Raw genomic sequence first — 272,721 nt, 5'->3', positions numbered from 1 at the left:
TTTAATAAAGAAAAGTAGGGGCAATGAAAGCTATTGTCTCTACGCTGAGGGAGAGTAGACAATAAGGAAACAACTGCCTAAAAGAAGGCCTCTGCCTCCCTCCCTCAAAGCCAAGATTCAGACCCTTTGAGGAGGGTGTGGCTACCACTGGAACTGTGAGGAGTAAGGAGAACAGGACAGGGCAGGCTGGAGCTGGTCTGTAGGAGCCGTGCTGGTGGGGAGAGAAGTCTGAGGTACAACTGGACACCTGCACGGAGCTGCTGGGTGCCCATACCAAACGGTCACCAAGGAGGCTGGAACGTGGAGGAGGCCTTCCTGACGATAGCCTGGCAGTGTCACTGCAGTGCCCTCGTTTGAAAAGGCCCATGTCCCAAAGGAAAGTGTTTACAGGGTCCATTCAGTGTCACAACGTTGGGCAGAGAAGGTGGATTTGGAACGGAGTACGTTGGCACATGTAACCAGCGCCCTGCTCTGTAACCCATCCTAGTCAATCTAACACCCCTGCCCCACCTCCACCAAAGGGAAACATAATCTTAACCTCTTTTCAGTGAATAACTTAGAAAGTACTTGGCAGTCATTTAACCCTGATATATTTGATTCACAGAAAGGGCCATAGTGATTTAGTATCATACAAACACGATGATAAATAGGCCGTTTTCATATATTCTGATTGGGCTGTACATTGATATGGAGGACAATTAGAAAGTATCTGTCAAAATTACTAATGCATGAACCCTCAGATCTAATTCCAGGAATTTATCTTAACATGTACTTGAGTACAGCAACATATCTATAAAGTTAATCTGTCGCAGCAGTATATGTAAAAAGAAATTTGAACCAACCTAAATGTCTGTCAGCAGGGAATTAGTTAAATAATGGTACATCCATAAAGGAATACTATGCAGCTATGAAAAATGAAAGAGCTGTTTACATATGTATTTTAAAATATTAAAAATATTTCTGATGTACATTGTTAAAAGGGAAAAATCAAGATGTAGTATGTTGCCACTAGTAGAGAGAATGGGGGTGGGGGAATTATCTAAATATTTGTTTATGCCTTTTAAAAATCTCTGGAAAGATACATAAGAAAACTATCTATAGGAGGTTTGGAAATGGAGGGTAGAGGTTAGGGAGGAGGGAGATTTTTTTTTTTTTAATATATTTTATTGATTTCTTACAGAGAGGAAGGGAGAGAGATAGTTAGAAACATCGATCAGCTGCCTCCTGCACACCCCCTGGGGATGTGCCCGCAACCCAGGTACATGCCCTTGACCGGAATCGAACCTGTGACCTTTCAGTCCGCAGGCCGACACTCTATCCACTAAGCCAAACCGGTTTCGGCGGGAGGAGGGAGATTTTTATTGGTACCTTTTATATGTTTTCCTTAACTATGTAGATACATTATTTTTAAAGTAATTAAAAATTAAATCTTCCCAGAGAACAACTGAAAATCAATAGAAATTAGAGGTTTCTATTTTATAAAGATGATAACATAGGAAATGTGTGTGACCATACTTTCTCCTTACAAAAGACTAATGTGATTTTTTTGAAAAATAATTTTGCATCTCCCTCAAGCAGATCTTCCAGTAGGTATTCAATAAATGCTTATTGAACTGTATTAGCTTCCCATGAGATTCATTTTTTAAAAATATTTTTATTGATTTCAGAGAAAGGATGGGAGAGAGAGATTGAAACATCAATGGTGAGAGAGAATCACTGATTGGCTGCCTCCTGCACGCCCCTCACTTGGGTTCAAGCCCGCAGCCCAGGCATGTGCCCTTGACCGGAATCAAACCCTGGACCCTTCAGTTCGCAGGCAGACACTCTATCCACTGAGCCAAACTACCCCGTGGGGAGGGGGAAGAGTCCCGCTGAGTCCTTTCCTTTGGTTTATAAAGGCTGCAGATCTTTGTGCCTTGATATCCCCTCTGATTGGTCACTATCCCCTTTGGTTACTATAGCAACTCCAGAGCTCAAACCAGACGTGAAGTACGTGAGGTTCCCTCCTTCCTCTCGCTTATTGTTTCCCTATTCCCTCTGGGCTTTCTTCTTCCCTCTTTGAAGGAGGGGCTTCCTTTCCTTTATTCTGTAAATGTTTACCTTTTGCAGCTCTTATTCTATGGAAATGTACCCTTTGTAGCTCTGCAGCCCTGTGCTTTTTCCATAGACCCCTTAGTTCCTAAAATGTCCTAAACCTGCTAAAACTCTTTTCAAAAAGGCCGTGTGATTCTAACTGCACGGCACTCTGGAAAAGACAAAACTATAGGAACTTTTTTTTTATTAATCTTCACTGAGGATATTTTTTCCTTCTTTAGAGAGTGTGGAAGGAGAGAAGGGAGGGGACCCCTGGTTGGGATCAAACCTGTAACCCAGTTACATGCCCTTGACTGGGAATCGAACTGTGACCCTTCGGTGCTCAGGCCAAGGCTCTAACCAGTTAGCAACACTGGCCAAGGCTAGAAACTCTTTTAAAAATCAGTTCTGCCCTGACTGGTTTGGCTCAGTGGATAGAGCGTCGGCCTGCGGACTGAAGGGTTCCAGGTTCGATTCCAGTCAAGGGCGTGTACCTGAGTTGCGGGCACATCCCCAGTGGGAGATGTGCAGGAGGCAGCTGATCGATGCTTCTCTCTCATCAATGTTTCTAACTCTCTATCCTTCTCCCTTCCTCTCTGTAAAAAAATCAATAAAATATATTTTTTTAAAAAAATCAGTTCTTTCTAAGGGTTAGGGGGAGAGGATAATGAATAGGTGAAGCACAGGATTTTTAGGGGGTGAAACTTCTACATGATACTGTTTGTAACCATGTAATAGACACTTGGATAAGTTGAGGAAGTAGTAATTTGTTAAGAAAAATTATGTCATTACCATTCAAGACATTTAAGCAAATGAGCCAGCTAATGAAAGTGTATTTTAGTATGAGAAGAATTTTACATTAAGCTAGTTATATGAGGAAATCCAAACAATTTGAATTTAAATTTTTTGTTGTTAATCCTCACCTGAGGAAATTTTTTCCATTCATTTTTAGAGTAGAAGGGAGGGAGGGAGGGAGGGAGGGAGGGAGTAAGGAAGAGAGAAATATCAATGTGAGGGAAACACATTGATTTGTTTCCTCCCGAAAGCACCCAGCAGGACCAGGACTGAGGATCAAATTTGCAACCCAGGTATGTGCCCTTAATCAGGAATCAAACCCACAACCCTTCAGGGGTGAGCTGATGTTCTAACCACTTAGGAACACCAGCCAGGGCCAAACAATTTGTATTTTAAATAAGCATGATCAGGTCTTTGAAACTCAGAAGGAAAGCCATTAACTGGTAATTTAGAAAAGTTAATTTCTTAGCTAAAAGTTTTAATAGCTTCCTTTGCTCTTTTTAAAAATATATTATTGATTTCAGAGGGAAAGAGGGAGGGAGAGAGAGAGATAGGAATATCAATGATGAGAGAGAATCTTTGATCAACTGCCTCCTGCACACCCCACCCTGGGGATCTAGCCCACAACCGGGGCATGTGCCCTGACCAGGAATCAAACTGTGACCTCCTGATTCATTGGTTGACCCTCAACCACTGAGCCATGCTGGCCAGGCTTCCCTTGCTCTTTTATCCTAAGGTGCTACCTGGCCCAAAGCAGAGGCTGAAAGGAAGGCAGAGCTGTGCAGCTCCTGGTGGGACCTCCACTTAGGACCTCATACCAGCAGCACCTCAGGGAGGACCTGAGTGTCTTCCGCCTACAGATTACTGTCTCCCCTTTGCAGCTTGGCAAACAGGCTCAGAGACTACGTCACTTAGAGTTTGGTTTGCATCCTCAGAAACCAAGAGCGGCTGACTGAAGTGAAGGGGGTTTTCGGCACGGAAGCTTGGAACTCTCAGGGTGGGAGGGCAGCTGGAGAGCCTGGACCAGAGACAGGCAGGCCCCACAGGTGCACACTGAGTTAGTCAGACATGCATCTCAGGTCCCAGCCTGGACGCAGTGATGACTAGGGACCTGCCTCTCAGCTCAGCCTTGGATATGTGCCTGCTGCCATTTGGGAAGCACTGAGCAGAGCCCATGCTCAGAGCACGTGGACAGACAGTTCCTGTTAACGGGACAGGGTTGTTCACTCTGGGCTGGATTTCTCGGGGGCTGCTGTCATCTGGGAGATCTGAGAAAGGCCTCTCCGGTAACATCCTTGATCTTGTCAAGTGGATGAATGTTAAAAACCCTTTCCCCCTCTACACAGCTTTTGAGACAAAGGTGGAATGTTAAGTCAGCAGCTGGGCTCCTTTCTCTCATTGGTGCCTTTGTCACAAGGACCTGCTTTAGGGTTATTGCTCTATGAAGGGAATGATGAAGATGAAAGTTTTGTAAGGCCTTGAATCCAGATGCCAAAGAACAAAGCAAGCAGCTAGCTTTGACAGCACAAGGGCTCTGGAGCAGAAAATGCAAGATGTGAGCGTGGGAGAAAGAAGAGCAGCTTCCCATGCCTTCAGGCGGCACTGCCTAGACAAGGGACTTCTATGGGGGAGGCCCTTTTTGCAGACTTTCTCCCGGACCCGGGGCCCTGCTGCCCTTGCTAGCTAGGCCTGCATGAGATAGCAGGTCCTGCATGAGATAGCAGGTCCAGGGTGGACTGCTATCCTTGGTCCTGAACAGTCCTTGTGCATAGCAGCAGTAATTCACAGCCTGGCTGCAAATCTGAGTCCATGGACATTGCAAATAAATGTGCTAGTTGCAAAGCCTTGCCCCAGATCTGCTGAGTCAGTAGGTCTCTGCATTTTTATACAAACCAAGAGCCCAGAGGAATCTGATAGCCCACGGGCTGCAATTTGGAAATGACTCTACGAGGGCTTACTTATCTCTCCTAAGCCTATGCAGTGGACACCTCTAGCTTTTTCTCCTGTTGGCATCTACCCCCCAATCTCCTGAAAATGCACCTTGATTCTTATTATGAGAGTCCCTCCTTTCCACCCTCAGGTTTGGGCAAGGCTGGCTCAGCTCCAGGCCATTCACCATTCAACTTGTCTCAACTTCCTGACCACAGTTACTGGCCCTGAGACCACCCAATGTGAGCCAAGGATGGAGTTGGGAGGTGTGAAATGAGGCCTTTCATTATAGGTGAACTAACTCAGAAGCAGGTAAAGCTGATGATGGAGAGATACCAAGTCCAGAGGACCTTGTTTGAGCCTCTGAAGAAAGTGGTCTAGAAGTCAGAAATTCCCCTGGACTTTTCAAAGGAGCTAATACATTCCTTTTATTGCTTAACTTTGTTTGGTTTGGTTTCTGTCAGCTGCAACCAAATAGAACTTCTATTTCCTAGGACACTGATGACTCATACATTCTGTCCTAAGAATTCTCTATGAATTCTGAACCAAGTGAGAGAAGCAGAGGAGCTGGGGCCGGAGAGACAACACACAAAAGAAGCTGAGGTTACCAGGGAGAAATCAGAATGACCATAATTTGGACACTTTTTAAATAATCAGTTACCAAGGATGAAACCTCAACCAACCATGGGCTAAAGATTACCGAAACTGAAGAAGAGTCCAAAGTATGGGGGCAGGGGGGCAATGGTATCCTACACTGTCACCAAGGCATTCTCAGATTTTGCATTTCTCCTCTTTCTCAATGAAGTGTTACTTCTGCTACCCGGTTTCCATGGCTGGTCTCCCTGCAGCTTTGTCTGACCTTTCCAATGTTTGTCCTCTCTGAGGAGCTGGGGCAGCACGAACCCCTTCATCAGCATAATGGGCTCACTGTTCACACCTCCCCTGGCTCTGTGGGTGGACATGTATGATATGTACACTCCCAGGAGTACTAAACCCACCACAAAAAATACCGAAAGGTCAAAAGGTCTCAGGACCTCACGGAATAACCCACAGGGGCATCATTTCAGAACATCGTTTCTTCCAGTAAGAGGTACAGGTGGGAGTTGGGAAGCATGACAAAAGTGCCTGCACTCTCTCCCTGTGGTTTTGAGAGTACCCCTGTCTGGCTAGGGTAGGACAAAGTTCTAATTAGTGGGCACTGAAGTGGGTTAATGTTTGCATGACAGGAGAAGGGAGGCTTGCCTGGCAGAGATTCCAGGACAGAGGTAATTAGACAGGAGGCCAAGGCCCAGATGAGGGACCTCTGGGGCAATCTGAAAAGCCAGGGTAAGACATAAAAGGAAGCTATTTTTAGAGAGGCCAGATCGGATTGCAGGACAAGCAGATCCAGGCCTCTGGGAATGGTCATTAGAAACGGCTTGCAAGCCAGTGAGCCCAGGGAAAAAAAGTTTTAGGGCAAAGTTACACGGTTTAAATGACTGTCAAGAGATGTGTGATTTTTAACAAATTCTGGGGGGTCATATGCCTCTGAGCTATATGCAAAGCCCAGGAAAAAGAACTGTCCCTTTTTTTGGACAAAGGTTGCTCCTCTAATATGGTGCAAAACCATTAGATTATGAAATCATAATACACTGACCTTTTTAAATGTTATAGCTGAAAGTTTGGAGGAGGGAGGAAACACATGGTGGGTTCTAGGAGCTGGTTTTTGTCTGATCCTTGGCCTGGGAAGTGGTTGTAAGAGAGCTCACCTATAATTATTTGTTAAATTTATACATGGGTGTTATTTGGACTTGTGTATATATTTCACATGCGCATGCACACACACACACACACACACACACACACACATACACACACGCAACAGTAAAAAACTTACCCAAGTGCTAGTCACTGAGAGTGGATGGGAATCCGGGAGGAGGGGGCATCAGAAGTAATGTCTATGGCCCTGACTGGTTTGGCTCAGTGGATAGAGCATCGGCCTGCGGACTGAAGGGTCCCAGGTTCGATTCTGTCAAGGGCATATACCTTGGTTGTGGGCACATCCCCAGTAGGGGGGGTGCAGGAGGCAGCTGATTGAGGTTTCTCTCTCTTTGATGTTTCTAATTATCCCTCTTCCACTCTGTAAAAAAGTCAATAAAATATATTTTAAAAAAAAAAAGTAATGTCTATGAAAAGTTTTTATATGATAACATGCTAATGACATGGTACTAAGGGAATAAGTAGGCTACCTCTATGTATGTACGATATCTACAAAAATTATAAAAATATGTATATGTACAGGGAAAGGATTAGAAAGAAAAATGCTATCACCACTCTGCTGGCCCCTCTCCCTAAAATACAGGGAGGTTGCTCTGTAGGTCACTGGCTGGCTCTGGCACAGTCATACTATATAATAGAAAATAAACATGTAAATTGACTGTCCTTCTGCTACACTCACCAATCAGAAATGAGTATGCAAATTAACCTCATCACCTCTGTGGAGACTGACAGCAGGTAGGAGGCAGGTGCCAACATGGCCTGCTTGGCCGTTGCCATGCTACCCAGGAGCAGGGAAGCGCGGCTTGCAGACAGCTCCCAGCACGGCCTGCTTGGCCGTTGCTGTGGTGTGGAGCAGGCAGGCCCTGCAGAGAGCAGAGAACAGTGGGGAGCGGGGCTAAGCCATCAGTAGGACATCCCCTGAGGGCTCCCAGATTGGAGAGGGTGCAGGTCAGGCTGAGGGCCCCCCCGCCCCCCGCACGAATTCCGTGTACCAGGCCTCTAGTTAAAACACTAAAGAGCACGTTTAAGGCTTGGAAGGTCCAGTCTTATCTCTGCTACTTGGTGGTTGGGTTCCTTGGACACATTGCTTAACCAGCAGTTCTCAACCTGTGGGTCACGACCCCTTTGGGAGTTGAATGACCCTTTCACAGGGGTCGCCTGAGACCATCGGAAAACATATATATAATTACATATTGTTTTTGTGATTAATCACTATGCTTTAATTATGTTCAATTTGTAACAATGAAATTTGGGGTCACCACAACATGAGGAACTGTATTAAAGGGTCACAGCATCAGGAAGGTTGAGAACCACTGGCTTAACCTCTCTGGGGATCTTACAATAATGTTTGGGAAACAGGTCTTAGGCAAAATTGTACAGTCATTCTATTTAAAATCTCCCTAGCCTGCTGGCATGGTTTCGGAAGATCTGATTTATTAGATCCACTGCAGCCCAAGATTGAGAGGATTTTCACAGTCTGAACTTGTTTCTTAGTATGAATAAGGCAGGAGATGATTGTGAAGGGTTTGGAACCCCCTTGGGACCATGGCTTGCTGCTGTCATCTCTCTTGTTTGTTTTGTAATGGTGTTGCTTAATCCTATGGGGGAAGTTGGGAGGGGTGAGTTGGGCTCATGCCACACCCTGGGACAGTACGGTGTGGCTCACTGCAGCCTGCTCAGCCAGCTCCCTCTCCTTGTGCTTTTTAATCTAGCCGACAGAAGTAAAGCCTTTTTTGAGAAAGTTTGACCATAGGTATTAAAAACTTTAAAATATGCAGAAATAAGACTTCCAGCTATGACACTATTCAGAGGCAGGCAAATATTCTCTTCCAAAACACAAGAATAAAACTGGACACAATTATCAAAATCAAACCATTTCAAGGTTGTAGAGATGAACCAAATGCAAACAACAACTTGAGAGATGTTTATTCTTTTTTAAAAATCCTCATCTGAGGATATGTTTTTATTGATTTTAGACAGGAAGGGGAAGAGAGAGAGAAATGTCAATTGGTTGCCTTGTGTGTGTGCCCCACCAGGGATTGAACCCACAACCTAGAAATGTGCCCTGACTGGGAATCAAGCCTGCAACCTTTTGGTATATGAGACAATGCTCTAACCAACCAAGCCCCCCGGCCAGGGCACGGGATGTTTATTCCTAAAGAACTGCTGGAGTTTGTGTAGGAACAACAGCCTCCTTGTCCAGGACTGCTTCTACTCCTCCCCCCACCCCCAACCCAGCTGGGTAGGTGCAGTCATTTTATTGGGGCAGGGCAGGAATTGCAGACCAGCTTGGCTGCAAGTAGGGGCAAACTTGACTCGGAATGGAGAGTGAAAAGTCCATGTTAGACAGCATTGTAAGCCCAAGTAGCAAGCTCAACAGAAAACAAATAGCAAACCTGAAGCTCTGCTGGCCCGAGGCTGCTGTCCCAACTGGGGTGAACAGTGGATCAGCCAGAGATTTAATAGGACGACTCTGGGAACGACAGAGCAATAGGAGGCCTAAATGAACTCTCCACATGTCTCTGGCTGGCTGGGAAACTAGCCTCACCTTTGGGGAAACACGAGAGGGCCCAGGGAAATGCCAAAGCTAAGGCAGACCTGAGAGCTGCCTGAACTTTGAGTGCCATCCCCAACCCACACACCGACCCATCAGTGAAGGTCAGGGAAGTGTCATGGGCTTGAGGTGTTTAAACACAACCTCTGTCCAAACCCAAGGCTGACTACCAAGCTATGTATACGCAGGGGTTCCCTTAGGAAGTCAGGCTAAAAACAAGAAGAAGAAGAAATAATAAAAAAAATAAAAAGACTGAGCCGAGACATCAGCTCCTGTACACCGTGAGGAAGACAGATTCTGCCAGGTGAGTCCAGGCAAGTTACAAAAACCAAACCAAACCAAACCAAAACAGACAAAGGAACAAATTAAGAGAGGCCTTCAAGAAAAAAAAAATCAGAATCTCTAGGTGCTCTATTAAATGTTCTTCAACTTCTAACAAAAAATCATGAGACATACAAAGAAACAGGGGTATGTGGCCCACACACAGAATAACAGCTCCCAATAGAAACTGACTCTGCATGAGCCCAGATGTTGATTTTAGCAAATGAAGATTTCAAAGCAACAATTTTTAATATGCTCAAAGAATTAAAGGAAACCACTTAAAGAGAAAAAAAATACGACAATAACAAATAGAGAAAGGACATCAGCAAGGATATACAGCACCTTCCAATTGGACCTTCCAATCACAGAAGACTCCACCCAATCACAGCAGAATATACATTCTTTTCAAGCACACGTAGAACATTCTCCAAAATAATATCAACAGGATGGAAAAAGCAAGTCTCAATAAATAGGGAAGGGCTGAAATAGTCTGAAGTATGTTTTCTGACCACAATGGAATTAAATTAGAAATCAAGAACAGTAGGAAATCTAGGAGTTCCACAACTATTTGGAAATTAAACAACATACTTTTCAATAACCTCCTGGGGTCAGGGGAGAAATCGCATGGGGACATTTTTCTGAAGGGTCACTGGGTCTGTCAAGGGCCTGACTAGTAAGCCGTGGACCCAGGACTCACATGGGGAGTCTTGCCACCGACTTCCCCACTCAGGGTCAGGCCTTAACATGTGAGTGAAAATCCTGCAACAAGATTCTGTTTCTCCTCCTGTTCTCCATGAGACTGGCTTCTTAACCACACACACACACACACACACACACACACACACACACACGTGAGGGCCCAGGAACTTCCCCGCTTTCCATAGGAATTCAGGGCTGGTGGTTTCCTCCCTCCAAGGAGAAAGCTAAAGGTGACAGAAAAGAATGGAATGTCGTTCTTAATGGAAGGTTCCAGTGCACAAGTGCTAATATTATTCTATTAGAGACCATCGCTCAAAATGTCTCATAGCGGAGAATGAATTATTATTTAATTAGGTGTTCAAACCGTACTTCAGAAGGACCCATTCATAATACATCACAATAGTCTCCAGCGAGAATGTGGGTCATCTTAGCGGGGGTTTTTGTCCTGCTCTTCATGGCGGCTACTTCTCAAAGCCGCAGTAAGTGTCGGCACTAAATGTCCTCCGCCCAAGAGGGGGGCAAGGCCCGCATGAGGCACATCTACAGTCAGGACCAAGCCCTTGACTGGGCCCAGCAAGTCAGAGTGGACGCAGGATTCGGAGGCAGCCTCTGGAGCAGGGCCCACGAGCAGACTCACTGGGTGTGAGTCCTGGCTTGTCTGCTCTTTCTCCTCTGCCCCCCCCCCCCCCCCCCCGCCCATGTAAATGCTGCGATGTGTGTGCGGCAGACCTGGTGGCTGGGTTCTGAGCTCTTTGCCTCCCTCCCTCATCCCAACCTACTCTCCCTGTCCCCCCCACCTCTGCTAATCATCTCCGCCATTCCAGTGGCCCCCCCAAATCTTGAAGCCTTTTCTTTTACTCCTCTCCCTCCCTCAGTTAACCCATCAGGAAATCCTGCTGGCTTTATCCTCAACATACATCCAGCATCCAAACACCTGTCGCCCACAGCTGGCTCCCCGCTGGCCCAACCACAGGGGGAGCCCCATCATCTTTCACCTCTCCACTGGTCTTGCTGCTTCTTCTGCCTTTGCTCCCTTGCAGACCAGCAACCAGGAGCAGAAGCTGTTAAGTCATTTCTGCTTCTGCCCGACGCCCTCTGAAGAAGACCGTCTCGGGTGGTGGTTCGACCCAGAAAGCACAGGAGAGAGAGTACAAGGAGGAAATTGGACGGGGGACCTGAGCAGCCAGAGGCCTCAGCCACCAGCTACTCCCAGGGCCCTCAGAGCAGCGCTCACCTGCAGCAGGTGCCCAGACACAGCACAGCCCCAAGAGAGGACTTGCCTTTCTTCCCATGCTGCCGCTCCCCAAACTCCAGCGTTCTCTCCACAGCCGCCTGTGTCCCCCCAGCGCTGAAGGACAGAGAGAGGGAACTGGCTCCACCAGTTTGCTATGAACCCAGTTAATCAAAGCCCACAGCACACAGTTGTGTTGAAATGATGGGCTCCACCTGTACCAGGCCTGCTGCTGCTGCTTTTAAAAAACAGGTTTATTGACAGAGAAAGACAAGAATCACATGACCTCACACATATGTGGAATCTAATGAACAAAATAAACTGATGAACAAAATAGATCCAGAAACAGAAGCTTGGAACAGCCTGATGAATTTCAGAGGGAAGGCAGAGGAGGATGGGTGGGTGGGAAGAGATTAACCAAAGAATTCGTATGCGTATATGCATAACCCACAGATACAGACAGCAGGGTGGTGAAGGCCTGGGGCGGGGGCGGGGTGGCTAGAAGGGGTCACTGGGGGTAAAAAGAGGACATCGTAATACTTTCGACAATAAAGGTTTAAAAATAATAATAAAATCAGGTTTATTGAGGTGAGAGGGTTAGCTTGACAGGCCGGCAGGGCAGGGGTCCAGTGGAAAACAAAGGCACGTGGAACACAGGCAGGGGCAGACACGGCAGTTTGAGCAGCCTAATCGCAGAACCCAACCAAGCAGGAATAACAAAATGTTTCTGGATTCCAAGCGGGAGGCATGGGAAACAAGGGAGGGCCTGCAGCAACAAGGTGTACAAAGGCATAGACACAGAAAGTGCAGCATAGGACAGAGAAAGAGCACGTAGAAACAGGGGAAGTTCAGGTCCGTGCTGGGCAAGAACAATGAGGGAGTCAGGCAGGTGATGACACGGGTAAAGAGCAGGCTTGTGGCAAACATATACCCCTGCACTACACGGCTTCACAGGCAGCCCATTACCGGCCCCTCCCCCTTCGGGGAGTCTGAATCTGCCTGTAATGAGTTTCCCACACTTTTGCTTAAATCTTCTGGTCCTCAGAGCTCATTCTTCAGCATCAAGAGACACGACCCCAGGAAAACACCTTGGCTCACCGTGCCAGTTATCAGAGGTATATTTGATGCACGCAGAAAAGCTCACATATTTAATGAATACAATTTGATGAGTCCAGACATACGCATACTCCTGCAAAGCCATCACCAGAATCAAGGTAACAGACACATCCATCACCTCTAAAAGTTTCCCTGTGTTCCCCTTTGGGTTTTGTGTGTGTGTGTGTGTGTGGGCGCGCGCGCGCACGCGCGTTTGTGTGTTTGGGGTAAAAGCACTTACCATGAGATCTACCCTCTTAAAATTTTTAAGTGCATAATACAGAATTGTTGACTATAGGCAGTATGCTGTACAGCAGACCTCTATAACTAATTCATCTTGCATAACTGAAACTTTATACCAATTGAACAACAACAACTTCCCATTTCCCACCCCGGCCCCCACCCCCGGTAACCACCGCTCTATTCTCTTTTTGAATTTGACTATGTTAGGTGCTTCGTATAAGTGGAACTGTGAAGGAAAACCCCTATTCTATAAAACTACTGTTTGGAATTCTCTGCTATTCTTTGGACGGCCTCTTATTCTGAAAAAGTAACTGCTTTCTAGCCTGCTTGAATAGTGGGGAAGATAAACTTAGCTCTCTGACCTTGTAGGCCAGAGACTAGATACATCCAATGCCATGCCAGGTGCATTTTTTTAATTGGATAGAACTGTATAGTTTTCAAGGCCGCCGCCAGCAAGCACACAAAGGGCTGGCTCTTCTATAAAAAGGGAAGTTCTGCTTGTAGCTTTGCTTAGATTTGGATGCATTTCCCTGAGCCCACCTCGGTGAATAAAGTGTAACTCCAAACTCTCAGAGCGCTGTTTGGTTCTGGTCCGGTTTTTCTGTAACAGAACCACGCACTATTTGTCCGTCCGTGACTGGCGTTATTTCACGCAGCATAATGTCCACAGGTCCATCTGTGGAATCTCAAAGCGTTATCTGCACTCCCGTGTTCGTTGAAGCACGATTCATAATAGCCACGTTATAGAAACGACCTAAATGTCCATCAATAGATAAAGAAAATCTGGTGTAAACACACAGTGGAATATTATTCACCCTCAAAGAGAAGGAAACGCCATGGGCTTCTGGGAGGAGGACAAGCTGCCTGGGCAGCAGTGAGAAGGTGCAGACTGAGAAATAGGGCAGAGAAAGACCAGAGCATTCATATCAGTGGCCAGTGGAGGCTGCAGGGTGTGAGGGAGAGATGGTGTCAAGGAATAGGGGGAAGGAGAGTTAAGGGCCCAGAGAAGAAATCAGAGAAACTAAGGACATTCGAAGTTCTAATTGCTCTAAGGAATTGATGAAACTTGTGACTAGGTTTTCCTTATGTTTCAGTTCCTTATTGCAGCATACCAAATCACCCCCGAACTCAGTAGCTTTAAACAATAAGAACGCAGTATTGCCCAGGAGGTCAGGGTTTAATTCCCGGTCAGGGTAATTCCCGGGCAGCAGGCTCAATCCCTAATGTGGGGTGTGCGGAAGGCAGCTGATCAGTGCTTCTCTCATCATTGATGTTTCTATTTCTCCCTTCCTCTCTGAAATCAATATAAATATATTTTATAAATCAATCAATAAATATGCAGGGAGTATGGCCAACCAAGGAAGCTTCAGGGTCCAAGAGTTTTTATTGGGAGTGATTATTGTCCATGGGATTGAACTCAGTCTCAAGCCCTACCCACTCCCTGGAGGTCAGGCTGATATCACCTGGCCTGCACAGCCAGCCGAGAGGCACCTCCTTCGCCTGAATATCAGGTGTGAGCTAAGGAGCCCACTATGAACAGCACAGACACTCCTGCCACCTGGGAAATTCCAAGGGTTTAAAGGTTATCCTCCAGGAACCAAGGACAAAGGCCAGACCTCGCTGGGCAAGGCCAAATTCTTTACTACATATCTTTCTTCTGCTTCTGCCTTCTCAAGGCGGGTACAGTGAAAAACAAACATAACTATACTGAGATTACACTAGGTACCACACACTGCACACCTACTTTGTATAATTCTCACAAAACCCCTGCAAAGTTGGCGTTACATACAGGGAAGAAGACTGAAGCTCAGAGAGTTGCTCGAAGCGTTATAGCTAGAAGGTAACAGATTTGACCCATGTTGGTACAGCATAACACCTTGAGCCACGAGATCCTTGTTGACAACTTTATTCATTCGCTCATTCTACATTTACCTATTTAAGCCTATGATGTGCCAGTAATCATTCCAGGTGCTGAAGGTGCAGCAAAAAACAAAACAGACAAAAACCCACCCGTACAGAGTTGATACTCAAATGGGAGAGAAAATAAGCAAGTAAATATATAAAATATATAGTATTTGAATGATGGTGATATTGCTGTGGAAACAAAACTGTGGTAGGCAGTTAGACAGACATGAGCAGAGCAAGGACGATGGGCCAGGTCCAGAAGGTCACGGGGGGGGGGGGGGGGGGGAGCCCCAGGTGCCTAGCAACAGGCAAAACTGGGAAAAAAGACTTTGCCCCCAGGGTAACCTTTCCTGCCCTATCATATTGCTGGCCATAGAGTTGAGACACCCTGACCTTTCCTATCACTGGTCATGAGGTTGGGCCCTCCCCTGACCTTTCCTCCCTTGGCCTGTTGCTGGTCATGTGGGTTAGACCTCCTCAGAGGGGGCCCCGAACAAGGGGACTGGAAAATAGCCCTTCAGCATGAAGCCCCCAGGACAATGAGGTTCCGGCATCAAATACATCTAGGCCTCCGTTGTGTTTCAGCTCCAGGCCCAGAAAAGCAGCAAAACCAGACAAGCAATACCATGGCTGACGTCAGGACCAACTGCATTGACTAATAACCCCCTGCCCTGGCGCTGACCAATCAAAAGAGACCACAACCCTGGTCGAGCACACCTGCAAAGCTGATGCATATTCGATGATCCTGCCCTGAGTCCTCCAGATAAAAACCCTCAAGCCGGAGGACCTGGCACCTTTCCCCACACCCTTCCTCCAGGTGTGTTTTCCTCGCCTCTCTCTCCTAAGCTTCAAGGCCCCTTCTTTTGCCTCTATAACTTGTTTCCTGAGCCCACTTCTACAGCTCATTTCTTCTACCTCTGTGACATTCTACATAAGCTTTCTCTTATAGTTTGAGTCTTGGCACTGAATTCTCTCCTAGCCAGAACTCCAGTGGGGCCTTGACTTACGAGTGTCCCGACTAATGAGTTTTTTGAGATACCAGCTGTCTCTAGGCCGATTTTTTGCATTGAGTTGACAGAGTAATTTGAGTTAACGAGCTCCATAACGAGCTCGGAACGAATTAAACTCGCAAGTCAAGGCCCCACTGTACCCAGGTTGCTGAACCCAGCTCCAGTCTGACTCCATCGGGGTAAGAACCTGGTGCCGTTTCGCTGCCAACAAAACCATGTGTGTATCTTATTTGGACCTTTAGTCAAACATATCAATTATAACAAGACATCTTTGAGACAACTGGGAAATTTGAATCTCAACTAGTATATGAAACTATTAATTTTGTTGGATCTGATGATGGCATAGTGGCTGTGTTTCAAAAAAAAAAAAAGTCCTTACCTTTAAAGATTCAGACAAAAAAAAAAAGATTCAGACAAGTATTTATGAGCAAAATAAAATTGTAAAACTTTGCTTATTATTGATGCTGGATGACAGAAACACAAGGAAAGCCCTCTATACTATTTCTTCTAATTTTGTATGTTTGAAAATTTCATTAGTACAAAGTTTTATTTCATTTTTAAGTGATGGATAGGGTGGCAAACAGGATGTGTAAGGGATGATGTAAAAAACCAAATAGGTAGATCAGGGAAGCCTTCACTAAGAAGGTGACAATGGAGCAAAGACTTGAGGCGGTGGGAAGAGATCTAAGTGAATCTCTGAGTAAGAACATCTCAAGCAGAAATGGGAGCTACTATAGAGCTCTGAGGTGGGGTGTGCCTGGTAGGGCTGTCCCAGGAAGGAGGAGCTAATGGCTGGAAAGGGATGTCAATGGTACAATAGCAGGAGGTGGCATCAGAGAATTAACAGGGATGAATGGGGAGGAGAGGATACGCATGCAGGGCCAAATCCAACAGAGAATCCATACCCCAAATATACAAAAAACACCTGCAAACCAATCAGAAAAATATAGGCAACCCAATAGAAAAGTAGGGATTCAGAGAAAAACCAAGAGGGCGGCATAGGTTAACGCCGGAGATTGCTGCCTCGAACAACCACTTCAAAAAACAACTAAAGACGGAACGGACATCATCCAGAACCACAGGAAGGCTGGCTGAGTGGAAATTCTACAACTAGGAGGAAAGAGAATATCATACCCAGACTCAGAGGAGGCGCAGTGCTGAAGTGAAATACTGAGGTGCGGAGTGCGCGCGGAGCGGGCTGGCGGCGGAGGGCGCGGTTGTTGTTTTCAATCGGGAGGGAGTTTCAGACTCTGAGCTCCAGATCCGGGCAAGTCTCTAGGGTCCCAAACTCAAACGGGAGAAGCGGGACTGTCTGGCTTCGGTCGGAAATCGAAGGCAGCTTTCTCTCCGAGGTTTGCAGCGGTTGCTGGGACTCTGTGAGGCAGAGCCCCTAGGGACGGAACTGAGAGCAGCCATAACTCCTTGCTCCGCCCGCCTTGTAGATCCCCAGGGACCCGCCCCGCCCAAGCCCTGCACAGAGCCATTTGCCGAATAGCCTCAGGCAAATGCTAGATTAGCACCTCCCTAGAGATCTAGCACAGAAGCTCTCCCACTGCAGACACAGCAGACTCTCATAGCCAGTTAGCCTGGAGGTCAAATCACCCCCACTATTGCCGACAACAATCAAGGCTTAACTACAACAAGACTGCGCACAAAGACCACTAGGTGGTGCACCAAGAAAGCATAAAAAATGCGGAGACAAAGAAACAGGACAAAACTGTCAATGGAGGATATTGAGTTCAGAACCACACTTTTAAGGTCCCTTAAGAACTGTCTAGAAGCCGCCGATAAATGTAGTGAGATCCTCAAGAAATCTAATGAGACCCTCGATGTTATGATAAAGAACCAACTAGAAATTAAGCATACACGGACTGAAATAACGAATATTATACAGACACCCAACAGCAGACCAGAGGAGCGCAAGAATCAAGTCAAAGATTCGAAATGTGAAGAAGCAAAAAACACCCAACTGGAAAAGCAAAATGAAAAAAGAATCCGAAAATACGAAGATAGTGTAAGGAGCCTCTGGGACAGCTTCAAGCATACCAACATCAGAATTATAGGGGTGCCAGAAGACGAGAGAAAGCAAGATATTGAAAACCTATTTGAAGAAATAATGACAGAAAACTTCCCCCACCTGGTGAGAGAAATAGACTTACAGGTCCAGGAAGCACAGAGAACCCCAAACAAAAGGAATCCAAAGAGGACCACACTAAGACACATCATAATTAAAATGCCAAGAGCAAAAGACAAAGAGAGAATCTTAAAAGCAGCAAGAGAAAGAAAGTCAGTTACCTACAAGGGAATACCCATATGACTGTCAGCTGATTTCTCAACAGAAACTTTGCAGGCCAGAAGGGAATGGCAAGAAATATTCAAAGTGATGAATACCAAGAACCTACAACCAAGATTACTTTATCCAGCAAAGCTATCATTCAGAAGTGAAGGTCAGATAAAGAGCTTCACAGATAAGGAAAAGCTAAAGGAGTTCATCACCACCAAACCAGTATTATATGAAATGCTGAAAGGTATCCTTTAAGAAGAGGAGGAAGAAGAAAAAGGTAAAGATACAAATTATGAACAACAAACATGCATCTATCAACAAGTGAATCTAAGAATCAAGTGAATAAATAATCTGGTGATCAAAATAGAATCAGGGACATAGAAAGGGAATGGACTGACTATTCTTGGGGGGGAAAGGGGTGTGGGAGATGCGGGAAGAGACTGGACAAAAATTGTGCACCTATGGATGAGGACAGTGGGTGGGGAGTGAGGGTGGAGGGTGGGGCGGGAACTGGGAGGAGGGGAGTTATGGGGGGGAAAAAGAGGAACAAATGTAATAATCTGAACAATAAAGATTTAATTAAAAAAAAAAAAGAAAGAAAAGTGGGGGGGAACGTGAAAAGGCACTTTACAGAAAAGGAAATGGCCAATGAGCACATGAACATGTGTTCTACTTCATTAGGCCTCAGGAAATGTCCATTAGAGCCACAATGCTACACCACCACACATCCACAGGAAGATCACAGGGAAAAGCAGGCAATACTGGTCATTAGAGAGGAAACAGAACTCTCACACACTGCTGGTAGGTATATAAACTGGCACAGTGTCTACTACAAGCAATCAATTCCATTTCTACCTATATATCCAACAGAAAACCATGGGAATGGTTTTCTGGAACAAGAATATCCAGAGCAGCACGATTCTTAACATCCAAAAACTGAGCACTACTCAAATGCCCAGTAATAGCAACATGGATCAACAATGGGCTACTACACAGCAGTTAGAAAACCAAAATAATCAATACCGTGAATCTCACAAAAACAGTGAGCAGAGGAAGCAGACACCAAGGACTCAAATCTGTGTGAGTCCGTACATGTGAAGTTCAAAAACAAGCAAAACCAGCTCTGGCTCAGTTGGCTGGAGCATCATCCCATATACCGAAAGGTGCGGGTGTGATTCCTGGTCAGGGCACGTTCCCAGGTTGCAGGTTTGATCCCGGGCTCAGAGGTAACAGATTCATGTTTCTCTTTTGCCCTTCTCTAAAAAACCCAAATAAGCAAACTAACCTATGCTGCTAGAAGCTAGAACCGTGGTTATCCTTGTGGAGAAGTGGCTAGAAAGGGGGGCTGTGGGGACTTGGGGAGTTGGCTATGTCTTAGTTCCTGATCTGGATGCTAGTTAAGTAAATGAGTTTAATTTGTGAGCAGCCACTGATGATTTGGGCACTTTTCTGTATCTCTATTATACTTCAAACCAGCACCCTAGCTGGTTTGGCTCAGTGGAGAGCGTCGGCCTGTGGATGGGAGGGTCCTGGGTTCGATTCTGGTCAAGGGCTCGATCCCCAGTAGGGGGTGTGCGGGAGGCAGCAGATTGATGATTCTCTCTCATCATTGATGTTTCTATCTTTCTCTCCCTCTCCCTTCCTCTCTAAAATCAATAGTAATACATTTAAAAACAAAAATGTAGAACAGTAGTTCCCAACCTTCTTTTGGTCATGCCCCACCTAAGCATCTCTAAAATCCTGATGCCCCACCCTGTGTGTGACACATAATTCTTATTATTCAAAAAGTAAACTCCTATTCCCACGGAGGAAGCCTAGCAGGCCATTAACTTGGTCTAAATAAGCTTCCAAAGAACATGGCATCCATGAAAGAGAAAAATAAAAAAAGGAAAGGACAGTTGAAGGACTGAGGAAGAAATCACTAAGAAATTGTTGAAAAAATAATAATAATATAAAGTGATATAAACAAATAGCAAATAAAGTTTCAAAACATAATAGAGAACTGAAATGCAGAAATATGTCACAATATCTATTTATATACTGTATTGAGGCCCCTAGAACCATAAAAAATGCAAAAAATTCACTGTTAATTACTCATTCTTGAATTGCCCCCCTTAAAAATCAAATTGCCCCCCTGAGGAGTGTGTGCCCCATGTTGGGAACCACTGGTGTAAAGGAATCTTGCTTCCCTCCTCTGAGGTACCAGTGACAGGTCCAACCCCAGACACCCCACCCCCATCCCGTGCTGAGTGAGAGGGTACACAGAGCACGGATTGTTGGCTGAGAAAACTCACAGCTGCACCCTCGACATTTCAAGATACTGAAACTGACACGGAGTTCCCTGGCCGGTGGAAGGAAGGAATCTATGAAGAACTGGGTGAAACTGCTATGGGTGTTCCTAATGCATTTAGGATGCATTTTCACACGGTTTCATAATGCCACTTAGGTTGTGGTGGCATTTGGAGACCAATCACTTAAGAAGTTTTTTTTTTTTTAAGGAATTGAATATTTTAAGTATAAACATTATAAGCTCTTTAAAAGCCAAAAGTGACAGCTTTATGAACTAGAAGTAAAAAGTAACTAAAGCAGCCCACAGGCTTTAATTTCTAACAAGATAAATGATGGCCATAACCCCTATAAACAAGTTCTTGGAGATTATATATATATAATAAAGAATATATATATATGTATATGTATATATATAGAGAGAGAGAATATATTATATATATATATATAAAGAATAAAGGGTCTTGAGACCAAAAACTGAGAAAAAGACTGTGGGTTATCCCCAACCTTGTGGATGGGTTCTTTCTATGACCTCCTAAGGAGCTGCTGTTTTGAAATTCCAAGTATCCAATAACTGAACTTTGAACTGATTTCTGTGGAGATGATCCGGACCAAGCTTCTCATCAGCTTTGCCCACTGTGACTCGGGGCACAGCAGTGCCCCCAGCGTGCTGCAGGGCCCTCAGCCACCTCTGCTGGGGAGAGGCTCATATCGCAATGGTCTCAAGAGCATTGGCAAGGGCGACTCGGCTGTGGTGACATATCTGAAGCGATGGAGGAGATTCCCGTGGAGGAGAGGCCTAGTTTGCCTGCCTAATGACTCATGGTCGTGGGAACGGAAAGAGGCTGAAGACAAATCCCCCAGTGAGTGTCTGCTGTGCACACTGTCCCTGTAAGTACATTGTCCATAGAGACTTGCAGGCAGGACACCTGCTCCTGATGCTGATGTGAGCAGCAGACTTCGGCTCCAACAACAAATTCACCCTTTACAACAAGCTGATAACTTCTGGGGCGGCCCCTGCTGCTGCCCCAGGGGAGTTCGACAATGAAGGGGACATCCTCCCTCCCACCTCTGCCTCTAGAAGCCCACCCTCGCCGTCCTCTGGGCTGCTCATAGCTGGTGCACAGCACACGTCCGCGACGCCTGTCTGGGCTGTGCTCAAGGGAGGGCCCACTAGGCCTTCGTGACCTTTCCCAGGAGACACCCTACACCGATCATATCTTTCCCCACATTTTGCCAGCTCAGTTCTCCTGAGTTCTTTGAGCAGCCCCTGAATTCTGTGAAATCCTCTCCCATGAAGTCCTCCCTCGCTGGACGATAGACCAGCAATGATCCTCAGTACCCGGGCCTTTGCATCCCAAATCGCCTCTGTGCTAATCAGAATGTAGGAATCTTGCTCTTTCCCATCTTTGTGCAATCAGATACCTTTGCGTGCCATCTGCCCTCGAGATCAAACGCGGCCTGTGTTGCTATAATACTGTTGTCCATGCTATTTGGTGTGTTGTTCCTATTCTGTTATCTGGGTGCCTGGCCCTGGCAGGGTCTGTGTGCTCTGACCTGGTGTGTGCACTGGGGAATCACAGGCTGTGTCAGGAGGGTGACGGGAGGGCCTGGCTTTTCTAGCTCCGTCCTGTTGAAAATAGTCACCAGGTAACCAGGCAATATGTCAGACGACGCTTTTTGGTTTGGAAAATGCTCATCAAGGAAGGACCCAGGCTCCACCTGCTGCCGTCTCTGCCATCCTTACATTGGCTTCGTCCCCACATTGGTCATCTCAGGGGCAGGAATGGTCCTTCCACCACCGAGTTTTGTCCCCCCAAGAAGATGGGGGCAGGAGGAGGGGGGACAAGGGAGAAAAATATCTCTTGTACTCCCTTTGTTATTTTATTCTGGAAGGGAAGCTCTTCCCTCTGGGTTCTACCTCCATCTCACTGACGACCTCCAGCTGCAAGGGGACAGAGATCAAGCCTGTAGCTTTCACAGTGTCTGTGAGAGAGCTTGGCAAAGATGGGAGCAAGAAAGTTGAGAGCTGCCAATCAGACTTAAAAATAAATCTAAGTTATGTTATTACATCTGCATATTTCCTAAAATATCTGTGAGCATAGCTTAAGCTGATTTACTCGTGCTGATGTTGATTTCTATTTGCAAGTGATTTTATTTCAGAAATTTCCACTCCATAATATATGAATAATAATACCGTCCTTTTAAAAAAACTTTTGTTTTCAGTCTTGATATCAGTTTATATGGTCTATTTTATCAAAGTGAGCTAGGAAAAGAATTGAAAATATTTCTAGATGCTAGATCAATTAATTGGGTCAACAAGACATATCAGCCATATGCTATCTTTTAAGTTAGTTCCTAGAATTTTCCCCAGTGGTGGCAAGAATATCTTTGGTTGGCAAAGATAATTTTCCCTGTCTTCCCACATGCTTGCCCTGCTTGGTACATTACATAAACGGGAGTGGCTGCAGCTGCGAAGTCACAGAATGGGTTTTATGTGGAGCCTTTTCGGGGAGAACTGCTTTGTCTCCATCTGGTGGACAATGTTCTGAAATGAAAGCTCTTTTTTTTTTTTTTTATGGAAGCTTAGCTTCCTTGACCTATGAAACAGGTCTCAGCAAAGCCTAAAGTTGCTTAATGAGTTCCCTGTTTTGGGAAACGAAGGACTTTATTGGCTCAAAGATGCTAGTCACCCACAATAAATGAAGGGCTTTGAAGAATCTAACTAGCCAGTAAAACTTCAGTCTAATGCCCACTCTGGTCAGTTTGAGACTTTGCCGAAGCAGATACATTGGCAGACTACACTTTACAGAATAGATGGAAGCGGGGATAATGCCCATTGTGATCAAGCTGCAAACACAGGCTGCGGTGACGGCTGTAAACAGTTCCCATAGCTACAGTGCTTTCACCTCGCTCCAAGGAGGGATGGGAGAGCAAGACTGGGGAAGCCAAGCAGACCAGAGGTGAAGTACAATTTGATAGGTAGATTAGGGGAACCAGGACATTACATTCATTGGTTCCTTGTCCTGGCAGAATTTAATGTGGAGATTAAAGGAGACTCAGGTCAGTAAGAACATTCAGTATACTGGACTGTAACTTTACAAAAACTAGTACAATTGAACCAAGTGATGAACAAACCTCCTGAAGCCATAGGGACCAAACACAACAGGCTCAAGATGCCCACCAATAATAATCTCAGTTTCTTAGAAGCTGCTTCCTTGATTTTAACATTCTTAATTTCTCTTTCTCTTTTTTAATTTCCCTTGAATGCTACTAAAGATCAAGAACATTAAAATCAAAAGGGAAATCAGTAGCACATCCTCTTCCCACTTTTAGATACACTGTACTTTCTTTTCTTGCGCTTTTAAATAGTATTTATTATCACCAAGTTTTTATAAGGACTTGCTAAATGAGTTCTATCATATACAGGTGTAGCTTTCTATAATTAAAAAAATAAAAATTGAAATTTGTAAAACACAGATTAGAAGTGATTATTCAATACAGCATTATTTACAATAAACAGTCCAAGTCCCTAGATGAGTGGATTAAAAAGCTGTGGTACATTTACACAATGGAATACTGCTCGACCATAAAGAAGAAGCAAATCTTACCTTGTGCAACAGCATGGATGGACCTGGAAATCATTATGGTTAAGTGAAATAAGCCAGTCAGAGAAAGACAAATACCATCTGAGCTCACTTATACGGGGAATCTAATCAACAAAATAATTTAACACACACACAAAAAGAAACAGAAGCATAGATACATAGAACAGACTGACAGCTGTTAAAGGGGAGGGGGGCTCTGAGTTGGGTGAAAAAATGTGAAGGATTTATATATATATATATATATATATATATATATATATATATATATACCCGGTGCACGAAATTCGTGCATGGCGGGGGGGGGGGGCCCTCAGCTCAGCCTGCAACGATGCCAGCGTCCCACACCCCGGCTGCCCTCCCTCCCTCCCTCCCTTCACAGGCCGGGGCATGCGGGACACTGGGGCTCGTTGCCGGGGCGATGCCGCCCCAGCGTCCAACGCACCCCGGCTGACCTCTGGCCAGAGGCCCACCTGCCCGCCGCCCTCCCTCCCTCCGCAGGCCGGGGTGCGTGGGATGCTAGAGCTTGTCGCCTGAGGGCAGATCCAGCTGCACCGCTCGGCTGCCACTACCCCGGCAGGGCTGACAGGGCCGGACACTCCAGTGGCAGATGAGCAGCCGCTGCTCCCCCCAGCGGGGCTGACAGGACCGGATACTCCAGTGGCAGACGAGCAGCCGCTGCTCCCCCCAGCGGGGCTGACAGGACCGGATACTCCAGCGGCGGGGATGAGGGGACTGGGCACTGCCATCTTTTGTGACAGAGTGATGGTTAATTTGCATATTACCCTTTTATTATATAGGATGTATATGACACATAGACATGGATAACAGTATGGTGATAGCCAGAGAGAAAGGGGTTGGGGAATGAGGAAGTGGGCAAAGGAGGGATGAATGGGGATGACTTGACTGGGTGGTGAGCGCATGATGCAGTGTGTAGATGACGTTTTATTGAGTTTGACTAAACAGTTTTACTTTATCCTTTCCAATCTTTACTGCACTGACTAGGACCTCAAATACAAGTTTGAACAGAAGCATTGAGAGCATACATCCTCATCTTGGTGCAGATGTTAGGGGGAAAGTGTTCAATATCTTATCACTCAATATGATGTTGCCAGTATTTTGTAAATTCCCTTTATTAGGTTGAGGAAGTTCCCTTCTATTCCTTGTCTGCTGAAAGCTTTTATTAAGAACTTTGTAAAATGTCTTTACTGTACCTATTGAAATGATCGTGTGTGTGTGTGTGTGTGTGTGTGTGTGTGTGTGTTTTCTCATTAATTCTGCTGTTATGATAAAAAGCACTAATCAAGTTTCAAGTATTATACCAACCTTGCATTCCTGGGGAAAAACCACTTTGTCCTCATGTACCATGGTAAATATCAACATAGGTGTAACTCCATCTTAGAAAAAATTCCACATTATTAACCAGTACAACTGGTAACCAAGAAAAATGAAAGCACATGTCCACAGAATCACTTGTACATGAGGGTTCATTGTAGCTGGACATAACCCAAATATATATTGACAGGAAACAATAAAATCACACAGTGGAACACTATTCAGCAATAAAAAGAAGCTGCAGACATGACCAAATCTCACAGACATTAGATTTAGCAAAGAAGCCAGGTGCAGAAGAATATATATGTATGATTCTATTTAGATAATGTTCTAGAACAGACTAAATAAACTATAGAGATTTAAAAAAATCAGAACTGCTGCTGGAGAGGATAGAAGTGGTGGGAAAACTTAACTAGAAAGGGCTACAAAGTAACCTTCTAGGATGATGTACAAATATATACCTTGTTTGGGGTGGTGGGTTTACTGGTATATGTAACTCCATCTATTGAAAAAAATCTGCATAATTAACCAGTAAACCTGGTATGCATAACTCCATCAATTAAAAAAATCCATGTCATTAACTGGTACAGCTGGTAAAACCAGGTGAAACCATTAATACTGATCACTACCGACAACAAATAATCAATTTAAACCACGCTTTGATCATAAAATAACTGGAATGGGCCAGAAGACATGGCAAAGTAATTTTGCTTCATGATGATGCACCATCACACAGTTCAAAACCAGTTAAAAACACGTTAAAAGATCTTGCCTGGGAAGTGTTAACCCACCCGCCGTATTCACCAGACCTTGCTCCTTCAGATTACCACTTGTTCTGATTGATGGCACACGCACTTTCTGAGCAGCACTTCAAAACGTACGAAAAGGCAGAAAATTTGGTCTCTGAATGGTCTGCCTCAAAACAAGAAAAGTTCTACTGGGACGGTCTCCAGAAAGTACCCGAAAGGTGGGGGAAATGTGTAGCTCACGATGGACATTACTTTTAATAAAGCACTTTTGATGTTTCTCTTGAAATTATCATGTTTTCTTTGATTGCAAAATCTGCATTACTAACCAGTACACCTGGTAGAAGCTCATAATACACACCTTCCTGATCCCACCAAACGCAGAGCATTGTCTACTTTCTGAAGCAATTTGGCCTTGCAGTCGATGTTGATGGTTGACCTGAATCAACCCATAATTTTGTGCATTTGGGGTTCTCAAAATAAATCCACTTTTCATTGCCAGTTACAATTCAATGCAAAAAAGACTTTCTTTCGTGCAACTGAAGCAACATTTTATTGATGACTTTTTGGTTTTCCATTTGTCTTTTGTTCAGATGATGTGGCACCCATTTTCCTTCCTTTAAAATCATTCCCATTGCTTGTAAATGATCGAAAATGGTTTGCTGAGCAACATTTAATCTTTCTGCAAGTTGTTTTTGAGTTTGACACGCATCTTCATCCAATAATGCTTGTAATTGTTGGTCTTCAAACTTTTTCGGTTGACCTGGACGTTCTTTGTTTTCACATCAAAATCATCACTTTTAAAGCATTTAAACCAGCGTTCACAAGTATCTTGAGATAGAGCATGTTCACCATAAGCTTCCCAAAGTGTACGATAACTTTCAGCAGCACTTTTCTTCAAAATAATGAATTAAAACTTCCTGCAAATGCTTTTTTTCACACGAAATTCGACATTTTTAAGCGTAAAAATACCTATGATGTTAACATCTTCAGAAAACTTGACATATGAGTTTTGAAGCTTGTTGTCAATACAACAAAATAGCATACATATCAAATCGTATATATATCAACATATGTGTAACTCCATCTATTGAAAAACATGCACATTATTAACCGGTACACAGGGTTTTCTTCTGTCTTCTAAAATGTTATGTAAGACTGGTATAATCCATCTTTAAACATTTCATAGAACTTCCCGGTGAAGCCATCTGGGTTTGGAAGTGTTCTTTGTGGGAAGGGTAGTAAATCAATTTTTTAAATACCTATTCAAACCTTCTTTTCATGTCTGCTTTGGTAATTTGTGTCTTTCAAGAAATTTACCTATTTCATCTAAGTTGTAAATTTTATTGGTGTATGGTGCCTAAACCAAGATAAAGGGGTCAAAGACCAGCCCTTCCTTTGGGTGAGTCCAAATTCCTTACTACACATGGACCTTGTTATTAGGAGATACTTGATGATGAACTTAGAGGTAAGGAGTCATGAGGTCATTGTACTGCTTTACAAATCTGTAGATTAAAATTCAAAATAAAAAGTTAAACGACATATTCCTATTCCATAACCCAGCAATTTAAGGAAACAATCAGATCACACACATACTCTGCACCAGGAGTTTACCATGGAACAAAGTTTGAAAATACCCTAAACATCCCGCAAAACACAAGAAGATTCAATAAACAAACTACAGTGTAATATGACACCAAACACCCAAAACCAACAAAATCACATTTTTTTCCAGGAAAATTCTCATTACAGGTAGACTACCGAAGGAAAAAGTTGCCACACCAAATATATGATCCCATTCTATGTGCACAGGGAGGACTTCGAATAAACTCAATGCAAATGTGGTGTCTGAGTGGTGGGGTCAGACGTGACTCTTCACACTCCTCTGCTGAATTTCTTGAAGGGTTCCAGATACTCTCACCACTCCAGAGGCAACAGGGAGAGCTTGCATTGACTTAGGGATTAGCAGACCAGGAGGGTCTGGATTAACCCAACAGGGAGGTGGTGATGACTGGCCACGGGGTAGCCCAGCAGCGTGGAAACAGTGAACTGGAGAAGTGGCCAGACTCTGAGATCCGGCCTCACTCCCTTCTAAACAGTCAAAGGTTGGGAGAGTAAGATGGCCTATGTGAAACAGGTAAAGTTTCAGACAAATGTAAAAGCACCTGCCTTTCTATTTTGTTCCAAAAGTGCATTGAAGGACCCGGTAGCTTTTATTACAGGAAATGAGGTGCAGAGTTTAAAGATCTGAGTGGAGCTTGAATCTGTGCCTCCAGCCTGCTCCTGGACACACGGCTTAGCCATCCTGAGCCTATTTTCACCTCTGATCATTTTAATCATAGTCCTCCCACAGCAAGATTTCTGTGGAAGATGTCTGTGAAGGTGGTCTGTAATCTACCAAGTGCTTTACATTTATAACGTGAAGGTTAATGCAGGCTATGAGCTGCCCAAAATGCTGGAACATCTTTGAAGAGTTGGACTTGGATGAGAAAAGTAGCAACGCCATAGTACCAATAAGCTCGCCACAAGGAACAATGGAGTGTACCATGTTCAAGTTGAGCAGGACAGTACGTGAACTTCATTTGACAGGCAGCAGGGAGTAGGGATCCGAGTCACCGGGGCAAGAGCCCTGGCAGGGAAGGGTTCCGAGGGCAGGAACCACCCTTACAAAAGGAAGTTCGCAAAAACGTAAATATTCCAAGAAGCTGTACTGAAGAACTGGAGAAGGGGACCAGAGGATTCTCACGGACTGCAGCACCACCGGGCACAATGCCATGGGGGCTGTACCATTGTCTGCGGCTTGAAACTTAGGGACAAGCAGATTCCCTTCTGAAGTGCAGGTCTGAGCCTGCTGACAATCACATGAGCAGAAAGGTTATCTTGATAGGGAGCCAGAGGCCAGGGCCTGCACAGGTATCTGCCTAGCCTGCAGTATGGTAAGAAGACGCAAAGACCAGCTGTCGAGGAGAGGAGAGACATTTTTGTTTTCCTAACCTTTTATTTTCTTCCCTGTAATGCCAGGGACAAATCTTTCCTGATTTGGCCTCTGACAATACTCACAGCAAGGAGGTCAGCTTCTCACGTGGGATTCTTGTTCAACCATCTACTCTTAAGAGTGTGAAACTGACCCATTTTTTTGACTAAATCATGCTACCAGGTGCACTTAAAGCAAAAAACTCACTGCTTTCTGCAGTAGGAACAATGAAGGCAGGAAACATTGTGAAATCAGGATGTTGAGAGGTAGGTTGAGAACTGGCCACAGAAACAGTAAAAATAATACAAATGCAAACTGCAGAGGTTAAATTCAGGCGATTTATTGTAAACAGGATTACCCTAGCACTCCACCACATGGGCTGTGTCACATGCTCTCTCTTCCAAATCAACTAGCCCAGAAGACTCTTCTAAAATGTCACAGGTGACTGATAACTTAGTTTCACAAATCTTTACTAAGCACTGAGTAAATAGTTTCGGGATACAGAACCTGGGTTGTCTGATATTGTTCCTGGACTGCAGCTTGGACCCAGATAGATGAATCCATTAGTATGCCTGAGTGATCGATCCAATGGTAGCTCTCGATCCAATCTGGAAACCAGCTGATGCTGGAGCACACCCAATAATAACCCCATGTCCCTGGAAGACCACATGCCATTCCTTTCAGGTTTCTTCATGTGACTTGTTCATAAAAATAACTTGAATTTCACCTTTTTTTTTTTTTTTTTACAAGAGCTTAAAGTTACTCAGTTATTCACCCTTATAGCGGTGGACTCAAACACTCACGGCTAATTTTAGATTCCTCTTGTATATATTTGCAGTTCAATGAAAAGCTGCATAGTCTACAAATGCATAAAACCAGAAGGAAGTGAGGACTCACTCACCTTCCGAGGGACAAAGATGGGCTTCACACCAGGAAGCCCGTGAAGGTAGGGATAGAAGACAGTTACAGCACCACGTTTATGTGACGGAAATGGAGCCCCGCTTTCCAAAGCAGCCTCCGCAGCAGTGATTATATCACTCTTGCCCCAAATTTAGACTACTTGGGAAATGGAAAATGTGAAAACTGAAGATGTGAAAAGACATGATTCTACAGAAAGAAATCCTGCCCAATGGGCTCGTGGGGAGGTAACAGGTCACTGGAAAACGCCACTCACTGCTCTGCCTGAGTCAGTGGACAACAGGGCCACTACTGTCACAGGCGCCTGTGTGTGGAAGGTAGCCACAATTTCCCTTGAAGTTTAGTAACAGCAAATATTTCAAAACAGCTGTTAAAGCTATCGTAACAATTTCACTTAAAATAGTATCTCATGAGAAAAATATTTTTTAAAAGTCCACTGCAGTCATCATTTGTGTGTTCATATGTTTATATTTATATATATATATTTTAAAAAACCTTAATGCTTATGGGAATATTAGACTGGCAGTAAGAATGGATTTTAGGGTCTTATGGAGATCATGCTAGTAGAGAATCCAAGACATTATTTTTTCAGACCTCAAAAAAGGTGGCTTTGTTCTTGTTGCCTTTTGATTCACAAGGGGGCAAATATTTTGGTTCATATACTACCACTCATGGTAATAAAAAGTGGCAGGTGTCTACACGAGCTGATGTTGGACAAGCTGATGTTGGAAAAGCATGTAACACACTCAGTGGGATCTGAAGTTCGCCCTATTTGTACTTGTTAAACACGGTAACATGTTGATGGGGAAAAGTAAAACTGATGGAACACCACAAACCAACGACGAACAACAAGAATGTTGATATAGTTCAATCAGAAAGGAACAAATCACAGTAATCCTGAGAAATTCAGTTTGGGACAAAATTGATGTAAGGTGAGTCTGTATTTCTAGCACTATAAAGTAGGGTGTTCTAGGGTTTTCCAGCATTTGACTAGTTTGAATAAAAAACATGTTCAAATTTTATAAAAAGATTAAAACCATGCCTTATATTCAGCAATTTCACTAATAAAAGAAAATTGCATTGCTTTGTTCATTATCTGCCAACTGTAATGTTCTCCATTGATTTACACAAAACCATCAGGTAGAAAGCAAGTTTGAGGATCACTTTTTAAAAAGGTATTACCTTTCTTTCTACCTGCTTTGACGCCTTTGCTGTCAACCTAGGAGGCTTTTAGAAAAAAACATAACATTTTCTTCTAATAAGTAACTATTTTACAGAAGAAGGAAAGAAGGTTCTAAAGGAATATCATTCATCATTTTAAGTATTGTTATATAAGGGAATTTCTCTTAGTAATGAAAAATTTTTAAATATTTAAGAGGCATGTATTTTAAAAATACTCTACATCTATAAGATCTTGTAATTTAATTACTCTGGATTTTTAATGTTTCTACATAATGACATCTGACACCATCTCTTTTTCCGTGTGTGACGCTAACAGTGAACCAGAAACTCTTCAAGTGGCCAAGACCGTTTGGTAGCCTGGAAGATCCGGGAATGCGTCCGCCTGCACTCTGCCTCCGTGGGGTCTTCAGAGCTTTGCAGCCATGAAGTTGATATGTGGCTTCACAAGGGGGAACAGGGGCAGGCCACGCTTGAATTCGGTCATGTTCTGAATCACTTCAGGCTGCAAAGGAAATAAGTTGTCTCTTAGTGCCTTCAGCCTAAAAAGCAGACCGAACAGGGCATAGACATTTTCCTTTTCTTTTCATACACTAGTTTCTACCCATAAATTATGACCTTTCCTCCTGGATCAGCAGGTCAGAGGGTATACGAAAACCTGCGGGAATGCACCCGTGAGATTCTGGGCCGGAAGGAAGACCCTGGCTCTCTTGGGGCTGGCACACCAGGGGCTCAGTGCCAAGGCTTCGGCAGAGTGCCAGCGGCGCGTGTGCCCACCCAGCAAGAGCCTGGCTACATGGCCAGTTTTCCTCCTCCTGCAATTAAATGCCAGCCCTTCCAGATGATTAAAATACGCAGGCACTGTGGAAGGGACTGGGCCAAAGGGACTGGACATGGCTCGTTGCAGAGTAACACAACTGTTTAAGCTAGAGGCAAAGGCAGACAAGAGCAGAGGCTATTTCTATGCAGCTGAAAATACAAAGGTATGGCCCCTGGGAGCTGTCAGGAGGAGGAGGACCTGGCCTTTAAGAGAGACCTAAAGCAGAGGCTTGAAAGTTGGTGGGCTGAAGCCGCTAGGTCCTCCTAGGTCAGTGATGGCGAACCTATGACACACGTGTCAGAGGTGACACGCGAACTCATTTTTTTGGTTGATTTTTCTTTGTTAAATGGCATTTAAATATATAAAATAAATATCAAAAATATAAATCATTGTTTTACTATGGTTGCAAATATCAAAAAATTTCTATATGTGACACGGCACCAGAGTTAAGTTAGGGTTTTTCAAAATGCTGACACGCCGAGTTCAAAAGGTTCACCATCACTGTCCTAGGTGGTAAGTCCTCTCACAGCGCAACCTAACAAAACATTCACATTTCTTACCTGTGGCAAGGCTGGTGGTTGTGACAAATTTATATCATTTTGACACGGGAACTCTCCAACCACAGGACCTGTAAGAAAACGAAGAACTTAGTGCTTTGCACTGACTGAGACTAGCACACAAGAGCAACTTTAAAAATAAAATCAAAACCAGACTCAGCTCATTACACAGCTGTGCCAGACCTGGTTTGTGTACTTCTCAGATCCTCTCAGGCTGCCTGCTCCCCGAGCCCTGCCTGCTATCCTGCCTCCTCCCTGAAGTCCCAGTGATGGCTCATGATGTTACCATGGTTATTAAAGCAGCAATTTTAGTGCCCACTGGACCTCACTGGACCCTGAAGCTCTAGCCACCAAAAACAAAACAACCAAGAAGGCAGCAGGACTTATTGGTTGTGGGGCAAACTTGGCCAGTCAGAGGCAGGAGATGGGCAGGGTTGAGTAGATGCCCCCCACCCCACCCAACACACACATACACACACCCACACACACAGTGCTCCATACAACTTCCTCGGGATGCCCCACCAGCCACTAGCTGTGTTTTCTCACAGCACCATGGCCAGCCTGGCACTGTGCCACCTGGTCGGCTCTCTCCTCTGCTGCCTCATTCCCCTTCCCCCTATTTTGGCTTTGCTAGAGCAGACCCTGTCTCCCGCCAGCTCCCCTCTGCACTTCTTTACTTCCTGCTGCTCCATAAGGATGTGGCTATGGCAAGAGACAGCTAGCAGGTGACTAAAAACATACATGTTTTTAAAAAGTCAATATTCAATACTTACAAGAATCCATTTCTCTGGCAAGAACATGGACGGACACCTTATGTCTCCTCGGGGCATCCACTGCCAACATTTCCTAGGCAGAGAGAATAGCCGAGTCACCTTTCGCCCCACGAAGGGACAAAAAGATGCTCTCTTACAGCAAAGAAGAGTCAGCTTCCTTTCCTTCCTCCACACTTGCAGTCTTTTATTTAAACTCTACAAGCCTTAGGCAAGAATTGTTCTTAACCCATTTCACAAATGCGTCCAAGGAGATTAGGTGATGTGATCAAAACTTTACGCCTAGTAAGTACCTCAGCTGGGATTAAAAATGGAGCCTCGCACTCACTGGGGTATGATACTTGGGACAATGGCCTGCGTTTAGTCAAGGGACGACCACAAAGCCTGCTCCTCTAAGACCCTTCTCCCATTCTGCAGCTACCAAGAGAAGGAAACTAACGTCTGTTGAGAGTTCTGCTTTGTACCAAGCACTCTCCTGTGTCAGCTCATTTGAGTCTCTCTAAGCTACGACACAACCTCTAAAACACAGGTAGGACTTGCTGCTGTCCCAGCTCGTAAGGGATGATGTCGGAAGGGAGGGCTGCTTGCTCTCCATCCCACCACATTGCTTTGGAGGCTCCCCTTTGGTCATTGCCATGAGCACCTGGAGTGGGCAGCTGGCAGGCAGATCCCGTGGGGAGTGTAGTGTCTCTACACCTGTTTCTTCGTGCTGGATCTTAATCCATGTTTTCCGAAGGGTAAACACAAGTTGTGATAAAGCTTCCCCTGATGTCTCAGGCCAAAGTAACATTTTGTATCCTCAGAGGAAGAGACCATCAGCGAGGCCAAATCAACCCCACAGTTATTTATGGAGCTGTTATGATAAGCCTGGTCCTGTGCAGCTACACAGCACACCGACCACGGCTTCTCCAGTTGGTGAGCAGCCAGGTTCTCCCACACGTGTGCTCTGGCCTCTCCAGTTCTTTCAGAATTCAGGCCAGGTCTGACGCCAGGAACATGGATGACAGCATCTGACTGGAGTGAAAAGTTTGCTTCTAAAGATCTATTCTTGATCACTTTTCACCCAAACCTTCACAGTCTTCTTATTAACCTACAGTAGTTGACAGTAGAATGCTCTCTTCGGTTTCAGACTGTTCTCAACTTCCTGACCAACAGGGGATAATCCCCATTTCTCTAAAGGCAGGTCAACCAACCAACCAATGTGAGAGGGACACATCGACTAGTTGCCCCTTACATGGGTCCCGACCAGGGCTGGGAATCGAGCCTGAAACTGAGGTATGTGCCCTTGACCGGAATCGAACCCAGGACCCTTCAGTCCATGGGCCGTCACTCCATCCACTGAGCCAAACCAGTTAGGGCTAGATTTTATTTTATTTTTTTTAAAATATATTTTATTGATTTTTTACAGAGAGGAAGGGAGAAGAATAGAGAGTCAGAAACATCGATCAGCTGCCTCCTGCACACTCCCTACTGGGGATGTGCCCGCAACCAAGGTACATGCCCTTGACCGGAATTGAACCTGGGACCCTTCAGTACGCAAGCCGACGCTCTATCCACTGAGCCAAACCAGTTAGGGCTAGATTTTATTTTTAAAAGTAGTTTCAAGTTTACAGCAAAACTGAGTGGAAGGTACAGAGATTTCCTATACACCCCTTGCTCCCACACATGCATAGCCTGCTCCCTTATCCAAATATATTTATATTTTAAGACTATTCCTGCCAAAGAGCAAGAGTAGTTTAGATGAGACTCTTATCTTCCTTTACACAATGCGAAGGGAACTGTGAAGTAAAGAAAATAATTTGCCCAGCCATTTCCACAGCCAAAAAGCTCAAATCTCATTGCTAAAAAAGTGCATTCAAAATACTGGCTTTTAACCTCAAATTTTGAAACTGAAATTGTATTGTCTCCCTTTTTGTACTGCTAAGGTGTTATTGGCTTGTAGTTTTGCAGGGGATTTGGAGGCGGTAAGTGTAAGTGACGCGTAGACAGTGCAAGGTCACCGTTTCCTCTAGGAAACTCTGGGCACCTCCAGGTCAGCCACTGCCTTTTCCCCATCCCCCCATAGCACCAACACTGGTGAACTGAAGTACAGGCATTCAAAACTCCTAAGATCCCAATACACTGTTCAAAGGTAGAGTGAGTGATCATTTATCTAAAGCAGCAGCCACAGTGGCACCTAAAAGGGTGAAGACAACTTATAGTTGTCAGAGAGTGGAGAACTCTAATTCTCAAGTTCTATTTGTTTTCTTTGCTCTTGCTTCCCACCCAACAAGCTCAGCAATGTTCTTTGTGGGTTTGGGGTGGGGAACAGAGAGAAGAAACAAAAGGGTGTAAAGAGATGGATCCAGAAGCCAGGATGCGCCACACAGTCCCTGGTCCCTGGGTTCAATAGGAATTGTCTCTTTTTTCTAACAGTAATATGTCCAAATTACCCCCACCCATAAAAATGCCTTCATACATCCTGCCCAAATGGGTTAAAAGCAGCAACAAGCACAGAACACAGCACATACACTATTTCCTTATCAGTCAAAATCTAAATATAGAAACTCAATTTACCTTGTAGAATTTGATGATATCTTCCTTGGTAAGTGTCTTTAAATATGCAACTTCTGTATTGTCTGAAAAAGTAATCATACAATAATTTACTAATAATCCCATGTTAAATAGCCCCGAATACTATATGAAATGACAATATACTTCATTTCAACAGTCCTAAGTATCCATATTTTTAAGTGATCATCTGCTCCTACAAGTGGTAAGGGAATAAATTTCAAGTAAAAAGTTAAGAGGATATCCTGGCTTTCTACATTTGAGCTGTTGGGTCTTGGGCTAGTCATTTCCACTTTTCTGGGCCTGTTTCCTCATCCTGAAATTGGGACTAATAACTACTTAATGGGGCTGTAGTGAGAACAAGAAAAATGATAAATAACAGTAACACATAGCTAGGGAACATGGCAAATACTCAGTAAAAGGTCAGTACTATATGAACAGTGAATACAACAGCTTGAAATTTTACAGGTAAGGAAACAGAGGCCCAAAAAGGTAAGCTGGCCAAGACCTTCAGCTTATCGGTATCAGAATGAGAACACAACCCAACTCTCCTGACTTCCAGTGTAACTTAGCGCACCCACTGTTCCCTCCGCTCTAGAAGAGAGGTAGAAGGGAGCTGGTAAGCAGGAGGCTCTGGGGAGCATAGCTTTCCCAAATCTAAAAGCACTGAGACGGTTTTGGAGATCCCTAAAGGCAAATGTTTGAACCCCAGTGCCTCCAGGGCAACACTGCCTCAAGAGAGTTGAATCTGCAAATTTTTCTTTTCCTTTTTTTCAGTGTTATGGAATATTGCCTACATATCCATGCTCAGAGCCTCAGGGCACAGTGATTGAGCACAAAAAGTGAAATAAGATTTATTATTAGTGTGTTAGTATGAGATACAGGTAGATCCAGCTCTAACTTCCGAGAAGAAAAAAAGATAGTTTCTAATAGGAAAGTTATACTAAATAATGGTTTTTTTTAGAAGTGCTGTACTCCCATCCCCCTCCCAAATCAGTACTAGGCCATCACCTACAAAATGAATGGCCTCAATGTCCTTAAAAGTTAGGTGTACATGCCATGAATGTTGGGGCCCTCATTTTGCCTTACCTCTGTCAAAATTATATTGCTGGGAGATGATTTCCCCCCAGTATTTAGCACACTCTGCAGACAGTTTCTTTGGTTTGTCTAGTCGGCGAATTGCTAACGCCTGAATGTGTTTTTGGAAGGCCTCATCTGTCATGTCCTCTATGGACTTTTCCATGGTGACTAAGAAAGCCTCCACTCTGCTTTCTAGGTAGTGAGGAGGCTTTTCCGACTGGATGATGAATCGTAAGCCCTGTATGCCGTTGGCTCGACGTGGACCACTGAAGACGATATAGCCTGAAACATAAACACCAGCCAGTCAAGACCTTGGAATTTGAGACTCAGACTTTTAATCTTTCAAAAATTATGCTGTCAGAGCAAATAAAATCCACATTAGGGTTTTATGTTATTAACCTCTGAAGAAAAATGAATAATTAAAGTATCTTCAGGACAAAGCAGAAGAGCTCTCTAAAGAATAGTCAAAAAGTTAGCGATAACTCTTTCTTCTTAATACAAAAATAAAACAAAAAGAACCCTATTTATCATTCAGCTCAACATCCCACAACTCCTAGTTATCTGTTAGTTAAACCCCTTCAATCTAGGTTAAAGTTATTTCCATCCCTGTCCATTGTCCTGCCACTGTTTCCTTCCACATCCAAGTTTCTGATGTGAACTTGCTTCTACCACTGAATTTTGTTAGGTAACCCACTCCTAGACCAACTCCATGCAGACTGGAAATCTCTAGAGATTGCGCTCATGCACTACTACCTCCCCTCAACATCTTTTCTAAACTAAACCTGTGGCGTGCCTCCTTCAGCTGCTTGGCCCTGGACCACACTTCTGAAACGCTCTTCAGTACAGCCTTCAGCGTTTAAACCACACTGTACTATAATTCTTATTATCCCTTTACAGGTCTGCCTTCCTGATTAGATTGTGAGCTCCCTGAAGGGAAGGTCCAGCCATAACAGCTATGGCCATGGTCTAGCACAGGGGTGGGCAAACTTTTTGACTCGAGGGCCACAATGGGTTCTTAAACTGGACCGGAGGGCCGGAACAAAAGCATGGATGGAGTGTTTGTGTGAACTAATATAAATTCAAAGTAAACATCATTACATAAAAGGGTATGGTCTTTTTTTTTTTTTTTAGTTTTATTCATTTCAAACGGGCCGCAGTTTGCCCACGGCTGGTCTAGCATCTGCCATGATGGTTGTTGAAAAATAGATTGGTACTTGGAGAGAATCGTCCAAATCCTTCTTCACTGGTTCTTCCCGGTATTACTGGAGCTTCTTTTTTCCCCTCCTTAATCAAACCTGCTAAGATCTCCAAGACTTTAAATAGTGCTTAAATCTCTGCCTGAAACATTTCCTCAACAAACACTTACTGAGTAACTTCTATGTGTCCCAACATGAGTAAGAGAAAAAACCTGCACCCTCAGAGAACCCAGTTAGTGAGCCTAAGCATCCCTGGATGGCCTGCTTCCCACCTTGCTACCTGTAACAGCCTGCCCTTAGCATCCTCTCTCCTCCACACACATGTCCTCTTTATTGACATGTATGTAATGTAAACACAGTGTCATCTCCTTAAGAACTGCATTTGTGTCTATAAGCTATTAATTGTTTATCTTTTAGAAGTAGATCCCCCATAAACAGGTTTCACAAGTCTTTCTGAGTAGAGCGCGCCTGAAGCAACACAGAATTTTTTCTGAAGACAACGGTTGCTCCTCAAGGTCTAGGACACCCGCCGCCCCACGCCTCTCACCCAGCTGCTCCTTGGTGCGCAGGGTGTTGAAGCAGGGCTCAGAGATGATCTGACAGAAGAGCTCCAGGAACATGTTCTCCGAGGTGCTCTGCATGTCTGTCTGGTAGTAGATCTCGATGCCACAGTTATTGTGAACTTCATTCCTCTGCTGGTAAACAAACCACCCTTCTAGAAGAGAATAACACATTCAAACACTTTTTTAGGGCTCAGGAAGGTTAGTGTTTTGTTTGAAAAGTTGTTCAAACACCCATGGGTGTTTTTTGGCAATTCCAAATTGCAATTAATTTATTAGAATGTGAAATTCAACTTACCTCTGGGAATCCTATTACAGTGATTTGTATGTGGTGGGCCCCCATTAAACATGCACTGAATTTAAAAAGCAAAGAACTTATGAAAGACTAAATATTTTATGACTAAGTATTAATGCTAAATAAGATCCATAGTTAATAAAATGAACAATGTAGTGTATGTACGAAATTAGAACTAGCTAATACATGTAAAAACCTCAATAGAAATAACACCTATGTTTTCATAACCATACAAAAAATGTTAATTACTAGTTGTGCCTTTATTATCTTGAGTTTCTATTTAACTTTCTATTCCCAATACTGCTTACTCACACCCACACTAACGGTCATTTTCCAGATTTACACCAATGTGTACAATGCCTAGCATCTCACTTTAAAGAGGAGAAAACTGAGACCCTGAGAAGGGGGGCAACATGTCCAAGTCCTTTAGCTGGGACTAAAACTCAGGTACACTGATCAAACATTTCATCAAAATTATGAATAGACAATTATGCTTTATGATCTGATAACTTTATTTCAAGAGCAATAAATGTGAAGAAGCAAATATACAGTGCTTAGTATGTAGTACTGTATGACTCACAAACGTAAGATTTCTCAGACACAGTAGTAATGACAGGCTTGCTCGCTCCTCTAGAAGCTAAATTAGGCATCAGCAGTAGAGGGCGGCAGAGCAGCCTGGACTTGCATTGCACCTATTTCCCTTTTCTGACCAGGTCCAACTCGGACTAACAGTCAAACCTGTCCCGGCGGCACTAAGTTTCCTCTTATCAGAAGAGGAAGGAGAACACAGGCTGTAACCCACCTTCCCACACACACTGCCAGCCTTTTCATACTCATCCCCCAATGTCTCCTTCTTCACAATGCCTGAATCTTTTCTTTTTAAACTGTTAGTATTGTCCCATGGAGAGTTAGTGAAGGACTACTTAAGATACTCATTACTGATCAGCTGGCTAAATTAGAATGTTTCCTAACACCTAGCATTTTGAGAAGGGGATATGAACTGCGTAATTTGTGAGAATGGGGAACTCTGTGAGGGCATTTGAGAGACAAAAGAGACAGGTCCTAGGAGAAGCTAGAGAAGGCAGGAGGTGTAATACAAAGAGGTGTGAAAGGTAGATTTCCCATTGAATTTTGTTTCTAGGCCTGCATCACTTTGCAGTGACTGAGGAACAAGGTAGCATTAGTCTGAGATGAACCATCACCAGGTCTGTGAGGACTGGTCATACAGAACTGCAGAGCTGTGCTCAAGGTATCCTTGCACATTCAACCATGACATCCTGAGGCGATACTATGTTCAAGCTGCTTTCGTAGCTGCTCAAATGAGGCAGGCACAGACCCTATAAGCTAACAAAGGACATGGAGATGCACTTCAGTCCCAACGCAAGAGAAGGCTGAGCAGCTTCAATAAGGAAAGGTTCAGGAAGCCTGTGCTGGGAGGTCGAGGAAGTGATCACTCCAGCTGGGAGCTTTACAAAAAGTTTGGTGGGCTAGGGGGCTTATCACATGTGTTTGGAAGGATGAATAGGGTGTAGACATAGGTCTATGAGGAAAAGGAGGGTTGGGTGAGGGAGAGAGCAACATTTTAGGAGTATAAAATAGCTGGGGGAAAAGACATAGACCATACATGCCTGGGGAACAGCCAATAATCGAGTCTGGCTAAAAAAAACCAATGCTTTTCATTCCTGGTCTAATAATGCCCCACTAAACAATTTTGAACAATATTGAAAACAGTGCTTAATGAGTTTTTATATCAACAGAAACCATTATTAATGCAAAAGTAATTTGACATTGGAACTCTGATATATTAATTATTATCCGTTATGTTAAAATTGCTCATAAAATATCCATGAAATAATACATGTTGTTATCGGGACCTGTAGCTTTCCTAAAACTATTTCTGCCAAAGACCCCTATGGACTTCCCATTAGATATTATAATTCTGGTTTTTATAAATTTTATTTCATGATTCATGATCAACATTTCTTTAGCTTTGTGATACAATTACTTCCTAACTCCTCTACACTCAATTACCCATCAATTCCAGTATCATTCTCTTCAAAATAAGGGCCTACCTCCAATTTCATCTCTTTGGTCCACTTACTGAGAATTTTGTGACAGATTTACCTATCATTAATCATACCTCTATTAATAGTAGAGGATCCTGTAGTTCTTTACCATAAAACAACACATTATCATCCAAATGAATTTGGTCTACCTGTAATTACCCACAATATTATGTCAAAGTTATCTATCACCAAAGTTATAACATTTCAACTTACTGTCAGGGAGCTGAACTTCTCTGTACCGAACCAGTTGACTTGGAAGGAGAGGTTTTGTATGAGCATGTTCAATAAGAGTGTCCTCAACCATCTGCATAATTCCTAATGCAGCCTGTGGAAAAGACAGGTCACAGTAACTACAAGAACACAAATATATCTTGTCTGTGAAAATAAATATAGTATATTGAATGATAGCCCATGCAATATGAAAATATGCCTGTGAAATAAACCAGCTTACTTTACCATAAAAAATGGGTTTTTAGCCGAAACCGGTTTGGCTCAGTGGATAGAGCGTCGGCCTGCGGACTGAAAGGTCCCAGGTTCGATTCCGGTCAAGGGCATGTACCTGGGTTGCGGGCATATCCCCAGTAGGAGATGTGCAGGAGGCAGCTGATCGATGTTTCTCTCTCATCGATGTTTCTAACTCTCTATCTCTCTCCCTTCCTCTCTGTAAAAAATCAATAAAATATATTTTTTAAAAAAAATGGGTTTTTAAATCTTAAATACATTTGATCCTACTCAAATGGGTGAAAATTGAATTTGTCAATTTGCAATAGTCACTATGGTAGTAGTGAAGAGAAACAGAGATCCAGACCATCTTGATGCTGGGAAAGGCATTGCTAAAGCTGGAGAGGTACTGGTGATGGAAAGCTAGTCACCCCAAGCGAATGACAGCTGGGGTTACTGCAAAGCAAAGGAGCTGGGCATAACGTTTTTTTGTTGTGGTTTTTTTTAATATAGTTTATTGATTTTTACAGAGAGGAAGGGAGAGGGATAGAGAGTTAGAAACATCCATGAGAGAGAAACATCGACCAGCTGCCTCCTGCACACTCCCCACTGGGGCTGTGCCCACACCCAAGGCACATGCCCTTGACCAGAATCGAACCTGGGACCCTTCAGTCCGCAGGCCGATGCTCTATCCACTGAGCCAAACCGGTTAGGGCAAGGTTTTATTTTTTAATAAAACCGACCTTGCTAAGAACCCTGCCTCTGCCACTGGGCGTACTGTTTTGGAGACAGTATATAGCAGAGTGGTAGAGAGGGTGGGCTCTTGAGACAGACTGCCATAGGAATTCTGGAGTGCTAAACTTGGCCTTTACTATTTAATTTAATCCTAAAACTATAATTTTACAAATAGGAAAACTGAGCACAGACGGGTTAAGATCTTTTCAGAAGATTGCATATCTAATATGTGACACAGTTAGGATTTGATCCAGGCTGTTTGATTCCACACCATGTGCACCTAGTCACTACACCAGGGGTGGGGAACCTTTTTTTGCTAAGGGCTATTTGGATATTTCTAACATCCTTCATGGACCATAGAAAATTATCAACTTAAAAATTAGCCTGCTACATTTGGTCAAACATTTAATTAACTCATCCCTATGCCTTGGCAGGGCCAGATCAAATGATTTTGCGAGCCTTGTGCAGCCCACAGGCCAGATGTTCCCCACTCCTGCTCTACATAGTCCTGCTGTCCTACACAGAATGAGGATAATTTTCCCCACTTTCTTCTGTAATTGCACAAGGCAGGCAACAGCAGAGCACAGCCATGACAGTAGGTCCACAGTTAACAATAACCTTCCATCATTCTGCTCCCCCATGCCTCCATAGAGCAGAGAAGGTTGAGTGAACACTGAAGTGCTATTATAATCACACTGTTGGTGGTTAACAGCTTTAGACAGACGAGGGTAAAGAATCTCTTGCACTGACTCATTAAAGATTGCTAAAACTTTAACCACCCACCTGCTTTGTTATGTTTCCATGGAGAAGGGCTTCAATGTGCAGCCGTGACAGGAGCTGAGGTATAAAGGCCTTAAGGCGAGGAAGGGTGACATCTGTAAAGGTGTAAGAAATACAGACTCTACTTATGAGGTGTTTTTTTTAAAAAAATTAAATTGAGACTTATACAAGAGTTCAGAATTCAAAAATAGTAGAGAGAGTTCCTGTATGCCCTTCACCCAGTTTTTCCTAATGTTAACAGTTTTCATAACCACGGTACAATGTCAAAACTAAGAAACTAACACTAGCACAATACTATTAACTAAAATACAGACTTTATTTGGATTTTCATTTTTCCACTAATCTCTCTTTTCTGTTCTAGGATGTAACGTGCAATCCCACCTCGCATTTAGTTGTCATGTGTCCTTATTTCCTCCCACCTGTGATAGTTCCTTGGTCTTTCCTTGTCTTTAATGATCTTAATACTTATGAAGAGCATTGTTCAGTTATTTTATAGAATGACCTTTATCTGGGTTTGGCTAGTGTCTTCTCATGATTAAATTGAGCTTATGTCTTACTAGGAAGAATACCACAGAGGTACCATGCCTTTCTCAGAGCACCACACCAGGGGTTCATAGTGTTGTACGCTGTAGTATTGGTGAAGTTAACCCTGATCACTTGGTTGGGGTGATGTCTGCCAGATGTCATGGCTGTGAGTGCACTATTTTATTCTTTTAGTTATAACTGAGTAACTTATGTAGGCTCTACAAGCAATTAGGAAAAGCCATCTGCTCATCAACACTTACTTTTCTCATTGTAATTAATAAATAATTTATTTGGGGGAAATACTTTGAAACTATACAAACATCCTGTTTTTCCTAAACTTTTACCTACTAATTTTAGCATCCATTGGTGTATATTGCCTGCATTAATTATTATTTTGGCATTCTAATAGTGAGTTTTCTACTCTCCACTTTCCTTCTACATGTACTGACTTAGTTCATCAATAAGTTGTTCCTTTTCCATTAGGACTATATTAGTAATTGCTACAGTGGATGCTAAAATTAGTGACTGAAATTTAAAGAGAGACATGGAAAAGGAATTAACAAGTGCTTACTATTAGCTGGCATCTTATAGATGTTATAAACTGTAAAGTGTGTGCTATTATCCCCATTTTAAAGATGAGAAAACTGAAGTTTAGAAAATATACGTTTCCTGACCAAAATCATCAAGTTATTAAGTTGCAGAGTGGCATCTGATCCTTGGTCTAATTCCAAAGTGCACACCTATCCTTCTCCATTGCACTGCCGAAGGACCCTTCACCCCCTTAGCACTCTCCGCAGGCCTACTCCTTTGCCTCTACTGAAAATATCTGTTTACATTCATGCTTTGCCACTAGACTGGAGCTCCCCGATCAAAGAAACCCCATATAAATGATCTTTTTATTTTTAATCTCAAGCAACTGGAGTCCAGGACCTGGTGCATCACAGGTAGTTGGTAGATACTGTTGGACCACAATGAACTCAGGTTCTTGCTATCCTGTCACCTGAATAGCTGACTGACTTAAGAGTCAGAGGGAGCCAGCCTCTCACATGAGCTGTCTCCAGACTAAGCCACATTGGCATTACTGGATTATTGTGTGTGTGTGTGTGTGTGTGTGTGTGTGTGTGTGTGTGTGTGTGTATAAATAAAACAGAACAGAATGGTTACTCATTAAAGAATTTCAACTAAAAAAGTGCTTTCTCTTTATAAAATATAACTTAGGAAGGTTTCACATGCTTATGAGATACTAGTACGTAAGAGCTTATTCTGCTTAAGATTCACATAACATCTGACCCAGAAACTAAAAAACTTCTGCTTTTTGATCATTCTGAATGCAGGTTCAGTTTCTTGAAAAATGTATTTAAAATCAATTATGTGGTTATTGTTGTTTTAAAGGATCTCATTGTTTTGTTTTATTTTTTTTATTATATTTTTATTGATTTCAGAGAGGAAGGGAGAGGGAGACAGAAACATCAGTGATGAGAGAGAATCACCTATCAGCTGACTCCTGCACACTCCCGACCGGGGATTGAGCCCACAACCTAGGTATGTGCCCCCAACCGGAATCAAACCTGGAACCCTTCAGTTTGCAGGCTGGGCTCTATCTACTAAGCCAAACCGGCTAGGGCTGGTTGTTGTTTTTTAAAAGGGCAAAATTCTTGCTATTAACTGGATGTAACTATGGGGGGGGGGGGGGGGGGGGCGCGGCATATTAACTATCCAGATTAAAAATGTACCTGTTTCAACAATAAAAAATATATAAATATAAAAATAATGTATCTACCCAGCCAGTGTGGCTCAGTGCTTGAGTGTCGACTTATGAACCAGGTCAGGGCACATGCCTGGGTTGTGGGCTCGATCACAGTGTGGGGCATGCAGGAGACAGCTGATCAATGATACTCTCTCATCATTGATGTTTCTGTCTCTTTCTCCCTCTCCCTTCCTCTTGGAAATCAATAAAATATATTTTTAAAAAATAATGTATCTGTTCTAGTTAATGAATTTTATAATCTATATACACCTACCCAATGCCTGAGACAACCAATAAAATAAAGATTTTTCAATACTCTGTGCTCTTAATTTGTCACTGAAGACATTTAAAGCACAGTGTTACATAAGAAGGACTTAATATAAAAGATCATTAAAAATTCAATAGCTGCCAAAACCGGTTTGGCTCAGTGGATGGAGCGTCGGCCTGCGGACTGAAGGGTCCCGGGTTCGATTCCGGTCAAGGGCATGTACCTGGGTTGCGGGCATATCCCCAGTAGGAGATGTGCAGGAGGCAGCTGATCGATGTTTCTCTCTCATCGATGTTTCTAACTCTCTATCTCTCTCCCTTCCTCTCTGTAAAAAATCAATAAAATATATTTAAAAAAAAAAAATTCAATAGCATTCTTTTTTCTTATGGCTGAGCATGTAGGAAGAAAGATTCATTGGTAAAGTAACAACAAGAAAGGAAAAAGATAAAAATAATAAAGGTTGATGTCAGTCTTCTTTTCAATGAAGGACCCCTAAAAGTAATTTCATTTCATTCATTAAGCATTCATTAGACACACATAGAGCATATAACATTAGATGAGATACTAAATAAAGAGGATAAAAGGCGGGCATAATTACTACCCTCAAAGAATTTACAACTTTCAAGCAAACCTATGAAAACTAGAATTAAAATTTTAGAAAAAAACAAAAGATGACCCTTCAGTCTTTCTACAGTTCCTAGTTTTTAACTGAACTAAACTGATCAACAGATGCCTGAGTACTCCCTACAGGGTAAGACTTTCAAACCTAGTAGCCCTTTTCTCCTTTTCTGAAAACAGCATTAATAAGGTAAGTGCTTTGGTCAAAGTATCTTGTCATCTGCAGAAATCTATGAACAGTTCTAATTAACTGCTGTTGGTCCAGGTCGAAAATAGCAAATGTGGGTAAACTGCCTGAATACCAAAGCCACTTCAACAGTCACCACTGTTTTCATAAAAAAGTATGCAAATCTGGGTTTAAAAGCACTCTAAGTTATTAGAAAGCATAAACACTAGATGTCAGGATACAATAAAATTATTTTAGGAAAAAATGAATAAAGTATTATGCTATAAGTAGAAACAGAGTCTCACCATCCAGGGCTTCTTTTAATTCATCTTTTGTCCAGGCCACCTCGGTCATCAGGAGGCGGAGGTAGTACATGGCGTGCTGGTGAGGCTGTTCAGCTCGGAAATTGTTAAGAGATCGCATATACTAGTGAAGGAATACATGGGTTCATTAATTTTATAAGTACTTTAAAAATCATTTCATGGACAAAAAAACCCAACAAATTATAAAAATAAGTTCAGAAAACTTACTGCCTCTTTGATAATTTCAAATCTTTTTTCATCAATCTCAAAGGTAGCCATTTTCTCAATAATCTTCTTTAGCAAAATTGGCTGCTTGTCATTGTAACCTTTCACCGAGAGCTAGAGAAAGAGTTCAGGGTTTTAAAAGTCTAAAAATATGATAAAATATCTTAAGCTTGATTTGTAAACATTCAGGAAATCCCCAAACCAAGTGCTTTAAAATAAAAGTGAAACAAAAAACTCAATTAATTTAACTTCCCATAAATATAGTTTAACACTTAGGAAGATAACATTAATTATTGCTATTTACTAATAACTAAAAGCATGATTTTGCTTTTCTTAGACAAACCAACAGTAGGAAAACTCATCTGATGCCCAACTGTGGCAGCACACACTATATTATCAAAATTCAAGTTCTCATAAAGTCTAAATTAATTATAGAATGTATTTTAAGTTTAATCTTCAAAAAATTTCTAAAGAATGGTTGGCTTAAGGTTTTTACAGGTGTGGTAAGAAAAATCATAGGGGAGTATTATCTACAAACTATTGGATCTGTCCCCATCTTGTTTATATGTAAATATTTTTAAAAACCTATTTGGAGAAATCAGGCAGTTCCCAATGTTTTTTATGTGGCATTTCGGCACTTTTCTCATATGTCTCACCACTTGCTTGCTGGATGAGCTCTGCTGATCTGTCAAAAGCTAATGGCAAAACAGATGTGTAGTGAGGATACACTGGATTTTTGCCTTGGGACAATTTAAGCATAACATTTTGAAAAGTGAGGGATGCATATTATCATATTTCCTATTATTATATTTGCACAAGGTGGCACCTACTGCAATAGAGGTTGTCTACCTTATGAAAAGTAATAGGCAAGAACCTCAGCAGAAGTGAAGGTTTGTGGCCATGGAAAGCACATCACATGCTGTGGGAACTAGACTGACAATTAGCTGAAAGCCCATTTTGTCACAAACAACAAATTTTTTATATGAATGGTAATGTGCTACCAAAACTCAATAGTGAAAAGTAAACAATGGATTATTACTTTTCTATTTGGAGTTTATTTTGATCTCTGACCTTCAAATTTCCCTGGACTCTGAGAATGGTTACATTGTATACATTCTTATACATTAAACAAAAGTTACCAGAAAATTTACTTGTGTGAAGAAAAAAAGTTGCTGCAAAATAAATAAAAATTTAAAACCCTAAAATCTTTTGTATAAGAATTTATAAAGAGAAGTACACAGCACATGCTCTTATTTTAGTTGTTACTAAAACATATATTTTCAAGAAAAGTGAAGATGAATGTGTGCCATAAAGGGATGTTAATTTGGAAATGAGATATAAGTTTGGAAATATATCGCAAACAGTGTCAAGAAAGGATCTAGTTATTTCTTAGAGTACATTTAACAATGATTATTTTGAAACACACTTAAAAATAGTTAATGAAGCATGCTACAAAAAAAGTGAAATGAAAATGCCACAAGTATCTAAACACAGGGATTTTTACTATTGTCAGCAGAAATAAAGGATGCTTATATATAAATAAAATTCAAGCACCACAACAATAGCTATGGACATCTTGCACTTACAGATGTTAATAAACTCAAACGCATGAAAAGAACAACATGCTTTCAGAGTTAATATGTTAAGAATTTGAAGCAGAGGAACGTGCAAGGGAATGTAGCACATATACATGTTCACAAGATGTACTAAATCATTCATTAGTGTAGCTAATACTAATCTGAGTTCTTCAATCATTAAAAGGTGCAAGAAAAAAACCATCAATCTTCTTGTTTAAAAATGCAGAAGTTAATAGTTTTCTCACGCTCAACACAATGCTTAAATGCTGTGGTGCCTTTTCTTTGGTTTTCATTTTACTTACAAGTATTGCATTCATTCCTGATGCAATGCCATAGCTCAAACCTGAGAGGCGTGCTGCATATGTATACTCTTTTAAATCATCCTTCAATAACCTGATAAACAGGTATGTCATGTTGCAATGGAGAGGATCAGCATAAATGTAGCGACTAACAAAAAGAAAAACAAAAGAAATGCTTTGATACCTCAAGCAGTGACATGGTAATGAAGAAACATGACCGAAGAGTATGGATATGCAGCCTCATGATCTGAATGGCTAGGGAAATAGTACAGGCCAACCTTATGTTTTACAATGGCAGCAAGACGTCATTCTCTGTTGTCAAAGACCAAGACTTCAGATATAGAATGGGTAAGATCTAAACCTAAATCAGGGTCCAATTTTGTTTGAGGAGAAAAATATGACAATCTGATGAAAGATGTTAAAAGAAAAAAAAGAAATCAAGGAAAATTGGCATAATATGAATGGTAAATTGCTGAATACTTAAAATAAGAGCTAACTTAAAAATTAAATGAGAAAATATGATTAGCCATAAAGATTAAAAAAAGAAATTAAACTCATACCCTCAATCAAAAATGCTTCCATCAAATCAATGCAAAAAAAATGTTGATGAGTGGAAGGCTCTAAGACGTGGGTACTTACATACATCCCATAGATGGTATTTTGGAGGTCATAGCTCAAGCCTGCTAGCTCTGCTGCATATGCATACTCGTTGAGTGAGTCTTTGAGGAGCTCAAGGTACAAATAGGCCATGTTACAGTGCAAGGGGTCCACATAAGCAAATGGGCTGGAAGAAAATGTTGACAGTAAAATAGCTGATTTATTACTTCCCAATGTGACATGTGGCCTTTCGAGATGGATCAAGAAACTGAATACCAATTCATATACTTTCCTGAAGATAGGGTTTGAATTCTTGAGTCTGTCTCTTCTTCTCATGAGGAAAAACATAAAGTCTAAAAAAGAAGTATGAAACATGCCATGTGTGCTGGTGGAGGCGAAGAGAGAGCGGAACTGTTTACTCCAGATGGTGTGACAGAACTGACAAGTTAGAAGGAGCTGAACCAGCCAAAAACTACGCTCAGGCTAATAGCAGGTATGGTTGAAAGATCCGATTCAGCACTGGCATGTTCCTTTCTCCTTCTAAAAGCAAGCCATACCTTGGTGGACAGGACTGTAAGATTGAGAAGTTTGTGTGCTACAATTATACAAATTAAAAGAGAAAAACTATGCTCTGACTGGCGTGGCTCAGTGGATTGAGTATCATCCCATGCACCAAGAGGTCATAGTTCAATTCTCAGTCAGGCATATGCCCAGGGTTTGGGGCTCAATCCCTAGTAGGGGGCATGCAGGCGGCAACAGATCAATGTTTCTCTCTCTCCCTCTCTCCCTTTAAAATCAATAAAAACATCTTCTTTAAAAAAAAGAGAGAAAAATTGAGATCTGTGAAAATATTCACTTATCTCTGAGTTTCCCACAAACCAATATAGCTAGAGTAAAATAATTAATGATTTCTACCATATAACTGCAGCCAGAACTAGAAGAAAAAAACTAAAATAGAAAAATATATAAATAAGTAAGAGCAACAAAAAAAATAATGATAGAGCATGTGAGATCACCTATTTTAAAACTTCGTTTCCCAATTATAGAAACATAATTTTCTTCATGTCATCTGGGCTGGTAAGCAGCAGAGTTAGGACTCAAATTTAAGTCAAATGACTTATGCATTGACTATATGACACTGCTTACCTTTAAGAGAAGTAACAGATTCCTTCACTGAACACATTTATTACATGCTTACTATAATGCTAGGCTCTTCTCTAGCTACTGGGAAGAAAGAAGGAAAAAAATCAGGCAAAGTCCCTGACCTCAGAGTTCATAGTCCAGTTGAAGGAGACAAATAATAAATTTAAATATGATACACATCAGGTGGTGATGGTGCTATGGAGGAAAATTAAACAGGAGTGACAGACGGTGGAGGTGGGACAAGAAGATTGCTAAGATGGTTATAAGGTGCCATCTTGGCCCAGACCTGAAGCAAGCAAAGGAGCAAGCCCTGGGCATATCTGGGTAAAGTGGAGAACTTTCAGGCTGAGAAAACAGCTAGTGCAAAGGACCTGAGGCAGGTGCCCGCCTGGCTTATTTGGCAACAAACTGAAAGTTTCACTTTCTCTCCAGCACACTAAATATCACTAATGCACTGACAGCAAAGCCAACACTTTTATCAAAACCTGATAATGAAGCAAAAACAGGGGCACAATGCTTAGTCACTTAGAGAATTAAAATCAAAGGTAAAACTCCAGTTCTACAAACATCCTCCATCTGGAAAATCTAAGTAAATACTGTGTCACTGAATTTTTAAAAGTGTTATTCATGACCAATTTCAGGCAAACAGCAGCTCAGAAACTTAAGGCACAATTCACAAAAGCCAAGTCATCAAAATAAAAGAGAGTCCATGAAAGGGTTCAGCTCCATAGGCACCTATGCACCTTTCTTAGGTGGAAGGGAAAAGCTAGAAAAAGCCAAGTCTAGGAGCTCAAAGCCCTATGGCCAAGCTCAGAATGCCACTCCAGCAAGTGTCCTCAAGGCTGTGTCCATAGCAGCTGTGTTGGTCAACTGGAGAGGGTCCTAAACTAACTTTTAAAAGAGAACATGATAAAAATAAAATACAAAAAAAAGAGAACATGATTCAACTGAAATGCTTAAATTCTGATTCATTTCTCAATTTGAAAAACATTATTTTGTAATCAGATGATATATGCTTAAATATGGATCATAGTTTTAAAACCTATAACTAAGTATGCATAATATAATCTTATTTCTGAAAAGATTAAAAAGATATATACACACAGAAAATTCCTACCAGAATGTACAAGAAACCTAACAGTGCGTACTTCTAGGGAGACCAGAACACAGAGGACTGATAGGAAGCAGACATTTTTAATTCTAAGAATTGCTGCGTAGTTTAGAATATGCAAAAAAAATATCAAATGGTCTCTCAAAAGGTATTCTGAAGCCAAACGGTAAAGTATAGGCATACATCATTTTTATTGCGCTTCACAGATGTTGAGTTTTTTACAAAAAGGTAAGACGCTCCTCCACCAGCAAAAAGACTACAACTTGTTCTATTATGATACTTGTTTTATTGCGATGGTCTGGAACCCAACCTGCAATGCAATACCTCCAAGGTATGCTTCTAACCAAGCCAGGAATCGAGAAAGCAATATCTGAGGGTTCCAGACAATTAATGGGCTGGATGAGGCGCCAGATCATTTAGTAACTATTATCTCTTCTTCCGGGAAAGTTCCAGGAATACAAAACCAAATCCACCCCAAATTATTTAATCTTTCTTCAATGAAACTTCTGGGTGAGTCTGTAAGTCTCCCCAGATTCCGAAGTCCTAAAGGTTAGGAAGGTCCTGCTAATAACTAACACAGATCATTTCCGTTAAAGGGTGTATTCATCAATGGAAAGGAAGAGTTAACCTTGGCTCTTCCACTGTGCCATAGCAGCCTTCTCTTGTCTAGGCTAAGTAACCCCAATTCCTTTTATTTTTAGACATGGGTCATCAAGGAACCAAAAAAAACGTTTAGAAAGCAATTGTTGATTTTTTAGAAGTTTTATAGCTAGACTCATCTTACATACCTGAAAAATTCAAAGTTGAGACAAGCCTTCGGCAAGAAAAACTTATCATCTTGTTTGAACCAGAGTTTGCTCATAGCTGTATCCTGTGATGGAGAAAAAAAATTGGTTATGGAAATATGGGCACATTTGGCAAAAATGTTCAATCAAATCACCCTTCAAGAAAGGAGGACAAAGGCAGTAATAGTTGAGAGCTCTGTTCTGCAGAGGCTGCTGTCACCTGGCCTTGAAGTGTACTCAGAGGGTCAGCAGGAGGGAAGTGAAGAGAGAGGACTGGCGATTCCAGCAACAGAGAGAAATCACCCTTTTATCTCCCTCGTTTAACAAGATGAGGACACAGCGGAGGAAGAGTCAGACTGGAGAAGCCAATAGTTACTGCCCTGTCCCTGTCTTTCTGGACCCTGGGAGACAGAAGGAGTCCTGAGGAGTGTGGGGCAGCCAGCCTCCAAGGTGGGCCAACGGACCCCTGCCTACTGAGAACCAGAGTTGTCAGTCTGACCAACAGACTACAACAGAATCCTGATCACTCACTTTCCCTCTTGGATCGCTCACTTTGGGGGAAACCAGGTGCTGTATCAAGCAACTTTATGGAGACGCCCATGTGGTGAAGAACGAAGATCTGCCAAAACCCACTGAACCTCAGCTCTGGTTGAATCCTGCAGCTCCAGCTGAGTCTTCAGGTGGCTGAAGCCCCAGACAACAGCTTGACTATGACCTAGTGAGAGACCCGGAGCCAGAACTACCCAATTAAGCCACTTCCAGGTTCCTGACCCCCAGAAACTGTGAGACATAGCGTAAGTATTTGTGATTTTAAGCTGATAAACTGTGGAGTAATTTGTTATCCAGCAATGAATAACACGACCAGGGATGAACAAATAAGCCACTATTTTGACTGTCTACTTCATTCATGCTATATTAAAAATAGCCTTAGATGTTCACTTGAAACTCTGACAAGAGATATAAATGGTTTAATGTTCTCCTTGGTTTGCTCTGAAAAGGCCTATTAAAAAAAAACAAACTTGAGAGGTAAATAGGCTTTGCATTTCAATAACCTAACCTATAACTCATTAAGATGTCATTTTAAAAGAAAAATGGTTGTCTTAACAATAATGTAATTGGCTTCAGCTAAATTAAATTTCATATTCCTAAACACTGATTCTTATATCACTGAGTTAATAGAATGTTAGGTCATTTTAAGAAAATAAAAAGAGAGAAGTAAATGGAAGATTTATATCTAGGGTGGTGAGTTTAGAAAAAGTTAGTTTTACAGTTTAGAAAAGAGAATATGCTGTAATAACTTGATCCTTTTTCTATACAATTTTTACCCAAGGTGTGAATTATTAACATGAACATTCTGAAAACAAAAAGAAAACCCACGGCTCAAACACCCTTCCCACTTGGCTCCATGAACTTCATACACCACTCAGTCAGAAAGAGAGCTCCTTTCAAAGGCAGGATCCGCTCTCTTCCAGGCTTAGAGATTCTTCCTGGCCTCTAACTTTCATGATGCAGGTAAACCTACTTCCTCGTTGGATCTTCAGTGATTTTGAAAAAGAAGCCACTATCTTTCAATAGCCTGTGGTTAAGTCCAGACTTACCACTTTTTTTTTCTGTAAAGACGACAATTCTCCAGACTCGATGTTATTTAGTAGTTTTGTTTGTTTGCTTTAACATTTCTGGTCTTTTATGTTTCTTGTATAATTCTCTCTGTAACTTTTCTGTCACCTCTTTGGATGTAAGCCCTCAAAATCAATACAGTACCAAATGCAAGAAATCGTCTCTCTAGGCCAGGGGTGGGCAAACTTTTTGACTCGAGGGCCACAATGGGTTCTTAAACTGGACCGGAGGGCCGGAACAAAAGCATGGATGGAGTGTTTGTGTGAACTAATATAAATTCAAAGTAAACATCATTACATAAAAGGGTACGGTCTTTTTTTTTTTTTTTTTTTTAAGTTTTATTCATTTCAAACGGGCCGCATCCGGCCCACGGGCCATAGTTTGCCCACGGCTGCTCTAGGCCCTCCTATGGAATAGGTCTGTCTCCTGAATTTAAAATCATTAAGTCAAACATGTTACCTTAATAAGAGAAGGGTATGGTGTTGCTTCTTTTTCTAATGATAAAATCTCAAAATTCGTAGGAATAAATTCATTCTTCGTTGGAAGTTTAAATTTCCCATTCAGGTCAGCATTTTGCCATTTCTGGATGAATAATGAAAGACACAAGCATTTAAAACAGTCATTCTGCTTATTAATATCCAGGCAAATATTAAGGGAATAAATGTCAGACAGCATTCTTTTCCATCATAAAGAGGCTACTCCCAAGATCTATTGATGACTTTTTATAAAATTTGAGTTGGATTCGCTGGTACTAATCAAGGTTTTTTTTGTTTTTGTTTTTTTAAAAATATATTTTATTGATTTTTTACAGAGAGGAAGGGAGAGAGATAGAGAGCTAGAAACATCGATGAGAGAGAAACATCGATCAGCTGCCTCCTGCACACCCCCTATTGGGGATGTGCCTGCAACCAAGATACATACCCTTGATCAGAATCGAACCTGGGACCCTTGAGTCTGCAGGCCGATGCTCTATCCAGTGAGCCAAACTGGTTAGGGCTAATCAAGGTTTTATACTTATTTATCTTTCCTCTTTACACATTTCCAAAATGACCAAATAAGGGTAAGGAATAATCTGAGACTGAGGAACACTGAGAGGCTAATTCAGGGGTGGGGAACCTTTTTTCTGCCAAAGGCCATTTGGATATTTATGTCATTCTCAAGCCATACAAAATTATCAACTTAAAAATTAGCCTGCTACATTGGCCAAACATTTAATTAGCTCACTCCTAATGCCTTGGCAGGGCCAGACCGAATGATTTCACGGGCCTCATACAGCCCTCAGGCTGGACGTTCCCCACCCCTAGGCTAATTGGTCCACATAAAGACCACGTTTGTTTCAGCTCTTTAAAGAATGAAAAATAATCTATACAGCGTATTTCCAACTGCTAGGTAACAGGCTACTAATATAAGAGTTAAAGTTTGAGCTACACTAAGCTACTTGCAAGTATAGCCTGAAAGCTAAGGCTAAACGGGCCGGGCTTGTTCACTTCAGTCCCTCTTAATACCAGGCCCACACCTCTCCCAGAGGACCAAGTGAACTTTGAAGTGAAGCAGTAATTCAAGCTCAAGGTTAAGGACACAGCTGAGACTTAAGTCTGGATTGTGGGACAGGGCTGACACAACCTGTAGCTTGGATCTGTTACATGAGCTAGGGCCAAAAGCTAAGTGGGACAGATCACAGGTCACTGATCGCTGAACTCTAATTTATAAGACTTTTCATATTTAAAAAGGATAGCAAAGGCAAACCACCTGCCAATAATTTGGGTTCGACAACTTTGTCTCCAGATGATGTAGCACAGCCTTGCCACTTTTGCAATTCTATTTTGGTCCCTGCATTTGTGTCTTTTGGCACTGGGATAGTGAGGGTGCTGGCCATATTATTTATAAGTAGCAACTTAAGTCTCCAGAGGGCTGAATGATAGGAACTGGTAAACACTTAGCAAGCAATTTTACCACTGAAATTTGTATGTTTTTTAAAAATTCCCATGCAGGGCAGATTGTCATGGTCAGAATTCAGTCAAGAGGGGGTTCTCTCTTGTTTTAGGATAGTTCAGACCCAGCACTATTTCATAGGATATCTGCTTTCCTCACAATTTAGTGAGATGGGGCTCCGGTGACCTCCTTCTGTGCTGTGAATATGTCAGAAGTTACCTGTAATTATTTTCTTTCTTAAACTATTTCTCTTTTTTCTGTATCGTCATTACACTGGTACATTTAAGAAATGTCCAATACCTGAGTTTAACTGGAATCTAATCAGAGCAAGGCTATCTGATGTCTTCCCATGAATAAAGGACACAATCTCAAAGCTACACAGCCAATGAGAACTAAAAAAGAAAAAGTATTAGAGAAGGAGATGGGCCTCACAAGAGAATCTTGACTACTGATGAATGGGGTAACGTACTACCTAAACATACATGTTTCAAAACCCATTTTAATTCCCCTCTGCTGACAGGAAGAGCAATGATGCACTATAAGGCATAAAATGCAGCACCTGCCCTAACCGGTTTGGCTCAGTGGATAGAGCGTCCGCCTGTGGACTGAAGGGTCCCAGGTTCAATTCCGGTCAGGGGCATGTACCTTGGTTGCAGGCACATCCCCAGTGGGATGTGTGTAGGAGGTAGCTGATCGATGTTTCTCTCTCATCGATGTTTCTAACTTTCTATCCCTCTCCCTTCCTCTCTGTAAAAAATCAATAAAATATATATTTTTTTTAAATGCAGCACCTGTCAAGTGAAGACAGGATGACGCCAGAGACTGCTCCCACCTGTGTTCCCCGCAGGAGTGAGCTCTCTGGAGCCCTTGCATCTGTCTTCCAAGCTCCCTACTCCTATCTCTCTCTGCCTGTCTTGGTATGTTTGCTTTTCTGTGTACTTTGGACTCCAATGATCTTTGACTGCATGAGGGGGCCACAGTGCAATTTCTTCAAGCAAAACCTAAGATGCAGCCCTCCATCTCTGTGCTTACTCCCATCAGGATGGTACAGACAGCACTGGGCCATCACTCTCCACAACCTGGGCTGTGAGTTGGGTGATCTGGGGAGCTCTTGTTCCTCTGTGTCCCTCACACATCAGACTTATTCACAGATGAGTTAGCCATACCTTAATGACTTCATCTGGTATAGCTTCTTGTTTGTAGTGGGTTCCATACCATTCTTCTGTGCGATCGGTTTTTCCTTCAAAAGATTTGGAAACTATTGCAACCCTAGAGATAGATGGAAAAAAACAAAGAGGAAAAAACATATAAATTCATGTTGTATACATAAGCTTATAGAACTTGACTCATGAAAATGTAAATAATATCCAAGAATGTATTGGGCCTTTAAGTTCCAGAAAATCCAGTAAGGCTTGCTTTGCTGAAATAGGCAATGTATAGAGGACAGAAGTTTCTGATCACAGTCTCTGTATCCTTTGGTTATAGCCCATAATTTTTAATGGAAAAAGTATTTGCTGGAAAGGTTTTTGTGGGTATGCTATTGACTAAAACTTTAAAAGAGTAGTGGCTTGGGGGGAGGGGGACATATCTGTAATACTGTCAGCAACAACAATAACAACAAAAGAGCAGGGGCTAGGAAAAAAAATGAAACAAGGTCAGTTGAAAAATAGTCCTTAAAAAAGCAAAACGAATTACTTCTTCCCAGGAACAGCTCAGGCCTGGAGTTAACAAAAAGGGCTAACTAAACCTATTGGCTCATCCAGAGATCCAAAGATCCCAAAATCCAAAAATCCTTTTATTATTACTTGCTAAATTTGTGCTCTGTTTTTTTTTCTCTGCCAGAGACGACCATCCAATATGTCTACTGCATATACATTAGCCTTCCTGCTACTAAGGGAACAGGGGACAAGACCAAAAAGCAACTATCTTCTGGCTTACTAAAAGCCTTCTTTGGCCCTAGCCCAGGGGTTCTCAACCTGTGGGTCGCGACCCCTTTGGGGGTCAAACGACCCTTTCACAGGAGTCGCCTAAGACCATCGGAAAACACATATATAATTACATATTGTTTTGTGATTAATCACTATGCTTTAATTATGTTCAATTTGTAACAATGAAATTGGGGGTCACCACAACATGAGGAACTGTATTAAGAGTCGCGGCATTAGGAAAGTTGAGAACCACTGCCCTAGCCGGTTTAGCTTAATGGATAGAGCATTGGCCTGCGGACCTAAGGGTCCTGGGTTGAATTCCAGTCAACGGCACATACCTCGGTTGCAGGCTCCTCCCCAACTTGGAGGCAACTAATCGATGTGTTTCTCTCACATTGATATTTCTCTCTGTCTTTCCCTCTCTCTTCCACTCTCTCTAAAGATCAATGAAAAAATATCCTTGGGAGAGGATTTTTAAAATAATAAATAAATAAATAAATAAATAAATAAATAAATAAATGCTTTCTTTGGTGAGATAGCAAAAACAGCCTAGAAGTCAGAAAGTGGGGAGGGGGGGGAGTTCAGGAAGGGAAGTTAGAGGTAAAATGATGTCAAGAGGTAAGTGAACAAAAGATTACAAGGAGAGCAGCAAAAGAAACTCCGTACCACTGGAGCTTCTGGTCCTGTGGAGGATTATCAGGGTATTTCTGACCCTGCTACCCTTTAATTATCAAAGTTGGGATCATTATACTTCTACCTGCAAACTCAACCCTATGATGGGACCAATCCTACTCTGAATCTTATGGATACAGGAGTTCTAGGCCAGTGATGGCGAACCTATGACACGCGTGTCAGAGGTGACACACGAACTCATTTTTTTGGTTGATTTTTCTTTGTTAAATGGTATTTAAATATATAAAATAAATATCAAAAATATAAGTCTTTGTTTTACTATGGTTGCAAATATCAAAAAATTTCTATATGTGACACGGCACCAGAGTTAAGTTAGGGTTTTTCAAAATGCTGACACGCCGAGCTCAAAAGGTTCACCATCACTGTTCTAGGCCAATAGCTTGGATGGCTTGCCATGAAGTCAGTTATTGGGTCTATTTCTCCCTTATGTCCCAATTCAAATAACTAGATTGATGTCTCTTCCTGCTTGTTCTTACCTGACCTCCCAGAGTTTGGTTCTAGCCTCTGAATATTGGCCACAGAGCTGAAAGCCCAGTACTTGCAATCAAAGCTCCCCGCTAGTCTGGCTGGCATGGCTCAGTGATTGAGCATCGACCTATGAACCAGGAGGTCACAGTTCGATTCCTGGTTGTGGGCTCAACCCCCAGTGTGGGGCGTGCAGAAGGCAGCTGATGAACAAATGGTTTTCTCCCATCATTGGTGCTTCTATCTCTTTCTCCCTCTCCCTTCCTCTCTGAAATCAATTTTTTTAAAAAAGGAACCTTAACAATTGTCTGGTAAGTTCTGTTATTAAGTTTAAAGCTTTCTCCTTATGCTGATAGGTTTTGTTCTTAGAAGGTCTATAATAAAATTCAGCAGGACTTAGGTTAATTTTTTAAAGAATTTGTAGCTGCAGCGAGGAAAACATATATTTAAACTGCTTTACTTGCCTTAAATGATTTCATATGTGTTCTGAGTATTTTTCCTCACTATATTTTAATCATGTCAGTAAATGCATAAATCACCCTATGAACAGAAGTTTTTATCTCTATAAAGTCTAGTTTATCAATGTTTTTTCTTTAATAATTTCTGCGTATGTTCTAAAAAAATCACTGCCTATTTCAAGGTTTTAAATATATTTTCCTTTGTTTTCTTCTAGAAGTTTTATAGGTTACCTTTTATACCTAGGTCTATAATCTTTCAAATTAATTTTTGTGAATGGTATAAAAGTCAAGTTTCATCTTTTTTCATATGGATGATGGATAATAGAAAAGCACCATTTGTTGAAAAGCCTCTCCTTTCCCAATTTAATTATGTTGGTGCATTTGTCAAATAATCAATCGACTTTAAAAAGATATAGGTGAAATTCATTTTTTTAAAAAAAATAGATTTTATTGATTTTTTACAGAGAGGAAGGGAGGGGAACAGAGAGTTGGAAACATCAATGAGAGAGATCAGCTGCCTCCTGCACACCCCCTACTGGGGATGCGCCCGCAACCAAGGTACATGCCCTTGACCGAAATCGAACCTGGGACCCTTCAGTCTGCAGGCTGACGCTCTATCCACTGAGCCAAACTGGTTAGGGCTGAAATTCAATTTTAAGGCAGAAATATCATGTGGTAACTCATAATCGCTTTAGGGCTGACTCTCCTCTAACAGTAATACCTCTGTTACTGTAGGAGCTCTTCTAACTTTTCATCTCCTGGTTGACCACTGGTTGGTCAGAAGAATTCTGAGATTGTAATCCTCGCTTCCACTTAAAAAAAAAAAGAGGGTGTTCTCATTTGTTTATAAAACCAGATAGGTGAGCTGATACCTTGGGCATTTGAGTTAGGATAAAGCCAGGTTAAGATGATCAATTATTATATTTTATTCATGATAGAATCTTCATGTTTTAGAGATACTGTCTCAAAATATTTAGAGTGAAGGGAGGATAAGTGAAGAGGGTAAAGATAAAAAGACAGGCCATGTACTGACTGTTGAAATTAGATACTGATACATTACACAATTCTCTCTACTTTGTAATCATGCTTAACAAAATGTTTTAAAGCATTTTAGTCACAATTTCATATTTTCAGATTCTGATCATTACTGAAAATGTAGTATGTAACAGTAAAATCTGTAAAGTGACTCACCGGACATTTTCTGGTCTGAGTTTATCAAGAACCATCTCTATTAAATCAGGTCTAAATTCTTCCAGTAAATATTCAGCTGTGAGCACTTCTTCTAGGGGATAATACTTTAAAACAAACAAAGTACAAGACTAACTTAATAAGAAGCAATCAGATATCTAACACGGGAAATACATTATTTTATATTCCCCCACTTCCCCTTCATTAAATTTTACTCCACTAGAAAAATGTCTCAATCTTTTCTCTTTCCTACCACACTTTAAGCAGTTTCATATTGTGGCATGATTTTGTAGTTAATGCCCAAATACACTTACATTATAGAAACAAAATCACAATGTTTTTCCAGGGAAAAATGTAGTATTTCTGCCTAAAAACTGAGTATTAAGGAAGAAAATTTGATGGTTAAATGCTGACATCTACAGGATTCTTAGTATAAAGTAAATACATTTTTATGAACAAAATTTCCTCTCAAAATATTTTTTTAAAGAAATCAGAGAAACATTTTAGAGTTGCTGTGGGGGGAAATGGCTTATATTTCTGGCTAGTGAAGAAAAATAAGGTAGAAGATGCTAATTATATGAAGAACTTGACACAGAGGAGTGAAACAATCTATTTGGTTTTCAAAAGATCACTGAAGCTGGAAAAATAAACTACAGTGAGAATAAGAAAGAAACCAGGAACCCAGATAAGAGACTATAATGGTAGTCCAGGCAAGAAATGATGGTAGCTCAGACTAGGGTAGTAGCAATGGAGATGGAGAAAAGTGAATAAATGACCTATAGCTTTCATATAATTAGCAGTTGACATACTGTAGAATTGAAAAATATTGAAAGCCATTAAGTAAAATGCCTACATAATGAAAAATATTACAGATGACAATTTTTAGAATGATGAAAATTAAGATTTTAAGCATGTTTTGACATAAAAGTTGACGAGATTGCTACAAAGTCTAAAATTTCATACTGCAACTTCAATTTTTATAATTTGTATAGTATTGAAAGTAATATATGCAGGATCACTGAAATAGTCTACACACCAATACATATAGTAAAACAATAGCAAACTTACATGCAATATTCCTGCGATCTTAGAGGTATAGCCCCGTGGCCTCTCTTTATCTTTAAACCTAAAAGCAACAGCATTCAAGTCCTAAAATGGAAAGTTAACCTAAAGTTAGAGACAAGTCAACTATTATTTTAAAATAGCTTTTTGTATGTGTATTTGGTTTGCACTATAGATTTTCTACTCTATACTTAACGTCGTTACTCTTACTGAAAAAATGACTATGCTTGCTTTAGAAATGTATAGAACATGAATGAAAATAGCAAATAGTTAGGAAAACTGCAGGGAAGAACCTTGTGAAACCCAACAGTTAGTTGCATAGATGATAATTTTACTGACCCATTCAGAGAAATGCACCCAGATTAGAACTATTGTCATAAATTTCAGATTACACCTTGAAACTTTTACTTAGGTAAAAAAGATGTCTCTCATTCTAAATTATATTTCAGAACTTTGATAAGCCTTACGGTAAATAAAAAGTGCAAATTTTTAAAAGCCCTTTAAAAAGAATCATTTAAAATTTTGGAAAAGAAATCCCTTTTGTTTTATTTTTATTTAAAAAGGAAAAGGGGGAAAAGAGAAAGATAGCCAAGTTTTTCCATACAGTAAGATCACTTTTAACCCCATAATCATATAAGACAATTCACTACTTCTTTTAAGTTTGCTACAGAGTTTTATTACCAGATCTGAAAATAACAGAGATCATGCAGCCTCAGACACAGTAAAGTAAGGCGATACAAGCTCAAGAAACTGCTGGCATTATTCTGAGGGACAGAAAAGCAAACCGATTTCTTCCCTTTTCCTTCCTGAAAAAGGTTATATGATGCCATAACCCTTAATTGTGCCCCAGGCAGCCAATCAAACTAAGCCTTAACTAAAGCTACTATGCATTGCAAACCTTTACTTAGATTAGGAAAAAAAAAATCTTCAAAAGTTTCACTGGGCCTTAAATTTAAATTAATTCACATATATATGTTTTCTGAGAATTTTCCTTAAGAATAATTTTGGTGAAACAAAGGTACCTTGCACTCTTGGAAAACCCATTCTTGAGGTCCTTCTGCACGTAACTTCTGAATGTATTGAAACATGTGCAAAATTATATCTTCAACATGTACTGGAAAAAAGGGGCACACTTAAAAACCATTCAGTCCTCAAATCCTTTAAAGCAGTGAGCTCGCTCCTGAAGTAAGCAGAAGATGGTCCCTCTACGAAATGGAGTTCTCACCTCCCTGAGACAGGTTTTAGGGTCCCACAAACAAGGCCCTCTAGGCTTTGGGATATGTAATAGAATGGGCTCTGGGATAATAAATGAGCAAATGAAAAGCCAAGTACACATTTGACAAGTGCAACATAATGATCAGATGTTAAGGTGGGAAAATCATCCATGAAACGAAGGGCACATTGCACATGAAAAATACAATGGATGAAGTGTTTATAACTTCACAAACATAAAACAGATCACAGGTAAGGAAATTAAAAAAATAAATCATACAAAGTCATTTTTCATTCAAAGACAAAAAAAGTCAATACTTACATAATCCTTCTTCAGTTAAGTCCACATTAATGATAAAAAACATAAAACCTCGAGCTCCTTCCTTCTGCCCGCCAACAAGAGTATTTACCCAGCCTGTAACAATCAACGCAAATAACATGATTGCATGTGTGGCCTCTTTTAGAACAAAGGAATCTTTTTTAAAATTCACAAAAGGATTAGAATGGACCTCCTGCAGAAAAGACTGGGGGGTGGAGGTGATTAGAAAAAAGAGCAGAAAAGCAGTTTCATATACTGCAGAAGACTTAAGGGATTTGGGGGGGCTTGGAAGCTTTCTTCAGGACTCCCCAAGTCAGTTCCCAAATCAAGAGTAGACTACTGTGTAAGTGTGTGAAAGTGAAGCCTAAATTGAGAGGGGCTTGGAAATCCTTTACAGACTAGATCTTGGTACACCCTCTGGTTTCAAGGGTAAGAGCAGGCAAAAAAATTACGGGTACTGACACTTTATAGAGATAGTAAAATATATCCAATGTGAGTTTATACTTTTTGACCTCTTATTACGTTTAAAACATGCACCGTAACATCTTATGAAATACCTAACCTTTAGTGCTCAATGCTAAAGGATAAAACAAATTATTAGGGGGTGGAAGGTCCCCCAAAGCAAAAAACTAAGTACACTTAACAACCACTACCTCTCTCTCCCATAAACCCAAAACAGTCTCTCATCCAAAAACGTTTTTTTCACAGGAAAATATTTAGGAGGAAATGAGAGTCAGAGTAAAAAGATATAGTGGAATATTATGCTCAGAAACTGGTGCCCAAAAGACTTACCCTTTGATTTAAGTTCTGATAACAGACTTCCAGGACCTTCATGCCCAATAAGATGACCAAGATAATGACCAGGATTTGATTTATAGTATTTCTGAAGGTCAGGTATGGGAAATGTCACATAAAGATTCCTAATATCCTTAATAGGTACGATTTTATACATTTGCTGGAGGGGGGAAAAAAATCACAAAAGATTAGCTACATACAACTCTCACTGAAAAAAATACAGGGTGTGTCCTCCCCCCCCCCAAAAAAATGGGTGTCCCTCAAAAATATATGCACACTTTAACAGCTGATAGCTCAATTTTGAAAATGAAATGTATTTAATAAACACTGCCTTTATGACTATTCAAAGTGTGTATATATTTTTTGAGGAAGACACCCTATATTTATAAACTATGAAGAATACCGATTTTCATAGAAGAATTCAAAATTCAAGAGAGAATCAACTGCCAAAGAAGATCACACTAAGCATAAAGAAATAATGACCTGGCCTCTTTCTTAGTGGAATGTCATTACATTTTGTATAAAGTCCACGTTTTATCCCCTGGACTGTGCAGCTAAATACTTCTGGATGCTTGCCCTCTGGCACTGGATCATAGCTTTTATAGTCTGCTAAGGTTACAGCTACCAAAACTACCTTTAGCATGCAAAGATCGGATTATATTGGTATCTTTTTGATGAAACATGTCCCTAATAAATGTGAAATTGATTTGATTATCCAGATAAATAGTAAAAACTATATAAATAATAAAATCTTCAAAAATTTCCATCTATTATTTGGTAAACTAGGCATATATAAGTCCATAAACTTAAAAAACAAAACAAAACCAGAAATACTTGTACTTACTTTAAGATGTTCTTCTTGGAAAGGGTGTTCAGGGAATTCTGGCAATGGGACATTTTTGTTCTCCACTTCAGAAAATAACCTTACCACCAGATCAGTCAAGTCGTCTAATGATTCTACAGGAAAACATATAAGGAAAACAGAACTTAATCTAATTATAACATATGACAAGTAGTATTTAAGGCCTTAGGATCTCATATACAAACATAAAATCACGTCATACACCTTAAACTTACACAATGTTGTATGTCAGTTATATCTCAATACAGCTGGGGGGTGGGGAGGAACCTTAGGATCCCTGATAAACCTCAGGGCTATTAAAGGAAAACCTAAATGTGTGGTTTTTTTTTTAAAATTGTTTCAGGTAAATTGAAGCAGTTAAGTCCTAGAAATGCCTATATAACTTCTAAAGCTGTTAAACTATATTGATAATGATATACTTCACGTCTACCTCTTTATAGTCTAAAAAATGTTATGCTGGTCTAGATGGTGTTGCTAAATGGTTAGAACGTCAACCCAAGCATCAAAGCATTGCAGGTTCAATCCCTGGCCCAGGTCAGGATTCCTGAGGGCAGCAATCAATCTATGTCTCTCTCTCTCACATTGATCTCTATCTCTCTCTCTCCCTCTCTGCCCCTTTCCCCCCCACTCCCTCCTTTCCACTCGCAATATCAATTAAAAAAATATCCTTGGGTGTGGATTAAAAAATTAATAATGAATAAATAAAAAGCTGTTACACAAATGTTATACTGCAATAAATTTAGAAACAATAATAATCAGTTGCATTTGGAAGCTATTTTTCCATGATTCCCATACTAAACCATCAGCTGACAAACTGTGACATCCACCTTATAAATAGTCTACATTCATTGCTAAAAGTCAAATATTAGAGTCTGCAAATGATTGATATTGTGCGGAAATAGCGTAAAATGGTGAAAAGAATTCTGGGTAGGGGGGTCAGGGGACCTGGATTCTAACCCTCGCTTTACCAAGCAACTATGTCAACGGACCGCTTGGAGAGGCTGGTTAACCACTCCAGGTTCTGTAAAACTAGAAAGTTGGGTGGGATGATCACAAGTCTCTTCCAAGGTCTAACATTAAATAATACTTTATTATAATATTCCAAATTCACTCAAAGACTTGTAATCGTTGATAAAATTATGTGGCCACTTACATGAAGTTCTCCTATGTTATTACCTACCTTATTTTTTAATAGAGTTATACTTGCAAAAGTTTATAAAGTTATAAGATGTTCACTACAACAGTTTATAACAACAACAAAAAAGGGAAATGACCTAACAGCTACCAATGTGTGGATGTTATGAAATGTCTGAACAGTAGAATTTAATGCAGCCATTAATGAGGGAAAGATCTATATATGAAAATGTCTCAATGCTCTATTAAGTGAAAACTGCAGGCTAGAAAGCAACGCCATGTGATGTATCTTATTTAATTTTTTAACACACATACATATATGTAAGTATATTAACAAAATTCTACTTTTGGAAGTATATAATAAGAAATGACTTAAGGTGACAATTTTTTTTTTTTAATTAAGGTGACTATCTTTAAGGAGAAGGTATGGTGGTTATAGAATGGGATGAGGAAGAAGAATTTGATTTCTATTTTATACCTTTCAGTGTCAGATGAAATTTTTTCCATGTATAGACTTTACAATTATTCTAAAAAGGAAAAAGTAAAAAAGGCTATCTTTTCATAAATAATATAACTACTCACCTTGATTCTGTCTCCTCAAAAATAGGTTACTTATAAATGGTATAAACATTCATCACTTGTTACTGTCAGGAAGCATTTGGATCAAATAAGAAATGTCCCTTGATGTTCTATGACCCATTTTGAACTTTTCCATGAACTCTCTAGAGAGTTCTTAATCACTATTTGAGAACTGCTCTCATATAATCTGAAATTCTCTTCTAGGCCTATAAATGTGGGCATTTGCACTTTATTTACAAAACATATGTTATTTTTACTTTGATTTGACATGTTTGAAAGGCCCCAAAATACCCAGAGCCAAATAAAAGGCAGATCAGTGGATGCTTGTTATATGACAAGTGAATTCGGGAATGGAGCAGCAGGTATCTTTGGAGCAAGAGATGTCAGTGACAGCTCTGACATAAAGAGACACAGGTGGGACATGAGACATGAAGCAAGTTGGGCAGTCAACAAAAGTTTGTGGACCTGGAGTGCTGATGACAGCAAAGCTCTTCAGAGCAAGCTTCTATCAAGTGTGCCTTTCCAGTATTCTGGCCTAAAAGCAAAAATTCACAATATGGCTTTTTAAAGATAAGGAGCTGTACAATACTGCACAGTCTGTCTTCACCAATAAGCTGTGAGCAGCCAAAGAACAGGGAACTAAGTCTCATTCATCTTTACATCATTAGTACTTGGCATCCCAGTGTCTGTACTTGATAGGTACCTATTTGTCAAGTGTCCAGGTAATTAGTGCTACCACAACTAGAGGGATGGCCCTGTGGGAGAACGGAGAAAAATGTTTTTGTCCCTTCGTGACAAAAATCTTCCACATGGTAACTCTTCTACCCTCCTCCAAGAGATCCTGCTTCCTCTTAACACCTCTGTACTGTAAGGACACTTCTCCCAGGCCCCTCATCAAGTCTACTGAACTTAGCCCAGGGGGTCAGTCACACTGGGAGAGTGATGTGTACACGGTCGAGGAATTGAAACATCTCGTTTCTTTTAGACACTATTCGGATCTCCACTAAACCAAGAACACAGAGCAGCACTCATGTCTTGATTCATTGGCTGTCATTAACCTGCTCAATAAGTGCTTATTAAAATCATGTTTTATTTTAATAGGACACAGACAAAAATACAGCTGAAGCATCTATTCCCGGGACCAATGACACTGAACACGCTTGTCCTACCTACATTTAGAAAACACGTAGGTAGGATTATAAAGTATACTTTTTAAAATTAGCCCTCACTTCTTAGACCCATTTTATATCTTGGTTCCTATTGCTTATTTTCTTTCCTTTTTTTTTTTTTTTTTTAACTTGTGGACATTTTAATGAACTTCCCTCCATGTAGCTTCAAGCTACCAGGACACAGGCCCCACAAACACCCTTAATCTTCTCCTCAGCTCTTCTGCTGAAGAATTTGGTCTTCACAATGACAGGCTACTTAGGGAGCTTTCCCATCCCCAGAACTTAGTAGTAGCCTGATCGCACCACATCAATGAAGGAGCAGCACCAGTCTTGCTTTTGGCAGCATTTACTCGTGTCTGCTCACTTGACCAGGGTCCACAGTTTATCAACGTTGACAGTTGGGCAGAAGCTCTGGTTCCTCTTTTAAGTGGTAATGCCTCATACCAACTTTCCCAAAGTAACCTGGGTGATATTTGTCGAAGTTGATCCTGTGATGATGCAAGCCCCAGCATTACCTCGGCCCCCCGGGTGCTTCCTGTGCTTGCTGATGCGGCTGTGGCCGTGGCTCACTTGGCCCCGAAGTTTTCGAGTCTTCCTCAGTCTAGGTGGCATGCCGGTGGCCGAGATGCAAGAGCCCTATTGTTTATTTTCTAACTACAAAAGTAACATTTGCCAATAGCAGAAAACTTAGAAAAACAAAAGCAAAAAGAAGAGAGCAAAACTCATCCATAATGTCATGATTATGGGATGCTAAGTGTAGCCACCATTCATGAACCATTTGATATATGTCCGGCACTGTACGGACATTTTTTTCTGCATTATCTTAATTAAATCTCACAACACATGAGGTATTGCCTCCATTTTACAAATGCAAAACTGAAGTTCAGAGAATTGAAGTAATTTTGCCATACAACTGAACAGGTAGTATATTTGGAATTCAAATCCAAGCTGTCGGACTCTAGAGGATGAGTTCTTAACCACTATCCCACATTATTAAATTTCTGGTATGTGTTTTTCTACTTTCTCTTATATCTCCCATTTATGTCTCTTAGAATTTTTTTTACATACACAAATGAGATCACATAGCCCATGGTGCTTTTAGAGTGCTTTTGTTTTCTACTTTGTCCCCTAGCACCATTCCAGGCATTGGGAACAAAGCAGTGAACAAGATGCTGGTATAGTAGACAACCATAAATATTAATATTCCAGGAAGCAATAAATGTTATCAAGAAAAATAAAGCATGTCAGACAGAAAGTGGGAGAAGGAATACTATTTTCTATAAAATATTCTATTATATTGCTATTGCATCACTATTTTAACCAGTCTCCTATTTTAAACATTTAGATTGTTTCTAACTTTTCACTAACAAGTACTATATTGACCAAAAATCCTTGTACATCACCTGTTAGAACAACTCTTAATTATTTCCTTAGATTGTGCTTCTAAAAGTAAAAATGTACCTTTCCCCCTGCCAGATCCTCCCTTTAACAACACAGATGTGGCAAAGAGTCGGAGCTCAGGTGTATACGGGGTGGGTTTGCTCTGCCTCCTCTTTCTAACAGTCAGTGTAAGGACATTAGCCTGTGGTAAGCACTAGGAGGCCCACTACACTTTAAAGGTAATGTATCTTGTTAAAATGTCCTCTAGAAAGTGTAACTGTATAACTTGTATACACCTCCACCAATACAAGAGTATCCCTTTTCTATAATGAGTATTACTTAAAACCAAAATTATGGTAATTCAATAGAGGGAAAAAATATATTATAATTAGTTTATTTTCATTTTTAAAAAAATAAAATCTTGGCCGAGCCAGTGTGGCTCAGTGACCTATAAACCAGGGGGGTCATGGCTCAATTCCCGGTCAGGCACATACCCGGGTTGCAGGCTCGATCCCCAGTATGGGGCATGCAGGAGGCAGCTAATCAATGATTCTCTCTCATCATTGATGTTTCTCTCTCTCTCTTCCTCTCCCATCCTCTCTGAAATCAATTATATATATACTAGTGGCCCGGTGCACAAAATATGTGCATGTGAGGGGGTCCCTCAACCCTCTCCAATCCAGGACCCCTGCGGGATCAGGCCTAAACCAGCAATCAGACATCCCTCTTGCAATCCGGGACTGCTGGCTCCTAACCGCTCGCCTGCCTGCCTGATTGCCCCTAACCTCCTCTGACTGCCAGCCTGATGCCCCTAACTGCTCCCCTGTCAGCCTCATCGCCCCTAACCACCTCTGCCTGCTGGCCTGATCGCCCCTAACCATCTCTGCCTGCCAGCCTGATCGCCCCTAACTGCCCTCCCCTGCCAGCCTGATCGCCCCTAACTGCCCTCCCCTGCCAGCCTGATCGCCCCTAACTGCCCTCCCCTGCCAGCCTGATCGCCCCTAACCGCCTCTGCCTCAGCCCCCGCCACCGTGGCTTTGTCCAGGACGTCCAGAAGATATCTGGTCTAATTAGCATATTACCCTTTTATTAGTATAGATATATAAATCAAACCTTTCTTGTTTACATTCCAAAGTTTTCCCAGTTTATCATCATCTGTCTTTTAATATTGTTTCTAGTTTTTGAGTTGTTATCAGGTCAAATCTTTCAATCTTTTCTTTTATACATCCTTTATTTTATATGCCTAGAGCACCTATGATTAATTTATATTTTCTTCAGTTCTCCATTAAAAATCGCCTAAGCTTTTTTCTACAAGGAGATCATTTTCAAAAACCTCTGAGCAGATAAAAGGTAATATTGTATATCCTTCTCCCAAATACTTTGAAAAAGCCAAAATGGAAAACTTTTATTATCCAATTCAGTGAAAAAAGTTTAAGGATTCTTACCTCGACCTAAAACACAAATAGCCATTAAGTTGGATGAATAATACGTAGAATGGAATTTCAGTAGCTCTTGTCTTACATCAATGCCTTCTTGGTTTGGTCTAGTCTCTAAAGTATATTTGTTACCTGAAAGGGAGAAAAAAACATTTCTCAGAAAACACAAACTACTAGTATGTGGACTTAAAATTTTGTAAGTATTGCAACATCGCTGTAAGTCGAACCTAAAAAACAGAGTTCAAGCTGATACACACAGTGATTAGCCAAATATGTTTGAATGTCAGCTGGATAAACAAAACAGTATAGTGCAAAACAGTGACATTTTAAACTATAGAATTTTCCCTCAAGAACTTAAAGTGCTTTATAAAAATTATACTTCCTAAAACCCCTATGAGATAGTAGGTAATATGAGCACTTATAAGATAAAATTAGATCCACATGGCCTTCATTCACACTTACTTTAATTCCCTAAGTGCTACACCATTAATTTAGCATAGCCACTAAGAGATCTTTTTGGAACTTGCCAAGTTACTTGTGGAAATAAATGTACTATTCTTGGCTGCAGCACTAAATCTGTGATGTAAATTTTCATGAATTTGATCTAGACTGGTAAAAATAAGGTGTAGTGCTATTTTTACAAGTCTCAAGTGATAATACCACTATGAGATCTCTTATGAAATCAAATAACTAATAAAATTAGGATGAAATATGCATGTTAAAGCAAATACTCAAACTAAGTACTACCTTTCTAATAAGGATATTTAGAGACTGAGAGATGGAATTTCAACAATTGGTGACTCTAAAAATGGCACCTTGACTAGAACTATCTTAAGATCTTACTTAGAATAATAAATTTTATTATTGCTCCTGCTTAAATGGGCTCCTGTCTTTAATCTGCAGACATGAAACTATGGCAGAACATAGTCTTGATGTAATTTTTCCCTTTGGGTTAATAATGGTTGATGAACTGATATTGGGAGTCCCTTTTTTACTAAATTGGATATCCAAAGAGAGCCACCAGATGGCGATCTTAGACCCAGTCTTTAGATCCAGAGAGCTGCACAGTATTTGGAGCCAAGATTCATGCCTCAGGATGCTTGAATTAACAGATCCAGTGCAGAGTGTGTTCAAGTGCTCATTAACCTTTTTCAAGTCACAAAGCAATCCAATGTACTCATCTTCATAAGCAGTAGTCTGCTAGTCAAGTTTCCAGGTTCTTAACTAGTCTTCTCAGTTTCTCACTAAAGATCCACTTCAATTCCAGATCAGCTCTATGTGGGATCTTGGGACATCCCCTCACTTTACCTAGAGGATTCAGATATTCTTAAAAGTACCCAGAGTCTCAATTCTTCAGGAAAAAAAGGAGCTTTTTGCCGGGTAATGGCTTGAAGCTCTCTCATTTTATGGTGAAACTTGACAATTGATGGTGTTTCCCTTTTCCACTAAGTGAAGATTCTAAAAGCTTCTGTTCCAACAGACTAGGCTTAGAGCTTCCTTAGTCATTTACATTGACAAGCTCAAATTCCTACAATATTTGGACAAAGATCAACACATTGGAACACACAAATTTAGAGAAATTAAGTTTTATTTCAACATGTTATAAATTTTATATTAGAAATTAGATTTTTAAAAATCTGAGTGTGATCTGATTTGCCTATTCACAATCTAGTTAATATTCTGGTTTAAAAAAAAAATCTCAGATCAAAGTTTAAGAAGACCAAGATCATGGCCTCCATCTAGAACTTAAATTCTTTCAGGTTAGGGGGGCAAAGGGTAGGGGGGGAAATGAGAGGTATCTGTAATACTATCAACAATAAAAACATATTTTTAAACAATTCTTTCAGGTTAACCAGCTCTAGTTCATCCTTGCTTTGATTTTAACTTACCTGAATATCTTACCATTCTAATCTCTACTCTTTATATTTAGGTCCACTTTAAAATACAAAGACAAAAGCAGGAGCATACACCAAACACACTAAGACATGCATCAATGGCAAAACACTGACAATGTCATATTAAATGAGCCAAAGGACTACAGCGGAATACAATAGAGCAAAGAAAATGAATAATCCACTCTTTATATGCAATAGTATAGATGAAATTTACAACTTTAAGGCTGAATAAGAGAAGCCATACACAAAAGTGTATATACACTTTATCATTTCATTTATACAAAACAAAAACTAATCTGGGTTATGCAAAGGCAGAACAGAGGTTACCCTGGGAAATGGATAGTGACTACAAAGGAGCACAAAGAGGGCTGGTGAGGTGCTGGTAATGTTCTGTTTTTGATTGGGTGCTGATTCGTGTGCTCAGGTTTTGAAAATTAAATGAGTTATACATAAATAATAATAGTATATTCATTCAACTGATTCTTCAACTAGCAGCAAAGGTAAAACGCAACAATTTATCAAAACCACACAGACTCTTCTATAAATGTGCTGAATAAAAAGTTAAATGAAGCCCTAGCCGGTCTGGCTCGGTGGATAGAGTGTCAGCCTGCGGACTGAAGGGTCCCAGGTTCAATTCCGGTCAAGGGCATGTACCTTGGTTGCAGGCACATCCCCAGTGGGGGGGTATGCAGGAGGCAGCTGATCGATGTTTCTCTCTCATCTATGTTTCTAACTCTCTCTTTCCCTTCCTCCCTGTAAAAAAATCAATAAAATATGTTTAAAAAAAAGTTAAATGAAAAATAAGGTGCCACTGTCAACAGCAATCTTGCTCATCTAAGGTAAAAATTGAATGATACTGGATCTCTGGCTAAACAGATAAACAGAGGCAATCACATTTGTTTTGGAAAATGGCTTTAGCTACAGATACCATTTTACAAAGCTACATTCTCATTTGTTTGCTGTCTTCCTAATATGTGATGACAAAAAGGAAACGGTGGTCCACTTGGAAACACATCCCAGAATGGAAGTTCTGTATCCTTAGAAGCTCCTGAATTAGAAAAAGGAAAAGGTTCTTCACTGTGACTCTCTTGGGTCAGGATAGTCAGCTCTCAATACACTGACAGAGAACACGGATACCAGGTACAAATGCGCCAGAGCCAGGCTTGCTATTAGAACAATTCCTTTAAGAGTTTTCTAAAAACAGGAAGGCTAGCTAGTGGAAGTTCTCAGAAAACAGATATAGAAATGAAAGAAAAAGCAGGACATGATGCACAGAATTCCATATTAGCCCTTAAATTACTGAGTGGACTCTATTATTGTCAGCACCAAAAGCCCTACCCAGGGAGAGAGGTGTAGAGGAACGCTGGCTTTAGTGCTGGCAGAGCTCTCATCTAATCCAGGGTAAACTATCTTCAGTAGTACTACCTTGAACAAGTTATTTAACTTCTCTTAGCCTCAACCTCTTATCCTGACATTGTTAGGCTTACACTAAATTAGAGGGGGAAAACCTGTAAATAACAAGCTTTGGCCATTTTGGCTCAGTGGATAGAGCATCAGCCTGCAGACTGCAGGGTTCCGGGTTCAATTCCAGTCAAGGGCACATGGCTAGGTTGTGGGCTCAATCCCCTGTGGGGACATGCAGGAGGCAGCCAATCAATGATTTTCTCTCCTCACTGATGTTTCTCTCTCACTCCCTCTTCTTTCCTCTTTAAAATCAATAAAAAAATATTTTTAATAAAGTATAAAACAGTATTCAACATCCAATAAATAGAATGGAAAGTTTGATGACACCAAGGGCTATTTAGGGACATGAAGTAATGAAAACTCAGACACTGCATGAGGGAGTGCAAATTAAATCAACCTCTATCGGAAACAATTAGATAATATCTGTTAAACCTGAAATGTACATGTCCTACTACAGAGTAATTCCACTCCTAGACCCTAGGGAACTCTGTGTACAAGGAAACATGTACAAGGAATGCTCACAGCAACAGCACTGTTCCATTAACAGGAAAAAGATAAATACTGGTACATACATTCAATGAATTATTCAAATAGTAACAAAAATAAGACTGAAAAACTTATCAAAGGCACACTCACCAATATGGATAACCCTTAAAAACATAACATTGAAAGAAAAAATACAAGTGGCATAGGTGACTCACAATAAAATACCATTTTTAAAAAGATTTAAAAAACTATACAACGTATTGCTCAGAGGAAAACATGACTAGCAATGTTTTCATAAAAAAAACATGGGAATGGCCGAAACCGGTTTGGCTCAGTGGATAGAGCGTCGGCCTGCGGACTGAAAGGTCCCGGGTTCGATTCCGGTCAGGGGCATGTGCCTGGGTTGCGGGCACATCCCCGGTGGGGAGTGTGCAGGAGGCAGCTGGTCGATGTTTCTCTCTCATCGATGTTTCTAACTCTCTATCTCTCTCCTTTCCTCTCTGTAAAAACTCAATAAAATATATTAAAAAAAAAAACCAAAAAAAAAAAACATGGGAATGATAATCACCAAGCTTAAGATGGTGGTTACCTGTCAGGAGCTGGGAGGAAAATGCAATCAGAGAGGTGTACATCAGATGCTCAAACTGTATTTGTAATGTTTGTGTTTATACCTATCTCTTTTATGACAAATAATAAATCTGTAAAAGTGTCGAAGTATTTAACATAATACTTGTTGTATAGTAGAAAAATACACAATAAACAGCAGCTACTACTGCTATGATCTGAATTGTAGGGGGTACTTCTACCTTCTAAGTATATCACAGAAACCGTGGCAGTAAAGTAGGGAAGAAAGCTTAGCCAAAGGTCCGTATGACTTTCCTCTACGTAAGAATGCAGGTGTAGCCCTAACCGGTTTGGCTCAGTGGATAGAGCGTCAGGCTGCAGACTGAAGGGTCCCGGGTTCAATTCCAGTCATGGGCACATGCCCAGGTTGTGGGCTTGGTCCCCAACAGGGGGTGTGCAGGAGGCAGCTGATGGATGTTTCTCACTCTCTATCCCTCTCCCTTCCTCTCTGTAAAAAATGAATAAAATATATTAAAAAATAAAAGAGAAAAGAATGCAGGTGTGGCCCTGCTGGTGTGGCTCAGTGGTTGAGCATGAACCCACAAACCAAGAGGTCCCCAGGTTCAATTCCTGAGGTAAGGCATATGCCCAGGTTTCAGGCTTGAAGACCAGTAAGGGGCATGCAGGTGACATTGATGTTTCTATCTTATCCTTCTCCCCCCCCCCCCCCCCCCCCCCCCCCCCGTCTCAAATCAATAAAAACACTTAAAAAAAGAAAGAAAAGAAGAATGCAGGTGTAGAGAACAACGTGAATATGGCTGGGATAACAAATAACAACTTAGTCTCTAGACTAGAGGTGGGCAAACTTTTTGACTCGAGGGCCACAATGGGTTCTTAAACTGGACCAGAGGACCGGAACAAAAGCATGGATGGAGTGTTTGTGTGAACTAATATAAATTCAAAGTAAACATCATTACATAAAAGGGTACGGTCTTTTTTTTTTTTTAGTTTTATTCATTTCAAACGGGCCGCATCCGGCCCGAGGGCCGTAGTTTGCCCACGGCTGCTCTAGACACACACTGTCCTAATTTAGTGCTAATTCAGCTGGGTCGTGTACATCAAATTAAAATGCTGCTACCAAAATCTGAATCCTACCTTTCTGGCTCTGTCACCATTACAGTGAGCTCCCACAGTGGACTGAGGATGTCAGGGTTGCTGACCCAATGGGACTGCCACTCTGAGCCTCCTGGAGAGAGCACTGGCTTGGTAGTTGGGAGATTTGGGGTTTCTTGTCCTGGCTCCATCATGTACTAATTAAGCAACCTTGGAAAAGACTCCACATATCTCCAAGGGCTCATTTATTTTATCTGTAAAATAGGGGTAATATGGATACATGCCCAGAGGTTAAAAGCAAGGGCTCAGTCCCTGACTCCTTGGTTTCCTAGCTATGGGACACAGGCAAGTTTCTTAACCTCTATAAACCCATTTCCTTATTTGTAAATAAGAATAAGGAACTCATCTCACAGGATTACTGTGAGGATTAAATGAATAATCCATGCTAAGCCTCAGCACAGCGTCTAAACTTAGGTTGTAATTCTTTTTTTTTTTTTAATATATTTTATTGATTTTTTACAGAGAGTAAGGGAGAGAGATAGAGAGTTAGAAACATCAATGAGAGAGAAACATCGATCAGCTGCCTCCTGCACATCTCCCACTGGGGATGTGCCCACAACCAAGGTACATGCCCTTGACCGGAATCGAACCCGGGACCCTTCAGTCCGCAGGCCTACGCTCTATCCACTGAGCCAAACCGGTTTCGGCTAGGTTGTAATTCTGATGAAAAGTGATAATAGACATGAATGGGGCTTTGTAAATTGTAAAGCTCAGTAAATGCTATCTATATTTATATTTTCATTGTAACAATTTAAATTCTATTTTTAAAAAAGTTTATAAACTCAGGAACTAATGTATATAACTGCTGACTTTGAAGGAAACAGAACTTATTTTCCTAAAGTCAGCCATATATTTCTTACATTCTGTGGGAAAGACTGAAGTTTTAAAAATCTATTTTAGAAACTACAGCTGTCTCCAACTGTATGTCTGATAAGGTTCTCAAGAAAAGGTCAACTTGATCATTATAATCATGAAAATCTTAAATGTTCTCTAAAAACCCAGGATTCGCCAAACCGGGTTGGCTCAGTGGATAGAGCGTCGGCCTGTAGACTGAGAGGTCCAGAGTTCGATTCTGGTCAAGGGCATGTACCTGGGTTGCGGGCACATCCCCAGTGGGAGATGTGCAGGAGGTGGCTGGTTGGTGTTTCTAGCTCTCTATCCCTCTCCCTTCCTCTCTGAAAAAAATCAATAAAATATATTTTAAATAAAATAAAAATAAAAACCCAGGATTCTGAAGGTTTAGGTTAATGTATCTACAGTTAGTTACTTGAAATTCTTATATATGAAATACAGTAATTTATATATCACATTTTCTTTATCCATTCATCTATCGATGGACACCTCAGTTGCTTCCTTATCTTGGCTCCTGTAAATAATGCTGCATATATCTTCTCAAATCAGTGTTGTTTTCTTTGGATAAATACCCAGAAGTCAATTGCCAGGGTTGGATGGTATATCTATTTTCGTTTTTGAGGAATCTCTATACTGTTTTACATAGGGGCTGCCCCAGTTTGCAGTCCCATTAACAGTGCATAAGGGTTCCATTTTCTCCACATCCTCGTCAGCACTTATTTATTGATTTATTGATGACCGCCATTCTGATGAGTGTGAGGTGGTATCTCATTGTGGTTTTAATTTGCATTTCCCTGATGATCAATGAAGTTGAGCATCTTTTCCTTTGTCTGTTAGCCACCTGTATATCTTCTTTGGAAAAATGTCTTTTCATGTCCTCTGCTCATTTTTCAATTGGATTGTTTCTTTATTTTGTTGAATTGTATGAGTTTCTTATGCAGTTTGGATAGCAACCCCTCATCAGATACACCACCTGTGAATAAATTCTCCCATTCAGTAGGTTGCCTTTTTGTTTTGTTGAACGTTTCCTTCACTGTGCAGAAGCTTTTTAGTTTGATGTAGTCCCATTTGTTTGTTTTTGCTTTTGCTTTTATTTCCCTTGCTGAAGAGCTGTATCCAGAAAGATCATTCTTATGCCAAATAGTTTACATCCTTTGTTTTTTTTTCTAGGAGTTTTATGGTCTCAGTCCTTACATTCAAGTTTTTAACCCATTTTGAGTTTATTTACTTATATGCTGTAAGAGGGTGGTCCGGTTTCATTTTTTTGCATGTATCTGTCCAATTTTCCAAGACCACCTGCTGAAGAAACTATCATTCCAGTGTATATTTTTACCTCCTCTGTCATAAATACGTTGACCATATTCTGTTCCATTGATGTGTCTGTTTTGTGCCAGTACCATATTGTTTTGAATATTATAGCTTTATAGCATAGTTTGAGATCAGAAAGTATGACACTTTGTTCTTTGTTTTTCTCTCTCAAGATTGCTTTGGCTATTTTGTGATTCCATATAAATTTTAGGATTATTTGCTATAGTCCTATGAAGAATGACATTGGTATTTTGATGAAAATTGAACTGAATCTATAAATTTGTGTAGTCTCGTCATTTTAACATTATTCCTTCCAATCCATGAGCACTGTATATCCTTCCACTTATTTGTTGTCCCCTTCAATGTCTTACAGTTTTCAGAGTACAGGTCTTTTACCTCCTTGCTTAAGTTCATTCTTAGATATTCCATTCTTTTGTATGTAACTGTAAATGGGACCATTTTCTCAATTTCTCCTTCTGATTATTCATTATTAGTAGATAGAAACATGAGGAAATATGATAGGTTTCTGTATATTAATTTTGTATCCTGCCACTTTACTGAATTCTTATTAATTCTATCATTTTGGGTGGATTCTTTAGGGTTTTCTATATATAGTATGTAATCTGCAAAGACAGTTTTACTTTTTCCCTTAATGTTTGGATGCCTTTTATTTCTTTTTCTGTCAGATTGCTGTGGCTAGGACTTCCAGCACTATGTTGAATAATAGTGGCAAGAGTGGGCATCCTTGTCTTGTTCCTGATCTTAAATGAAAAGCTCCTAGCTTTTCACCAGTGAGTATGATGTTAGTTGTGCTCTTAGCATATAAAGCCTTTATCAAGTTAAGGTAAGTTCCTTCTATACTCACTTTGTTGAGTCCTTGCTGGGGTCCAACCCCAGCAGGTCCAGGGGTCCCCAAAGGTGTGGACGGAGTCGGCGAAGAAGGAATGACACGGAGACAGCGTTCAGTTGATCAGCAGCCTAGTCAGGATCTCTAGCCAGGATCTGGTCAGGATCTCTAGCGAAGTTCTGGTTAGGATCTCCAGCCAGGTTCTGTGTCCATGTTCTCTTGCTAGGTTCTCCAGCCAGGTTCTCCAGGTTCTCCAGCCAGGTTCTGTAGCCATGTTCCCTCGCTAGGTTCTCCAGCCAGGTTCTGTCCAGGTTTTCCAGCCAGGTTCAGTCACCAGGTTCTAGTCAGGTTCTCTTGCCATGTTCTATCCAGGTTCTGTAGCCAGATTCTGTCTCTAGGTTCTTCAGCCAGGTTCTCTCGCTAGGTTCTGTCTCTAGGTTCTGTCTCCAGTTTCTGTTCAGGATCTTTTGCCATGTTCTCTCCAGCGAAGTTCTTCTGTCTCTAGGTTCTGTGTAGGTTCTGTGTCTAGGTTCTGTGTCTAGGTTCTGTGTCCTGTTGTCTTGTTACATCTGTATTTATACCAGTTGATTCCAATCCTATCAATCTCTATTCCAAAGGTTAGGGCGTTTCTTATCTCCATTCCAGGGAGTAAAGATTATGTAGCTTAAGCATGATTGTTCGTAGTTAAAGTGATTAATTACCCGCCTGGCACTTAGTTAAGGGGTTTTATTCCCTCCCTAACTTCAGGGGAAAATCCCTACCTGGGGAAACAACCTTTCTCAGAGAGGTGACCTTGGTTAAAACACATAGTGCCAAGAAGGTGAGCAAACATATTAAGAACAGTATGCCATATATGCCAGGTCCCTTGAAACAGCAAGGATGGACCGGCTCCCGGCAAGTCCTTATCATAAATAGAAGTGGAATTTTGTCAAATGCTTTTTCTGTATCGATTGGGATAATCATATGATTTTCATCCTTGGTTCTGTTTATGTAATGAATCACATCGTTTTGTGGATGTTGAACCACTGTTGCATCCTTGGTATAAATCCCACCTGCTGGTGGCATATAATCCTCTTAATGTACTATTGAATTCAGTTTGCTAGTATTTTGTTGAGAATTTTGGCATCTATGAAGAACACAATTTTAGTGTTTCTCTTCTTTTGGCAACTTTGGTAAATTATCTTGTGTTTAATGGCTGATCTGAAGATTTTCTTGAATATTTTGTATGCAGGCAAGTACATCATATGAAAATAAGCAAAATTTTCTTTTGCTTCCTTCCCACCTTTTAAATATCACATTTTTCCTTGACTTATTGCAATAATTAGTACGATAGTACAGCTGAACAAAAAAAGTAATTAGAGGGTATTCTTGTTTTGTTTTTTGCTTTTAGTGGAAATCCTTTTGAAACTTCACCATTAATCATGATGTTTGAGATAGATTTTTATCAGAGCAAGAGTTTTTATTTTTATTCATGAATGAGTGCTTTTATCAAATGTTTTTTCTAAGTCTACTGAAATGACTGCTTATGACTTTGGTTTACTTAATCTGTAGATTGAAACCCATTTGATCATAGCAAAATAAGTTTAATGTATTTGCAGAACAGAATTTCTTATAAAGAAACAATATAATGAGGATACCAGACTTCATCCTAAGATGTAAGATAGATAATGTTTGGTAAAACTTTTGTTTTAGCTCTTACACAAACACACGTGTATGTGCTCTCAGTTGCTGAGTAAAACATCCTTCTTACTGTGGGTTGTTTAAAAAACAGTTTGAAAGCCACTGATCTATACTAGTCTCGAAGCATGAAAAAACACTGTAAAGGACAAATATTTTAAGGTTTTCTTAACACATTGTATGCGGGAAACGTATTTATACATTTTACTTATACGTTTTACGTTAACTGGTAGTAGAGCGCAGGACACGTATTAATACGTTTTTTATAGACTAGCGGTAGAATGCGGGTAACATATAAATACGTAAAGTAAAGTTATTGTAATTTTACTGAACGTTGCCATTTGCGCAAAAAATTAGCAAAAATGGCCCGCACCACTTGTTAGCGTGCGATAAAAACTACCCGCAAACAATGTGTTAAAAATAAATAACACAATGTTTGGATTTTGTTCATTTAAAAATACCCAGATTTTCCTGATATTACTATGTAAATATTATTTAAATACTCTTTAAAATATTTTATATTTAAATATTATTAATATTAGAATAATAAATCATAATCCCTTGACGGGCAAAATGGCCTACATTCACAGAAACATCTTAAGTCACTCAAAAGTAACAGAAATAAATTAAGCATGAATTCCTGAAAAGGACTCTTCTTTGAGGATCACTTTTACAAACTTTTCTTTATGTGTAATTTCTAGGGCTAGATCTTTCATTATATTTTCAAAAGTATGTGACTTTAGAAATGACACACCCTCTACTCCAAAAAGCTCAATGTTAATTTACATTTCTAAAATCAGAAGATAACGTGGCATCTGCACGACTGACATCACAGCTTCTGTCCTGCTGCATTGAGTCTGGCTTCTTCATGTCTTAGCTGTTTATATTACTTCATCCTATGCTGACTAACTGCTTAGCCTTGTCAGTGGTTATATGCCCTCAAACCCCACCCATATACATAGGGCCATTCAATGTTTCTCTTGCCAATCACTCCTGAAACTTTCCTTTAGGACATTTTTTTCTTTGCTTGTGAAATAATATTACTCACCCTACTCATTGGATTTATTTCTGGAAGATTTGTGGCTGCTTCCTGATTATACTGATTGTGATTTGTCACCAGTGAGGCTATTTAAAAAGAGGCAACTCCCAAAGAGGAGCCCCAACTCGTTCTGCACAATGGCAGCATTGTTGGTATAAGTATTTAATCCACCAAAGGGTAACAATTACTTGGGTGTAAGAATTTTGAAAAAAAATTTTTTTTAACTCACATTCCCTTCTTATATTCCATGTATGCTGATGTTCTCTACTAAAGCCACTTTTCAAACAAATTGGCATTACACAGACATTTCAGGGACCACAGAATTTATCTTAGCAATGATACTGATATTTAGTGCCAAGTATATAAACCACTGCTAAATAACACAGTATCACTGCTTCTAATTGCAATTTTTAAAATAACTTCGAATTCTATAAAGGTATGCTAATTCCCTGGCTGCTGCTGGATATAATAGTGTGGTACCCAAACTGAAAGAAAGCTTTCTTTATAGTCTTTTTAGAAGTCCCCCAAGTTAACTTACATAATAAACATAAATTTGAAAGTGCACAAAGCAATCTATTAGTTATATGTAATTTTATAATCCCCAAAGTAGTATATTTAAAATCATAGCAGCCTATTATACAATTACATTTGTTAAGTGGGAATGGCAAGAGTAGATGAGGAAAAGGGAGACTTTGCTTTTTACTTTAAATACTTCAGTGCTGAATAAATATTTAAACACTTTTTAGTAAAAAACTGAATAAAGAGTATAATTATAAAATCAAGACATTAGTTTTTTTCTACACCCTGTCATCCCCACCTCTAATCTCCTTCCAGACTTAGCACTGTGAGGGCGGAGGCCTGTGTGTCTTCTACAGCAGTCTATCTCCCACAGAGCCATCCCCATCGCAGATGCTCTGCATCTAGATGAGTAGAGGTGAAGGCAATGGGAGCAGGAGGATTCAACAAACCTTGAAGTGAGCATTAAAAATAGCACTTCTGCCCGCAGTCGTGGCTCAGTGGTTGAGTGCCGACCTTCGAACCAGGAGGTCACGGTCAATTCCCAGTCAGGGCACATGCCCGGGGTTGCAGGCTCGATGCCCTGTGTGGGGCATGCAGGATCAATGATTCTCTCTCATCATAGATGTTTCTATCTCTCTCCCCCTCTCCCTTTCTCTCTGAAATCAATAAAAAAAATTTTTAAATAGCACTGCTATTTAGAAGTGAAGGGACCAAAGTTTTGCCATCCTGAAGCTGCTTGTTGGAATACTGATTTTAAGCTGTTTATTAAGAAACAAGACTCAGAAAGAACCTTTGGCCTTTTCCATCTAAACACCTGCCTAAGAGGCTTGGATGAAAAGGCCTACTCCAGAAAGGGAATTTCAGGATATTCATTTTAGCCTTATTTGAATTAAGTACGGTAAATAGGAGGACTTCAGGCAGGGGCCTGTTCACTAGAAATCCTGTGTCCCATTGTTTCTGAGTTGCCTAGCAAGAATTTGCCTGCTGTGTGTTCCCTTCTCCCTCAACTATCTGTAAATCACCCACTCTCACTTCTTAAATCTAAGACTCCATTCCCCCTACCTTTCTCCTTTACCCAAAATGTCATATATACCCAATGTTGCCTCACTGTTTTTGAAATTTTTATGCTGACGTGAATTTCCCATGCGTATGTATTAAAATTTTATTTTCTCCTGTTAATGTCTTTTAATTTATTAACCCAGCTAGAAGAACTTAAAAGGTAGGAGGAAAAGTATTAATTCTGTAGCTCCCATTAGAAAGTAGACTTTAGAATAAAAAGATCCATTATCTTCTCCCTTTGAAATTCTAGTTAGTATCTATTCACAATTCTAACTGCTCTGCTCCTTCAACATTTAGACCCCTATTTGAATGGGATGGCCAGAGAAACCCTCTACAGGGCAAGTAATTGATCAGGACAATGTTACTACAAGTTTGAGAATATCATCCTGAATATTATATATGAAGTCCAATGCCAAGAACCTGACTCCTGTATGACATTCTTCTTTTGGAACTACTAAGTAAAATGCTAGTCATCTGTTAAATGGAATATAACTACTTCATTCTTATTATTTATAATCTCTAAGTTCAATTCTACACCTTGCTACCCAACAAACTCACTTCATATTTGGTCACTATTCTCAATAACCTATCACTTTCTCCATGAAGCCCATATACCTCAGCTTCGGCCTTAAGTCATTAGTCACAATATAGGTGCCTACACTGGGACCAGGCTGATACTTAAGGGCAGGAGCAAGAAACAAAAGAAAGTAACAATGATATAACAACCACTTCTCAGCTCCAGACTATGAGTTTATAAAAAACAGTGTAGGTAAAAATGAGTTTTGAAATCTTCCGTCTTGAACTGTAAAATACAATACTATGCAGAGAGGCCACGGGTTTAAATGAGGTCAAGGAGAATTAATGCTTGAAAGCTGCTGTTGACAAACCTGTCCCAAATTTGCTGAAGGGGTGTTTGGGATTCCCCGTAGCTTTCTCCAACTGAAAGAGTCTCCAAGCATCGTTCATCACATTCTTCTCATGTTCTGAATCAACTGCATTCACCTCTCTGTCTTTGCAACTCTCATCAAATAACGGGCACAGAAAAAACTGCGCAAACCTAAGGGTATGAAACATAATTTAAAAGCTGTTATTTTTTCAAAGTGGCCTTTAAAAAAATGCTTGAAATGTAACAGATAGGAAATATTAATTCTACAAAATCAGAAAAAAACTACCATTGCTACTAAGAAAAAAGGAATCTAAAATATGTTCTAAGTAACATAAAAAAAATATAATATTGGACATATGTAAATTCAGAAGTCAATCTACCCGAAAGATGTTAATTAGTGAAGATATAAAAAGATGAACACCTCCGATTCTGACACCAATTCCCATGTCTTTTTTCCACACCACCAAACAATTCTCTGACACCAGCTGGGTATCCCACAATTCAGCTCAATTACGACACTGGCTACCTAAAAATCAGATGCTGCCCCCTACAAGACTGCCCCCTTCAGACACTAATCACAAGTCTGGCTGTCACCTAAGCTTCTGACCAACCCTCTGAACAATCGGTGGGAGGATTCCACAACTTCCTCCTCTGGTTCTATTAATTTAGCAGAGCAGCTCACAAGGCTCAGAGAAACAATTTAATTTCTAGCTTACTGGTTTATTATAAAAGGATATAATTCAGGAATAGTCAGAAAAAAGAGGTACACAGGGCAAGGTATGTGGGAAGTGGTAAGGAGTTTCCATGCCCTCTGACCACACCTCTCACCAAATCTCCATGTGGTCAAAACTAGGAGTTCTCCAAATTCCGTCCTTTTGGATTTTTAGGGAGGCTTTGTTGATTAAATCATTGACCATTAGTGACTGAACTAATATCCAGCCCCATTCTCCTCCTTAAAGGTCTAGGGATGAGACTATAAATTTCAAATCTCTAATCATGTGGTTCCTACCCTCAAGTTACCTAGGGGCTTCCCCCAAATCCTCATTAACATAACAACCTTTATGGTTCTGACCACTTAGGAAATTGCAAGGGGTTTTTAGGAAGTTTATGAGTCAGGACCAGAAAAGAAGACCAAATATACATTTCTTATTATAAATCACAATGTTGCCCTAGCTGGTTTGGCTCAGTGGATAGAGCATCTGCCTGGGGACTGAAGGGTCCTGGACCTGATTCTGGTCAAGGGCACATGCCATGGTTGCGGGCTCGATCCCCAGTAGGGTGCATGTAGGAGGCAGCCAATCAATGGTTCTCTCTCATCATTGATGTTTCCATGTCTCCCTCTCCCTTCCTCTCTGCAAATCAATAAAAATATATTTTAAAATAAATAAATAAATTATAATGTCACAACACCAAAAAGTCAAGGCAGACTTATGGAGACAGCAGCAATCTATTTAAGATTTGCAGTTTAGCCGAAACCGGTTTGGCTCTGTGGATGGAGCGTCGGCCTGCGGACTGAAGGGTCCCAGGTTCGATTCTGGTCAAGGGCATGTACCTGGGTCGCGGGCGCATCCCCAGTGGGAGATGTGCAGGAGGCAGCTGATCGATGTTTCTGGCTCTCTATCTCTCTCCCTTCCTCTCTGTAAAAAAATCAATAAAATATATTTAAAAAAAAAAAAAAAAGATTTGCAGTTTAGCATATCTATGAAAATCCTTGTTATAAATGGCTAATTCTCCAAAAAAGGAAAAGGCAGGTGATAGTTCTTAGGCAAGGAAACCTTAAACTTACAGTTTTAGGTGCAATTTCACTAAGACTCAGACATTTTAGGACAAACTAAGTGACCTACTTTTAAAAGGCTCTATTTGAATTTTTCTTCTCATGGAGAAAAATAAACAAATCTACTTTAATTAGTGAAAAAAATGGAGTGAAAAACCTATGACATAGTAGTTTGACTAAGACATAACTATGGGCTTCTATGAAATTGTGAGTATTTAAAAACTTTAATAAGCAGTGATTCCACAAATACCATGGCATGTAACTCTAACAAAAGTAACTAAAATACTTTCCTTGAGACTATTCTTTAATAGTAGTACGAAAGTTTAACTAAGATACCTTTAGTTAATAAATTAACTCTCCTATATCAGGTTGCAATCATGATTTCATACAGTAATTCTTCTAAAGAAACGTTAGCCCCCATCTTATAAAAACAAGATCCAGAATTCAGATGAAACTGAGAGTAGAAGGTCTGTCTGAATGGAACTACTATTCAGTGGACCTAAGAGACTCCTGAGTCTGTAACATCTGAGCAATTGCATCTCCCACAGTCCAGCTGTCAAGGAGGCTGTTATTATTTGATATTTATTTTAAGTACATAAACATAATACTATTATAAGCACTTTACACACACCAATCCAAAGAGAAATCCATCTACCTATAATCTATAATCAAAGACATATTGAAACAGAGCTATTTCTGGACATGCAACCTCTTCTACCTATGTCAATATGTTCAGGCTGGAAAAAGTGCCTAATAGTTACACACTGTAACTGGATAGGCCTACATAAAGGGTCATGATTATGACACAGTATAAGCCACTTTTTAAAAAAATGCTCTTATACAAGTGTGTTGTTTTTTTTCACTCTGAGCCAAGTAACAGACATCCTCCATCAAACAGAGATTATATGAACATCTGCAGTAGCATTTGTAAAGCAGAAAATGAGCCCAGGGAACTTATTGTTAGTCTTCTGGGAATACATATGATTATACCTCAAAGCTGCTGCCTAAAGATTGAAACATAAGCTAAAATAAGTAAGAAACAGGCTACTTTGAGCTAGCCATGTATCCTGTTAATATTCTTTGCTCTAAGGAATAAATTCAAACTATTAGGTTGCTTAAAAAATAGAATGACTATTATTAAGATAAGCAAGCAAATAAAGTTGACAATTACTAAAACTGCAAGTCAAACTCAGTACAGATTCACTAAAAAGCTTCAGATTACACTTGATAATACAGAAAACTATAAAAATTCACCAAGAAAAAATTACACTTTGAATAGTGAATCAAATGACTAATATAACAAAAAATTGTAAATAGTTAGCTGTATAGAAAATTGACCAAGAAATTAAATTGGCCTAAGGGAATTTGCTATAGAAAATACTTTCACAGAAAGTACCCAGGGTTGAAACTACAGGTCAAAACATTCTATATCTGCTAAGTATTCTTGAGAATAGAGGAACTAAAGGAAATAGAGTATTTAAGTTCTAGCATTCCGGAACAGAAATATGTTCTGTTACAGTTTATTCTTTATCACCTGCTTCATATGTAATACCAGTTAGAATGGGAAGGACAGGTGAGAATTTTATAAGTCAATAAAGCATTTTGTAGGCCTGAAGACTGGTTTAAAGTCAGACCATTATTTTTCTTCTACCACAAAGTAAATATATGAGATCACATTATTATTTTTCCTTGTTACAAAACCCAGGGGTGAGGGTAATACTGATTAAAATACCTCTTGTTAAGCTATAAAGCTGTGAAGGCATCTCTGTAAAAATAATAATTGTTACTATTACTAGTATTAATGTCTTAAGTGCACAAAATTGGATAATGTATAGAGTATTCAGCATTACCTGTCTAGGGCACCTTCTAGGTGTTCATGGGAAACATCGAAATAATAATTGGTATGCTCTCCACTAGTAAAAGCATTTGAACTTCCTGCATGCTCACTGAGAAACTGGCTGTATTCGTTTTCTTTAGGATATTTCTTTGTTCCCAAAAATAGCATATGTTCACAAAAATGACTTAAGCCAGCAATATTTGGAGGATCTGACAATGAACCTGTAAAGAGTAGAGAAAACATATATATATAATAAATCATTTTTTATGTTGAAAGAAATCAAGTACAGATAAGTCACAGGTGATTTGAAATTTCTGTTAGCATGACAACTCCAATCATACAATCAGAAAAAGCTAAGCATAGGCTGCTCTAAAATAATATTGTTTAGTTCTAGCCCCATCTTTTGACATTAATTAGTTGGTGACCTTGGGCAGATTTTAACCTCTCTGGACATTAGTTTCCTCACACATCACACTGGAGGGAAAGAGTTGAATTCACTGTTGTTTTTATTTTGCAGGAGACAATAGAGCAGAGTGCTAAGGGCACTGGTTTGGGGGTTAGCAGCTCTGTTAGCTATGAAACTTTGAGCACAATACTTCATCCATCTTGCCTCAGTCACTTTTCTATATACACACCTAACTTAAGGGAGTTGTGTGAATAAAAATTAAATATTTGCAAAGCACACTGTATTGTGCTCAGCAATAATTATTTGTTTAACATATGATGGTTATTACTTTTTTCCCTCAATTTTAAAATGTCACTGAGTTAAACAAAAATTTTTCAGAAAGAAAACATGCTTCACTAAATGTACATATAGATAAGCAAGCTGAGTAAAGCAGCAAAAATGTGGAATAAATATGCACACAAGAATCTAGGAAATGTATTTCCTTGTGTACCTGAAGTGTACAAAAGTGAAAGAATTAGAACTGTTACAGTACAAGATGGGAATGAATTACCTTGCTGCTAGGCCACCTCATCTGGGAACCTAACAAGATGCTCTTGGTAAATGTAAAATTATTTGTCTTAGACAACTGTAGATTATCAATAGCTGTACAGGACTACTGTACAAAATAAGGTACATGAAACTGGCAACTGTTAGGTCTTTATTTGCACAAATATGGAAAGTTCTAATAAATGTCAACATCAGGTCAAAGCCTAATTCACAATTTTAAATTGTACCTATGTGTACATCAAGTGCTGCTGATGACTTATCCGTGGTGGGATCGCTGATGAGAAGTACTTTGATGCCATTGGCCAGCTCCAGCCCCCGGTATTCTCGCTTGTCTTCAGGAGATTTGATAATGTGATTTCCTAGTCTCTTGATGGCTGGATTATTCATTTTGCTGTAGGTCTTTTTGTGGAAACTTAAAAGAAAAAAATTAATTGTTAGATTGTGGCTGCCTTTTTTTTTCTCTTTCTTTTTTTAAAGAACAAAGAGTAACATCAAGCAAAACCATTTATTGCATCATCAGATTAAAACACATCTGGAGGAAACTTTTTATAGCCTACCTACAGGGTATAATCATTCCACTCCTTCCTCCCATCATTCTTTCAGAGAAATGTTAATATTGTTTTTGTAGAGCCATATTTAGGACAGCATACAGATGGGGATTTGAGAGAGGATGGGTTGGGCCATGAGTTGGCCCATGTGCTGACCTAGAATACAGTTTTCAATTACCAATAACTGCTTTCCCACATATTTCAGAGGCATCTGCTAGAGTAAGTGAGCTGAGAGTTGTAAGAATTATTATAAGGTCATCCAAAACATTGCTCAACTTGATGACATTCAAAGATAGGGCAAATCTAGAACTCATCAGTCTGGTATGCACATGCTCAGAACATAGGGAACAAGCTTCAATGAGGAAAAATCCTGTGAAGTCCTAATACAAAATAAGTGATCTGGGCTGTCCTATGAGTCATGGCAGCAAAAGCAGGGACATAAAAATAAACAAGGTTGGAAGGACCCCAAGTAATTTTTGTAGTCCAGTGCAAAGGTGAATGCCAGAGCAGGAACAAGTCCAGTCACCTTAACAAAGATGTTAAATTGTCTTACAAAGGACTTCTCTTCCTCTGATAGTCCTTTTCTTCTCTAAAAAAGCTAGAGTTATGCTGATGGAAAGGGGCTCTTGACTGCTATGCAGGGATTATTAGTGTAGCAAAGGGATTTTCCAGAGCATGGGGTATGTATGTTTTGAGACTAAGAGTGGATGTTATTCTTGTCTATGCTGCAAACTGCTTAAGAGACAAAAACTGAGCCTGTTATTATTAGTAGGTAAATATACTAATCAAGTAAAGCAAAAACATATCTTAAACTATAGAGGAAAAATGACCCTGTGCTACCACATTTGCTTCTCACCTGGAAAACAAAAGAAGTGGATTTGACTGCTCCTTCAAGACTGACATCCCAATTTAAGAGCAAATCAGAGGGGACACAAATAGACATACAATATTATGGGATAAAAACTTTATTTTTTGTGTTAAAATCTTTGGAGATTAATGGAGTGAAAAATCCAGTTTGCTTTTATCAGAAAAGCTTCCTCTCTAAAATAATCTGTAACTAGTCTTCTGAGTAAGAAATTATCAACCAAAGAGGTTTGTTTGCTCCTATTAAGATTGTCCCTGATATCTTCTTTAGAAAAGAATATTTGGAATATTAAAGATCAGTAGCATAGGTCATACTAAATGTATCATACCCATTTTTAAAAACCACATAGTACTTTACAGAGACATTGCTAATAGTTTTGCCCTATTTATAGTAAAAAATTCTTTTTTTTTAAATAAAGGACATATTATTTTTTATTTTATTTATTTATTGATTGATTGGCTGATTGATTGATTCAGAGAGGAAGGGAGAGGGAGAGAAACATCAATGGTGAGAGAGAATCATTGATCCACTAACTCCTGCACACCCCCTACTGGGGATCGAGCCCACAACCTGGGCATGTGCCCTTGACTGGAATCGAACCCAGACCCTTCAGTCCGCAGGTCAATGCTCTATCCCAGCCGTGGGCAAACTACGGCCCGCACTGGATTCGGCCCATTTGAAATGAATAAAACTAAAAAAAAAAGAAAAAAAAGACCGTACCCTTTTATGTAATGATGTTTACTTTGAATTTATATTAGTTCACACAAACACTCCATCCATGCTTTTGTTCCGGCCCTCCGGTCCAGTTTAAGAACCCATTGTGGCCCTCGAGTCAAAAAGTTTTCCCACCCCTGCTCTATCCACTGAGCCAAACCAGCCTGGCAGTAAAAATTTCTTGAAAAACAAAATATAATACTAACATTTTAGGGATATAAGGCCACTGTTGGAAAATTCAAATGCAATTTGAAAGTGAAAAGTTTTTATTAACAACTTCTTTCTACTTCATTAGCCACAAACCACTTTAAGATCAATGTCAAAGGCAGATAAAAATCCGAGTTCAAAGTCCTAAAAAATGGTATTTAGTGGTTTAAAAAAATCTCAGTGTAACAGAAAATGGTCTATCTAAGCCTCCAAAGACAGGCGCAATAATAAACCTGGTTAAGGTATTTCCCCAGGGGCAATCTGGACTACAGCAAATGCCTTCAGTTAATAGCTGGTTTTGAAAACCTTGAGTTCAATATAAATTACTATTTTGAAAAATGAGTTCCAACCTAGCAGCAACATTAAGGTTAGATAAGCCACGAGGCAGCCTCCATTAAGACTCCACAGCCACAAGGGCAACATTAAAAGAAAACATTAAAGCTCAACGTGCACCGGAGATGCCTAGGCTCCTCCCTGCAAAGCTCTACTAGAGGAAGGGAGGGGACTGGGATTTTAGTGATGAATTCCACTAAGTGGGAGCAAAAACTAAAGGCTATTTTGGTTCCACTGCCATTGTTTATACCCAAAGCTCTCTACTGTGCTTGCCCAGCCAGTTTCATTTAGGGGAACCAAAAGTTACAAACAACTAAAATGTAATAATGATGATGCTGATGATGGCAGAGCTCTGAAACTTCTACTCAATCCACAACTGTAGTGAGATCAAATACAGATCACTTAGGGAGGACAAACTGTCTTATTCTATGGGAGGTGAAAAATTCATTGTAATTAAGATAACCACCCTTAACTATAGGCTGTATTCTGTACTTTTTTCGGGGTTCAATTTCTCTTATCCAGATTTTCATTATCTTAAAGGAAAAAATATAATCAGAGGCACTAGATAACTCATTTGGGCACTGAAGCTATGATTGGTTAATATCCGTGGTATGGCTAAGAATAAAGAGATAGATTTATTCTATAAGTCAAACATAAAAATTAGTCCAACTACTTTTAGACATTTGTATACGAGATCAAGGACAACTATAAATTTCCAATCTAACAATGCTCCTGATTCAAATATGACTTCTTGAAGCAAAAGCCAAAAGGGTTAATAGCAGCATTTTCAAACAAGATTCTTCCCAGCAACCCATATTCAATAGCACAGGCTGGCTTTACCTAAAGCATGTCTATCAACACACCCTACAACAATTTGATTCTCACCTTCTGGAGAACTGGAGGAAATGATCTGGAACTCCTCTGATGATGATGAATTCATCAACAGCTTGCCTGTCTCTGTATTTATACTCATGAGATCACATGTCTATCCATCTCAGCTCATTAGCATACAGCCTTCAAAAATAATTTTACTTATTACAAATGTTCTCCAATTTGCACCCAACAAAGAGTGAACAAGCAAGTATTCTAACTTTTAGATGCCAAGCTAGTGCTAAATCAAATGTTTTCCCAGACATTTATTTGATATTTTTAACCTGTCAAAGTCAAAATCTTAGAATTACTTTCAATTTCAGGGACTTTATCACACATTGGAAACTTCATCAAAGGCACAGAATTGTCAATGTTAAGCATTCTCATGAACTTGGAGAGATATTTAGTAATTACAGCATATTTTGTAATTTTGTTTAGAATTTACAACACAGAAGGTTAGAATTTAAAAGCTGGAAGAGCCATTAGATGTTACCTAATTCTTTGCAGTTCATGGACTAGTGGGACTCTTCCCAAGAGCTTGTTAAATATATAAAATATCAGAAACCACCAGAGACCTGCTAAGCCAGAATCTGTATTTTAACAAGATCCCCAAATGGGCTAGTCCCCTATCTTACTTATAATAAAACTAAGGAACCTGAAATCACTTGTCCAAGATTATATAGCTAAAGTTACAGCTAGAACTCAGTTATTAACTGTGCCCACTCCAGCACCTCAAAATCCAAATAAACATTTAAGGAGGCCTATGAAGATCCAGACACTACACCATGCATGCTGGCTACAAAGATGAGTATGCCAGAGCCTTGGCTCTGAAGAAACCCAGTCTAGTGACAGACATGAAAACAAGTCAACTTTTAACTGTGTGGCACAGTTGTCCAGGGCACTATGGGAGTCATGGAGGGGGGACACCTAACTTTCTAGGAGAGGAGAGAGGAAAGAGAGTAGGTGAATAGAAGCATGCCAAATAAGAGGGAGTTACTAGAGAAAAGGACTGGTGCTGAGAAAAAAAAACATGAGGCATAAAGAGGAAATACAAGAGCTTGGTGTTAATAGAACTACAACTAGAACTTCCACTGAGAGATCTGGACAGATAAAGGCCTAAGTTGCACGTTTGCAAAAACAAATTCCCAAATAAGTCATTTCCAAATTCTCATATCAAAAGAAATTTTTTCTGCAAATAATCTTTTATTCAGATGACCTTTTACAATCCTTTTTCTCATACGCTTTAAGTATTGCACAGTACATTAAGTAGATTGAGAAACTTTATGTTGCCTTTGTTCGATTTGATCCATTTCTAATTTCTAAATGAATGACCTATAAACCCAAACAGGTGACTGATCATGCTAATAGTCAATTATGTATCAAAACCTCCCTTCTGTGGAATCCATCCACCCACTGCAAACCACAGGCGGAAGCTGAGCTTACCCTATGACACTCCTGAATGAGGAGGAGGCATCCTAGGAGAAAATGCCTGAAATCAGAATCATACCATAAACATTTCTTCCCCACAGAAAGCAGAGGTAAGTAAGAATATGAAGGTAGTGGTAGTACTAGATTGCCTCACTATAAGACTACATATTCCCAAATACTGTTTACGTCACTTGACCTAAAAAATAACGTCTCAGGGAATCATCTTCAGTTACAGAGATCAGTACTCCTTACCTCATACACAAGCTAGATTATAAAGGTGGGTATAAACTAAAATCCTGTCAATTAAATTATATTTTCTCATGATGAATGCTTTGTCTTTGTTTCAGACAAAATGTTAGGTGTTCTAACTCTGTGCGCCTTCTGGAAAGGTGTTTACAAAGAAAAAACAAACAAACTCTTTTTTTTTTTAATATATTTTATTGATTTTTTACAGAGAGGAAGGGAGAGAGATAGAAAGTCAGAAACATCGATGAGAGAGAAACATCGATCAGCCGCCTCCTGCATATCTCCTCCTAGGGATGTGCCCGCAACCCAGGTACATGCCCTTGGCCGGAACCGAACCTGGGACCCCTCAGTCTGCAGGCCGACGCTCTATCCACTGAGCCAAACCGGCTTCGGCGACAAACTCTTAAATGAGTAAGGAATCCTACAGCAGTATCATTTTAGAGATATGTGCTTTTCCAAATTTTGTTCTAGTTTTGGTGCATATATACAACCAGAGGCCCACTGCACAAAATTCATGCATGGGTAGGGTCCCTAGGCCTGACTGGCAATCAGGGTTGATCGGGGGCCTTCCTTCCCCTGACTGCTGGCTGGGGCCTTCCTTCGTTCCGCACCGCCCCCTGATAGTCAGCGCACATCATAGCAAGCAGTTGAACTCCCAGTCGGTCGAACTCCCGAGGGGACAATTTGCATAATAGCCTTTTATTATATAGGACTAGAGGCCCAGTGCACAAGATTCATGCATGGGGGCGAGGGGTACCTCAGCCCTGCCTGGGAGCCCTCGGGGGATGTCTGACCAGCCGTGAGCCCAGCTTTTGGCTGAGTGCAATGACTGCCAGGGGCAGCTCCTGCATTGAGCGTCTGCCCCATGGTGGTCAGTGTACATCATAGTGACCAGCTGTTCCACTGTTCGGTCCATTTGCATATTATCCTTTTATTATATAGGATGGCTGTTTATTCTAAAAATGACAAGCTTATGTGGGGGAGGAAGATACTCTACCCTTCTAGGTTCCTTTGGGTGGTCTACTAATTAAGTCAACATGAGACAGAGTAACAAGAGAAATTAACTAAATTTAATTACATATGTATGTATGTATGGGAACCCCACATATGAGAGTCAGTGATCCCACATACATAAGAGGTTCACAGACAGAAAGGTAAAAATGGTATGTATGATACTCCAAGCTAGGAATGAGGTACAATGTGCCTTGGGGCTTCAGAGGGGAAGAAGGTCATTTGCAGAATAAGAGCCGATGTTCAGTTATTACAAGTTTGTCCTATAAATCATAAAGTTTTAGGCTTCTTTTTTAGAGAGAGTGGAAGGGAGGGAGGGAGGGAGGAGGAGGGAGGGAGGGAGGGAGGGAGGGAGGGAGGAAGAAAGGAGGAGAGAGAAAAGGGGGGAGAAGTGAAATGTGAGAGAGACACATCGATTGGTTTGACTCCCACACATGCCTAAATATATTTTTATTGATTTCAGAGAGGAAGGAAGAGGGAGAGAGAGATAGAAACATCAATGATGAGAGAGAATCATTGACCGGCTGCCTCCTGCATGACCCCCACTGGGGATGGAGCCCACAACCCGGGCATGTGCCCTGACCAGAGATGGAACTGTGACCTCCTGGTCCATAGGTCTGAGGAGACAGAAGAAAGCTAGGTAGTCAGGACCATGGGGGGGGGGGGGGGGGGGACGACTAGAACCGAGAACCCAGCTAGGCAGAATTACTAAGGCACCCAACAGGGCAGGGAAGGGTTAGCAAGTGAGACATGACCTTTAAAATGTCTGAATGTTGCTAAGACAGGCAGCTTGCAGATAACCAATCACAAGATAATAAGGTGTATAACCAATCCCAAGATTGTTATTAAGGCAAAATTCTTTGAAAGGATCTCTCTCCCTCCCTCTCTCTATTCTTGGGTTGATGGCAGGAGACATGCTCCCCTGCACCCAAGTGGCTGATGGCCATGTAGGACTCTACACATGGACTAACAGACTTTAACACCCGACTGTAACATGGAAAGGAAGCTCTGGACATTGGCCTGCTCCCAGAACCCCAGCTGCACTTTTTCCAGGACTGGCTTCTCTCAATAGCCTTTTCCTCCATTGACCCGTTTTTGTCTGTGAACCCTTTCTTCAGACTAAAACCCCACATTTTGGCTTCAGGTCGGCGCTCTAACAGAGCCACAGTGGCCGGGCTATCGCAGGTTTCTTATAGCTGTATGTGGTAACCTAGGGTGTTTCACAAGTATCCTTGCTCCACAGATAGGCTTCAGGCTGTTAGGAAATGTGAGAAAGATGCCACTGTACTAATCCTAACAATCACTCCATCTTTAAAGTGTCATATGCTTTATAAACTGCTAATTTAATCTTTTCATTCTCCTTAACCCCAGATGAGGAAACGAAAGCTCAGTAATTAAGTGATTTGCCCAAGGGCGTTCACATGCTTGATTGGTGGCAAAGCTGGAGGGACCTATAGCGACAGAGGAGCATAGGAAGGGGAGGAGCAGAAGGTGGTACTTAAGGAAATCATAAATGGCTTCCTTTCTCAGTTCCCAGTACCACCCCCACAGCCCTTCCCTGACCCCATTCTCCTCCCTAACAATCCCAAATAACAAAGACAAGGAAATACATTTTAAATAGGTCAAAATAAATGATGCAAGAAATGTTTTCTGTTTTCCTCTTCTACTTCCCATGTAAAACAGAGATAAGTAGTGGAAGGAGGCTGGAAGAATGCTTCTAATCTGCCAAAGGAGTCCCTGGGCTGAGAACTATATCTTCTCACTATACTTTGCTAATAAGAAAGAAAAAGAAAAATGTATAGCAGGATTAAATGTATAGTAGGTTTAAAGAGAGAAGAGAGTATAGAATCGTCACATGCATAAAAGGGAATATAAAAGTAATTGCTACAGTAGATATAGTAGGGTTATGGGTAATTTATTTTTTAGATGCATCCATTAAGCCATAGGAACAGAAAAAAAAGAAAGAAAAACATGTAACTGTTAGGGTGGCCGAAGGAGGAACACCTGAGGCCAAAAGGGGTGAAGAATTATAAATTTATTAGATCATCTGAATACCAGATGGGCTGAGCCCCAAAATAGGGCCAGCAGCCCCAAAGACTGGGAGTCAGAGGTTTTTAAAAGGACTCTAGGCGGGCTTTTTCTGGGCGGAGAATTCTCTGTGCAGGTCCAGGTTCTGGGAAACTCCAGAGGGGAGAGATAATGGTCTTAGCAAGTGGAATGCGTCTAAGCAAGTGGAATGTCCATTATGAAGTGGCTTAAAGGTCAGTTCCCAGAGGAGGGGGTATCAATTCAATTATTTGATCAGACCTAACAGTAATCATCTTGGTAGATGCAGGAAAAGTACTTAACTAAATTCAATAATCATTCATGTCTTGAAAAAATAAGTCAGCAAACTAAAAATAAAAGGGAGAATATTCCTTCATCCCCAAACAGGATGCTACTACAATCTCTTCTAGTCAACACTGTACTGGCCAGTTCAATAATGCAAGAAAAAGAAAACACATGTAGATGTGACAGGAAGGGGAGGTGGACTAACATAATTCATGGCTGGCATGACTGTGTATGTAAAAAAATCACAACACTACTGACAACTTCCATTTCTGAGTAGGATATAATAGGTTATGCCAACCTGATTCAGGTTCAGTAACTACAAAAGCCACAATAAATTACAAAAATCACATTTTTAAAGATATTGGAGAGTTGTACAAGCAATAAGGATCAGAGGGACTGGAATTCCAGAAAGGGGTGAGCCGGGAAGTGAGCTGATGATCACCACCTGTTTTCTTCTCTGGAGGTGTTGGGCAATTCTGGGTGTGGCTTGGAGATCATGTTTGGACCAAGCAAAAGAACCCTACTCAGGGGAAGAGAAACAAGCGAAGCTTAAGTAGGCACAAGGTGTTGAGATAGGCCAGAACAAATGGAATAGAGAAACTGAGCAGAAAGCTGAAAGACTGACAGAGCAATTTACAGCAGATACAGAAAGTTACCTCCCTAGAAATTACATCTAGGCCTCAGATATTTAAGCTCCAGACCAGAAAAGCAGCAAAGCCAGGTGGACTGATGACCCTGACCAATTAGTGAAGACCAGGACCCTGTGGGAGCACACCTAGAAAACATGAATATTCTGTTGAAACCCTCCCTTAAGATTCCTGCATGTGAGAAAGAGATAAAGCCTCAAGACAGTGCTCTCCTGCTGGAAGCTAATTCCAGCAGGGCATAATAAAATGCAAGAAGTCCTCAAAAGGTTGATGGGCTTCTATATTCAGCAGGGCTGAATCATATTACCTGCTGCTGGAATAGCTGAAAGCATTTCCCCAAACCTGAAAATCTGCATATATTATTGCCTGTGGAGAGCAGTTCCCCCAACCTGACAATGCCTACTGTTTACCAAATTTACCTTTGATATGTATATCTGTTTTGCTATAGGGCAAAATGTGTGAATAAAGAGCCCTGGGTCCAGAGATTCAGAAAAAACTTGGTTACTGAAGCCAGGTCCCCTCTGGCTCCCCAAAATGCCTTCCAAATTTATATTTCATGTCTAGTTTCTTTATTAATTTACTTGCAGCCCTTCTCCAGATTCCTGAACCCTTCTAGATGCAGGGAAAGAACCCTGGCACTCTCCTACTGAGGAACAGCCCCAGCCATTTCATTTCTCCTCTTCTTCTCCCACTTGCCCCCCATAGGCATGCATCTCCTACACTCTAAGGCAAGCATGTCAAACTCAAAGGCTAACATGGGCCAAATAAACAAGGTCTAAGTTTATGTGGGCCGCAAAAAAAACAAAAGCTTCAATTTTCATAGAAACGTAGGTTTATTTCAATAGAGATATGCTGAATACAAAGGGTTGAAATAAATGAGTAATCGTTAACATAAAATAATAGAACATTTTAATAAAAATTAATATCTTTTCTTGAACATTAACTTACCAAACACTGAATAACTGCACAAATTAATAAGCGTAACACAAATAAACCTATTTTTCTTGTTCTCTGTAAGCAAAATAATTCCTATTGTGCACACCAAACAAGTCAGTACAAGAATAATGATGTGGCAACCGGCTGCTAAAATATTCGCTGCTAGTATTAGTGGAGAGAAATGGTGCGCCTGCACGTAAGAGAAATGAATGCAACACCATTATAGTAATCAGTCATTAGCGAACGTTGTAGTTCGTTATTAATAATTATGTATAATAGGATATTGTAAAAATTAAGTTACAAAATTTTTATTAAAACATTTCTTACACACCATTATATTGGCTGGGCCGCAAAAATATTCGTTGTGGGCCACATGTGGCCTGCAGGCCGCGAGTTTGACATGCTTGCTCTAAGGGACTCCAAGAGACTAGCAACCTGGGGAGCAACGGGCAGCTCTTCACAGACTAGTCCTCTGAATATGTCCCCAAGGCCCCCTTTCCTCTGACTTCCCAGAGAGCTAGGGCAGCCCAGCCTAGGCTTCCCTGTTGCTTTATACTAAGCCCTTTCTTTCTTGTTTTACTGTCCCCAGCTTTAATAAACATTCCCTCATAGTCACCTGGACTCATGAAATTTTTCCTTCATGAAGTCAGGAACCCACACGCTACCTGGCAGCCCTAGGCAGACCCCTTTCCAGTAACAGTGTGACAGACTAAAGCCCCAAGATGCCCCAAATTCACAGCTTATTTTTGCCACAGGAGTTTAACTGAGATACCACTACATTCCTACCAGAATGCTAAAATGAAAAAGCTGGAAAACAGCAGGCGACAGAGAAGTTTTGGGGCAACCCAAACTCTCATACACTGCTGGTGGGAATGCAAATTAACACAAACATTATTTAAAAACTGGCAGTACATACTTATATAAATTATATATAAAACTAACAATATGACCTAACAATTCATGTATTAGATATACACCCAAAATAAATGCATTTATATGTTCATAGTAATTCTATTCATAATAGCTAAAACTAGAAATGATCAAATGTCCATCAACTGTGAAAAGATAAACTGTGACATATTCACACAATAGTATACAACAATGAAAATGAATAATCTAGAATAAAGCACAAAAATAAGGATGAATCTCACTAAAAAGGTTGAATGAAAGAAGCTAGATGCAAAAGAATAAACACTGTATCCTCCCATATATACAAAGTGCAAGGACAAGCTGTGTCTTTATGTTAGGATAGTGGTTACCTTGGAGGGTAAGAGGTAGTGATTAGAAGGAAGAATGAGGGCGGCTTCTGGGTACTGGTCCCTTGCTGGCTATACAGACATGTTCGGTTTGTGTAAATTCATCAAGCTGAACACTTATGATATATATTTTAATTAAAAGTTTTTAAAATATCATAAAGCAGTATAATAAAAGAGGGAGGGAGGTATGAATTACTCAAGGCTATAACTATCAATCACCAAAAGTCATCCTAGAAACAATACCACTTGGATAATGAAAAGTAGCTATCCATATCAAACAGGTGCTAAACAGAGAAGGCTCACTAAGAAATAGTCCAATTAACATGATAATTATCTAAACCTTCTCAGGTGTGTCCCAGACAATTCTATTGATGTCATCTTGGCCACAATAGGAAGCCAAGTACAGCATGAATCAACTAAGTCAATAATAAAGTATGTTAAATATTTTAATCAAGTCTTTACTCATTATGTTAAGATTTGAAACTAATTTTAGTATTACTTACTTTAAACTCGTTAAGATTTAAAAGTAAAATATTTCCAGCAACCAATTAAAAGTGACAGAGAAATAAATGTAATCAAAATAAAAGCAAAATGATTAAACTTTATTATTTTTTGTAATCCTCACCTGAAGATATCTTTTCCAGTGATTTTTAAAGAGAGTGAAAGGGTTGGAAGAGGTGGGAGGAGGGAGAGGAAGAGAGAGAAGCATTGATGTAAGAGACACATCAACTGGTTGCCTCCCGAAAGAAGCCCGCCTGGAGCCAGATATTAAACCTGCAGCCGAGGCACATGCCCTTCAGTCCTTGGGCCAAGGCTCTAACCACTGAGCAACAGGCCATGGTGATTAAACTTTAAATAAATTCTCCCCTCAACAATTTTTCAACATTTATATCAAACAACAATTAATCCAGGATTTGAACTGGATACGTTCTTTATTTTAAAACGAAACAAAAAGAATAATATATATAGTAAACATTTCTTTAAACTCAGAATTAATTTTGCATATGCTCATAGATGCTCCATGATCCCAGAGTGGCAGGACAGCTCAAAGATCCCTGTCATGGTCTCTAAAGATTAATTTAAACCACGGGGTAGGAAGAGTTAACAACCTGTAACTAATTCTTTCAAGACAGCCCTCCAAGGAAGGCAGCCCACAAACACCCAAATTCTGTATTCTGTGTGGATCTCTACTTGAGGTTCAGTTCCATTTGTTTGTACACTCTGGTTCTGACAGGAGGGGAATCCTGCCCTCTTCAGCTAATGCTGGTTCAGGAAGCTTAACCTGCACTCTGCCTTATTATACCCCACGTCAGTACTGATCCACTGACCACTTCCAGCCAGTGCTCAAGTAACTAGAAACCTTCACCTTTACCCAGTCACCCCTTTGCTGCCTAGATCCTGGATACTATTTGACTCTTCTGGTCAAACTGGGCTTGTGAGCTCATTTAATTTTGCCAGTAAGAGTCACATGAAGTGTTCATATGGATCCATTAAATTGACAGAGGCACCTAAAATTGCATTAGACTTGGGCAGCACTTACGGCATTTCTCCTATAAAATAGGTATATAGGTATAAATAAACTTCATCAAGGTAGTCTCTGGTACAAAGTAGGCAACCATAAATGGTACCCTTATATTATAATCATAATTATGGTCCTAGGGAGGTGAGATGCAAATAGATAACCTCAATAACCACCATGTTATTACTAACATTCTTAACATAGGCTCATGCATATTCCAGTTGCATACTGTCATCTCCAGAGGTCAAAAACATTGACTAGACGGGCTAAGTAATAGGATAGTACTTTATAAGACTCAGAAAACCAGGTAAATAATTATCCCTTTGTAACTGCTATAGGTGAGCCACTGTTTATAGTCTGTGGTTCTCAATAGGTGTCAATTTTGCTCCCCAAAGGGACATGTGGCAATGCGTCCCAACTGAACTGTCAAAACTGAAGTACGCAACTGGCAACTAGTGAGCGGAGAACAGGTGTGCTGCTCAGCATCCTATATTGCACAGAATAGTCCCTACCACAAAGAATTATCCAGCCCAAAATGTCAATAGTGTCAAGAATGAAAGACCCTAGTTTATAGTTCTGACTTTACTATCCAAAAAATAATGGACCAGAATCACTACAACCAATTCGATCCACTTAAAATAAAACCATGAGACAGCTTCATCAAAACACACAAAGCTATCTGCTTTAAACTCCCATCTCTTTATTTATTTTTAAAAATCTAAACAAACAAAAAAAAAGGCTTACAAGAAAAGAGGGGTAAAACTGATAATGAAGAAGAGAGAGATGTGCAGCAACCCTGTCCTTGAGTGAGCAATCTAGTGCACTAGTAAAGTCTGCCTCAGAAAGGAGCACTGGGACAGACCCTTACTGAACTCGTAGTCAGTATCTTGCACACCACAAACTCCTTATAGGAAGTATACTTTCAATGCACCCCTCACATAGATCCGTTGATTCTCATTTTTCCTGCATGGGAAATTAAACCTCATAAAAGTTATTTGGTTAGAGCCAAACAGGCATTAAATAAGAGAACTAGGATTCAAATCCAGGTCTTCAGACACCAAAGCAACATGCTCTTAACCATCCCACCAAATTAAAAAGTTTATTTTATGTAAGGGACTAAATCTTTGGAAGGATACTCAGAGAAATGTTGAGTATGGTTACTATGGATAATAGATACTAGGTGATCTTTATTCTTTGAACTTTTCAGAATAGTACAGAAAGAATCTTTGAAAAGATAAAACTTAAAGGACTTTAATGACTAGGCTCTACTTACTAAGTTTATAAGCCCAAAGTGAACTTTTATTACTATTATTATTCTGCTATTATTAACTTGAATCAGCTACATCAGAAAATAGCAGGACTAATTAATAAAGAAAAATATGGACTCCATTTTCATTCATTGTTGTTTTGACAACTTGGTCCCCTTAAGAAACTAGTTTGTGCTCTAGCTGGTTTGGCTCACTGGATGGAGCGTCGGCCTGCGGACTGAAGGGTCCCAGGTTTGATTCTGGTCAAGGGCATGTACCTTGGTTGCAGGCACATCCCCGGTAGGGGGTGTGCAGGAGGCAGCTGATCAATGCTTCTCTCTCATTGATGTTTCTAACTCTCTATCTCTCTCCCTTCCTCTCTGTAAAAAATCAATAAAATTATTTAAAAAAAAAAAAAAAAAGAAAGAAACTAGTTTGTTGGCTTACAACTGGGATAATTTCCAAAAGAATTTTTTAAACAATTCGTGATATGAGGTGAAAGCTTTAAGCAGACAGAACCTACTAGCTCACTCACATGCTGACCTAATGTGATATGGTTCGATGTTGCTGTCAATTTAAGGCTTCATTTTATTTCTTTCTACACATAGCATAAAAACGTCAGGTTGTTTAGAAAGTAACAGTCTAAATTCTTACTTTTTTTTAAAGCATAGATGCCATCTGTCTCTTTAGATACAGACTTATCTAGCAGGCTGCCTACAGCTTTGAAATTGTATCTGTGCTCTTGTGTCCAGAAATAAATACATAACACTTTCTTCTCCTCTTCATAGCAACGATAGCATTGTTATTGTTTTAGTCCACATTTATTAAACACTTAACTACATGATGGAGACAGACACATTACATGCATTTCCTCATTTAAAACTTACTACAAACCTGTGAGGTAGACACTATTATTGTCCCCATTTTGCTGATTGGAAACAGGCTTGAAGAGGGAAGTAATGAGTACTGGTACACACAGAAGTAAATGGCAGAATCCAGGCATTGTGGCTCCAAAATCCCGATAGCAATGCAAGCCAAAGAACAGTAATGGAACTCCTTCTCATCCAGCCCCTGAAGGATCTGTATCAGAATGGACTGTTCCACAATACTGTAACCAATCCATCAAAGCCATGTGCAAATATTCAAGACTATTAGGTAAAACAGTGATCCCACCTCCTGCTGCCTCAGCAGCCAAAAACTAGGTTTAATGGTGGGAGGTACAAGAAGAACAACTGATGCTTATGTAGCCAATGAATAATTAGAACACTCTTTACTGGTTAGTGTCAGAAACACCACACCAAGCTGGCTGGTGTGGCTCTCAGTTGATTGGAGCATTGTCCGTGAACCTGAGGTCACAGGTTTGATTCCTGGTGGGGCACCTACCTAAGTTACAGGTTCAATCCCTGGTCAGAACAGGATGCGACCAATCGATGTCTCTCTTACATCTATGTTTCTTTCTCTTGCTCTCCCACTCTTCCCCTTCTCCTGCTCCTTCCCCTCCCCCCTAAAATCAATTACCAAAACATACACAAAAAAAACCCCACAAGAACATCATTATTCATAATAGCCAAAAATGGAAGCAATCCAAGTAAGTGTCCAGTGACAGATGAATGGATAAACAAAATGTTATTATATAAACATTTTGTGGAATATTATACAGCCTTTAAAAGGAACAAAATTCTGACACATGCTACAAGGGACGAAAAATCGAAAACGTTATGCTAAGTGAAATAAGTGAATCACAAAAGGCCAAAGACTGATTCCACTTTCAGATTCCACTTTCTGGTAGAAGAGCATTTTGAGCTGAGGAAAAACAGTGCAAATAATCTGAGCAAGAGTGAATCAGTCAATAACACTAGTGAGGTTTATGGTGATGATTTTGGAAACAAGACCAGAGAGGTGGTGAGAGGCCAGATCCCATAGAACCAACCTTCTTGGCCATTGTAAGGACTCTGTCTTGAATCTGAGCAAAATGAAGTGAAACAACAAATTGATATTTCTCTCTCTCTCCCTTTCTCAAATCAATCAATCAATAAAAATTTTTATTAAAATAAAAAATAGCCCTAGCCGGTCTTGCTCAGTGGATAGAGCGTCAGCCTGTGGACTGAAGGGGTCTGGGGTTCGATTCTGGTCAAGGGCACATGCCCAGGTTTTAGGTTCGGTCCCCAGTGGGGGGCATGCAAGAGGCAGCCGATCAAAGATTCTCATCATTGATATTTCTATCTCTCTCTCCCTCTCCCTTCCTGTTTGAAATCAATAAAAATATATTTTAAAAAATAAATTAATTATGCCGAAACCGGTTTGGCTCAGTGGATAGAGCGTCGGCCTGCGGACTGAAAGGTCCCGGGTTCGATTCCGGTCAAGGGCATGTACCTGGGTTGCGGGCACATCCCCAGTAGGAGATGTGCAGGAGGCGGCTGATCGATGTTTCTAACTCTCTATCTCTCTCCCTTCCTCTCTGTATAAAATCAATAAAATATATTTTAAAAAAAAAATAATAAATAAATTAATTAATTAAATAAAATAAAAAGAAATCTGAGCAAAATGGGATCAACTGCAAGGTTTTAAGTATTCCCTAGCAAGGATCTATAACTTCAAAGGATCATAGATTTCAAAAAGATCATGCTGCCAGTGGTGACAAGAACAGGCTACATGGCCCTGACCAGTTTGGCTCAGTGGATAGAGCGTTGACCTGCGAACTGAAGGGTCCCAGGTTCGATTCCGATCAAGGGCATGTACCATGGTTCCCGGCACATCCCCAGTAGGGGGTGTGCAGGAGTCAGCGGATCGATGTTTCTAACTCTCTATCCTTCTCCCTTCCTCTCTGTAAAAAATCAATAAAATATATTAAAAAAAGAAAAGAAGCCGAAACCGGTTTGGCTCAGTGGATGGAGCGTCGGCCTGCGGACTGAGGGGTCCCAGGTTCGATTCCGGTCAAGGGCATGTACCTGGATTGCGGGCATATCCCCAGTGGGAGATGTGCGGGAGGCAGCTGATCGATGTTTCTCTCTCATTGATGTTTCTAGCTCTCTATCTCTCTCCCTTTCTCTCTGTGAAAAATCAATAAAATATATTTAAAAAAAAAAAAAAAAAGAAAAGAAAAGAAAAAAGAACAGGCTACATGTAGAGAAGCAAGTGCAGAAGCAAAAAAACTGAGAGGCCATTACATATAGCAAAAGATTAGAATCAGGGTGGTAACAGTGAGAAGTGGTCTGGATCTGGATGTATATGCTGACTGGATGAGGGATATGAGAACAAGAAAGGAGTTAAGGATGACTCCAAGTTATTAGCCTAAACAAACAGAAGAATAGATGTTATTATCTGGGATGGGAAGAAGACTGTGGGAGGAGCAGATTTGAGGGAGAAGATCTGGATATAGGTTTTGTACTGGACATCAAAGGGAAAATGTTGAGTAGGAAGTTTATTACCTAAGACTGAAATTCAGGGAAGAGGTTCTGGTTAGAGATACACATTTGGGAATTGTCATAACATAGATCAGGCTGGTATCATAAAACTTCTATGATGGATGGATATGTTCTATATGTGCACTGCCCATATGGTAACCACCAGCCACACGAGACTGGAAATGCGGCTAGGGTGACAGAGAAACTGAATAGTTAATTGTAGTTCATTTACATTTTAAAAAGCACATGTGGCTCATGGCTACATATTTAACAAAGCATAGTATTTAATACAATGTGATTGGATGAGAACACTAAATGAGTGAGGTTTGGCAGAGAAGACGTCCAAAGATTGGGCACTGGGGCACACCAACGACATGGGTTATTTGTGATAGGAAGAAAAAAAATGAACCAACCCAAATTTCTAGCAACAACAGAATAGAAAAATAATTAGTGGCATATTCAAGTAAGACTGTCAATCAGCAGTAAATGCATACATCTATGTGAACAAATCTCAAAAAATGTTAAGTGAAAAAAGTAACTTAAAGAAGAAAATTATAAATGTCAAAAGCAGACAAAACTAAGCAATATACTGTTTAAGAATATATTCAGATTGATAAAGCTATAAAGAAAATCAAGGGACTTATTATCCAAATGTAGAATAATATCACCTCTCCAGAGAAGGTTGCAATTGGGAGGTGAGTACAGAAGGCTTCAAAGTTACTGGAAATATTCTATTTCCTAACTAGATGGTGGGAACACAGATGATCATTTTGTTATTCTCCTTTGTTCTATATACTCTGGCATGTATAATATTAAATAACATATATATGTGTGTGTGTATATATATATATATATATATATATATATATATATATATGGCAGTACATGGTTAAATTTCAAATGGAAATGTCAAAATCTCTTTAAACCATTAAGTTCAGAAAAAAGGAAAGATAACTCTGGGTTGTATAAGGTCTATAAAGGACAGATTTAGTCATATAAAGAAAAGAGGGAAGGGCATTCTAGAATTGGGAATAAACAGGTCATGTATAAGAGACAATAAATTAGTGAGTCTACTGGAAAAGAAGAAAGTTAGGTTGAAAAGTTAGGCTAGGGCTAGTTCCTGACATGCTTAAATACTGGGTCAAGGAGTTTGGACTTGATGTAGAAATAGTGCAGAACCATTGATGGTGTCTAAGTAAGACAATAGCATAGGGAAAGTGGTATATCAGTCGGATTAATCTGATGATTAGGATTAAATAGTAGGAAGACAGAAGGCTGGAAAAATCAGTTATTAAACTTGTAGATGTGAGATGTCAGAGAAAATGCTGGTGATCTGAATGTTGATGGTGATGGAAGATCCAAGTTTACCCCGAGAAACTAGGATGAAAGACTGAAGAGAGTTTGGTCTTGAAAATAGGCGGAGGAAAAAAGAGAAATTCAAAAATTACACCAATTTTCAAGCTAAAACTACAAAAACGATAACATCAACATATGCAAAATTAGGGAAATCAATAGGAAGCTGGTTTTGAAGGAGGACCATTCATTCAATAACGACATCAGGCAGAGTGTGATATCTTCCCCTCAGAGAGCAGCTTATAAGTCCCCCCTCTTTTTTAAACAATTACATATTTTTAGTAGACAAAGAAAAACTATATAGTTGATGGGGTGGGGGGAGAATGAAAGTTTTTATAGCTTTCAACTCTATAAGAATTTTGTAAGCCCTACTTTTCAACGAAGAGTTGCGTGATATAAGTGCTGTTGCTTTTCAAAATAAATTGAAAGAAATAACAGAACACAAAAGTGGAAATGGTTAGTAAAAAGTCAGAGATAAAGGAGTGCAACTACTCACTATTGAACTGAAAGCTCTTTTGAGGACAAATTTTATCACTTTTTAAAAGTATTTTAAAAGCCTGAATCTTAATAGCTAGTTAAGTCCCACCTCCCACCTGGCACACCACTGTTTCCTAAGCCTGGAGAATAAAGAGATGCAAAGGAGAGCTGCCTGCAAAATGACATGACTGATGCCCAAGTGTTTTAAGTGGTTGCCAGGGGCTGGGCTATTACCTCCAGGTTCCCCAATAATACAGATCATTTCACAAAGCCCAAATATATCCAATTTGATTGAACAGAAGACAACGAAGCTGCTTTTCAAAATGAATTTTTATACAAATGCTTTTAAGATCATCGCTTTCACCCTAGCCGGTTTGGCTCAGTGGATAGAGGGATGGCCTGTGGACTGAAGGGTCCCGGGTTTAATTCCCATCAAGGGCACATGCCTGGGTTGCGGGCTCGATCCTCTAGTAGGGGGCGTGCAGGAAGCAGCCTATCAATGATTCTCTCATTGTTGATGTTTCTCTCTCTCTCTCCCTCTCTGAAATCAATAAAAATATTTTTTAAAAGACTATTATGTTTAAAAAAAAATCATCTCTTTCTCAAACAGTAACAGGAAATGAATGCCGTAACAGAGCTCAGAATCTGAGACTAAACAGACATGAGTTAAATCCCAGCTCTCCCAATATACAGCTGTGGAACCATCTCTGTTAGTACATTCTTTCGACCATGGAGGGTTGAAGATATGAATATGTGACACAGCCACTTGGCCTGGAGGTCAAACCCTCCCTGGTATTAGCTACAACAATCAAGGCTTAACTACAAGATTGCGCACAAAGACCACTAGGGGGTGCACCAAGAAAGCATAACAAAATGCGGAGACAAAGAAACAGGACAAAATTGTCAATGGAAGATCTAGAGTTCAGAACCACACTTTTAAGGTCTCTCAAGAACTGTTCAGAAGCCGCCGATAGACTTAATGAGATCTACAAGAAAACTAATAAGACCCTCGATCTTATATTGGGGAACCAACTAGAAATTAAGCATACACGGACTGAAATAACGAATATTATACAGACTCCCGACAGCAGACCAGAGGAGCGCAAGAATCAAGTCAATGATTTGAAATGCGAGGAAGCAAAAAACACCCAACCGGAGGGGCGGAATGAAAAAAGAATCCAAAAATGCAAGGATAGTGTAAGGAGCCTCTGGGACAGCTTCAAGCGTACCAACATCAGAATTATAGGGGTGCCAGAAGATGAGAGAGAGCAAGATATTGGAAACCTATTTGAAGAAATAATGACAGAAAACTTCCCCCACTTGATGAAAGAAATGGACTTACAGGTCCAAGAAGCGCGGAGACCCCCAAACAAAAGGAATCCAAAGAGGACCACACCAAGACACATCATAATTAAAATGCCAAGAGCAAAAGACAAAGAGAGAATCTTAAAAGCAGCAAGAGAAAGAAACTCAGTTACCTACAAGGGAATACCCAGACGACTGTCAGCTGATTTATCAACAGAAACTTTGCAGGCCAGAAGGGAGTGGCAAGAAATATTCAAAGTGATGAATACCAAGAACCTACAACCAAGATTACTTTATCCAGCAAAGCTATCATTTAGAATTGAAGGTCAGATAAAGAGCTTCACAGATAAGGAAAAGCTAAAGGAGTTCATCACCACCAAACCAGTATTATATGAAATGCTGAAAGGTATCCTTTAAGAAGAGGAAGAGGAAGAAAAAGGTAAAGATACAAATTATGAACAACAAATATGCATCTATCAACAAGTGAATCTAAGAATCAAGTGAATAAATAATCTGATGAACAGAATGAACTGGTGATTATAATAGAATCAGGGACATAGAAAGGGAATGGACTGACTATTCTTGGGGGGAAAGGGGTGTGGGAGATGCGGGAAGAGACTGGACAAAAATCGTGCACCTATGGATGAGGACAGTGGGTGGGGAGTGAGGGCGGAGGGTGGGGCAGGAACTGGGAGGAGGGGAGTTATGGGGGGAAAAAAGAGGAACAAATGTAATAATCTGAACAATAAAGATTTAATTAAAAAAAAGAAATATAAAAATAATAATAATAATAATAATAAAAAGATATGAATATGTGCCCTACCTAGTTTGGCTCAGAGGATAGAGCTTCCACCTGCGGACTGAGGGGCCCCGGGTTTGATTCCAGTCATGGGCACATGCCCAGGTTGTGGGCTCCATCCCCAGTGGGGGGCATGCAGGAGGCAGCCGGTCAATGATTCTCTCTCATCATTGATGATTCTATTTCTTTCTCCCTCTCCTTTCCTCTCTGAAATCAATAAGAATATATTTTAAAAAAAGATATGAATATGTGGTAGCTTCAGATGTTAGTACTTTTCCTTCTTAAAACTACACCCAGATCCTTTTGATTGGACCTGTATTTTTCTTAATAGCCTCAGACACTAATTTTTAGCATGGAGCATTCTAGATGGTTCATCTCATTCATTATGTTTTGAATCTCCTGAATCTCCCTCTTTGAAAACAACTGTATCGTGAGCTCTTGGCTGTTCAACCCATGCTCTGGACTTCACCAATGAAAGCGAAGAGCCGTGGGAGAAAACCATAGAGAAAAATCGAATTGTAGGTACGCCGTACAAACCTTCCAGTTGTATAAAACTTAAAATCAATGCTTTCTTTGAAATCACAAATTCTGCACACTGGAGACAATATGAAGCTCAACACAGCCTATTAGCAACAAATTAAGAACAAAAATTGTTCTGACTTGAAGGAGGGCCCAGGGATGCACCTTGCCTATGCTTATTACCCCCAATTCTCTGAACTCGGGGATCTTTTAGCATGTTGTAGCAGATAATGCAGGGACAGAGGAGGACAAACAAGTTACACAGATCTTTTATTTGCATGCAGCCTTCTGAGTACCATTACTGCCCTCATAGTTCAGGCAGTCAAGACTAAGTCCCAACCGGTTTCTCTGCCCGAGATCTCTCCACGCCCTCACCTCCTGCACACAGCCACCAAACCAATTTCCTAAATCACCAGTTTCATTACATCACTCCCCGCCTCAAAAACACTTAATGGCTCCCTACCTCCTAGTCACTGGAAGAAAGCCCAACTAAAATTCAAAGCCCAGGCTAGCATTATCCTAATTTTTATAATACAGGACCTGTTTCCTCCTAATTCCCCCCACGGAAATTCTCTAAGGCTGCAACTAGACTAATCCGCTCACGGTCCCCCCCAAGAAACAGACTAGTCTGCACCCCTGGGCTGGATTACAACCACCCCTGCCTATCCTCCGCCCTCCTCGGCCTTTCCCCCAAAAGGTCAGCGCAGACCCCCTCCTCTATCTCTGCCCCGAACTGTGCTCCTAAAAAGCACACACGGCCCACACTGGACATCTTCTCACTCTCTTCAGACATCCTTTCTAGCTGGCAATCCTCCCGTGGTAATGCAATCCGCTCCAACCAAGACAAAGTTCCTTGGAGGTGGATCCCACGCTAGCACTCACACAGAGGGCCTATCACAGTGCCCCGCACTTGCTAGGTCCTGGATAGTAAAACTAGAAGAAGCGTTCAGATGATGCAGGTGCCGATGATGTGGGGCCAGACAATACTGCCCATCTTTCCCAGTCCCTCTTAATTCACAGTAAAGGGGACTCAGCGTTCGCTTCAGGGCCGACAGTATCTAGTGTACACGGAGCAACGAAGCGCGGCGAGCCCGCCACCCGAGGGCAAAAACCCTGCGTCCCGATGCCGGCTCTTGCCACAATCTCTGCAACGGTAGGGAAATCCTGCGTATCGGTTGGCTCAGAGGCAAAACAAGGGAGCTGCTGGGATGGATCCCAAGGTATCCTTTCCCCAATTCCCCGGGAAACGCAGCAGTCGTCTACCCGCTCCAGCGGAGGCACGCAAACTTTCAAGGTTCCCACCGCAGGCATTTCCATGGAGCAGCGAAAACTAAGTCCCCACAGGAGAACGCGGGGCGGAGAGGAAAGCGGTCCCCCTGGACTCCAAGGCCAGGGATAGTCCGCTCGGTTCCCGGCCCCTCACAGGCGGACTCCCCGGAGAGTGTCCGGCGCGGGTCCCAGGAGCGGGCCCGGGTGACTCCGTCCGCGCCCGCGCCCCGCGCCCCCACACTTATGACACTCGCCGCGTGTCCCGGGTCCCGGCCCCCATCCGCCCGCACCGGCCCGAGGGACGCCGTCCTCTCTCAGCAAGGCCCCTCGCTCCCGCCGGGCGAGCCGCCCTGCTGGGCCCCGGAGCAGCCTCGACGCGGCCGTCTGGGGCCCAGGCCGGCGGGACGGGCGGCGTGAGGGGCGGCGGCGGCGGCGGCTTTAAGTGCTGAATCACCACTTTGCAACCCGAGCTCCAAACCACGGTGACCCGCGGGCCCCGAGGGCCCGAACGCTGTGCCCCACTTACCCACAGAGGCGTTGGGGGGGCGACAGGCGGGCGCCGAGGGCCGAGCGGAAGGCGCGGGGCGACGCGGGGTGCAGCAGCCACGCTAGCAGGTACCGCATAGCCCGGCGCAGCCGCCGGGATCACAGCGAACGACCGCTTCCTCCCAGCGCGGAGCGCCGGCCTGTCCCACTGCGCATGCTCAGTCCGCGCGCCGCGCCGCCTCCCGGGAGCCCCCGAGTGGCCGCCGCGCCGGGTTTTGCCTGGCGCCCGACTGGGCGGGGCCGCGGACGGCGGGCGTCCCAGGTCTGAGCGGGCGGCGGGATGGGGTCCCGCCGGGGAGCTGCGGGGGCCCAGCAGCCAGGCTTTCCCAAGTGCGGAGGGTCCCGGCTGAGTCACACAGCACGTGTGAGGGCGGCGATGTGTGTCTGGCTGTGTATGTGGCGCGGGGGGGGGGGGGTATGGGGGGCTCACAGGTACCGTGTGGGCACTAGGGGGCGGGGTTGGGGAGAAACGGGGGGGGGGGGGGGGCTCTCAGGTACCGTGTTGGCACTAGGGGCCCGGTCGGTGGAGGCAATCCCATTGGCTGTCCCCGGCTGCACAGGTGTTGGAACAAGGTCAGCCAACCAGGCTGCCTCCCAAAAAACAAATCCACGCTCTGAAAGGCCCGCGGGCTCCCTCTAGAGCGCGATAGGGATGTGGACCACGGGGTGGGTGGAAATTGAGGGGGTTTGAGGGGGAGTTAGACTATTGGGGTTCACTGGTGATAGGCCAGGACCCAGAGGGAAGTATCGATCCTGGGGAAGCTAGCTGCACTTCAAGGAGCAAGATGGATATGGAACAGGCCATGGCAAAACAACTCCCATTTAAAAAACAACCCGCATATACATGCCATACTACAGCTATGGTCAGTGTACTTCAGTCATTGTTTGTAAGGCGAGACTTGTTGCCCTGATGGCTTTATGGTATTTTGCATCCAAGAGCAACCTAATTAATAATTGTTATGGCAAAAAATCCTATCTAATAAAAGAGAAACATGGTAATTAGCCGTACATCCACTACCCTTCCCATTGGCTAATCAGGGCGATATGCAAATTAACTGCCAGCCAAGATGGCAGCCGGCAGCCAGGCAGCTTCAAGCAAACATGAGGCTTACTTGCTTCAGTGATGGAGGACTCCAACGTTCCCCGCCTGCTGCTGCCGGCCTCTGAGCTTGCAGTTTGAAACATTTTTACAAATATAGAAGTAAACAAAACCCCAGAAACCTGCTTTCAGCCAGCCGGGATCTCAGAGCTGGAGTTAAAACAGTGTTTCGGCCGAAGCCGGTTTGGCTCAGTGGATGGAGCGTCGGCCTGCGGACTGAGGGGTCCCAGGTTCGATTCCGGTCAGGGGCATGTGCCTGGGTTGCGGGCACATCCCCGGTGGGAGATGTGCAGGAGGCGGCTGATCGATGTTTCTCTCTCATCGATGTTTCTGGCTCTCTATCTCTCTCCCTTCCTCTCTGTAGAAAATCAATAAAATATATTTTTTAAAAAAAACAGTGTTTCGATTATAGAACCCAAACAAACCAGATACCTGCTTTCAGCAGCCGAGGCCTAAGAGCTGGAGCCAAGCCTCAGAGCTAAAGCTGGCCCAGAATAAAAAAAAAAAAAAAAAAGGAGCAGTTGGGAGTTTCAGTCACCCGCCAGCCTGAAAACAGCCCTCAGCCCCTCACCCAGACTGGCCAGGCACCCCAGTGGGGACCCCCACCCTGATCCAGGACACCCTTCAGGGCAAACCAGCCGGCCCCCACCCATGCACCAAGCCTCTATCCTATATAGTAAAAGGGTAATATGCCTCCCAGCGCTGGGATCAGCGGCTCTGTGTGTGACAGGGGGTGGGGCCACAACCTCCCTATCCGCCCTGCTCTGTTAGTGACAGGGGAAGGTGCCCCAACCCCCTGATCAGCCCTGCTCTGTGCCTGATATGGGGGAGCTCCCCAACCCCCTGATCGCCCTGTGGCTCTGTGTGTGACAGAGTGCGGCGCCCCAACCCCCTGATCAGCCCTGCTCTGTGGGTGACAGGGTGCGGCGCCCCAACACCTCCCCCACAGGCCCTGCTCTGTGTGTGACGGGGTAGAGCCATAACCTCCCCATCGGCCCTGCCCTGAGTGTGACAGTGGCGGTGCCCCAACCCCCTGATCGGCCCTGTTCTGTGGGTGACAGGGGCGGTGCCCCAACTCCCCTATCGGCCCTACTCTGTGAGTGACAGGGGGGAGCTCCCCAACCCCCTGATCTACCCTGCTCTGTGCATGACAGGGTACGGAGCCCCAACCCCCCTGATGGGCCCTGCTCTTTGCATGACCGGGTGGCGCCGCAACCTCCCCATCAACCCTGCCTTGAGTGTGACAGGAGGCGGTGCCCCAACCCCCCAATCGGCCCTACCCTGAGAGTGACTGAGGGTGGCATCGCAACCTCCCAATCTGCCCTGCTCTGTGCATGACAGGGGGTGGCGCCCCAACTCCCCAATCAGCCCTGCTCTGAGCCTGACCAGGGGCTGCACCTAGGGATTGGGCCTGCCCTCTGCCACCCAGGAGCAGGCCTAAGCCAGCAGGTCGTTATCTCCCAAGGGGTCCCAGACTGCAAGAGGGCACAGGCTGGGCTGAGGGACCCCCCCTCTCCCCCCGAGTGCACAAATTTTTGTGCACCGGGCCTCTAGTAAAATAATAATTGTTATGGCCCAGTCGGTGTGGCTCAGTGGTTGAGCCTCGACCCATGAAACAAGAGGTCACTGGTTCGATTCCCGGTCAGGGCATATGCCTGGGTTGCGGGCTCAATCCCCCGTAGGTAGAAGGCAGCTGATCCGTGATGTTTCTCTTTCTCTCTATCCCTATCCCTTCCTCTCTCTCTAAAAATCAATAAAAACATTTTTTAAAAATAATAATTGTTATGAATCTGACTTTGTATTGCATTATTTTACAGGGTCTTTAGGGAAGAGTGTGATTAGGGATGGTGACTCCCTTGCTTATGTGGTTTAGGTTTCTGATGTGGTAGACAGAAGACTGCAGCCAAAAGCTGCTCTGAATCCTATTATTGCTACAAATGGGAATTAGGAGAACGGTTCTTTAATCAAGTGGATGCCTCATCAAAGAGGTAGAGGTGATCTTTTTTGCAATAGGGTTTCAGCTAAAGGCAAACCTTGGGTGGATGAAAACTGAGGAACTGGAGATAAGGGCTCCTAGTGAAATGCAAGGTAAAATTGCACCACATTACATTTTAGCCCCAACCCACCTGTATTCGTTTCTTGTAGCTGCCATAACAAATTACCACAAACGTGGTGGCTTAAAACAACAGAAATGTATTGTGTCACAGTCTGGAGGCCAGAATCCCCAAAGCAAGATGTCAGGGCCACAGTCCCTACAGGACTTTTCAGCTTCTGGTAGATGCCAGCTTCCTTGACTTGTGGGAACATCAATCTCTGCCTCCATCTTGACATTGCCTTCTCTTCTGCATGTCTTTTTTTCTTCTGTCTTTTACAAGGACATTTGTCATTGGATTTAAGGTACATCCAGGTAATCTAGAATGATCTTATCTCATCCTAAACTCAATTACATCTGCAAAGACCTGTTTTCCAAACAATGTCACACAAGTGACATTGGGATTAGGATGTGAACATATCTTTGGTGGGTCACCACTCAACCCACTACCCCACTTTTCCAGCCTCTACCCCCACCCTCTACTCACTCCAATTTACGCAGCTATCAGAACTAATTGATTATTATAACAATCCTAACTTGTCAGTGCTCTACCAATTTTTAAGACCTATTGAAATGGCATTGCTTTGCCCCGCCAGCGTGGCTCAGTGGTTGAGCCTCGACCTTTGAACCAGGAGGCCACAGAGGTCATGGTTTGATTCCCAGTCAGGTATATGCCCAGGTTGTGGGTTGTATGGGAGGTAGCCAATCCATGATTCTCTCTCATCATTGATGTTTCTTTCTCTCTGAAATCAATAAAAATATATTTTAAAAAAATAAAATAAAATAAATGGCCTTTACAAAACTTATCCTTATTTCCATCTCTCACATACCCCAATGTAAGTAACCACTCTCTGATCAGAGCTACCAGAGTAGTTTGCCACTCAAAAGGCACTTACTTGGATTTTAACTTTTCATACTTGTAAGAAGCAGTAGATTAGGTATGATGTCTAGTCATTTTTTTAAAATATGATTTTTGTTTGTTTTTGTTAATCTTCAACTTGGGATATTTTTCCATTGATTTTTTAGAGACACTGGAAGAGAGAGGGAAAGACAGAGAGAAACTTCAATTGGTTGCCTCCTGCACGTCCCTGACCAGGGCCCAGACCAGGGAGGAGCCTGCAACTAAGGTACGTGCCCTTAACCAGAATTGAACCTGGGACCCTTTGGTCTGCTGGCCGATCACTCCATCCACTGAGCCAAACTGGCTAGGGCTTAAATATGTTTTTTTATTGGTTTGAGAGAGAGAGGAAGGGAGAGGGAGAGAGAAACATCAATCCTGCTGTCTCTTGCACTCCTCTTGCTAGGGATCAAGCCTGAAACCCTGGCCTGTGCCGGGATCGGGAATCAGACTGGAGACCTCTCCAGTCAAACTTCTGGTGCATGGGACAACGCTCAACCAAATCACACTGGCCAGGGCGTTAGTCATTTTTGTATATCACCTAGCAGCAAGCACAGTGCTTAGTTAAATTAATGCTTGTCAAATATATGTTTGCTAAATCTGATTACGCCTGAAAATGTAACTACCATTTATAGAGAATACAGGGGACAATAATTAATTCACATTTTAAGGATATAAGCCGCAAAATTAGAATGTTTGAAAAACTATAGGACAAATGACCCTATTTCTTTAACAAATAAATTGCAAAATAAAAAAGAAAGGAGTGCCAGACTGGTGTGGCTCAGTTGGTTGAGTGCTGTTCCATGCACCAAGAGGTCACTGGTTCCATTCCCAGTCAGGGCACATGCCTGGGTTGCAGGCTCAATCCCCAGTACAGGGTGTGCAGGAGGCACTCAATGTGTCATTGATGTCTCTCTCTCTCCTTCTCCCTTCCTCTCTCTCTAAAAAATAAAAAAAGCATCTTCTTAAATATATATATACTTTAAAAAGAAGAAAGAAAAGAGAAGCCTACAGATTAAAGGGGACTTAGAATTGACAAGCTATGACAAGATGTTTATAAAATTTTATATGAAAAAGCTCAGGGAGACCCAAGCCAATGTGGAAGAAAAATCTAGAACACTTACACTACCAAATATTATTATTATTAAGCTATAGTAACTGAGATAAATATCATGGCCTGAGAGCAGACAAATAGGCCATGTTAAACTGGTAGTATCCATTAAAGCTGCATATAAGCATACACTATGACCCAGCAATTCCATTTCTACCTATATACCCAACAGAACTAGAAAGCAAAAAACAAAAGATACATATTAGCCAAATGAAATGTTTGGTTCTTGTTTGAATCCTGATTTGAACAAACCCATTATGGAAAAGAAACACGAGACAATCAGAAAAGTAAAAGCACTGACAGGTATTTATGATATTTTATGTTAATTTTGGGGGCATGTTCATGGCTATGGCTTTTTTTAAAGAGTCTTTTGAGATATATGCTAAAATAATATGATGCCTAGGATTTGGTTCAGAATAATTCAATGGACGATCAGGGAAGAAGGGGAAGTATAGATAAAACAGTATTGGCCATGAACTGATAATTATTGAAGCTGGGGGATGCCTGGGGGATTTATTATTCTAGTCTCTTTGCTTTAGTATATGTTTGAAAATTTCCATGATAAAAAGTTTTATAATGTTTGTTTTAAGTACAGCGCTATGGTAATGAAATACCTAAAAGCAACATGAATTTTTAAGAATGTTTATAGATAAGTGATTTATTAATTATCAATTATTTAAAGTTCTCCTAAATGATTTATACTGGCTAGTCCTTAAAAGTCAGTTTGAGGTACTTTATGAACAGTACTTGAAATATTGATGTAAAAATTGATAATATTTTCCACCCTTAAGACTATTCTTGATTTGTCCACTTAACAAATACGGCCCCAGGCCTTGCTTTAGTCAGGAGGAGGGAAACTTTTTTCTGCCAGGGGCCATTTGGAACATTCGAGGGCCACACAAAATTATCAACTTAAAAATTAGCCTATATTTGGTCAAATTTAATGAACTCATCCCTAATGCCTTGGCCAGACCAAATGATTTCTTGGGCCTTACACAGCCCGTGGGCTGGATATTCTCCAGTCCCTGCTTCAGATGTTGAGGCTACATCAGAGAAAAGAGCAATCAACTTTGTATTGTACTAAAATAATATTAGGTTACCCAGAGTGGGTTTTCTTGCTGCCCAGCTTCATCCAAGGGACTTTCCCTCCATCATCACTGCTGCTCTGCTGGGTAGGGGAAGGTGGCAAAGGTCTCACCATTTGTATTAAGGGGGCTTATGTATGTCCGGGGCTGTTGACAAGAGCATAGGGTTGAATATTTGAACTACATGGGCAATTTTTTAAAAAAATATATTTTATTGATTTTTTACAGAGAGGAAGGGAGAGGGATAGAGAGTTAGAAACATCGATGAGAGAGAAACATCGATCAGCTGCCTCCTGCACACTCCCCACTGGGTATGTGCCCACAACTAAGGTACATGCCCTTGACTGGAATTGAACCCAAAACCCTTCAGTCTGCATGCTGACGCTCTATCCAATGAGCCAAACCGGCCAGGGCTACATGAGAAATTTTTAAAAAAATATAATTTTTATTGATTTCAGAGAGGAAGGGAGAGGGAGAGAAAGGTAGAAACATCAATGATAAGAGAGAATTATTGATCGGCTGCCTCCTGCATGCCCCACTCTGGGGATCAAGCCCCCAACCTGGAATGTGGCCTGACCGGGAATCAGAGGTTAGACCTCCTGGTTCATAGGTTGATGCTCAACCACTGAGCCATGCTGGCCAGGCTACATAAGCAGTTATTAATGGAGAGCCAATTTCTTTGGCCCTTCTCCTAGGCTAACTCCCCACCATATCCTCTCCTGGAATTCCTCTCCCTCAATCTTTTTTTTTTTTTCTTCAAACGGCCTCTGATCTCCATCAGCTTCTTCCTCCTACATCACTTTCTCTTCACCCAATGCCCCAGCCAGGAGTTTCTAAACTAGAGTTCTAAATCTCTGGAGGGCACCCTAGCTGGTTTGGCTCAGTGGGTAGAGAGTCGGCCTGTAGACTGAAGGGTCTTGGGTTTGATTCCAGCCAAGGACACATGGCTGTGGGCTCAATCCCCAGTTGGGGGTGTGCAGGAGGCAGCCAATCAATGATTCTCTCTCATTGTTGATGTTTCTATCTCTCTCTCCCTTCCTTTCTCTCTCTCTAAAAAAACAAAACAAAAAAAACAAGCACATTTTTAAAAAAATTGTGGAGGGCCAGTCATCTGGTTCTCCTGTTGATATCCTGCTTTGGGCTCTTCCCAGAGCCTTCCCTTGCAGTGGTTCTCAACCGTCCTAATGCTGCGACCCTTTAATACAGTTCCTCATGTTGTGGTGACCCCCAACCATAAAATTATTATTATTATTTTTTAAAATATAGTTTATTGATTTTTTACAGAGAGGAAGGGAGAGAGATAGAGTTAGAAACATCGATGAGAGAGAAACATCGATCAGCTGCCTCCTGCACATCTCCCACTGGGGATATGCCCGCAACCCAGGTACATGCCCTTGACCGGAATCGAACCTGGGACCCTTCAGTCCGCAGGCCGACGCTCTATCCACTGAGCCAAACCGGTTTCGGCCATAAAATTATTTTTGTTGCTACTTCATAACTGTAATTTTGCTACTGTTATGAATCGTAATGTAAATATCTGAAATGCTATATGTGTTTTCCGATGGTCGCGACCCACAGGTTGAGAACCGCTGCCAAGGTTTTGGTTTGAAAGGTACAGATGCTGAATATTTTTTCTCTTTGCATTCCCGCTATAAGAACCCCAATTCTTGCCCGGCCTGCATTGCGCAGTGGTTGAGCATCAACCTCGGAAGTCACAGTTCAATTTCAGGTCAGGGAATATGCCTAAATTGCAGGCTCAGTCCCCAGTGTGGGGTGTACAGGTGGCAGCCAATCAATGATTCTTTCTCATAATTGATGTTTCTATCTCTTCCACTTCCTTCCTCTCTGAAATCAATTATATATAATATATTTAAAAAGAACCCCAATTCTCCTGGACACCTTTGGTCTCTAGGAAAGGTCCTGAAGTGTGGCAAAGAAAGAAAAACATAGGGAATAAAATTTCAAATCTTCTTTTGCTATGTGGAGTAATAAATAAGTGGGGTTTTGTGAGAGGCTTTGGGGAGCTACTTCAGAAAGGGTGGTTGGGAAAGTCTCTCTGAGGAAATGACATTTGAATTGTGACTTGAAAGGTAAGAATGAGCCAGTTAAAGCATCCATCACAAAGGCCCAGGACAGGAGAGGTTCTGGCATGTTCCAGGATCTGACAAAAGGCTAGAGAACAACTTCTTTGCCTTTCTCTCCCAACTAATACTTGCTACAGAGACTCTACTATTAACACAGTAAAAACAATAACCAAAATTTGGATTTGAGAAAACTATACTTAAGCATTTGGGTGGGGCTTTTTTTACAGGTTTATGAATAGTTCATGAACTGTATTTTTCCTCAGTTTATAAGCACATGCAGACATACTTACTGTTTGTTGTCTTTGGCATTCATACGCACAGACAGAAACAGAACCCAACATGATTCTGGCAACTCTGAAAATAATAACTAAAGTTGAGTACTCCTCAACTATCCACTGAAGAATTGCATAGATATTGTTCAAGAGCCTTAAAAGATCATACAAACAAAACTGTTTATGAAGAAAAATGCTTAAATTATGTTAAAAATTCAGGTTGTAAAACTACAAATTTAATAATTATTTCAATTATTACAAAAAATAATATAGCCCTGGCGGGGTAGCTCAGTTGGTTAGACCATCGTCCTGATAGGCCAAGGTTGTGGGTTCTATACCTGTCAGAGCACATTCAAGAATAAACGAGCCCTGGCCTGTTTGGCTCAGTGGATAGAGCATCAGCCTGCGGACTGAAGGGTCCTGGGTTAGATTCCGATCAAGGGCCCATGCCCAGGTTGTGGGCTCCATCCCCAATAGGGGGCATGCAGGAGGCAGCCGATCTATGATTCTTATCATTGTTGTTTCTGTCTCTCTCTCCCTCTCCCTTCTTCTCTGAAATGAATAAAAAAATATATAAAAGAAAAAGATCCTTCCCTTTGCTGAGTGAATGCAGTGTGGAGAAAAGAGCACAAATAGGGAGACCTATTAAGGAGGTAGTTAAGAATAGTTAGTTGTTCAGGAGAGAGATAAAAGAGATTTGAACTAGAATGGTGGGCATGTGTAATAAAACCAACAGAACTGCACTGGACATAGAGGACAAAGGTTTGGTTAGAGCCATTTGTCTAGATAAGAAAGATGAGGGTGGAGATAAGGAGGATAAAGAATTCCGCTTTGGATAGTTCCATTAAAATATATATATATGTATATATATATTTTAAAAAATATATTTCTTTATTGATTTAAGAGAGGAAGGGAGAAGGAGGAAGAGATAGAAACATCAATGATGAGAGAGTCATTGATTGGCTGCCTTCTGCACGGCCCCCACTGGGGACCAAGCCCGCAGCCTGGGCATGTGCCCTTGGCCAGAATTGAACCCGGGACCTTTCAGTCCGCAGGCTGACGCTCTATCCACTGCGCCAAACTGGCTAGGGCAAAAATATATATTTTTATTTATTTCAGAGAGGAATGGAGAGGGAGATAGAGGCACAAACATCAATGATGAGAGAGAATCATTGATAGGCTGCCTCTTGTACGCCCCCTACTGGGGATCGAGCCCACAACCCGGGCATGTACCCTTAACCCCAATCGAATCCGGGACCTTTCAGTTCGCAGGCTAACGCTCTATCCACTGAGCCAAACCGGCTAGGGCTGGATAGTTCCCTTTTTGAGATGCAGGTGGGCCTTCTAAGAGGAGATATCAGTAGACATCTGACTATGCAAAATCTCCATTGACCCGCGATCAAGGCTTTAGATGTAGATGAATCTTGGGGGGAATAGGGGGCCTGAGAGCTTTCCACTCCACCTGGCCGTTAACTTAAGAAACTAAAATGCCCTAACCGGTTTGGCTCAGTGGCTAGAGCGTCGGCCTGCGGACTGAAGGGTCCCAGGTTCGATTCCGGTCAAGGGCATGTACCTTGGTTGCGGGCACATCCCCAGTGGGGGGTGTGCAGGAGGCAGCTGATTGATGTTTCTCATCCATGTTTCTAATTCTCTATCCCTCTCCCTTCCTCTCTGTAAAAAATCAATAAAATATTAAAAAAAAAAAAGAAACTAAAATAATATCTAGGTTCCTGTGTGCTAAGGGTAGCCAAGAAGCGCAGCTTCCAGGACTGGCTATGGCGAAAGCCCATAATTCGGTATTTCCTTGACTGCGACTCACACCTAAAGGGGCTGAATCACAGCAACCGTGTGCCAAGAGGCCCCTAGTGCGCATGCGGAAAGCCGGAGGTCACTGAGCGTGGGCCGACCCCCGAGCGCTGCCTGCTGGGATTTGTAGGCTGACTACGGCCGACGTTTGCGCAAGCTCCTTTACACGCCCACGGGATGCTGCTCCAGGCATTTGGCGGAAAGCGCGCCCTGAGTCTGCATCAGTCCCTGCAAAGTCCATGTCAGAAAGCGCAAATCCGATTATCCTTTCGTGTTTGTAATCGTTTATCAATGGCAATGACTTCTCATCAGTTAAAGGATAAATTCAGAGTCCTAAAATGACATTCAAAAATGACTTTCATCAGGAGTTGGTACCCGTGGTAGCCTTCTCTCTTAAATATTCTTCCTAATTATTCTTCAAGACTATACTGGACGCTGCCTCCGACATAGGGGCTCGCTTTGGACCTCTCTTCTGTGCTTCTGTAGCACCCTCTTGCAATTCTTTTTTAAAAAATATGTATTTTTATTGGTTTCAGAGAGGAAGAGGGATAGATAGATAGAAACGTCAATAATGAGAATCATTGATCAGCTGCCTCCTTGCACTGAACCACGGCTGCCGGGTCAATTCTTTAATAGTAATTATAATCATGGCCAGTCTTCCTGAACACTTACTACATATTCTAATCTGTGCTATGTTACCCGTGTTAGCTCATTAATCCTCACACAGCTCTCTGAAACGGTTGCTATTTTTATTTCGCAGATGAGGAAATTTTGGTTTAGAGCTGTTATGTAATTTGAACAAGGTCGCGTTGAAGTATCTTGTTTACTCCCGGGAGTCTCTCATTGGACTACGAGTTCCAGCCCTGCACGGACGTACCAGCTTTTTACTTTCCCGTGGGCCACGCCCCGAGGGCGGGGCTCTGGTGACGATGTCTCGTCCCATGGTGCCTTGCGCGCCCGCTCTGCAATTGGCCGGGCGGCTGGGCTCTTTTTTCAAATTGAGGCGCCTAGTCGTTGCTCCGTTTCCTGGCATCTGGCGGAGGCGAGATCGCTGATTTGACGGTCCCGGCTGGTGCGGGACTGCCTCGGGGCTCGTCAGAGCCCGCAGTGGAGAGCGGGGACGCCGAACTGCTTCCGTCGATCCCCCCGCCACGCCCGCACCCGGCTGGGGAGGTGGGCATCCTAGCCCGCGCCGGTACCAGGCCTTGTTTTCTCGGAGGGTCCCGTCATGGCGACCCAGCCGAATTCCTCCACGAAGAAGAAGGAGGAGAAGGGGAAGAACATCCAGGTGGTGGTGCGATGCAGGTAGGGCGAGCCTGGTGGGAAGCGGGACGCCGGGCTTTGCTGTTGGGCTCCCTCCTGCGCGGTCGGAGGAGAGGGATTTTTTTTAAAAAAAATTCTGATGGGACCTAACCTTTCTGCTTCATAGTCCCCCGCATTCTGTTGAATAAAATGACACTTGTCGCGGTGAGGAATAAATTAGTGTCTTTTTCGGAAGAAAGGATATGTGGGGGTGCACAGACACTTCCCTTGCACCTTCTGAATCCTTGTAGCTAGGGGCTAATAAATTAACGTGAGACGGGTTAGCATGAGAGAATGTTCAAAGTTTATTATGGAAGTACACGCAGGGAGGCCAAGAGTATGAGGCTCTAAGATGCATTGGGCATTTACGGTTTAATATGCCACTTGGGATAAAGGAGAAGGGGGTCGGGGTCTGGGATTTCCAAGGAAAAGAGCCAATATACTGGTAGAGGAAAAAGCAAACTCTTGCCGGACCACCCAGAAGCTGGTACACAGAATGAAGATCAACAAACAGGCTTTGCTCGATTTCTGTCTGCTACATTTAATTGTGTATCATGGTACTAAGGCGAATGCTCCCTTCCTTCAAGCAGGTTTTTATATCTGAACTCTTTTAGGTAGGTAAGGGGGAGAGTTTTATTCCCCCCCGAGTCATTTATAACCAGCCTAAAATCAAAATCCCAAAAGGCATATTTTGGGATTGCAAAACTTTGGTCCCCTCCAGATATTTGTGTCGGAAGTTATAGTTTAACTGCTATATTCAGAAGGAGGATTTGATCGCTGTTTTTAGCCGCAGAGTGCGTTCTTTTTTTAAAAGTGATGTCGACAACGATGTGTGACTTTTATATGCCACTCCTGCATAGCCATTTTGCAGATGTTTTAGTACTTAGATTGGGATTGCCATCCTCTTCATCACCTCAAAAGCAATCAATCACCTGTTTATTCTAGATGCAATATTTTCTTAATCTCTCCTAAACATCACTGTATTTACATTTTAAAATTAAGTTACAGAGTGAGTTTATGTTTTTAAAAGGTCAAGGAGACTACTTAAGCCAGGATAGCCATGGCCTTGTGCTGCAAGTTTGTCTCCCCTAGAACAAAGGAGACAGCCTTCTCAGGATGGTGGATGGAGGTGTTCAACTCTCCGCTGATTTATTTCCAAATAACTTCCCAGTGTTAAGATTAGATGGTACAGGAAAAACATACTTGTACAAGCTGTTGCTTAATTAGAGATTGATTTATTCAGCTTTTTAGAAGCGCTCCACAGTTTACCGGTGAATGTGTGTTTTGCATATTTCTTTCTTTGTTGTTGTTTTAAAAACTTTAACAACTTCAGCAAATTTTCTGTAAATCCAAAAGTATTCTAAAATTAAATGTTATTTCTAAAATGTGTCAATGAACTTTCCTAGGTTATCCTTCAGTCTGTTTTGGTGACTTACTTGTAGATGTCAAAGGCTATAGCTGCTTCTCAACTAGGTGCCAGAGAGGAAATTTAGTGGTAACCTTATGTCGAATTTCCAGTTGCATTCTAGGGCTTCTGTTAATAGTTGTTTATGTTCTGAAGGTTTTTTTAAAAAATCAGCAGCCTGTTTTACAAATGAAAAATTTTAGATTATTTTGATCCGTTAATATTACAACGGGGCAATATTACATTGCTGTGTGGTTTTATTTTCTTTATTTTTTATTACAAAATATGTCAAGCCTATAAAAAGTTGTAAAGAATACTGCAATAGACATCTGTATAGCCATCACCCAGATTTGAAACAAAAATAATCATTAGGGCTGGAGCTCCAGTGTATTCATCCCCACTTCCCAACCCTCTTCCTCTACTCCAAGAGTTAAACATTACCCTGAACTTCATGTTTATTATCCCCATAAATTTCAAGCTTTAGCTTAGAGGGGATTTCTTTTACTTTATCACTAATGAAAAGTGCTTAGGTTGTATAGTATAAAGGATGTTTTATCAGATTAGCTTGACTTTTTTGTTTTTGCTTTGTTTCAAGTAGCCTTTCTAGTACAAATATGTCCTCTATCTTTAGTAAAATAACAATTTAAGCCCTAGCCGGTTTGGCTCAGTGAATAGAACACCGGCCTGTGGACTGAGGGGTTCCAGGTTTGATTCTGGTTAAGGGCACATGCCCAGGTTGCAGGCTGGATTCCAGTAGGGGGCATGCAGGAAGCAGCCAGTCAATGATTCTCTCTCATCATTGATGTTTCTCTCTCTCTCTCCCTCTCCCTTCCTTTCTGAAATCAATCAAAATATATTTAAAAAAAAAAAATCAATTTAATAGGCCCTCAAGGTGGTCAAACCTTTTCTGTAAAGAGCCCAGGTAATAAATATTTTAGTCTTTTCAGGCCACATATTATCTGTCATATATTATTCTCTATTTTTTTTTCCAGTTTTGAATTTTTAATTCACACAGTTTTTTGTACCCTAGGAGGCCAGCAAGATTTCAGGAGAGGAGAGATGACTTCATTACTTGATTATATTGAATACAACCTTTAGGATGTTCTTTACTTGTACAATAACTGTATGAAAAAAAGTTTTTATTCTATCTATAAATACCTCGAGATAAAGGTATAATATAACTTCTAGAGTCGAGGAACTGATAGTATGGAGGAAAATTTTAATAAGGAAATACCTTTGATACAAAGACACACACATACACAAAACACCCTCTCCCCCTACAGGTTGGCAGAAACCCTATTAAAATCATAATATAAAGATTTTAGGATTTAAGTTATTTTTGGCATTTTAATCTAAAGTGCTTAGGCAATTGAGGTCTTAACATATCTGAAGTATTCATATATTTTAAAGTATATCATTGTATTTCTTAATAGGCCCAGACCATCTTTCCTTACACAGTAACCCAATATGACACCAGTTACCAAATAGAAAACAAAATTGTGATTCTGTATTAAATCCATAAAGGATATTTGAGAGAAAGGACAACTTGGAAAATAAAGACTTCAGAGTTCATTATTCCAAGTTAAGATCATTTTAGTTATTAGCAGAGGTTACAAATAAGCTGAAGGTAAAAATCTTCGAGTTGCTGCTTATAATTTGCTTTGTTGAGAGAAGACTGTGCCACTGGTCCACTATACTATGGTGCAAGGGTTTTTGTTTTATCCTTGGAAAGGTTTTCTGTAGTTGGTATTTTGTCAGCCAGGCGTCACTCCTGCCGTACTCCTCGCAGTAGGACATGAGGTCCATGGTGCTGCTGAAATCTTGATTCTTTCACTGGAAGCTTCTAATCATAACTGCTGCACAGTTCTTGCCTGGGCTATATTGTGGGTGTTTGCTGTTGTTTTGCTGGACAACTTTTACCTGAAGTCAGGAAGACTGTGTGGCCCAATGTTTGAGGTTTTAAGTAGAGGAATGAATCTGCCAGTGTACTGTTGCTGCTGCCACCACTGTTGAACACCCAGTATCTGTTTGTTTTTTTTTTAAATATGTTTTTATTGATTTCAGAGAGGAAGGGAGAGGAAGAGAGAGATAGACACATCGATGATGAGAGAAATTCATTGATCGGCTGCCTCCTGCACACTGCACACTGGGGATCGAGTCTGCAACCCTTGCATGTGCCCCGACCAGGACTTGAATCATGACCTCCTGGTTCATAGGTGGATGCTCAACCACTGAGCAACACTGGCCATGCTGGAAATATTTTTTATTGATTTTTAGAGAGAGAGGAAGGGAGAGGGAGAGAAACATCAATGTGAGTGGAATATCCATCCACTGCTCTCCTGCATGCCCTCTACCTGGAATCGAACTAGCAACCTTTGGTTACATCGGATGATGCCCAACCAACTGAGCCACACTGGCTAGGGCTGGAAAGCTTTTTACACCAAAATAGTTACATGGCTGGCTCTCTCACTTTATATATTTTGTTTAAATATCATCTTTATCAGAGAAGCCTTCCCTGACCACTCTAAAATAGCAGCAGCAAATACTTATTTTCCCCATTCATCATTTCCTATCCCCAGGTCTGCTTTATTTTCATTTCAAATTTGTCAACACCTAATATATTGACTTGATTGTCATCTCTTCCTGACCCCCAACACACACACTTGGATGAAAGGTCCCTGAGAATAGGAACTTTGGATGTTTTGCTTTTTCCCCCCTGAAACTTGGCTATGATCACTGCTATATCCCAAATACCTAGAAAAGTATCTATCACATAATAAATGCTTGCTGAATGTTTATGGGATAAATGAATAAATTTAACACTTTTCCATAAGACCACTTTTACTCCCCTTTTTAAAATTTTTTTTCAATTACAGTTGACATTTAATATTATACTAGTTTTAGGTATACAGCATAGTAGTTAGACATTTATATGACTTATGAAGTATCCCCCCATAAATCTAGTACCCATACATAGATTTATAACAATATTATTGACTAGAGGCCCAGTGCATGAAATTCATGCATGGGTAGGGTCCCCCCCAGGCCTGGCTGGTGATCAGGGCAGATCAGGGCCTTCTGGCTGCAGGCCAGGGCTTTCCTTTGTTCTGCACCACCCCCCTGGTGGTCAGCGCATGTCATAGCGAGTGATTGAACTTCCTGCCTACCGGTCAAACTCTCAAAGGGACACTTTGCGTATTAGCTATATATATATATATATATATATATATATATATATATATATATATATATATATATATATATATATATATATCTCCTATATAACCTATGCTGAACTCTCCATCCTCCTGACTATTTTATAACTGCCAATTTGTACTTCTTTATTTTGTTTGTTTGTTTGTTTTAATTCTGACCTGAGGGGTATTTTCATTGATTTTTAGAGAAAGGAAGGGAGAGTGAAACATCTATTAGTTGCCTCTTGTTCTTGCTCCAACTGGGCATTGAACCTGCATCTTAGTTATGTGCCCTGACTGGGAATCAAACCCGAAACCTTTTGTGTACAGGACAACAGTCCAACCAACCAAGCTACCTGGCTAGGGCGACTGTTTGAATTTTAATAGAACACTAGTGAGGCCAAGGAATCAATGGGTTTATTAATGTCATCAGCAGAAACCCTGCAGTTTCTAATCAGAATAGGAAAATAGTGTCTTGGTAGTACTCTTTTTTGTAATACAATGAGTCCCTAAAGCTCCTCTGGGAGTTTTGATAACTTTTGGGAATATGTGATCTGTGTGAATTTTTACTACTCTGTCCTGACAGCCTGAATGTATCCATTTGGTAACTTAATCACATGCAAGAGATTCAAGGTTGCTAAGAATAGTAGACTAATTGGAAAAGCTTTAAGCACATGAGAATTCACGCTACTTTATACTCTTTGGCCTCTCAGTATAAATTGGTTTTGACTTAGTTTTGTTGGACTTCTAATAATGCATGCTGTGGATTACGCGTGCATTGTTTAGGTTTCAGTACATTTGGCAGATGACAGCATTACCAGATATTACCTGGGAGTTGCTAAGTTAAATTTCCTAGGATCACACATTTGGTCTTCTGATCAGTAAAAAATATGCTAGGGAGCCCTAGCCAGTTTGGCTCAATGGTGGATAGAGACTGATGGGTCCCAGGTTTCATTCTGGTCAAGGGCACTTACCTCAGTTGCAGGCTCGATCCCCGCCTGGATCAGGGTGTGTGCAGGAAGCAACCAATTGGTGTGTTTCTCTCTGTTTCTCCCCTCCACTCTCTCTAAAAATCAATGGAAAAATATCCTCGATTGAGGATTAACAACAACAAAAAATATGCTAAGGAGTGGGGCATGCCAAAGTACATTGTGGTATCCTTAAAATAAAGCAACTTGGCTTGTCTAGTGATGAGGGGAAAGATAATTTCTTATTTGGCATGTCCTTCCATAATATGTGATACTTATTGGGGAAAATGAACTCAGGTCAAGAGTACATCTCTCCCTTTTGCCCAGATGTGTGTTAAATATCTTATGGGTGCTACTATGTGGACTATGGGTGTTTTTTGTTTGTTTTTAGCTTTCCCATCATTCCTCTTAGGGTGACATTTATTAAGCAATATAATTTAACATATTTGAGTGCCCACTGGTTGCTAGCATAGTAGCAGACTCTGGGGAAACAGTAAACTAGGAATTTCTTGCCCTACACTGCTGGTTGGTTGGTACTATAATGGTTGGTGGTATTAGTAGGCCCACTTTTCAAATGAGGAAACAGACGCAAAGTGCTACATTGCCCAAGCAGACTGGCTCCGAGGCCTCACTGTACTGAAATGCCTAAGGAGGAATTAGCTTAGAAGATTACTTCCTCAGGAAGTCTTTGCCATCACCCATGCCTCCTCCACCCTGCCCTGTCCCAATCAGGATCACATGAAATCTTTGCTCTATGTTCCTAACAGTGCCTTTTACATACCCTTTCTAAACATCACCTCTTTTATAATCATTTGTTTTATGTCACCGTTCTCCACTAGACCTCACTGTGAGGACAAACTGAGTTTACCACATGTAACACTTGGAACAGTGAGTGCCTGACACGTAGTAAGGACTCTATGCATTAGTCATTTTTTTGTATCTATTTTTTATTTTGTTCAGTTACCCACTGGCAGGTTCGTATTTTGAACACAAATTTGGCATGTTCTTTCTACTACATCATAACCTAACGATCAGATGCTAAGAATTAGTGGAAATGGAATTCTGAAAAATATGTGACATTTTTTACAAGTTAATTCTGTTAGCATCTACTCTAAGAAACTGTCAGAATTGTAATGTTTTACATAACTTTGAAAATTTAAAAAGCTAATTTTATTTCTGGGAATTGAAACCCTTAAAATTCTGTTTGCTTTAGCAGTATCACTTAGCTCCCATTTAGTCCCTATCACCAGTAGTGCAGTCAAAATGTCACATTGTTCTTGTCTAAGGTATTAATGAAAAGTTCATCAGTAACATGATAACTAAAAGCTCTTGAGTAACATTATGTATTTCTTTTTATAGACCATTTAATTTGGCAGAGCGGAAAGCTAGCGCCCATTCTGTAGTAGAATGTGATCACGTACGAAAAGAAGTCAGTGTACGAACTGGAGGATTGGCTGACAAGAGCTCAAGGAAAACATACACTTTTGATATGGTACTTCTTAAGATGCTGCTACTTCTCTATTATTCACTAATGTAAAGTTAACCTAGTATACATATATCCTCTAGGTTCTCGTGTACAATGATAAATTTCAGTTGACTTAGAGTTGTCAGTGGTTTCTAGTGAGCTGAATGAGTTAATATATTAAAAATAAAATTATTAAAGTGGGTAATTAAGAATTTTTTTATTGAAGAAATGCTTTGATTTTTTTTAAACTTTATTTTTATTGTTGACACTATTACAGATGTTCTCCCCTACTCCCCTTGCCCACCTTCAGCTTGATTTTTTTCCTTTATAGGTTTTTGGCGCATCTACTAAACAAATAGATGTTTATCGAAGTATTGTTTGTCCAATTCTGGATGAAGTTATTATGGGCTATAATTGCACTATTTTTGCGTGAGTGAAACATTATTTTTCACATTGATGAAAAGGTTTAGATGTATATGTTTGGTTTTTATTTAACATTTTTGTTCATCTTGACAGATATGGCCAAACTGGCACTGGAAAAACCTTTACAATGGAAGGGGAAAGGTCACCTAATGAAGAATATACTTGGGAGGAGGTATTTGTTGCTTATAACAGACTATGTCTCTAAAGTAGCTGAAATATAACTGAATAAAACTTGGTTGAAGGACTTTGTCTTCAAATAGAGAAGGAGTACCCATGTTAAGTGGGAATTTAGGATTAACTACTACTCTAGTAAAATTAAAGTATATGGTATGGCTTCTGTTTAAGAAACATATTGTCTCATTGGGAGAGACTGGGCCAATACGTATGGTACAGTTAAGTGCTAAGAGAGGGGGCAGAGTAGTTGGAGCAGAATATTGTGGAAAAGTGAAATGTGAGTGTGACTTGAAGGGGAAGACCTTGCAACGAGGGAATGAATCTCATAAAGTTACCATAGCAAGGGCAGTACAGTACTTTATTAACAATCACCTTGTGTGTTCAAGAAAATAAGATTACTGCATTGTCGAATATAGTAGAGGACAAACAGTACATTTCACAATGATTTTCACCAAATGTTTCAATTGATTTAATGACTAAGTCAGTTTTCAAATTATTAACATTTGGGTAGGTCCTTTTTCCCTAGAGTTTACATAGTTGAGGCATTAACTTTATATATACATGGAATTGTAACTGTAGGAGATATGGAATAGGCTTAAGGCACAGTTTCAAAATTTAGGGATTCTTAACTATTGTATTAAGGATACTTACAAATTTGAGAAACAGTCCTGTTTATGTCAGAATTAAGGAATATACTTTTAATGGGCCCTTTTTTCTGATTAAAATGGTGGTGGTATATATTCATGAGAAAAGTTGAAAGGATTATTGAACTTGGCTTTATAAGCAGCTCAGTTCAGTTGGTTTTTGTGTAATGCTCAGGCATAAAGTGTCTGGAAGGCATGGCAGATTAGTAGAAGGTATGAAGAATAATTACTCTTATATAGACTGTTGTAAATGACTTGGTTTTTCTAACATTAGGTTAGCTTTTTTTTTTTTTAACAGTTTTAATTCCATTTATTTTAGTCCTTATTAATATTACAATTTCAGGATCCTTTGGCTGGTATAATTCCACGTACTCTTCATCAGATTTTTGAGAAACTTACTGCTAATGGTACTGAATTTTCAGTCAAAGTGTCTCTGTTGGAAATCTATAATGAAGAACTTTTTGATCTCCTTAATCCATCTTCTGATGTTTCTGAGAGACTACAGATGTTTGATGATCCACGTAACAAGGTAACTCAGTCTTTGAGAATGAAATATTTGCAAATTTTACTGTGTGATGCTTTGAGAAGTGTGTGTGTGTGTGTGTGTGTGTGTGTGTGTGTGTGTTAAGCAATCTAATGGGTGCTTTTTAAAAATATTCTAAAATATTCTGTCAGAGAGGAGTGATAATCAAAGGTTTAGAAGAAATTACAGTACACAACAAGGATGAAGTTTATCAAATTTTGGAGAAGGGAGCAGCAAAAAGGACAACTGCAGCAACACTGATGAATGCATACTCTAGGTAAGAAACCCATTGTCTTCCTCATTCTCCATTTTCTTTTTAGGAAAAATTACAAACTTGGGGAAAGTCAAATTGGGGTGGTCAAAGTATGTGAATCACATACCTAGATTTTATGCTAGATTGCATGCCTTAGTAATTGGTTTGAGATTTATAGGGAAGCCCCAATATTGGAAGAATACTGAAAGGAGAACAAGGACGAGTTGAACTAGAGCGGAAGCATTAAACTATTTTAAAGTAGATTTTTTTAATCTGCTAAGTGAAATTGTACATGGGAGCCCAGATTAAAATATGGCTGCTATAGTTTAATTTGGGATGGAACGCTCAGAGGCTTAGAGCTTCAGCCTTAAGAAGGTTTACTCTGAGCACTTTTCTGAAGCCACCGTGTATATTTAGAACAAAGTTTGAAAAACCTTGGTTTGAGGAAGGATTAGAAGAAAGTCAAATGACTTTATTTTCTTTTTTTCAACTTTATTTAGGTATGATTAACAAATTTGTATATATTTAGGTTGTACAACATGATTTTTTTTCCCCAAATGGCTTCTTGTTAATGTAGGAAGACGGATGATCACTAACTTTCAAGGGGACAAAAGGCCATATTTGATAGCGCCCTCTATAGGATAAATCCCAAATTCTACAAATGCAGTTTAACCAAGTTAGAAGTGAGTTTTTTTCCTGTTGGTCTTTGAAGGAAACATCAGAGTGTAATTGAAAGAGTTGTGGGTTGGGAATTAGGTATTTGTGTTTAGTTCCAGTTCTGCAGTTAGTTAAATATGTGACTTTGGGTAAATAAGTGAATTTATCTGAATATCTATTTCCTTGAGCTACAAAATGATTATTAGGACTAGATCTCTTATTTCTTTGCTCCCTTATTGAAAATTTCTACAGTTATAACTGCAATTTTATAAGCAATTATAATTGCAACTATATAAACATATATATGCATTTAAAGAAAAAAATGCATGAAAGTAATTAATATCCTAATTTTAAATTTACATTTTCCTATAATAGCTTTCCATTTTTAAAACTTAAGCTATAAATCAGTCATAAAATGAAATTTCCATTCTGATTGGCTTATAACTTAATTTTATATAGAATTTGGAGAGAGAGAGGGAAGGAGAGAGAGAGAGAGAGAGAAAGAGAGAGAGAAGTATTGATTTGTTCCACTTATTTGTTCACTCATGGGTTGATTTTTGTATGAGCCCTGACAGGGATCGAACCTACAACCTTGCCACATGCAGACGATGCTCTAACCAGCTGAGCTACTCGGTCAGGGCAGATCTTTCTTTACTTTTGTGGATTTAGATGTTTTTAATATTTTATAGAAAACAGATAATATTTTGTATTATAATGACTGTGTAACTTGATCTTTTCTAGTCGTTCCCACTCAGTTTTCTCTGTTACAATACATATGAAAGAAACTACAATTGATGGAGAGGAGCTTGTTAAAATTGGAAAGTTGAACTTGGTAAGCATCTACCTAAATACCACTGTTTCATTCTTGTATTTTTACTCCAACGTTATTGACAAATAAAATTATATATTTAAAGTGGACAGTGCGATGATTTGATATACATATTCTTTGTAAAATGATTACCACAATCAAATTAACACATTAATTACCTTACATTATTATCATTATTATTATCATTATTTTGGTGACAAAACTTAGGATCTACTCTCAGCAAATTTCAGTATAGTATTATTAACTGTACTAGTGTATATCAGATCCCCAGAACTTACTCACCTTAACACTGAAGGTCTTTATCCTTTGACCAGCATCTTCTCCCTATCTCCCCGACCTCTCTGCTTCTGATAACCATTATTCTACTCTCCATTTCTATGAGTTCGACTTTCTCCCCCTCCTCGCTGATTCCACATATAAGTGAGATCATACAGTATTTGTCTTTTTGTCTTGCTCTGTCTGGTTTTTTTCAATTAGCATAATGTCTGTCTAAGTTCCTCCATGTAGAATTTTCTTTCTCATGGCTGAATAATATTTCATTGTGTGTATATACCATATTTTTATCTATTCATCCATTGACAGACACTTAGGTTGTTTCCACATCTAGGCTATTCTGAATAATGCAATGGACATGAGAGTGCAGATATCTCTTTGACATACTGATTTCATTCCCTTAAGATATTTACCCAGAAGTGGGATTGGTAGTTCTCTTCTATTACTTTATTCTTGATCCCTTCAGAGAGCAGCCTGAAATTTTGTACTTCTAGACAATATTTTTATAGTCATTGGGTTATTAGTTTTGTAGTGGGTTGTTATTATTATATAGAAAACTTACTTTGCTAGTTATTTAATATATTATGTATAATATAAGAATGAAAGTCTTCGAGTCCAAATCCAGTAGAATGACAACCCTTTTTTTTTCTTCTTTTTTTTAATTCAAGGTTGATCTTGCAGGAAGTGAAAACATTGGTCGTTCTGGAGCAGTGGATAAGAGAGCTCGGGAAGCTGGAAATATCAACCAATCCCTGTTGACTTTGGGAAGAGTTATTACTGCTCTTGTAGAAAGAACACCTCATGTTCCTTACCGAGAATCTAAACTAACCAGAATCCTCCAGGATTCTCTTGGGGGACGTACAAGAACATCTATAATTGCTACAATTTCTCCTGCATCTCTTAATCTTGAGGTAAGCCCTTTGAACAGTGTCTCCCAGTGTAATAGCTGTAATTCTTATTTAGCTATCACATTATTTTATTTTCTTTATTCTTTTTTTAAATGTTTTTATTGATTTTTTAGAGAGAGCAAGGAAGGAAGAGGGAGAGAGAGATAGAAATATTGATGAGAGAGAAACATCGACTGGCTGCCTCCTGCATGCCCCTTATTGGGGATTGAACCTGCAACCCAGGCATGTGCCCTGGCCAGGGATCAAAACAGTGACCTCTTGGTGCATGGGTCAATACTCAATCACTGAGCCACATCAGTCGGGCTCTTTATTTATTTTTTTAAATTTTCTTAGCAACATCAGTCGGCTGCCTCTCATACACACCCTGACTGGGTATTGAATCTGCAACCTAGGTATGTGCTCTGACCAGGAATTGAAACTGCAACCTTTTTGGTGCATGGGACAACACTCCAATTAAACAAGCCACCTGGCCAGGGTGCTGTCTCGTTTTAAAAGTTCATCAATTGGCTGAATTAATTCTGTACTATATAATAAAAAGAATCTGGACATTGCATGTGGACACATTTAGGAGAACACCACTGAAAAAAATGTCTTTCTCCTTCCTGGCAGAGTTTTTAATCTTAAAAAGCCAGTTGCTTACTGGCTTTTTCCACACAGTCTTCAAAGAAAATTGTTGTGGTCATTAGCAGTGTATGGTTACATGGGATATAGAGATTTAACTGAGGACTTAGAAGTTAAGTGAATGTTAGTGTTTAGACTGCTTAGAGAGCAGTGAAGGTGGGGTTGGGTGTGTTGGAATAGGTGGAAAAACCAAAAGAAACAACAAAGATGGCAAAATTGACTCTTACTTTATTGTAATAATCATCTACTTTGGAATTAGAAAAACTTTATAAGGTCTTTAACTCTCCTGTCCTTAAAAAAATATTCTTATTGAGATATGATTCACATACCATAAAATTCACCCATTACTACTATGTTCACAGAGCTAGGCAATCATTACCAAAATCTAAGTTTAGAATATTTCATCACCCCAGTCTGCCCCAACTCCCAGTCTTTGGTTACTACTAATCTACTTTTCTTTTTTTAAAATATATTTTATTGATTTTTTACAGAGAGGAAGAGAGAGAGATAGAGAGTTAGAAACATCGATGAGAGAGAAACATCGATCAGCTGCCTCCTGCACATCCCCCACTGGGGAAGTGCCCACAACCCAGGTACATGCCCTTGACCGGAATCGAACCCTGGACCTTTCAGTCCGCAGGCCGACGCTCCATCCACCAAGCCAAACCGGTTTCGGCAACTTTTCTTAATCTATAGATTTGCCTACTCTGAACATTTCATATACATGGAATCACACAATAAGTGTTCTTTTGTGACCAGCTTCTTTCACTTACCATAATGTTTTCTTTTTTTTTTTTAAATTTGTTTTTATTGGTTTCAGAGAAAGGAAGGGGGAGGGAGAGAGGAATAGATACATCAATGATGAGAAAGATCTTTCTCATCATTGATGGGCTGCCTCCTGAATGACCCCTCCTGGGGATCAAGCCCGAAACCAGGGCATGTGTCCGGACTGGGAATCGAACCGTGATCTCCGGGTTCATAGGTTGATGCTCAACCATTGAGCTACACCAGCCAGACACCATAATGTTTTTAATGTTCATCCATATTGTAGCATGTATCAGTACTTCATTTTTTTGGTGGATGAGTAATATTCTGTTGTATGGATATAGGACATTTTGTTTATTCATCAGTTGATTGAATTCAAAAAATTACTAGATCAAGTTATTATAAAGTTAAAGACCCTAAACATTGAAGAGAAAGAAAAAAGATAGGGATGTTTTGAAAAATCTCTCTTTTTTTTTTTAATATATTTTATTGATTTTTCACAGAGAGGAAGGGAGAGAGAGAGAGAGTTAGAAACATCGATGAGAGAGAAACATCGATCAGCTGCCTCCTGCACATCTCCCACTGGGGATGTGCCCGCAACCCAGGTACATGCTCCTGACCGGAATCGAACCTGGGACCCCTCAATCCGCAGGCCGACGCTCTATCCACTGAGCAAACCGGTTTCGGTGAAAAATCTCTTTTTTAAAGGTTGGGTATAATAGTCTTAGTGGCAGATTTTCAGATTAGCTATAACCATAAATTATTACTTATGAGTTATTTTATAGTACATTTTAGGTAACAGAACTACATTCTCATAATATCTTTAGTAATTGGCTTTTTCATTACAGGAAACTCTGAGTACATTGGAATATGCTCATAGAGCAAAGAACATACTGAATAAGCCTGAAGTTAACCAGAAACTAACCAAAAAAGCCCTTATTAAGGTAATTGTGCATTTTTGTGGAGTAATATAATCTTGTTTGACAAATATGAAAATAAGAAATTGCAATAATTATTAAAAGATTTGTTAAATTGCCTGTGGTAGGGCTTTTCATTTAATAATATAAACTAAATACAGTGGGGCCTTGACTTATGAGTGTCCCGACTAACGAGTTTTTCTGAGATATGAGCCGTCTCTCGGCCGATTTTTTGCTTTGAATTGACAGAGTAATTTGAGTTAACAAGCTCCTTAACGAGCTCCGTTACGGAACGAATTAAACTCGTAAGTCAAGGCCCCACTGTACCTATGTTAAAATCTTTTTTCTAATGCTAACATGTTGACTTTTCCAGCTCTATTAAAATCAGCAAAATTTGAAAATATTTACATTTAAAAAGTTTATTTATTTATAATTTAAGGGTAACATGTATAGTTACTATACACTAGGGTATAATTACTGTAACATTCACCCATTTTAAGCCTACAATTTTAGGATTTTCATTAAGATTCCATATATTAGTGAAATCATATGTTACTTGTCTCTCTCTAACTGATTTATTTCACTTAGCATAATGCTCTCCAGGTCCATTCATGCTGTTGAAAAGGATAAGATTTTCTTCCTTTTTATTGCCGAGACTAGTATTTTGATGTGTAAATGTACCACAGCTTTTCTTTATCCACTCATCTACTGATTGGCACTTGGGCTGCTTCCAAATCTTGACTATTGTAAGTAACACTGCAGAGAACATAAGGTTGCAAATATTCTTTCAATTTAGTGTTTTGGGTTTCTTAAGATAAATTTCCAGAAGTGGAATCACTGGGTCATAACGCAGTTCCATTTTTAATTTTTTGAGGGAACCCCATATGGCTTTCCACTGTGGCTGCACCAATCTGCATTCCCATCAACAGTGTATGAAGGGCTTCCTTTTCCCCACATCCTCACCATTATTTGTTTATTGATATTGATGATAGCCATTCTGACACATGTGAGGTGATATCTCATATTGACCATTTGTATATCCTCTTTGGAAAAGTGTGTATTTGGGTCCTTTGTCCATTTTTATTTTTTACCTTAAAAAAAATTTTTTTTTTCAGAGAAGGGAGAGGGAGAGATAGAAATATCAATGATGAGAGAGAATCATTAATCTGCTGCCTCCTGTACACCCCCTACTGTGGGGATGGAGTCCACAACCTGGGCAGGTGCCCTGACCAGGAATCTAAGTGTGCTCTTTTGGTTCATAGGTCAACACTAAACCATTGAGCCACACCAGCTGGACTAGGCCCATTTTCTAATTGGATTATTTGAGTTTTTTATGGTTGTGGTTTGAAAGTTCTTCATATATTCTAGATACTAGTAGTCCGGTGCATGAAATTCATGCACATTAAAAGGGAATTAATTAGCGGAGATATTTTCATATTGCTATTTGCCTTTTCTCTATAATAGAAGTGTGAGAGGTGAAAGGAAATTAGTAAAATGTATATGAAAATAATATATAAATTTATTAATAAATAAACTAACAAAAGGATATAACAACAGAGGCATGACATAAAAACGACAAAAACATGATATAAAAATAACAGTAATGCAAACAATGACTGATAAAGTGATTAAACTTATTCTGATATCTCCCTGTACACCACATTAAGAGTGAAAACACTTTCAGAGTGCTTGACTAATTTCCCTTGTGATGAAGTACTTAGAACTTTAACTGTAACATCACATGCTCTTCAAACTCGAGAGAAAGCAACATATAACTGATCATGTGCAAAAACGGGTTCAGGTAGGAACATGCCTACTCTGTCTAGAGTTTGTCCTTGTGATTTATTAATAGTCATCACAGATGCTGGCATCACGGGAAACCGTCGTTGAATCAGTTTAAATGGGAGGCCAGTGTCAGATGGGGACAAATTAATTCTTGGAATCAGAACAGCCTCTCCCTCTGCAGGTCCTCTTAATACTTCAGCTTCCATAATGTTAGGTCATAATCTTTTAATAATAAATCTGGTACCATTACAAAGACCCTATTTACCATTGAGATTTCTCAATAGCATGATGATTGCACCCACTTTCAATTTTAATTTATGACACGGCATTCCGGAAGGAGTAATACTATTAAGAAATTCGATGGGAAAATTTTCCTTTTTAGCATCATCTATGGCAGAAGTCCTCAAACTTTTTAAACAGAGGGCCAGTTCACTGTCCCTCAGACATTCCACACATGTGCACTGTGGGCCCGGGTCGAGTCGGCTGCTAAGCAGGACAGGCAGCAACGGCAAAAACACCAGGTGGGGCGGGCTGGATAAATGTTTTCGGCGGGCCGCATGTGGCCTGTGGGCCGTAGTTTGAGGACCCCTGATCTATGGAATCAATGGAATCATCACTCAAATATGTGTGAAAATCTCCATTGAGTATATCCAAATTTTCTTCATTTAATTTTTGAACATGCTCATTTTTTGGACAAAGAATTGCACGTTTAGATATATTTTTAATATTATCTATAGCAGTGGTTCTCAACCAAGGCTGCACATTAGAATCACCTGGGAATCTTTTTAAAATCCTGATTCCTGGGACTCATCCTCTGGAAATTGTTTCTTTGTTATGGGGTGGGGCCACAACATTAGTAACAAAGAAACAGAACTAAAACTTTATTGTAGGGAGCTGCTACAGTGTTTTGGACAGATTCAAGCCTTGGACTGATGAGAGGGCACAGCCCTCTCATTGCCACGTGCAAGTCCCAGCTTGGAGGGCAGGGCCTTCACAGCACAATTATAGCCAACAGCTGTAGTTGTAAGCTTGAACCTATGTAAGTCAGAGCACATGGCTCCACGTGCCTGAGTGATGTAGGCTTGATAGAGTTCAGGTGCATGTAGTTGAGTAGGATTGAAACCCAGGAGAATGTTGTAAACATCTTGGTCACACCCTTACTTTGCCTCATAGCATCTGCTATAAAATAAAGGCATGGCTGTGGGCATGGTGGATGTCTCCCAGAGAAGCAGTGTCCCACGAGACCCAGCTTTCATTCTCGTCTGTCTTTTCTAAGCCTTTCAGCCACCCCCACTCAGGTTCACCCCTGGCCGTGCTGGCGAGGCACACTTTAGGAAGATATGCCTCCACGCTCCCAGGGTGGGTTCCTGCCTCAAACCCCGCCCTTACAGGAAACAGCTCCGGGAAAACAGCTTGGGGGAGGGCACAGCCGTTGCCAAGACAGCCCCTGCAGGACTGACTTCCTTCCACTTGGTCATGTTGGTTGTGGTCGTGATGAACACCACCCATGGTTTTTATATAAGTAGACTAGTCCGTATCACAAACGTGGTTTGTAATCATTTTCTAGTTTATAGCTTGTCTTCTCATCTTCATAAGGACTTTTGTAGAGCAAATGTTTTTGAATTCAGTGTGATTAATTTTTTCCTTTTATGAATTGTGCTTTTGGTGTCAGTTGTAAGAACTCTATGCCTGTCTCTAGATCCTGACGTTTTTTTCTTTCGAAATTTTTGTATCTCTACATTTCACATTTAAGTCCGTAATTCACTTTGAATTGTCTTTTGATTAAGGTGTAAAATTTAGGTCAAGCTGCATATTTTTTGCCTATTGGCAAAACTAGTTCTTAGGTGGTGGTATGTTCTCCCACCAGGAAGCACATGTCTGCTTCTTTATCTTTTTGTTAAGAACTGATGATATTCAATGAGTTGACCCATTAGTTCTTTAAGGGTTGCAAAATCGTAATTTTCTAATTCAATTCTTAACTAATTGCTGGACTACCTCTATAATGAGGAACTTGCCCTCAGCTACCCTAGGGTATACTTCTTATAGAAAGGCAGGAAAAATGCTTGTTTCATTTCCTTTAATTGATAGTTTTGAGAATAATGCATTAATTTTCTAGCTTTTTTTCTTTTCACCCAAAGATATGTTTTGTTTTGTTTTTTTAAATTTTGTTTTATTGCTTAAAGTATTACCAAGAGTAATACATATGTCCCCCCCGACCCCCCTGACATTTCCCCGGCCTCCCCTACCCCCCAGTGTCTATGTCCATTGGTTATGCTTATGTGCATGCATACAAGTCCTTTGGTTGATCTCTTATCCCCCTCCCCCTCAACCTTCCCCAGCCTTCCCGCTGTAGTTTGACAGTCTGTTCGAGGCTGCTCTGCCTCTGTATCTATTTTTGTTCATCAGCTTATAATGGTCTTTATTATCCATAAATGAGTGAGATCATGTGGTATTTTTCTTTTACTGACTGGCTTATTTCACTTAGCATAATGCTCTCCAGTTCCATCCATGCTGTTGCAAATGGTAAGAATTCCTTCTTTTTTGCAGCAGCATAGTATTCCATGTTGTAGATGTACCACAGTTTTCTAATCCATTCATCTACTGATGGGCACTTAGGCTGTTTCCAGATCTTAGCTATGGTGAATTGTGCTGCTATGAACATAGGGATGCATATATCCTTTCTGATTGGTGTTTCTGGTTTCTTGGGATATATTCCTAGAAGTGGGATCACTGGGTCAAATGGGAGTTCCATTTTTAGTTTTTTGAGGAAACTCCATACTGTCTTCCATAGTGACTGCACCAGTCTGCATTCCCACCAGCAGTGCACAAGTGTTCCTTTTTCTCCACATCCTCTCCAGCACTTGTCGTTTGTTGATTTGTTGATGATAGCCAGTCTGACAGGTGTGAGATGGTACCTCATTGTTATTTTGATTTGCATCTCTCGGATGATTAGTGACTTTGAGCATGTTTTCATATGTCTCTTGGCTTTCTGAATGTCCTCTTTTGAAAAGTGTCTATTTAGGTCCTTTGCCCATTTTTTGATTGGATTGTTTATCTTTTGTTAAGTTGTATGAGTTCCCTATAAATGTTGGAGATTAAACCCTTATCGGTGATAACATTGACAAATATGTTCTCCCATGCAGTGGGCTTTCTTGTTTTGTTGATGGTTTCTTTTGCTGTGCAGAAGCTTTTTATTTTGATGTAGTCCCATTTGTTTATTTTCTCTTTAGTTTCCAATACCCTAGGAGCAGTATCAGTGAAGAAATTGCTTCAGCATATGTCTGAGATTTTGTTGCCTTTGGATTCCTCTAGTATTTTTACGGTTTCCAGTCTTACATTTAAGTCCTTTATCCATTTTGAGTTTATTTTTGTGTATGGTGTAAGTTGGTGGTCTAGTTTCATTTTTTTGCATGTATCTGTCCAATTTTCCCAACACCATTTATTGAAGAGACTGTCTTGACTCCATTGTATGTTCTTGCCTCCTTTGTCAAAATATTAATTGAGCATATTGGTTCGGGTCGATTTCTGGGTTCTCTGTTCTATTCCATTGATCTATATGTCTGTTCTTGTGCCAGTACCAGGCAGTTTTGAGAACAGTGGCTTTGTAATACAGCTTGATATCTGGTATTGAGATCCCACCTACTTTGTTCTTCTTTCTCAGGATCGCTGCAGCTATTTGGGGTCTTTTTTTATTCCAGATGAATTTTTGGAGCATTCGTTCTAGGTCTGTGAAATATGCCATTGGTATTTTAATGGGAAGTGCGTTGAATTTATAGATTACTTTGGGTAGTATGGACATTTTAATGATGTTGATTCTACCAATCCAAGAACATGGTATGTTCTTCCATCTGTTTATGTCTTCCTCTATCTCTTTTTTCAACGTCCTGTGTAGAGGTCTTTTGCCTCTTTAGTTAAGTTTATTCCTAGGTATCTTAATTTTTTTGGTGTAATGGTAAATGGGATTGCTTTTTTAGTGTCTCTTTCTGTAAATTCACTATTGGTGTATAGAAATGCTGTAGATTTCTTGGCCTTAATTTTGTATCCTGCTACATTGCTAAATTCCTTTGGTGCTCTACACGTTCAGAGAAACTTCTCTAGTAACGAACTATAGAAATGATCCTTGAAAGTATAGTCTTCAAAGATATGTTTTTTAATTGATTTTTTTTAAGAGAGAGAGAGAGAGGGAGGGAGACAGGAGAGGGAGTGAAGGAGGAGGGAAGAGAGCGAGAAGAGAGAGAGAGAGAGATTAGTTGCCTCTTGGTCAGGGAATTGAACCCAAAACCTTTTGGTGTATGGGACAATGCTCCAACCAACTGAGCCACGTGGCCAGGGTGGTTTTCTAGCTTTCTTAATGTCATTATAAACTCATGAACTTAAAATTTTGTGTTAATTCATTGTAGCTATTCTCAGTGATTATCAAATTGTTTCTCCTTTGACCTGTGGTAACTTTCTCCAGGTGATTTCTTGAGCCCTTTTTATTATCATAAGCTTTTTTAGCTTCATTTTTATTTTGTTTGACAAAATATTCTAGGTTTATCTTGAATGTTTCTTGCCCCAAATCTAGAGTCAGATACTTCTCTAAAAAATCCTGATGTGTGTTTTTTTTAGTGTGAAATGCTACTTGAAGACCAACCTGGGTACTGGAGATTACGTGGTGTGTTTTTCAGAAGCTCATATTGTTATTATGAGTAAATTTAAAGGCTCTTTGGAAGCTGTTGAAAGACTATTCTGTACAAATTAATATTGAATGAAAAGTATGCCTATTATTTTTTATCATACATTTTTATGATTTAAAAAATATAAAAGGGCTAACTTTTTATTTCGTCCCCAAACCAAATTTAAAAATATGTTGTTCTATATTGACACCTACAATATTCTTCTTGTGTAGGAATATACAGAAGAGATAGAGCGTCTGAAACGAGATCTTGCTGCAGCCCGTGAAAAAAATGGGGTGTACATTTCTGAAGAGAATTTTAGGTAAGCCAGTAGCTATGGAAATTAATTTCCAAGAATAAGTATTTTCTGATAACAGGATGTTGGAAGTAAAATTTACTCATTTGACAGTAAATAAAATCTTTATTTGTTGTTCTTTTTACAATGCTTGTTTTTCTTTTGATATTAACAAGTACTTATCAAACAGTTTAAAAAGATTTTATATTAACTTTCCCCCCCATTTATTTATTTATTTATTTATTTATTTATTTATTTATTTAGAGAGTGTGGAAGGGAGGAGAGAGACACTGGGGTGGGGCACGAACCTGAAACCCAGGCACATGCCCTTGATTGGGAATCCAACCCATGTGAGGGCTGGCGCTCTACCACTGAGCCACACCAGCCAGGGCTATTTTTTATTTTTTAAATAATTACAGATTCACATGAAATTATAAGAAGAGTGCAAAGAGGTCCCATGTATTTTCCATCCAGTTTCCCCAATTGATTACCTCTTAAGTAACTTCATTACATTATCAAAACTGGGAAATTGGTACAATGTATGTGTATAAATCTATCACTTTATCACGTTTGTATATTCGTGTAGTTCAGAACTGTCATCTCAAAGATCTCCCTCTTGCTGACTCTTTATATTCATATCCACGTTCTTCTCCAGTGATTCCTAACCTCTGGCAACCACTAATCTGTTCACTTTTTAAAGCCCTGGAGTAGTTTGTTCAAAGTAAAGTTAATCAAAGGACTGTTAGCACATACCTTGGTTGTAGGCTCGATCCCTGACCTTGGTGGTTGGGGCACATGTGGGAGGCAACCAATCTCTCTCTCTTTCTCTCCACGCGCTCCCCCCCCCCCTCCGCCCCCCGCCCCACTCTCTCTAAAAAAAAAAAATCAATGGAAAAATATCCTTGGGTGAGGATGAACAATAATAAAAAAGACTGTTAGAACTAATTCTCCTTTTGCACCTCAGTTCTAACTTTTCCTTTAATGAACAATATCTCTAGCTAATAATTTGAGGAAATTTGTATTCACAAAAGAATCTAGCCAAAACCGGTTTGGCTCAGTGGATAGAGCGTCGGCTTGCGGACTGGAAGGTCCCAGATCTGTGCCATTTAGCACAATGTGGAATAGAAAATTGTTGGTAGTTATGAAGGAACTGGAAGATAAAGAATACAAAAGATAGCATTCACTTCTGAAACTTGCTAATGCTCAAGAAATCAGAGACCCATTAAAGTGGACCGGAGTTACCTGGTCCAAAATGATGTCAATAGTGCGGAGGCTGAGGATCTGCTCTAGAGAACAGTCCTTTGCCCCCCTGAGGATTTCTGTGGTGGTTTGATAGTGGCATGTGTGTTCAGGTGTATCTGGGTATAGTAGGCAGTGAGAGGTGTAATTGCTATGTCATACTTTAATTCTGTTCTCCAGTTTTGTGTCCTGTTTATGTTCTATATTCCTGATTACAGACACTTAGGTTGTATTCCCCCCTACCTCTTTTTTTATGTGAGTTGTATTCCTCTGTTAGCTTCTTTGCTTCTCAGATTTTATATACACACATTTCTTCCCCTATGGGTAGGGATTTCTCGGCTTCAAAACGGAGATAACAGGAAAACAACTTTAAACAAGGACAAAGAATACATTCATTTTTTGCGATTTGTGTGTATTGCTTATTGGCACTAGGCATCATTTTCATGATAGTGACAAACGGCAAAGCTGATGTGTAACTGCCACAATTGTGTTAGAATAAATTGTTTAGGAATTAGGGGAAAAAATGCTAATTGTTAAATTCATATTAAACTTTATTTCAGAGCCATGAATGGAAAACTAACTGTTCAAGAAGACCAGATTGTAGAATTGATTGAAAAAATTGGTGCACTTGAGGAGGAGCTAAGTAGGGTAAGCATTCCAAACAATATTGAATATTATGTAAAAAGCAAATATTTAAAGAAAATTTCAGAATGTGAGGGATCTATATTTTTAAGATTTTTTTCAGTATATGGGGCTGACCCATATACTGAAAATAAGTCGTATCATAATTTTGTCACAATTGTAATGAAGAAACTATTTTTAAAAATTTTAAACTATTGATTAATTTTAGAGAGAGGAACTTGGAAGAGAGACAGAGAGATATCGATTTGTTGTTCCACTTATTTATGTATTCATTGAATCTTTTTTAAAATATGTTTTTATTGATTTTAGAGAGAGAGAATGGAGAGGGGGAGAGAGATAAAAATATATATGAGAGAGAAACATCCCTTCGCTGCCTCCTTAATGCCCTCCACTGGGGAATAAGCCCACAACCCAGGCATGTGCCCTGAATGGGAATCAGACTGGTGGCCTCTTAGTGCATGCGTCAGTGCTCTACCACTGAACCACACCAAGCAGGCATTGGTTGATTCTTGTATGTTCCCTGACCCGGGATAGAACCTGCAACCTTGGCATATCAGGATGACATTCTAACCAACTGAGCTACTGGTCACAGCAGAAACTATTTTGACACATTAATGCAACATTACAAGAAATTAACTGAAATGTGTGATTTTATTGGTCAAGCTAAATAGTGAGTGCTGAGCCCTAGCTGGTTTGACTCAGTGGATAGTGCATCGGCCTGTGGACTGAAGGGTCCCGGGTTTGATTCCATGCCTGGGTTGCAGGCTCGATCCCCAGTAGGGGGCATGCAGGAGGCAGCCGATCAATGATTCTCTCTTGTCATTGATGTTTCTATCTCTCTCTCCTTCTCCCTTCCTCTCTGAAATCAATAAAAATATATATTAAAAAATAGTGAATGCTGCCTGACCGGTTTGGCTCTGTGGATAGAGCGTCGGCCTGCAGACTGAAGGGTCCCAGGTTCGATTCCAGTCAAGGGCATGTACCTTGGTTGCGGGCATACCCCGGGGGTGTGCAGGAGGCAGCTGACCGATGTTTCTCTCTCATCGATGTTTCTAACTCTCTAACCCTCTCCCTTCCTCTCTGTAAAAAATTAATAAAATATATTAAAAAAACAAACAAAAAACCCCCCGTGCTGTTAAAAAAAAAATAGTGAATGCTGAGACATTTTCATTAATGTGTTTATCAGATGAGGGAATGGAATGTTGGGAGAAAACAGATGTTAAATAACTTAGATGTAAAGACCTGATTCTTTTGTGCCAGCCTCATATTGGCAGTGTTGGATAAATCCCGAAGAATTAATACCACTACACTAGACCTGTTTTATTTGTTTTTAATTAACTTACAGAAGAAACCAGAAGCCATATAAAATGTACTAACCTACCTTGTAACTTACAACTTGTTACAATTTTGCATGGAAATAATTTAGTTCTTCTAATATTATATTATGAACTAGCCAGGTGTCTCACCAATCAGTTCAGCACTTTAATTCTTTAAAAAATGTTTAATGTATTATATTTAGGTTACAGAATTATTTGTGGATAATAAAAATGAACTTGAGCAGTGTAAATCTGACCTACAAAATAAGACACAGGAACTTAAAACTACTCAAAAACATTTACAAGAAACTAAATTACAGCTTGTTAAAGAAGAGTATGTGTCGTCAGTTTTGGAAAGTACTGAGAAGAAACTTCATGATACTGCCAGCAAGGTTTGTCCTTTGTTTTAATTGTATTTGCATTGAAGAAATTAGCAAATGGGTAGAAGTAAATTACTTTGCTGTCTGTAGCATTAATTGTGAAATTCTATTATTCACCCCAAATTCACATTTCTGTCAGTTTAAAAAATGTTATTTTATTATTTTATCTAAATTTTCCTCATTGGAGATGCTAGATTAAGGAAAAAGCTTCCAGAAGTTTTGAAAATAGAACATGACTTTAATATTCCTTATGGACATTTACAATAATGATGTAATACTTTTTTCTAAGGTCATGATTGAAGATAATCAGTAATCAAGATTTTAGGACCTTCTAATGATGGAAATTGTTGAAAGTATTTAATTTTTTATTAGATATACTTTTGAGAAAATAGGAATGCATAATATGCAAAAAACTTGTAGGGCAGTATAATTACTATAATTGGCAAAATCAGTTTTCCTTGTCTAGATGGTAGGGGAAATAAATATTCTTAGGTTAATTAGCATGAGTTTAAAAATTTCTTCTGATGCAATATATAAAACTTTCAAGTTCTTAATAGGAGCAATCCTTATGTAACACAGATACTTTTGTAGATGGCTTTTGTCATATCCATCTTATCAACATTTATTTTTAAAAAATAATATATAGTTGCTTGACACAGTTGAAGAAACTACAAAAGATGTGTCTGGTCTCCATTCCAAACTGGATCGTAAGAAGGCAGTTGATGAGCACAATGCAGAAGCTCAGGATATTTTTGGCAAAAATCTGAATAGCCTGTTTAATAATATGAAAGAATTAATAAGAGATGGCAGCTCAAAACAAAAGACCATGCTGGGACTTCACAAGACCTTGTTTGGTAAGTTCAAGCATTTCTAATGATTCTAATTGTTGTGTGTTTAGTGGGAGACTAATTTCAAAACTGATAGTTTAATATAAAAAATTTCAGGTGACAGTGTCACTAGTTCTTTCCATGCACACACTATGTTCAGACTAGAGGTTAATACTTTCACTGCCTTCAATTGAAAACAAATTTACTTGGGCTGTTTTTTCCTGTTTTCTATAAAATAACATGTTTATTAAACAATAACTAAGTGTATAAACTTTAGAAGTAAAAGTCCCTTTAACCCTGACCCTCTCCCATTCTCTATAGACACTGCTGTTAAATTTCTTGAGTTTCTTGAAATTTTCTGTACATAAACATTTTGCATCTTTTTTCTTTTGAGAACATACATCTTGAATGTTTGCCGTATTGTCAGAATATGTTTATGTATCATTTTAAACCAAACCATTATTGTTATCTTCATGGCGGGGGGGTTGCGAACCTCCTAAGTATTAGTTTATTTATTATGGAAGTATTATCCTTATTATAGAAAATTTGGGAAATGCAAAAATGTAAAAATTGTTTAAATCACCTAGAGTCTAGTCATTTTAAGCCAAATGCTATAAATTTTGTTTATTGATTTCTAGTTTATCTTTTCTTCTATAATCTCTTTTACCTATTGTAATACTGTATATTACTTGTAGTTAGAGATTAATTTTAGAGTGTTCTAGTTGTTTGTTTACTGTGAGTTATAGTTATGGGTCTGATATACTACAGATTTGTCAACTGTTTACAGAATACTGTAGAACAAATATAATTTATACTTAAAATGTTTCCTTGCTTATGTAGTAAGACACTTTTGTTAAGCTTTTTTGTTATGACGAATTTCCACAACAGAGATATAGTTTTGCCAATCTCTTCGGGGTGGTTCAAACTGTATTTAAATATGTTAATGCTAAAGTTCACATCTTTTTTTTTTTTGGTTACAGGTAACCTGCTGTCTTCCAGTGTTTTTGCATTAGACACCATTACTACAACAGCACTTGGATCTCTCTCATCTGTTCCAGAAAATGTGTCTAAACATGTTTCTCAGATTTCTAATATGATATTAGAAGAACAGTCATTAGCAGAAGAAAGTAAAACTGTACTTCAGACATTGCTTGTTAGTAAATATTTTAAAGTATATTTGAAGGGTTATGTTTGCTAAGTCCTCAAAAACAATGTTAACTGTTCTTTCATCTTAGTTTTACTTGACACAGTGATAAACATCACTTTAAGAGAGTAGGTTTATATTTTAAAGACAAATCCTCTCCACTGTTTTTCTTTCCCAGAAAGAATACTTTCCAAATGCATATAATTACCTTTGACAATTTTTTCAATTATATCTTGCAACATTACCACTTCTAATAACTCAAAAGGGTAGGTTTAGCTACAGATGAATTCAAGGGACCCATGGCCTGCCACCTAGCTCAGAAATAGTAAATTATTTTTCCACTGGGTCCTGGAATCATCCAGCTGATGTTACATTGACTCAATCAGAAGGAGATATTAAGTGGTTAATTTTAAAACTACATTAATACAGAAATATGTGCAAGAAAAATAACTTAGAAGATAGAATTCTAGAAACACATAAAATAATTTGTGAGGTCAGATCGGTGTGATCAAGCCCTTATAGGCTATAATTGTAAGGCTGTTTTTCATAGTTCTATAAAAGTCACTAATCTAATTATACTTAATATTACCTCCTCCATACCTGATTTGTATTATACTCTTTTATTTTATAGTTGTATGATTTATCTAGGAAGTTCTTGGCCATATTACTTACTTTGTTTTCTTTTTTGTGTAGGCTCTCTGCCTCTCTTTTTGAGTTAAATAATATTGTTGAACATGATCCAAGTAAATGCTACAAATGTTAGTTGACACTCTGCCTAGATTTAATTCTTGTATGACATTTTTGATAGATTTCTTTAATCACCCAAGCTTGACAAAGTTAAAAGATACTGTTAATACTTAGTTATTTTTAAATATATATATATATGTATGGGTGTGTGTATATATATATACACACACCCATACATATATACTTTTATTGATTTCAGAGAGGAAGGGAGAGGGATATAGAAACATCAATGATGAGAGAGAATGATTGATCAGCTGCCTCCTGCACGCCCCCTACTGGGGATTGATACTGTAACCCAGGCATATGCCCTGACGGAATCAGACTGTGACCTCCTGGTTTAAAGGTCAAAGCTCAACCACTGAACCACACTGGCTGGGCAATATTTAATTTTTAGAAATTGATTCGTTTACTAAGTGATCATCTGTATTTATTAATTCTTCTACCATGTTATAAACCAAGTAAGTCATAAGCATTGCTTGAGTCAGAGATGACTGCTGCTCACACAGAATAAGTTAAAATTAGAATGATAGTTCTTTTCCAAGGAATGCCAGTAGCTTTTTAAGTATTTACTAATAATTTCTTTTATTTTTATTTTTTTTACTGATTTCAGAGAGGAAGGAAGCGTGAAAGAGAGATAGAAACATCAATGAGAGAGAATCATTGATCAGCTGCCTCCTGCATGCTCCCCACTGGGGATCGAGCCCACAACCTGGGCATATGCTCTGAAGGAATTGAACTGTGAACTCGTGGTCATAGGTCGATGCTCAATCACTGAGCCATGCTGGTTGGGCCTAATAATTTCTGTTACAGTTTCTCACCCTTGTCCTAGTGAAAGGAGCTTACGTCAGAATATTTTTTTCCTTTTTGTAAAACTCTCAATGTACACTACATTTTCAACTTCCCAAATGTCTTGACAAGAACAAGAACCTGACAAGTTCTTCTGATATAGTAGGATATGAATCACGAGGTCTTCAAAGTTAAATACCTCCAGCCCAAAGCCTGCTTTTTATTTTTTTGCCCTTTTAGTTCTTAATTTTCTTTCTTTATTGATTTGAAAGCTATTTGATTTCAGCCTTCATGACTAAGAACCTAAATTACTTGAAATTTATTTTGTTAAACTGTACTTGGAATACTGAAATTGTATCAAATGACTATCATTTCCCCCTCTTCTGAATTCTTCTGACTTTCATTGCATTAGACTGTTAGGAATCTGTTGTATGGTAAGTTGTCATTTTCTTAATTACTATAGGCATGATTAAGTGACTTATGCAGAATGTAAGCTCTGGGAACAAATAGGCTCTAAAGCAGCGGTTCTTAACCTGTGGGTCGTGACCCCTTTGGGGGTCGAACAACCCTTTCACAGGGGTTGCCTAAGACCATCGGAAAACACATATATAATTACATATTGTTTTTGTGATTAATCACTATGCTTTAATTATATTCAATTTGTAACAATGAAAATACATCCTGCATATCAGATATTTACATTATGATTCATAACAGTAGCAAAATTACAGTTATGAAGTAGCAACGAAAATAATTTTATGGTTGGGGGTCACCACAACATGAGACACTGTATTAAAGGGTCGCGGCATTAGGAAGGTTGAGAACCACTGTTCTAAAGAATAGAAAATGGACACTTAGGATTTTAGTATGTGTGTGTTTAGTTAACAAAGTATTTAAGATATTTAACCAGATTTATGGAAGTGAAAATATTATTTTTCTTTTTAAAACTTGTTTGTTTTTATTTTTAAAACCAGAATGTACTTAAGACTGACCTTCTAAGTTCACTGGAAACAATTTTATCCCCCACTGTGTTGGCTATACTGAAAATCAATAGTCAACTAAAGCATATTTTCAAGACTTCACTGACAGTGGCTAATAAGGTAATAAATGTTGTTATTATCTCCAAATCAAATTGTTGTTTAAGAAAATAACTATCTGAAACCACACCTGGAGATTTACATGTAATATCCATGCGTTCTGAGAAGGAATCTAGAGGAGGGAGGAGATAAGATACTCTCTGCCATTGATGTAGTCAGCAGAATGATGGCTAAGAAAAATTAGCGGGAATGATAAAGATAAATGTTTAAGTTGGCAAAGTAACATATAACATGCTATCATGTGGTGGGTGAGGAAGATAATGCACCTATACATGTATGCATATATGCCTAGTTATACATAAAATGTCTGGAAGTATTTATAAATGGTAGTAATCATCTCAGGTGGGAATGGGACTGGGGTTCTAGAAGCTGGAGAGAAAAAGGGACTTTACACACTGTTTTCTACCTTTTCTATTTTGTATGTATTAAAAAAACTTATGTTTTTAATTTAAGAAAGTAATTAATTATCTTTCTTCAAAGGTAGAAGATCAGAAAAAGGAAATGGATGGCTTTCTCAGTACACTGTGTGACCATTTACATGAACTACAAGAAAATACAGTTTCTTCCTTGGCTGAATCACAGAAGCTATGTGAAAATTTAACAGAAGAACTAAAGACAATAAAGAAAACCCATTCACAGGTATTTTATTTAGGTGATGTGGGGAGTATAAAAAAGAAAATTTTATGATCTTTAACTTGATAATCCCTGTTACACAATATGAATGCTTTATAACTATTTTAGAAACCTGAAAATACCAAAGCCACTATTGCTTATAACAGTAATTAATATAAAAGAATTGAGAATACTTTTTTTTTTTTAAATATATATTTTATTGATTTTTTTACAGAGAGGAAGGGAGAGAGACAGAGAGCTAGAAACATCGATGAGAGAGAATCATCGATCAGCTGCCTCCTGCACATCTCCCACCGGGGATATGCCCGCAACCCAGGCACATGCCCTTGACCGGAATCGAACCTGGGACCTCTCAGTCCGCAGGCCGACGCTCTATCCACTGAGCCAAACCGGTCTCGGCGCAAATACTTTTACTGATCAGTTAATATTTGAGGATTTGCTACATGAAGCATTTTGAATGAGCCTGCATGTCTACATTATAACTTGATAAATTATTATTTTTATTTATTTATTTATTTTTTATATTTTATTGATTTTTTACAGAGAGGAAGGGAGAGAGATAGAGAGCTAGAAACATCGATGAGAGAGAAACATCGATCAGCTGCCTCCTGCACATCCCCCACCAGGGATATGCCTGCAACCAAGGTACATGCCCTTGACCGGAATCGAACCCGGGACCCTTCAGTCCCCAGGCCGACGCTCCATCCACTGAGCCAAACCGGTTTTGGCAATAAATTATTTTTTTGTGTGGTAACATGTATAGTTATTTTCATAAACTATGCCCTGCTCTCCTCTTACAATTTCTGTCCCCTCGGTGTCAGACATTTAAATTGTAATAAATTAATACAGTTCTTAATTTTTATTAATTGATTATAAATGTAATTCATAATTTATAGTCCTCCATGTAAACTATTCCTTAGTGTAAAGAATGTCTAAACTTTTATTAAGCAAAGTTATTACTACATCACAGAATTCTTTGGTCAGTAATACTGTTGACATAATGTAGTGGGTAGTGAAGGATTCCTTTTAGAGAGGAAAGTGAGGGAGGGGGAATTCATATCCATATCACCAAAAATGAGAAGAATAATATATCTAAGATTTTTAGCTAAGAAATAAAGCAACTTTAAAATAATATTATTCAGTTTCTTAATTAATACTAATGAAATTTATCAGAGACATGATTACTATCAGAAATTAGTAAAAATCATAGTTCACATTTATTGAGCAACTTACGTGTTTAATCTCTCCCATCAGTATAAATACAGGCTTTATTACTAGCCCAGTTTTCTAATGAGGAAACAAAGCCCTCACAAGCATGAAGCAGTATTTTTTAAAATATATATATATATATATATATTTTTTTTTTTAATATATTTTATTGAGTTTTTACAGAGAGGAAAGGAATGAGATAGAGAGTTAGAAATATCGATGAGAGAGAAACATCAACCAGCCGCCTCCTGCACACTCCCCACCGGGGACATGCCCGCAACCAAGGTACATGCCCTTGACCGGAATCGAACCTGGGACCTTTCAGTCCGCAGGCCGACGCTCTATCCACTGAGCCAAACCGGTTTCGGCTGAAATATATTTTTATTATTTCAGAGTAAAAGGAAATGGGAGAGAGAGATAGAAACTTCCCTGATGAGAGAGAATCATGGATCGGCTGTGTGCTGTAAGGCCCCCACTGGGGATCGAGCCCACAACCCTGGCCTGTGCCCTTGATCAGAATCGAATCTGGGACCTTTCAGTTCACAGGCCAACGCTCTATCCACTGAGTCAAACCGGCTATGCGGGCATGAATCAGTATTTAGAACAGATCATCCTACAGTGGTGCTGGTGGTGATTATATTGCCTGAAAGGCATTTATTTTTGAGGGGATCTTCTATATATTTCTTGAATATATTCCGGCAATTTGAAATTGCAGCAATTTCTTATACCCTCAGCATAGGGAATTTACCTTACACCTGCCTAGAATTTTTTAGGCATATATTCTAAGGTACATCAACTCTTTATAAATTAACTGTTTTGAAATGTTTAAAATTAGTAATCAAATGTTTAAAAACAAACAAAATACCTATGATCTGAAAAGTATTTTAACATGGATGGTTTGATTTCCCTATTTAAGGAAGCAAGTTTACTAAGTGAGCACTAACAAAACAATTATGTAAAACTCTGAACACCTATTTACATATAAGTAAATCTGATAATATCTGCATTTCCCTCTACTCTGAGACTAGTAAAAATACTGGCAGACTTTATTCATAATCAAAATGTTAGATAAGTTTTTATCAGCTACTGTCTTATTCAAAGATGGACTGAACAGTGAATAAGGCTGGGTGCCTTTTCAACTCTTGGTTTTTACTACAAGTCCTTAGCATGTTGTGAGCCTATAAGAGCTTGTTTTTAAAGATGCCAAGTATGAGCAAAGGTCATACTCTATATTGACATTTTATTAATGTCATCCAGCTAGATTCTGTAAAATGTTTCAGCTCTAGTAATTGATAACAAAATCTAAGAATTTTGGACTGCTTGACTGATGAGATTATCAGCATTACTTTTTCCTTCCAGTATTGTTATCAATTAAGAAACAACTGTATGTATCTGTCAAAGTGGTTCTCAAACATAATGTATTTGGTTAGTTAAGAGGTATATAGTTGCTAATTTTAAAAAAATCCTATAAAATCTTTTTAATATCAACTTCTACTGCTTCCCTCTATGGGAAAGAGGTAAAGATCTCTTGTAAGGAATTTATGTAAATCTCACCTATGGAAAAATACTTCATGTCAGGGTAGAAAAAAAGTTCAAGTGTCATAATTTCAATCTTTTCCCTTCCCCACACCTTTCTTACAGGAACTTTGCCAGTTAATCAATCTTTGGGGAGAGAGATTCTGTGCTTTGGAGGAAAAGTGTGAAAACATTCAGAAACCACTTCATAATATCCAAAAAAATACAGAGCAGTAAGTTGTTTTAAAATTCTATTTAACTTTTCTCTGCCTGAAATTATTTTCAGAATAAAAAGCTTCAAATAGTACAAAAACAATCAACCCAGTTTCTCATTTAACATTTTTTAAAAAATACATTTTATTGATTTTTTTACAGAGAGGAAGAGGGAGGGATAGAGAGTTAGAAACATCGATGAGAGAGAAACATCGATCAGCTGCCTCCTGCACACCTCCTACTGGGGATATGCCCGCAACCAAGGTACATGCCCTTGGCCAGAATCGAACCTGGGACCTCTCAGTCCGCAGGCTGACGCCCTATCCACTGAGCCAAACCGGTTAGGGCTCATTGAACATTTTATTATGCTTGCTTTATCATTCTTATTCCTCTCATTTCTCCCCTCTAAAATATATGTATATATGTATCTTTTCTGAACTAGCTGAGAATGTATTATAGATGTAATTGCACACTTTCCAATAAATACTTCAATGTGTATTTCCTAAAAACAAGAATAACTCTGTTATATAACCATAGTGTAATTATTTTAAATCAGAAAATTAATATTGATAACTGCCATTACCTAGTATGCACACCTAATTCAAATTTTGTCAATTGTCTCACTAGTGTTCTTTATAGGAAAAGGAATTTTCCTCTTGGTCCAGGATTTAATCCAGGATCATGCATTGCATTTGTCATGTCTCGAGTGTCCTTTAATCTGGAGTTGTTTAGTTTTTGTCTTTCATGACCTTCCTTTTTTCAGGACTAGAATATTTATGTCCCTCAGTTGGGGGACCCTTTTACTCCCTTTAACCTCTCCCTCCCTATCCCTCTTCCTCTCTGTTAACCACCATACTGTTATCTGTGTCTTTGAGGTTGTTTGTTTGTTTTTATTTGTTCATTTGTTGCTTTCTACAAGTTTGTTAATGACATATGTGACTCAATGTTATATTTCTATTGAACAGAGCTGCTGTAGAATTCTGGCTAGCACCTGACTTACTACCTAACTCCCATCATCTGTTTTTCAGTCCTGTTTTTGGTACATGTTCCATTCTGAACTCTTCTTTCTTGAATCTGAATCTAGAAAGTGTTTCCCAACTTTGTTTTCCTAGTGTCTAGACTTAGGATTTCTAGCTTATTCCATAGCTTGGAAAGAAATACTAGGAGTAAGATTGAAATAGAAAGGGAAGGGAACTACGGTATACTTTCTTTAAGGCCTAGGCAAGTCATTTTTCCTATCTTTCTGGCATTGTGTGCATGTAAAAGAATTAATCAGGCGTAGAGCCCAGGAATCTAGGTGAGATACTGAAGTTTGAGACCTGCTTTCGGCATTTACTGTCATAGTATGCAGTCACTTCTGAATAAGTTTCATCTTCCTACTAGGTTGCGATTCCTTGGGATAGATTTGTGTTGACAGTCTCCAAGTTTACCACTTAAACATTTTTTTCCAATCATTTCCACTTAACCTGAGGTTGAACTTTGGTTTTTAACACACTTGCTTACTCACTTGGTTTACTCACATGGTGTACCATCTAGTGGTAATAGACGGTAACTTTCATTCCTCAGTTTCATTCTGTGGTGCTATAGCCAGGGGTGGGGAACATCTAACCCGTGGGCCATATAAGGCCCTCAAAATCATTTGGTGTGGCCCTCCCAAGGCATTAGGGTTGAGTTAATAAAACGTTTGACCAAATATAACAGGCTAATTTTTAAGTCGATAATTTTGTATGGCTTTCAAATGATGTTATAAATATCCAAGTAGCCCTTGGCAGAAAAAAGGTTCCCCACCCTTGTGATATATGGTGATTTTGAAGACTATTAAAGAGAACCTGACTGAGAAGAGGAAGCCACATGAATTTTAAATGTATATTTTAACTGACATTAGGTTTATGTCAGGGTTACATTTGTGCTATGTGTATAGTTTGTCACACACCAATATTATTTTTTTAATTTTTTAAAAAATATTTTTTTATTGATTTCAGAGAGGAAGGGAGAGGGAGAGAGAGACAGAAACGTCAATGATGAGAGAGAATCATTGACCAGCTGCCTCCTGCACACCCCCTATTGGGGATTGAGCCAGAAACGCAGGCATGTGCCCTGACCGGGAATCAAACCATGACCTCCTGGTACATAGGTAGACGCTCAACCACTTAGCCACACTGGATGGACTTAAATTTTTTTATTCTTTACTTTTTAATATTTATTAATTAAATTGACATTGGTCAACATGAACATAGAGGTTTTAGGTGTGGGTTTCTAAGACCTGTATTTGTACTGTGTGCCCACCACCCCAAATCAAATCTTTTCTTGTCACCTTATATTAGCGCCCCCTTTCTATCGTTTTTAAATTATTAGAAAGCTTTATAGTTAACTTTTATAAAGTTTATAATTTTTATGATTTATGTCATAAACAAGGCAAAACTGCAAATGAACACAATGACTGTGGACCATTTAGGGACTAGACTAGAGGCTATAGATGCCCTTCAATAACATAATCTAGTAGGAGAAATAAAACATGTGGACAGATTTCATTTTGATAATTGTATAGTTAGTACTCTAAAAGGTACAAGTAAAGCATCATATCTGGAGGAGAGCCGAGAAAGGCCTTATGAGAAAAGATATTTTCAAAGGTCATCTAACGGCAGATGTGATGCCAGTCTGCTGTGAAAAGACACTGGCCAAAGCATTCCTTCTCCCCACGTGGAAGACTAGTAGGAACAAGGGCTCTGGAGCCAGACTGCCGGGTTTAAATATGCCATTTGTGAGCTGTGTGATCTTGGGCAAATTGTGTATCCTTTGAGTCTAAGTTTTCCATGTTAACAATGTTGGTCTCTTTTCCTATAGGAAATCTAAGGATATAATCAGCAAAACAAATTCTCACAGTACAAAGTTTTGTGCTGATTTTGATGGCTTATCACAGGAACTCAGACATTTTAACCAAGAAGGTACACAGTTGGTTGAAGAGTGTGCAAAACACTGTGATAAACTCAATAGCAACCTTGAAATAACATCTCAAGACATTAAACAGAGATGTGAGGCTCTGAACACAAGCGCACTTTGTTTTTCTGAACAGTGGCTATCTGGCTTAAATAAAAGGGAAGAGGAAATTCAGAACTTATTGGAGGTAATAACTTTGTAACTGGAACCTACTTTGGGGAAAAGAGTGATAAATTAAATATTCTTGGCTAAGGATTGGTTTAAAAACAAAAGACATTAAAAATATAATGAATGACAACATTTTAAAGTATATTATAGTTGGTATAACTTATACATGGTCTTGTTTCATGTATGTGTCTCCTAGGTCTCAAAATTATTTAGTGTTTGTCTGCTCTGTATCTGCTCTTGCTTTTTGACTTGTTAGTTCCTTCAGATAAGGGCACTCTGTCTTTTGAAGTATAATACCTTCCATTCTATATGCCTTTTATTTCTCTTCAGTACATTCAAATCTGTTACAGCTTTAAGTATTTAGGATGTTGTTCTGGTTGCTCAGAGGATACTTGACAGGTTTGTAGGTTTGTTTGAACTTAACACTTGCATGAGCCCTTTGTTGGCTTGGTTTTTCGTTCTGTGCAATAACAGGATTTCACTAATAATCTTAGGAATTAGGTAAAAGAATGTAAGTATTTTCAGCTACATAAGTTATTTTCACTAAAAGGAACCAGGGCTAATGAAGAAATAGCTGTTTTTAGGTTTGAAGCAGGAAATGAACCAAATGAGCCTAGAGATCTTGTCATACCAAATAATAAGGAAGCTATTAAAGATTAGTGGGGTTATGTCAAAAAGACTTAGGAGCTAACCTGATGAAACTCCTCTGTTTAAAGATGGTGTAATTTGAGCATAAAAAGTTTTCTACAATCGATTAAAATACATCAAATACATTAAAACTCATGAATTCATAGGTCTTCTGTGGAGCACGCTAGGGAAGCAGTGCATTAATCTGAAAACTGGTTATAAAGAGAAACAATTGAGCAGCCACCTGTCTCCCTCGAAAGAATTCTGTCTTGGGTTAGCAGGGTAATGGATGAAGAAAGATGTTTTGGTGCCTACACCCAAACCCATTGATTAATCGTAACGTAAAAATACAACCAGGTATTCTGTGCTTTCAGTACTACCTATGAAATATTTTTGCCAAAAAATTAAACCTAATTTAGATCAAGCCTTTGGGTCTAACTAGTTTGTAGAAAATACAGAAGACAAACATGAAAATATTGCATAGAGATGCAATTGACCAAATCCAGAATTTGAGATATTCAATAGAGCAAAGACCTGGTTTCTTCAACAACAAAAATTATTTTACAAGGAGAAAAGTATGAGGAAGGAGAAACCTGTATCAAAAGATTATGAAGACTAGAGGGCTTAAGTCCTAGTTTGTCTGGGTTGGTCCTCTTTTATATATCTTTTGTACTATGGAAATTATTACAAATGGCCCTTTCACTCTGCAAAATATTTCAGTTGGAATGACAAATTATATAGGACCTACTTAAGACATATCAAACAAATATGATAAATTCTGATTCAAACAAACAAGTTGTGAAAAACACTTGAGACAACTGGTGAATTTGAACAGTGATTAGACATTTGATGTAAAGAAATCCGTGTTAAATTTTTTGATGTGAGAATGTTCTTGAAAAGCTCTTCACTCTTACAGATATAGGCTGAAGTAAATGGATGAAATGATACAGGATCTGCTTCAAAAATAATCCTGAGGGGAAAAGGAGTAAATGGCCAATCTGGTTTGATTAAAACCCCATTTGTTGATAAATGTTGAGGCTGGGTAGTGAATACAGAGGTGTTAATTCTCTATTTTTGCATGTGTTTTTAAAACTTTTTATAGAAAATTTCAAGGTAAGGGGAAAAGATGTATTGAATAAAACACTGACAACTTTGATTTTAATAATAAAAGCTTATTTGCATTATTTACAGGTTGTAAACCAAAGTTGTGAGGCTTCAAGTTCAGAGATTACTGAAAAATTAAGTGAACATAAAGAAGTTAACGAGAACCACCGTAATAGTTTTCTTGGTCAGATAAATATTGACGAAGAAAAATTAATGGCACAAAATCTAGAACTTAATGAAACCATAAAAATTGGTTTGACTAAGCTTAATTGCTTTCTGCAACAGGATCTGAAACTGGATATCCCAACAGGTACTTTAAAAGGGGAATTGAATTGGTAAAATTTTTGAAGTTGATTCAACCTTATACAGTGCCACACGTTCAGGAAAACTAGATCCTGCCACAGCCTGATAGGAATTTACCATCACATGTAATCAACTCAAATATGGAAATATTAGAACCCTAAAATAGCTTTAACTAAGCATCCTATATAATAAAAGATAATATGCAAATTGACCGAACAGCAGAAGGACTGGTCGCTATGACGTGCACTGACCACCAGGGGGTAGATGCTCGATGCAGGAGCTGCCCCCTGGAGGCCAGTGCACTCCCACAGGGGGTGTGCCACTCAGCTAGAAGCTGGGCTGATGGCTAGTGAGCATAGCGGCATTGGCAGAAGCCTCTCCCGCTTCCCCAGCAGCGCTAAGGACATCCCTGAGGGCTCCAGGACTGCTAAAGGGCGCAGGCTGGGCTGAGGGACCCCCCTGCCGCCCGCCACAAGTGCACAAATGTCATGCACCAGGCCTCTAGTTAGAGATAATGATATAGGTGACATATACTCCTAAAAATTTGGGCATCATAATTCAGCAAAATTTTACCAACATTTGGGGAACTGGCTTTGTCTTAAGAGAGGACATTTTAAAAATAAACAAAATGAATCATCTATCTAGAACTGTAGTTTATTGAATTATATTCCTTTATTTTTTTGTTCATATAAAAATAAGAGCCTGGCTGGTGTTGCTCAGTGGTTAAGTGTTGACCCATGCACCAAGAGTGCACCAGTTCACTTCCCAGTCAGGGTGCATGCCTGGGTTGCTGGCTGGGTCCCCAATGAGAGGCGTGCAGAAGGCAGCTAATCAATGTTGATTTTTCTCATTGATGTTTCTGTCTCTCTCCTTCCTTCCTCTCTCTCTAAAGTCAATAAAAACTTTTTTAAAAACAACAACAGAGGAATGTAATTAAATAAGCCTATTTTAATGCAAAGCTTACCACATTGTACATTTCTTTTTTCTTTTCTCTTTATATTTCATTATTTTTTAAAATTTATTTTGGAGAATGAGAGAGAGAGAGAGAGAAAGAGAGAGAGAGAGAGAGAGAGAGAGAGAGAGAGAGAGAAACATTGATTTGTTGTTCCACTTATTTATGCATTCATTGGTTAAATTTTATATGTGCCCAGACCAAGGATTGAACCTGCAACCGTGGCATATCGAGATGATGCTCTAACCACCTCAGCTATTGGGCCAGGGCTACATTTTCTTATGTGTACCTCTCATTTTGTCATGGACTATTAGATTGGCATTTATGAATCACCATTTTGGGAGGTCAGAGGTTGCAAATGTCAGAGTAGGCTATACTGATTCAGGGAAGCCAGTATGGAAGAAAGTTTAACAAGCTATTTAGTACAGGATGAGTAATTGAGTTATTCATTGGATTGTGGTAATGGTTGCCTACCCTGGAAATTTACTAAAAATTCAGTAAATTTTATGTTAAATCAATACTTAAAACCTTTTTTAAAAAAGCAAGTATTTGATACTAAGTATTTTTCCCCCAAGAGTCCTATAATATTTTTTTCAATAAAATTAGGAATATAAATGTTAAGCCAAAAGGTAAATACTCATGTAAATTATGAGAGTATGAGTTCATTATAAAGAAATTTAACTGGTTAATATTTAGCTCCCACCAAATTTACAGTGAAATGAGTATCCCTATCAAAGTGATCATGTTAGGAAAACTACTCTTATTCCAAAAATGGTGCCATTTCTCAGAACATTCTGACTCCTTTCAAAGCCTGTAACACGTCTTTTGAGCAGCCTCAGAGATGTAAAAACTTTATGTTTTGGGGTAGGTTGAATCTTGAAAACAAATTGTGTCTATTTAAGATCAGTTGTCAAGTTAGGAAATATTAGTTGTAAGTAATATATGCCTAACAGGTGACAAGACTAGTATAATTTCTAATAAAAAAATCTTATTTACATCCCACACTTCAATTTTTTCCCACTTAAATGTTGTCTACTAAAGGAACAACACCACAGAGGAAAAATTATTTATACCCATCAACACTGTTGAGAACTGAACCACGTGAACTGCTCCTTGATCAGTTGGAAAGGAAACAACCTGAGCTGTTAGTGATGCTAAGCTGTTCAGAAAACAATCCAGAAGACACCAGTCAGGTAAAATTTAAAGAATCATAATTTTAGAACTCTCATAAACTCTTGATGTCATTGATTTCACATGAAGAATTTTATTCTTTTCCTTTCAATTCTACCCTATCTCTCATTCATAATAGTTGTCTGACCATTAAACATGTTTCTTTTAATCTGGACATTTTTAAATAATTAGACTAATGGATAATGTAATAATAACTACTTTTTATGTTGTGCTTATGTGCCAGATATGGTTCTAAGCACTATACATATATATTTACTGAGTTAATAATTCTCTCAATAACCCTGTGAGGTGGGTGCTGGTACTGTCCTCATTTTGTAGGCGAGGAAACTAAGAATTATATAGTCCCAAGTCACAAGGATGGAGTTGCAATTAGAATCTAGACAAGCTCCACAATCTGTGCTCTGAAATATACTAATTATAGAATAGTTGGGAAATCAAAAAGGGACAAAGAAGAAAATAAAAAGAAACTATAATCCCAGTATTCTGAGAATACCACTTTTAACATTTTATTTTAGGTACTTCTCTATATGAAAGCATTAGGGGTTATTTTCATTAATTTGTGAACTTTCTACTAATTTTATTGAGGTTTAACTTATACAGTGGATATTGTGTTTTGTCTTTTGTTTTTTAATCCTTACCCAAGGAGTTATTTTTTCCATTGATTTTTTTCTTTTTTAAGAGAGAGTAGAGGGGAAGGGGCGCGGGGGCCGGAGAAACATTGATTGGTTGCCTCCTGCTAGATCAGTGGTTCTCAACCTGTCGGTGGCAACCCCTTTGGGGGTTGAACGACTCTTTCACAGGGATCGCCTAAGACTATCGGAAAACACATATATAATTACATATTGTTTTTGGGATTAATCACTATGCTTTAATTATATTCCATTTGTAACAATGAAAATACATCCTGCATATCAGATATTTACATTATGATTCATAACAGTAGCAACATTACAGTTATGAAGTAGCAGCGAAAATAATTTTATGGTTGGGGGTCACCACAACATGAGGAACTGTATTAAAGGGTTGCGGCATTAGGAAGGTTGAGAACCACTGTGCTAGAGCCTCAACTGGGACCAGGGATTGAATTTGCAACCAAGGTACATGCCCTTGACAGGGAATTGAACCTGTGACCCTTTGGTCGGTGGGCCGACGCTCTAACCACTGAGCAAGCCAGAGCTATTGTGTTATTTTCAAAGAAGAAAACTGCCTTTACTTTTGGGAAGATTTTTTTTTTTTTTAAATATATTTTATTGATATTTTACGGAGAGGAAAGGAGAGAGATAGAGAGTTAGAAACATCGATGAGAGAGAAACATCGATCAGCTGCCTCCTGCACATCTCCCACTGGGGATATGCCCGTAACCCAGGTACATGCCCTTGACCGGAATCGAACCTGGGACCTTTCAGTCCGCAGGCCGACGCTCTATCCACTAAGCCAAACCGGTTTCGGCTTTGGGAAGATTTTTAAGCCCTTGGACTTAATCACCTACCCAGCTTCTTATTTTAGGACTCGAATGAAGAAAAGGCAGTTCTGGAGCACACTATTGAAGAACCTTTAAATCAAGAGCCATCTGTAAATGCTAGTGTGGATTGTTCCTCAAGTAGTGGGGTTCCGTTTTTCCAGGTACCTGATTATATCCTATCAGATAACTCTTCCACATCTGGTATAAGTCAGTCATTTGCTATTCAACATAAAGGCATTACTTTTAGTAGGTCGAACAGCAAAATATTTTCAGCTATTCCTTTGGAATGGCTTGTTAATTTCTCTGATTTAAATTATTTACACAAATTAGATCATTGTACCAGGGGTTTTCTGTAGGATAAATAAAGGCTAAAATTGACTTAGTCTCCATCTTCAGTTGGTAATCTTCAGCTGTCCCTTTCTGCCTTTTACATACTCAGAATGGATACTGAGAGTGGTTGTTTCTCTTCCCTCCACCTTTGACCTAGAAGTCCTGGAGCCTTTCTCTGCCCATAATCAGACTTTGAGAGCTATGAGGTTTATAAGACTGAGAGACCAAAGGCCTCTCGAGTTATATTAGTGATTTCTTCTGCCGAGGCTTTGGCCATGTTAACAATTCCCCCATGTTTCCTGAGCTCCTTGTGGGCCTTGATCTTGTGCAGTTAAATCCTGTAACGTCTCTTACCTGCTTTTATTATTTTTTTTAATTCTCACCCGAGGATATTTTTTCATTGATTTTTAGAGAAAGTGGAAGAGAGAGGGAAAGACAAAGAGAAATATTAATGTGAGAGAAACACATCGGTTGGTTGCCTCCTGCACACGCCCTGACCAGGGCTGGGCTGGGGAAGCACCTGTAACTTAACCAAGGTATGTGCCTTTGACCGGAATCAAACCCTTCAGTCTGCAGGCCGATGCTCTATCCACTGAGCCAAACCGGCTAGGTCTTTTACCCCTATCTAAACCCTTTTGGGAATATGGCACTATAAACTGCCTAGCACCTTTCACCTATTTTGAAGACATGAGCCTAGACAGTCTGTGAAGTAAGGACTCCCTTACATAGGACATGGATGTCTCCGTTTTACAGTTGAAGGGCTGCTTCTGACATGTATATACTTATACCTGTTTCTGATAGACTTGCAGGTCTTTTCACCAAGGTCTGAAGATCCCACCCCTAATTTAAAAAAATATATATTTTTTAATTGACTTCAGAGAGGAAAGGAGAGGAAAAGAGATGTCTATATATATAAAAGCCTAAGCGACCATTATGACTGGATGAACAGCCAGTAGCTATGACACGTACTGACCACCAGGTGGCAGATGCTCAATGCAAGAGCTGCCCCCTGGTGGTCAGTGTGCTCCCGCAGTCAACCTCCCGCAGTCGCAGTCAACCTCCCGCAGTCGGCCAACTTCTCATGGTCCCTCCCCCCAGCCGGCTGGCCCCGATTAGGAATGGACGAGATGGTCCCGATTGGCCCTGATCACCCGCCAAGCCGAGGGACCCCACCTGTGCATGAATTCGTGCACCAGGCCACTAGTAGAAATATAAATGATAAGAGAGAATCATTGATTGGCTGCCTTCTGCATGCCCCCCCACAGGGGATCGAGCCCACAACCTGGCATGTGTCCTGACTGGGAATTGAATCCTGACCTCCTGGTTCATGGGTCGACGCTCAACCACTGAGCCATGCCAGCCGGGCTCCATCCCTAATTTAAGATGATAAAACTTCTTGCTCAGATTCTATTAAATTCCTCTTTGTCTGCCTAAGGCAGTTTCATCCCCAAATTCTTACTTTTGTTTTATTCTTTACTAGTAGAGAACTCTATATTTCTTTCCATTTTTCAACTCTCATATCTTACAAAGTTAAGAAAAGGGGAAGAGTTAAAAGAAGTTCATTACTGTTTGGAAATCTGTTCATTATTACTGTTTAACTAGGCTTAGTGGTTCAGCTATGGCAAGGAAGCCCCTACAGTACTGGGAAAGATTTGGAATTGGATTTTAGACCTTTAGCTAAAGCCTGGAAATTATTTTCCCCCTGATAGTATTCTTTTGGGGTGGAGGTTAGTTTTCTGGGTTTGAAACTCTAAAATAGTTTATGATTTGTCTCAGCATTGATAACTGGAACTACAATGATTATCAGCCATCTCTTAGAGCAAGTATGAGGATTTCAATGAAATATACATCTCCAAATGAACTAAGTTTAAATAAAAGATAAAGTTTTTTAAAAAATGTGTTAAGGTAGCCCATATACCTCTGCTTAAAATAGTATTGCCCTTTTTTTCATGATAGCACATCTTTGTTTTCCCAGGATTTCTTCACAGCAGCACTATTGATATTTTGAGCTGGATAGTCCTTTGTTGTGGTGGCTGGTCCTCTGTGCTGTGTATTTTATGTTTAGCAGTATTTCTGGCTTCTACCCATTAGGAGCCAATAGCACCCCCTAGTTTAATAACCAAAAATGCCTTCAGGCATTATGAACTGTCCCCTAGGGTGGGGGAGGAGGGGCAACATTGCTCCCTGTTGAGAATCACTATTCTACAGTAAAATCTGTGATTAGGCTTTGGAGTATCATATAGAAAATTAATATTTCTCTCCACTCCTTCCATTGGTGGTAAAATGAAGCAGGCATTCATTTCTACTTGCCAGACAGATTATTAGTTCAAATTTGTGCTGAGTCTTTTTGGAAGTTCTCCACACTTAATTTCTTGGCTATAATCCATAGAATTTTGAAAATAAGAGTATAGCTAATATGTATCAAATGTTAACTTTATATTGACTTAATTTATCCCCTTACATCTACAGCATAAAAAATCATATGGAAAAGACAAAGAAAACAGAGGCATTAATCCAGTGGAGAGGTCTAAAGTAGAAGAAACTACTGAACAGTCGGTTACAAAGAGCAGATTACCTCTACGAGCCCAGATAAATCTTTAGTTAACTCGAGGGTTTTAAATTTTATTTTTAATTAAAATGAAAAAACCCATAACTCCAGAACCTTGAGCCTTGTGTATAGATTAAAAACAAATAGAAAATATCAAGGCAATATTGTAAATTAAGTTGAATTTAATGTGTTCCCATTTTTTCTGTTATTCTGTAGTTCACAGTGTATTAAGTGGGTTTCATTTGGGATTTGCATTGAGTAAACATGTATTTCTAGCTTTGGATATAAAATTGTCCTTTTATAACAAATGAAAAATATTTTTGTCTATTACTAAATAGCAAATATATAGGAGCTGCACTATTCTTCTAGGCTTGAACGGTAATTATCACCAATGCTTGGTCTTGGGAAGGACCATCTCCTTTCTTTTATTTTTTATTTTTTATTTTTTTACTATGATTGAATTATGTCTATATTTGCTTGCCTCCTTCCTTAGACTTTGCCATTCTGCCTTCTTAAGTTCACTTTCTCCCCTTTTATTTGTCAGTAAACCATTTGTCGAGCTCCAGGTTGGTATTCATTTATTATGGGGTAGCCAGAATTTTACCTTGCTATCTTTAATGCTTTTTTATGGTTGTCTCTGAAATCACTGTCGACAATAAGCATAACCCAAGGAGGTCCTTTCAGTTGTTTACTTTACCCCCTAGACATGCAAGCATTTAATTCCTTTATGAGGCCTGACACATGAGCCTCCACTGAGTTCATAAAAAGCCAGCTTCTTTAGAATATAGATTGCTGTTATGGGAGAACTACCTAAATCTCTGATTAATGGCTGTGTGACCCCATTTTAATGCCTGTGTCTTACACAGAAAGTCACAGTAGTTTAAGGGCTTTTTTTTTTTTTTTTTTTTTTTTTTTTTAGTTTAAGGGCTTTTTGAAGCTATTAATTATGACTATAATTTGTATTCTTTTGTTTACCTGATAAAACTTGTTCTTTGTATATAATAAAATGTGCATATGTGTATTTTTTTCTATTGAAATCTTAATCTTTAGAAGAGCTTTGATAATTTTGATCTGGCAACCAAATTTCTGGAAGTTGAGATATTTCAACATGAAGAACCAGAACACTTAGAAGAAATCAATTAGTCCCTCCTTATCCACAGTTTTGCTTCTGTGGTTTCATTCACAGTTACCCACGGTCTGAAAATATTAAATGGAAAATTTAAGAAATAAACAATTCATAAATTTTTAAATTGTGTGCCTTTCTGAGTAGCATGGGGAAATCTTGTGCCGCCCTATTCCATCCCACTTGGGGTGTGAATGGTCTTTGCCCAGCATATCCAGTAGTGGTGTCCACAATCAGATTGCTGCAATGTAGCAGTGCTTGTTTTCGAGTAACCCTTATTTAATGTCCTCAAGATGTAAGAGTACTGATGCTGGCAATTTGCATATGCTAAAGAGAAGCTGTAAAGTGCATCCTTTAAGTGAAAAGTTGGAAGTTCTCAACATAATAAAAAAAATATTCTTTTTTTTTTTTTAAATATATTTTATTGATTTTTCACAGAAAGGAAGGGAGAGAGATAGAAAGTTAGAAACATCGATGAGAGAGAAACATCAATCAGCTGCCTCCTGCACATCCCCCACTGGGGATGTGCCCACAACCCAGGTACATGCCCCTGACCGGAATCGAACCCGGGACCCCCCAGTCCGCAGGCCCACGCTCCATCCACTGAGCCAAACCGGTTTCGGCAAAAAAATATTCTGAGGTTGCTAAGATCTATGGTTACAAATTTTCTATCTGTGAAATTGTAAAGAAGGAAAGAAATTTGTGCTAGTTTTGCTTTACCTCAAACACTGCAAAAGTTATGGCCACAGACAGTGTTTGATAAGTGCTTAGTTAAGATAGAAAAGGCATTAAATGTGTGGGTGGAAGACATGAATAGCAAACATTTCAGAAAACATTGAGCCTATACAAACTCTAAGGAATCTTCTGAAATGAGTAACACCAAGCTATTTACTGCAAACCAGGGATGGTTACACATTCAGGAATAGGTTTTGGACTGAAAAATGTAAAAATTACTCGAGAGGCTGTGTCTGCTGATGGAGCTGCTACCACATTTCTGCCAGAGTTGAAGTTGACTAGATTCCGTTTCAGGGCATCCACTGGGGGTGGTGGAATGTTACCCTGCAGGTAAGGGGGAACTGCTTTATGCACAGTGAATTTTGTGCCCAGGTTAAGTATAAAGTTAGAGAGGTTTGACTTTGATACTAAATAAAACCAAATCCTATTGGAGAATTAGAAAACGGGCTATTTTGAGGAATAAATTTATCTTTCAGAGGTGCTATCTTTATGAAAATGATATTTTTCTACAAAATCAGATGTCAACACAAGCTATGGATAATATCTAATAAAATAAATTGCTCTCAGTAAATCCATGATTAATAAATTTGATTTCTCCATTAACTTGCTTGCCCCATTATTTCTTATCTGGCAATGGGTATATTTTCAGAGTTAAGCAAATTGTATTAAAATTTCTAAAATAAACTTCTGTACAGAAACTACCAAGGAAGAAGGGCCTTGGTAAAACCCCAGGCTCTAGTTCCACTCCACAGGGCTACACCGTGGTGCAGGAATAACGAGAAATAGATTGGTTCTCACAGGGCCTGCCGTCCAGCTAAGTTCTCATTCCCTGACTATGTTAAAGTTATCTAGGAATGCTGATGCAACTAGTTTAATTACCTTACAGAAGCAAAAATAAATATCTGGAGAATTTAAACATTCAGAGCCTTAAATTAGCTCTACAAAGTTACATGTGCCATGTCAAAAAATAACCATTGGCAAAAATAGATAGCTTTAAGGACCCTTTCCACCTTAGAGGTAAAAAAAAAACCCCAAACATTCAGAAACAGCTTTGTCAGAATTCTGGGAACATTTACAGCAACCAAAAAATGCGGAGTCAAGAAAAAGGCAAGCTAAAAACTAGGCAAGCTTTTTAGTGTTTTACATGCCCTTGTTCCATCCCTTACCCAGCTCTGGGTGGTCTTGAAGATAAGACAGCAGCCCGTGTTTTCGGAGTGACACCTTGGTTCCTGGTCCCAAGGAAGCAGATAGGATAATCTAAAAAATTTGTTCTAACCTATCTGGCGCCTCCTGTAGGAGGGAAGCAAGGCCCTTTCCTTTGTTTCATCTAACTCAGAACTTGGGGGTGGGGGGGGAGTGGGAGGGGTTGGGAGGGAGGTGACAGGCATTTCTTTAAAATATTGTAAGGCAAATGAACAACCTGCTGCCTCCTGGGGCAAAGGCTTACAGCTGAAGTAAAGAAAGTGCCAACATCTTGAGGAAAAAATAGGGAGAATTTATTAAAGGAAAGGAGGCCAGTCAAAAACCCTTTTGGGAAACCCTTTACGTTCAGGCCCTTTACGTTAAGGCAGATTAAAATGGCCTGCGTAGGCGTTTGAAGGTGTGCTCCAACACAGCCAATAGACAAAGACTGGGAGGATCATTTTCTTTTCAAAAGATTCTTGTTTCGGAATTTTAAAAAAATATTTTTTTTTATTGATTTCAGAGGAAGGGAGAGGAAGAGAGAAACATCCATGATGAGAATAATTGATCAGCTGCCCCCTACTGGGGATGGAGCCCGCAACCGAGGCAAGTGCCCTTGACCGGAATAGAACCCAGGACCCTTCAGTCCACAGGCTGATGCTCTATCCAGTGAGCCAAACCAGGGCTTGTTTTAGTAATTTTTTAGGCTACTGGCATTTAAGAAAATCTCTGTCAACACACTAGCTGAACACAAGCAAAAGGAAGAGACTTCAGAGACTACATAAGTCAAAGAATTGAGACTTTACACACACACAAAAAAAGTTTGCAAAAGTCACTAAACAAATTGCTACAGCTCACAATAAGCAACAAAAACCCTAGGCATGAAAAAACCGATTTCCAGAGTTACCACATTATAATATTCAAAATGTTTTATTTTTAACCAAAAACTAAGAAGCATGCAAAGAAACAAAGTATGGCCCATTCAAAGAAGAAATTACATAAACCATCCCTATGGAAACACAAACATTGGACTTTAAGTCAACTGACTCAAATATGTTCATAGAGTTAAAGGGAATCCAGGAGAACAAATAGAGGACATCAATAAATAAATTTTTAAAAACCATACAAGCTTTGGCCAGTGTGGCTCAGTTGGTTGGGCATCCTATGTGCACAGAAAGTTTGCTGGTTCAATTTCCGATCTGGATACATACCCAGGTTGAAGGCCTGATCCCCTAGTAGGGGGCATGTGGGAGGCAGCCAATTGATGATCTCGCAATGTTTCTCTCCCTCTTCCTTCTCTCTCTAGAAAATCAATAAAAAATCTTTTAAAAAACACCATGCAAATTAATTTGGAGCTGCAAGGTCTAACTGAAAAGAAAGAAGTCACTAGAGGTTTCCAGTAGATGTGAGCCAATAAACTTGAAGCTAGGTCAATTGAAAATGTCCAGTTGGAGTAGCAGAAAGAGAAAAGTATGAAGGAAAACCAGATAGAGCCCAGGAGATCTATGGAGCACAATGAAGCATACCGACATTTGCAAAAAGGGGAGTATCAAAGGAGAGGAGAGAAAGGGGCAAAAAGAATACTTGAAGAAATAATGGCTGCAAACTTCTCAGATTTCTTAAACCACTTGAATCTACACATCCCAGCAGCTCAACAAACCAAACTGAATCGAATAAACTCAGAGACCCACAACAGACATTATAATCAGACTGTCAGAAGCTGAAGACAGAATCTTGTAAACAGCAATGGAGTAATCAGGATAACGCCAATCAAAACCACAATGAGATACCATATTAATCCACAAGGATAGCTATAGTGAAAAAATAAAGTGTTGAAGTTTACAACAGGAACCCTTGGACAATGTTGGGAATGTAAAATGGATCAGCCACTGTGGAAAAGCTTGGTGGTTCCTAAAAAAGTGAAACAATCACCATATGACCCAACAATTCCACTCCTATGTGTCTACCCAAGAGAAAGGAAAAAATTCCTCCACACAAATATTTGTACATAAATGTTCATAGCAGCATTATCACAATAGTCAAATGGTATTAACAGCCTAAGTGCTCATCAATGTATGAATGGGTAAATAAAAGGTGGTAAATACAAGGGATTATTACTCAGCCATAAAAATGAAGTATGGATACATGCTACTAACTATGAGGATGAACCTTGAAAATAAAATGCTAAGATTAAAGAAGTGCGAGGCAAAAGTTTATATATTGTATGCTTCCGTTTAAATGGAATATCCAGAATAGGCAAATTCATAGAAACAGGTTGGTATTTGCCAAAGCTGGTTGAAGGGGGGAAAGGGCCGACTGCTTAATGAGTATGGTGTTTTCTTTGGGGATGTTGGAAATTTGTTGGCACTAGATAGATGGGGTGGTTGTACAACATTGTGAATACACGAAATGCCACTGAATTGTGTACTTTAAATGGATTCATTAAAAAATTTTAATTGAGGTATAATGGACATATACCATGTAAGTTTCAAGTGTACAACATGTGATTCAATATTTGTATACATGGCACAATGACCACCAAAATAGTCTTAAAATTATTCATTTTTCTATTATGTGATTTGACCTAAAAATAAAAGGTATTCACAATAAAAAGGGACTCCTATCATCTATTGGAGAAGTAATTGAATCACAGAGGCATCAATATTAGAATTAATTAATAAAGAGAAAATAGTTCTAAAATGCTACAATTTAAAAATACCCTAAAAATAAAACAAAATAAAAATATCAAAAAGAGGAAAAAATAAAAACGTATACATCATGTGCCCATAAAACACAGCTGTTTACACTCCTTTAAAAAATAACCTAGTAGCTCTTCTCATCAGCAGCCTGCGGTGATCTCTGAAAATGGCTTGCTATTCACTTGATCCAGAAAACCCCACAAAATCATGCAAATCAAGAGGTTCAAATCTCTGTGTTTGCTTTAAGGACACTTGTGAAACTGCACAGGCCATCAATGGTAAGCATATCCAAAAAGCCACCAAGTATCTGAAAGATGTGACTTTATAGAAGCATTGTGTGCCATCCTGTTGTCACGATAGTGGAGTTGGTAGGTATGCCCAGGCCAAACAGTGGGGCTGAACTCAGGGTTGGTGGCCCAAAAAGAGTGCTGAATTTTTGCTGCACTTGCTTAAAAATGCAGAGAGTGATGCTGAACTTTTGGGGTTTAGATGTAGATTCTCTGGTCATTGAGCACATCCAGGTAAGTAAATGTTGAATGAAAGCTCCCAAGATGTGGCACCGAAGTTACAGATTAACCCATACATGAGCTCTCCCTGCCACACTGAGATGATTCCTACTGAAAGGAGGAGATTGTTCCTAAACCAAGACGAGGAGACTATGTGGAAGAAAAAGATATCCCAGAAGAAACTGAAGAAACAAAACCTTATGGCCCAGGAGTGAATTCAGCATAAAATAAATGTTAATAAATGTAAAAAGAGAGGACCCTGACTGGGTAGCTCAGTTGGTTGGAGCATTGTCCTGTTGCACCAAGGTTGCAGATTTGCTCCCTGGTCAGGGTAGCAGGGCACATACAAGAAACAACCAATGAATGCATATTTAAGTGAAACAACAAACCGAAGCTGATCTGGTAAGAAAAAAAAATAGGCACAAAAGAAAAAAAAATAGGTATAAGTTTATTCATTCACACCAGACGGCTATTGTTGTATTGGCTGTTGCCATTGTTTTTGACAATCTTAGGGCAAAGAGGTCAGGCATTGCAGGTTTTAAAAATTCTGGTATCGCTTCTCGGCCTTTTGGCTAAGATCAAGTGTAAAAATTCTGGTGGCACATCAGTGCGCAGTGGCACACTGGCTGAAAATCGCTGTTAGACCATAAAACAAGTCTCAATCAATTGAAAAGGACTGAAGTTATACGAAGTTTGTTTCCCAGCTACAATGGAATGAAATTAGATATCAGTAACAGAAGGACATTTGAGAAATTTACAAATATGAGCAAATTAGACAACACACTACTAAATAACCTATGATCAAAGAAGTCACAAGAGAAGTTAGAAAATACTTTGAGGGGAATGAAAACAAATACACAACATACCAAAACATATGGGATGTCGATAAACAGTACTTAAAAGGAAATTTACAGTGGTATATGCCTCCATTTAGTCCCAACTTCCTTAGCTCTAGGCAGCCACTAATCTACTTTCTGTCTCTCATAGATTGCCTATTCTGGACATTTCATATCAATGCAGTCATCAAATATATATGGTCTATTGTGTCTATCTTCTTTCACTCAGCATAATATTTTCAAAGTTCATCCATACTGTTGCATGTCTTAGTACTTTATTCCTTGTTTTCTTTTAAAAAAACTTCTTAAAAATTGATTTTTAGAGAGAGGGGGAGGGAGAGAGAGAGAAACAACGATGTGAGAACGAAACAATGATTGGCTGCCTCCTGCACGCCCCCTATCTGGGCATGTGCCCTGATTGGGAATCAAACCAGCAACCTTACTGTGCATGGGACAACGTCCAACCAACTGAGTCACACCGGCCAGGGTGTGTTCTTTCTTATCTATATACTAGGGGCCCGGTGCACGAAATTCATGCACTGGGTGTGTGTGTGTGGGGGGGAGTGTCCCTCAGCCCAGCCTGCCCCCTCTCACATACTGGGAGCCCTCAGGTGTTGACCCCCATCACCCTCCGATCACCTGATCGGCCCCTTGCCCAGGCCTGACGCCTCCGCCAGAGGTGTCAGGCTTGGACAGGGGACCCCCATCTCCCCCTGATCACTGGCTCTGGCCCCCGCCCAGGCCTGAGGCCTCTGGCCCAGGAATCATGCCTGGGCAGGGGACCCCCATCTCCCTCTGATCGCTTGCTCCACCCCCCGCCCAAGCCTGACGCCTCTGACCCAGGCTTCAGGCCTGGGCAAGGGGACCATCATATCCCCCCAATCCCCGGCTCCGCCCCCCACCCAGGCCTGATGCCTCGGCCAGAGGAGTTGACCCTCATCACCCTCCGATCACCAATCACTAGATCGGCCCCTTGACCAGGCCTGAGGCCTCCGGCAGAGGTGTCAGGCCTGGGCAGAGGACCCCCAGCTCCCCGCGGTTGCAGGCTTCGCCCCTGCCCAGGCCTAACGCCTCTGGCCTAGGCGTCTGGCCCAGGCAGCGGGGACCTGCAGTGGCAGCGGGGGGCGCCGCGATCGTGGGCTTCGCTTTAGGCCCAGGCAAGGGACCCCTAGCTCCTGGGACTGCCAGCTTCGATCCTGCCCAGCTTCCATCGCTGGCTCCACCCCTACTTCCTGCTATCACTGGCCAGGGCGGCAAAGGTGCCTGATTCTCCGATCATGGCTGGGGGGCAGGGCAAAGGCGGCCCCAGGGCCGCCTTTGCCCTGCCCCCCAGCTCTTAGCTCCCCCCTGGGTTTCCGATCACTGTCAGTGGCAGGGGGCTTCTTCCTGCTTTCCCTTTCGCCTCCCTGCATTGTGCCTACATATGCAAATTAGCCGCCATCTTGTTGGCAGTTAACTGCCAATCTTAGTTGGCAGTTAATTTGCATATAGCCCTGATTAGCCAATGAAAACGGTATCGCCGTACGCCAATTACCATTTTTCTCTTTTATTAGTGTAGATATATAAGGCTAATATGCTAAGTGTCCATCCAGGTAATGACATCACGTAGTAACACCCGGCTTCCTCTCCCTAGTGACGACTAGCCTCCTTGCAGTTTCTTCAGCCCAGGAGCACGACTTGCTTTATAGCCAGGTGGAAACATTTCACACCGTAACCAAATGTCTGTGAAGTGTTTTCCCGTGCCTCATCTCATTTGATCCTCACAGAAGTCCTGGAGTAGGTAGATAGGAGACTCGATGGAATCCTATTTTCTTTTCATTAGCCGGAAAACAGAGATTTAGAAAGTTTAGAAAAACAGACAGAACCTAGACACAGAACCTACACAGAACCTAGACACAGAACCTACACAGAACCTAGAGACAGAAGAACTTCGCTGGAGAGAACATGGCAAAAGATCCTGGACAGAAACTGGCCACAGAACCTAGAGACAGAACCTAGCGAGAGAACCTGGCTGAAGAACCTAGAGACAGAACTGGCTACAGAACCTGGATAGAACATGGCAAGAGAACCTGACTAGAACCTGGTGACTGAACCTGACTGGGGAACCTGGGGAACCTGGCTGGAGAACCTAGCGAGGGAACATGGCTACAGAACCTGGCTGGAGAACCTAACCAGAACTTCACTGGAGATCCTGACCAGAACTTGGCTAGAGATCCTGGCTAGGCTGCTGATCAACTGAACGCTGTCTCCGTGCCATTCCTTCTTCGCCGACTCCGTCCACACCTTTGGGGACCCCTGGACCTACTGGGGTTGGACCCCAGCAGAAAGGCATTAAGCTTACTCTGTGTGACAGCAGGACTCATTCAAACACAGCAAATGCCTCATGGTCACTGGCCTAACCTCTCACTATATATAAAAAAAAAAAAATTAAAAAAAAAAAAAGAAAGTTTAGAAACTTGACCCGACTGAAAAGAAGAAATGGTGGACCTTGAAAATGACTTCAGGTTTTCTCACTGTGAAGAATATAGTCAAACACTGCTGCAGTGAAATATTTTACCCTTTGTTCTTCCTGTGTGATCTATAATAATAATCTGCTTTGTGTTGATATTTACTGCTGTGTTGCTGACAATTACCTGAAAGAGAAGTTGGTGTGTTTCACTGGGCTGGAAAAAGTTTAGCTAAATCAGAAAGCAGGTCTAATTAAGCAAGTTTAGTCTATACCTATAAAAGGCTAAGTTGACTCGTGCATGCGCGATACCTACAAAGCTCTTGCTGGTGCCAATTGCATGTGTGTGTTTCGATCTGTCATTGTCAATCGTGAATTTGGTTGACCCTTCTATTATAGAGGAAGGGCGAATAGTGATATTTCTTCTAATTAATTTTCTTTCAATGTGCACAAATCTGTGCACCAGGTCACTAGTTATCAAATACTATTCCATTGCTTGCCTATACTACATTTTACCTATACATGCATCAGTTGATGGACATTTGGGTTGCTTCTAGTTTTTGGTTTTTATGAATAATTCTGCTATGAACATCTGTGCGCAAGTTTTTGTGTAGACATATATTTTCATTTCCTGGGTATACACCCAGGAGAGGAATTACTGGGTCATGTGGTAATTTGATGTTTAACCTCTTCAGGAACTGCCAGATTGTTTTCCAAAGTAGCTCCTTCATTTTACATTGCCATCGCAATGTATGAGGGTTCTAAATTTCCATATCCTTACCAAAATTTGTCAGTTTCTGTTGTTTTAAAAAAAAATGATTATAGCTATCTTAGTGGGTATGAAGTGGTACCTTGTTGCGGTTTTGATTTGCATTTCTCTGATGACTAATGATGTTGAACATCTTCTTCACGTGCTTATTAGTCCCCTGTGTATCTTCTTTGGAGAAACATCTATTCAGATCTTTTGCCAGTTAAAAAAGTTAGGTTCTCTGTCTTTTTATTACTGACTTCCACACTTTTTAAGTTGAGCAAATAACTATCATAAGCCCCACCTAAAGCTCCATGGTCAGTGAAATTCACTCGCACTATGATACGATGCAAGATACACTGCAGTATGTAAGATGTGGCCATCACTGAAGTGACATCATGGTGACTATTGTTCAGAGCTCTGATTTCATTCATGACAGGAATGAGACATTTTCTTTGGTCATATTAGCATTTTGTTAAGTTAGTAGAGCCCTAAACCCTCCACGAATAAGTTACATTTTGTCAAATTTTAAATAAAATGTAATACAATAGGTTGCTATGTGAATAAATAAATGATTTAGTCATTTCAAAAACTGAAGATAATAAAAATGTTAGTGTAAGTAAAAATAGAACCAATTGTTATAGTTCAATCATTGATGCTTTTTCCTCCGTGTATATTTAATTGTTGAAAATAAGTTGCAAAAAATTTACCTAAGTTCCTAGCAGATAAGTTAGAGGTGAGAACCACCTTCTCTTCTTACAAAGTTTGGTCTCTTGCAGAATAGCAGTGGCTAAAATAAATGGTGCCAAATTTTTGGAGTGAGTCTTGTTTAATTCAGAATATAATTAAAATCTCATGTAGCTTTATTGGTTTTAGTATCCAGCAGAGAAGAAATATTGAAACTCCAAGAGATTTTGAATTAAATAGCTACAACAGTTTTGTTTTATTGGTTCTGACTGTGTGAAAAAAATTATAAGGACAACTTTGGAAAAATCTTGTTCTTTTAGAGCCCCAAATGACTTTTAAAACAATAAAACAAACTATAAAACCTACACAAGTGATATTAAAAATTATGTAGTTCAATAAATGTGACATTCACAAATGTGGTTGTAATTTTTTTTTAACTATAGCAAAATGAGCATGGATCTGATGATTGGATTTAGAAGAGGTAGTGTTATATAGCTTAAGAGAATTAAGTGCTTCAATTTGCTAGTGAGGATTATGTAGCTGAGATGGAATGTTATACCAATGCCTTTTAAGATCTCCATTCACATCACAGAATCTGTGGCTAAATAAAAGAAAGGGATGATACTTCCTTTTCCTAATTACTGATAATTTCCCTGGCATTTCCTATTTATTTTTTAAGCTTTGTAGAGTTATATCTTTTTGGTGGCTGAGTCATACACAGAACAAATTATAAATCCATACTATTTTTTAAAATATATGTCTATTGATTTCAGAGAGGAAGGGAGAGGGAGAGAGAGATAGAAACATCCATGATGAAAGAGAATCATGGATCGGCTGCCTCTTGCAAGTCCCCCACTGGGGATCGAGCCCACAACCCGGACATGTGCCCTTGACCGGAATCGAACCTGGAACCTTTCAGTTCAAAGGCCGACACTCTATCCACTGAGCCAAACCGGCTAGGCCAATCCATACTATTTTTGAAGATGGAGAATGAAGGCTGACTAGTACAGGCATTAAATGAATTGTGATAATCGCAATTACTCGATAGATGGAAGGGGCAGAAAAACAAAGACAAGGGAGAAACATTTTGTGAGAGAATAATAATCACAGTTATCTGAGTTCAAATCATTGAAAACCCAAACATAATTAAAAAAAATACTTTTTAACTGATCTCAGAGAGGAAGGGAGAGGAAAAAAGAGATAGAAACATCAGTGATGAGCAAGGATGTTGAGAAAAGGAATCCTAGTACATTGCTGGTGGGAATGCAGACTGGTGCAGCCACTGTGGAGAACAGTATGGAGTTTCCTCAAAAAACTAAAAATGGAACTCCCATTTGACCCAATGACCCCTCCCCCCCTTCTAGAAATATATCCTAAAAAACCAGAAACACCAATCAGAAAGAATATATGCACCCCTATGTTCATAGCAGTGCAATTTACAATGGCTAAGATTTGGAAACAGTCCAAGTGTCCACCAGTAGATGAGTGGATAAAAAATATGTGGTACATCTATCCAATCAAATACTATGCAGCTGTAAAAAAGAAAGAACTCTTACCATTTGCAACAGCATGGAGTAACCCTTAGGACCTGGAGAGCACTATGCTAAGCGAAATAAGCCAGTCAGAGAAAGATAAATATCACATGATCTCACTCATATGTGGAATCTAATGAGCAAAATAAGCTGATGAACAAAGTAGATCCAGAGACATAGAAGCATGGAACAGACTGATGGATTTCAGAGGGAAGGCAGGGATTGGGGGGTGAGTGGGGAGTGATTAACCAGGGAACTTATATGCATACAAGAGGCCCAGTGCACAAATTCGTGGACTGGTGGAGTCTGGCTGGCCCGCCCCGATTGGGGCCGATCGGGCTGGCTGGGGCCACAGGCAGTTGGCCAGCTGGCCCCAAACCCTGGTCAAACTCCTGGTTGAACTCCCGGTCGAGGGGACAATGTAATATCCTATACATATTAGCCTTTTATGATATAGGATAGGCATAGCCCATGGGCACAGACAATAGAGTGGTGAAGGCCTGGGAGGTGTGGGTGTGGAGTGGAGGGGGGTCAATGGGAAAAACAAACAAACAAACAAACAAACAAGACATCTGTAATACTTTCAACAGTTAAAAAAAAAGAAGAAGAAAAAGAAACTTCAATTATGAGAAAGAATCATTGATCAACTGCCTCCTTTGGGGGAAGCCCACAACCCAGGCATTTGCCCTGACCTGGAATTGAGCAGAGAGCTCGTAGTTCATAGGTCCAAGCTCAACCACTGAGGCACACCTGCCAGGCCTAAACATAACTTTGAAGGCACCTTTGAGCTTCAGATAATAACTGTCTTTTCTTTGTCCCCCAATTCTGTGTCTGTCCTTGGTGCACAGGAGTGCACATGTTACTTCTTTAATCTTCCAGCACCTGCCTGAATTCTCTATCAGGCCATGTGATGAGAGTTATGACTGGTGGAGAGGGCACAATATCAGACCAGACCCCAGAGGCACCAGTGATCCACAAACAGCCTTCTACAAATGGTTCCCAGGGACAATACACCACTCGAACTTGTATGCAGACTCAATAAATAATTCAAATAATTTTTACCTTAAGAAGGTGAAAGTTTTCATTTTTTAACATTATTTCCCTCTGTATATACACATATCTGAGGGCATATATATGTGTGTGTATTGAATTATTTGAAAGGAAGTTGCAGATATTATAACACTTCACCTCTAAATAGTATGCTTGCTCCTCCCAAGAATAAAAACATTTACCCACAATACTAATATCACTACTAACACAGTGAATATTAATTTTTGTTGTTGTTAATCCTCACCCAAGGATATTTTTTCCATTAATATTTTTTTTTAGAGAGAGTGGAGGGAGGGGGAGAGACAGAGAAATATCGATGTGAGAGAGACACATCGACTGGTTGCCTCCTGAACATGACCAGGGGGCGAAGGATTGAGCCTGCAATGGAGGTACGTGCCCTTGACCTGAATTGAACCCCCAACCCTTCAGTCCAAGGGCTGACACCCTAACCACTGAGCATACCAGCTAGGGTGTGAACATTAATAATGTCACCTAATATACAATTCATATTCAGTTTTTGCCTATTTTCTCCCCAAATGCCCTTTGTAGAGGTTTTCCTTTTTAATCCAGAAGCCAATCAACTGGGGTGATACTATGAAACCTTGTGAAAATCCTCATTCTCAACAATGTTTCATTCAGTGGTTTTGGGATTAATGATGACTCTTTCTTGAATGAATTATTACATTTTCTGATTTTTTTTTCAATCTTCCTGTATTTGTTAGCTGGCATTCTTTCAACGTCACCATCCACCATCTCTTTCTCTGTGTATCACTACAGATGCTCAGATACCATGAACTGTTATAGTCAATGTGTTATAATCCAGAATGTGTTTTTGATGCTTCAATCACCCCAAATTTGGCCAATGAAGACCCTTCAAGGCGGTTCCTGGTTTCTCTCTGCAGTTTCTGGCAGGAGATGCTCCAGTGCACCTCATACTTCTCCTGCCCCAGACTTAGAATCAGCCACTTCTTCCGGGACCTACTTTGCTATGAATAGATCACACATCCACATCCTTCAATTCCCCAAATATTCATGAAGTATACAGTACAGACTCCCTCCAACTCCACCTCTCTCCTCATCGACAATAATATTAGTTTTTTGTATATCCTCCCAGAGAGTTTATATAATAAAGCAAAGGCACAGATAAATATTCATACCCTCTCCCAATGTTTTAACTCCAATGATAGCATATTACACTCGCTGCATTTGTCTATACTTGTAGCTCTTGTCTGTCCTCACATTCTGAAAGATGTCTACGATCCCAACCCAAAAAGATTCAGAACCTTTAAGCTAAGTCTTTTTAAAAATTTGTATTTTTGCCAAAACCGGTTTGGCTCAGTGGATAGAGCATCGGCTTGCGGACTGAAGGGTCCCAGGTTCGATTCCGGTCAAGGGCATGTACCTGGGTTGCAGGCACATCCAGTAGGAGATGTGCGGGAGGCAGCTGATCGATGTTTCTCTCTCATCGATGTTTCTAACTATCTTTCTCCCTTCCTCTCTGTACTCTGTAAAAAATCAATAAAATATTTTCCAAAATAAAACATCCTCAATACAGACAAATATTTAAAAAAATATTTTTATTGCTTTCAGAGAGAAAGAGAGAGGGAGAGAGAGACAGAATTATCAATGATGAGAGAGAATCATCAATTGGCTGCCTTCCGAAGGCCCCCCACTGGGGATGGAGCCAGCAACTCTGGGAATGGTTAGCTGGCATCCTGGTTCACAGGTCGACACTCAATTACTGAGCCACACTGGCCGGGCTAGGCCAAGTCTTAAATTTTCAGATGAGAAAAGCTGGGGGAGGGTGACTTGACTAGGTGCATTAGCAACTATTCGTCGCTCTATAGCAGTGGTTCTCAACCTGTGGGTCGCGACCCCTTTTGGGGTCGAACGACCCTTTCACAGGGGTCGCCCAAGACCATCGGAAAACACATATATTGCTTTTGTGATTAATCACTATGCTTTAATTATGTTCCATTTGTAACAATGAAAATACATCCTGCATATCACATATTTACATTACGATTCATAACAGTAGCAACATTACAGTTATAAAGGAGCAACGAAAATAATTTTATGGTTGGGGGTCACCACAACATGAGGAACTGTGTTAAAGGGTAGCGGCATTAGGAAGGTTGAGAACCACTGCTCTATAGGCTCTTGGATAACTACTCATTCTTCAAACATCACTTCCATGCCTCCTTCTCCAACTAACTGATGTCCCCTGATCACAAGGTTTCGGATCACGAGGCACTTCTACTTCATGGCACATCATAAGTCACTGTATGAAAACTTGTTTCCTGCCTCGGTGAGGACAAGAACCACATCTTTCTTGCTCACTGCTGGCACACAGTAGTTACTCGGACAAAAATGTGCGGAGTGAAACTCGAACTCGGTGCGTCTGGCTTCCAGTCCACGCTTCTTCCTGCTGCAGTCCCGCCGCGGTTGGAGAAATAATTCCAAGACGTAAATAAATAAATAAATAAAATCTCAATAGAAAAAGCTGGGAAGTCTTTTCATTTCTACGATTAATGGAGGACCTTAGCTGAAACTGCTCACCGCGAGGTGTGACGACCGCAGGAGGGCGTCAATCAAGAAATGCCCCCTTGCCCCGCAGGCGAGTGGAGCTGCACAGAGCCGAGGCCACACCGGGTAGCGGCACAGCTTCAATGGAAAACACGTGCAAAACGGAAAAGTGGGGCTGCGCGCAGCTGCGATCCCCTAGGACCCAGGGAGAGGGGACATGGGTCGGAGAAGACGGCACAGTTTTTGCCTGGAGCCCTGTCACCCAGGCTCTCCCTGATTCCTGCCGGAAGGGGCTGAGTCCGGGCGGGAACCCCCAAAATGAAACGGGCTGGGGCGGCCAAGAGTCCGGAGCACCTGAAGGCTAGTCGTCCTTACTCCACTGGGACGCAGCTAAGGGCCGTGGATCCCTCTCCTTGGAGCTGCCCAGAACCCAGGGCACTCTCTCCCAAGAGCCAGAGACGCCCCGGGCAACAGCTTGTGCCACCGTTACTCCAAGGAGGGCGCCGACCAGGGAGGGTTCTCTAGGGCCTGGGAAGGCGCGGCCCTGGCAGTGGCCTCGACGCTCGCCAGGATCGAGTCCAGTTACCCCTCGCCTGGGGCCGGGCGCCGCCCCCCTGGACTCCGGCCTGGATCGGTGCCCCTGAGTTTCAGCAGAGATGCCTCCCGGCTGCGCTAGGACTGCCTGCGTCCGCCTTCCCTGCAGCTGTTCCTTCCTGTCTCCTCCGACGAACGCGGCCCCAGTCTTCCTTCGAGGGCGTCCGGGCCAGGGTGCCGGGAGCCCAGAGCGACGGCGTCGCCTGGGCGCAGGGGCACAGGGTCCCGGGAGCCGGGGAGCTAGCGCGTCCCGGGGGCGGGGAGCTCGGCCGGCGGGGGCGGGCCAAGGGTGGGGGCGGGAGGCGGCTCCCGGGGCTCCGTGCCATTGGCCGCAGGGCCCGGCGGCAGGAAGGGGCCAGAGAGCGCGGCCCCACCCCGCGGCCAGCGGAGCCTATCGCCGGGAGCGCGGAGCGCGGATAAATGTAGCGCCGCGGCGCGGGCCGGCAGCTCTCCGAGGGGCCGGAGCGCAGCGGAGCCATGCAGTACCCGCACCCCGGGCCGGCCGCCGCGGGCGCCGTGGGGGTGCCGCTGTACGCGCCCACGCCGCTGCTGCAGCCCGCGCACCCCACGCCTTTCTACATCGAGGACATCCTGGGCCGTGGGCCCGCCGCGCCCACCCCCGCCCCCACGCTGCCGTCCCCCAACTCCTCCTTCACCAGCCTCGTGTCCTCCTACCGGACCCCGGTGTACGAGCCCACGCCGATCCACCCCGCCTTCTCGCACCACTCCGCGGCCGCGCTGGCCGCCGCCTACGGACCCGGCGGTTTCGGGGGCCCTCTGTACCCCTTTCCACGGACGGTGAACGACTACACACACGCCCTGCTCCGCCACGACCCCCTGGGTAAGGCGGCCGGGGTCATGGCGGGGCCGAGCCGAGGCGGCGGCGAGGAAGGCGCCACCCGGCAGGTGGCAGCGCCCAGGAGGCGGCGGGGGCGGCGGGGAGGCAATAGAAAGTTGTGGCCAAAGCGACTGAAAAGCGGCCCTCGGGCGCGCGCGGGGCCAGGAGACGCGGGCACCGGCGGCGCGCGGCGGGAGTGACCGCACCATGACTCAGATTGGTTTTCCTGAACCTTGCCGGCGTCGGGGCGCGCCGGCCGGGGTGAGACCTCGGGCGCTGCCGCCGGGGCTGGCGGCCCAAGGCAGTTGTGGGGCGCGCGCGTCGCCTTGGGAGGGGTCCCCGGAGCTGGAGGGACGGGGGAGGGAGTGCCAAGGCGCCCCGGCCGGCCCCCGCGGGGCCGGGAGAGTTGCCGGGCCCGGGTGGTACGGGGCTGGACCCGGTTCAACAAGCTTGTGCAGTGAAAGAGCCTGACCCTTTCCGTTCATACAGGAAATCTTGAGTTCTCGATAGGAGTAAATCTGGTTTCAGAAGCTGTTAAGTGTTTTCCTGGCTGCGTGAAGCAGACCCTTCCCCCGGAGTCGTGCACGCTGCTGATTATTTTATCGACATCCTCAATACAGACAAATTCAGGAAACACTCGACTTCTGATAGCCGGGATCCGTTTTTCTGATATTGTTCATTTCCTCTGTGTGGGATGTGACTTTATGGCAGCTAAAATAACCAGTTGCTTCCTTTTTTTTTGAGGCTGTTTTGCACCAGTCTGAAGCCTGACGTAAGCAAAATCTCGAAAAACACACAAGACATACACACACAAAAAAACAATGCCAGCTTTCAAAGCGTTTAGGCGAAGGCCTACAGACGCACGGACGGACAGACTGTCGGGCACGTCTTTGGAGTTCGAAGGGCAGTGCGGACACGTTGGGCTTATAGAAGGTGCGGGGCTCGTCCCCTCGGTGCGCGGCCTAAGGCTTAGAAGGCACCCTTGCTCCGCGCTCCGGGTGGCCCTTGGCGCCTCTGGCGTCCGAAGCCCCGGGCGTGGAGTAAGGGGCCGAGGCTTCTTGCCGGGGGCCACCAGGGTTTTAAATCTCTTTGTTATTGGCATCTTCTGAAGAGACCCTGGAGACAACTAACACTTTAATCCATTAACATTTTAATCACAGTAGGATGGTACGGCCTCTAGTTCAGTTCTCCATCTTCTCATTGTTAGAGAGATGGGGGTGGAGGAGTATATTTTAGTTCTCTTTTTAAAAAAGTTATTATGTAGTATTTTTTTATTCCAGCCTCGAGGGTTTGGTGCTGCGGGGCCCCTGCGTGACTCTGTTAACCTGCTGTGGCGGGAGGGGGGCTCTCAGCCGGGCCGGGGATGGGGGCGAACGTTTCACCGAGCGCGCCCTGGGTTTCCTTGGGTTACTGCTGGGACTGCGCAGGAGGAAGCAAAGGGTTTTCGAGTTAGACCAACAGGAAACACATTGACGGAAATGTTGCCATAGCCCACGGGGTGGCTTTAACTGGCCGCCCCCGCGGGCCGGGTGTGAAATCAAAGGAGGCCGCGGCGCCCTGGATCCAGGATTGGAAGCCCCACGCGTGGCTGAAGGCCGGCGCCGCGCTCAAGGGTTTCCCACGCAGCCTAGCGCGGGGTCCCCTGGTTAGACTCCCGCCGTCGGTCTCTGGCTGTAACTCCTCTGTGAATGTAACGGCCCCGCTCCTCCCCAACAGACACTCAGAGTATTTGAAAAGTTCGGTTCACCAAGGGAGAGGACCTAGAGGTGCAAAAAGTTGTAGATAAATTGGAGAGCAACTGGTTAAAGAGGGTCTTGGTATTTTAAGCTCAACCTATAATGGCTGTTCTTTCGGTGATCAAAAGATTTGGCTGTTGGTATCTAGCTGTGGGTGTGAAGGTTGTGTGTATGTGTCTGTGATTGTTCAGGGTGGTCTCTGCGTATTGCAGTGGAGGAGTGTGACTGGCTGTTTCTGTGTCTCTGGGTATGCATGTGTATTGGTGGCCCTGTATTGGGTCCATGTGCCGGTGGATGTATATGGACGTGTCTGGTCGGGTGTCCTCCTGAGTCTCCTTACCCCCTTGGTCACCCCCAGGGCCATCACTCATCAGCGCTCTTTTGCCCACAGGCAAACCTCTGCTCTGGAGCCCTTTCTTGCAGAGGCCTCTGCATAAAAGGAAAGGCGGCCAGGTGAGGTTCTCCAACGACCAGACTATCGAGCTGGAGAAGAAGTTTGAGACCCAGAAATACCTCTCCCCGCCTGAGAGGAAGCGTCTGGCCAAGATGTTGCAGCTTAGCGAGAGACAGGTGAGCGCACCGGCTGCCCGGGGCATCTCTCCTGGGGAGCTCTCCTGGGGCGGCGTTGCGGGGCGTAAGAGAGACGTGGAGCCCCTGTGCGCTCCTGCTCATAGAGACTTGCTCTCCAGTTTCTGGCGCTGTGGAGCCCGGAATCTGCCTCCTCCCCACCACGTCCCTCGGGATTCTGGGCTGGTGGCAAGTTTTCTTTCTCTCTTTCCTGTAGGTCAAAACCTGGTTTCAGAATCGACGCGCTAAATGGCGAAGACTAAAGCAGGTATGGACATGGTTCTGTTTCTATGGAAATAAATATTTTTATCAGGTTATCTCAGTGCGAGGCCTGTTATAGGGTTGTATGCAAAAGTCATTTGAGAGACTATTTAACCTCTTCACCTTGATTAAAAAGGCAAATAGTCTTGCTGAAATTCAGGATGAGTTGCTCAGGTGGCAGTAATGCTAAAAGCACCTAATGCAGTTCCTATGTCAATTATGCTTGGGTTTTCACACACTGGCTAGTAAAACTCCTGGCTAATTGTTTTATAAACCCCATATGTTGTTTATCTAATTAACGCAGGAAAGATAAAGTAATTGACAGTAAATGACTTAAGCAGTTATCTTTGGGAGAAAATTGTTTCTTTTATTTACACAGCCATAATAAAACCAGTCAGAGCTCATGGGTAAATATAAGGAAATAAACACCTTTAAGTCTTGTTTACACGGTTTTTAAAGAAGAATTAAATATCAAAGAGTTTAAAAATCATTTCCCTTCTAATGCCAGCTCTTAAAATGAATATAAAAACATGTAAGAGAATATCCAAGCCTGTTTGGAAAGTAGCTTAAATTTTCTAACAGTCTTTCTTCCTATGACCTTGTTACGCAATATGTGATAAAAAAGTAAAGGCTAATTCAGTTTTTAAAGGCTATTAACTTAAGGCTAAAGATTTGTTTATGAAGTCCTAATCAGGATGACTTCCCCAAAATAATCTGCAATTGATGAATTGTTCATTTGCCAATGTATGTGTAGTTTATAGTAAATAAAATATTTTTGAAACAATGGTACAAGTTGGGAAATCGAAAGCAGTGTGCATTTTTAAATAAAGTAATCATAAAGCTTTTTCATTAAAAACAAGATAGTGTTACAAAGAACATTTTGAATCAGGAAATAAAATTTATTTCATTATTCTAATGTGATTTAAAAATTTTCAGGTTTTCTCTCAATTTCTGACCTTGTGCGTATATTTGTTACATAGATGCAAGCCTGGTGAATCTGTTATTCTATAGACTTGCTTAAAAAAAACCCACACTTTATAATATTTCTATATAGTGTTTCTGTCCATTTTAGACAAACACAGGATTAAATTTACTAGCTCATTTAGTTCTTGATCAAAAGTGTGACTGCAGTTTACTAGGGACTCTTAAACTAAAGATACCTATGTAATATGGGAATATTTTCAAGAAATTTCTCTCAGATTTTAAGTTATAGTTGTTTTTCTTTACAGTTGGCAACATTCTTCCAGTTCTACATTTATTTATTTGCCATGATTTTGTAACCTATTACACATATTGATGTATGTTTATAAACATACTCCAGAAAATAGATGAAAAGGATTCAATCTAATACTTTGAAACTTTTTCCTTAATCACTATTTAGTGTTCATTAAAAAAAAAAAATGTCTAGCCCTAGCCAGTTTGCCTCAGTGTTTAGAGCATTGGTCCGCTGACTGACAGGTCTCAGGTTTGATTCCTGGTCAAGGGCACGTACCCCATACCTACCTCGGTTGCAGGTTCGATCCCCACCCTAGTTGGGGCGTGTACTGTACGGGAGGCAACCAGTTGATGCTTATCTCTCTCTCTCTCTCCCCCACCCTCTCTCCCCCTCCTCCCTTCCACTTTCTTCTCCAAAGATCAATGGAAAAAATATCCTCAGGTGAGGATTTAAAAAATGTCTGGAAGGCTCTGTTATTGGCAAAGTTTAGCTATTTGAAGGATGATAATACTGTGTATCTGCAGTGCTCTGATTTCTCCCTCCCACCCCCCCTAAACTTTTAAGAATCTTCAGATCATGGGTTTGGGCAGGAATTAGTGTTCATTTGTCATAATACCTTTACAGTTATTTTTGTGATTGGTTGTTCTAATTTGGCAAGAGCATAATCTTTCTCTGATATGAACAGAACTTTCTCCAAAGTGAGAAAAAGAGTATGCATTATATATGTAGAGACTATAGCTAAGAGCAGTTGCTAAACTAAAAATTAAAAAGATGGTAGAAGGTGAAAAGCATTTTGATTTACTTCTCACCTCTTCCATATTTCATGATCTACCAATCTCCATTTTCATCCTCTTCATTCAGGAGAACCCTCAAAGCAATAAAAAAGAGGAACTGGAAAGTCTGGACGATCCCTGCAATCAGAGGCAAGACTTGCCCAGTGAACAGAATAAAGGTGCTTTGGATAGCTCTCAATGTTCGCCTTCCCCTGCCTCCCAGGAAGACCTTGAGTCAGAGATTTCAGAGGATTCTGATCAGGAAGTGGACATTGAGGGCGATAAAGGCTATTTTAATGCTGGATGATGATCACTGACATCGGCACATTCAGAAAACTGGACTTGGGAATAATATTTGCAACAGGAACTCTCTATAGACAACTGGAAAACTATATGGGAAAGGAAGTCAGTTTGCTGGTATTCTGGAAACCGAAAATATTTGGTGCACTGGCTAAATAACAAACTCACATTGAAACTTTAATTTTGACTTAAGAAACAGTTTATATATTGATTTTAGGTTGTATGATAAGGGGACTTTTCACTGGTTAAATTTACCCCCTTTTAAAAAAGTAATTTTTTTTTTCCTATTTATAAAAAGCAATTTTGAACATTTTGGTTGAATTTTTAAGTTATAACTTTAAAGATTTTAATGGGATCTTCTTGAATAACTTTTCTATAATCTGTATCTTCATCCCACTTAATGGAAAACCAAAGGGTACCCCAAATTCAGAGGTATGCCTTGGAAAGGGGGCCCATATTTCAGGCAGCCTTGGAATATTTTAAAAGGAACCATTCTTTACTTTTATATTACATTCTTACACTGCTGCTTAAATCCGGAAGCAGCTCAGAGCTCATCTCCGGGATGTGTGTGCCTTTTGTTAGAGAGATAGTTGATAATCTTAAATGCTTGTTTTGCACTATCACTTGGTACCTGTTTGACTAAGGTGTTAAGGATAGTACTGTCCAATTCAGGCAGAAAAACTGACTCATTGGTGACTGAAATTAAGCACAGGAACTAGAAATAGCAGGTTAATTAAATGTAAGTAGATTGTAGATAATTGTGTTTTACATCAACCAGTGTTTATAATGTGTATATGTATATATATAATTGTTCACTGTAAAAAACATGGCCAAAATATTTGTGTGTGTTTTTTAATGAGTAACCTGCCCATAAAATAAATCTGTTGGTGAGACGACCGACCGTCTTCGTCTGCCCTCTCATTCTCTGATCAGAACAAATCCGCACTTCTTACACCTGGGGGCGCCGACCCCGCCCGCGAGCGCTGGAGCCTCAGGTGGTGATCGCGCTGGGGCTCCAGCAGCCGGAGCACCCAGAGCGCGGTGCCGGGCCTTGGCGGGCTCGTGGGCACCTGGAAGGTGGGTTTGGGCCTTTTCCCAGGTGTTGGCAATTGATAGGTGCGCGCGCGCGTCTGGGGCTGCGGGGAGTCTCCCGCAGGTCGGAGCCCGGGGCGCCCAGGCGGCGGCGGCTCCGCAGAAGCGCAGGGCCGCTCGAGTCCCATCGATTCGCCTCGGCCGGCCCGCCGCCTGGCCCGGCCGCTGTCCTTGACCGACGTGAGTCAACACTGCGTCATCCCCTGGTTGCCCAGCGGGGCTGGGGGGTCCGCTTAGGGAATGGGGAGCCAGGCCGGGAGGAGCGGGAGGTGGTTCCGCTGGGACAGCAGTTCTCATGCTTCTGGGAACTTCAGAACCATCTGCGGAGCTTGCTGGAACGCCATGCCGGCCCCGGCGTTTCTGATATGTTGGAGTGACAGGGAAGTTGCATATCTAACAAGTGCTCAGGTGAGGTCAAAGTTGCCGTCGGGGACCAAGCTTTGAGAACCGGAATTCCCCCCTCACTCCCCATCCCTAACCCCTCCTTCACCTGCTTAGAGAGGGGAAGAGGGAAGCAGGGCCTATCCAAGGTCGTGGGAGCCCGAATTTGCGGGTTGAGGGGAGGGAGCAGGGTCAAGGAAGGGGTACTGTGAGAGGGAGAATGAAAGTGCTGAGAGTGGGTCTGGGATGAGGGAAAAGGCGGATGGGGGGGTTTCCGATTGGCCTACCCTAGGTATTGCTATTCTGCATCTAGCTGCGTGCATGGAAAATGAGGAGAGAGACCTGTAAGAGAAGCCCAGAAATCCCTTCTAACCTCTGCCTCCATGGAGGCCTCCGGATGTTGTGCAGCAGGGTGCCTCCTGGCAGAGGTTCTGTGAAGGTGGCTGACCAGGGCTGTGGCTCCCCAGATGTGGGCCCTCAGGTGAAGACAGAGTGAAAAAAGTCACTGCTTTTAGGGGGTTGTTGCATCGTTTCTCCTTGCAATGGCCTGGAATTGCCTGTGAATTTAGGTTAGTATTGCCTCCTTAGGCCGGGAGGTGTACATAGACCTGGAAGCTTATAGATTTGAGTTGAAGTTTTAGTTCTTGGCCTCATCCTCTATCTGTAGGATGAACATGGCCTGGTTGATCTACACATCCCCTTCCAGGCCCCAAATTCCCAACTCAGTTCAAGGTCTTTATCTTTAGTTTCTCCTGTTCTCGGTGTCTCCTCAGTGTTGGAGCCCAAAGGAGACATCCAGTGGGAAGGTCTCCTTTCCCATCAGCTGCAGGCTCCACACTCCCTGACCCTGCCTGACAGGTTACATCAGGGTTTCAAAGGTTGTGATCAATCTCCTTTGAAAACGGGACTGTCTGTATCAGAGTCTGAGAGAATGGGAGGCTTGTGGGCCTAATATTGAATTAAAGCAATCCTGAAATCAGTGTGTGTGTTTCGCTCCTGGAGATAACCTCTGGTTAATGTTTATTCTTGAGAATAACTGTATCATGACTATCAAGCTGAGAAATACAGGCTTATGTATTGATGGGCACCAGGAAACTTGAGGGGTGAAATCTTGTTTTAAAGTAGACCATTCCTGAAACCAGGCAGTTTTCCAATTTAAAGCTATTCCCAGCTCTCTTCAAGTTGCTCATATTCTGAATCTAAACATGTCCTTAAGAATCAGAGCGTGTTAACTGAAGAAGTACAGTGTTCTTAGGACGCAGGTTGGCATTACCTGTTCTCTAAAGTGCCCCGTTGCAGATTGCCAATGAATATTTACAAATTCGTCCTACAGTCCAGGCATTTTTCATTTGTTTGTCTTTTGGCTATTTCATGTTGAAGCGACCTTTACAGCACAACTCCTGTCTTGTTTTCAACTCTTTTTATCAGGAGATTCAACTCGAAAACGGTTATCATTTAGCAGAAAGACAAACAGAAAAGCACATTTTTGTAAGCAAAACGTTAATGATTGGAAGAATTGCCCTAATTTCACCATGACAGTGTGTGATTAATCCCCTGGGTCATGTACTTATATTTTAAGTTATTCAGTTCGTTGGTCTTTGATATTCAGAACCCTTTCTAACTTAATAGGATATTGATTTTGTTGGATGATGTACTTTGACTCTTTAAACAACATCATTTTGAGGGATGACTAGCCCGTTGTATAGTATTTTATTTAGAGAACTATTGCATAAGGTTTCTTTTTTCTTAGTTTTTATGGTTTTCTCAGGGTGAAAGCTGATAAGACATCTTGTGGGAAAAGAGGAAACCATCCCTGATAGTGAAAGTACCTATTCTCTTTCGACATTTCTGACCACCCTCTGTGTGTGTGTGTGTGTGTGTGGTTTCATTGCTGTGAATATTCATTTCAATTAATGGGGGCAGGGCAGGGATTCAAGAAAATGTATATTTGGACTTGGGCGGGGCAGGGGGGGGATGCATTTTGTTGGGGACAGACCGCACTTTCCAAAATTCCCATTCCAGTTTTACTGCCTTGTGGAAGATGACACAAACTCAAAAGCTCGCCTTTTTATTTTACTTTAAAACCTAATAGTGATCCTTGAAATCTGTGGTCGGAGGTGACATATATGTGACTACTGACAACATGAGACAGAGTGTAGAAAACCAAGCAATCACCCAGGATGCTTCTAAATGGCTAGGAGTGTGGTATCTTGTAGTAAAAATAATGTTAACACTCACTTTTCATCCCTTTGAGTTTCATGCTTTTCCAGCTGGACTCTGTACTTTTCTAATCCAATTTTGTCCCTTGATACTTTTGGGGGGGGGGTGGTATTGCTGTTGAATTCAGATGAGAAGCACTTTGGAAATCCCTCCCATCCACCAAAATATCTAGATCCAAGGTCTATGGAACAGCAGCTATCCCTTCAGATGGGGCTGTGGGAACCCTCTCTCAGGAATTGCACCTTTGTGGATAAGAGCAGGGCTGGAAGTAAGGCAAACCAGTCCCTGTAACCCCCTTGCTGGTTGGGGGCTTTGGGAAACATAATTCTCATTCTCAGTTCTTCAATTCCTTAGAGAGTTGGGTGGCTCAACTGAGAGGAGGTATTAATGTCTGGCACACAGTAGGTTCCAAGTGGTAGCCTGAAAAACTAGAAAGCCCCCACGGATTCCCTTCTTTTGAGGCAGTCTTTGATTCCCAGTTGCAGGCGGGAAACCTCCTCAGTCAGATGTACACAAATCTTTGCAGACAATAGAGAGGGCTTGGGGAGGAGACCTTGGAGCTGGCAAAGGCATTTCCTGTCTGCAGAGGATCTTGACTTTGGAGCATCCGGCGGTCACCACGAAGTGAACCCTATCCTGTGTAGCTACTTAAAAAAAAAAAAAAAGTCAACTGCCAATTTCAAGCGATTTTCCAGATGAACGCCAATAAGACAACTTTTCACTTAAAAACATTTTTTAAAAGCCTGTTTTCTAACCATTAGAGTCTTTTCTAATTTGGAAGAGAAGTTTGGTAGCATTCAAAATCTTAAGTATTAAAAAAATCTCATCACTTTCTAAAGACTACTGCAAGATAACCCCATCCCCCCATTCGTAGATATTTGCTGGAGGAGAAATGCCAATCCAGTTAGTCTCCATGATTCTTGTTTATATTTTTATTTTATAGTTGAATTATGCCCTTCATCCTTCCTCACTTCACCACTTCCTTTTATTCATTCCCCTTCTCCTCCCCTCTCCCCATCTCAGGATTCCTCTTCCTCATTCAGTTTATTTCCCCATTAAGAATAGAAAATGGCACCAAACCGGTTTGGCTCAGTGGATAGAGCGTCTGCCTGCGGACTGAAAGGTCCCAGGTTCGATTCCGGTCAAGGGCGCATGCCTCGGTTGCGGGCACATCCCCAGTGGGAGGTGTGTAGGAGGCGGCTGATCGATGTTTCTCTCTCATCGATGTTTCTAACTCTCTATCCCTCTCCCTTCCTCTCTGTAAAAAATCAATAAAATATATTTTTTAAAAAAAGAATAGAAAATGGCCTTGGCTGGTGTTGCTCAGTTGTTTGGGCGTCATACTGTACACCGAAAGGTCACCAGTTTGATTCCTGGTCAGGGCACATACCCAGGTTGTGCGTGCAGGAGGCAGCCAGTCGATGTTTCACTCTCTCTCTCTCCCCCTCTTCTTTCCTATCTCTCTAAAAATCAATAAAAATTAAAAAAAAGAAAAGAATAGAAAATGAGTAGTTTAACTTTTCAGACAGCACAATTAAGGCTATGATTTTCTTCAAGTACATAGAAATTTTTAGCTTTCAGGTGGAAATTCTCTGTTTGAGGGAGATGTTGTTGGGGTTCTGATACACTGCCCCCAGCCCTCCAAGGGCAGGTCTTTTGTTTAGCATCATCTCTCCTCTCCCACCCCCATTTTTGCACCAGGATAAGCAATAATAGTGACAATCACAATAGAAGAGTAATAATATTTGTCCGCCTAGGGGCCAAGCCCCTAGTAGCACCGGAGTATATGGAGCTGATGGAGACAGGCTGCAGTAAGGTTGGGGTGCAGAATGACATGGCAGAGCCTTCCAGAGGCTCTTTATGAAGAGAAAGGAAGTGGAATCTGTTCCAGGGAATGGCCTGCTCGGCAGAGAGGGCGGGGAATAAATATAACTGGAATCTTCAGAGGTTTTGTGGTCCAGAATTTGGAGAAAGGATTATGGCCTGCTAGTCTCCCCCTTTATTCACACAAATCTCTTTGCTTGTGGGGTTACAGTTTTTTCTATCTGAAATTTTATTTCCCCAACTGGCCTCCTGGCTGGCTCCCTCACTTTCCCAGGTGTGGCCTTCCCTAGCCATCCTATTTAAAATCACAGCCCTCTCTCTTCCCTGTTCCCCTTCCACAACGTACTTTTCTCTATTCCCCTTATTATAATTGGATGAAATATTTTTACTTATTTATCTCTCCTCATTGAAATGGTAATGCCATAAGGGTAGTGATTTTTGTCTGTTTGGTCTACTACTATATATCCCCAGCCTGACACATAATAGGTACTCCCATAAGTATGTGGTAAATAAATGAATGAACATATATCAAGCACTTACTATGTATTAAATGTTATATAAATCCCTCACATACATTAAATCATTTAATTCTCATGAAAACCCTATGAGGTAGATACTGTCACTGGCCCTGTTTCCCAGATAAGGAACCTGTCACCGAGAAGTTAAGCCCAAAACCTCAATGACTATACCAGTCAATGTTGTAAAGTAAACTTCCTGATTTATTCTGTTGTACCCTTGAGAAGGTAGCAAGCCAGGTCTAATTCTAGCTATAAGAAGACAGTTGAAGGCTTTTGTTCATTTTTTTGGTCCTTTTTTTTTTTTGGCCTAAATTCAAGTCTAGCATTAAATCTGGAAGGGATTACAGTACAGTATCGGGGATATGCAATTTCTGTGTATGTAGCACATTATTCTCCTACCCTAGGAAACTAATAAAGTGACTGGGGTACCATTTCCAGTTTTCTGGGGGAAATGAGCATTATAAAATATGCTTTATATCTTTTAGTGTTAAAAAAAAAAGTCTGCCTCTGGTCCATGTTATTTGGTGTTTCTATTATATAACCTGTTTAGTATATTTCTTCTTCGACTGACCCTCTGATGCATGTTCCACGGGGCCTATGAACACACCGCAGTGCAACGGCTTACTCTGGTGTTCCTGGCATCGAGCACTGTGTTTGGCGTGCAGTAAACCTTTAATAAATACTGTACTACAGAATGAAAGTGAAAACCATGTGCCCTCCCCAAGAGAGAGGACAGACATTTCCCTCTCTCCCCGAGCCTTGCACTGTCACTCCATCTCCTAGTTTGTGGCCACCAGAAACAGAGCTTCCCTGGATGGCTCTAGGAAGCACAGCAGAAAGTACAGTAGGGGTTGCAAATGCAGGACAGGGAGTCTTTACTGGGCTTGGGCATAGGTGCGGGGAGGTCGACTTAAGCCTACACACCCTAAAAGATATCCCTCCCCCTCTTTGTACCGACATGAATTTTAAGAGGAAGTGCTTCTGTGGCTTTATATTGGCCTTCTTTCCCTTCAGATTTGGCAATTTCATTCCATTTCCAATTCACACTTCTCAATTTCAGTCAAGAGCTTTATTTAAAATACACCTAGTTGACTGAGAAACGACACCGTTTAGGGTAGCCTGTTATTACTACTATTTTTATCAGCAGCATCCATCTAGCAAACAGAAGCAGGAAACCCAATTATTTTTAAATGATTTCTGGAAGCATTTCACGTATTGCAAAGAAGCAAATGTGGATGGCGCATGAAATGTGTTTGCTTCACACCCTGGTTCAAAATTTTAGCTTTCCTCAGTGGCTCGTGGAATCTGCATTACGGCAGACTTTCCATTAATTGTTAAGTTAGACCAGACTAATTCGATGAACGTTTAAAAAATGGCTCCCGAGTGCAGGTTCAGCGTCCAGAGGAAGTGGTTTCTTAGACACCCGCCTCCTGTATATTGACTTGATGGTAGGTAGGTGGATGGGAATGAGATGGCCATGATGATGTATGGAGCTATTGAGTAGTTAATTGAAGGGAATATTTTTAGATTCACCAAGCAATTGCATGATCTTATTAAGGTTTTTAAAATCCCCCAAATACCATTCTGCCTGAAGCACCTTGTTTAGATGGTATTTCAGGCATTAAGAAAAGCACAATGCTGATGGTAACTAGGGAATTTAAGCCTGCAATTTCTGGAATATATTGTTCTGAATCTTAGCCATTATTCAGTATTCATCTTGTTTGAAAATGGGACACTACAACATATTTACATTTGTATAGTGTTTTACTTTTCAATATTTTCAAAGTATTGTGGTTACAAAATATGTATTTTTTAACAAGTGGAATTGTTTTTTAAATGCCAATTTAATTTTTAAGGAAATTTCTTATTAAAGTATAACTTGCATTCAAAAGAGTTCACAAATTATAGGTGTGTGACTCACAAAATGACTACACCATGTAACTGGAATCCGTATGATGACATAGAACTACCAGACCCTTAGTAGCCCCCTTATTCCCACTCTGGGTCACTGTCACACTGCCTCCCAAGGGAAACCACTATCCTGACTCCAAATAGTGCAGATTCATTTGCTATTTTTGAACTTTATATAAATAGAATCATACAGTATGCCCTCTTTTGTCTCTGCTTTTTTTTCTTTCTCTCTTTCTTTTCCTTTAATCCTCACCTGCGGCTATGCCTCCATTGATTTTTAGAGAGAGAGGAAGGAAGAGAGAGAGAGAAATATCGATTGGCTAACAGAACTGCTTCTCTCTCTCTCTCTCTCTCTCTCTCTCTCTCTCTCTCTCCCTCCCTCCCTCATCTATCTAGGCTATCTATCTATCTGAAATCATGTTAATTTTGTTTTGTTATAAAAGTCACACATTTTCAGTGTGAAATATTTGCAAACTAAAGAAAGTGTGTAGCCGAAACTGGTTTGGCTCAGTGGATAGAGCGTCGGCCTACGGACTGAAGGGTCCCAGGTTTGATTCCGGTCAAGGGCATGTACCTGGGTTGCGGGCACATCCCCAGTGGGAGATGTGCAGGAGGCAGCTGATCGATGTTTCTCTCTCATCGATGTTTCTAACTCTCTATCTCTCTCCCTTCCTCTCTGTAAAAAATCAATAAAATTTATTAAAAAAAAAAAGAAAATGTGTAGAAGAAAACAACCATCACTCATAATCTCACCATTCAGGGATTAAAGTCTATGGAAACTTTAGGACATCTCCTTTAGCTGTTTTTTGGCACATGTTTATACAGGGTGGGGCAAAAATAGATTTACAGTTGTTTGTCTGGAAAATAATACAATAATTAATAAATAATAACATAAGAATAAACTTTATATTTTCTGTACTCACAACTGTAAACTTACTTTTGCCCTTCTCCATATGAATAATAATTTTAAATTTTGACATTTTTTTAATCTTAAAATTTACTTTTGAATAGTTAAAAATGGTTAAAAATGTAAATAGCACAAAAGTAATATAATAATAAGTAAGTGTCCCTCCCATTCGTCTCTCCCCGCCCCTGGCCATCTATTTTACTATCAGAGGCAATCTCTTAGTGATTTCCTCGGTGTTCTTCCAGTGGTAATCTATACACATACAAGCACATTTCTAAGTATCTCTGCCTCCTTTGCCCCAATACAAATCATAATGTGCTGTACATTCTTCTCTATAACCTGTTTTTCTCACTTGGCAATAGATCTTGAAGACTGTCCCATCTCAGTATAAATAGAGCTTTTCTTTTCTTTCGGGGTAGGGGTAGGAGGACAGGCTGGGTTGTATTTTATATTATGCCCGAATCCTATCTGATGTGTTGTACATTTAAAAAATATTTTTATCGATTTCAGAGAGGTAGGGAGAGGAGAGAGATAGAAACAGCAATGATGAGAGAGAATCATTGATCGGCTACCGCCTGCATGCCCCACACTGGGGATCAAGCCCACATATGCTGAGACCAAACTGTGACCTCCTGGTTCATAGGTCAACACTCATATTTGAGCCAGGCCATATTTCAGTTTTTTAAAAATGTGCTTATAGTTTTGACGAGAAAAATTTTGTGTAGTCAAGTGAAACAATATCTTCTTGATGATTTATTTCTCTTAAGCTTAAAAAGTCTTTCCTCATTCAGAGAGCAAATGGGCATCCACATGCATTAAAAAAAAAAAACTCTCCCTAAGACTCTCCCTTCTTCCTTCCCTGCTTTTATCTAATGCCCTTTATCTCTACATTTAACTCTTAATGTACCTGGAATTTATTTTGCCCCGTAATGAGAGGTGAGGAACAAAAGAAAAAATTTCCCTCAAATATCTAACCAAGTGTCCCATTCATTCAACTTCTTCCTTTTTGGCTCTTTTTCTATATTAAATGTCTAAAATGTGGGTGTGGGGGCTGATTACAATGTCTTTATCATTTGGAGTCTGTATTTCATGCATCTGTGGCTGAGTTAAGGACTAGAAGTTGCTTTCTGCAGCAGAAGGATGAGAGCTACTGCTCAACCTTTACATGGAATCAACTTTCTCCTTCTTCCACAGTGTGGACTAGCTTTTGAGCAGGCAACAGCTAGCATCAGATTCCACCGTGTCCGAGCTGCTGGTTCGTTACTTGTGCACCATAGATGAAAGGACTGTCAGGACATATAAAACACCGAACTTAATCACCGTACTGTTGTCTGTGTCTGTGAGTTTTTTATTTTATTTTAAAGTGGGATAAATGGTGACAGGAAAAATCTTGATTTTGGATAGTAAACACACAATACAATAGACAGGTGATGTATTATAGAATTGTACACATGAAGCTTATATTATTTTATTAACCTATGTCATCCTAATAAATTTAAAAAGTATATTATAACATTGAACTTAAGAAGCACAGAATTCAGGAAGTATCATACGTCTCACTGTTTAAGGAGCAGGTGCCCTGCCCTCCAGTCCATTCATATATTTTTTAAAAAATATATTTTATTGATTTTTTACAGAGAGAAAGGGGGAGAGATAGAGAGTTAGAAACATCAACGAGAGAGAAACATCGATCAGCACACCCCCCACTGGGGATGTGCCCGCAACCCAGGTACATGCCCTTGACCGGAATTAAACCTGGGACCTTTCAGTCCGTAGGCCAACGCTCTATCCACTGAGCCAAACCGGTTTCGGCCCATTCATATTTTAAATTATACTATTTCAGGGCTGTACTAGCCAAAACCTTAGATTCAAAAAAACAGCAAACACTTACTGAGGCTTACATATTTTTTTATTTTTTCAAGCCTTTACTAATGTTCTCAGTAAAGTTAAATATTTTCTAGATATAATTCATAATTATTTAAAAATATATATTTCTTTATTGATTTTAGAGAGGAAGGGAGAGGGAGAGAGAGATAGAAACATCAACAATGAGAGAGAATCATTGATCAGTTGCCTCTTGTATGCCCCCCACTGGGGATCGAGCCTACAACCTGGGCATGTGCCCTTGGTCAGAATAGAACCCGGGACCCTTCAGTCCACAGGCTGACGCTCTATCTACTGAACCAAATCGGCTAGGGCTAATTCATAGTTATTAATGAAATTTTAATTTATTGAGGTGAAATCCACATAACATAAAGTTAATCATTTTAAAGTGAACAATTCAGTGGCATTGAGTCCATTCACAATGTTGTGCAACCACTGCCTTTATTCTGTTCCAAAACGTTTCCCCCACTCCAAAATAGAATCCTGTACTTATTAAGCAGGCATTCCCCATCCTTTCTCTTTCTTCCAGATTCTGGCATTCACCAATCTGCTTTCTGTCTCTATGGGTTTACCTAGTCTGGATATTTGACATAAATGGAATAATACAATATATGGTCTTTTTTTTTGTCCAGCTTCTAAAACATTAGCATAATGTTTTTGAGGTTTATCCATGTTGTAGCATGTATCAATACATCATTCCTTTTTGGAGCTGAACAGTATTCTATTGTATGTATATACAATTTGTGTATCCACCTGTCAGGTGATAAATATTGGGTTGTTTCCACCTTTTTGTAGACAGATATCCAGTTTTCTCTACAGTACTTGTTGAAGACATTTTTCTTTCCCCATTGAATAGTCTTGTACCCCTGTGAGAGATCAAATGCCTATAGGGTTCTGGACTCTCAGTTATATCCTTTTGGTCTATATGTCTGTCTTTATGCTAGTACCACAGTGTTTTGGTTACTGTAGCTTTGTAGTCAGTTTTGAAATTCAGATATTTGAGTCTTCCAACTTTTTCCTTCTTTTTTTAAGATTGGTTGGGTTGAGGGTTTATTACATCCCAGGTACTACTATAAACCTTAGCGCACATCCTATCTAATAATAGACAAACATGGTAATTGACCATACCTTCATTATGCCTCCCATGGGCTAATCAGCGAGATATGCAAATTAACCGCCAACAAAGATGGCGGTTAATTTGCATATGTAGGCACAAAGCTGCAAAGTGAAGACTGAAGGCGGTTCTGGCCGGGGCAGCGAAGGCTTGAAGGTGGCTCCGGCTGGAGCGAAGGAAAATCGGTGCCGGCAGCCAGGGGAAGAGAAAGCCTATTGCACAAATCTTTTCATGCAATAGGCCTCTAGTTATCTATAATAATAAAAGTGTAATATGCTAATAAGGTTGGATGTCCTTCTGGAAGACCTCTGGATGAAGCTGGGGCTGCGAGGGAAGCCCAGGTCCTGGGTGCCAGAGGGAAGCTGGTGCTGGCAGCTGGAGGAAGGAAGGACTACTCTTGCACGAATTTCATGCATTGGGCCTCTAGTGTCATATAATTCATGTGGAAACTCTGTACTATAGATATTAATATCCACATTTTACAGGTTAGGTGATTTGGCTAAGGCTACAAATCTGGTAGTATATCTGAGATTAAAACTAAGGTTATCTAACTCTTGAAACTACTTTCTTAAGAATTATAATTACTGCCGCTGTCAAAGATTAGAGACCACTGGAGCTTACTAGCATTGCTTTCTTTAGGTAAAAGGTTAGAAATCTGTTTGTACTAGTGAACATTTCTTAATTGGTAACCCATGATCAGGTTGACCTCATAAGAGATATACTGAAACCCATTCTTTCCTTTCACATTTAGTATTTAATTTTTCTATGGTTAGTGACTGCTCAGACAGTTTTGCATCCTCCTCTGTCTTCCTCTTTTTGTGATCTTATTTTTTCAGATAGATGTCTTGAGGTTATTTTCTATTTTGAGAAAATCACACAAATCTGATTTATTATCACAACAGCTCAAAAGTGGTTCCTGTTGAAGCTCTCTACATTGCTAAGACTGTAATCTTCTGTCAGTCTCCTTTGCTGGCCAGGAAATGACTTGAGTATGACTGATGCTCAATAACGTGTTTTGAACTAAATCATTGTAGAAAGAATTCTTAACCTTCTTAAGTGTATCAGTGCACATTTACAAATGAAGGTTTTGCTATCATAAGTGTGCATGATATTGAAAGCAAACACACAATACATATTATATTGGCAAGCTGTTTCTATGTCTTTGATGTAGTTTCTATCAATCTATCATCTACCTAGTTATTTATAATTTACAGTCAGTAAAAGGAACTCATGCATAGAGTTCTGTAACCACTACCACACTCAAGATGGAGAATAATTCCATCACCTCCAAAATTCCCTCCTCTTCCTGCTGTCCCTTTGTACTAGTAGTCAACCCCTTTCCTTGCCCCAATCCCTGGCAGCCACTAATTTGTTCTCTGTCCCTATAGTTTTGCCTTTACTAGCATGTCACATAAATAGAATCATATAGTACACAGCCTTTTAAGTGTGGCTTTTTTCACTTAGCAGAATGCATTTGTGACTCATCCATGTTCTTACATTTAGTAATTGTTAGTTCCTTCTATTGTTGAGTCATACACCATAGTATAAATGTGCCACAGTTTGTTTATCCCTTCACCACTTGAAACACATTTGAATTGTTTCCAGTTTTTGGTGATTACATATAAAGCTGCTATAAGCAGTTCATCTAAAGGTTTTGTGTGCATGTAAGTTTTCATTTCTCTTGGGTAGCTGTCTAGGAATGGGATTCCTGAGTTACATGATAAATGCAGGTTTAACTTAATGAGAAACTGCCAACTATTTTTCAGTTTCTTAGAACTGTGTAACCAATTACCACAAACTTGATGGCATAAAGCAACAGAAGTCTGGTCTCTCAAAGTTCTGGAGGCTCGAAGTCTGAAATCAAGGCACTGGCAGGGCCCATGCTCCCTCTGAAGGCTCCGGGGGGAGTCCTTCTTGGCCTCTTCCTAGCTTTGATGGCTCCTGGAAGTCCTTGGCACCGTTGGCTTGCAGCTGCAACACTTCAATTCCTGTCTCAATCTTCAGTGGTCTTCTCTCATGTGCTTCTCTGTGTTCTCTCTTCTTTTAACGGGACTAGTCATTGGATTTAGGACCCACCCTAATCAGTTATGACCTCATCAAATTAGTTAGATCTGCAAAAACATTAGTTCCAAATCAGGTCACATTCTGAGGTTCAGAGTGATATGCATTTTGGGAGGACACTTTTCAATCCACCGCACTGGCAGTACCAAGTGGCATTCCCACCTGCAGTATAAGAGAAGGTGGCGCCCTAACCGGTTTGGCTCAATGGATAGAGCATTGGTTGCGGACTCAAGGGTCCCAGGTTCGATTCCGGTCAAGGGCATGTACCTTGGTTGTGGGTACATCCCCAGTAGGGGGTGTGCAGGAGGCAGCTGATCGATGTTTCTCTCTCATCGATGTTTCTAACTTTCTATCCCTCTCCCTTTCTCTCTGTAAAAAATCAATTAAATATATATTAAAAAAAAAAAAAAAAGAGAAGGTGGCAACCTGAAAACCAGGAAGAGAGCTGTCACCAGGACCTGACTGTGCTAGAACCAGGATCTCAGAGTTCTAGCCTCCAGAATTGTGACAAAATACATTTCTGTTGTTAAAGCCACCCAGTCTATCGTATTGTTATGCCAATCCCAGCAGATTAATACTCCACTGCTCTGTATCATTTTCCAACAACTGCTGCAATCAAAGCTACTCTTTATTGTTTTCCATGTGCCAGGCACTGTGCCAAGTGTTGTACAGGAATCCAGTTTTCCCAACAATTCTCTGGGGAAGATACTATTACTCTCACCCTTATTTTACATAGGGAAACTAAAGCTCAGTTACTTTGGATAACATGCCCATGGTCACATAGCTATTAGATGATGGATCCTGGATCCCAAGCCATGTCTGTCTGACTTCATTGCTCACCCTTATAACCATTATGGTATCCTGTTATTTCTCCCCAGTCTGCCAACTAGCCAGTCTGCCCTTAACTGACTCTGTTATTGACATGGGAAAATTCTTGGGGGTGGTGATTTTCAGCATTTCAGCCCTTTCCCCATTGACAGACAACCTCTGCCACCCCCTTGCTTTTTATCCCTAAGAAATGGTGGGAGATCTTGGCCCAACAGTGTTTTCTGTCCCTCACCCAGCATCAGTAGTCCTCTTTTTGTTGTTGTTGTTGTTAATCCTCACCCAAGGATATTTTTTCCATTGATTTTTTTAGAGAGAGTGGAAGGGAGAAGGAGAGACAGAGAAAAGACACATCGATATGAGAGAGATGCATCAATTGGTTGCCTCCCCCACACACCCTGACTAGGCAGGGGATTGATCCAGCAACCGAGGTACATGCCCTTGGCTGTAATCAAACCTGTAACCTTTCAGTCTGGGCTAATGCTCTAACCACTGAGCCAAATCGGCTAGGGCTAGTAGGCCTCTGTGTTGTATTAGAGATGAATCCTGGGCACAAATGTGTCTCTTGCCCCTCCCCCAGGGGCAGACAACCACTATCTTGTCTTCATGCAGGGCTTGGCGTATGAATGGGTACTCCTGTTCCATCCTCAGGCCTTGGCAGGTGCTGCAGGACTATACCACCAAGAGAAGGATCTCTCAGGTCTACTGTCCTCCTTCCAGTCTTTCTCATGTCACCAAATGGAGGCCAAGAGAAAAAGATGATAAGCAGGTAGGGATTCTAACCTGTCACGCTAGCTCACACTCATCCTTTAGGAATTTTTCTTCTTACCCACTTTTGTGTGATTACCTGTTCTCTTCATTCTTTGCCACAAGAGAAGTAGTTGCTGTATCTTGTCTTTTCAGAAGGGCTTGCCATTCTTTGCAAGTTAGTTCCCTTGGTTGCTTTGCTGCTCAGTTCTCTGATGGGCTCAAAAAATAATAATTTTGTAGATTATAGTTTTCTTGTTAGTGTGTAAGCAGCATTCCCTTGAGACCTTCTACATCTCAGGTGGAAGTAGAACTTTCCAGTTCCAAGCTTAGAAAAATAGTTTGCAAAGTAATTGTTAGAAAAATAGCAGCTTCACATAGTGTAGGATATGGGGAAAAAAAGGTTCTGGGGTCAAATAAGCTTGGGAAATTTAGCATATCTTATTGTCTTTTGAATATGTACATTGCATATCAACATCCTAAAGGCTCTGAGTAGTCCTGCAAAATAAAGACTAAACTTTAACTTTGTTTAAAATATCCTTAAATTAAAAAAATTTTTTTTACCATAAAACCCTTTGCTTGGGTAACACCATTATTTCTCTGAGAATTGCTATTTTGTGCACACATCTTGGAAAATATAGGCCTAAATATTGATGCTTTATTCTCTGGGCACCTGGAATCAAAACAGAAATCAGAGATCCCTCAAGACAGTGCCAGAATCCGGAGGATATTTCTGGAATCAAAAGCCATCCTGATGATCGGGTAGGGGTGCTGGGTGGTACTGAGGCACTCAGCAATGGCCTCAGTCAGTAGTTAGTGTCTAATCTTGCAGGCTATGACTTCACAGAGGATACCTGAATGAATGAAACACAAAGTTAAAATAAAATGTCTGGCAGTTTATAGATCATTCCACTGGTTCTCTTCTCTGACACACCCCACCTCACTCTCTAAAACCAATCCTAAATCTCTTCCTGGCATTGTGTTTGTACAGCTTGCTCAGATGGCTGGTGGGCACCATTCCTGCTGTGCTTGGGGCACACCCTGAATATGGAGCTACTATCCTATATAAGAAAAGGCTAATATGCAAATTGACCAAATGGCAGAATGACCAGTTGCTATGTTGTGCACTGACCACCAGGGGGCAGACGCTCAACACAGGAGCTGCCCCCCGGTGGTCAGTGCACTCCCACAGGGGGAGCGCCACTCAGCCAGAAGCCCTGCGCCAGACTCAAGGCTGGCAAGTGCAGCAGTGGTGGTGTGAGCCTCTCCTGCCTCCGTGGCAGTTGGACATCCCCACTGAGGGATCCTAGACTGCTAGAAGGTGCAGGCCAGGCTGAGGGTCCGCCCCCCCCCCCCCCAGTGTATGAATTTCGTGCACTAGGCTCTAGTTGTATAATAGAGCTGGATGTGAACCTATTTTGTGGGCTCTCATCCTAGTTTGAAATGAATTGTCAGCCTCAACTTTCAATTCTTTAACTTCCGGGCCCTGTACTGTGGATTGAGAGGGGCCCTTGGTCCCTGCCCTCCACATTGTCATTCTTTGAAATGGACTAGACAACTCCTTGTATCCCTTTTGTTTCTTCTCTTGGAACACCACCTCTCTCCCTTTGAAGAACTAACTATTTTCTAGTCGATATTTAGGTGGATCTGCCAGTGGGTAATTGCTGGCAAGGACCAAAGCTGGAATTACTACTTCCATAAAAATTACGCTAGACTGTTTCCCAGTTCTGAATGGCATCACTTTTCACTTATATAGCATTTGCTTTCTATTACTCTCAGCAGTGGAGTACACTAAGTCCTCACTTAACATTGTTGAGTGGTTCTTGGAAACTCGACTTCTGCGGCTCACGAGGCACATGCGGCTCTTTGGCCCCTTGAGTTTGGCTCTTCCACAAATACCGGCTCTTCCACAAAATACCGACATCTGCGCATGGGCCACGAAGTTTCAATTGCACTGTATGTGCGCGCCCGCATGTGGTATTTTGTGGAAGAGCTACACTCAAGGGGCCAAAGAGCCGCATGTGGCTCGCAAGCCGCGGTTTGCTGACCACGGCCATTGGCTAGTGCATATAAACAAGAGTTATTTCTAATGGCATATTTCTGGTCACAAAAAACTTCACTAAACTTCTAAATAAAGACCCAAACAGCCCGATTGGTGTGGCTCAGTGATTGAGGGTCAACCTATGAATCAGGAGGTCACAGTTCGATTTTCGATCAGGGCACATGTCTGGGTTGCAGGCTTAATCCTCAGTAGTGGGTGTGCAGGAGGCAGCTGATAATGATTCTCTTTCATCATTGAGGTTTCTTTCTCTCTCTCCCTTCCCTTCCTTTCTAAAATTAACAAAAATATATTTAAAAAAAGAACCTCTGTTATAAAAAAAAAGAGACCCAAACACTTCTAATATTAAACACTGAAGTAAATGTGAGCTCACAGTGACAGAGCCTGTCCCAGCAGCTCAGGGTGCAAGGTGGGAACCAACCCTGGACAGGACTCGGGGCGCATGCACACTAACACCCACCCTCACTCAGATTGGGACAATGTGGACACACCAGTTCACCTCACCTGCACGTCTTTGGGATGTGGGAGGAAACCGGAGACCCCGGAGAAAACCCACGCGGATGTGGGGAGAACGTGTACACACCACACAGACCGTGGCTCCTGTCAGAAATTGATTTTTTTCTCATTAATTTTATAATGAAATGATGTTGAACGAAATGATGTTATTTGAGGACCTGCTGTATTTATTAGTATATTACAGTGTTTCTCCCCAGCCATTTGGATCACCACAGATCTGAGTCAAGATTTAAGATGATAAAAATAAATAAATAGCTGAAACCGGTATGGCTCAGTGGATAGAGCGTCGGCCTGCGGACTGAAAGGTCCCAGGTTCGATTCCGGTCAAGGGCATGTACCTTGGTTGCGGGCACATCCCCAGTGGGAGATGTGCAGGAGGCAGCTGATCGATGTTTCTCTCTCATCAATGTTTCTAACTCTCTATCTCTCTCCTTTCCTCTCTGTAAAAAATCAATAAAATATATTTTAAAATAAATAAATAAATAAATAAAAGTTCTCATCTCATACTGAGGAAAATTTTCACCTTGTTAGTTTTGGTGGTGGCACAAATTAGATTCTGTTTGTGAAAAATGCTTATTTTTACTCTAAGGCATTTAATCCATTTTATTCCTTATCTACTTCAGCTACACTGTGGCCACAAATGACGATGAAGGAAGTTAAAAGCTTTATTCTCCAGAAAGATACTAGCTTAATTACCCTAGAAATATGAATCAAGAAGTGTCATGATTTAATTGTTCATTGCACAAAATTATATGATTCCCCTATTTCTTCCATATCTTCTCTTTCTCTCAGTCTAAAAAGGTATTTGACTAAGCAATTAGGGATATTAGCTATTCACAGCCTTGGCAAGTGTGGGCAAATAACCCCGCAATAACACACTGGCAGCCTCGGAAATGGCTGGCTATGAATAAGCACATAGCACTTAATCTGGTCCTTCTTATGTGTTTGCTGATACATTTGCAATTTCATGCACAGTTTTAAATGGTAAGCATTAATCTGAAATGGGCACTGAAGCATCAATAAAGTCTACATTTGGCCCCTGTTAATGAAAATGCTAGATATAGATTTAATGCAAAACTAAACATTTGGCTCAATATGTTCTACTCCAGTAAATTAGCCAGTGTTTGTCATCTTTTTAAAAAACCGGGAGTTTAATGCCTCATTTCACATGGTTTTGTTAGGGACAGATAGAAAGCTGATAAACAATCCATTTGTTCTATTGCAGTAGCTCCTAGCCACACCGCTGAAGTTAGGCCTCACTGCTCATTTCCTTTACAAACTCTGTTGTGAGTTGAAGTGGCCTGTTTTTGAACATTTGACTCAAGTCCAGCCTGGACAAGAGCATTTTCTCAGAGCCACTCTCGTCAGCACAGACTAGGCTTTGTTGGACAGTGGTCCCAGCACAATGGGTTCTGAAGTGACTCAGTGAACCCAACAGGGAACAGAACATCAGTGGGCCCCTCCTGTGACTTGTTCTAGATTTTCACATGCATCATTCATACAACAACAAACACAGCCCTGAGAAGTCCATGGAACGACCTCCACTTGATCCGATGAGGAAACCAGAGCTCACAGATAAAGCTGCACAGCTAGCAAGTGATGGTACCTGCAGGTGAGCCCACTCATTATACCACACTCACTGCCTGCCTGCTAGGAAGTACACCCCCCCATCTCTACCAGGACCGCAGGATTTGTCATTCAAGGAGATTACATCTGCCGCCTCCTCCAGGAAGTCATTGCTGGTTGCCTGCTTGTTGACTATCCTTAGGGGTTGTTATCACACTTTATCTGTACCTCCAATGTAGCCCTTAGGACATTCTACTTTTTATTATAATAATTAAATACCTGTCTGACTCCCTGTGAGAGGAAGGGCTATTTCTTAAATCACTTTTGTAAACACTGTAGGACCTTCCCTGTCAAAGGCACAAAAATATTTGTTGATGTCTTTATAAAATAGATGGGTCTCAGTATCTCAAATCCTATTTCTAGAATTATGAGGAACACTAGGGTGAAGGGGCAGGTCCTGCAGTAAGTCTCCCTGGATTTGAATCCCAGCTGCATGACCTCGGGCAAGCTTCTCTGAGATTCAGATTCCTTACTGTGTGAAGTGGGGATGATAATAGTACCTACCTCAAAAGGGTGTTGCAAAAAGTTCAATAAGATAAGGTATGTATAGTGCTTGGAATAGTGCCTGTACATACAGAAAATGCTCAATGAACATTGACTATTATTTTCCTGAAAACTGGAGGTTTTTTGGCTTCAGCAAGAAACTATGTAGCACTTGATTTTTCTACAATTTTAAAATCTAAAAGAAAGGGGGATTGCTCTGCCTGGTGTTGCTAAGTGGTTAGAATGTTGGCCCGCTCACCGAAGGGTCACAGGTTTGATTCCTGGTCAAGGGCATATACCTGGTTGTGGGTTTGATCCCCAGTTTTGGTTGAGGGTGTGTGCAGGAGGCGACCAATCAATGGTCTCCCACATCAATGTTTCCCTCCCTCCCTCCCTCCCTCCCTCCCTCCCTCCCTCCCTCCCTCCCTCCTTCCCTTCCTCCCTTGCATTCTCTCTAAAATCAATGGGAAAAATATCCTGGAGTGAGGATTAACAAAAAAGTAAATAAAAAAATAAAAGAAAGGGGTATGGGATTGAGTAATAGCTGAACTGACAAAGCTGAAGAACCACTTAATGATAACCAATTAGATAAGATTATGGAAGACAAATGAGTAAGAGGGCTCAGATTTTGACAAGGCCTGGGTTTATCATGTGCTTGGACACACAGTGTCCTCTTCAATTCCAGTCCTGGATGTGGGCACGAGATTTATGTAAGGAAAAAGTGTAGGCAATATGTGTAATGCTTTCTAAGAATAGATTTCCAAATAATTGTGTACTCACTGACACAGGTGTCATATTTTCCAAACTTACTTAATCAATATGTACCAGGGACAGACATAGAGAGAGAGATGTTCACAGAGTACAGAGAGCTAATTTGGTAAACCCAGGGGGCCTTGTTCTGGAGAACTAACTAATCTACTTACCTTTCAACACTATTTTTTTAAATGACTTTTAGTGAGAGAGAGAGGAAGGGAGAGGGAGAGAGAAACATCGATTAGCTGCCTCCTTCATGTCCCCTACCGGGGATGGAGCCAGCACCTCGGGCATGTGTTCTGACCGGGAATTGAACTTGCAATCTTTTGGTGCACAGGACAACACCCAATCAACTGAGCCATACTGGCCAGGGCATGTTCAGCACTATTTGACTCACAGTAAGCCTCTCAACATCTCTTTGAGCTTAGGTCTTCTCATATATAACTACTAGAGGCCCAGTGCACAAATTCGTGCAGTGTGTGTGTGTGTGTGTGTGTGTGTGTGTGTGTGGGCGGGGGGGGGGGCGGTCCTTCAGCCAGGCCTGTGCCCTCTCACAGTCCGAGACCCCTCGGGGGATGTCCACCTGCCGGCACGGGCCTAAGCCAGCAGGTGGACATCCCCTGAGGGGAGGGATGCTTAGTGCTGCCGTGGAGGTGGGAGAGGCTCCCGCCACCACCGCTACACTTGCCAGCTCTGAGCCCAGCTTCTGGCTGCGCAGTGCTCTCCCTGTGGGAGTTCACTGACCACCAGGGGGAAGTTCCTGCATTGAGCATCTGGCCCCTGGTGGTCAGTGTACATCATAGCAACTGGCTGTTCCACCATTTGGTCAATGTGCATACTATTAGCCTTTTATTATATAGGATTATTATATAGGATGGGTCAAAATACGAATACCCCTCCTCTGTTTCCCTCTCTGAGTCTCAGTTTCCTACCCATCCAGTGATCAGGCTGGCCAATCTTCTGTGGCTCTGCCTTCCGTGGGATGCTGTGAAGTCAATTTATTGACCAAGCTATTGGGAACTTCCTGACCCCAGACTCTGCAGGATTCCAACTGACTAGGAGAGTTAATGGACACACAGGGAAGGACCGTCTCTCTCCCTGCAGGGGACCAGCTGCCTGCAGGGGTTTCTCCTGAGTTACTCCTAAGAAAGCAGAGGGCAGGGCAACTGACGACGAGGATGCCTTCCCCCACTTTCCTGGCCTCCTGGCTCAGCTTGCAAGTAACAACTCTCCCTCTGCAGCAGGCAAGTGGCAGAAGGACCCAGATGACTGATCTTTGTTAAGCCACCAGGCACCTGACAGGATCCTTGCCCCGACACAGCACCCTTGCTCTCAGGGCCCTACATAACAGTCCACTGCGAAGGGAAGAGAAGGGCAGGAGGTCTTGCAGCCTAGACTCTTTGGCTCCAGCCAGCCAGAAAAGTCAACAGCCTTCACCAGAGGTTCCCAAGCCCCTTGTACGCAGGAGCACTCGGAGAGCTTATTTTAAGACAGGTTTGTGGGCTATCGACTAGAACACTCCGATTCAGTAGGTGAACAGTGGGCCTGAGCATGTTGTTTTTTGTTTTTAAATATATTTTATTGATTTCAGAGAGGAAGGGAGAGGGAGAGATAGAAACATCAATGATGAGAGAGAACCACTTATCGGCTGCCTCCTGCCTCCTGCATGCCCCCAATGGGGATCAAGTCCACAACCTGGGCATGTGCCCCGACCGGGAATCGAGTCATGACCTCCTGGTTCATAGGTCGATGCTCAACCACTGAGCCACACTGGCCGGGCATGAGCATCTTGTTTTTAATGCACTTCCCAGGGGGTTCTTGTGCACAGCAGGGTTTGGGAATCCCATTGGTTTAGGTCATGGGGAATTAGAAGAGATTAGAGGAGACTAATTGGCAAGGCACATCAGGTTCACCCACGTTCTACTGGAGGTCGAAATAGGTGGTGTCCCAGTTTTTTCTAGCTGTGCCCATGGGTGAGTCTGAACATCTCAAAGCCTCAGTTACCTTATCCCTAAAATGGGACTAATGGCGGGACCTTGGAGCACTCATGTGAAGGTTAAATAGACAATGCCCACAGAGCACTTGGCAGAGGGCTGGGCACAGAGTGAGCATTTAACGAATGTCATTGCCATTATGGTCACTGTTAAGACTTGTAAAGAGGCGTGAAGGCTCCCTGACAAGGGTGTCAGGGACTAGCCCTATTCCACAGAGTCTTTCTCAGAGGAGGCCAGTAGATCTTATTCTGACTTAGAAAAAGAAATTTTTAAAAGGAGAAAGAAGAGCTAGATTTTGGGTTGGGCCTGGGAATTCTAAAAAGGCAGAAGGAGGTTCAGGCAGCAGCTAGAGACCTGTGGGCCGCTGGTGGAATGGAAGGGCCACGGAGAGGCAGTCAGGAGACATGAGTCTAGGGTGGCTCTGCGTGTGCCAGGCTGTGGGTAAGTCACTTGACCACTCCTGGCCTTCTTCCCTCCCCCATTTGTAGAGAGGGGTTGCCCTGGATGACATCATCGAAACTCGGTTCACTGGATAATTTTCCCTGAGGCCCCTGAGGAATCACACTTCCAACACATTTTACAAAGACGGCTCATGGAATTCGGCTAAAAAATGTTAATATTTATTCAGTCTGGGAGATGAATACATAAATGGCTGTTGGAATATTTCTTCAATTTCCTGTACTTTTGAAATCTTTAACAGCAACAACAAGCTGGTGCCAGCTGATCGGTTCATGCTAATCCCAGCTGGCATGACCCCGATCAGAATGGGGAAGCAGGCAAAACAGCCTTGAGTAGCCTTCCCGCTGGGGGACTGCACCCCCTCTTCCCTTTGCAATCCCCCTGACTCTGCCAAGTTCTTCAGCCATCCATGTCCGCTCTTCAGGGGCTGCCTTCTCCAGGGTTGCCGATCTCACTGTGAGCCTGGTTGGAGCTGAGGTGTGAACCGCTGATGGTGGCTTAATTTCAATTCCTGCTTCTGCTCATAAACCAAAAGGCATGCGTGTCAGACTCAGGCCCGTGAGGGGAGAGGCTGGTGCGGACATTTTCCTGGAGGATGAAGGTGGCACACTGCCCTTGAGACTGCCCCGGGGACAGGGCTGCTCCCTCGTTGCAGGGAGGTCAGTCCAGTCTCCTTGTCATGATATTCTGTCCTGCACAGAGCAGCTTGGAATGATGCCAAAACAACTGCTCACTTCAGGCATCTGTGTGTGTGTGTGTGTGTGTGTGTGTGTGTGTGTGTGTCTGTGAATCAGTTGGATGAAAAAAGAAAGATGAGATGCCTTTCTGAAAACAAAATAGTTTATTGAGAGAGATTTTTCTATCATTTAACCAGTTTTCTTTCTATCAACTCACAAGATAAAAATAATCTTTAAAGGGAACTTGAAATTATGATCATAAGTGGGAAACTAGTATTACTTGCTGTAAATGGAAAACAACTATAAAAATAAATACAATGGAAAATGAAACGATGTTTCTAAATTCTAGCTGAATTCCCTAGTAAGAATCTCAGTCTAAAACTTGTTTCTCTATGTTTAAAAAAAGGAAGTGGCAATTTTAAAGCACATTAGCACCAAATTCAGATCCCCTCCCCACCAGATTTAAATTCTAATGACCAATCTTGAACTGAAAAGCTAATAACCTGTTCTTTCAGCGAACACTTGTGAATGCCTACAACAATCCTTTATACCACAGGTAGATACGTCCCACACTTGGGAGCTCTGGACGCTTGCAGATGGTCTTCTCATTAGATTACCTGATTCTATCCTGGCCTTAACTCTGATGCCCAAGCCACCCCCTCCCTTGTTGGCTTTGAGTGTCTTATCTCTCCCAAGGCCTTTGTATCTTGCCTCACCCTCCACTTCTTCAAGTCTGCACAGAGGTAAATTTTGCCCAGGGAGTAGTTTTCCTAACCCCTACCTCCAAATAATTCCAAGGAAGGCCGACAGGGTAGACTCATGTAGCCTCCATTTCCTCATCTGGGAATGGAGGAAGTGCAATCACACTGGTCTCACAGACTGTTGCAAGGATTCAATGATCCAATGAAGAGAATGTGCCTTGCACAATGGCTATAACAATGGCTATAGAAGCCGTAGCAATAATGTTAGCCATTAAGACATGAAGTCTGATCCCAGTGCCACCTACTCTCAAACACTCAGCTCTTAAGCCACCCCCTTAACCCTTGTGACATGCATTTACTGGCTCTTACAAATGCCAACAAGCGATTGGTTCACTTAAATTCTTGGTCAGTGATGGTTGATTGTCTGGAATGCCATTTGTGTTTGCATGGTACATCTCAGACCTGAATTAGCCCCCAAAGTCAAGTAGCTCGGAAAAGGAGTGTGATTGGAGGGCACGACCTAGTGTTCCCACCTGAGAGGCTCATAGCTTCCTGGGGAGACCTTTGTTTTTCCCCAATAGAGGATACGAATAGAGGGGCAGCTTCTAAGAAGGGATATGGCTTTTAGCCCTCAAGGGGCTTTGGAGTGGCCCTGTCATCCTGAGCAGTAGGCAATGCATTCATGGTGAGTTCAGAGTCTCTGTGTGAGTCTTTCTTTGCCTTCCACACTAGATTCTTGAAGCCAGGCTCATCCTCATCTAAAAGGAAGCCAGGCAGAGTCATACAGTAAAGGGCGGTAAACATTCTTTTCCACTAATTTATCAATTTAACACAGCATGGTGGTGTTGGGTTGCAAGGTCAATAGCCAGCAGTCACATTCCTCAGTTGTTTGATTGGCGAAATGCATGAACAAACAGCCAGTGAAACTCCTTCTGATTAATCATGTTGATAAGTTTTTTTGTAGGGCACTACCAGCTCTTTTAATTGAACCTGCTTGGACAGCAGCCCATTCTGGTGAAGTGTCCTGACTTATCTAAAGAGGCATTGATGAGAAGGCTACTGGGCCTGGAACTTTATTGTGAGAGCACATAATCATTAACGCATGTGGCTACTGCTTCCCTGCGTTTTGGTTCCTTTCTTGAAATGAATAGAGTGTTTTTAGGGTGAGGGCATAAGGTAAGTGAGGATGATCCCCAGAAACGTGAAAGAAAAGGAAGATGCTGTTATTAGCTGTATCTGAAAACATTGTCTATTGTCAGGATTAAAAGTATTTGAAAACACTATTAATAACTTCAGTGGACACTCATCTCTTACAGGCAAAGGGAGACAAGTATGCATTTCTCTCAAAATGTGAAAATTTAGAACAGGGCTCTTAATCCAGCCACTATTGGCATTTGAGTTGGGCAATTCTTTGTTGTGGGAAACTGTCCTGTGCATTGTCAGATGCTCAGCCTCTACCCAGTAGATGCTAATAGTCCGCATCCCCCCGCCCCCGTCCTTTTGTGGCAACCAAAAAGGTCTTCAGTTGAGACCATTCTTCTAGAAGTAAAGTTCTAAAATCTCAAATAACCTATTATGACTCTCTGCTAATCCCATTCCATCATATTATTGAAGACAAATCGAAGCATTTAATTCTTCCAGGGGGCTCTTCTCTCCGGGACTGCTCTTCATCTGGTCTCTCTACACTGAGACCTGCAGTCTGTGTGTCTCCTCCTCCTGCTCCTCCTTCGCTTCTTCCTCTTCCTCCTTCTCCTCCATACACAGAACCCTGTTCTAAGCTGATATTCAATAGCAGCAGGCTAATTAACCAGGGAAATACTTACTTATTTGTTTGTTTGTTTATATAAGCAGTGCATTCTTTCTCCCTTAGGTTTGTGACCCTTCAGAGGCAGCCCATGCAAAAATCCCCCAAATTATCCAGAGATAAAATGAAGATTCTTTCATTCAAAATAGGCATCCAGTGACAGCATTTAACTGGGGGGAGAGACAGCAGGAAGAAGTGGCAGAATTACTGAAATTAAAAATAGCTCACATCTATGCAACGCTGACTAGGTGCTACACACAGTGTCTGATTTAATTCAGGTGTTATGCCCATTTCACGGATGAGGAAATAGAGATTTGGTGAAGTGCTTTGTTTTCAAGCCCCAGAGCTGAAGTGGCAGCATGTGGATTTGAATGCAGGCGGCATGACTCTGGGCTGGCACTCGGCCCCTATTTAAACAGCTGTGGTCCTGAAGGGTGGAGGTCACTGAGTGGGGACCAGGCCGAGGGGCGGCTTTTCAGGAGCTTCGAGAACAAGAGGGCTGAATTCTAGAGGCCCCAGCGTTCCGTGTCTGGGCCTATGCAAATCTTCAAGTGAATGTGGTCCCATTTCTTTGTTTCCATCTGTCTTAGTGAAACTGCCTCTGCTTAGCGGTGTGGAGTATTGCTTTCCCAGTTTAGAAAGTTAATTTATAAAGGCAGCTGAAGTGAAGAATATGGTTCAAGAGGGTGCCCCAGCTAGCAGGTGTTGGGGGAACAGGGTGGGGGCAGTGATCATAGGGCGGAGAATAGAGAAATAAATTGAAACTTCGACCTTTGAAGAATGTGGGAGGGGGGAAAAAGTATGAACAGAGGGCCTGGGCAACATCTATCCCTAAAAAAATACACCCTACCAGTACTTCTGCTCATTTTGTATTTCTGATCCAAAAGCACAAAGAGATAGTTGTAGTTTCCAGGCTCTTGGTGGCAAAATTGTATGCAAACATTGAAAAACATTTCCCTATGCCCTTCTATACCATAAACGTAAACATGTTTACTGCAGAAAATTTAGAAACAAGAAAGAATAAAAATATAACTGACAATCCTATCACATAACAAAATCCACTGTTTACGTGTTATGAACCATACTCTTGAGAGGCAAAAGGAAAGTCTTCAAGTGAATTGTAATCAAATGATTGGGGGAAAGGGGAGAAGAGGCCCTAGTGAAGGCAACGTTAACAAAACCGACCCCCTCTTGTCAGCTGCATCTGACTGCTGTAAGAAGCCTCATACACTTTGCAGGGAGCAGGCTGTCACTTCCTAAAGATGGGGCATCGGTGAGGCCCCCACTTCACTACTGACCATAGGCATCACCTCTACTTTGCTGTAATCGCCCTCCCCAGCCTGGACCAAGGCTTCTTGAGAGGCCTCAAAACCCCTGCACCCCTAGAGAGCCCTTCAGGAGCTAGTCACCTGTGTGTGCCTGCACAGGCTCCCCTGGCACTCTCTCCTGCCCGGTGCTCCAAGAGCCACTGCCTTAAAAGTCTCTCAAACGCCAGCGTTCTCTCTGGAAACCACCCTGCTGGGCCTTCAGGAGGCCTCACCCCTGAAAGGCAGGGGCAGATGAAGTCCAGCAGTCACTGGGGGGCTTTGATTTGGGCTGAGATCTGAGATTCTGCTCTATTGCTGCTACATAACGCAAGGTTGTGTGTGTATGCACCTGTGCACACATCCATGGGTGTGCTCATGATGTGTGATCTAGATTTTTTTTTTCCTTTGAGGGTGTGCTTTTTTTTTTTTTTTAAATATATTTTATTGATTTTTTACAGAGAGGAAAGGAGAGGGATAGAGAGTTAGAAACATCGATGAGAGAGAAACATCGATCAGCTGCCTCCTGCACACTCCCCACTGGGGATGTGCCCGCAACCAAGCTACATGCCCTTGACTGGAATTGAACCTGGGACCCTTGAGTCCGCAGGCCGATGCTCTATCCACTGAGCCAAACCGGTTAGGGAAGGGTGTGTTTTTAATAGACATTATTATTAAACATTTTTATTATTATTATTTTTTTGTTAATCCTTACCAGAGGATATTGTCTCCATTGCTTTTCATGGAGAGTGGAAGAGAGGGAGTGAGGGGGAGCGAGTGAGAGAGAAACATCTATGTGAGAGAGACACATCGACTGGTTGCCTCCCACACTCATCCCAACTGGAGCAGGGAGCAAATTTGCAACCTAGGTATGTGCCCTTGACTGGGAATCGAGCCTGCAATGCTTCGGTGCAAGGGCCAATGATCTAACCACTGACCCACACCAGCCAGGGCTAGACATTCTTATTTTAAGAAACAATTTATTGATTTTTAGAAAGAGGAGGGGGGGATGAGGGAGAGAGGAAGAGAGGGAGGGAGGGACATTGATTTGTTTTCCCACTTATTTATGCATTCATTGGCTGTTTGTTGTATGAACCCTGACGGGGATTGAACCCACAGCCTTGGCATATTGGGACGACACTCTAATCAACTGAGCTACCCAGCCAGGATAATAGATAATTTCTTAAAGCAATTTTAGGTTCACAGCTAAACTGAATAGATGGTACAGAGATTTTCCATATACCTACTCCCCCCCCCCCCCCCCCACACACACACCCATGACCTCCCCCATTATCAACATCCCAGGAGAGTGGTACATTCATTACAACTGATGAACCTACATTAGCACATCATTATCACCCAAAGCCCCTAAGGTTTTGATGGCAGTAAGAATGCAAGTACTGGTTCAACACAGGAAAAGTGCCTGGGGTTAAAAGCACAAGCTTCAGAGTATGCATTAAGAAACTGCCTGCCAGCCTGTACCTGAAAATAACAGGAAGAATTGCTGATACTTCCAAGTGGTTCATTTCTTAGACTTAATTTCTAGCGTTAAGTTGTTATTTCATCACAATGATGAAGAAAATAATAACAACCACATAGCCCTCTATGAATAAACCCAGGATTTTTCCACTTGGAACACCTTCATCTCTGATGGACACTTAAATTGTTTCCATATCTTGGCTATCATGGATAATGCTGCAGTAAGCATGGGAGTGCATATATCTCTTGCATATCCTGTTTTCATTTCCTTTGGATACATACCTAGATGTGGAATTGCCTGATCCCATGATAGTTCTTTTAAGTTTTTGAGGAGCCTACGTACTGCTTTCCATAGTGGCCCAACCAATTTACATTCCCACGAAGAGTGCACAAAACTTCTCTTTACTCCACATCCACGTCAACACGTATCTCTCGTCATTCTAACAGGTGTGAGGTGCTACCTCATTGTGGTTTTAATTTGCATTTCCCTAATGATTAGTGAGGTTGAGCTTTTTCTTTTTTTTTTTTCATGTACTTGTTGGCCATTTGGATTTTTTGGGGAAAAATATCTATTTAGTTCGTTTGCTTATATTTTTATGAGGTTGCTATTGTTTTGTTATTGAGTTGTATGGGTTCTATATCTATTTTGGATAATACCCCCTTGTCTGAGTTTATCTTGTATAATAGTATTAATAAATTTAATTTAGCGAGCACACCTGTGTGCAGGACATTGTATTGAGAATTTCTCCCATGTTGTTTTATTTAATTCTCTTCATAGTCCTATAAAATAGGTATTATTATATCAGATTTTGACGTAGGGACATTGACATTTATTTGACTTACCCAAGATTATATAACAAAGAAGTGGTAAAGGTGGGGCTTGAACCCTGCTCTATTTGTTTCTAGAACCTACACATATAACCACTATCTTATGTTTTGGGAGGAGAAGTCTCTTTAGTTTTGAGGTCTCTATCCTGACGTGGGCATCCATTGCACACATTGCAGACTTCCATAAAATACTTCTAGTCTCAAGAAAAACAAAACAAAACAAAACAAAACTTCCAAACTTGGAGGAGATTAAAAGTTCTCAGCTTTCCCTTTGTTAATACCGGTTGCCCTCAAGTATAACTGACAATCATTAATCCTTCTTGGGTAGTGTGGCCAACTGACCATTCCTTCTTAGTATAACTGCAATTCACACTTCTGTCACAAGCCCCAAACCAACCACGGTCTTTTATCTCTGCCAACCTCATTGCTCAGCTGAACAGCTGATATAAGAATATACAATAGCTGACATATGTTATACTTTCAACAATAAAGAATTATTAAAAAAATATACAAAAGCTCATAAGAATTTTTGTGTTTGACACATAGCTGTTCATAAGAGAGGACTAAGACAAGAAAATTGTATGTAATGGAATTTAAGGGGATCAAAGATACTTCACTTTAACAGGATGAAGAATGTAATTCTGTAGGAAGATGGAGCAAGAGGTGGTGTAGTGAGAGATGGTTTTCTTGGTCCTAAGATCATAAGTATGATCAGGAGTTGATTTTAATTATTTTTTTGCGTTGGATTCAAGTAAGATAGTTGGTTTGGAATTCTTGGTCAGGATGGTATTATATTTCACCTTTGGATCTCAAGATCTATATATATATATATTTTTTAATATATTTTATTGATTTTTTACAGAGAGGAAGGGAGAGAAATAGAGAGTTAGAAACATCGATGAAAGAGAAACATTGATCAGCTGCCTCCTGCACATCTCCCACTGGGGATGTGCCCGCAACCCAGGTACATGACCTTGACCGGAATCGAACCTGGGACCCCTCAGTCCGCAGGCCAACGCTCTATCCACCGAGCCAAACCGGTTTCGGCAAGATCTATATTTTTTTAAGGACAAAATCACCAGTAATAATAACTCATATTTGTTTTGCCTTTACCCTTGACTGTCTTAGGCACTTTTTGGATCTTCTTTCATTTAATCCTCACAATCATCCTGTGAGGGAGGTACTATCATTACCACATTTTACATATGACAAGAAGGAGACCCAGGAAGGATAAATAACTTGCTCAAGGTTACAGAGCCAGAAAGTTGCAGAGCCTGGACTCTTAACCACTGTTTGATGTGCCCTCTAAATTCTTGTGGGGAAATTAAGAATGCTTATGCAATCCATTTTGTGTATAGAGTTTGTTAGGCAGTTTAGAATGCTTCTTGCTTACTTTTTATTTCTAACTAGAGGCCCAATGCATGAAATTTGTGCAAGGGTAGGCCTTCCTTCCCCCAACTGCTGGCACTGGCTTCCCTCTGGCACCCTGGACCTAGGCTTCCCTTGTAGCCCCAGCTCCGCCTGGAAGGTTGCCTGGAAGAACGTCTGGTCTAATTAGCATATTATGCTTTTATTAGTATAGACTAGAGGCCCGGTGCATGACATTTGTGCACTAAGGGGGAGGGGGTGTCCCTCAGCCCAGCCTGTGCCCTCTCACAGTCCAAGGCCCCTTGGGGGGATGTCTGCCTGTGGGGTTAGCACTGCAGCAGAGGTGGGAGAGGCTCCTGCCACTGCCGCTGCTCTTGCCATCTGTGAGCCCAGCTTCTGGCTGAGCGCAGCTCCTGCATTGAGCGTCTGCCCCCTGGTGGTCAGTGCGTGTCATAGCAACCGGTCATTCAGCTGTTTGGTTGATTTGCACATTTTATTTAAGGTTTTATTATACCTTTTATTATAAAGGATAATAGGTTTCCCATCAGAACGCTCTTGGCTTCTGTCCCACCTTCACTCCTCTTCTAGGAAGATTGAATAAATTACCTGAGTGGAGGAGAAAAGGAAGCTGCATGGCCTTTCTTCTCTCATTCCCTCCTTAGGATGGAAAGTGCCTACAGAGATGGCACATTTTTAATCTGTTCTCCAGGGGTAGGGCTGCCGTGTGGGTGGGGGTGGGCAGGCCTTTGGTGGTCCAGTGATCCAGAGTGTATAAGTCTGCCTGTATATGGGGTTTGGTATGGAGACTCCTTGCTCCATCTAAGCCACAATCTCCAAATCAGCTTCACAAAGGGGATACTTTGGCCCCCTATTTGATTATTGGTCTTCTTTCTCAGTTGATCTAGAACTGAGATGGAGAAGAGAGTGTTATGCATCCTCACTGCCCCCTCTCCCAAGAGCTCTTGAGGGAAATAAAGGTATACAGGTAAGTATATCACATGAATTAAAGATTCTTGGTCTAACATCCAAAAAATCCATCCCCTTCCAAGGTAACCAGTTCATCAGTTAAGCCAAAGAATGGAAACCTAGCAGGTACCTTGCTTACATGATTTCATTTAACTCCTGTAACATTCAGGTGCGGTGGGATTTATTATCCTGGTGTTATTCATAAGGAAACTGTATTTACTCACTCAATAGATACTGGGTGTGGCCCACAGTCCAGGCTTTGCTCCAGGAGGCTCAGCAAGATAATGTGAATTGCTTGAGGTTGCATAGTTGGTCAGCGGTAGAACTAGAAAGTGAATGCAGGGCTGGCCAGTGCCACAGATTAGGCATTCTTGGAGAGAAGGAAGAATGGGAACAAATACAAAAGTGATAATAAACAGGTACTGATCCCTGATTTTATACCAACGTGTAACTTTACACCATTCAGTGCTTTGTGCATTACCTCATTAAATCCTTGCATCACCCTTATAAAGCAGGTATCGTTTGTTCATTACATACACAAAGAGCCTGAGGTTCAATAATGCTAAATTATTTTCCAAGGCCACAGAGTAAGTGGCAGAGTTCCAGTTGTAATCCAGGTTCTTCTCATGCCAAACCTTTAGCTCCTGAGAAGTACTGCCTTTGTTTTTCCAGAGTTTACAAAAGTAATTGAGAGATATAGCCTCTGATATGACATCAGAGCACCTTGAAACCATTAATTAACAAGTGTAGATAAACCTGGTGGGTGTGCATGGCTGTGCTGATGTGCAGCGGTAGGGGAGGCCAGAGGAAGAGGTGTAGGTGAGAAAGGGGTGGTAGAATGATAGGTTCCCGCAGGCTTCATGGAGAAAAATTTCCAGCTACATTTCAGCTGACACATGCTTGACGATGGTGAAGAAAAATAACATGGCAAGTTTGAGAATCGGAGATAATTTTTGAAGGGCATGTTTTTGCGCATGGGAAGTCAGTTGTAAAAAATAAACAAAAGCCCACCCCTCTGAAAGCGAGAACTGACATGGCAAGGTGATAGGCTCCATCCAGGTCTTGAGGATTTTGTTTGGGTGATCAACGCATTCAAGACTCTGAAGGCCCTGGATCTCCCCATGGCTTTCTGTTAACCAACTAATGGCAATGGGGAGTCATTTAATTTTTCTGGACCTTAATATTCTTATCTCTAACATGAGGAAGTAGAATATATGCCCTCCAGACTTCCTTCTATAAATAATATTTTTTCTCCTCCCTTGCAGGGCAAGGAAGACAACCAGTCTTTCCCAGCATGTCTGGCACATAGATGATGGTCAATAAATTTTTGTTGAACTGAACTAATTAAAGACAATTATACTAATTGTAAAACAGAGTCCTCCACATAGTAGGCATGTCCCGTTTGCTATAGTTTTGTTACTTATGTTTTATACTTCACCTCTCTTGCCTCTGAGCTATCAAACTTGTCATTTCCTTGTTGAGGAAACTTCTCCCCACAAACCACTCTGCTTCCCTCATTCTAAACTGCATCTAGAATGGGATCAATTATTGTGTAACTCCCTTGCATTCTTTTTTTTTTTTTCCAATATATTTTATTGATTTTTTACAGAGAGGAAGGGAGAGAGATAGAGAGTTAGAAACATCGATGGGAGAGAAACATCGATCAGCTGCCTCCTGCACATCTCCTACTGGGGATGTGCCCGCAACCCAGGTACATGCCCTTGACCGGAATCGAACCTGGGACCTTTCAGTCCGCAAGCTGACGCTCTATCCACTGAGCCAAACCGGTTTCAGCTGCATTCTTAATTATTCTTACATTGTCACCTAATTATCTAGTCCTTAGCTTCTGCGGAATTGGCTACATGCTCATTTTACATTTTTCATGCAACGGCTGTGTGGAGAGTTTCATTTGCTTCTTTGGTAGCTGAACAAATATGTGTATGAGAATGTGAATAATGCCACATGGTTGAAAGAGCGTCACCAAATGGCAGCATGCTTTAATTGCAGGCTCAGATTTTGAGGTTGATATTTAAAATTAAGTAAGTACAAGTGATAAGAATAACATTCCAAGGAGGAAAGATTCTCCCAATATCTGTTTCAAGCAGATATATTTAGTATTATGTAGATAAAACAACCATGTATTTGATGGAATTTTTCACTTTTCATCCACATGACTTAACCCTGTGTAAGCAAAGCCTGAATCTGTCTGCTCAAAATTCCAACTTGAAGTAGATCACTTCCACCCAGGCTTCTGAGATTGAGTCAGAACCCTGGAATCCAGCTGACCTGGTTGTTTGGACAGTGCTGTGGCAGACACTCCTGGTTGGCCCCCTGACCTCCAGCCTCCTGTTATTTCTCACGAACAGAGCTCCAGTTGTGTGGAGGGCCGCAGTGTGCCCATTTCAGAGCACGCACCTTTCTAGCTTCCCTGGAAGCGAGAGTGGCCACAACCCAGATCTGACCAAAGAGATATAGATGTTTCCCGTGTGGGGCTTCCAGGAAAACCATTGTTTTCTTAATAAAAAAAAAAAGAGATGAGTCCAATTGGCACATGCATTCTGCCCTTTACTCTTTTCCTTCTCTCTGCCTGGAGGATGGATACCATGTTGGAGGGGCGGCAGCCCAGCTTTTCAGTTCTGAGGAAGAAAGTTAGGCACGAAGCATGGCAGCGAAAGAAGTTAGAAGGAGCCTGAGATCTTGTTGACTACCTTAAACAGCTGCCTCAGCCCTACCTCAAAATTCTGTCTTGAGAGAAAAAAACACCTGTTTGGTGAAGCCCTATGGCCAGTTACTTTCAGCCAAGTGAAATCGTAACTGATACAAATGTAAAGTAAAGAAAAATATGAAAGTATTAGGCTTCAAGAAAAACTACATATCCTGAAGAAATTGGCAATCAGATGCACCAGGCCATAAATATATTTTGCTGAACTTTGGTTTATCCATATCTTGTCAGTGATTGCTTGAATCTTTTCCCTCCTCTTTTCTCTCCTTTCCTCCCTTTCTCCCTCCCTCTCTCTCTCTCCCTCCTTCCTCCTTCCTTCCTTCCCATCTTCCTTCCTTCCTCCCTTTTTCCTTATTTGTTTTGCTTCTTCCTTCCCTTTTACTAGTAAAACAGATTTTGTTGAGCAGCTCCTATGCTATCTATGTGCTGGAGATAAAATGGTGAGCAAAACAGGTATGATTTCTGCCCTCAAATAACCATGCAAGTATATAATTATAAAACAATACAAATACAGCGAAAAGAAATATAAGGAAGAATGTGAACATAAAAATGAAAAAAACAAACAAACAGATCTGGTCTGGGGAGGTTTGTCTGAGGAGCTGAGTTCTGAGCTGAGACTGGAAGGATGACCAGGAATTTTTTAAAAAATATGTTTTTATTGATTTCAGAGAAGAAGGGAGAGGGAGAGAGAGAGATAGAAACATCAATGAAGAGAGAGAATCATTGATCGGCGATCTCCTGTACACCCCACACTGGGGACTGAGCCTGCAACCCAGGCATGTGCCCTGACTGAGAATCGAACCATGACATCCTGATTCATAGATTGACACTCTACCACTGATGAACTGGCCAAGATGAACAGGAATTTATTAGGCAAAGGGGGTAGATGGAGTGAGAAGAAGAAACAGCATGTGTAAAGGCCTCAAAGCTGTAGAGAACATGCACTTTTGAGGAACTGAAAGTAGTCACCTGTGACTAAAATACTGAGAATAAAGACTAGCACAAAATTAGGCTGGAGAGATAAATGGGCCAGATGCTGTAGAGACCTGTAGTCAGTGTATATTAAGGGTTTGGGTCTTCATCCTAAAAGTCATTGAAGATCCTAAATCTTAAGTAATGACCTAGACATATTGGAGTTTAAAAACCCAAATGCCATTCTATCCTGGGGTCTCCTTACCTCCAGCATGTCCTCTCCAGTGAACCCTAAATGGGAAACCAGAGAAGTCTTCTTCAATCACTGCTGTATCATGTCACCCTCTCTTCCACATACACACAAACTTTAGCTAGTTCTAAAAATGTAAACTATGCATATGGTCAACTCAGCTGTAGCTAAGAACTAGGAAATCAGAAGACCAGGTAAGAATAATTAAGAGTGCAAGGGATTCATAGACTGCATAGGAGATATGAGGCTTGAGTTGATGTGGGGAGCCCAGTTGGAATACCAGATAGAGTGCAAGGTGAGAGATGATAATAGTCTGGATTCGGGGGGCGGGCAGTGGAGATGGAAGCAAGTTGTGGAGTTTGAATAAGATCTAGAAGGTAAAATCAGCAAATCCTGGTGATAGATTAGACACAGAGGTTGATGGGTGAGAGAGTGCAAGCAGGACTACTAGATTATGGCTTACAGAATTGGATGGCTGGTTGGTGGAGGTGGGGTCAGATGGGGTTGTGATGGTAGCATTTACCAAAAAAAAAAAAAAAAGGAAACTTAGAGAAGGCCTAAGTTGGGTGGGGGTCATTACAGTGAGTTTCCACTGAACACGTTGAGTGTGAGGAAACTTGAGACATCCATATGGCATGTCACATAGGCAAGTGTGAGTAGAGGTGTGACACTCAAAGGAAAGGTCTGGGCTGCGGGCATCAGCCTTGGGATGGTGAATGAAGTTATAGCTCAGGAGATTATATAAGGAGAGAGGACAGAGGCGAAAGAGAAGGAGCATTGGGACCAAGTTGATATAAAGTTGAATAACCTAGTTCCCAATCTCAGGAAGCTCATGACTTGATAGAGGTGATGAGCTACACACATATGTAATTATAGTATAGATAGAAAAGGATTTGTATCCTACCAGTACCATAATTGAGGCCTTCAGAGAAAGGAATACTAACCAGTTGAAGGGATCAGAAACTGTTTCATGGAGAAACATTCAAGAGCATCTTTGTTAGGGAGCTAGAATAAAGTGAGGTAGAGGAGGGGAGGAATGGACTTTCAGGTGAAGAGAAGAATGACTTCACAAAAGGTTTGAATGAATCAAAATGATACCAATTTTTTTGTCAGATCAACAAAAAGTATAGAATATATATTTTTTGGTGTGTCACAGAATTTTAGTAATTAGTTTATATGTGCCAGGGGTCCTCAAACTTTTTAAACAGGGGGCCAGTTCACTGTCCCTCAGACCGTTGGAGGGCCGGACTATAGTTTAAAAAAAACTATGAACAAATTCCTATGCACACTGCACATATCTTTTTTTGAAGTAAAAAAACAAATGTTTTCGGCGGGCCACATGTAGCCCGCGGGCCGCAGTTTGAGGACCCCTGATATGTGCTGTGAGATAAAAAAAAAAGTTGAAAATCACTACTCTAAGCCAATCCTTTACAACTGAATTCTGGAGGGATGGGTCTAATTACCCAGTGGACATATTTGGAGATTCACAGGTCTTGTTAAATTTATAGTGTCTCAAATTAAATTTGTCTTTTCCTCAAAGCTACTCCTTCTCCTGAGTTTCCTGTCTCAGAGACGGGCTCTGTCACCCATCTGGCTTCTCTAACCCACCCTGGAAATTACCCTGAGGTAATTTTAGCTTACCATCTCCTACCCCCTTTCAGTCACCAAGGCCTGTCATTCTACTTCTTCCATGGCTATTGCATAGCTTGTTTCTCTTCCCCCTGCCCCCTGCCATTTCCTTGGCTTAGTTTACATTTCTTTTAACTTGAATTTCTATGATTAATAATGACAATAATCTTTCTGCTGTTGAAATGGGCAAGTTTATGAAACCTGGGAAGGTGGTCCTGGACCCAGCTGGACACTACTCCAGACACAAAATGGTCATCATGAAGATCATAGATGATGGCACCTCAGAGCCCCACTACAACTATGCTCAGGTGGCTGGAATTGACAGCCGCCATAGGCAAGAAGAAAACTGCCAAGAGGTCAAAGGTCAAGTCTTTTGTGAAAGTCTACAACTACAGTCACCTCATGCCCACAAGGTGCTCTGTGGATATCTCCTTGGACAAAACTATAATCAGCAAAGACACCTTCAAAGACCCTGCTCTGAAAGGTAAGGCCTGATGTGAGGCCACAAGAACAAATGGTTTCTCCAGAAGCTATGTTTTTATTTTATTTTATTTTTATTTTTTTTATTTTTAAATATATTTTTATTGATTTTTTTACAGAGAGGAAGGGAGAGAGATAGAGAGTCAGAAACATCGATGAGAGAGAAACATCGATCAGCTGCCTCCTGCACATCTCCCACTGGGGATATGCCCGCAACACAGGTACATGCCCTTGACCGGAATCGAACCCGGGACCCTTCAGTCCGCAGGCCGACACTCTATCCACTGAGCCAAACCGGTTTCGGCTTTTTCTTTTTTTTTTCTTTTTTTTTTTTTTTTCAGAAGCTATGTTTTTAGATCGTTTTTTTTGTTTGTTTCAGTCATTAAAAATCCAAAATAAGTAAATAATAATGACAATAACAAGCATTTATTGTGCTTACTGTGTGCCAGGCCCTTCTATAAGATCCTTTCTAGTCTTATTGCTCTAATCCATCCTGATTCCAGAACAACCTTTATAATCACAAATGTAGCAGGTATAAGTACTTAATCCCTAAAATTCATATGATCAAGAATAATATATTTTTTTCCTCTATAATTTCACATAATGATTATTTTAAGCTTTCATTTCATTTAATGGCAGAGAACATAATCTCAGATAATTCTGAGTAAATAATTCCTACACTGTGCTTTTTCCTTTATAATTTCTTAATATAATTCTTAGTACTACGATTGTTGTTGCTGCTGCTACTTCTACTGCTGCTGCTATTGAGACCATCACCACCATTTTTCTTGGCAGCATAGTATTTCAATATATGAATGTATCACATATTGTAGCCAGTTCCCTATTTATGAAACTTTAGATCATTTGCAGTCTTTTGCTATCACAAAATCTTTGTGATACATCTTTGCATAACTGTTCCGGTGTAACTGTTGGGTAAATCCCTGAAATGGAAATCCCAGATCAATGGGTATGTACATTTTAAATTTTGATAGCTATTGCTGAGTTGCCCTCCAAAGAGTCTATACTCCCACAAATATGAAAATGCCTGTTTCCCCTCATCAGCACCAACAGTGGGTATTATAAAACGTTTAAGAATTTGCTGTATTTTATCTTAAATGTATTTTTACCACCCCCCCCCCCACTGAGTTTAACATGATCATCTTTTCACTTAAATAAATATTCATTATTCCAGAGGTACCTTTGGTTTATTTCTAGTTACAAACCTATAATACCACACTATGATCAGACAGGATATTTTTTAAAATAAAATTAAGGTGTTTCTGACAGAATTCTTAGGTGGATTCCCAGCCCTAGAATAAACAAGAAGCCAAGTGTCAAAGCCAAAACAATATAATGTGAACCGTAAATGCAAGATACATAGGTAATTTTAGATTTTCTAACAGCCACATTAAAAAAGTGAAAAGAAACAGATAAGTTTAATTCAGTAATATATTTTAACCCAAGAGAGTTGAAATAGTATCATTTCAATATATAATCAATATAAAATTATTAATGAGACATTTTACATTCTCTTTTTGTTCTAAGTCTTCTAAACCCAGTGTGTATGTTACACTCACAGCACATCTCAGCTTGACTGGCCACATTTCAAGTGCTCAATTGCCACATGTGGTTAATAGCTACTGTATTGACAGCACAGACTACTAGGTGTAAAGAAACTTCCCAGTGCGTAGAAGCTACAACCAACACCCCAATAGCTTAAAATTGCACTTGACAGCCTGCCTCGTTTTGGAGGACAAGTTCAATGCCTCTTAGAAGGTACTCACAGTTTATTTTTCCAATTGAATTATTTTTATTTTTTCAATTGAATGTTTCTACTTGCTTTATGTAGATATGGTCAAAATACCTCATTGTAGCAATGAGTTATTTTGTTAGTCATGAGACAAAAAACAATTCATACATTTTACTTTGTTTCTCAGAAATGAGAGATGTTTTCAGAATGTGTTTTCATAAGATTTGCCAAAATTTTTCATCGCACAATAGCTTCCCCCGCCCCCCCTCTTCCTTTTGGACAATTGTTGAGTGGATGAAGCTTTTAAGATAGGTAAGAACAGATGTGTTGACTCAGTTTGGGAAGGTAAAAACAATTCTACTTGAAGAGAAGCCCTCAGAGAAATGACAGTCTCCCAGGGGTGTGTGAGATCCAGTTTTAGGAAATCATGAGCCTTCGGTGGACTCTGTGATTGGATCAGGAGTCAGCAAAACTTGGGCAAACTCTGACAGTCAGTCCTCCACGCATCACAATGCAGCATTAGGAATAAACTCCCTAACTTGGCATTTCAAAAGAGGATTTACATTTTAATTATTTGCTCAAAATTTGCCCCCATAATTGGCCCTTTAGGTAATTGTTAATCCCATTTACTTCTCTTTAATTTTAATACTCCAAAATCTACCGAATTATGGAAGGAAAGAGAAGTGTTCTGTGAAGTTATGTAAGTGCTTTATAATATGATGTGAGAAATTCCTTCCATTCTAATGATATTAATGTTCAACTCAAACCTGGAGGCACTAACACATTAGAAACGGACTTGGAGAATGCTAACTGGAACAGTCCATATGACACCTAATTCCACCCAATTCATTCCCCTTACAAATTAAAAAAATAGACTCAGAGAGGCAGAGATACTTGCTTAAACCATAGTTATTCAGAAGTCTAGATTTCAGGCTTTCTGATGCCTGGACCAATAGTATGAACTACAGCATTACAATTTACTGAGCACTTGCCAAGTGCTAAGCTCTGGGCTAAGTGCTTTTCATAAATGCCAACAGTTCACAAAACCCTTGCAATATAAAGTATTTCAGATTTAAGACAAAAAAACCCATCACTCTTCTCTGACAATTTTTTTCTTGAAGCTTCTATTTGTTTTCTTAAATAGAAGTTGCTGATGCACAAGCCATTCTCCATCTCTAGAGTCAGGTCTGCAAAGGATGCCTAGGTATACGCCACTAGCTGTGTTTGGATAGTTAAATAAGCAATAAGTTATTCGCAACTGAAGCCCAATATATTTCTATGAAGGCTGCAGAGAGCATAGCTTTTTTTCCTCTTTTCCTTCCTTAGTTGGTTCACTAATGATTTCTTCCATGCCTTCTTTCCTTCCTTCCTCCCATCCTTCCTACTCTAGAAAGTCAGGTGTTAAAGCCATTGTTTGCTGAAGTTCCATACTCTTTTTGATTTGTCTTGGACATGTAGAATGTTGGAAATGCAAGGGCCTTAGGCATCATCTGAAGAGACGTGGAGGTGAGAGAGGCTGAGGATTTTATCTGCGGTCAGCTAAATGAAACCACACCCAGGTCAGAAGGCTACCACATAGCAGGAGTGCAACCAACCCCAGTGCAAAGCCATCCGAATAGCAAAGGCACTGGCTGGCTGGCTCTGGAGGTGCCAACCTTTTTTTTAATAACTTAATTCAACCTCAAACCAGCAAGTTCTCCAGCTTCATTTGAAGGAGGTCAGGATCCATTACCAGGAGCCTCAGGATGAAAAGCAAATTTATAATCATACTCTGCACTTCAAAATCCCCTGGAGTTGAAGGTCAGATAGCCAGTGGGGTTTATACAGAATAGCTTGTCAGAGATACAAGGGGTCAGGACCTGGAAATTCATACAAGAGGAGGAAACAAATTTTATTAACCTGTGCCTTAAAACTCTTTGAAGCCACTTGGTTGTGGAATAAGACCAAGACTAATAAGACTTAAAGAGGGAAAACTTGAAACTGGTTTTGTACTTTGGAAGCCAAGGTTTCCCCATCCTCAGTGACAGGCTGGTGAGGTTCTGGACACCTGGACATTGATTTTTCCATTTGAGTGACTGGGCAAAGGAACCGCCAAAGTCCATTTCTGGGCCTTACTTTCTTCTTTTGTAAAACAAGAGAATCGGTCCATATCTATATGTAAGAACCGTGTGATTATAATCATATTAAAATAATAAAATGACATGTGATTCAATTGCTTGTTAATTTTTCATCACCCTGATTTTTTCCCCATCCCAGTTTGTGGCTTGGCTGACCTGACTGAACTTAGGGGAATACTACCTTATGCTCCAAATTACTTGTAAGAATTTCATCTCACATTAAAATTTTTTTTATCTTTATTGTTGAAAGTTATACAGATATCCCCCTTTTTCCCGCATTGACTTCTTCTAGTCTGCTCCCTTCCCCAACCCCGGGCCTTCACCACACTATTATCTATGTCCATGGGTTATGCATATATTATCTCACAATTTTCCCCAAAGAATGTTAGGGCTGCTGCATTCTCTTTGAGATCCTTGACCAGCAAACCATCTGGAAGCAGAGCATTATTAGAGGTCAGCAGTGTTCATGGAATGTTCCCCAATGTGCTCAGAATAAATCCAAACTCAAGGCCTCGCCTGATCTGGCTCCTCTGTACTTTCCAGGCTTGTATCACACTCTCTTCTTCCTCTTCTTCCTCCTCCTCCTCCTCCTCCTCTCCCTCCTCCTCCTCCTCCTCCTCCTCCTCCTCCTCCTCTTCTTCTTCTTCTTTTAAAAAATATATTTTTATTGATTTCAGAGAGGGAGAGAAACAATGATGAGAGAGAATCATTGATTGGCTGTCTCCTGTACGCCCCACACTGGGGATTGAGCCCATTATCTGGGCATATGGCCTGACAGGGAATCAAACCATGACCTCCTGGTTCATAGGTTGATGCTCAACCACTGAGCGACGCTGGCTGGGCCCTCTCTCTTCTGATTTAATTTATTCTGGCCACACAGGCCTTGCATTAGTTCCTTGAAGGCACTGAGTTCTTCCCCAACTCGGGACCTTGATCTAGGCTGTTTTCTCTGCTGGAGCTCCCCTTTCATCACTCTTGGTCTGCTTGGATGATCCTGGCCTAAATATCACATCATCAGGGAAGTCTTCCCTGACAATCTCATCTAAACTGAATTCAGCCCACCCTGTGCTTTTCTCCTCACAGCACCCAATATAATTTGTGATTTACATATATTTACATGCTTACTTCAATGTTTACCCTCCTGAATTAGACTGGAAAGAGAAAGTAGGGGCTTTCTTTTTCTTTGTTCACTATTGTATTTCCTAGCACATACTAGGCACTCAATACATATGTGCTAAATTAGTGAATGAATGAATGCATTCACAGGAAATTCCCAGTACAGTCAGCTCTTATTGGTTGTTTAATTATGACACAATTTATGAGAACACTTAGTGAAATTGTCACTCTGACCCTGTTTTGATTGTGGAAATCCCTATTGGTCCTTCCGTAAATTGGCAACTATTCTGATGGTGTGTTTATTTAGACTTAATGGACCTCTTTAATGACTCAGTGGGAACACCATTGAACTAGTTAATGCAACCTCAGTTCTCTCAATCTGAGTCCTTGGTAAACTGCAGCGAAGTTCTCCTGGCCAAGAAGATACCTGAGATTTTGAGTTTGAGCTAAAATACCCTAAAGAGAGAAAAATCACGTGAATCTCAAGTGACTGATTTTGTCCATGAATAAAAATCAGAATTAAGTTCTGTGTAGAATTACTGTACTACACAGCCAGCTGACTGCTGACTGCAGTCAGATTTGCTTAGCTGTTGCTGGGACCACATGAAAAAGGGGTTATTTATTAAGAACGGAATAGTTCCTTTTAATTCTGTAGCAGTCATGTCTCTCTTTTTTTTTTCTTCTTCCAGTCCATGGAAAGTGTTATCTCAGGCAGCTTTGTGCAGGAAGTTGAGTTTATCACTTCCTCACAGTCGCAGTTTGTCTAGGACTTAACTACATGCTATCAGATTACATCAAAATGTAGGCCTTTGTGTGTTTAACTCATCAAAGGAGTGGACCCTCAGGACTTCATATCACTTCACTGCATATGCAGCCATGTAGCAAAACAAAGCCTATCTAAACAGGACAGAACTATTTCTGTTGTGCGGCAGCTCCGCTAGCTCGAGCTTGCAGAAATGGTCCGGTTTCAGGTGTCTGCAGTGTTTCACTTCTTGTTTTTATATTTATCTCTTTTTAGAATTGCAGTCATTTGCCTGGTTGTGTGCAAGGAAGGAAGACCCCAAATATTACCTACAAGGGAAGAGACAAGACTGCTCCAATCCACAGTGTCAGCTGGAGGCAGCACTTACCTTCCCTGCATCCTCTTGATTTTCACTTGAGAATTCCAGTTGCTGCTGTCACCGCCTGGCCCTTGGAGCTGGCCATGCAGAGCCTCCTTTCTCTGTTCCCTGGTTGCGTGCCCCGGGGCAGGTGACTTCACCTCTCTGAGCTTCACTTTCCCCATCGGATAATGAAGGAAATAATGACACCTGCCCCATAGCCTTACGATAGGGACTAAGTGGTAGGAATGAAATAATATGGGAAAAGTGCTTATGGAACGCACTGCGCTCACCGCAGGAGGGATGGCAGCGCTGTAAGCCGCGCTCTGCAGAGCGGCATGACCAGCTGGCAGGGTCCCAGCCTGGCTGAAGTTTCTCAGGCTGCACTTCCACCTCTGGGGCCTCGTGGCTATTTTCTTCTCCCTGGAGTTCCCTCTTCTCGGTGGTGGGCTGGCAGCCAGATGGTGCCTGTATTGGCAGCCACAGGAAGCCAATGCAACTGTGAAGTAATACTTCTGCCCCAGGGCTGGCTCCGCCCTGTTGACCAAGGTTTTTTTTTTTCTTCTTTCAATCAGCTCAGCCAACTCCTTCTAATGCCTTGCCTAAAAAGGACTTAATCACCCAGCTCGACTGCCCAGGGAAATGGCTGACTGCCCCAGAGGCTTCGGAACAGCAACAGCTTTCGGAGGATAGAAGTGGCGAAGGAACTTCCTCCCTGCTCAATGTCCAGGAGTTTGGGGGTACAGCAACTTTCCCATAGGATGCTCATTTACCAAAATCAGATGTCAGAGGAAGAGAGATGGGGCTTGATTCTATAAAATCCCTTTGAGCCAACAGAATCTAATGAGGCACTCTTTTTAAAAATTATTTGCATTAAGGCAGTATGCAAATTTTCACAGGACTATGACCGGAAAGAAATTAAGTTACACCTAAAAAACTGTATGCTTTAAGAAGGTACAGGTTGTTTCTTTCTTTCTTTCTTTCTTTTTTTTTTTTAAAAAAAACTGAAACAATTTTAAATAGGAAATGGAAACAAGCCTAGTGCTTTATTGCTTCTTTATACTCGGGTTATTCACGGATGGTTCCCTATCTTCATTGCTTCCTCCTTTCTAGCCTCTGCGGTGCTGATGCCCTGTGAGCCACTTTGCCTCAGCTGTTCAGAGAATCACTTCAGAGGCACCAGCCACCCTCCATTCAGTGCCACCTGGCTTTGAGTTGGTGTTGGAGTTTCCTATCCAGTGAAGTCTGCCTCTCTGCCTGGCCCCTGGGGTTGAGTTCTTTGGCTATCTCTTTAGCTTTGTCCCTGGATGCTGTGTCTCAGAACTCCCCTTCATGGCCACAGGGCCGGTCTCACTTCACCTTCCAGTTCTACACAGGAGACATGTCCCCAAGCAAGATCAGCATCTTGGGCTCCATGTTATCTGGGAAGAGTTAAGACAGTTGGCTACACTCCTCTGAGGAGAGTTGTGAATACTAAGGGAAGATCAGCTCTTTCTGTCGATTGATAAGATTAAAAAGCAATTCCTTTTTTCTAATTGTGCACACACATACTCCTAAACACAGAGGAATGTACAAAATTTAAAATTGAAGGCCCTCATATCAACCTCCTTGAGGTTATTCTTCGCTGTAGAGTGTTCTAGAGTTATTTCAGTGCACATAAAAGTATTTTACATAAAAAATAAAAGAGAATATAATGTATATTCTTTTTTTAAAATACATTTTTATTGATTTCAGAAAGGAAGGGAGAGGGAGAGATAGAAACATCCATAATGAGAATCATTGATTGGCTGCCTCCTGCAAGCCCCCCACTGGGGATTGAGTCTGCAACCCAGGCATGTGCCCTTGACTAGAATTGAACTTGGGACCTTTCAGTCCACAGACCAACACTCTATCCACTGAGCCAAACCAATTAGGGCAATGTATATCCTTCTGAAACTTACATGTTATCCTTAACTCTATATCTTAGATTCAAAGGTCAGTAGGCACAAATTTACCCCATTATTTTGTATGATGGTAGCTATTCCACAGTAGAGCAGACTATAATTTATTTACTCAATTCCTTACTGGTGGACCTTGGACTATTTTAGATTTTTTTGTTTGTTTTTGGGCTTAACAAACAGTGTAGTACTGAACATCCTTCTGTAAATAGCTTTGTGATCATGTGAGTATTTGTTTAGAATTTTTGGGTTAAAGGGTATGCACATTTAAAATTTTAATAAACATTTCCAAATTGTATACCAGTGTACCAGTCTGCAGTCTACCCAAACACTGAGAAGTCCTATTTCCTTAAATACTTATCAACTGCAGTTTTACCAAATTTTATAAATCTAATGGGCAATAGGAATCTTATTCATTTGTGTTTCTCTTATTACTAGTGAAGTTGAATATCTTTTAAGATGGTTTTTGGCTCTCTGTATTTCTTCCTATGTGAGTTTTCTGTTTGTATCCTTTATTCGGTTTTCTGTCCAGTCATTTTTTTTTTAATTGACCTGTGCATCAGTTGGAATGTTTGGGGCTATAATTACAGATTGCTTAGTAATAGGTGGCTTACAGCTATTATTTACTGTATTCTATAATACAACCTGGAGGCAGAGCATTCCAGCGTTGGGCAGTGGCTTAGGAATCTTGGCACAGATTCTTTTTTTGCTGTGTTGTTCTCAACTTATCCTCTTGGGGTTTCATGATGGCTGCCATAGTTCCAGTCATCACATTCTAGACAATTGTCTTCAAAGCCCCCCCACCAAAGGTCCCCTAGCCCCCAAAAAGCTTCCCTTTTGATCATAGAGAAAAACTCCTCCTGGCAGCTCAGCTATAGGCATCTCCCCCCAACCCAGGTCCCATTGGCCAGGATTGGGTCACATGTCCCTTTCCAGGCTGAGCTGCCCACATTGCTGCCATTTTTTTTTCTTTATCAATGATGAGAGAGAATCATTGATTGGCTGCCTCCCACACGCCCTCTACTGGGGTTTGAGCCGGAAACCTGGGCATGTGCCTTGACTGGAATCAAACCTGGGCCCCTTTAGTCCGCAGGCCAACGTTCTAGCCACTAAGCCAAACCACCTATGGCGTGCTGCCATTTTTAATGAGATTTTCCCTCTTAGTCTCCATGTTGTCTCCTGAATTCATTGAAGCAGGGAAATGCAACTTGATTATAATGCAACAATTTGAATTTAGGGTCAAATGCTATAATATAAGACTGTCCTTGGCTCTCAATAACATATCTTTAAAGGCTCAATGTGTGACTGAGCATGGGCAGTCCAGCCCCTGAATATCTGACCACACTCAGTAAGTCATAATATTCAGTCAATAATATCCAATGCAATAATTTTTAGATTTCCTTCATGGAAGTGTAGGTATAAGCTACCTTTGTTTTTAGCAGATTATGATGAAAAAACACAATTTGTCATAGCTATACAGAAGGCTTACCAGAAGATCAGGGGAGAAATTGACCCAGGGTGGGTTCACTCAAGCACAGCAATAAACCTGGATTTTTATTGATTGTTCTCTTTTCACTTTTTTTCGTTTCCTTTTGCATTTCCTGCCTCTAACACCATGTCAGTTTCCTTGAATCCTTTTTTTTTTTTTTTAATTGGAAAGCAGCATGAGTAAGTGGAAGGAATGTGGACTTTAGAGTATAAATAGACCTGAGTTTCAACATCACTTCTGCCTCTTACTAGTTGTGGGTCCTTGGGCAAGTTACTTGCCCTTTCTGAGCTTCATTGTTTTCTTCTAAAGATTGCCTTTAAAAATATAAATAACATTCATTAGGCATCTAGCATAGTATATGGCAGATACGCAGTACATATTACCTATGATTATTACCTTTTTGCTTCCGACTTTCTTACACCCATAGTCTTTCTGTAATCACTTGTCATTCATTATTGGGCGTGAATGAATCTATACATTTATGATCTTTGAAAGTAGTAGTTTACCTCTTATTTCCCCTTAATTTTAGGTCAACAGTGTGATGAATCTGCTCAAAAATATAGCTTGTGCCATCTTAGCCTGAATTACAAGGGAGTGAACATAAGTTGACTGTATCCTGAATCATAGTATTAGAACCTGAATGCATGTTAGAGCCCAGCTGCTTCAACTCTTTATTTATAGATGAACTAACTGATGTAGCAAAGATAAACAATTTTCCCCAAACCCATAAGAAAGTATATGTAGATATTGAGATTTCCTCATTTCAGGAAAATAATTTTTTGAGGCAAAATTCATATAACATAAATGAACCATTTAAAAATGTACAATTCAGTGGCAGTGCATCCATGACCTTTATCTAGTCCCCAAACATTTTTACCATCTTGTAGTCATTAAGTAGTCACTCCCCATGGTCCCTCACACCTGGTGGTCACTAAGATGCTTTCTGTCTTTATGGAGTTGTCTATTATAGATATTTCACACAAAGGGAATCACACACTGTGTGATCTTATTTCACTATCATAATGTTTTCAGTTCCTATTCATTGTTTAAAAATTCGAACATTATAGACAGTTTAATGAAGAAAATAGACAATACTCTGTAATCCCACCTGCCATTGAAGACGACTATTAACAATTTGGTGATAGTTGCTGTTCCCCCTGTCTTCCACGTGAATAAGTTTACACTATTCACATCTTTTACTTGAATTTGTTTTTTCACTTAACACTATGATTGAAACAGCTTCCTGGATTGACACATACAGATCTCTTCACCCTCTTTTATTGATTGTCTGGTGTTTCATCACATGATAAGTCTCGGTTGCTTAACAAATCTGCTGATGAACATCCTTCTTCCCCTCACCCCACTCCACCCAATTCCTTGCTAAGAAAACAGTTTATACCCTAACCTGCCGAGTGTGAATTATTTTGAAATCCCAGTATTGGAAACAAACAGACGGGAATGGCTTCTGTTTCCCTGGGATCAGCTTGGATGCACTGGGGAATTCATGCATAAGTAAGAACTAGATAAGCTTTGAGATTGTTTCTAATTTCAGATTCTTTGATTCTTGGGATTAATGTAAAAATCATGGTAGTGATAGGGACATAGAGGCAACTGTCTAGGCCTGGGTGTTAGAAGGCCTGGGTTTCTCCTTCGTTTTGCTAAGGACTAGCTCTGAGCCTTTGAAAAGTTACTTACCTCTTTGGACTTCAGTTTCCTCATCTGTGAAATGAGGTGAATGGGCTAGTTAATCACTAATATCATGACTTCAATTAGTTAGTCACTAATATAGTGACTTCAACTGAGGTCACTGCTCAAGTTGCAATGATTTTCCTTCTGGGGGAATAGCTCTGCTTCATCAGCGTAGGCCCTCAGTAACCATATGTTATGTGACCCTCCTATCTCAGCGATATCTGAATTATTGTCACAAGCCAATCCAATTAAAATAATTCTTTAAGATTTTTGAATATGAACCACAGAAAGTATGGGCAGTTCCTCTCTTGTGGTTAGGAGATGTGAGAAGTGAAACTTGGTAGCCATTGGTAACCATATTATCAGCGTATTGAGGTTCTAATATGGAGAGGGCAAGGGCAGGACTCCTGTGCTATGGGTTAATGGTGGAGTAATCACATAAAAAAGGAGTGACTTCTAAGTGCAGTGTGGTATCCTAGATTGTATTCCAGAACAGAAAAAGGACAGTGGAAGCACTGGTGATCCATGTACTCATAAAGTCTGTAGTTAGGTAATAGTATATGACAATGTTAAGTTTTTAGTGTTAACGAAGATGCCATGGCTACATACATGATATGAACCCTGAGGACTAAGAAAGGTTCCTGGTGGCTAACTGGGTTAAAACACACACACACACACACACACACACACACACACACACACACACACACACACACCCCACAGAGCCTAGAGGCCATTTCTGCACAGGGGCCTCTCACCAAACTGCACTTCACTGAGAAGCCTCTGTGCTAAACTGCCTGTTTCTGTGCTGAACCGCCTACCTCTGCACTGTGTTTCTGCCATCTGGGTGAGCCCTTATAGAGGTCTTTCCAGCCAATCAGAGCTGTGCAACTCTGACCAATAGAACAGCTCTATTTTGACCAAATCAGGACAGTGACTTTTGGGCCAGTCAAACTTCAAGGATGTGGCCTCCTCATTTGCATGAGGAGGAACCAATCAGGGGCCATGGGCAGGGACTTCTGTTCATATAAGCCAGCTTCCATCTGGCTTGGGGAGCGCCCTTTCCATCAAGACCAGAGAATAGTTTCCCTGTTCCAGGGCCATGCTGTTTTCACAGCTGCGTGTAGCACTATTGAGCTGTTCCACAGCAGTGATGTTTTCACAGCCCTGCTGTATCACTGTTTGCACTGAATAAAGTTTCCTTCTTCCCCCACCCCAAATCGGGGGTTCCTATTGGTGTTGAATTAGCGCCACTGACCATCAGTTGACAATGATAACATTAAGGGAAGCTGGGTGAGAATTCCCTAAACTATCTTTGCAATATCAACATTGTATGCTCCCAGATATGCTTCAATGAGATGGACACAACATTTAAAAAAATATAGACCTGACTTTAACCATGAGGAATTTAACCATGAGGAAATATTGAGAGAGAAACTAAGATGGCGGCATAGGTAAACACCGGGAAATTGCCGCCTCACACAACAATTGAAAATTACCGCAAAGGACAGAGCAAACATCATCCAGAACAACAGGAAGGCTGGCTGAGTGTAAATTCTACAACTAGAAGGAAAGAAAAGCACGCTGAGAGCCAGAGGAGCTGCAGAGGTGAAGTGCAGAGGTACAAGTGCAGAGGTATGGCGGCTCGCGCGCGCTCGCGCAAGTTAAGGGGGTGGCACCTGAGGACGCGGCTGTCTTTTTGAATCACAAGCTCCCGACTGCTCTGAACTCCGGTTCCGGGAAGTCTCTGGGGACCCAGGACTCATACGGGGAGAAGCTGGTCTGTCCGGCAGCGGGCGAACTTGAGTGCGGCTTTCCCTCAGAGGTGCTTGCAGCAATTAGCGGGTCACTGAGACCCGCGACTCCGGGCGGAGAATCAGCCATAGCTCCTTGATCCGCCCTTTGATTCCCTGAGACCCCGCCCCACCCAGGCTGCAGCAGAGGCTTTTGCATGTGAATGTACCTAACTGCAGCCGAGCCAGGCAGACCCGGAACTTCCAAGAGAAGGCCCAAGGCCCCGCAGCGGCTTGCATTGCTTCACAGCTGAGCCTCTTCGTGGCTCCTGCTGTGTGGCCTTAGGCAGAGGCTGAATTAGCACCTCCTTAGATCCAGGAGCCACTGTACCCAGTGGTCAGAGGGGGACCATCCAGATTGCAACTCCTCAGATCCATAAGGGACACACTCAGGGAGCAGACTCAGTGAGCACCAAAGCCCCACTGAAGCAAGTCTTGCCCCAGAAGGGTGTCTTCAGCACAGAAGCTCTCCCACTTTAGACACAGCTGATTCTCACAGCCAATTGGCCTGGAGGTCAATTCCTCCCAGTGATCCTACAACAACCAAGGCACCAAGAGTGCACCAAGAGTGTCCACCCCAGGTAACTGGGGAGGCTGAGCTACTGGGCCCTACAGGACACCTGGCGCGCAGGGCCACTCTATCAACACAGGGAAGCTGCCAAAATGCGGAGACAAAGAAACAGGTCACAAATGGCAGAAATGGAGGAAAGCAAACGACTGGATATAGAGTTCAAGGCCACGTTTATAAGGTTTTTCAAGAATTTTATGGAAACCGCCGATAAATTTAATGAATCCCTCAATAAGTATAGTGAGACCATGGAGGACATGAAAAAGGACCAACTAGAAATTAAGCATACACTGACTGAAATAAAGAATAATTTACAGAGATCCAGCAGCAGACAAGAGGATCCCAAGAATCAAGTCAAAGATTTGAAATACAAAGAAACAAAAAATACCCAACCGAAAAAGAAAAAAGAAAAGAGATTCCAAAAATATGAAGATAGTGTAAGGAACCTCTGGGACAACTTCAAGCGTACCAACATCAGAATTATAGGGGTACCAGAAGGAGAGAGAGGGCAAGATATTGAAAACCTTTTTGAAGAAATAATGACAGAAAACTTCCCCTACCTGGTGAAAGAAATGGACTTACAAGTCCAGGAAGCGCAGAGAACCCCAAACAAAAGGAATCCAAAGAGGTCCACACCAAGACACATCATAATTAAAATGCCAAGAGCAAAAGATAAAGAGAGAATCTTAAAAGCAGCAAGAGAAAGACAGTCAGTTACCTACAAGGGAGTACCCATATGACTGTCAGCTGATTTCTCAACAGAAACTTTGCAGGCCAGAAGGGAATGGCAAGAAATATTCAAAGTGATGAATAGCAAGAACCTGCAACCAAGATTACTTTATCCAGCAAAGCTATCATTCAGAATAGAAGGTCAGATAAAGAGCTTCACAGATAAGAAAAAGCTAAAAGAGTTCATCACCACCAAACCTGCATTATATGAAATGCTGAAAGATATTCTTTAAGAAGAGGAAGAAGAAGAAAAAGGAACTCTTACCATTTGCCACAGCATGGATGGAACTGGAGAGCGGATAAATACCACAAGATCTCACTCATTTGTGGAATATAATGAACAACATAAACTGATGAACAAGGTCTGATCCAGAGACGGAGAGGCATTGATTGGACTGTCGGGACTTGGAGGGAAGGTAGGGGAGGGTGGGGGTATGGGGGAAAGATCAACCAAAGGACTTATATGCAAGCATATAGGCCTAATCAATGGACATGAACAACGGGGGGGTGAGGGCATGAGCGGGGGGGGGGGGTCGGGGGGTAGAGGGTAACGTGGGGACAAGGACACATATGTAATATCTTAATCAATAAAAAATATATTAAAAATAAATAAATAAACTATAAGCATCAAAAAAAAGATATTACATATGTGTCCTTGTCCCCACGTTACCCTCTACCCCCCGACCCCCCCCCCCCCGCTCATGCCCTCACCCCCCCGTTGTCCATGTCCATTGATTAGGCCTATATGCTTGCATATAAGTCCTTTGGTTGATCTTTCCCCCTTACCCCCACCCTCCCCTACCTTCCCTCCAAGTCCCGACAGTCCAATCAATGCCTCTCCGTCTCTGGATCAGACCTTGTTCATCAGTTTATGTTGTTCATTATATTCCACAAATGAGTGAGATCTTGTGGTATTTATCCGCTCTCCAGTTCCATCCATGCTGTGGCAAATGGTAAGAGTTCCTTTTTCTTCTTCTTCCTCTTCTTAAAGAATATCTTTCAGCATTTCATATAATGCAGGTTTGGTGGTGATGAACTCTTTTAGCTTTTTCTTATCCGTGAAGCTCTTTATCTGACCTTCTATTCTGAATGATAGCTTTGCTGGATAAAGTAATCTTGGTTGCAGGTTCTTGCTATTCATCACTTTGAATATTTCTTGCCATTCCCTTCTGGCCTGCAAAGTTTCTGTTGAGAAATCAGCTGACAGTCATATGGGTACTCCCTTGTAGGTAACTGACTGTCTTTCTCTTGCTGCTTTTAAGATTCTCTCTTTATCTTTTGCTCTTGGCATTTTAATTATGATGTGTCTTGGTGTGGACCTCTTTGGATTCCTTTTGTTTGGGGTTCTCTGCGCTTCCTGGACTTGTAAGTCCATTTCTTTCACCAGGTAGGGGAAGTTTTCTGTCATTATTTCTTCAAAAAGGTTTTCAATATCTTGCCCTCTCTCTCCTTCTGGTACCCCTATAATTCTGATGTTGGTACGCTTGAAGTTGTCCCAGAGGTTCCTTACACTATCTTCATATTTTTGGAATCTCTTTTCTTTTTTCTTTTTCGGTTGGGTATTTTTTGTTTCTTTGTATTTCAAATCTTTGACTTGATTCTTGGGATCCTCTTGTCTGCTGCTGGATCTCTGTAAATTATTCTTTATTTCAGTCAGTGTATGCTTAATTTCTAGTTGGTCCTTTTTCATGTCCTCCATGGTCTCACTATACTTATTGAGGGATTCATTAAATTTATCGGCGGTTTCCATAAAATTCTTGAAAAACCTTATAAACGTGGCCTTGAACTCTATATCCAGTCGTTTGCTTTCCTCCATTTCTGCCATTTGTGACCTGTTTCTTTGTCTCCGCATTTTGGCAGCTTCCCTGTGTTGATAGAGTGGCCCTGCGCGCCAGGTGTCCTGTAGGGCCCAGTAGCTCAGCCTCCCCAGTTACCTGGGGTGGACACTCTTGGTGCACTCTTGGTGCCTTGGTTGTTGTAGGATCACTGGGAGGAATTGACCTCCAGGCCAATTGGCTGTGAGAATCAGCTGTGTCTAAAGTGGGAGAGCTTCTGTGCTGAAGACACCCTTCTGGGGCAAGACTTGCTTCAGTGGGGCTTTGGTCCTCACTGAGTCTGCTCCCTGAGTGTGTCCCTTATGGATCTGAGGAGTTGCAATCTGGATGGTCCCCCTCTGACCACTGGGTACAGTGGCTCCTGGATCTAAGGAGGTGCTAATTCAGCCTCTGCCTAAGGCCACACAGCAGGAGCCACGAAGAGGCTCAGCTGTGAAGCAATGCAAGCCGCTGCGGGGCCTTGGGCCTTCTCTTGGAAGTTCCGGGTCTGCCTGGCTCGGCTGCAGTTAGGTACATTCACATGCAAAAGCCTCTGCTGCAGCCTGGGTGGGGCGGGGTCTCAGGGAATCAAAGGGCGGATCAAGGAGCTATGGCTGATTCTCCGCCCGGAGTCGCGGGTCTCAGTGACCCGCTAATTGCTGCAAGCACCTCTGAGGGAAAGCCGCACTCAAGTTCGCCCGCTGCCGGACAGACCAGCTTCTCCCCGTATGAGTCCTGGGTCCCCAGAGACTTCCCGGAACCGGAGTTCAGAGCAGTCGGGAGCTTGTGATTCAAAAAGACAGCCGCGTCCTCAGGTGCCACCCCCTTAACTTGCGCGAGCGCGCGCGAGCCGCCATACCTCTGCACTTGTACCTCTGCACTTCACCTCTGCAGCTCCTCTGGCTCTCAGCGTGCTTTTCTTTCCTTCTAGTTGTAGAATTTACACTCAGCCAGCCTTCCTGTTGTTCTGGATGATGTTTGCTCTGTCCTTTGCGGTAATTTTCAATTGTTGTGTGAGGCGGCAATTTCCCGGTGTTTACCTATGCCGCCATCTTAGTTTCTCCGATGCTTATAGTTTCAAATATCTTAATCAATAAAAAATATATTAAAAAAAAAAGAAATATTGAGAGACATTCTATAAATTACTAGATGATGTCCTTCAAAAATGTCAACGTTGTAAAGGACAAAGAAAGACAGGACTTCACTCAGATTTGGGAAACGTAGGAGACGTGAAAACTAAATGCAATGTGTGATCCTGGATTCCACCCTAGACCCCCCAAAAAAGACCATTTAGTGAGGTAATTGGAGCATTTGAATAAGAACTGTAGATGTGCTAGTAGTATTGTATCAATATCAATTTCCAGGTTTTAATAATTGTTCTGCAGTCATAAAATATGTTAAGATTTGGAGAAGCTATAGGAAAGTATACAGGAATTCTTTCTACTATTTTTGCAACTTTTTAAAAAGTCTGAAATTATTTCAAAATACAAAGTTAAAACACATACTAAAAGGTGACATCATCAAAATGGTGTAGGCAGCTCCAAACATCCCTCCACAGGAACATTAAAAAAATAAATAATTGTCAAAACAAACTTTGTCAGAACTCTGAAAAATAGTAAAATATTGAGAACAACCAGGGAAATGCTGAATCAAGACAAGGGCAACCTAGAAAAGGCAGGACCTTTCTGTGCTATTTTCACTTGCCCTTGACTCACCCACTTCTTGGCAGAGTAGCAGTCTTGAAGACAGCAGCCTGCATTCCCAGTGTGGGACCCTGGCCCTCATTCCAGAGGGAGTAGAGCAGACTTTATTCAAAAATCATTGTGTTTGTTCTAACCTGTCTGGAGGTTACCTGAAGGACTAGCACAAGGTATGTCTCTGTTTCACCTACTCTAAACTTATTCAGGGCAGAGAAGTGGTGAATATTGCTTGAAATATTATAAGGTGAACAAAACAACAACAGCCACAGCAACAACTCTGCAGCTGCCTGGGCAAAAGATTATAGTTGAGACATACACCAAACTGCCCAAACCCTGGATGGAAGAGCTGGAGAGACTTTCTCTGAGAAATTAGGCCATTCAAAAAAGCCCATGTATACTGAGGATTTTAAAAGGCCACACTCATGCCCAAGACAGAACATATCCTCAGAAAAGATATTTCTCTCTCACATCTATGTTCCTCTGTCTTTTTCTCTTTCTCTCTCTCCCATTCCCTTTCTCTCTCTCTCTAAAATCAATAAAAACATGTCCTTGGGTGAGGGTTAAAAAACAAATTAAAATATTCTTGGGGGCAAGATAAACTGGGTGAGGGAATAGGTGGAACATAATTGGCCATCGGTTTATAATTGAAGCTGGGTGACTTGAAGCATGAAAGCTCATTGGACAGACTTACATATAACTACTCAGGCGATGACCTTTCACCATTGTGGCTCTGGAGAAGTTATCCCACTTTTGGGTGATGACTCCCTTTCTTGTGGTATAATGACTTTTCACTCTAACACACTCTAAATAAATACACCTTAAGAAGTGCTATTCAACATTATGGTTTTAGGCCAAGACATGCCCATTTACTCAGCAACACTTTCTAGTCAGAGAATATCATATGGGGCAAATTTGAATTGCCTGCCTTGTTTGGATGAACCCAAACCAATTTGCTTTGCAAGAGAGAGATGAAGATGCAGTGCCATCAACAACTCTCCCGTCTGTTCCATACATGCACTCTTTTCACACGTAACCTTTTTTTCTTCCACAGGTGGCTTTCTATGCCATAGTCCAGTGGTCAGCAAACCGCGGCTCACGAGCCACATGCGACTCTTTGGACCCTTGAGTGTGGCTCTTCCACAAAATACCACGTGCGGGCGCACACGTACAGTGCGATTGAAACTTCGTGGCCCATGCGCGGAAGTTGGTTTTCGGCCTGGGCGAGTCTATTTTGAAGAAGTGGCGTTAGAAGAAGTGGGGGTACGTTTGCTGAGGTCGACCCCTCAGGTTGAGGACGTTTTTAGCAAAGGCCAGCTTAGCAGTACCCTAATTAAGTTAATAACAATGTACCTACCTATATAGTTTAAGTTTAAAAAATTTGGCTCTCAAAAGAAGTTTCAATCGTTGTACTGTTGATATTTGGCTCTGTTGACTAATGAGTTTGCCGACCACTGCCATAGCCTATTTTTAAGTGCAGGTGGAGTGTAAGATGTTTCCAAAAAGTGCATTGCCCCTATCTTTCTTCCTCTGTGGGTAGGTACACTGAGCTCTCATTATCTTACATGTTATGTATGAATGGTGTTTATTTACTTTACAGTTGTTTATTACCTACTGTGATAGGCTGAATTCTGAGTTGTGCCCCCTCAAACTCAATGTTGCGTCCTAACCCTCAGTACCTTGGAAGTGACTGTATTTGGAGAGAGGACCATGTAAAGGGTAATTAAGTTAAAATTAGACATTAGGAAGGTCCCTAATTCAATAAGACTGGTGCCATTAGAAGAAGAAGAAATTCGGACACGGACCAGTAAAGTTGGATGCCTATAAATAATAATCTAAAGCTTCAGGCATTGGCCATCTCTGACACATGAATCAAGATTACTCCGCAATTAGAAGATTTGGTTGGTCCTGCACCTCATGACCCATCTGTACAGGTCTATTTCCTATTCAGGGGGTTTGGCTTGCAGATAAAGCAATGAGGCAAAGTGGTTCAGAGCATTTTCTAGGAGTTGGACAGACCTGAGTGTGAATCTTGGCTCCACTACTTACTCTGTGAGTGACTGATCTTAAATAAATGATCTTTTCTATGTCCCAGTTTCTTCATCTGGGAAACGAGGTGATGACACCTGTCTTTTACAGTTGTTAGCAGGAGTACATGAGGTCATATATGTAATGCATTTAGCACAGTGCCTGACCATTCTTACTTTGCTGTCTTAAAAAGATGTGGCAATTCAGAATGACTAAATCTTTGGTGTATGTCCATCTGATAAAACCTAGGCTGAACTGTCACTTGTGTCATTTTCTTGTGTGTTACCACTTCTCTTAAGGTGACTGAAGTCAGCAGGCAGCCTTCCCCTTTTTTTGCAATTTTAAGCCTCATGTGAATGAACCTCAGGAAATGAACAGATTTCAACATACTTAGGGAAGTAGGAAGATTCAAATCAGAAGAAAATCTACCTATCAGAGAAATTCAACAGAGGTAAAGATTCATTCATTTATTCAACAAATCAAAAAATATTTATTGAGTGCCCAATATATGCCAAGCACTAGTCTATATGTTGGGGATATGGGGGTGGACAAAACTGACCAAAAATCTAGCCTTGGAATGAAAGTTACTTTTATGTGGGGCATTGACACTATGCATTTAGTAGGTGACATTTACTGAGTATACAAGTGGTTAGAAAATATATGGTAAGTTTCCTGTGATTGAACCAGTGATCAAATTGCTCATGAGGATATAAAGTATCACAGGAGAGGCACAATTAATGAGGCACGAGTAAATAAATATGAATGACTGAAAGGATAGTGAAACTCAGAAAAAGAGGGTGGTTTCTAGGTATAAAGGTTCAGGTTACACTGTTTCCTGGGTACACATTTTACATCATCTTTTTATTCAGTGTTCTAATTCCCATTGTGATTCGTTTTATGTTTAGACGACAGCCAGGTAACACCCTTTCCCTTTTCTATCAAGCATATTTAATATTCTCATTATGAAAGATTTTATTCAAAGTTTAGGCCTTCTTATTATTTATTGGAATAATACATGAGAAAATATGAATCAGCAATGGAATGGTGTAACTTACTACTTTTTCACACAAAAATGGAGGAAATAAAAAGTACCTAGGAATAAAAATGTATGGAAAATGTGTAAGACCCTCATCACAAAAATTGTGAATCTTCCCAAAATATATCAGAGTAGACCTAATAAAATAAAAGATATGTCATACTCATAAATGGGAGGAATGAGTATAATAAAAATATTAATTCTTTCTAATTTAATCTATAAATTTAACGTAATTCTAATAAAAATTCCAGCAGGGTTTTCATAGATCTTGAGGAGTTCAAAAATTTATATGAAAGAACAAATATCCAAGATTCACCAAGACAATATTGAAGAATAACATAGAGGGACTTGTCTTATTAGATGTGAAGACTTGTTATAAAGCTATAGAAATTAAGATGATATCATGTTTGCCCAGAGACAGACAAATGAAAGAGGATTGAGAACCCAGAAATAGACCCATGCACATAAGAAATGTGATATAAGATAAAGGAGACAGTATAATCAGTGGGAAAAGAATGGAAACAGTCAATAGATGTAGCTGAACCAACTATTCATACAGAAAATTTTTTTTTTTTACTTCAACCACATATCATAAAAATAAATTCCATGTGGATTAAAGACCTGGGTGTGAAAATAAAAGCACCAACAATAAAGAAAATTTTTTTTCTTTTTTAAAAAAATGTTTTTGTTCATTTCAGAGAAAGGAAGGGAGAATGAGAGAGAGAGATAGACACATCAATGATGAGAGAGAATCATCCATCAGCTGTCTCCTACATGCCCCTCACTGGGGGTCGAGCCTGCAACTCAGGCATGTGCCCTGCCTGGGAATTGAACCTGTGGCCTCTTGGTTCCTGGGTCAACGCTCAACCACTGAGCAACACTGGCTGGGCAATAAGAAAAAAATGGACAAATCTGACTATATTAAGATGTAAAACCTGTTTGTCAAAAGAATACTACAAAGTGAAAAGAGGTGCACATTGGACAAAGATATTTGCAGCACAATAAATGCTCAATGATTAATAGTGAAAATATTTGTAGAACTCCTATAAACGAGTAAGAAAAATACAGGTGACCCAGTAGAAAATTGACAAAGAAAGAATCTATACAGGCAGAAGAGGAAATGCAAATAGCTGTTAAGCAAATCCGAAGATGCTAAATCTCACCTGTAATCAGGAAATCAAATGAAATCAACGAGCAGTTTTTCACACATATAAAACTGGCAAAACTTTAAAAAGTCTACAAATCCAGATGTTGATTAAAGTATGCTGTGGACTGAATGTTTGCATCCCCATAAAATTCATCACAGGTGATGGTATTAGGAGGTAAGACCTTTGGGACATGCTTAAGTCATGAGAGTGGAGCCCTCATGAGTGGAATTACAGTTGACCCTTGAACCACACAGAGGTTAGGGGTGCCAATCCCCCACATAACCAAAAATCCACATATAACTTTTGACTCTACAGTTGGCCCTTCGCATCTGCAGATTCAACAACTGTGGATGGAAAATACGATTGGGAATCCACTGTTGGGAGTGCAGAAATACTGTTTTCCACGCGTGTTTGGTTGAATCCCTGGATGTGAAACCTGTGGATTCAAAGGGCCAACTGGCCGGAACCGGTTTGGCTCAGTGGATAGAGCATCGGCCTGCGGACTGAAAGGTCCCAGGTTCGATTCCGGTCAAAGGCATGTACCTGGGTTGCGGGCACATCCCCAGTAGGAGGTGTGCAGGAGGCAGCTGATCGATGTTTCTCTCTCATCGATGTTTCTAACTCTCTATCTCTCTCCCTTCCTCTCTGTAAAAAATCAATAAAATATATATTTTTTAAAAAAGGGCCAACTGTATTTATTGAAAAAAATCTGAGTTAAGTGGACCAGAGCAGTTCAAACCAGTGTTTGAGGTTCAACGGTAGTGTCTTATAAAAGAGGTTCCGAAGAGATCCCTCACCCCTTCCACTTGTGAGGATACAATGAGAAGTCTGCAACCTGGAAGAGGCCTCTTACCAGAACCCAGCCATGCTGGTACCCCGATCTTGGACTTCCAGCCTCCAAAACGGTGAGAAATAAATGTTTGTGTTTATATGCCACCCAGTCTGTAGTATTTTGTTTAGCAGCCCAAACAAGTGTAGAGCAATTAACTTTTTTAGTACTTTGATGAGAGGGAAACTTGATAAAATCACTATGGAGAGAAACAGTGCTCTTTCCTTGCACCTGATACCTGCCAGCGGTTTTTAGGAAAATGGAAGATGCCTATGGTAAGTTTTGTTCTTCAATATTCCTGAATTTTCTCTCCTTCCAGGAGCACAGGAAGACTTCTCCCCAATTCCTTGAAGAGGGGTTGGCCATGTCATTTGCTTTAACCAATGAAATGTGAGTGTAAGTAATGTGCGTCACTCCAGGGCAGCTCTAGCAGCTGGTGTGCTTGGTCTCCATGCTGTCATTTTCCTACTGCTATCATCTTGGGAATGTATGTATGGAGATGTCGTAGACTGAAGCAGTCTAGAAACAGGAGCTAGCAGGTGGAGGCCAGCTGCCCTGGAGAGTCACCTACACCCACAATGGACTAAAAGAAGCCTTTTAAACTACCGACATTCTATGGTTGTTTGTATTGCAACACAAACTAGTTTTCCTGCCTGACAAATGCCTCCCCGATGACCTAATGCTACTTCCTAGTATATATTTTAGAGAAGTTCTAGCAAATGTGCACAAAGAAATGTTAGATATTAATAGTAAACAATTAGAAAGTACCTAAATGTCCATCTAACAACAACAACAACAAAAATGAATGAATGAATCGTATATTCTTAACATTTTTTGGGGGGAGGTTGCACCTTATTCCCTAAAGGCTGGAACAGCAACTTGCTTCTAACAATGGAATACAGCAGATAAAAAACAAAACAAAACAAAACTGAAGGGAATGGAAGGCAAGGAGCTGATGGAAGTGCGTAACTTTAGGAAACAGTGTTTTGACTGAAACACTGTAAGGCTAATGACAAATGATCTGTGTACAAACACTGAACTGTAGTTGGCAAATTTGTTTCTCAGGGATATGGGTTAGGAACTCTTTTGATTACTTTGTTTTCATACTATAGTTGATATATACATTTGTCCTTAAGAAGTGAAAAAAAAATTGGTAAAATCTGAATAAATTCTGTTTTTTAGTTAATAGAATTATATCAAGATTAATTTCTTAGTTTTCATAAATATTCTTTGGTTATTTAAAATATGTTCATAAAATTGAATACTGTATTACAGTTAAAATTATTCATTTACATAGATAAATCTCAAAGAAAAGATGAGCAAAAAAACCCCTAAGATACGTAAGTATTCTTATAGCTTAATTCTATTTATATAGAGTTTGAAAATATGCAAGAAAATTTGGTTATGAATATTTAATGTACATAGTGAAAGTAGGAAAACATACAGGCAATGGTAGAAGTTAACTTTAGGTTGGTGTTTCCTCTGCAGAAAGAGATGCATTAAAGGACGAATGGTTGATTTATATTAGTCTTTGATAAGTTTGTAAATTTCATAGTAATATTTTGTTCATTCTAAATCTTGTTCAGTTATGTAGGCTCAGATTGCATAGTTTTTTCATTTCTTTTTAAAGGAGTGTATCACTCATACATCTTGGGTTTCAGCTGAATCTACTTTTAAAAAAAATCCCTTCAGTTAAATCTCTGCTCAAACTTTGCCCCCTCAGAGAAGCCCTCCTTCATTTAAAATAGTACCCCAATACTCCGCTACTATTTATTCTCTTACCTGATATATTTTTCCTCATAGCATCTCTCATATCTGACATGTTATTACAGATGTTTACTATATTGTCTGCAAGGACTTTGCTTATTGCTATATCCCTGATGCCTAGCACACAGCTGAGCATATGGAAGACACTCTATAAATATATATATTGATGAGGGGGGGGGTCAATGGGGAAAAAGGAGAGCATGTGTAATACTTTCAACAATAAAGATACATTTATATGTATAAATAAATAAATAAATAAATATATATATATATATATATATATATATATATATATATATATATATATATATAGGAAAGATGGAATGAATGAATATTCAGGGAGGCAAGAGGAAAAGTACATATCTGGTCTTTGTTTCTGCTTCACATGGCTCTTACTTCAACAAGATGGGAACATTCCAGACCAATGTTACTCCAGCTGGGAGAGGGCCTTCCCAGGGAAGTTCTGAGGGAGCTGGGCTAAGACCTGCCAAGGTGGGGTGCCTTTTAGTTTAACCTCTTCCCTAATGACCTCTCCACAACCTTGGCAGCACCCTCCTTTTTTCCTTGTTGAAGACTCTTCCTCAGTGGGTTTAAATACCACTGGACCTAGGACTGACCTCTTAAAGCTTTCCTCAGTCCCTTAATTAATGAGAATCTTTGCCTTTCCAACCAAGAACAATGTCACCGAACTCCTGTTTCCTGACCTTTCAGAAAACTCAAGGATGTGGGACAAAAGTCACACTATAATTAGCCAGATCGATTCTGCTCTGCTGCCGTTGCTCTGTATAACCTGTCTTGTTAGCCTGACCGGAGTTTTCTTAATAAAGTCAATATCATGTACTCTGTTCTCTTGTGAAGTTTGAACATTGGTTGTATTAATTTTTTTACCCAGTATTTCCTTGGGCACTAAAGTTAAGATTACTGGTATTTTTTCTTTTTCTTTTATAACATAGTCACCACGTGAATCTTTTAAAATCTTTAGTATGAATTTGAAAACCAATGTGGTATAATAAGTATGACATTTTATTTATCTAATATCATTCTTTTTAAAAAATAAACTTTAGTTTTTAGAGCATTTTAGTTTCATAACAAAATTGAAAGTGCAGAGATTTCTCTTATACCTCCCACTTCGACAGTCATAGTCTCCTCAATTGCTCATTTCTTTTTAGTGTGGAATACTTTTTTATTGTCTGCATTACTGTTATAAAGTAATTCATTCAATTATGAAGGAAATTTTTGTTGCTTCTAAGTTTTGGCAATTATGAAAAAAGTTGCTACCAACATTTGTACACAGGTTTTTGTGTAGACATATGTTTTAAACTTGGATAAACATCAAAGAATACAATTGCTGGATCATATGGTAAAAATATGTTGAATTTTGTAAGAAACTGCCGAACTGTCCTCCCAAGTAGCTATACCATTTTATATTCCCAGAAGCAATGAATGAGAGTCCCTGTTGCTCCGCCTCCTCACTGGCATTTGGTATTGTTTTGACCACTTGGGTAGGTGTGTAGTGGTCTCACATTGTTCTTTAATTTGCAAAGGAGTTCAAAGTAGAGGAGTACCATTAAAGATGATCCCAAATTCCTTTGTATGATAAAAAATGAACATGTGCCCAGCCGGTGTGGATCAGTGGTCAACCCATGAACGAGGAGGTCATGGTTTGATTCTTGGTCAGGCCACATGCCTGGGTGGCAGGCTCAATCCCCAGTAGGGGGCATGCAGGAGGCAGCTGATCAATGATTCTCTCTCATCATTGATGTTTTTATCTTTCTCTCCTTCTCCCTTCCTCTTTCAGAAATCAATAAATGAACACGTAACTCCATGATCAACTTTGATAGTTTCATCACTCTGCACCCCTAAATCTCTAACCTCAAAAATTTCTCAAAATCATCTTTCTTATGAGTTGGGGCACACTTGTTTATAAAGAAAAAAAGTAAGCCAATTTTCCTACTTCTCCCCAAAGTCATTAGGTTCAGTATCATATTGGAATGTTTTGAGACCAGGTTAGAAGATGTTGCCATTGCTTTGTGTTTTCCCAGAAAAAAACACATCATTCCTAAACTTGGAAGTCATTTACTCTGGGGAAAAACATCAAAAAGTCAGCCCCGCATCTCAAAAACCCCACTCCCATCAGTCATCTGTTAAAATGTTCTCTTCATCTATGAGTCTGCTTTCATTCTACCCATTCATCCATTTTGTTTTTGTGATTCAATTGTTGATAGATATGTATTTATTTCCATTTTATTATTCATATTTTTACCTTTCTTATTTTCTTCTTCTTCATAAAGAAGATTCTTTAACCTTTCATGCAATGCTGGTTTGGTGGTGATAATCTCCTTTAGCCTTTTCTTGTCTGAGAAGCTCCTTATACATCCTTCGATTCTAAATGATAGCTTTGCTGGGTAGAGTAATCTTGGTGGTAGGCCCTTGCTATTCATCACTTTGAATATTTCTTGCCCCTCCCTTCTGGCCTGCAAAGTTTCTGTTGAGAAATCAGCTGACAGTCTTATGGGAACTTAATTTTCCATAAGAGGTAATTAACTGCTTTTCTCTTGCTGCTTTTAAGGTTCTTTGCCTTTAACATTTTGCATTTTAATTATGATTTGTCTTTGTGAGAGTCTCTTTGGGTTCATCTTCTTTGGGACTCTCTATGCTTCCTGGATTTGTATATCTATTTCCTCCACCAAGTTAGGGAAGTTGTCTGTCATTATTTTTTTAAATAGGTTTTAAATTTCTTGCTCTCTTTCTTCTCCTTCTGGCACCCCTATGATGCAAATGTTGGTATGCTTGAAGTTGTCCCAAAAACTCTTTACACTAGCCTCATTTCTTCTTCTTCTTCTTTTTTTCTGTTCTAATTGGATGTTTTTTGCTTCTGTATATTCCAAATCACTGATATGATTATTAGCTTCTTGTACTCTACCATTGATTCCCTGTAAATTATTCTTTATTTCAGTTAATGCATTCTTCATTTCTGACTGGTTCTTTTGTATGTTTTCCATGTCATTTTTTTATGCTGTTAAAATTTTAAGTTCATTGAACATCCTTATAATCAGTGTTTTGAATTCTGCATCTAATAGATTGTTTTTTCCCATTTTTTTAAGTTATCTTTCTTGAGTTGTGTTCTGTTCTTTCATTTGGGACATGTTTCTTTGTCTCCTCATATTGGCAGCCATCCTGTGTTTGTTTCTATGTATTAGGTAGAGCTGCTGTGTCTCCCAAGCTTGGTAGAGTAGCCTTTTGTAGTAGATGTTCTGTAGGGTGCAGTGGCACAGCCTCCCTGATCACCTAAGCTGGGCACTCTAGGTGTGACCCCCTCTCTGCTGTGTAGGTTGTATACTCCTTTCTGTTGTAGTTGAGCCTTGATTGTTGTTGTAATGTCAATGGGAGAGATTTACCCCCGTGCTGATTTACCCCCATGCTGATTGGCTGCAAGGACTGGATCTGACCACCAACAACTGTGGAGGATCAGCTGTACAGGGGCCCATCCCACAGAGCAGGACTTACTTCAGTGGGGCTCTGGTACCTGCTGAGTTTGCCACTTGAGTGTGTTGCTTGTGGAGGTGGTTGAGTGGTGCTTCTCTTCCTGGCACTGGAACCCTTGGCTGGGGAGCCTGATATTGGGCTGGGACCCCTTGCATCTTAAGGGAGACCTTCCCAGTTGAGGTATTCCTCCCAATTTTTCCCCACTACATGTGGGTGTGGGACAGGTCCATGCCACGTCTCTACCCTTCCTACTTGTCTCAATGAAGAAGCTCCTTCTTAGTTGTAGGACTTCCATTCAGCTATATTTCAGGTGATTCTGAATGATGGTAGTTCTGTCGTTTAGTTATAATTTTGATGTGGTTGTGGGAGGATGTGAGAACTGTATTACCTACCCTGCCATCTTGCTGGGAGCCTGGTATATTTTTTTCTCCATCCATTTACCTTAAATCTGTATGTGTCTTCTATTTAAAGTGGGTTTCTTGTAGACAACATAAAGTTGGGTCTTGTTTTTTATCTACTCTGACAATTTCTTTTTTTTTAATTAAATCTTTATTTTTCAGATTATTATTATTTTTTTAAAATATATTTTATTGATTTTTCACAGAGAGGAAGGGAGAGAGATAGAGAGAGTTAGAAACATCGATGAGAGAGAAACATCGATCAGCTGCCTCCTGCACATCCCCCACTGGGGATGTGCCCGCAACCCAGGTACATGCCCTTCACCGGAATCGAACCCGGGACCTCTCAGTCCACAGGCCGACGCTCTATCCACTGAGCCAAACCGGTTTCGGCTATTTTTCAGATTATTACAGTTGTTCCTCTCCCCTCCCCCCCCCATAGCTCCCCTCCACCCGGTTCCCACTCCACCTTCTGCCCTTACCCGCCCCCCCCCCCACTATCCTCATCCATAGGTGTATGATTTTTGTCCAGTCTCTTCCCGCACCCCCCACACCCCTTCCCCCCTCCGAGAATAGTCAGTCCACTCCCTTTCTATGCCCTTGATTCTATTATAGTCACCAGTTTATTCTGTTCATCAGATTGTTTATTCACTTGATTTTTAGATTCACTCGTTGATAGATGTGTATTTGTTGTTCATAATTTGTATCTTTATCTTTTTCTTCTTCTTCCTCTTCTTAATCTCTTTCTTTTCATTGGTCTCTTTATACTATTGATGTTTAAAATTATTATTGATATAGTTGGATTACTTTATTTGCTAGTTTTCTATTTATTGCCCTTGTTCTTTGTTCTTCCACTATCTAATGTTATTTTTAAAAATATATTTTTATTGATTTCAGAGAGGAAGGGGGAGGGAGAAAAAAAATAGAAACATCAATGACGAGAGAGAATCACTGATCAGCTGCCTCCTGCACACCCCCAACCTGGGCATGTGTCCTGACTGGGAAATGAAGCATGACTTCTTGGTTCATAGATCAATGCTCAACCACTGAGCAACACCAGCCAGGCTACCTAATGTTATTTTAAATATTATAATAATGTTTATATTTACAATTTATTGAGTATGTGCAGGTGCTGTGCCAAGAGTGTTACATTTATTATCTTACTTAGTCCATTTCATAATTCTATGATAAGAGTTATAATAACTAGCACTTACTATATACCTGTTAAACTCATCACAAACATTATTATATACATTATCTTATTTAATTTTCTCAACAACCCTATGTTAAAGGTAATGTTGTTATCCCCACTTTGCAGATGATTGATCTGAGGCTTAGTAAGGGCATGTAATGTATCAACTGTAGTCTTGTTTTCCTGTTAATTTTCCAAAGCAATCCCTAGTGTCCCCACACTGCCTTTGACAAACATCTTCCTTTAGTGCCTAAGTCTGAGTCCTGTCACTGCTTACTTGTCTCAACAAATGATAACACCTGTATATCCTTTCTTTAAGTTTGCTTGTCCTTTTCTAGACTGTGAAGGCTTCTTTTGCTCCTATTAAATTAAAAAAAAATGTTTTATGTATCTGTGTAAGTAGCAGTGAGCATAAAAGCTGAAGTATAGTGTACAAAAAGTCTCTTCCTTGGCATTGCTCTCTCTCCACTTCCCTTCTCTACTATAGTAGGATGCTATTGGTTAGTCCGCAGCCTGGGTTTGGTAGTAGATGGCCAGGTAACCAGCCCTTCCCTTTGACCTCACCACACCTGCACCTCTGCAGTGCTGGAGGCCCCTGTGGAAAAGGTCAGGACATTCGCTCCTCTCCTCCTGTTCTCACACTTCTTATAATAACTGTCTTCTGTTTCAGCTCACGGAAAAGCTTTCTCATGCTCATCTGCTCACATTCAATGCAAGAGCAAGCCACATTGTCTTTGCTGCAGGAAGCCACAGACACCTGCAGATTTACCCCTGTAATCTGGCCCTTGCTCTCCAAGTGTGGTCAGAATCCCTTGGTAGCTTGTTTAAATGCACATTCCCTATTATCACTTTCATGGATTTTGATTCATAGGAATAGGTGGAATAAGGAATCTGTGTTTTAATACCCCTTCCTTCTCCCTCAGAGATCTTACTTTAAATATGTTCTTATTAATTTTTAGAGAAAGGGGACGAGAGGGAGATAGAAACATTGATCGGCTGCCTCCTACACGCCACCCATTGGGGATCAAGCCCGCAACCCGGGTGTGTGCCCTGAACAGAATAGAACTAGCAACCTTCTGGTTCATAGGTCGATGCTCAACCGCTGAGCCACACTGGCTGGACCAGAGATCTTACTTTAAATTCCAAGAACCAGATAAACCCTGGCCACGGCATGATGTTCATTTGCAACGATTACAAGGTGTTCAGGTTCTGTAAATCCAAGTGTTATTAAAAACTTTAAAAAGAAGCACTAGCCAGTTTGGCTCAGTGGATAGAGCATCGGCCTTCGGACTGAAGGGTCCCAGGTTCAATTCCGGTCAAGGGCACTTGCCTGGGTTGTGGGCTCGATCCCCAGTGGGGGGCGTGCAGGAGGCAGCCAATCGATGATTCTCTCTCATCACTGATGTTTCTATCTCTCCCTCTTCCTTCCTCTCTGAAATCAATAAAAATATTTAAAAAAAAAAAAACTTTAAGAAGAAGCGCAATCATCCCAAGGTCAGGTGGACTAACGCATTCCATAAAGCAGCTGGTAAAGAGCTTACAGTGGATAAGTCACTTGAATTTGAAAAATGTAGAAATGAACCTGTCAAAGACCAGCGAGAGCTGTGGAATAAAACGATTGATGCAATGAAGAGAGCCAAAGAATCAAACATAAACGTCAAGCTAAATTTATAATGAACAGGTTGAAGAAAAATAAAGAACTACAGAAAGCTCAGGACATCAAAGAAGTCAAGCAAAACATTTACCTCATCCGGGCCCCTTTTGCATGCAAAAGAAAGCAGCTGGAAGACAAAATGATACAAAACTACAAGAGCATGTGGACATGGAAGTTGTTTCTGACAATATCACTGTTTCACCGTTTCTATGAGTGCGTTGGAAAATCTCCTTTAGAGACTTAGAGTATCTATGGATTTATTTTTTACATAAGGTAACTCAAATGAAAAGGTGATTAAAAATACATCCCTTCCACATTGTTATCTGCAAAACAGCAGGTATTATGGATGCTAGATTGCATGTCAATATTAAACCTTCACTGATAGAGGTACTTATGTAGATCATGAGAACTCTGTAAATACTGAGTGAATTGTGGACATAAAATGATCATGCCACTTGGATAATGGCATCAGGCAGCATTTACGTAATAACTAATGACAAACACACATGGCTAGTGATATATAAAATAAAGTTTTCTTTGCAGAAAAAAATAAAATTCCCAGAACCATTCATTGATGCAGGCCCATCTGGTCTAGGAGAGTGTGAGGGTAAAGCGTAATGAAAGCACCACCCTCACTGCTGTTGCCCTTGACTCCTCCTTTGGCATTCTCAGGTCCCTCTCTACCCCAGTTCCATGGGTCTTTGCATAACTGGCTGCTACCATGATGCCTGGCTTTAGGGCTCTCCCAGCCCTTGGCCTACATATTCACTTTATCCCAGTGTAGCTGTGATGTTTATCATTTTTTTTCTAGCCCTTGCTTCACTGCTAATAATTAGCTCACACCACGTTCTGACCCCACTGATTGGGAGGAGCCCAATAGCGCATGGTGCTTATGCTCTGGGCCATGCAAATTGGGGGGACCTGACTTTAAATCTCAACTCCACTCAGTAACATGATTATGTGACTTAGTCAGATACCAGATCTCTTTGGGCTTCTCTCTTTCTTCCTTCCTTTTTTTTTTTTTTTTTCTTTCTTTCTTTCTTTCTTTCTTTCTTTCTTTCTTTCTTTCTTTCTTTCTTTCTTCCTTCCTTCCTTCCTTCCTTTCTTATTTTTTTTAATATATTTTATTGATTTTTTACAGAGAGGAAGGGAGAAGGATAGAAAGTTAGAAACATCAATGAGAGAGAAACATTGATCAGCTGCCTCCTGCACACCCCCTACTGGGGATGTGCCCACAAAACCAAGGTACATGCCCTTGACTGGAATCGAACCCGGGACCCTTCAGTCCGCAGGCCGACGCTCTATCCACTGAGCCAAACCAGTTAGGATGGGCCTCCACTTTGTAAAATAGAATGAGGATATTTGCTACACTTATGTCAAAGAGTTAATGAGTGGAAAGAATGGGCTAATGATGCATCCTAAGGGGAAGGTTGTGACATTTCCGGTAAAAGAAAATATTCAAATTAGTTGGAATGATCTTTTAGAACATTCTTTTATGTTGAGAGAACCTAACCCCCATGCAGGGGTCTATAAGTAGTAGGGAGCACAGAGAAGTTTGCCTTTTTACAAAATGTTTAAAAGGGCTCCTACGAAAGCTGACAACCTACCATGAAGCCAAGATCAAAGCTGTTCTCTTTTAAATGAAAAAAGAAAAGATAACTTGTTATGTTTGTCTTTCTTCATGTGGGGTGCCTTCTCAGGGCTTGCTACTTTGAGAGTGGGAGCCAATACCTTTAAGATAAAAACCAACATTCTCGCTTGTGAAATTGAAAGGATCCCCGCAAATGATGTGTTAGTGTCGGGGAGAAAACTGTTCTTGGGGAACTGGAGGCCTTCACAGCTGCCAGGTGAGGCCCTTGAGGCTGCTCAGGCTACTTCCGAGAAGGCCCCAGAGAAACATGGAGCACTTAACATCTGGGCTGCTGGGAACCAGAAAGTGGTGCCGAGCAAGGCTCTGTGAGGCCTGGAATTCTCTCCTCCCAGACCCGACTGCTGAGGGTGCCCTCTGGAGGTTTATTCGCTTTTGAAGTATTTGGCTCCTGCTTTTAACAGAATTAGTAGGTGTACACAGTTAAGAGTCTAGCATGTGGTGGGTGCAAACCGCAGGTTGCAATTCCACACTTTAATTGTACAACAGGACTTTGAAGCAGGCCTTTCCCAGGCTGGTGGCGTGCATGGGAAATGCCTTGTAGATATGGCTCACAATAGGGAAATCCTCTCCTGTAGACTTGTGATTGGGGCAGAAAACCTCAATAAAGGGCTGAGCTGTGAGCTATTTTAAAAGAAAGATTAACACTTATTGTAAAAGTGCTAATCACTGATTGAATTAATCAAGGGCCAAACTACAAGGTGTTAACAAGAAAGATTAGTGACTTTGGGTGTGAATATTCAAAACCAGGGATTGTGAAATCTGGGACCAGAGGTTTTCCTGGGTACACAGCAGAAAAAGAACAAAAAAAAAAAAAAAAAAAAAAAAAAAAGAACAAATAGAAGGCAAGGTAATGAACTGTTACTTTTACCTAGCCGTTTTTCTTGAGCAGGCTGAGGAATCATTGTGAAAAACATTAAATGCCAAGTGCATGGAACAGTGCTTGGCTTATAAGAAGCACTTTATTGTTACTCTTTTCTTGTCTATGAAGGTCTGCCGTTAGGACTATCAACTGAGGACGAGTGTGAAACTTTTGTTTTCTTTAGAGAAAGAAAAATGACTGGCTCAATTACTTAAAAACAAAACAAAACTGAAGCCTTATTTGCCTGCAGGAAATTGAACAGATCTTAAATGTATAGTTAATCTCAACTACTTTAATGCTATCATACACGTAGTTGAGCTTAAAGGACTGGGGAAAATGCTTCAATGCTACGATATATGCTAAAATTATGTTCGCCTACTTTCTGGAAAAAGTGATCTGTACTCCAAGAATCAAATAGCCAAGAAAATGAAACTTGAAAGTGAAATGAGAACATATAAGGAAATGGTTGATTCAACTAAACAGCTGTGTCCAAATCACTAAAACTAGATGAAATGGTTCCCTAGGAAGTCTGTATTTGCAGGGAACACAATGGGAGGGCAAAGGGGAGGAGGTGGGCACCTGGGGGCGGTTGCTTGGAGAATGAGGAGCTTTGGGAAAGAATATGATGAAAAGGCTGAACAAATTCAGAAGGAAAAAAAAGAAACTGAAATAGATAATATATTAAGTGGAGTTAACTTGAAGAAAATCATTTAAAAAAATCTGTGTGGAGCAATCGATAGTTGAATGAGTGCCTTTTTAGTACTGAATTGAGGAAGGAAGAGGAAGGCACTAACATTTATTGGGACTTACTAGGGTCATTGAATGGCTGGGAAGAGTAAAAGGATAACTTGGTTTAGGCCTCCAGCCCAAAGACGACTTCACATTTAAACAGTTCCAGACTAAGGACCTTAATTAAATAGGCGATCCATCCCCTTTAAAAAATTATCTTTATTATTGAAAGTATTACAAATATTCCCTACCCCCCCATTCACCTCCCCCACCCCCCCCCAACCCCACCCCTCAGGCTTCACCATAGTTGTCTGTGTCCAAGGGTTATTTATGCATATATGCATATAAGTTCTTTGATTAATCTCTTCTCACCCTCCCCCTCTCCCCCCACAACTTCCCTCTGAGATTCATCAGTCTGTTGCATGCTTCCATGTCTCTGGATTTATTTTGTTCATTAGATTCCACATATACATAATAGGTGATCCCTTTTAATCCTCACTATAATCCTGCAAGATGGGTGATATTACAGGTAGAGAAACTGAAGCTCAGTATGAAGTCCTGGAGGTATCTACTCAGAATAATTTTTTTTACTATAAATCAAATGGATCCAGAGTTGTTCAAGCAATTATCTAAATTTCCTTATATAGAAAAAATGTGTTTACTGTTTAAATTAAGTAGAGTTATTCAGGTAATTGGCATGTTTAAAATTTTCGTCACCTAGATCAGCACTGCCCAATAGAAATGTAATGTGAGACACATACTATGATTTAAAATCTTCTAGTAGTCACATTTTTAAAAGCAAAAGGAACAATTTAAATAATATATTTTATTTAATATATAATTTCAACATGTAAGCAATATACAAAATTATTAATGAGCTGTTTTACTTTTTTCAATATTAAGTCTTTGAATTCTGCTGTTAGATTCAGACTATTTCAGTTTGGACTAGCCACATTTCAAGTGTTCAGTAGCCACATGGAGCAACCCCATTGGACAACAGACATATCAGACTATGTGAAGTGCACTGGTACACATATCAGGCTAAGTACACTGGTTCTAACTTTTGGAGATAAATGACCCAGGAGGCCACAAGTATGAGAGGCCCATCAGGATGTGAATGGGTGAATGGTGAATACCTCCTTTTTTGCTTTTCCAGAGGAAAGGCCATAATTTGATTATTTATTTGTTAATTTATTAACTTATTTATTTATTTAGTCCCCAGCACTGATAGATATAAAGCAAAAATCATGTTTGATCCAATGGCCTCTGACTGGTCCTAACCCCCCTCTGGAGCAGCTACTGTTAGCAGTGTCATGCTTCTAGGTAGATTTGTATGCGTTTACAAACATGCATACATTCAGAAATATTTTATTGACATTGTTTTCAAAAAATTGGTGAAATAGCACATACGTTGTTTCCCAATTTGCTTTTCTCATTTAGCAAAATGGCTTTGAGAACTCTTCATGTTGGTAGGTTTATCAACCTCATTCTTTTAAACTGTTGCATAGGAGCCTATAATTTATTTAACCATTTCCTCATCAATGGATGGGCTCTTCTTAATTTACTATTGTTATTAGGACAGCAATAGATATAGTGGCCTCTCTTTGATGGTGAAAATACCATCATTTTCAGAGAGGAGGATGGCAAGTCTGTAAAGACTGAGAAATTAAACAAATTGTTCAAACTGTATGATTGAGGGCCACTGACAATGCCTCTTTGACTTCCCCAAGCCCTCTCTTAAAGCTACACCATTTCCCTCAGATGTTCAAAATAAGTTATTGCAAGTGTTTCTTTGCTAGAGGATACCTCCATTTTTCAGGGTTTTGGAACTGGGATAGAGAATGAATAGAAACAAAAGAATTAAAGCCCAGAGTAGGTAAAGTCTCCAGCCGGAATGACAGTGTGATTCCAGTTTAGAAAATTCACTGGGATTCTTCACATCCTGGCCTCTGTCTTCCAGGTCCTCAAAGCCCTCACATTGCTTCTGGCTGCTCTCTGATGTCCTGACCCAGGCCTGCCTCCTCCTCTCTTCCCTGCTAGTGCCCCATGTTCCAACATTCTTCATCACTGTAATCCTCCCGAGGGATTAAATTAATTAATTTAATATTTAATCCATACACAATAATGACAATTACCAAGAGTCCTCTAACCTTCATAAGGAGACCCATACTTTAAAAGATGTGTTAAACTGATGATTTTTCTATCTCTTTATCCATCTATCATTCATTCAACAAACATTTAGTGACTAACTACCAAGTACAAAGCACTGGTTTAGGTCCTGGAGTTGCAAAGATGAAATAAGTTCTTCCGATACTGTCAGTGGGGGCAGTAATCTTTGGGGCGGCCTGGGAGGAGTGTGTTATAAGGGAGCCATCTCAAGGTTCTACCCAACACAGTATTTAAAGATAGCAGGGAGATAAAAGTCCTTGTAAAGGTGTTCTGAATGGACCATACACTCTTCCACTCCACACCGTCCCTAGGTTTCCCTCCCCCTTCCTTTTGGTCCCCATGACCTGGCTGTGGAAGTTCCTTTGCTTCTCTCTCCGCAGCACCGCTGCCTCTCATTTCAGGTAAGGAACAAATCTGGCACCTCTGGGGCAGTCCAAGAGCCCATGGTGCAAAGGCATCCTGTGATGAACTATTAAGTCTCATGTGTGAGACAGATTTCCATGCCAAGCATATACTGCTTAAGTACGTGATAAGTAACTTCTTCCCCACTGAAATTCTTAATAAAACCATTAACATACTATGTTTAATAGTGAATTACGCATTGTAGAATTATACTAACCTAAAATATGTTTACAACAGGTTTCTGCTTCCTCCCCTCCCCCATGTTGACCAGATAGGCCTGGCATGGACCCAAAAAGGATTTTATATTAGTGAGGTTGTGTAAAAGGAACTTACCTTGTGCAAAAGGTACCCCCTCTTCCATGAAACAAAAAGGCCTGAATGACCACAACTTATTTAAAGTGAAGATTAAACATTTTAACAAGGACAGTGCCCTAATTCAGCAAATTTTATTTAGGTCCAAATGCATTGCTATTGGCAATGAAGAGCAATTCGAGAAGCCATAACCCAAGACAATTATTGTGAGGGCCTTTAGAGTTTCCTATAAATTTCCCCTGGTGACCTCAGAGCCAACGCTCGACCACATAGTCAAATATTTGTATTAGGTGTTCCTGTGTTTAACACACTAATTAAAAAGATGGAATTCTTTGATTCTATCTCAAATCATTTACTTCTAATCTCTTTCTGGAAAAGCCTGCTGGATAAATGGAACTAAGAGTACGCTTTCTAAAAGGAGGCCTGAGCATGTTGCAATAAATCCAGGGGCCAAGGACATTAATGTACCTGAAGTGCTCTTAATGAACCCATGGTAGCGATCATCCTTCCAGGCCTGTTTCAGGGACCTTTATTTGGAAGGTTATAAATCCTTTGAGAAATGACTATAATGGGGAAAAGCTTTACCAAAGGAAACTTGAGTTCAAACAGCTAAATGCACTGGCCAGAAAGGCAGGTTTAAGGACAGGTGAGGAAGCCATGACACTTTGAGGCATTAACTCAAAAAACTTGTCTTTGGTGAGGTTACATGACTGGCCCTGAAATTTATCCAGAGGAACCAAAATACCATTTGGAATTCTCTCCATTGACCCTATAATAATGTACTTCTTTTTCCTTCTTTCTTCTGTCCAATTAGGGATGGGAAGGACTTATAAAGAGATGCCATCCAAAGTATGGGAGGACCACTTGCATCAGAATCACCTTGAGGGAATTACCATGAATGAGCACTCCTAGGCCCAACCTCATTCCTACTGAGCCAGAAACCTTTGTGCTGGTGGTGGTAGTGGTGGAGGGGGGTGTTGGAAGACTTGGATTCTGATTTTTTTGTTTAAAAATTTTAAATATTTATCAATGTAATTTAAAATAACAATAATAAAAGCATTACATGCTAACATACATATCTCATGAAAAATAATTATATTTTCCAAAACAACAAATACTTTTGTGAGAAGAGTGGTATTATTTTATATTTTTTCCAACCTCGTGAATATCTAGCTTTCGTTAAGGACAGATGAATTCTCTTTTCTATTTCTACATTGAATCTGTTGAGATATGTTGTTTTGGTTGAAGTCTGGCCTCAAATATATTTTTATTGATTGCAGAGAGGAAGAGAGAGGGAGAGACAGAAGCATCAAAGATGAGAGAGAATCACTGATTGGCTGCCTCCTGCATGCCCCCAGTGGGGATCGAGCCTGCAAACCAAGTATGTGCCCTTGACCTGGGACCCTTCAGTCCACAGGCTGAGGGTCTAGCCACTGAGCCAAACTGGCTAGGGCTATAACCTTTAATCTTGTGATTAGATTTTTAAAAACCTACTTCTTTTAAAAGTTTTATTATTAATTTAGCTTGTCACTATTCTTCTTGATTCTTGTGGTTTTAATTTGTTTCATTTTTCAAGTTTATTTATGTTAAGTTTACTTAAGTTTTAAGTTTTTTTCAAAGGTCATTCTTAAATTTTTTTTTATTTAACTTTTCAGTGTTAACTTGTTTTGCCCTTTAATAGTCAATATGTCATGATTTTCTTCTTTTGATTTTTAGACTTCTGGTTTTATTACTTTTTCCTATGTTTTGTTTTCTATCTAAATATCTGAATTGATTTGTATTCACTGCTCTTTATCTGTTTGCTTTAATGTGGAAGTGTGGCCACACGTGTGATGCCAAGGTATCCTGACATCTATTACCTAATGTGCTTCTCTGACTAGGGGTACGTTGATTAGAGTTTGAAGGCTGAGAGAAGGGGAGGAATCTGTAGTTTCTTTAGTGGGTAAAAGGAACTGGCGCTAAAGGATGAATATGGTGCGTTTTCTTGAAGGATCCATTTTACTCAAAGTTCTGGGAGGGGGAAAAATTCAGATCCTTGGAGAGAAATTATCAATATGAAAAGTGCTGTCAACTTTAAAAAATTCATCCCAAGCTTCAAAAATTGATAGACTCAGTGTAGCAACATCTCCATTGTAAACCAGTGAGAAGTGTCCAGATGATATTTGTGTCAAATTTGTTAACCCAAAGGCTTCTGCCTTCTCTTTCCCCTTTTTAATACCCCCTTTAAAATTAAAAAGGCCCTCTCTCATTCAGGCTTGCCTTTGACAATCCCTTCAGTTTCCTCCTGACTTGCTAATTTTCTGTCTTTCCATAACAATTGTCCCATGAAGCATCAGTTTCTCCTCCTGGGCCCAGCTCATAGACAAAAGTATGGGTCTTAAAACACTGAGCTTTCATTCCTTCTCCCTCTTTCTCTGCCATCGAGGTGCATGCGTTTGATTCTCCTTCACCATGTCTTCCCACAAGACTTTCAGAATCAAGAGGTTCCTGGCCAAGAAACAAAAGCAGAATAGGCTCATTCCCCAGTGGTTTCAGATGAAAATTGGTAATGGAATCAGGTACAGCTCGAAGGGGAGACATTGGAGAAGAACCAAACTGGGTCTATGAGGAATCACATATGAGAGATGGCTCACATATTTATGCGGTATCCAGGTTGCCTGCATCTTTAAATGATTGAAAAGATCACTGCTGTCTGGACAGTTGGGCATTTTAATTGGGAAATTATTGGACTCATGCTTTTGCTCTGTTGATTTTCTGTCTGCAGTAGTAGGTTGGTTCAGTAATAAATGTGTGAGACCTTTAAGAAAAACAACATTGAACTTTCCTTCTGTAACATGTCATCCTCAGTGTGGCAAGGAATTGTGTTTTTCCCACATATTGCTCTGCCATAGCACAGTACTGATGCACTATAGGTGTTCAATGAATGTTAAATGAACAAGAGAACGAATGAATGGGTGCATGGATGAATACATGCATGTAAGGATAGACGGCCAGCATTTAAGATCACCCTTGACTTCTTGACTGCCAAATGTAATGACCTATTCTCAGTTCTCATTATTGCAAACCTTTCTACAACATAACCTTCTCAACTTTCTTCCCTGCCTCTTATCTCTTTCTTAAATATATTTTCTCCTTTGGCTTTCAAAATAAAATGCTATTCTGGCATAACCACAGCCCCACCAAATACTTAATTCTACATCCTTTACTGGTTCTTATTTCTTCTCCTGGCTTTAACTGTGGACATCCCAAGGCTCAGACACTGGACTCATTCTTTATTTTCTCTCTAGTTCTACCTGAATAGTTGTCACAGCTTCAACCCTCACCACCATGCTGATAAGCCCCAAATCTATATCTCTAGCCCTGACCTATCACCTGAGCTCTGGCTTGTTATCTCTGTCTGCTTACTATTGGAGACTTCTGCTTGGATTTCCCACTACCATGTATCCCAAACCAACTTCTTCAGATTACATTTTCCCTCTGGGGAAAAATGTATGTGTGTATGTGGGGGGTATATTTTACTTGCTTTGGTACTACTGCAAACAGTAATAATAATAATAATAATAATAATACCAACCATATTCTTATTATCTATTATCCATCAGGTTATTTAATCCTCATAACAACCCTGTAAGGTCAAACTTATCTGCCTTTTTATAGGTAAAGAAACAGGCTCAGAAAAGTTAATCTATCCCAAATCACAAAGCTAGTTATGTGAGATTCAAATTCAAGATTGAATCCCAAATCTTAAGTTCCTTCTGCGATGTCACACAACTATAACATTTTAAAACTAATAGCTAAATTCCTTGAAAGGTGGGAACATCAATGATTTCCATGAGTCCTTGGATTTTGGCATGACCTACACATCCCTCCATTCACAATGTTTGCCAAATAACAGATGGTGATTAAACATAGAGGGCAGACCTGGGTTCAATCTCAGTGCCTTTAGACTTAGGCAGACCTGGGTTCAATCTCAGTGCCATTATTTACATGAGAGGGCAGGGTAGTTAACCTTTCCAAGGCTTTTTACTCATCTGTGAAATGAGGACACTCACACCGATCTTCCAGGAGTATTGGGAAGAATAAATGAAAGAATATACATCTAGAATCAAATGGAATCTCCATCAAGTGATGAATGGATAAACAAAATGTTATATCCTATATAATAAAAGCCCAATATGCTCAGTGTCCGGTTGTCTGGTCATCTGTTCAACCAATCAAAGTGTAATATGCTAATGATATGCTAAGACCGCTCAACCACTCGCTATGATGTACACTGACCACCAGGGGGCATACAGTCAACCAGTTGCTATGATGTGCATTGACCACCAGGGGACAGATGCTCCAACCAGTAGGTTAGCTTGCTGCTGGGGTCCGGCTGATCAGAACTGAGCGAAACAGGCTGGACATGCCCTGGAACCTTCTCACAGTCCCTCCCCAGCTGGCCAATCTCCCGTGTTTCTCCCTGGCCCTGATCGTGCACTGGTGCAGTCCCTCGGCCTGGCCTGTGCCCTCTTTCAATCTGGGACCCCTCGGGGGATGTCAGAGAGCTGGTTTCAGCCTGATCCTGCAGGCCAGGCTGAGGGACCCCACTGGTGCACGAATTCGTGCACTGGGCCTCTAGTATTCACATAATGGATTACAGTTGACCCTTGACAGGGGGCTAGGGGTGTGGACACTCACAAGATTGAAAATTTTCATATATCTCCTAGCTGGCTCTCTGCATACTCAAGATTCCCAAACACTGACTGAAAATACCATTTGGCAACTAAAAGCAATGGCGTTCTGATGCACTCTACAACATGGATGAACCTTGAAATCATTATGCTAAGTAAAAGATAAAAGACCACGTGTTGTATGATTCCATGTATATGAAATATCCAGAATAAGCAAATCTGTAGACACAGAAAGTTGATTAGTGGTTGCCTGGAGCTGGAGGTGGGGTGGGAGAAGTAATGGTGTGAGGGGAATTGCAGTGACTGCTAATAGGTACAGCGTTTCTTTTTGGAGGAGTGAGACTATCCTAAAACTGGTTGTGCACAACTCTGTGGATACATTAAAAAAACCCCATTAAATCAAACACTTTAAATGGGTAAATTATTTGGTATGTGAATGATAGCTCATCAAAGATGTTTTGTTTTTTTTTTTTCCCTGCAAAAAGCTTTATTGTTTCATTTGGTCCAATGCATGGGAGAGGGCTTCAGGGTGGTTAAAAGAATGGCTAGTAGTTTCGGGGTGAGGATCAGGTAAAAGCCTGACACCAGGGGATGCAGAGGGGGTCCCTCAAAGGCCTCTGGGCTCCAAAGGCTCCTAGTTGTGCTTGAGGGTGAGCCTTTCTAAGAGATACTCGCCCAGCCCAGCCTGGGGGCCGGCCAGCCTATGGATATTAGTCAGGTCATCTTTTTTTTTTTTATTGCTTAAAGTATTGCAAAGGGTATTACATATGTGTCCTTCCCCCCCCCCCCCCCCGCCCTTGACAGTCCCCTAGCCTCCCCTATCCCCCAGTGTCTTATGTCCATTGATTATGCTTATATGCATGCATACAAGTCCTTTGGTTAATCTCTTACCCCCCTCCCTCCTGCCCCCCAACCCTCCCCGGCCTTCCCGCTGCAGTTTGACAATCTGTTTGAGGCATCTCTGCCTCTGTATCTATTATTGTTCAAAAGTTTATACTGGTCTCTATTATCCATGAATGAGTGATAATAGGTCATCTTCTTGATGAGCTTCACCTCCTCGCCCAGGAAGTGGTTCTCCCGGAAGTCACAGAGCTGAGGGACTGCTCGGGTAGAACCAGGGCCTGCAGCTCCCACAGGGCCTGGCCAGGTTCCTCTCCAAGGCCCTGGTGGATTTCCATGGCGCCTTCCATGGCCCTGAGTTTCACCCACTCATCTTGGGGAGGCTCAGCACGTCCTGGAGAGAACGCGGCCACCGCGCTGGTTTTGCAACTTTAAGAGCCGCTCAGCGCCCTCGCGCTTCTTGTCCGCCAACTCGCGGAGGAA

At 40.9% G+C, this 272,721-nt stretch overlaps 4 protein-coding genes, 1 non-coding gene and 1 pseudogene across 13 annotated transcripts; 3 read left to right on the top strand and 3 right to left on the bottom strand.

Moving 5' to 3' along the window:
* Window positions 1-29,167: 29,167 nt before the first annotated feature.
* Window positions 29,168-112,707, bottom strand: IDE (insulin degrading enzyme). Of its 7 annotated transcripts, none has more exons than XM_036336597.1 (25): window positions 112,525-112,706; window positions 88,942-89,126; window positions 87,776-87,983; window positions 84,153-84,322; window positions 70,392-70,514; window positions 64,667-64,779; window positions 63,820-63,982; window positions 63,031-63,123; window positions 62,519-62,610; window positions 61,503-61,583; window positions 60,438-60,541; window positions 56,869-56,971; window positions 54,230-54,352; window positions 52,157-52,239; window positions 48,521-48,665; window positions 46,645-46,755; window positions 46,420-46,540; window positions 42,794-42,885; window positions 41,048-41,159; window positions 38,461-38,628; window positions 36,727-36,999; window positions 35,644-35,705; window positions 33,091-33,163; window positions 32,321-32,388; window positions 29,168-31,445 (listed from the first exon to the last, which is right to left on the bottom strand). In XM_036336597.1, the coding sequence occupies exons 1-25, from the start codon at window positions 112,620-112,622 to the stop codon at window positions 31,350-31,352; spliced, it is 3,060 nt and encodes a 1,019-aa protein (XP_036192490.1). In that variant the 5' UTR covers window positions 112,623-112,706; the 3' UTR covers window positions 29,168-31,349. The 7 variants fall into 7 exon arrangements, 3 of the variants coding, with proteins under 3 accessions (XP_036192490.1, XP_036192489.1, XP_036192491.1); XM_036336596.1 differs by lacking the exon at window positions 48,521-48,665 and adding an exon at window positions 49,157-49,301 and having other exon boundaries at window positions 112,525-112,705; XR_004972183.1 differs by lacking the exons at window positions 29,168-31,445; window positions 48,521-48,665 and adding exons at window positions 33,731-34,101; window positions 49,157-49,301 and having other exon boundaries at window positions 112,525-112,707.
* On the bottom strand, window positions 69,039-69,170 carry LOC118670371. Its single transcript, XR_004972281.1, has one exon. It is a non-coding gene; the product is annotated as a small nucleolar RNA SNORA51 (small nucleolar RNA).
* On the top strand, window positions 111,689-169,419 carry KIF11 (kinesin family member 11). 3 transcript variants are annotated; one of them, XM_036336595.1, is made up of 22 exons: window positions 111,689-111,882; window positions 131,220-131,352; window positions 131,657-131,754; window positions 131,842-131,920; window positions 132,910-133,095; window positions 133,242-133,366; window positions 134,741-134,831; window positions 135,770-136,012; window positions 138,244-138,339; window positions 144,986-145,074; window positions 146,847-146,934; window positions 148,448-148,636; window positions 149,271-149,478; window positions 150,432-150,604; window positions 153,103-153,228; window positions 153,706-153,864; window positions 156,709-156,815; window positions 159,640-159,919; window positions 161,719-161,941; window positions 163,928-164,079; window positions 165,584-165,700; window positions 168,339-169,419. In XM_036336595.1, exons 2-22 carry the CDS (start codon window positions 131,350-131,352, stop codon window positions 168,468-168,470), a joined length of 2,964 nt encoding a protein of 987 aa, XP_036192488.1. In that variant the 5' UTR covers window positions 111,689-111,882; window positions 131,220-131,349; the 3' UTR covers window positions 168,471-169,419. The 3 variants fall into 3 exon arrangements, with proteins under 3 accessions (XP_036192488.1, XP_036192486.1, XP_036192487.1); XM_036336593.1 differs by lacking the exon at window positions 111,689-111,882 and adding an exon at window positions 124,079-124,296; XM_036336594.1 differs by lacking the exons at window positions 111,689-111,882; window positions 165,584-165,700 and adding an exon at window positions 124,080-124,296.
* LOC118670389 lies at window positions 144,156-144,233 on the bottom strand (annotated as a pseudogene).
* Window positions 169,420-185,459: 16,040 nt separating the features above from the next.
* HHEX (hematopoietically expressed homeobox) lies at window positions 185,460-191,673 on the top strand. Its single transcript, XM_036336592.1, has 4 exons — window positions 185,460-185,922; window positions 188,047-188,225; window positions 188,440-188,490; window positions 190,561-191,673. Exons 1-4 carry the CDS (start codon window positions 185,559-185,561, stop codon window positions 190,777-190,779), a joined length of 813 nt encoding a protein of 270 aa, XP_036192485.1. The 5' UTR covers window positions 185,460-185,558; the 3' UTR covers window positions 190,780-191,673.
* Window positions 191,674-269,176: 77,503 nt separating this feature from the next.
* On the top strand, window positions 269,177-269,332 carry LOC118669973 (60S ribosomal protein L39-like). The gene has a single exon (XM_036336645.1). It carries the CDS (start codon window positions 269,177-269,179, stop codon window positions 269,330-269,332), a length of 156 nt encoding a protein of 51 aa, XP_036192538.1.
* The last annotated feature ends 3,389 nt before the right edge of the window (window positions 269,333-272,721 follow it).

This window comes from Myotis myotis, unplaced genomic scaffold (genome assembly GCF_014108235.1).
Source record: "Myotis myotis isolate mMyoMyo1 unplaced genomic scaffold, mMyoMyo1.p scaffold_m19_p_15, whole genome shotgun sequence".
Taxonomy (NCBI): Eukaryota; Metazoa; Chordata; class Mammalia; order Chiroptera; family Vespertilionidae; genus Myotis; species Myotis myotis.
Note: the sequence above shows the minus strand (reverse complement) of the source record. Positions and strands in the feature narration are given on the sequence as shown.

Coding starts and splice junctions, on each gene's coding strand:
- LOC118669973 (XM_036336645.1), top strand. CDS start 269,177: ATGTCTTCCCACAAGACTTTCAGAATCAAGAGGTTCCTGGCCAAGAAA.
- KIF11 (XM_036336593.1), top strand. CDS start 124,220: ATGGCGACCCAGCCGAATTCCTCCACGAAGAAGAAGGAGGAGAAGGGG. Junction 131,755..131,841: donor TATAATTGCACTATTTTTGC/GTGAGTGAAACA, acceptor TCATCTTGACAG/ATATGGCCAAACTGGCACTG. Junction 161,942..163,927: donor GAAACTGGATATCCCAACAG/GTACTTTAAAAG, acceptor TGTCTACTAAAG/GAACAACACCACAGAGGAAA.
- HHEX (XM_036336592.1), top strand. CDS start 185,559: ATGCAGTACCCGCACCCCGGGCCGGCCGCCGCGGGCGCCGTGGGGGTG. Junction 185,923..188,046: donor GCTCCGCCACGACCCCCTGG/GTAAGGCGGCCG, acceptor TTTTGCCCACAG/GCAAACCTCTGCTCTGGAGC. Junction 188,226..188,439: donor TGCAGCTTAGCGAGAGACAG/GTGAGCGCACCG, acceptor TCTTTCCTGTAG/GTCAAAACCTGGTTTCAGAA.
- IDE (XM_036336597.1), bottom strand. CDS start 112,622: ATGCGGTACCTGCTAGCGTGGCTGCTGCACCCCGCGTCGCCCCGCGCC. Junction 84,323..87,775: donor CTAGAAGGTGCCCTAGACAG/GTAATGCTGAAT, acceptor TCATACCCTTAG/GTTTGCGCAGTTTTTTCTGT. Junction 48,666..52,156: donor CTCAACTTTGAATTTTTCAG/GTATGTAAGATG, acceptor TCTTTTTGTTAG/TCGCTACATTTATGCTGATC.